Source organism: Martes martes (assembly GCF_963455335.1).
Source record: "Martes martes genome assembly, chromosome: 8".
NCBI classification, from domain to species: Eukaryota; Metazoa; Chordata; class Mammalia; order Carnivora; family Mustelidae; genus Martes; species Martes martes.
The window spans coordinates 86,710,916-86,984,368 of record NC_137895.1 but is presented as its reverse complement, the minus strand read 5'-3'; the positions used below and the strand labels follow the sequence as shown (position 1 = coordinate 86,984,368).

The window sequence follows — 273,453 nt, the reverse complement described above, 5'->3', positions numbered from 1 at the left end:
CCTCTGTCTCTGCCTGCCTCTCTGCCTACTTGTGCTCTCTCTCTATCTCTCTGTCAAATAAATAAATAAAACCTTAAAAGAATTTAAGTTCTATACAATTAGCTAATCTCAATTATACAAGACAGTGTTCTCAACTATGGATAGACACGATATTTTACATTAGATCCCCAGACCTTATTCATCTTCTAGCTGTGAGTGTGTACCTTTTCACCAACCTCTCTCCCTATTTCCCCACTCCTCAGCACCAGCAACCACTTTTCTGTTTTCCGTGTCTGTAAGTTTGCCTTGGTTTGGATTAAGTGACACTGTGCAATATTTGTCTTTCGGCTGCCTCTACATTTAAAAGCTTCAGGCATTATTATTTTTTTTTTTAAGATTTTATTTTTAAGTACTCTCTACACCCAACATGGGGCCTGAACTCACGACCCTGAGATCAAGAGTCACCCAACTCGGCCAACTGAGCCACCCAGGCATCCTCTGACCTTATTTTAAAGCTTCAGAATGTAGGCCATTTATTTGTTTTTGTTTTGTTAATTGAAAAATCATTGGAGATGCTTGGAAGGTCGGGCTGAGCATTTAGGATGGCATGAGAGTTTCTAGAGTCATCAAGACTCTTCACTCTAAAGAAAAGCAGATCCCAAATTTGTGAGGCAAGCATGGGCAGAGTTGCCCGGCAGGGAGTTGGGGGTCTGGGAGGCTCCTGGGTGGTGCCAAGGGGACCCTTGCTGCCTGAGGACAGAGTCTGAGGGGTTAAAGGGACTGTCCCCAATGGGAAGGGCTTGGTATTTGGACAAGGAGGGGGTCCCCAGAATTTGTGAACTGGTTATGGCCCCAGCTGGGAGAGATTGTTCGAAAGAGGGTCTGGGTGGCTGGGTGAGGCCACAGGCCAGCGGGATTTCCTTCAGCTCCAGCCACTCGGGTGGGTGGGACCGGATTGCTGGAACTGGACACAGGAATCTGCCTTTGTTTCCAGCTGGAGGGGAAATGCCATAGATCCTGCCCCTTTCCCACCCCTCCGGCATCCGTGCCCGGGCTCCGTCCTTGCAGCCCCGGACAGCCTGGTATGGATGGCCATCAGCAAGCTCTTGATCCCTGGACCTCCTCACCCACAGACCTCTGCCCCAAATTCCCCCACAGCAGATCAGGGGCATGGATGTAGGAAATAGAGGTCGGGAGGTCTCCAAGGCGGGTCTGGAGTAAATAACCACCAAGCAGGATTTAGGTTTTGACCTGCTCCCCTCTCTCCTTCTCCTCCAAGGGACCACGGCTTTTCAGCGCGGTCTAAGGGTGACCTCAAGGGTAAGCCTTGGCCCTCTTCCCCCCACCAACTCCCACTCCAAAGAGCTGGACAGGCTACAGCTCAGAGCACGGTCCAATGGGCAATGCCTGGAGCTGGACGGCTGGGGAATGGGGAGTGCTGGGGAGCAGCAGGGCTGGGGGAGGGGCGGGATGGGACCCCAGGGACAGGGAACCCTGTCTTTACTTTTCCCAGTCCTTGGGTCCGTGTCTTTGTGTCCCTGTGACAGGGTGGGTTTATGTGTGCTTGTTGGGGGAGGGGCGGTGGGCCTGTGTATACTTCTGAGCCCAGGGACCTGCAGGGCCCTATGGGACCTGGGCTGGTGGTGTGTTGGCACATGACATTGCCCATGTGACCAATCCAGGCTGCACAGTCCCTCCAACTCCAAGCCTTGCCCTCCAGTCAGTCCTCCCTACGGATGTGGTACCTTCCCTAACCATGAACAGCCAGGATCCCTCTGAGGAAAAGGAAAGAAGGGAACGGCTCCGATTCTCTGCAGGAACCCGGGCCAGGTGGGTTCGACAGGGAGGCCAGCGGAAATCTGATGGCAGAAGTGTACTCAGAGGCCAGGGACAGGAATAGGTGGGGGATGGGGGAGAAAGTGTGGGGAATGGAAGATGCGTGGATGGTTCCAACCATTTGGGAAGTATGACTGCTGGAGGGGAGGGAATCCTGTCCAGGTGCCCCAGCTTGGAAGAAAGGGACCATAAACCAGTGAGTCTCCACCTGTCCCTCTGTCCTCCCTACATATATGTACTCCCTTGCCTTGTCTTGCTTGGCCCAGCAGGACTTCTCTGGGGTGTGCCCTGGGATGACTGGGGACACCGTGGCTCTTGGACCAGGACAGTCCCTATAAAGAGGAAGGCGATGACAAAGGGTGCTCTAAGCATCCCAGACCTTGGTGGAGCCTGAACTCAGTTCTTGTGTACACACATTCATTACACCTGTAAGGGGCTGGGCACAGAGCCCAGAGGGAGGCTGTCCCAGGAGTCCTCACAAGGCTGGCTGACATCCCAGTGTGTCCGAAAAGCCAACTTTCCAGTCCCTTTTGTAGGAGCCCCTGTTGGGCAGGGTGAGGGTCCACACGCACATGCGAGGAGCAGGCTGGCAGCTGTCAGTGCTGTGGGGATAGGCAGCAGGCCGAGAATGCCCCGGGGTCGGGGGCGCAGAGTTTCCAGGATCGGCTCTGAGAAGGCTGTCTGGGATAAGCATGTTTCCACTTCAGGGCCCACCAGAGTAGCATCCTGGGGTCATGGGGGGATGCCATGGGGTTCCCAGGACATGTCCCACTGGCCTTCTCCCCAGAGCCACCCCCTTGGCCACACCCCTTGCAGATCAGCCCAGTCACAAAACTTGTTGTTGATGGGGCTGCTGACTGTTGGCGGGGCGACACTTGGTGCCCACATAGCCCAGCCCCTGTTTAGGCTGCAGGACAACCCTGGGAAGTAAAGATTATATACTATCAGGGCTGAATGTTACAAATTAGGAGACTGAGGCTGGGGGCGGTCCCGGGTCATGGAGATGGTCAGAGGCAGAGCCGGGATCCAAAGTCAGGAGTTGGCCTGAGCAGGGTGCTTTTGCAGGGCCATGCTCTGCACAGTCAGGAACCTGGCCCTGGGTTCCCTGGCCTCCGCTGACGGGGACTCCATGCCGAGCTGCAGGAGCTGGGCTGGCATCGGAAGAAACTGGGATGTTGGTGGAGAAACTGGGATGTTTGGGCTGCACAAGCAGGGCAGCTCACATCGGTGTCTTTCCTCTCTGGAAGCCTGAAAGGCTGTCGGAAGCTGCTACAGGATTCGAGACAAAAGGCTTCTTTGGCCTGGGCGGGGTACTTGTGGGACTGCAGACCTGGGACTAGAGCTGCCCCAGGATGGCTGGGGACCGACGGTGGGGCTCCAAGGTTGAGACGCTGCTTCTGCGGGAGGATGACTGCCTGCTTGTGGAAGCCCCCAGCCCAGATCCAGCCCATGCTGGCCGGGAGGGAGAGGGAGCCACGGAGGGCTAGTTCTCCAGTCCTGAAGATGCTGACGTCACCCCCTGTGCCCTAGGACAACTCAGGCTGGTTAGACGTGGCAGGGAGAGGCTCAGAAAGCCCAGGCAGCCAGGCCGTGGGCAGAGGCCATGTGCTACTGTGGAAAGGAAACAGGCTCCAGGGTCCACAGACGTGAGCTCCGAGTGCCACTTCTCCTCTACCAGTTGGTGACCTTGTGCAAGTCGCTTAATCATAGTCTGTTCCCTCGACTCATGAGGATTCAATAGGGTAATGGTGATGCTAAGGCCAGGACAGTTCCAGCTGGCTGAATTCTCTCAGCGGCCCTGTGTTGTCATGTTAGTGTTACCTCCACAGCGTGTGAGAGAGCCTGGAGGCTCAGAGAGGCTCAATGACTTGCCCAAGGTCACCAGCCGGCTCCCAGCCTGAAGCGTGCGTAACCACCACACTGTTCCAAGCCTGCAGATGTAGTTTCTTTCCATCTTCGATGGGAGGAAAGGACCCCAGCTCCATCCCGGAGGCCCAGAAATAACTCAGTCAAACTCAGTCCCCCAGGACCCTTCCATGGTACCTCAAACCTTGGTAGCACTTTACAGTTTATGGGACCTCTTAACCCAGATTTTCTAATAGATCTTTCCCAAAACCCTGTCTTCCCCCATGAACAGATGCAAAAACAGAGGCAAGAGGAAACTAAGTGTCTTAATCACAGGTAGGAAATGGTAAATTAGCCTGGAATCTAGTCCAATCCACCATAGTTGCCTTCAGAAGCCTCCAGCAAAGGGAAGGCTGGGTGGCTCAGTCAGTTGAGCTGCTGACTCGGCTGCAGCTCAGGTCATGATCTCAGAGTCCTGGGATCGAGCCCCATATCGCGGTGGGCTCCACGCTCAGCAGGAGTCCGCTTCTCTCTCTCCCTCTGTCTGTGTCCCTCCCTTGACTCGTGCTCGCGTGCTCCATTTCAAATAAATAAACAAATAAATCTTTAAAAAAGAAACAAAACAAAACCAAAAGAACCCCCTGGAGAAATCACACACCATCTAACCCAAATAGTCGCTCTCACCTCAGTGTGTGTCTCCATGCTCTCCCCTATTCAAAGAACGGGTTCGTTTTTTAATTATTCAAAATTTAGTAATACATGACTAAAAAGTCAACATGTTCTGTGCAGAACAATTCCAAGTAATTTATGTGGATACTCCACCCCCAAGAAGATGGAATGTAACTCCCCACTTCTTCAGTGTGGGCTTCATGTAATGACTTCCTTCCAAAGAGCATGATCTAGGAAGGGGGAAGAGTAACATCACAGGGAGAAACCTGAGAAACCCTACTTCAGCCAGGTGATCGAGGTTCCCTCAACCGTGATGTTCACAGCACATACCCTTCACAGGATGTAATGGGAATGGCATGTCACCTCTGTGGTCTTCCTCCTGAAAGCCCATAACCCCAGTCTCACCATGAGAAAAACATCAGGTGAGTCCCAGTTGAGGGATATTCTACAAAACACCTGATCAGTACTCCTCAAAATCGTCACGGCCATCAGAAACAAGGAAAACTGGACAAGTCGTTACAGTCAAGAGGAATCTACAAAGGCATGACAACTAAATGTAATATGATATCGTGGATGGGATTCTGGACAGAAAAGGGACATCGGGGCGCCTGGGTGGCTCAGTGGGTTAAAGCCTCTGCCTTCAGCTCAGGTCATGATCTCAGGGTCCTGGGATCGAGCCCCACATCGGGCTCTCTGCTCGGCGCGGAGCCTGCTTCTCCCTCTCTGCCTGCCTCTCTGCCTACTTGTGAGCTCTCTCTCTGTCAAACAAAGAAGGAAAGAAAGAAAGAAAGAAAGAAAGAAAGAAAGAAAGAAAGAAAGAAAAGGGACATCAAGGAAAATCTAAGGAAATCTGAAACAAGTTTTGACTTTAGTAATAATAATGCATTAATATTGGTTCACTAATTGTAATGCATGTACTATATGCATGTTGACAAGAGGTCACTGAGTGTGGAGTATGGGAACTCTGCACCATTGCCACAACTCTTCTGTAAATCTGGAACTGTTGTAAAAAATGAAGCTTTTTTAAAAAGTCTAAAGTTTCAGGGCACCTGGGTGGCTCAGTTGTTGGGCGTCTGCCTTCGGCTCAGGTCATGATCCCAGGGTCCTGGGATCGAGCCCCACATCAGGCTCCCTGCTTGACGGGAAGCCTGCTTCTTCCTCTCCCATTCCCCCTGCTTGTGTTCCCTCTCTCTGTGTCTCTCTCTGTCAAATAAATAAAATCTTAAAAAAAAAAAAAAAAAGTCAGGGGTGCCTGGGTGGCTCAGCGGATTAAGCATCTGTCTTCGGCTCAGGTCATGATCTCAGGGTCCTGGGATTGAGACCTGCGTCGGGCTCTGCTCAGCAGGGAGCCTACTTCCCCCTTTCTCTCTGCTTGCCTCTCTGTCTACTTGTGATTTCTCTCTCTGTGTCAAATAAATAAATAAAATCTTTAAAAAAAAAAAGTCAAAAGTTTCAAAAAAGATATTCAGTGAAAATTTCCCTTCTGCCTTGGGCCAGTTGCTCAGTCATCTTGCTGAGCAAATGGCCATGTTTCTTCCTAGTGAGGTTCCAGTGAGGCAGCAGGGCTCCAGTGGAGAGCCTGGCCTCCACAACTAGATGGCTGGCTCTCAATCTTGATCTCTGCCAGTTTCTAGCTGTGTGACTCCAGGTAATTCCTTACCTTCTCTGTGTCCTGTGTCCTCAAAGATAAAATCCTCATAGGATTATTGGGAGTGTTAAACACATTAATGTATATAGTAAGCACCTTATAAATAGTTGCTTTTACTATTACAAATAAACAAGCAAATCCATTAAGAAAAAATACCCAGGGGTGCCTGGCTGGATCAGTCAGCAAAGCACGTGACTCTTGATCCCAGGGTTGTGAGTTTGAGTCCCACCTTGGGTGTGGCGATTACTTGAAAATAGAATCTTTAAAAAAAAAAAAAGTGAGGAAAAAAACTGTAAATAAAACACACAAAAAATTACTAAGTGCCTTTTCAAGCAATTTTAGATAATTGGCTAATAACCCCACCTATGGGTCATCAAGGGGAAGTAATTTTGTCTGACATACTATTTGCTCTTTATTAGGGCCCAGACCTTACATAAAGTTAAGAGGTTAAGCTGCTGAAGACTGATAAATAGCAAACTATTTTTCTCTGGCAGAACAAAAAAGTGATGGTTTTATTGCTAAGTAGGAATTAAACTTTTTTGTACCTGCCTTTCCAATCTTATTCAGGTATTTTTCTCTCCACTGTCAGGTAATGATTTTTCCTTCCCTCGTTCATTCCTTCATTCACTAAGTAGTTAAATACACCCTGGTACTCAGTATACGTTTGTATCAGTCAAGTTTATCTCGGTGCACATTTTCCCTTGACAAACAGTAGCACGCCATTCACGCCGTTTCACCCCTTGATTATTTATGCTTAATACATCTCGAAGACAGTTTCACATCAGAACATACAAAGCTTCCTTAACCTTGTTTTACTACTGTACAGAATACATCCTATGGATGTACTATGATCACACCCATAAGGAACTTAGCTAGTGCCTAGCTAAGTTGATGGACACTTAGGTTGTTTTCACTCTGATGACTGCAAACAATGCCATATGAATAACCTCTCAAGGAGAGTGTAGAAGCATTTGTACAGAGAGGAATGGGAAAGCAGAAAGGGCTCTAGAGGGTGAAGGAGCCTTAGGGAGGGACCTGATCACCTGCTCTCAGCCTGGCCTCATCCATCTTCCTCTAATTCTGTGCTCACCTACCCTCCTCCTCCTCCTGCCTCTTCCTCTCCATCCTGAGCTCCTGGTATCTCCAGACAGGAAGGGCTAGGCTTCGATTCTCTCGGCGCCTGGGCTCTGGCTTGTACTGTGTGGAAGATGAGGGTGCCTTGGAGAGGCGGATCTTGGGGGTTGGGGGCCTGGGGCTGCTACTGTCCCTGGGCTGTAGCCACTGAGGGCACATACTCAGCACACCCTGACGGCTCCGGTAGGGGATGAGGACCCGGGAGCCAGGGACTACCTGGGGGGGCTGGGGGGCTGGGGGAGGGGGTGGAGCAGTGCCTAGCAGCTCTGGCACAGACTTGCTTCGGGTGCCCAGCGCAGGTGGCCGGTCAGGGCACAGGGTGTGGCAGGCCGTGGTGAGGAAGGGACTGGCCAGGCTGGTCGTAATGGTCACGAGGTGGTCCAGGACACCCCCCTCCTGAGGAGACTGGGCAAAGGGGAGGCTTAAAGTGGCCTGCAGTCGCTCTAAGAGAGATGGGGTGGCCTGAGCCTGGGCCTGGGCCTGAGCCACGAGCCCAGGCAAGGCTGGCCACTCGGGCTGGTAATGCTGGCTCAGCTGCTCTATTTGGGGGCGCCGCAGCAGCGCCCGGATCCTCTGCACAGTGTCGAAGCTGTCAGTCAGCAGTGCCCACTCTAGGGCCGTCTTGCCCCGAAGAGGATCCACCGCTGTCAGGTCAGCACCTGGGAGGAGGCACAGGAGTGATATGGGATGGGACAGGGACTGGCGACTTGCAGAAGGGCGGATTCTTTAGCAGCAGGACTGATTTTGGGGAGAATTACAAACCACAGAGGCCCCTCCTGCTGCAGCTGGAATCTGGGAGCTGTGTGTGGCTACAGCCTCAGGACAGTATCAGCCCCAGAGCCCAACCTCCTGTTTAAGACTAAAGAAGAAGGGGAGCCTGAGTGGCTTAGTCAGTTAAGCCTCTGCCTTCGGCTCAGGTCATGATACCAGAGTCTTAGGATCAAGTCCCGTGTGGGGCTCAATGCTCAGTGAAAGCCTGCTTCTCCCTCCCTGCCATTCCCCTTGCTTGTGCTCTCTTTCTCCCCGAAATAAATAAATAAAATCCTTAAAAAAAAAAAAAAAGACTAAAGAAGAAAACAGTAAAGTCCAGAGAGTAAAAAAGACTTCAGAGAGACCTGGTGGAGGGGCCTGCAAACCTAGAGAAGGATAAAGAGCCAAGGAACAGATGGTGTGCAGGTTGCCCAGGACAGGGGAGGCCTGAGTGGCACATGCTGGGCAAGTGGAGGGGGGTCCTGTGGGCCCCCACTCCTCATTCTTCTCCTCATCACCACACCCCTCTAATCTGGGCTGGGGGGATAGCAGTCATTTTGGGGTAAAAGAAGTTTGCAGAGTTTTCTCCCTTCTCACCCTAAACACAGTCAGATGGGATAGGGAAAGGAAGAGCTGGAGGCCAGGGGTCCCCAGGGTGACCAACAGATGGTAACCCCACCTGAAGAAATAGTGGAGGCCCAAGACTTCATGAGCAGTGTGAACTTTACCCCAGAACAACTCCACTTGGCCACACGCCTCAGCTACATATCATCATGTCCCTGAAACCCTGGCTTGTCAGAGACAGAAGTCATTCCAGAGAAAACCAACACCCTCATTATACTGGTAAGTCCAAGAGAGAGAATCTGCCCAGGGTCACTCAGCTAGTGACTGAGCCAAGACTAGAACCCAAGAGTCTGGTTCCAGATATCAGCATTTTTTGTTTTTCTAGCTGGTCTAGGTTTTCCTCCCAAGCTTTTTTTTCTGAGACCATCATTTACAGTGTAAACAGAGACATCAATTGCTGGACTTCGTTGATTCTGAGAAACTCAAACACACTCCCCTCCTCCAGGAAGACGGCCTAGATTGATCCTCCATGTCCACCTCTCTTCTCTCTGTAACTACACAGCTGACTAAGCGTCAGGCTGGAAGGCTCGGGGAGGGACTGGTGGTCACAAATCCCGGTCCAGACCCCATGCACCTGCCATGAGGAGGGCAGCCACGCATTCTGAACGGTTCCGCACAGCGGCCTTCATCAGTGCTGTTAGCCCCCGCTGGTCTCGGCGCTCCAGGTCCAGGCCCGGGTAATAGTTGAGCAGAAGACTCACCAGAGGCACATGGCCTGCAAAGCACCAAGGACAGAGCTTAGCTCTCCCCCAAAGAGGGTGATGAAGCCCCAAACTCACCCTCCACCAAACACAACAGTCTCTGTGGTGGAAGAACATAATACAAAAAGTATGGGATTGTGACCCTGTCTGAAGTGGGGGAAACTGGTGGACAGTAAGGCCAACAGTCTCTCACCTGCTTGGGCAGCCAGCATGAGGGCGGTGTCCCCTTCTTTATCCTGCTGGTTCACATCGAGGAAAGGGCAGCGGCTGAGCAGAGCCACAACACTCTCCAAGCCTCGGTAGCAGGCAACCATGAGACCTGTCTGGGGGAGGAACAGCTCAGCCCCTGTGCTTTTTTCCAGGATCTCCTTTGGTGCCCCTGTGCCCTCTAAACCCACATCCATCCCAGAGACATCTAGCCTCTGTTTAGACCCACCCTCGACCCCTCCCTTCCTCCCATGGATCCAGGCACTGGATGAATGTCCTGTGGTGAGGACACAGGGTTGCTCTAGCTGCACTGGGAAACACCTGAGGTAGCTCACCCTCCCGTTGCCATCCACCTGGGTGGCCTCTTCTGGGGAGACCCCACCATCCAACGTGGCTTGGAGCTGGACAGGGTCATTGCGGACACAGCCCCAGTACAAGGCCCCCAGACTACAGCCTGGGGCAGGGGTCTCCTGGCCGGTGGGGCAGGATGAAGACTCAGACATGCCCAGCCCACCCCTGGGCAACCCCGGCTCTTCCTCTTCCAGCTGGGGCGGGAGTGGGGGGCAAGAACGTCCGTTCCTCAGCCTCACGTAGCTGGCACCTGTAACACAGAACGGAGGGGAACAGTGTCTCCCTGTATGCCAGGGAAGGGTCCCAGCACCCCACCCAGCTTAAGAGAAGACAAACTATGGGCAGGAGCCCTAAGAGGGCAGAAGTGGTTCACTGTGAGGATCCCAGTGAGAGTCAAGGAGAGGGGAGGTCTTCTCTTTCCCACGGGACCTTACCCAGGTGTGGAGGCTCCCTAGGAGGCCGTCATTGCCGGGGCCCACAACATCCCCCAGGCTCCTGGGAGCACACTCGCGGGATCTCCAGGGCAGCGGGAGGAGGACTCTCTCTCCCCAGGAAGTAAGGCAGGTAACAGATGGCTGGACTTAAGGAAAGAGCTGCAGCAAACACCCCGGGGCTGAGCAGGATCAAGCCGGGTCAGTAGCGGACGGGAATGGGCGGGGGGGGGGGGGGGGGGGGTGCCCTCTTCTCCCAGAGACCTGGACCGGCCAGAGAGCCCGCCCCCGAGTGGGCGGGGCCCAATCAAGGAGGCTCCTCCCCCGCGGAGGATAAGGGTAAGACCGCGCCCCGCCAAAACGTGTTCACCTTCCGCCTCCCGCACGGGTAGCACACCTTTCCGAGGCTGGAGGGCCCTGAGTGGTCCATATCCAGCCGCGTAAGCCTGAAGTCCCTTTCCCTTACGCGGAGCCGGGGTGGTGGAAGGAGAGGGTTCGAGTGCAGACATCGCGATGAACAGGGGCTGGGACTGGGGGAGGTGGGGCTCCGGAGGTTACCTGGACCTATTTTTTTTTTTTTTTTTGAGGTTCGGAGGAAATTAAAACATAAAGAATTGTCTAATTAGGAGGACAGTTATGGTATAGTAAGTTTCATGGACTAGTTTTGGTATGGTAAATTCAGTATGGAATATTTAGATTGCATTAAAATTATAATAATTGAATTACGTTATTTACAATTATGCATTAATTATTGAACCATTCTTTAAAGTAAATTAGAAGTAAATATTAAATTTAATGGATCAGTTTTGGACCTCAGGCATAGAAAACGGAGCCAACCGTCGTCATCTGTTTATATCACTCCCACCATCAGCATGTACGAGAACTTTTTTATTTTACTTTATTTGTCTCTTTCTTCACAGATCCCCCACAGCCTATTATGCTCCTGCTTTCCCTTTATCAATTGGCATGTATATATTCTTGAAAATGTACATTGCATTTAAAAAGGTAGTGTTGCGCCTGGGTGGCTCAGAGGGTTAAGCCTCTGCCTTTGGCTCGGGTCATGATCTCAGGGTTCTGGAATCGAGCCCCGCATCGGGCTCTCTGCTCAGCAGGGAGCCTGCTTCCCCCACCTCTCTCTGCCTGCCTCTCTGCCTACTTGTGATCTCTCTCTCTGTGTCTAATAAATAAATAAATAATCTTAAAAAAAAGGTAGTGTTGGGGCGCCTGCGTGCCTCAGTGCCTCAGTGAGTTAAGCCTCTGCCTTCCGCTTCGGTCATGGTCTGGGGGTTCTGGGATCGAGCCCCACATGGGGCTCTCTGCTCAGCAGGGAACCTGCTTCCCCCCCTCTCTCTGCCTGCCTCTCTGCCTACTTGTGATTTCTCTCTCTCTGTCAAATAAATAAAATCTTTTTTTTTTAAAAGGTAGTGTTGGTTTATGTATGTGTTTTTTTTATTTTTTTAAGAGATTTTATTTATTTATTTGACAGACAGAGATCATAAATAGGCAGAGAGGCAGGCGGGGGGGTGGGGTGGGGGGAGGCAGGCTCGCGGCGGAGCAGAGAGCCCGTTGCGGGGCTCGATCCCAAGATCCTGGATCATGACCCAAGCCGAAGGCAGAGGCCCAGCCACTGAGCCACCCAGGTGCCCCGGTTTATGTATGTTTTTATTTTATTTTATTTTATTTTAGATTTTTATTTATTTATTTGACAGACAGAGATCACAAGTAGGCACAGAGGCAGGCAGAGACAGGGAGGGGGAAGCAGGCTCCTCGCTGAGCAGAGAGCCCGATGCGGGGCTTGATCCCAGGACTCTGGGATCATGACCAGAGCCGAAGGCAGAGGCTTTAACCCACTGAGCCACCCAGGTGCCCCTATGTATGTTTTTTAAATTAGTTTCAGAGGTAGAGTTTAGTGATTCACCCCTTACACACAACACCCAGTGCTCACTACGTGAAGTGCCCTTCCCAATGCCCATCACCCAGTTAGTCATCTCTTCCTCCCCACCATCTCCCCACCAGCAACCTTCAATTTGTTCCCCAGAGCTAAGAGTTTCTTATGGTTTGTCTCCCTCTCTGATTTCAGTTTTATTTTGTTTTTCCCTCCTCTCCTCTATGTGGTTTATGTATGTTTTTTTTTTTAAAGATTTTATTTATTTATTTGACAGACAGATCAAAGTACGCAGAGGGGCAGGCAGAGAGAGAGGAGGAAGCAGGCTCCCTGCTGAGCAGAGAGCCCAATGCGGGGCTCGATCCCAGGACCCTGGGATCATGACCTGAGCCGAAGGCAGAGGCTTTAACCCACGGAGCCACCCAGGCGCCCCGGTTTATGTATGTTTTAACCTGCACCCTAGAATTGTGTGACAGACCTCATTCTGGTTTTTTTTTTTTCCCTCCATGCTTTTTTGGAGATGGCTCCTCGTTGCTTTCTATGCAGTGTATCTGTGAGGAGTGTCTTTGGTTGTAAGTAACCGAAAGCTGGTCTCCGTGGTTTGGTGGCTGCCAACATTGATCCAAAACTCCTTTTCATGTTTCTTCTGAACTACAGAAGCTGGAAAACCAAAATGACACTTCCTCGATTCCCTTGAGCCAGGAATCCGTGATTTAGGTTCTGCTCTTGTGCAAGACATAAATCTGGAGCAGAGCTAAATACCACGGGACATGTGTTTTGCTGTCACAGAGCAGGACAAATGCAATGGGGCTCTGGTGAGGAGCTTCCTGATTCATCAGCTTCCTCTAGTAATGACTGTTGCTTCCCAATCACAGGCAGAAGTCATGTGCTTCTCAAAGCTGGGAGTTGTTTCTGAACCTAGAACCTGTTTCTCTATTCCTTTACGTCTAAACTGGCCACATCTATTTCTGTTGCCTACTGTTGAGCCCTAACAGCCACAAGTGGCTTAACCAAATAGGGGTTTATTCTTCACACAAGATTAAGAAGTTCAGGGATAAGCTGTTGTTGATATAAACTGGTGATGGCAGGGCCTTCTCTGGGAGCCTCTTGACTTTTCCTCATGGCCACAAGATGGCTACTGTCCCTCTAGCCATCACAGTAAAATGTGGTGAATGCATGCTATGGAATTCTTTCAGCAATTAGAAGAAATCTACCAGATTATGTGTTAGACATCACTAATTGGAGGGCACAACCCCTATCTATGACCCCCCTTCTCTCTAGTCGCGTTTTAGTTAAGTATGACCGTGTCTGGTGGAGGAACACAGTTTTGGCCAGTGAAATGCAAGCAGTAGTCTAATGGGTAAGGCTCCTGGGAAAATCTTTGCTCTCTTTTTTTTTTTTTTTTTTTTTTTTTTTATTTTTTTTTTTAAAGATTTTATTTATTTATTTGACAGACAGAGATCGCAAGTAGGCAGAGAAGCAGGCAGAGAAAGAGGAGGAAGCAGGTTCCCCGCTGAGCAGAGAGCCTGATGTGGGGCTCGATCCCACGACCCTGAGATCATGACCTGAGCCAAAGGCAGAGGCTTTAACCCACTGAGCCACCCAGGCGCCCCAATCTTTGCTCTCTTGATAAATGACATAGGGGCATATCCTTTACCTTTCTTTCTTTCTCCCCTCTTCTTTCTGCTGCATAAAGTTCCATTGTGAGCATACATCAGATTTTTCTTTTTTCTTTTTTTTTTTTTTTTAGATTTTATTTATTTATTTGACAGAGACCCAGCGAGAGAGGGAACATAAGCAGGGGGAGTGGGAGAGGGAGAAGCAGGCTTCCTGCTGAGCGGGGAGCCCGATGTGGGGCTCGATCCCAGGACCCTGGGATCATGACCTGAACTGAAGGCAGACGCTTAACAACTGAGCCACCCAGGTGCCCCTCAAATGGGTTTTAGATGTTGGAACTGTACTATGTACATTTCTGTTAGCTTTATCTGTGGTGAGCTTTACTGAAAGAAATCCTGGTTTTGGGTACACCTGGGTGGCTCTGCTGGTTAAGTGTCTGGCTTTGGCTCGGGTCATGACCCCTGGGTTCTGGAGTGGAGGCCCGAAGCAGTGGGCTCCTTGCTCAGTGGAGAGCCTGCTTTGCCCTCTGCCCCTCCCTCTGCTCATACTTCCTATCTCTCTCTCTCTCAAATAAATAAATAAAATCTTTTTTAAAAAATCCGGAATTTTGATGTGGTTAAATTCATCAAGATTTCTCCTTATGCTTTGTGCCTTTGGGTCTTGTTTAAGAACTTCCTACGGGACACCTGGGTGGCTCTGTCAGTTAAGCATTTGCCTTCGGCTTGGGTCATGATCCCGGAGTCCTGGGATCGAGTCCTACATCAGGGCTCCTTGCTCAGCCGGGAGCCTGCTTCTCCCTCTGCCTGCTGCTTCCCTTGCTTGTGCTCTCTCACTCTCTGTCAAATAAGTAAATAAAATCTTAAAAAAAAAAAGATTTTACTTATTTATTTGACAGAGAGAAAGAGAGAGAGACAGGGCACAAGCAGGAGGAAATGCAGAAGAGGGAGAAGCAGGCTCCCCACTGAGCAGAGAGTCCAACGCAGGGTTTGATCCCAGGACCCTGGGATCATGACCTGAGCCGAAGGCAGACATCCAGCTGACTGAGCCACTCAGGCGCCCTTCTTGCTGCCTTTAAAGTCTTCTCTTTGTCTGTGGTATTCTAAGTTTTTTTTTTTCTTTCCTTTTTTTTAAGGTTTTATTTATTTATTTGACAGAGAGAGAGAGCACAAGCAGGGGGAATGGGAGAGGGAGAAGCAGGATCCCCACTGAGTAGAAAGCCTGATGGGGGCTCCGTCCCAGGACCCTGGGATCATGACCTGAGCCGAAGGCAGACACTAAACTACTGAACCACCTGGTGTCCTGGTTTTACTCTTTAAAATTAAGGAAATAAAAATGTAAAAAAATAAATTAAAAAAATAATAAATTTTACTCTTATGGGTAGGTATGGATTTCTAATTATTTACCTTTCTTTGTTTTTTTTTTTTTATCTATCCTGCTTTTGGACCTATAAATTGTTGTCCTTTGTCGATGTTGGAAAATTTGGAAATCTATTAAATTCACGTTGGTTCTGTCAAAGAAAAGACTGTGGATATTGTGGGGCACCTGGCTGGCTCAGTCAGAAGAGTGTGAGACCCTTGATCTCAAGGTCATTAGTTCAAGCCCCACATTGGGTATAGAGATTACTTAAATAAATAAAACTTAAAAAAAAAAAAGACTGAAAATTGAAGCTCAAGTTTGCCTGATTCAACAAATATTTTCAAACTAAAGCAGATTCCTTGATTTCTTTTCTTGTCTGAGATCCTGCCCTCCCTTAGATTTTGACCTAATAAATTCTTTTTTTTTTTTTTTAAGATTTTATTTATTTGACAGACAGAGATCACAAGCAGGCAGAGAGGCAGGCAGAGAGAAAGGAGTAAGCAGGCTCCCCGCTGAGCAGAGAGCCCGATGAGGGGCTCGATCCCAGGACCCTGGGATCATGACCTGAGATGAAGGCAGAGGCTTTAACCCACTGAGACAGCCAGGCGCCCCTAAATTCTTTTTTAAAGAAAGATTTATTTATTCACTTTAGAGAGAGTGAAAGAGTGCAGGCAGGTACAAGGGGAAGTATTGGAGGGAGCAGAGGGAGAGGGAGAGAAAAACTCAAATTCACTGGGCATAAAGCCTGACGTAGGGCCTGATCCCACAACCCTGAGCTCACCACTGGAGCAGAAATGAAAAGTCAGACACTCAACTGACTGAGCTACCCAGGCACCCCCACAAATCAATTCTTGCTATCTGGCCAGCTCTTTAAAAATAATTTGTATTTGTTATTTTAAGTAGCAATTTTACTGTTTAACTCAGAAATAGCAGTCCAGAGTCCAGGCAGTCATGTTATTGGAAACAGAATTTCCTCTAATCTTAATTAATTAAAAAAACTAATAGTAATTTGGGGGAAAGACATGGTAATTAATTCATAGAAGAAATACAAATGGCCAATAAACATATGAAAAGATGCTTAATCTCACAAGTAAGCAGGAAAAGGCAAATTAAAACAATAATGAAACTTGCTTTTGGCGCATCAGCTTAGCAAAAATTAAACATTAATTATATTAAGAGCTTAATTATATTAAGTTGGGGAAATGTAAATTAGTGAAGTATTTTTGGAAAGCATTTTGACAGTATCTATCAAAATAACAAATGTACGTACACATGAACCCCAAAATTCTGCTTTTAGAAATCTTTCCCAAAATAGTACTTGTATATGTGAACAAAGATATACTGTATATACTTTGCAGCATTGTTTGTAATTATAAAAAAGACATTTAGAAATAACTTAAATGTTCATCAACAGGGCGCCTGGGTGGCTCAGTGGGTTAAAGCCTCTGCCTTTGGCTCAGGTCGTGATCCCAGGGTCCTAAGATTGAGCCCTGCATCGGGCTCTCTGCTCAGTGGGGAGCCTGCTTCCCCCTCTCTCTCTGCCTGCCTCTCTGCCTACTTGTGATCTCTGTCTGTCAAATAAATAAATAAAATCTTAAAAAAAAAAAAGTTCATCAACAGAGGAAGGACTTGAAAAAAATATGTACAAAATTATGCCTCCATTAAAAAATAATAAGATAGATCCAGGGGTGCCTGGGTGGCTCAGTCATTAAGCATCTGCCTTTGGCTCAGGTCATGATCCCAGGGTCCTGGGATCAAGCCCCGCATCGGGCTCCCTGCAGCGGGAAGCCTGCTTTGCTTCTGCCTCTCACACTCTCCCTGCTTGTATTTCCTCTCTCACTGTGCCTCTCTCTGTCAAATAAATAAATTAAAAAATAATAATAATAATAATAAGATAGATCCATATGGACTGCTTGGAAAATATCTCTGAGACATGTTAATTGAAGAGGAAAAAAAGCCATATATAGAGAGAGAGAGAAAAAGAGAGAGAGAGAGAGAATGTGTGTGTGTGTGTGTGTGTGAGAGAGAGAGAGAGAGACTGGCTCACTTACATGTATGTAAATGCATAGAAAGGACTGGAACAATAGCTGTCAACATTGGCTGCCCCATGTAATCACCTAATCACTTAAAAAAAAAAATAGTAGTGGGGCACCTGTGTGGCATCTGACTTGTGTTGGCTCAGGTCATGATCTCATGGGGCCCTCAGTGGGGAGTCTGCTTCGGATTCTCTCCCTCTGACCCTCCTCCCACATGCTTATGCGGGTGAGTACACGTGCACTCTCTCTCTCTCTCTCTTTCTCTCTCTCTCAAATAAATCTTTAAAACAAAACCAAACAGGGCTCCTGGGTGGCTCAGTTGGTTGAGCGACTGCCTTCGGCTCAGGTCATGATCCCGGACTTTCAGGATCGAGTCTCGCATCGGTCTCCCAGCTCCTTGGGGAGTCTGCTTCTCTCTCTGACCTTCTCCTCTCTCATGCTCTCTCTCACTCATTCTCTCTCAAATGAAAAAAAAAAATTTTTTTTTTAACAAAACCAAACCAACAAACAAAATAGTAGGGGCACCTGGCTGGCTCAGTTGGTTGAGTGGCTGACTCTTGGTTTCTACTCGGGTCAGGATCTCAGCGTCCTGGGATGGAGTCCCGAAGCCCAGCTCCCCACTCAGCAGGGAATCTGCTTGTGGATTCTCTCTCCCTCTGCCCCTTGCTCAGCTCTCTCTCTCTCTCAAATCAATCAATCAGTCTTTAAAAATAATAAAACAAAACAAAGCAAACAAAAAATAGTAGGGGCAGCTGGCTGGCTCAGTTGGTAGAGTGTGTGACTCTTGATCTTAGGGTTGCGAGTTTGAGCCCCACATTGGGTGTAGAGATTACTTTAAAAAAAATTTAAAAATTAAAATAAAAAAATTTACATCTCTGCCATGTGATTCTAGCATGTAGCCAAGTCTGAGGACTTTTGTAAAGAATGACTTGTATTTGGGACGCCTGGATGGCTCAGTCGGTTAAGCCTCTGCCTTTGGCTCAGGTCATGATCCCAGGATCCTGGGATCGAGTCCCACATCGGGGTCCCTGCTCAGTGGGGAGCCTGCTTCTCCCTCTGCTTGTGCTATCTGACAAATGAATAAATAAAATCTTAAAAAAAAAAAGACCTCTATGAAAGCATTGCCAGTGGTTAATTTAAGGGAGGAGAATACGAGTGAGGTGAAAGGGGACCTTCATGTTTTGCTTTTTCAAGTTGTATGATGTTTGAATCTTCCCACCAAGATAATTACTACTTCATGTCAAAAGGAAAAAAAAGAATATATACACACATATATATGTGTATGTGTGTATGTATATATATACATATATATACATACACATATATATGTGTGTGTGTATGTATATATATGTATTTCTATTTTGGGGAGGCTCTTGCCCAACATGAGGCTCAAACTCATGACCTCCAGATCAAGAGTTGCCCACTCTACTGACTGAGCCAGCCAGACAACCCCCCCACCCCCCAAACTCTCCTGTACACAGAGTGTACCTCTGAACTTCACTCAATCATTTGTTCAATAAGAAATGAAACCTGCTTGGGCTTGTGTCAGGCACATATTTTAACTCTTGTTAAAATATTAATTTTGTTCTAACAAGATTAATATAATTAATCTTGTTCTTGGCTGTTTCCCTCACCTTCGTCATCTTTGTCTCCTGCATCTAGCACAATGTTGGCCACTCAGGGAGTCCCCTGACAGTTTCTCCTTTGGCCTGAAGAGGTCCCCCGCCCCGCCCAACCCAGTAGCATTCAGCAACGACTGTAGAAGGACAGGAGAGTAGTCTTTAATCTGTGCTGAGAGGCCCCAAGGACATCTGACTAGGTAAAAGGGAATTTCACATTTTGTTTTTCAAATGATCTTCCTCCAAGCCTTGACCGCCTTCAGCCTTAGCAAGGGTCCTGTGCTGCAAGGCCACTCTCTGCCAGCAGGTGGCAGCCCTGGGCAGGAATTGGGAGAGCATCCCCACCCACATGAAGGCTAAAGCAGAGGGTCCTGGGGTTGGATGCAGGGGCAAGGTCTTGGCAGGGCGGGTGCACAGGAGGAGGGTGACAGGGTCCATTTTTTATCCCAAAGCATGATAGAATTGTAGGGGAATTATTTTTGCGGATCAGCTTTAGTCGACCTGATTGTGTACTCAGGTTTGTAAGGTTTCTTCTACCATCCACCTGCAGCAATGCTCGGTTCCCCAGTGCCCTGTCCAAGCCTCTGTCCTCAGGCAGACTGTATGCTGGTCCCTTCCCACCCCACCCCCCTTGTCCAGGCTGGGTCTTGACCCTCCCTGTGTATGTCTTTGCTGATAGGGATGATTGTGGTAGAGGGGGACTGGAGGTTGCTAGTTAATGTGTAAAATAACAGATCACCTCCTGGGTATTATGGGTACATTTCAGTCAGGGCCTTCCAGAGTCTCCGGGTGGCAGTCTTAAGGATTAACAGTGATGGTTATCCTCCTTTTGATCTCTCAGCTGTTGGGCTCTGATAGGAGTGCACTAGAATGCTCTTTTCTTGCCCACTCCAACTTCCCTTCAATCTCCGTCTCTTCACTGCTTCTGTCAGTCCATCTTCTTTCTGTCTGCCTGACTTCACTTCTTCTCCGTCTTTTCAGTTTTGATTTTTCTCGTCTCACTGTTTGGATCTTTCCATCTATCTATCCCCCTAACAATCTTGCTTAAGCCCTGATAACATACATTGTCTGGGGGCGATTCTCTCTCTCTCTCTCTCTCCCTATCTTGTCTCTGACTGTCACGCTGTATCTCCAGCCATCTAATGCTTTGGTCTGGGTTTGCAGGAGTCTTGACTTGTGGAACTCAATCAGAAGGGAAGGGGGAGATTTGGGGAAAGTGCAGTGACAAATCTACAGAGAAAGAGCTCAGCAAATTCTTGAGTCAAGTTTGGAGCAGAGGCCAATCTCCTTTAGGGAACAAAATGTACTGTCATCTCAACCTCTGCCCTTTGTCCAGGATCTTTTTCCAGCACAAGCCCCCTATTCCCTACAGGCCTGGTGGCGGGTACAGCTGGGGCCAGCAGTCATTGGGGAAAGATCCCACCCCCGCCTATGAACTAGACATGAGATGGGACCCAACGTGGTGGGATGGAGAATGGAGGAGGTGACCTCTGACCCCGGCTCTGGCCCCTTCTGGGGGTCCCTGGTGACCTGCCATAGGTCATGCCCCCTCCTCCCCTACCATGATCTACATCACAAAACCCATAGCTCGTAACTCAATGCTATCCAGGGAAGTCTGGGATTGATTTAGGGCCCCCTCTGACCAGTTCACCCCCACTGGACTATGGCGCCTGGGGTGGAGGTGGGGATGAGGGTCAGGGGTGAAGTTCAGGCAGGAGGGTCCTGACTACTACTACTACATCATACCTGTTGCACTCTTAGTGGATTTGTTGGGGGGAAGGGCCCAAGGACAGGAGTTCAAGGTTCTTACTGACCAGCTGCTCTCTTTGGCTCAGCTCAGGGCCATGCGGAGGGAACAGTGGGCATGGCCTAGTAGGTGTTCAGGGACAGTGTTCTCATGATTCGGGCCCAAGGCATCCTATAAAGCAAAGAGATTCTTGTTACCCACCAAGACAGCAGTCTGGTGAGTTCTAAGTAAGCACCCCAGCCTCCCCCAATCTTAGTTATACTGAGCTACTCAGAGCCAGGTCTCCCCACCCTGGGGTTCCATAGTCCAAGGCCATTACATGTATATTTCTCCTGGTGCATTTCTTATTGTTAGTTTCCATCCACCAGCCTTTCCCCTCTGGAGATACCAGGGAAGAAACTTCTCCTTGGAATACTTCAAAATTTTTGACCATCACGCCCAGTAAAATACATCTACCTCAGCCTCGGGGACACAAGAACATCCCCAGAAGTAAAAGCAAAAGTTTTACATAACAAGTGATGCACGTGGTATTTTCTATTCTATTCCATTTTGTTGTAAGGGAAAGTCTTTTTTTTTTTTTAAGATTTTATTTATTTATTTGACACAGAGAGAGATCACAAGTAGGCAGAGAGGCAGGCAGAGAGAGAGGAGGAAGCAGGCTCCCCGCTGAGGAGAGAGTCCGACGTGGGACTCGATCCCAGGACCCCAAGATCATGACGCAAGCGGAAGGCAGAGGCTTAACCCACTGAGCCACCCAGGCGCCCAAGGGAAAAAAAGTTTTAAAAATGATTCTACAGGGGCACCTGGGTGGCTCAGTGGGTTGAGCCTCTGCCTTCGGCTCAGGTCATGATCCCAGGGTTCTGGGATTGAGCCCTGCATCAGGCTCTCTGCTCAGTGGGGAGCCTGCTTCCTCCTCTCACTTCCTCCTCTTGCTGCCTGCCTCTCTGCCTACTTGTGATCTGTGTCAAATAAATAAAATCTTTAAAAAAAAAAAAATTCTACAAACACCTAAGGGGCTGGCACTTAGACCTGGTAAGTAACCTCTCACATGTTGACACCATCACAAGTTGTAAATCCTGTTTTATAAAGAGAAAAACCCACATTCTCTTCATAAAAGCCAGCGAAAAGGTAAGGTAGAGTTTCTTGTAGACCTGTTTTATAGAGGAGGCCACGCAGATTCTGAGGGGTTTGACCTGCTTGAGATTCCCCCAACCTGTGAGTGGCCAAGATGGGACCCCAAGCTGGTCTTCCATGTGCTGGTTTGCAAGTCTCCCCCCCACCATGCCCCACAGCTTCTCTCCCTCCCTCTCCTCCCCAGCCCTCCCAATTGACACCATTGTCTCTTTCCAGTTCGAAGGCCATCCCCTTCCTCGAACATGAGGGACAGAGCAGCTGAGTAATTCTGTTTTCTTGTCATCTGTTAACACTGCACCATCTGCCAGTCCTCCTCTCCTGGAGTGGCCAGAGTGGGGGAGGCGGCAGCTTTCCCGGGAGTCTGGACCTCCAGGCACCCCTCGCCAAGGAACTCAGCGTACCCCCAGAAAGCTAATTTTTCTGCTCAATCCCAACAGCAGTGGACTAGACTTAACAGGGTTGTGTAAGGGAATGGAGAGGGATGGGAGGAAGGACTTTCTGATGTCACAGGGATAAAACAATAGGATCCACCCCTCCCCCACAGTTAGGGTCCTGTCTTTGGGCCTCCACACCTTTACTGTGGTGCTGGTGATGCTTCTGCGCTGCAAGCGCAGCTCTGGGTGAGGGCGGAGCAAATCCACCTTCCAGGGAGCCCAGGAAGATTTATGGGGTCTTGGGTGTGGTTGGCTGTTACTCAGCCTCTGACTTTCTAATTCCCCAGTCTCCTCACCACCCCGCCTCCTCCCCAAGAGGGCCTTTGTGCAGGACAATGAGGAATCTATAAATTCCAGGGGACAGGGATGTGGGGGAGGGGAGCTGCGGTCATCGCCCAGCATCAACAGCAAGGGGCATCCTCCATGGACCTGCCAGGGCTCCTCCTATCCACACTAGAGGCCCAAGAGAAAGGTGGGCCAAGTCTTACCACTGTCTTTTACAGATGAAGAAACTGAGGCTCAGAGGCAGAGGGAGTCTCTAGTCTCTTCTTCATTCCCTCCATCTTTCAACTCATATATTTATTTTCCCTCTCTTACCCTTCCCCTGGTCTTTCCCTCACTCAGGCATTCACTCAACAAACATAGGTATTCGCTCAACAAACACCCACTGAGTACAAACTACCAGCCAGGCCGCATACGGTGAACAACTGGTAGACTTGGTCCACCCTGGAGGGGCACACAGCAGGGGACTGACTCAAGAGGAGCCCAAGTATGGCTCTATCCCCAGCTTCTCAGGCCAGCAGCCAGCACTCTTTCCCTACTCCCTTCCCTCAGCAGCCTGGTGCAGCTGATGAAACATTTTCATGAGCATTTTTTTTTTTAAAGATTTTATTTATTTATTTGAAGACAGAGATCACAAGTAGGCAGAGAGGCAAGCAGAGAGAGGAGGAAGCAGGCTCCCCGCTGAGCAGAGAGCCCGATGCGGGGCTCGATCCCAGGACCCTGGGATCATGACCTGAGCCAAAGACAGAGGCTTTAACACACTGAGCCACCCAGGCGCCCCTTCATGAGCATTTTTATTTATTATTTTTTTAAAGAGTTTATTTATTTATTTGACAGACAGAGATCACAAGTAGGCAGAGAGGCAGGCAGAGAGAGAGGGGGAAGCAGGCTCCCCGCCGAGCAGAGAGCCCGATGTAGGGCTCGATCCCAGGACCCTGGGACCATGACCCGAACCCAAGGCAGGGGCTTTAACCCACTGAGCCACCCAGGCACCCCTCATGAGCATTTTTAAATTTAATCCAGTGACAGCTCAGGCAGCTAGGTGTTATATAAGCCTTCCCAAGCATTCTGCTACCGTGGCCCCAAGTGGGCAAGTGGTTGCCCAAGATCACCCCCCTGGTGGGTGGCAGAATACTGGACCCAGGCCTTCGCCTCTGCACCACAGCTGCACCCGTGCCAGCCGTGGGGACCCAGGGCAGGAGCACATGCTGTGGTCCTAGACTTCCTCTTCTACCCACTTGCCCAAACTAGCCCTGTGTCCCCCACCCCACCCCCCATGCTGATCTTCCCTAATGTTCTGTCCTTCTGATCTGGGCCATCTTCTCGCAATGAGCTCACCTCTGTACTTACTCAGCTCACCCATCTGTTGTCCATCGATAATCAACTGAGTGCTTATGATGCCTGCAATTGTTTGCTGAATGACCACACATTCTTGTGTGTTTCCTCGTATGTCTCTGCTTATAAACTGAAGATATTAGGACCTACTTCATTGTACAAATTAAATCAGTTAAGCCAAGTAAAGCTCTCAGAGTACCGCCTGGCACGTGGCACATGCTCCGTTTAGTCTTGGCTGCTAAGTTTATGGATACTGGAAACCATAGGCCTGCCCATACATGAGGCATTTGGGTGAAACACAGGTGAATACAGGGGTTTGCAGCTGGTTTCTCCCAGGAAGTGGCCCCCTTAGAAGTGATCACATAAACGAGTAGCCAATTCATTCCCCAGGGATTCCCACATTCCTTAACTGCATGAGGTATGTTGAGCACCTCCTAGGTCTGTGCCAGGCACAGAGAACAAGAGAGACACCCACATTCATCAAGCTGGCATTCTGGGAAGTGAAACACACCACAAACTAAAGTGAATAAAGATGATAATTACAGAAAGCCGTTAAGTCCAGAAGAAACAGACACGGTTAAGTGACACAACAGATCAGGCAATTGGGTGTGAGGCTGTCGTAGTATTGTGGTCAGGACTGATGGGGAGGTGACATCCCTAGGAAGGATCTGGGCAGAGCATTCTAGGCAAAGGGAGCGGCAAGACCAAAGCCAGAGGTGAGAAAAACTTGCCAAGTTCAAGGAACAGAAAGGCAGCCAGTGGGGGGAGTGGCATCTGGACAGAAAGGAGAATGATCTAGGAGAGGTCAGCACAGGCAGGGGCCCGGGTAAGAAATTGGGGCCTTCCTCCAGGCGAAGCCATGCGAAGTTTTAAACAGGGACTGACATGCTCTCATTTTGGGTTTTTTTTCGCCCTGATTGGTATTGTTAATAGTCCCCATGGAAGCTGTGTGCATTGATTATCCAGGAGCCAGGAGAGCAAACAGGAACCTTTGCAGTTGTACAAGGAGGGAAGAGGGGCTTGGACGCTGGAGGGGGTTGGGGTGCAGGGGCTGATCCAAGATATATCTTAGAGACAGAAGGAACAAACTTTGCTAGTGGATTGGACAACAGGATCAGGATGGGAGTAGATTTCAGGAAGAAGGAACCTGGGAAGCTCAATTTGTAGAACTGTCTCTGTCCTGAGCCATCAGAGTCCTCCTGCTCACTTTGTCCTTGCCCCTGAGGTACAGAAGCCAATTTTAGCCATTTGCTCTCCTGGATCTACTCAGCCTGAAATCAGGGGCAGTCCAGACTTGCTCACTGGGGCTCTTTGTGAGAAAAGGTGCTCCTTGCTTTCCCTCCAGAAAAAGCAGCCCCTGCCAAAGCACAAGACTTGGACTTCAGACTCCTTTTAACCCCTTCACCCAGCCCTTGTTTAGGTCGCAACCTGCACAACCGGACAACTCCCCTCTCCCCGGCCTGGACCACCGGCCCAACCTGAAAATCCTCGGAGCTCTGAGACATGCAGGCGCTGGGCTTGTTGGGACACGGGCCTGAAAACACTCTGGGGCCCGAAACGGGAAGGTGGGGCTTCGCCTTTCCTGCGGGAATCTCCCAGCCCCGTTCCCGGGGGAAGGAAGTCCCCTCCCAGGCCCGGCGCCCCCGCCCCGCCTCCCCCGGCTAGCTGGCAGCAGAGGCTGCCGCCCCTCCCACCCGGGAAAGCGCACGCAGCCGGTCTTCCGGCCCCGGGCTACGGGCGGGGGAGGGTCCGAGCCGTAATTGCTGCCATCTGCTCCCTCCCCTTCCCCTCCCCCCCCCGCGTGGGGGAGGGGCCGAGGCGCAAAGCGCGCACCCGGGTCCCGGGGGCGGGAGGTCGGAGCGCCCCGCGAGCTCCCCACGACGTGGGGATGAGTGCTGGGGGGTTCCGAGAGCGCGCCCACCGCCTCTCTTTGGCAGGGGCTGAGAGGCCCCACGCAGGAGGCACACCGCTTTGGTAGACCCCGAATCCCAGCGTTCGGGTTCTGCCCTCGCCGGGTAGGGACGCCCCCCCCCCCCCAAGCGTCCTGGGCGCCCGCGACTTTCGCACCCGTCGGTGGTTGACTCCGGCGTTGGGACATTGACATTGAGGCATCCATCTTTGCACAGGACGGCTGTGACTGGGCGGGAAGGGGGGGACCCAAGGCAGAGCCCACAACCCCGCAGGCCAAGGCGGGGCGCCGGGGGCCAGAACGTGGCCCTCATACACAAGGGTCCGGGCTGAAATTCATCCCAGTTACTACTCACTCGGGGGATCTCTGGTATGTTCCTTCGAGCCTGAGAGTCCTCAGAGTTTACTTCCTTGTCCGTAAAAACAGGATCCCCAGGCCTTACATCTCAGGTGATTCCACTGAGGGCCAGTTGCTAGTCCTGGGGAGATTGGCCAGGGGCGGGGGCGCTGGGCCTGGCCTGGTGGAGCCCCTGGGGCAGGGGGAGTGGGCTCTGTGGAAGGTGTTGTGGCAGCTGGGAACCCCGAAAAGGCAGGAAGGAGGGGGGGTGGGCCAGGGCCAGGGACAGGAGGCCAGGGAACAGATGAGGGAGCAGCCCCACTGATTTCAAGCCCATCTCCCAGGGTCTCTGCAACTTCAGCCTCTGGAGGTGAAGATGGTATCTGTTAGACCTCTTTATCCAACACTGATGGCAGCTGGGGTACTCACAGGGTCAAGGAGAGTAGTACCCCACTGCCTGGGTGCCCCGGCCCACTTACCTGAACACTTACACATCTTCACTCAAACATACACACACCCAAGGGTCTAAACAATCCCCCGAGTGCAGAAACACAGGTGTCCCGAGTGACGTGAGTGATGTGAGGTCTCCTTCCTGCCAGGGCCACAAGACCTCGCCTAATGTCCCCAAATGCCTGCTACCTTCCCCTCCTCCAGCCTTGCCCTCTAACAAACCTGTGTTAGCCACCAAGGCCAGCTCCAGACGGGCTGAGATGCAACCTCTCCAACCCCCAGCCGTTCCCACCACCAACTTGATGGCCCATTCCTCCACCCGGAGAGACCCAGGGATGCCCAGCACCTCACTTCCAGCCCTGGAGAGGTTCTCCCTCCAGGGAGGGGATGTGGCATGAGACATTTAAGAATCACTGGAACCATCGGACAACCTTTGGGAGGGGTCAGGACAATGCTACAGTCCGTGGCTTCTGGGGTGGGGCTTGAAGGAACAACAGAGGTTCACCAGGGCCAGAAGAGATGCCGTGTTCCGGGCCAAAGGGAGACAATGCGCAAAGACTTGGGGTGTGAGGGGAGCCTGGGTGGCTCAGTGGGTTAAGACTCTGCCTTTGACTCAGGTCATGATCTCAGGGTCCCGGGATCAAGCCTAGCTTTGGGCTCTCTGCTCGGCGGGGAGCCTGCTTCCCCCTCTCTCTTTGCCTGCTTTTCTGCCTCCTTGTGATCTCACTCTTTCTCTCTCTCTGTCAAATAAAGAAATAAAATCTTTAAAAAATAATAATAATAATAAAGACTTGGTGTGTGAACGTCCGGAATGTGTCTGGGGGAAGAGTGAGAAGTTTGGCGGGCTTGGACCAAGAGTACACTGTCATTGGACCAACAGCGGGAGGAGTTGACTGGGATAGGAGGGACAGAGTGTGAAGGGTGGCTGAAATGACACAGACCCTAGGCCAAGGGATTTAGACCTGGGTTGGTTGTAGCAAGTTGAAGTGTTTGCACCTAGAGAGACAGACAGGAACATAAATGGCTAGAAGGAGTGAAGCTGAGAGGAAGTGAGATAAAAAGGTCAGTGCCAGCCCCGTGATAAAAAGGCCATTCACTCATTCAGTGGGGACTAAGTGCACGTGGAAGCCCCAGAGACCCCCTCTAAAGGCCAAAGGGGTTACTGTCATGTTGCCAAGTGAGCTTCGTGTCGTCAGACATTTTCAAGAAAAATTAGAAATGTCGATTTTTATGTGCTGCCTCTAGGTTTTTTAACGTTGACAATTAAAAAAGAACAACAACTCTAAAACGGGGGTGCCTGTCTGGCTCAGTGGGTAGAACATGTGACTCTTGGTCTCGGGGTTGTAAGTTCAAACCCCACATTGGGTGTAGAGATTGCTAAAAACTCTAAAATGGTGTGTGTGTCCAAAATACACATAACGAGTATCTGGGCAACTGCTGCAGAGTTGCTGGAAAGCTACTGGAAGTTTCCTCAGGAGGGTAATGTTCCAAATCCTAGGCGGGGTGTTCTGCCCACTCCGGGGCAGTATGGAGGAATGGGCTGGTAAGTGGGACAGTTCCAAGTGTCTGGACCAAAGGGGCCGAGGCCTGAACAAAGGCGGCTGACCCGGAGAGGAGGAAAGCTCCCAGACACAGTGTAGGGGTCTTTGGGAATTAGTCCTTCCTTGGGGGGGGGGGGGGCAGGATTAAGGGCTTAAGTCTCCTATCCCGCTGTCCCCTTTAAGAGATTGCAAAAACACCATCTAGTGGGTGGGGAGGCCTATTTGGAGTGGGATATACTCCCACTCCCCAAGGTTGCCGGCCACCCCAAGGTCTGGGTAAGACATTCCAAACAGCCTGAAGAGGGAGGAGCCAAGTTGGGGGAGGGGCTCAGGAATCCGCCTGGCCTTCAGGAAGACCCCAGCTAGCCCTAATGGGAACCACACGTGGGGTGAGCTGGAATCCCGATTGCCTGTGACGTTTGGCTTTGGAATTGGACACTTGGCTCAGGTCACTTCTGACCGCCGAAGTCTGAGGCCCCCCAGCCCAGCTCCCCTCCTAATTGCTGCCAGACACAATCTGCCCTGTACCCAGCACAGGGGCCAGCCTGGGTCCCCCATCTCTTGCTAGGAGAGCATCTCAGCTCTGAAAGAGTAGGGCTTTTCAGACAAGAATTCTACAACACTTGACACTCTAAGAATAGCAGAACAAGAAGTCCCTTCCAGTATCTCCCCAGACAGGACCCCCTGAAATTCACACTGCTCCTAGAGCCCTGAGCTGCTTCTGGCTTTGCAGAATCTGGCACCCTAGGCCTCTGTCCTTCCAGGGCAGTGTCTGTAGGGTGCTCTGTGGCTCTGACAGTCTGAGCCTCCTCCATACCCTGCGGGTTAATTTCCGGCAGCCCCTCAGGCACCGGGAGCAGGGAGCAGGGAGCAGTCCAGAGGGCAAGGGAAGAGTCCCAGGAACAGGTGGTTTGCTCCTGAAGATTTGCTGTAAAAACAGGAGGGGAACAGGTCTTTCCTAACGTATTTCCTGGTGTTTCCCTTCCTTTAAACAGCCCCTGGCTCAGGGGTGGAGCTGTGTTACAGGATGTCTCAATACAATATGGAGGATCCAGTCCTCACTTGAGTGTCTTGCTCCAGTCTCCAGGCCATGGCTGTCTTCACACCTGCCAAACCCTCTTCATGATCTGGCACCTATAATGTGTATGAAGCCGGGGGGTTGGGGGGTGGGGGGGTGGCGGCAGGTTGTGTTTTTCCTGCTTAAGTTCCAGACACTGTCAGTGGCCCCCTCCAGGCCCTCGAGCCCAGCCCCCTCCTCCTGGGTACCCTTCTTGAGAACTTCCAGGCAGCCTGCTCAGCATCACGCCAGGGGCCCAGCAGCTTGGACAGACTGCATTCCTGGGGGAAGGGGAGAGGAGACGAGGACTGCGCAGAGCCCCCCTCCTCCCGCCCAGCACAAACCCCACGCTGCCCAGCCTGAAACTCTCTCAAGCCAGCTGAAGATGACCAGTGTAATGCCAGCAAAGCCCCTGGTAAAGACCAGGCCAGGGACCTAGGGGCCTCTCTTGAGGATGAAACCATCTCTGCCTTGGAGCTCGTCCACTCCAGCATCGATTAGTGGCCCACGTGGGTCGCTGGTAAGAGGTCTGTGGAGCCAGGCCACCAGGCGCGAAGGGGATGCACGCCAGAGGACTAGGGCAGCCCTGGTCATAATTTAGCACCATGGGCCTGCAGGGCAGCTCAATCTCCCTAGAGACGGCTCAGGGACTTCCAGAGAGAAATCAGGCCCAACAGAATGGAAATCAGGCCGCAGTTGCTGGAGCCGAGAGAGTGTCGAGGAAAAGCCAAGGGCGAGGGTGTTCCGCTGAAGCTGGGGGTTCAGGTAGTCCCTCCAACCCGATCCACCTCCATCCCCCAGTCTGGTTTCGGGAAGCTCTCCCAATGAATATTTAATAGCTCAGCGCTAGGCCTGATTGAATTTTAATGTGGGCGACCCGAGCCCGGAGCCCAAGTCCAGGCAATTAGTCAGGAGCCATTAACGCTGACGGAGCTGATTTATGGGCGGGACCAGGCCCTGTGCGGGGGGGTGGGGGGGGGAGCCCAGGCCGCCGGCGGCCCCGGATTGGGCGGCCGGAGTCTCCCGCTTCAGCCAATCCCTATGGCTGTCTCGGCCTGTTTTGCATCTTTTTTTGCATAGCACTCCCTGCGGGGAAACGTGGGCGGCGGCAGCCCTTGAGGAAAACCGGGTGGGAGGGGGTCCGGCTGAGACCTGCGTCCGGGCTTGGCGCCCCTCTGGGCCTGACCGGGCGTTTATGGCTAGGAAAATCTACGTTTTGCCCATGGGATTCCAACCGACATTCCAGCTATTCAAAGGACCTTCTCGCAAATCCTTGTAGAGCCCAGTTCCGGGGAAATTCCAAAGGAGGAGGAGAGGACGAGAGGCTAGGGCCGACCTGGGAACTCTGGGCAAAGTTGCTGGGTCCCAGGACCTAGCAAGGGGTTCTACCTCTGAGGTTAATCCAGACGGAAGCCTTATTGAGCCCTTACTGGGTGCCCGGCGCGGGGGATTGCATGCAAACCACGGCTCCACCCCCCCCCCACTTCCCCACTTCGCCTCTCAGAGGGGGTTCTGGACTGATGGGGATGGGGGTTGCAGGTTTCAGGGTGCTGCATTATGCCTCCGAGGGCTGGGAATGACTCCAAGGGGCTCTTGGAGGACATGGCCCCCCTCTCCTCCCTGCCCCTCATCCCCCTGACCTGTGTGAATGAGCTGGGACTCAGCCTGGAGTGCTCTATTGAACTATGCCCGACCCCTTAAATCGTAGGTCAAGGATTTAGCTGGCCTGTCTGCTGCCTCTCTGGCAGGTGGCGCCTCCTCACCAGCCCCCACCGCTTTCACTGCGTTCAGCCACTAGAGATGTGGTGGAGAGCTGGCATCCTGCCCTTACTGGGCAAGCATCCCCATGGGTCTAGGCCTTATCTGAGGTGGAGTGGTCTTGAGGGATGGGCAATGGAAGGGAGTGGCTAGAGCTCTGGACTAAGACGCCAGCCCCTACAGGGAGGCTCCTGGAGGGGTTGGCAGGAAAAGAGGAGGCATTAGTCAAGGAAGGCTTCCTGGAAGAGGGAGGTCAGAGTAGAGACTGGAAGGAAGGGAGGGACAGGGTCAAAGAAAAGAAGAGGAAATCCCTGCTGGGGAACGCCCTGTTGGAGGCAGGAGAAAGTGAAGTGTGTGCTCAAAACTCTCCAAACACTTCAGCTATGGTTAGTACTGTAGTATTTCAGCCTGAGCTGCCTGCCTGGGCATGGTGAAAATTATTAGCACTACTTAATGAGCACCTACTATATGCCAGCATTTGCTAAGCTCATTAAATATATTGTTTCATTTAATCTTTATAGCAACCTAATGGGATAAGTATTCCCAGACTTCCCATTTCACAGATGAGAACACTGAGGCTCAGAGCGAGGCAGTAACTTGCCCAAGATCACACAGCTAGTTGGTGGCAGACCCCCTTGTTCTGGTCCACCACTCCATGTTGCTCACAGACACCTGAGGCTCAGCTTACGCTCTTCTTTTCACTCTCCAGATCTCCCCCTCCTCCCATGTTTCTTATCTCTCTTTACCAGCATCTTCCTGGCATTAAGAATACAGTCTGTTCATAATCTCTGCCAAACACCTAGGCCTGAGTCCTTGGTGTCATCAATCATTTACAGACTCAAGATCTGTTTCCTAAAGGTGTCTGAATTCTGGTCTCTCCTCTTCCCGGACCTCTGCTTGGTTCAGACCAGGTGAGGTAAGATAGGAGCCTTACCGAGCCCTCGCTATATGCCTGGCACTCTACTCTGAGCTCTCCTGAGTGTTCCTTAATTAATCCTCACCAGAAGCCTGAGAGTAGGTCCTTGAATTGCTAGGGTGCTCATTTTACAAATGGGGGTAGGGAAGGTCAAGGAAAGGTGGGGAGAAACCCTCAGCTGTACACGGCTATCATGATAGTGGGGCAGGGAGCAAACCCCACCAGATCAAGCAGAGCTTCAACGTCTCACGCTCTTTTCTGCTGTTCCTTGAAGCCCACAGTTTCCCCGGGCTGGATCTGTGCCCTGATCTCTGTGTGCCTTTCCCTGCTTTTAACCAGAGGGACTGGGCTTCAAGTTATAGAAGACCCAACTTTAAAATACCCTTAGGGGCACCTGGATGGCTCAGTGGGTTGAGCCTCTGCCTTTGGCTCAGGTCATGATCTCAGGATCCTGGGATTGAGACCCTCATCATGCTCTCTGCTCGGTGGGAAGCCTGCTTCCCCCCTCCCTCTGCCTGCCTTTCTGCCTACTTGTGATCTCTCTCTCTGTGTCAAATAAATAAATAATAAAAGAATTCTCTAAAGTGCCCTAAACAGTAAGGACAATTGTTTATTATGTTGCCAAACAAGAAGTCCCAAGGTGAGGCTGTTGATAATTCAGTGACTCAACAGTGTTGTCAAAGACCTAGGTTCCTTCCTTCCTGTTCATTTTTTCTTCCTTTCTTTCCTTCTTTTATCAATTTTATTGAAATACAATTTCCATGTGGTAGAATGCACATATTTTAAAGGTACAGTTTGATGAGTTTTGATGAACAAATACCTGGTAGCCACCATTCCAATCAAGATAGAGAACACTGGCTTCATGCCAGAAAGTTCTCTAGTGTTTGTATATGGTCAATCCCTTCATCCCCTCTTACCCTTGCCAAAGGTATATCCACTCTTCTGATTTCTGCCTCCATAGATCAGTTTTGCCTGTTTAGACCTTCCTGTGTATGGAATTGTATTATATATAGTCTTCTGTGTCTGGCTTCTTTGCTTCAGACAATGTTTTTGAAATTCACCCATTTCGTTGTCTGTATCAATAGTTGATTTATGTTGCAGAAGTAGAATTCCATTCTGTAAGTATTCCACTATATTGCTTTCTCTTTTCTCTACCACCCTTTTTTTTTAAGTCTTTTTTTTTTAAGATTTTATTTATTCATTTGATAGATAGAGATTACAAGTAGGCAGAGAAGCGGGCAGGGAGAGAGGAGGAAGCAGGCTCCCCGCTGAGCAGAGAGCCCAATGTGGGCTCGATCCCAGGACCCTGAGATCATGACCTGAGCCAAAGGCAGAGGCTTTAATCCACTGAGCCACCCAGGTGCCCCTCTGCCATCCTTATCATGTTGGTTTTTGTCCTTGTACCCTGACTTCTCCTAAAGTCACAAGATGGCTGCTGCGGTTCCAGATATCACATGCAGACAACAGCATTCAGGAGCCAGGAAAAACTTTTTTTCTCCTTCAGCCTCTGAAAAATCATTCCAGAAGTCTCCCCACAAAAATCCCCTCATGTGGCATAGGCCAGAATCGTATCACATGTCCATCCTTAAACCAAACACTGGCAGAAGGAATGAATTGCCACAAGTGTCTAAGACTAATCAAGATTCGCCCCTGGGGTTGGGGAGGGCCTCAGCTTCCCCTGAAGACTGGGGCAGTCTGGTCCCTGAGCAAAATCAAGATTCTGTTAGTAAGAAAGGAGGGCAATAGTTCTTGGTAAATAACTAATACTTGCGGTTCCATGTGCTTCTTTCTTGTTAACAGAATTTGGATTTTGTTCAGGATCCACCTTCTCAAGGAATATAACCACGTGCCCACCTCAGGAGTAAATCCTACATCAATGTACACTAATCCTAGTAATCCTGTCCCCACTGACCAGGAGTTGGTTTAAGCATGAAGACTGGAAGACTCTGACTGTGGCCGCCTTACATCATTCTCCTCTCTTCTTTCTTGGTAATAAAGAGTCAAATCTTACTTAGGATGACAAAGTACCTGGCTAAAAAATGTTTTTAGCTTTTCATGCAGCTAGATGTGGCCATGTGACCGGCTTCTGACCAATAAGATGTGAGTACAAATGTTCTGCGGAACATCTGAGAAGGTTGCCTAAAGGAGCTGATGCTGCTGAGGAACAAACTTTCATTCTTCTACTTTTGCCCCTTCTGGTCTACAATATGGATCTGATGGCTGGAACTCCAAGCAGCCCTTCTGGAACATGAGGCAAATCTGAGCATGAAATCTCACGAGGTGGGTGGCGCCTGAGTTCCTGGTGACACTGAAACTGTGGAGCCAGCACAATAGCACTGCCAGTCTTCAGACTTGATATATGAGAAAGAATAAACTTAAACTTTGGGGTTTTTAAAAATATGTATGTATGTATGTATGTATGTATTTAAAAGAGAGAGAGAGAAGAGGGAAGGGCAGAGGGAAAGGAAGAATCTCAAGCAGACTCCTTGCTGAACATGGAGCCTCATGTGGAGCTCAATCCCATGACCATCAGATCATGACCTGAGCCGAAATCAAGAGTTGGACACTCAACCAACTGAGCCACCCAGGCACCCCAACTTCGATCTTATTTAAATTGCTCTGAGTTTTGGTAACATCTACAACTGAACCTAGTCCTGACTATCACAGGTAGTAATGATTTCAGGTCAATGAGACAAGAGAGGAGATCATCTGGATGTCTCTGGGAAAGGTTTCATTGTTCTTAAAAGGAGACACCCGAGAGAAATAGTTGGGCCCACATGTTTTGATTGGAACTGTATCAGCCATTTTGTGGTTTGAAGGGAACCATCCGGGGACACAATATATGCTGAAGGTGTTAGATGTGAAGATGGAAGGAACGTGGGTCCCTGAAGAAGGTGTTGACTCTCTGAATTAATTACCTCTGGAGCCCCATTTCTCATTATTATGTAAAATATCATATTCGAGCAATTCTAAGATGCACATTTGGTCACATTTTAATATTTCTGAAGTCATTGTACATCTTACAATCAATAGCATTTTCATCTGCTTTCAGTCAGACAGCAGTCACTCTTAGCTACCCTTCCTGAGCAGGTGCAAATTGTGGTGACTTTCTTGGTGTCCTGACAGGACAGTGACAACCCTATGATGTTTTAGTTCATGCCCCTGAATACTGCGTGATACCTAGAAACTTTCATCAGCTATCTGACAAGATCATCCACCAGCAACAAATACTTCCAGAAGGTACGCCAGTGGCTAAGGAAGAAATCCCAGAGGTCAATAGTAGATGTGGTAGTCAACCTACAAAATGGCACCCAAGGGTCCTCACCTCACTCTAGTCGTACTCTTGTGTAGTCTCTCCCCATGGTTGTTCTGGGTGGGTCTTTATGAACAGTAGCATAGGGCAGAAATCATGCCATGTCTCTTCTGAGATTAGGTTATAAAAAGACTGTGACTTCTGTCTTGAATGTTTGATTGTGCTCTCTCAGATCTTCTGTTGTCAGGGAGGCCCGCTGCAGTGTCATGACAGGCGGCCTATGGAGAGGCTGATGTGGTGAAGAACTGAGGTATCCAGCCAACACTCAGGTAGGAACCGAGATCTGCCAATAGCCAGGTGAGTGAGGCTGGAGGTGGATCCTCTAGCCTCATGTGGATGCAGTTCCCCTAGACCCCACACAGCTTGAGTGCTCGCTCAGGAGAGACCCTGAGCCAGAGCGTCCTGGCCGAACCACTCCCGGACTCCTGGCCCATAGGCACCATAAGATGATAAATGCTTGTGGCTTTAACCTGCTAAGATTTGGGGGTAATTTTTCTTTCCTTTTTTTTTTTTTTTTTAAACACAGCAAGAGATAATTAATTCTGTAGAGCAGTTTGTTTTTTTTAAAGATTTTATTTATTTATTTGACAGAGATCACAAGTAGGCAGAGAAGCAGGCAGAGAGAGAGGAGGAAGCAGGCTCCCCGCCGAGCAGAGAGCCCGATGCGGGACTCGATCCCAGGACCCTGAGATCATGACCCGAGCCGAAGGCAGAGGCTTAACCCACTGAGCCACCCAGGCACCCCTATATAAAATCTTTAAAAGAGCTTTCTACATAAATATAAAATAAAATTTCAAAGTGATAAGAACTCCTGTGTTAGTTTAATTGGCAGTTTTTTCTTTCTAACCATATGTAAAGTAACAGCGCTTGTTAACATCAGTGTCCTCTAAACCGGATGAGATATGATCATGCATTTTCCTTATTGTATGAGCCATCTGGAGGTGAGTTTTCTGGTACTTGCAGCAGAGGATTTGGATTCAGCACAGTGTAGAACTAGGGTTGAGGAGGGAGCAGGGGTGGTGAAAACAAGCCCCATGAGCGACAGCTGGAGGAGGCTGAGCCAGGGTTTGGGGCAAACAGCTCAAAAGCACAAATAGGAAACCCATATTGTTTACTGTTTAAGTGTGTTAGTCCTAAAGCTCCAGTGGGTTAGGAAGAGCCTGGAATCCTGGCACTTTGCACTTGCAGGCGACACTGGAAATGCCCACATTTCCCAAACAAAAATGAAGAAATATGATCTGACACAGGGGTTTTCCTGTATTTTACATTTGATTTGCCCCCAGAAGTCTTTACAGTTTTGCAGCTTTGGGGTTCCTATCAGGGGAAATGGAAACAGGCAAGAGGGATACTTCCTTCCGGCATCAGTTGGCCCCCTCGTCTTCCAGAAGTGTGGCCAATTGTTGGGCAAATGTCCAGGGGTCAAAATCAGACTGGACATGAGATTTAGACTGGGTTGGGGATCCATCTGGCATTAGAATGCAGCCTCAGTCATGATTCCTACACTTGAACAAATCAGCCACTTGTCTCATGAGCCTCTTCTCATCCTTCCTCAAGACAGCACCATGAGGGAGTGGGCATCCATCATAGACCCTCTTTACAGATGGGAAAGCTGAGGCCAGGATGTTCAGTTCACAGGGTGAGAAACAGATCTGAATTTGAACTCAGGCAATCTGGCTTCAAGGCTGGTGCTCATCTTAGCCACCGCATTATGGCATTTTAGATCTTTGGGGAATCTGGCAACCATGGAAGTCCAAGCCCCTGATTTTACAGCTGAGGAAACAGGGGCCTACAGAGAGAGCGGGACATGCCCCAGAGCCACAGGGAAGGGGTGGTGGGGCAGGCCTCAGCCTGTTTGTGGATCCCAGTTGGTAAAAGGAGGGGGTGGGGCTGTAGGCATAGAAGTACTGCCCTCCCACCCAGCCCCCAATACAAAGTGCCCCTTCTTTCCATTTTGGGAACGGGTACAACTTGTTGGGTGGGGGGGGGCGGCTGGAGGGGAGGATTCGGAAAACCACCGGCCTTCATTCTCGAGATTCCCGAAGCAGCCATTGTCCGAGGAAGGAATGTATGTCCAGGAGCCCAGAGGGGGGCGGGGCCCCTTTCCGGACCCCAGACAAGCCTGCTTTGTGCTCTCCACCCAGGGCCCCTCCAGGGGCCCATCACCAGCCAGGCCTTCTGAGCATTTTTCAGGGCTTCCAGGCCAGGTCACTAAGGAACTAAGCTACTGGGAAAGGCATGGGCCTTGTGAGATGCACTTTTTGCCAGTCTGGGAGGGCTGCCTGGAGGAGGTGTGAGAGCACCACCCAGAGGCCTGGGCTAATGGCTCCTCAAAGTTAAAAAAATATGCATTCCCAGCCTCCCATTACCAGGAATTATCCCAACCAGACGTGCACAAAGGTGGATGTTCCAAGTTGGTTCATCAAGCTTTTATTGATGAAAAAAAGAATCTGACAACAAAAGAAACTTGTTAAATTAATTCTTGCATGTTCACATGGTGGAATAATAAGGAGTCATTAAAAATTATATAGTATGGGGGCGCCCGGGTGGCTCAGTGGATTAATCCTCGGCCTTGGGCTCAGGTCATGATCTCAGGGTCCTCGGATCCAGCCCCGGCATGGGGCTCTCTGCTCAGCAGGGAGCCTGCTTCCCCCTCTCTCTGCCTGCCTCTCTGCCTACTTGTGATCTATCTGTCAAATAAATAAATAAAATCTTTAAAAAATAAGTAAGTAAGTAAATAAATAAAGAAAGAAATAATTATATGGTATGGGGGCACCTGGCTGGCTCAGTCAGTGGAATGCACCTCTGGGGATTATAAGGTTGAGCTCCACATTGTATGGAGAGATTACTTAAAATAAAATCTTGGAGACACCTGGGTGGCTCAGTTGGTTAAGCCTCTGCCAGGGTCCTGGGATCCAGCCCTACATTGGACTTCCTGCTCAGTGGGGAGTTTGCTTCTCCCTCTCTCTCTTCCTGCTGCTTCCCCTGCTTGTACTCTCTCTCTCTGTCAGATAAATTTGTAAAATCTTAAAAAATAAAAAAGTGGGCGCCTGGGTGGCTCAGTGGGTTAGGCCACTGCCTTCGGCTCAGGTCATGATCCCAGGGTCCTGGGATCGAGCCCCGGATCGGGCTCTCTGCTCAGCAGGGAGCCTGCTTCCCCTCCCCCCCCCCCTGCCTGCTGCTCTGCCTGCTTGTGATCTCTGTCTGTCAAATAAATATTTAAAAATAATAATAATAATAATAATAATAAAGTAAAAAAAATCTTCAAAAATTATGCAGAATAAATGCATTCATAGATGGGAACAGATATTCAAAATATTTGTAAATTGAGAAAAGCAGATTACAAAATGAGTAGAGATCTCTATATATCGATACCTAGGATAATATCGGGACTACTCCAGAGCCTTACCCGTGCTTATCTCTGGGTTGTGGGATTAAGGGTATTTGATTTAAAAATTTTTTTTTTGTTGTTTGTGCTTATCCATATGTTTTTGTTTTTTGTAAAAAGGTGTTTTACTTGCATAACAAAAGTGTGTGTGTGTGTGTGTGTGTGTGTGTGTGTGTGTGTGTGTGTACCTTGACTGCCCCCTGCTCTGGGCTGGGCGTTCTCCACCTAAGTTTCTCCAACATGGCCCCGCCCCGGGAGGGGAGGCAGAAACAGCTGTTGACTGAGCCTGGGCACCAGACAGGCCACGTGTGAGCCTAATGATAACAGCAACTGCTCACTTAGCATGGCACAAAGTGCTTCCCCACACACTATCTTCTATGAATCCTCCCGTAGCCCTCTCGGGTCACACCTGAGGTTCCCCCCACACGCAGGTGAGGAGACAGTCTCCAGAAGGTTCTGTGGCCTCCCTAGGGGCAGCCGCAGGGAAGTGGGGACTCAGACCAAAGTCTCTGATCTTCCATCACTTCACCCCCCACCCCCCACCACCTCCCACTCCTGCCCATCACAGCACCCTGCATTTGTTCGTCCACCTGTCCTTTTCCTCCACCGACTGTCAGTTTGTCTAGGAGGCACGGGGAGTTTCATGTGAGTCTCTATTCCCAGAACTTAGCCTACTGAGGCATCGGTCCCCGCTGCTGAATGAATGGATCATGGACTTCCAAACCCGCAGCGCTGCTGAAGCAGGTCATCCGCAGTCCCGTCCTTGGCAACCGGTGTCTATTCATACTTGCGTTCTCTATATTTATTTCCCTTTGGTTCTCAGATATTAGCAAAGCCTTTTGGAAAATGGCTGACAGCAAGAGCTGTCGTGGGAACAGCTCTCTGTCTGGATCTGAACCAAAACTTGAAAAAGGCAGAAACACTCCCACTCCCCGAGGCAAAGACCAGGAACGGGAGGCAGCCAGGCTGCAGGCCAGCCACACAGAGGATCGGCCCTTGGTTAGCTCTCCTCCCTGCACGGGGGCAGGAGGGACAGTTTCTATCCAGGACCAATGCTTGGAAAGGATGGGGTTCCACACATGGAACCATGCTAAGCACACACCATCCCAGAACCCAGATCCATAGAGGAAGATGGTTCAAGTGTGGGCTGTGGGCCAATCAGGGAAGGCATCCTGGAGGAGAGAACAGGGAGGCTGGTTTAGGAAGGGGAGGAGGCCAGGGCAGAGGGGAGAAAAGCAGGGGACATGCCTGGGCAGTTGGGCGCTGGATGATTTAAGTACAACCAGATGTGCTGGGAGTCTCCTGTCAGGCCCAGCCCCAGTGAGGGCAGAGTGGGGGTGGGGAGACCTCTGAGCCACTTGGAGTTCCACTTTTCCATTCTGCCCTGGGTGTGTGAGCTTTAGGGAAAGGAGAAGCCCAGTGGGGTTCCAGGGGAGCTGGCATCTGAAAAGTGAGGCAGTCAGGCTTGGGTGTAGTCTTCTGCCTTTTCACAGGGTACAGGAAGGGAAGGGCTCCTCTAGGGAGCGGGGTATTGGGCTCTAACACCTGGAACCTAGGATAAAGGATTAGGAGGGCTCTGGGGTAGGAGCTCTCAGCTCTGCTGGGAGTGGGGGATAGCTAGGGAAGGCTTTACAGAAGGTCTATCTGAGTTGGGTTCTGAAGGATGAATAGGAGCTCCCAGAGAGACTAGGGGAAAAGATACTCTAGGGAGAAAGGCTCGAATATTAAACTGGTGTGGATGCTTTGTGAGAGGTTCTGTGGGGCTGTATTATAAATATACATGGGGGAGATAACAGTTCATTTTGGGGGGCTGGCCCAAAGGCTGTGCTCCAGGGTGGGGTCTGGTGGATGTGTTTCTGCTCACAGACCAAACGGTAGAGCCAGATGTGCGGTGAGGATTTAGAAGGTGGGCACCAGAGTCCCCAAGAGTTGGGCCCCTAAGGGGAAGGAGGGGGCTGATGGCCAGCCCCAGCCCCTCCTGCCAAATCTTGTGTGGTCTGGCACAGAGTCACATCTGCCCAGAAGGACACTTTTTCTATTTCTCACAGAGGCCCTTCCTTAAGAGCTGCAGGCTTGGGGCACCTGGCTGGCTCAGTCCATAGAGCATGTGACTCTTGATCTCAGGGTCATGGGTTCAAGCCCCACATTGGGTGTAGAGATTACTAAAGAAAGAATGAAAAAAAAAAGAGGGTGCTGGTTGGGGTGGGGGGTGGGGGGAATTGGCCCCAGACAGCCTGTAGCTCACTGGGAAGGCAAAGGTGGTGTGAGGGCACAGTCAGAGAGTTGGTGGGAGGGCTGGGCTTGAGCAGGGTTGGGGAGGCACTGGGAGCTGGGCCTTAGGGGCCAAAGAACCAGTACGAGAAGAGCGAGGGCCCCCATTTGTGGGGGGAGCAGCCTGAGCCCAGGCGAGCGGGCAGTGCAGCAGGAGCCCCGAGCTGGGTGTGGTGTCTCTAGGGGCACCTCAATCCCTCAGCCCCGGGAGGCGCGTTTCCTTCCTTTCCTGCTTCTTAATGACTCCTGAGTGGCTGATCCAGAGGACCACAAAGAGAGCTCTCCCCGCCCTTTCCTCTTCCTCTCTTCCTTTTTTTCCTCCCTTCCTCCCTCCCACCCCCATCCTTCCCCCAACCTTCCCCGGGCCCTCTTCTTTCCTTCCTCCTCACCCCACCTGCTCCTCCCTCCCTCCCTCCCAGCCCTCCACATCTTCCCTCTGACTCTCCTCTCTCTCTCTCTCTGAAACTCTCTTGCTGGCTCTCCTGGAGCCAGCTGGGTGAGTTTTCTTCTTCTTTTCAGAAAGGCCTTATTGCAAGTCTCTGGATCAGGAAGATCGCACAGGTACCCAGGCCCCTGCACCCACAGGCGCCGCACCCACACATGCCTAAAACGCAGCACCTGCCTTTCCTGGGAGTAGGGTCGGGGGTGGGAGTCTCCACCTTGGATGCCAGATGAGATGAAGGACTGGGAAAGAATGGAGGGCCCTCTGCAGAAGCCAAGCATTACTGCCATCATCCCCACTGTTATTATCCCATCCACCACTGGGCTCTTGACCTTCCCTTGGGCGGATTACAAGACCAGCCAGACTCCTGTCTGCAGCAGGGCACTCTCAAGGTCCAGATCCCTTGACTAGGGCCAGCCAGGAGAGGGGTGAGCAGGAAGTTCTCAGAGAACAGATCCCCAGCGCCCTGCCCGGGAGGGCAGAGGGAGAGACAGGAGAAGGGCCGTTTGCTAGGACTGAGTATTTGTCAGCCCAGGAGGCTGGATGATGTATTAAGAGGACTTTAATGAGCTCAGGAGGGGAGTCACACTTCATTGCCTGAGCACTGGTGTGGGATGGGGGGCAGCGGGGTGAACAGGCCAGCCGCACCCCACCTGCTTACTCACCCCCTTCATGGGACCAATGCTAGTTTGCCCATCAGAAATAACTCAGTGCCTCCAAGATGCAGAGCCTTCTCTCCTGCTCCTGGAGGCCAGCAAAGGCCTTCTCATCATGCCGGCCTGTCCTACTGTCTTATTGGGAAGGCCTTCCTGAGGTCTAACCTTGTCCTTTCTACCAGCACAGAAGGGGCCTGGGGGATGAGGGAGAACTGGACCCTTGCTCCAGGGGAGTACATCATCAGTTCTTTTCTCCAGCCTCACTCCTGTCATTCACCTCCACCCTGGAGCCTGGTGGAGAATGGCCTCCAGTGACACCTAGCCACCATGCCCTGGCAATGCCAGGCTTGGCCTTCTGGAGCCAGTCCTGTTGGTTGAGGTCACTGAGTTCCTGTGGACATTGGTGTCTCTCTCTCTCTCTCTCTCTCTTTTTTAAAAAGATTTTATTTATTCATTTGACAGACAGATCACAAGTAGGCAGAGAGGCAGGCAGAGAGAGAGAGGAGAAAGCAGGCTCCCTGCAGAGCAGAGAGCCCAACTCGGGGCTCGATCCCAGGACCCTGGGATCATGACCTGAGCCGAAGGCAGAGGCTTTAACCCACTGAGCCACCCAGGTGCCCCCATTGGCGTCTCTCTTAACTCTTGCCTCTGACCCCTGGGGAGTAGGACAGGTGGGGTGGAAAAAGTACAGTGGCTTCTAGATCCAGTTTGGCTATGTGACTCCACAGATGTCACTTCTCTAGGCCTCAGATGCCCCCTCAGTAAAGAAATGCCCAACGAGTTCCCTCTACCTCTGTAATCCTGAGAGGGTCCCTTCAGCAAGGAGTATCAGCCCTCCGATGGTAGTCGCTGTGGCTCTACCAGCTAGTGCTCCCTAGCGTAGTGGGCCTGGACACATCTGTCCTCTGTGCCAGGATGTGGCCTTGGGGGTGTGAAGTGAAGAGGAAGAGAGGATGGGGGTGGTGGGGGTGGTGGAGAAGATCCTACTCTTGCTGAGTTTCAGAACCTGCTTGGGTGTTAGTCTTGTCTCCACAGGTGGGACAATCTGGGTACTCAACGTCCCCTCCAGGAAATGTGCCTGGACCCCCCAACCCAAGTTCAGCCCGATCTCCTACAACCTCTTTGGGCAAAGCGGGTTCTGCCATGGGCTACTGGTCCTGAGGGCTTCCTTTCGCACCTGGATCATTGTGGAATCCGGGAGCCTGGGAGTCTGATAGGATTCTGTCTACCCTTGGGCTGGGAGCTCCCCTGGGACAGGGATGTGCCTTTGAGACTCTCAGGTGTCTCCAGCGTCTAGTTCAAAGCTTGGCGCAGGTCGACACTCAATATGTCTGGATTGAATGGGCCAATCAATGAACCTCTGGATGCCTTTGGATGCCTCTCAGCCGACCATGAGTCTGGAATTCATTCTCCATCCTCGCCTTCCACCATTCATCCTGCTTTGACCAATGAGAATATCGCCTTCTTGGGGAAGCCCTCCAGCAAAGCCCCCCTTTTAAAACTGGCACCCCACCCTCCGCTGTCCAAGTCCAGGGCTTCACCACGGCCATAGACTCTTGGAGTGGCATCGGTGGAGAGGTGGACTTCCTCGGCTATGTGCGTCCCACTCTGCATCCAGGGTTGCCCGCAACCCAGTCTCTTAACGCGGTAGGAGCTCCACGCACCTGGGTGAGGAGCGGGAGGATGAGGCCATGAGCAACAAGGCTTTGGTCAAGAGGCCTAGGCTGTACTGGGCGAGGGGGTCTAGGGCGGCAAGCAGACGGGACGCACCAGGCAGGGCCGACTACTTTCCCCTTTGCCCTTCGACCCAGGAATCCTCTCATACCCAGCGGACACGCTCAGAGGCCCCACTCAATCCCGGCCTCCCCCCTGGGCCGAACGCTCCCCCACCCTTACCCGCCTGCCGGGCTTCCACCCCAACTTCCCGCTCGACGGCCCGGGAGAGGCCCCGGCGCGCCGGAGAGTGGCGCAAGGACACCAGCCACACCAAGGGTCATTTGCTCTTTTCTCCCCCTCTGTGGCTAATTTATTTTAGAGCTAGGGGAGGGAGGGGGCGGGGCCAAGCCGGGAGGGTTGAGAGGAGGGGACCGGCGAGCCCAGAGGAGGTGGGGGCGGGGCGGGGCGGGGGCGAGGTGGGGGAGGGCGGGGAAGGAGCCCGGGGTGGAGAGGGCCAGAGAAGGGGCGGGAGTTGGGGGGAAGGGAGGGGCAGTAGGGGAGGGAGGAGCAGGGAAAGGGGAGGGGAGCAAAGGCCTGAGAGGGAGGGCGCTGGGGGCGGGCGAGGGGAGGCGGGGGTGGGGGTGGGGGTCCTGCCTGCGGGGGGAGCCGGGGCGGCCCCTTGTCCGGCCACCCCCACTGCCCAGTCCCGCTCCCGGCCGCGGCGGCCGCAGCAGCCGCAGCAGTAGCGGCTCCAGGATGGTGAGCGCCGCCGGCCCCCAACCCTGGCCTGTCGCCCCCGGCCCGCGCCCGGGTCCCGGGGCCGGACGCCCCCCCAGGCCGCGCACACTCACCTAGGACCCGGCCGGGATGCGGAGGTACGGGGCCGCGGGCCCGGGCGGGGGCAGGCACGGGGGCGCGCGGGCGGGCCGGGGTCAGGGGGTGGTGACCGTTCGGTCGGGGTGTCCGGAGCTTTGTCCGCGGGCGCGGGGCAGTGCGAGGGCCGGAGAGCGCGGGGGCTGCGGGGCGCGGGGTTCAACTAGGCTGGGGTCGAAGGGCAAGGCCAGCCGGAGACCCTGGCGGGTGCGTGGGAGCCGAGGGTCACTTCCCGGGGGGAGGGGGACGGCGGACAAGGAGATCTCGTCTCCGCCGCGGACGGGCACCCTCTTCTACGCCCGCTTTGGTGTGCAGGTTGCAGCAATAGCGAGCCGCCGGCTCTGGGGGGAGCCTGCGGGATTGGGGGGTGGGGAGCCGGGATCTGCGGGTTCGGGTCCCCGAAGGATCCAGTGTCCGGAGCCCGAGGGCCGGCCCGCAGGCCCCTCCCACTCCGTCAGGTCTTTGTCCAGCGGCCCCTGTGTGTGTGGGAGGGGGTGGGGGCTGGGTTCCTGGCCCGGAGATTCCCCAGCATCGTGACGGGGCAGTGACAGGAGACCGAGGCCACTTCGGGCCCTGCGCCCCTAACGCCCACCCCTTTCCTTTCTTCTCTTCTGGCCCGGGAGAGCATAGCCCCACCTCAGAGTCAGGGCGTTGCAAGAAGCTGCACTTACCTTCGCCCGTGGGTCACAGGCTACAAGGGAGACCCTCGGAGCTCTCCGCTCTCTAGAGAGCGCCCCTTAAACTTGCCCACTCCCAGAACCCTCTCGGTCTACGCAGAGATTCCCTTGCTAGGAACCCGCTCTGTCGAGGGTCCTCCGCTGAAGGGTGGGCGCACAGTAGGTGTTTAGCAAAGGTGGGCCCCCTTCCCCGGCGCCTGCGGTCCCCGAGCCGCTCCTAGGCGGAGGAGGCCTGGGAAGGGTCTGCGCGGGGAGAGCGCGAGCGGCCTGGAGCCTGCGCCCAGCGGCGGCCCGGAGCGCAGGGGTGGGTGGACGGGTGGGTGGGCTGTTAAAGGGACGGTCACTAAATCAGGATTAGGCCGTGGGGCTGTCAGGCTGCCTGGCCCTGTCTCCATGGATACCTAATTTGGAGGAGAATAGAGGACGGAAGAATGTTTGTGTTGTGGTCCGCACGGGCTGCCGCGGCTGAGCGGGCTCTTGCCCCGGGCCAGGCAGCGGGGAGCCGGGCTCTGGTTCCAGGCCCACTCTGGGCGTCTGCGGGGGGGCGGGGGGGACTTCTCGGTTCTCGGGGCCCAGAGCCTTCCCCGTGCAGTCTTTGGAGCGGGCCGGATGGTGCCACCGTCCAAAGCCCCCTGACCTGCCCTGGGAGGCCCAGCCTGAACCTCCTGTGCACCCTCCTGGAAACGGCCGCGCTGAGGTTCCTCAGAGCCCCCCCATCCCCGGACCCCCTGGCCCGGAGCAGCTGCCGTTCTCCGCCGAGCCTTGGCCCCGGAGCACCCACTCCCCGGGCAGATAGCGGCAGCAACGCGGCCGGGACCTAGCCGCTGTGCGCTGACCCCGCAGCCGCGGAGCTGCGGACAGGGGGCGGGGCACGACTTCCTGGGGTGGGCGAGAAAGGGGCGGGGCTTGCCGGCTGGCTGCGCTGGACGCGGTGACAGGCCTCGTAAATCCCCCTTTCCCATATTTAACACCATTTCATTTATTTCCACTCGAATCTGTTGGTGTCCGCAGCAGCAACCCCAGCGAGGAGCGACCCTCGCCCTGGCTGTAATGCCTTCTGGGGGAAACTCCTCTTGGGCCAAAGGGAATTTAGCTGTGTAGGGCGGTGGACTTGTTTCATGTGAGTCCCAGATAACCCGAATTCCTCAGGGGGACCTCCGTCTCCCCAGGAGAAGAAGTGGGGGCTGAGAGGCACAGGGCCTGTGAGGCCCTGGGGAATTCTCTGGCCGTGGTCTAAGAGTGGTCTTGGCTGAGGATCACGGGGATGGACAATTCCAGTACACAGACTGGAGGGGGGTTAGGGAGAGGGACCGGACCAGACCGGAATGTGTTGTTCAAGAGCCCTCTCCTGCCTTCCTCCTGGTCATCCATGGCCACAGCTCTTTTAGGGAGCAAGGACCCCTTCCCCTCGCTGCCTGGGCTGCAGCTTTGTTGCTGAGATCTCAGACTCCACGCAATTTCACGCCTCTTTGCCTTTGCTCTTGCTGTCCCCTCAGCCAAATGCCTTCCCCATTGTCCCTGTCTTTCCACCACCTCATTCTTCAAGGCCCAGCTCGGATGCCATACTTCCTCCCTGTGGCCTCCCCAGAGCCCCCGGCTCCTGCACTTGCTGCTCCCGCCATGTTCTCCTAGTCCTGCACCTGTGCCTCCTTCGGCCTTTGTGGCTGAGTCCACGCTAGGCTTTTCCTCCCGGAGGACAGGGATGGAGCCTATCCTTCCCTGCACCCTGCCCACCCTGGGCCCAGAATGGAGCATGGCACCTTGTGGGTGCCCCAGGAATATTTGTTGGCTGAATGTGAGGGGGTCGGTCAGGACAGCCAGCAAAGCTTGGAATTCGGCCTCTTTCAGGCAGGTAGCTGCTGCACTCCTGGGTGGGTGGAGACCCCTGGGTGGGTCTCCTCCTCCTCCTCATTACTGACCCTCCCCCACCCCCCAAGTTGGGAAGGACTTTGCCCCTTCCTTTCCCCACAGACCAGCATTCTTTCCCGGCCATTATCATCCTGTTAAACAGAGAGGCCAGTCAGGATCCATATGGATCACATTAACAATTGCTTATTATCTGGGCCCGGACTGCCCCCCCTCTCCACCCCCAGCTCCTACTGCTGTGGTTGTTGGACCCTTAGGAGCCCAGCCTCCCCGCCTCTCCCTCCCCCTTCCACTGGTTGTCGTGGGAGGGCAGGGGACAGGCTGGTCTCTCTCACCCTCCCTGTGCCTTCTAGCAGAACTTAGCTTCTTCTTGACTTGGCTGGCAGTTAACAACTCCTTTCCCCAATTTAATGAAAACCAGGTTCCCCACAGAAGTGTGGCTCAGGGAGGTTCGAGAGCTGCAGCAGGGAGAGGTGGACCTAAGATCTGGGTGCACCTGTGGTCCACAGCACTGACGCCCCCACCTTCCAGTGGACTGACGCTGTGTGCAGGGGCGAGCCACACTAGGCTGACCACTGGGTGTTCTGGGATCTTCGGCCATCTGAGCCTTGGGCTGGCCTTGCTCCCAGAAGAGACCTTGCAAGGCACTGGGTCCCAAGCCTTCTGCCGTGAAGAATCGAGAAAGCTGAGAGTTTCCTGGAGCAGCAGCTGGGGAGGCCTTGAAGGATGGGGAGTGGGTTTCTGTTTAAACATATATAGCCCAAGAGCATTAGGGATGGAAGGGGGCTTCCAGATTGCCCATAACTGCTGATTTACAGGCTCTGCAGAGGGGCTGATGAAAGCCTTTCCCTGAACGATGCCTTCCATCAATTGACCCCAGCCTTTGCGTTCTGCCTTTGAGGGTTCTTGGGCCCCCTGAAGCCCATGGGGACCCTGCATCCAGAAGCCCTCCCCCAGTCCAGGCCCCTTCTCATGCACAAAGGGCTGAGGCAGGCCGGGAGCCCAGGACTCCGGACTTCCACCCTCAGTGCCGTCTCCGTGGCCTTATTCCTGGAAGGGGGACAGCCTAGCCTGAGCCAGGGGACCAGGGGTGGCCATTGAGGTGCTGGGCCAGCCTTCAACTGGGAGGGGTTCACACTGCCTGGGTTGGGGTAAGGGCTGGTCTTCTAATCTCTGAGTGCATTGCCTGGAGAGAAGATGTTCAGGGATTTTGTTTTGTTTTAGAGTCTGCTTGTCCCCAGGAACAAGGCTGAGTGGCAAGAAAGCTCTTAACTGAGCATTTTTATAAGTATCTTGAATCCTGGAGAATACTTAAGTAGCACGTATTAAACACTGTATATCTCACTGGGGACTAAGAATGGTGCCCAAGTACGTGTGATCGTGGTGATTAAATGAGGCAATAGTTCGGGGCTGGAAGCCCCAAGTTCCAGGCTGGAATGACTGGCTGTGTGCTGTGAGGACTGGTCAGAAATGCAGGTGACAGGGCTCCAGGCTGTGATCGCTGTTGAAGCTGGCATTTCGCCACTTGTCCCACCAAAGAGAGGGGAATGCTTGGGAGCTACCCAGGTGCCTTGCTCTCTTTTCCTTTCCTACTGAGGCGTGGGCAGTGTCAGACTTTCCAGTCCGTCTTGGGCCCTGGAAGTGGGGTGGAGGGTTCTCAGGGAATGGGAGAACTGGGCTGTAGGCATGGGCCAGCCTCCATAGCTCCATCGGGCTGTGACCCCAACCCCGTTTTATTTTGTTAGTTGTTTTTTTTTTTTAAGATTTTTATTTATTTATTTGACGGAGAAAGATCACAAATAGGCAGAGAGACAGGCGGGGGCGGGGCGGGGGGGGCAGGAAGCAGGCTCCCTGCCGAGCAGAGAGCCCTGATGCGGGGCTCAATCCCAGGACCCTGGGATCATGACCTGAGGCGAAGGCAGAAGCTTAAGCCACTGAGCCACCCAGGTGCCCATTTTGTTAGTTTTTAATTAAAACAGTTTTTGAAGATTTTTTTTATTGGAGAGAGAGACGGAGAGCAGGAGTGGGGGGGGGGGCAGAGGTCAGAGGGAGCAGCAGAACCCCCGCAGAGCAGGGATCCCGATGTGGGGCTCCATCCCAGGACCCCAAGATCATGATCTGAGCTGAAGTCAGATGTTTAACCCACTGAGCCACCCAGGTGCCCCAGTTTTTAATTAAAAAAAATTTTTTTAAGTCAGCTCTATGCCCAATGCAGGGCTGGAACTCACGACCCCAGGATCAAGAGAGTCACATGCTCTACTGACTGAGCCAGCCAGGTGACCCAACCCAACCCCATTTAATAATGATCAGCCCTGGCCCCCACCCTAGGGGCCAAGCCCTGGGCTGCAGTGAACACACACTAATTAGGTATAATTGCTTTGGACAAGTCACTCTGTTTGGGTCTCAGTTTCTCATCTGTAAGATGGGGATAAGAACGAGAAAGTTTGTAGGAGACAGAGGCCCTGATCTGAAATAGTGTGTCTCTTTATCTCTGAAGTACATGCCTGCCTCTGGTGACCCTCTCAGTAACTCAGAACCCGAGGACTCTGGAGAACCACCTCCCATGTGGGAGCAAGAAGAAAAAAAGGGCGTGTGTGTGAGAAAGTTCTGGGCCATTTCTGAAGTTCCTTCCAAAGCAGAGTCAGGGCAGAGAGCGAGGCTCAGGAGGTAGGCAAGAGGAGAGCCAGTCTGGTGACCTCAGGAATCTGGGAGGTGGAAGCCTGAACAACCCTTAGTTTCCCACGTGGCCAGGGAGGCCCAGAGCGTGCAGCACCTCACACGAAGCACGGCGTGTGCACGGCACCCTTGACAAGGCCCTGCGCCAGGCCCTGGGAGTGCCGCCCGGGTAGCTGTCCATCCAGCAGCCACGATTTTCTGACTTGGGCCGACCTTCCATGAGCTTATGAGACTGCTGGGCACCAGAGATGAGGCAGAGGGACACGGGATGCTCTCAGACCTGCTTTCCTTATATTCTCTGTGTAGATGGGAGCCTGTAACAGCGGAGCGACCTGCTCAGGGCTGGAGACGCAGGACTCAGGGACATCAGGGCCCTGGCATCACCGGTGGGGTCTCAAGGGGACTGTGTTCTCCTGGGGGAGGCTGTTCAGAGATGACCAGAGACCCCCGTTCAGTGGGAATTAGGAGGAAGCTGGGCGAGTCACCCCCTTGCTGCTGACTGGCCTGTTGGGCTCTTGGATGCTCAAGAGCCTGCAGTGACTGGTTCTTCTTTCTAGGCCAGTGGGGAAAGAAAACTGGGGGGATTCAGGTTATGCTGAAGAAAGACGACGGGGGAAAAAAAGAAAGACGGCCGATCTACACTGCATCCCCCACCCCCACTCCCTGCCACATACATCACGTGATTCCATCCCTCCCCAGTCTGCCTGTTTCTTTTGGGGCAAAGGGGCTCCCTGGAAACACTGACCATGGGAGGAAGTCACCCCTTCCACCCAGCTCAGCAAACAGCATTCCTTAGCGGCCTGACCCTCACTCTTCCTTTCTCAGATGGACGTGTCCCATGTGGGGTGGCCATTCCTAGGTCACATCTTCCATCCTGGAGCCCTCTTTAGGCTGGAGTTTTATCTATCTATCTATCTATCTATCTAAAGATTTTATTTATTTATTTGAGAGTGAGAGAGTGTGTGCATGCGTGAGCATGAGTTGGGGGAGGGGAAGAGAGGGAGCCTGATGCGGGACTCGATCCGGGGACCCTGAGATCATGACCGGAGCTGAAGGCAGACGCTTAATGGACCAAGCCACTCAGGAGCCCCCAGGCTGGAGTTTGAGGGTGTGGGCCCCTTGTTGGAAAAGATGGAGGCACCTTAGTGGGGTGGGGAAGGCAGCTGGAGGATGGGGGTGGGGTGACCAGGAGTTCCGTTGGGTTTACAGTGCCAATTAGACACGCATGTGGGGATGATCCAGAAAACCTGCAGAGAGGAGGGAGGAGCCCCTCAGCCTGCCTGGAGTGCCCTTCTCAGGAGATACAGCATCTCATGCTGACCATCTCTACTGATGGGGAGCTCATCACTTCCAGAGACAACCCACACGTTCAGACAGCTGCTGACATGTAGCCAAACATCCTTCATGGAGGGGTCACCTCTTTTGAGGAGGGTGGCGAGGCAGAGCTGCACAGCGTATCCCCCGACGTTCAGATATTTGGAGATAGGGGTTCTCAAGAGTCTTTCCTGCGTGAATGCTCCCCCTGCCCCTTCCCGGCTGCCCTGCTCCTCCTCTCTGATCACTCAGCGGGCATGGCTGCTGGGGGACCGCGGGCAGGGGGGTCAGGCCTGCAAGGATGCCTTTGGTCCTGTGAGAATCACTTTGGAATGTGCTAACTCTAGGGCCTGTGGCTGAGTTGGGGGCATCGAAGGAAGAGGGCTAAAGGGAACAGGAGGTTGATGAGGATGGTAGGTATCAACAGACACCTCCATTTTCTTATATGGGAAAATGGGAACAATAACATTTGTTTCTGACCTGAGGGGCCCAAGAGCAGCTGGAACCAGAAAGCCCTGGTGGGTGTCATCGTGCACTAGCTCCGTGACTTAGACAAGTTGACTGTGCCTCGGTGTCCTCTTCTAGAACATGGGAATAACAGATGTACCCGCTTCTTAAGGTTGTTGCGGGGCTTCACTGAACTAATGTGTGGAAACCCCTGAGAAAGGTGCTTGGCGCTTGTGCTGGGATCCCATCCAGGAGCAGAGAGAGAGACGGAATTGTCATGGTAGTTTGGTGTTTGCCTAGCTCCCTCTGCCCAGTTTCTCTTTCTCTCTCTGTTCCTGTGGACCTGCAGGTGTGGGGGGCCACCCCCTTGAGGATGGCCCTGCCCACTCACGCCCAGGTAGACCGGCCAGGCTGCATAGTTGGAGTTACTCAGCTCAGCACCCCCAGGGCTGGGAAGGGCATAGGTGGGGGCAGGGGCAGCCACAGGGGAAGCCTGGGTGGGCTGTCTGAGCCTCCTTCCCCCCCCCTTCTGCTCAGACTTGGTTCTGTCTCCCACCCACCCCTATGTGCAGGGAGGAGGGCATCTTTGGGGCCAAGAAACAAAAGATCACCCAGTCTTTAAAGCTTAAACTTTTTGAAGGTCACATGTCGCCCAAACTGACCCAAGTCAGCCTTGGATCTTACACCTGGCTGCGGGGAGGGGTGGTTGGGCTGGAGAGGAGGTTCTGTCTAGTCTTTTGGGCTGAGGCCTGTGGTCCATGACCCCCGAGGAGTTGATGGTAAAACTGTATTCCAGTGTTCTTAATTTCTTTTGTAGCCTCATATATTTTTTTAAATTTCATTTTCGCCTCCAGCTTTATTGAATGAAGTATGATTGACAAGTAAGTAGTTCCATATATTTTTATCTTAGGCACTGAAAAAGTAGTTTTGAACAGACCACAGGTTTACTAGACTACAAAAGGGGCATACGAGTGGGGCGCCTGGCTGGCTCAGCCGGTAGAGCTTGCAACGCTTGATCTTGGGGTCATGAGTTCAAGCCCCATGTTGGGCATAGAGCTTACTTAAAAAATAAAAATTCTTCTTAAAGGGGCCTGTGATTGAACACTGGTCAAGAGCCCTGACCTCATCCTCTATCCCACACCCACACAGGGCCCAATTCCCAGGGGGGGCAGGAGCCCCAGATACAGCCCCATAGGGATACAGATCCTGGGAGGGTCTCATCCAGCCCCAGCGCCACGGCCTCCTCCACGGAGTGCAGTCTTGATGTGTCCGGGTGTCCACACATCGAGCCTTGTGCGTGCGTCACTGGCACTGTCTCCATACTGTGGGGAGAAGCCCGGTGCCTCAGAGAGGGCTTGACTTTGGCTAGGGGAAAGTGCAGGGTTCAACTGCAAATTGTTGTGCTTAAGCAAATAATCTTTATTTTTTAAATTTTACTTTATTTTTAAAAATATTTTATTTATTTATTTGACAGAGAGAGAGAGAGAGATTAAAAGAGAGAGAGAGAGAGAGAGAGAACACAAGCAAGGGGAGTGGCAGAGGGAGAGGCAGGCTTCCCGCTGAGCAGGGAGCCTCTACGGGGCTGGATCTTAGAACCCTGGGACCACGACCTGAGCCAAAGGCAGATGCTTAACAACTGAGCCACCCAGGCGCCCCAAAGCAAATAATCTTTAAAAGGAAGAATTATTTAGGGGCACCTGGATGGCTTAGTTGGTTAAGCATCTGCCTTCAGCTCAGGTCACCATCTCTGGGTCTTGGGATTGAGGCCCACTTTTGCTCCCTGCTCAGTGGGGAGCTTGCTTCTCCCTCTCCCTCTCCCTCTGCCCCTCCCCCCTGCTCATGCTGTCTCTCCCAAACAGATAAAGTCTTTTATTTATTTTTAACTTATTTTTTAAAAAGATTTTATTTATTTATTTAAGAGAAAGAGAGAGCGTGAATGAGCCTGATGAGGGCTTGATCCGGGGACTCCAGGATCATGACCTGAGCCAAAGGCAGATGCTTAACTGACTGAGCCGCCCTGGAGCCCCTAGATAAAATCTTTTAAAAAAAGAAAAGAAAAAGAATTATCTGGAACAGGTACTTAACTATAGAAACTTCAAAGGCCCTACTCTTCCCACTGCCATTGTACCAGGGAAGGTTTTCTGGGTAGAGGCCTTTGGGAGGGAGAGGACAGGGTAGGCAGGGAGCAGATAGGCTGCTGGAACTGTCCTGCAAAGGCCCAGGGGCAGGGGTTTCTGAGCAGGGAGGGAGTGAGAAGCCCAGTTTAACTGGTGATACCAACTCTAAATAAGATCTTTGGGTGGCAGGATGGAGGTGCAGAGGACTTGCTAGAGGAACCCAAGAAGGAGCCAGCAACAGCCGCAGAGTGATATGAGAGTGTGGGAGCACTCCTGCTGCAGAACTGGGGGAGAGGGTGTTCTGGAGCCAGAAGAAGCAAAGGCCTAAACGTGTGAAGGTGTATTGCCCAGAGAATGGACTGATACGATCGGAGGGGCGAGAGGGGGCTGGAAAGGCCTGAGGTTGGGAGGAAGGACAAACGGGTCCACGTCTGGTGCTAGGCTGCGGGGTTTGGTGTACACTCTGAAGTCAGTAGAGGGTTGAGTCTGTTTCAGATGGAAGGAACCCCCCGGGCAGCCATCCAGAAGAAAGTTTAGAAGGAGAGGGCCGGGAGTCCAAACGTGGGGCCAGCCATGGTGGATGTGAGAGCTGCGTGTCATTTCAAACAGTGTCCAGGGGACTCCATTGCCAGCTAGATGGGCGGCGGCTGTGAGGGGCAGAGCGGTATGGGACCCCCAGGGTTTCCAGCTGGATGAATGGATTCTGGAGGGAGAAGGCAGAGATGTCTTCTCTTGGTGTGTCAAGTCTGAGGTTTTGGTGGGTATCTATGGGGCCCTAAGGAATCTCACCCAGATTCTTCAATCTCCCCCTAAGAGTCATGAAAAGTGTGGCTCAGGTTGAAGTTGACTCTGGTGTGGGGGGCTCTCAGGAGGGACCTGAAAAGGCAGGTGACCTTGCCTGGGGCAGTTTCTAAGCAGTGGCTGTGGGGTAGGGGTAGGGGGTATAGGGGCAGGGCCCTGGGGGTCCTCCCTCTATGGGCCAAAGCTGCCCCAGGACACAGGTCAGAGGGGCCCAAGGTCAGGCTTGGATGGCGTGGGAAGCTGTGGTGGTTTCAGTGATGTTGAGCTCAGTTCCCCAAAGCCTCTGCAGACCTCCTGGAAGGTCAGGCAGGGCCAGGATGGGGTGCTCTCCACTCTGGGCACAGCTGGCAGCTCGGGACTTGAACTGCTGTTCTTGGAGTCCCTCAAGCTCACTGGGTTGTTTTGGGCCCCGGAGAGCATCTCTCCCCCACCCCACTGTTCCCAGCCTGAAGCGTCTAGCCAGCCCTCTTAAGAGCCAAGTCAGAGCGTGCCCTAGGGTCCTGCCCCAGCCCCTGGCCCCCTTCTAGCAAGTCTTAAAAGTCCCACCCTCAGGCCAGCCCAGTGAGGGAGATGCTGGGTGGGCTCCCCCAGTCCCCCCATGCTGCTTTCACACCAGAGGGACAGAGATAGACCCTTGTCCCACATCGCAGAGAGGGACTCCCTCCTGCACCATGGGAGCCACAGTGGGGAGGTGGGACCTTGACCTCCAGACGGATACCCTGGGCTTGCTATGGTGGGTGCAGAGACCCTGCCCCAGGTCAGTCTCTTAGGCTGGCTTTCAGACACCTGCCCCACTCAAGGTGCTCATGGGTCCAGGCTGCATCCCAGGCTCCCTGGGAGCAGCCATGAAGGTGAGGGAGGGCAGGGAAGGGAAGGAGTGTGTCCTGGTGTGGAGTGCACTGGTGGGGCCGAAGAATATCATGGAGACCCAGCCCTGGCCGGGTGTGCAGTGGCCTCTGGGAGAGAGCCTGACCTTCAGAAGCCTCTGGAAAGTGGGGGATAGGGCGACCCCTCCCTCCCTTTCTCCAGTCCACTGCGCCCAGGAGTTGAAGTCCATACCTAATGACTCCAAGGTGGCTCGAGTTGTGAGAAGAGGGCAAGGCAGAGTGGGCTGCCCTGCCCTCACCTCAATCCCCTGCCCTAAAGCCTCGCCCCGAAATGTGTGGAACACGTGTACCTCCCCAGCACAGCTCATCTCAGTCACGCAGGAGGCAGAAGCCAGTCAACCTTGCTCACCTTCCCAAGGGGTGAGTGGCTGATGGCCTGGCAACTCCCAGAGGTGCGTGGTGTAAAAGAGGACGTCTGTGAACCAGAATGGTCTTCGGGTGCTGAAATTCCAGGCAGCGAAGTGAGACGAACACAATTTAGGCAGGTGAAGACAAATTGTGTTTCTTTCTGGGGAAGAGGCAAAGGGTAGCCATAGGCTAGTTCTCTCTACTTGGTGTCCCCAGGGAGATGGGTTACCCACCCCCCATGCTGTGTTCCCAGCCTAGGAGAGGGGAGGGAGGAGGTGGTGGTAGGAAGGGCACCCAGCCTGCCCCAGGGGCTACAGACAGCATCAGAAGTAGGGCCAAGAGGAAACACGGAGGGGCTGCTGGAAAGAAGGGGGTGGGGAGGAGAGCTTCAGAGCTGGAAAAGTGATTAGCAGCTCTGAGGAAACCGGAGCCAGCCCTGGCAGCCCCGAGGGCAGCACAGGGAGAAGAAGCTGTTACTCACAGAGGGCAGACCAAGATGGCCGTCTGGCCAGCCACCTCCCCCAAAGGCCACCAGATCACAGCAGGGCCAGGCAGGTCCCCAGGCCCAGGAGATGGATGCCCCCCTCAAGGAGATTGGGGCTGGGACTGAAGCTGCAGATAACGCGTTGGGAGCCTGTGTCCTGGGTCCAGCTCCAGGCTCCCCAGGACCTTCTTCAAGAGTAGGGGCAGCCCAGCAGCAACTCCCCCAACCTCCTGGGGTAGTAGATGGGCTGTTTGATCAGTGAGTGTGTAAATTGGGATTTTATGGATCGCTTATTCACTGCTGGAGCTGGGGCCCCCAAATTCCTCTGTGCCCCAGAATGCTTAATCTACTCCTGAGCTTTCCCCTGGGAGGGGAGGGAGGAAAGCTCCCCACAGGCCCCCATCCCTCCTGCTGTGTCTCCTCCCAAGGCCCCAGGCTTTGTCATTGCGGGTTGAGCGGTTCAAATGTGCTAATACACTCCCTGGGGGCGCCTGGCCAGTGGGACTTACCCTTCGGTGCTGTGATTGGTCAGAGGGACCAGGCGAGGGGGGTCACGGCAGCAGCTGGAAGTGTGTGTGTGTGTGTGTGTGTGTGTGTGCGCGCGCGCGTGCGTGCACACGTGCTCACGCGCCTGTTTGAGGGGAGAGGGGTAGGGGGGTGTCCATCCTGCTCAGACCACTAGGCAGAGACAAAGGATCTTCATCTAGCCTGGGCAGAGGATTAAGTCCAGAACAAGCTACCTGTCAGGCTGGTTGGGGAGCCCACCTGTCCATCTTTACATCCTCTTATTACTTCTTGACGTGGTGGGGACTTACTCCGCGTGTTCTGAATGGCTGGATGGATGAGTGACCACATGAGTGACTGCATTTTTAACTGGGGGCCGTGCCTGCTGGAATAATCCAGCACCTACAGACTCCTGAACTTCCCCCCTAAGATTCCCGAGTATCCAACCCCTTCCCTGAAATTTGCTATAGGCCAGGCCTGGCAGACATAGGCCGGACATGAGGGACTGGCCAGGCCTCGGGGGACACAGCTGTGACCCCCAGATTCTGTTGCCATTTGAGAGTGCTTTCACTGTGGTCACGTTTCCTGCAGCCGGCCCCCATCTGTCCTTGGGATTTGGTGAGGATGAGGACGGTGGGGGTGGGGGAGGGGTGTTGAGCAGCTGAGGGGGGGGTGGGAAGGAAACGCAGCCCCGCAGGGCCAGATGACAGACTGTCCTGTCCTACCATCCTCTTCTTTTCAGCCTGCCCCTCCTCTCCTGCCTTGAGGTTGAGGGCAGCGGGCCAGGCTGGGCTGGTGGGGAGGGGGTGGTCCAGCTAGTCTGCAGAAGCTGGGGCCCTGCCTGGTGAGAAAACTTCCTAGGAGCACTAAGGAAAGGACTCTTGAGTCCCAGCAAAGTTTACCTGGAGACCCCAGGAAGGGAGGCTCCATTCAAGTTCAAGAGAAAGCTTCGGAGCTAGAAGAGAAAGCTGCTAGCTGCAGTGGTTGGCACCCTGGCAGAATGGAGCCCTGGCTGGGGTTAGAGCAGCTCTGTCCAATAGAACTTTCTGTGATGTTGGGAATGTTCCGTGTCTGCGCTGTTCCATACCGCAGCCACCACCACATGGGACTGCTGGGCACTTAGAGGGTGGCAGGTGCCCTGGAGAAACCGAACTTTTAATCTAACTTTCATAATATGTTTTTATTTTTAGTAATTGGGAAATAATAATAAATGATTTACATTTTAAAATCATTTGTACATTTTAATGAACTTGAATTTGAATAGCCACCTGTGGCTAGCGGCTATGATGCGGACAGCCCTGGACTCCAGGCTCTGTTCAGGCCCTGAAGCCAAGCTCTTGGGTGCAGATCCCTTCCTGGCTGAGTGAGCCTTGGGCAGGGCTCCTTCAGGCATGAGAGGCTCTCTCCCTCCAACCTGCCAGGCCTCCACAGTCCCAGGGTGGATCCCGGGCGGTTAGGGAATCGTCTGCTCCTGTGCATGGCTGCACTGCCCTTAAGAGGTCCTGGGACACGAGAGGGCCAAACCAACAGACCGCCTGACAGATCAGCAGCCCAGGGTGTGAAAGGAGTGGTTGTATAGAGCTCTATACTTTGAGGCATCTTCAGAACTTCCTTGGGGGTATCAGTCCTAGAAGGCTTCCTGGAAGAGGAAGCTGTGGGGCAATCTTGAGCTGGCCCTGAGCAATGAGCCAGGAATGGCTGGAAAGGCTATGCCTGGAAGCCCCGTGTGTGGTGCCCAGGCACCTTGGCCAAGGCTGGGGTAGGAAGGGTCGGCAGGATGGGCTGAAGAGTCCCAGTTTCCCCTCTTACTAGCTGTTATAACCTTGAGAGAATCACTCCCCCTCTCTGAGCCTCCATTTTATCTTCTGTAGAATGGGGAGAATATGCTTGTCTGGCAGGGAAGATGTGAGGGTAAAACCAAATGGTAGCCCGTGGAAGTTCTCTGCAAACACGAGAAGGCTGGGAGAAAGGCATGGGTTATCTTCAAGGGTGCTGAGCCCCTGGACTGGCCTCTTCGGAAGACAACAGATGGTCACAGCTTGTCTGTGGCCCTGACCGCGGACACAGGCAGGGATTTCTGCACTCTCCCCTCCCCCCAGCGCGTGCGCGCACGCGCGCGCGCACACACACACACACACACACACACACACACACAGAGCCCAGATGGGGGCTGCTTGCCCAGCCCTCCCCACCTCCCCAGGCTGACCTCCTCCTGTTTGGCGTTTGACATATGAGGAGTCCAGGGCCAGAGCACACCCCCCACACACCTCCCACCCCAGAGAGGGGCCAGACTGGCGGGGAGGCCTCACTACCTCCAGGAAGCAGGATCCCAAGGGTCCTAATCTCTTTGCCATGTGTCCAGTGGCCTTTGATGGGAATTCCAGCGCCCCTTTTGTCCTCTCCGAGAGGCCTAACAAGGGGAAGAAAGAAGTAGGGGGATTAAAAAAAAAAAAAAAAGCCAGGTGGGGGTCCCTGGGGGCTGGGCTGGGTGCCCTTCAAGTCCAGCGAGATCAGGGCTAGATGGTTTCTGCTGGTGTTCACAGACACAAACTGCCCCTCCAGACAGCCTTCCCCATGCACTCCTGAGGGAACCCCCTGGCTCTGCCTCTTGCCACCCCCACTATCTCATGTGGGCTCACATTTAGTCACCCTTTTTTTATTTGGACACAGAGGCAATTTCCAGCCTCTTGGCCCCTCTGTCGGCCCAAACATCCATCCATCCGTTCTACAGTCTATTAAAAGTTTACTGTGTGCCAGGTACTGTCCTAGGTGCTTGGAATAGGACGGGGAGCAAAACCAGAGGATAGAAGAGGAGGAAACAGGCAACTTTTAAACCTTTGTTTCCCAGACCTCATGGAACTTTCTAGAGTTGGAACTAGACGGTAAAGCAACCTGTACGCAGATGATGATGAGTGCTCCAGAGAGCTACAGGTCGAGGGGCCAGTGCGTGGTGAAGTGCCAAGTGCCTGGTGAAGTGCCAAGTGCCGTGTGAACAGAGCCCTGAGGCTGTGAGTGCGGACTGGTAGGGGAAAGAGTGTGGCCACCGTGGGGAGGGAGCCCTCCTGCTACGCTGGAGTAAGAGGACCCTGTGGCCTGAGGGGGGACAGACTGGGGGGAAACACAGGCAAAAATAAGTGTTTAATAGACTGTAGAATGGCAAGAGAGCTATGGGGAAGCAGATCATTAGGACCTGGTGGGCCACTGTGAGGATGCTGGCTTTTTTTTTTTTAATGTATTTATTTATTTAAGTCATCTCTATACCCAGCGTGGGGCTCAAACTTACCACCCCGAGACTTACCACCCCGAGATCAAGAGTCTCATGCTCTACTGACTGAGCCAGCCAGGCTCCTGGGATCTTGGCTTTTTTTTTTTTTTTTTTTTTTTAAGATTTTATTTATTTTGTGAGAGAGAGAGAGAGAGTGAGCACATGTGTACGAGAGGGGGTATGGTCAGCAGGAGAGGAAGAAGGAGAACCTCAAACAGACTCTGCTGATCCTTGGAGCCCGACACAGGGCTGGATCCCAGTACCCTGAGATTATGACCTGAGCCAAAATCAAGAGTTGGTTGCCTGACCGGCTAAACCAGCCAGGTGCCCCAGGACATTGGCTTTTACTCTGAGAACAGAGAGTGGGAGACAAGGGTGGAAATGGGAGGTGGGACAGGAGGCTGCTGTAAGCATTCAGCTAAGAGACAGTTGCGTTCTGGATAGATTTTGAAGTCAGGGCCAGTCTGATTTGCTGGCAAGAGGTATGAGGTTCCAAGAGTTTCTGGCCTGAGCAACGAGGAAAAATGAAGCTGCCATTTCCTGAGATGTGGAAGATGGGGGTGGGGGGGTGGAGGGGTGGATCAGGATTGAGTGAGGAAGTCAGAGGTTTGATTTGGGGGCATGTCATTATACCAATTAAATATTTCGATGGAGGGGCACCTGGGTGGCTCAGTCGTTGGGCATCTGCCTTCTGCTCAGGTCATGATCCCAGTGTTCTGGGATTGAGCCCTGCATCGGGCTCCCTTCTCGGTGGGAAGCCTGCTTCTCCTCCCTCTCCCACTCCCCCCGCTTGTGTTCCCTCTCTCACTGTGTCCCTCTTTGTCGAATAAATAAATGAAATCTTTAAAATAAGTAAGTTTAAAAAAATACATATATATATATATTTGGATGGAGGTGTTGGGAAGAAGGTTGAATGTGCCAGTGGGGAGTGCAGGGGAGACTTCTAGGCTGGAGAATCATGTTTAGGAATTCTCAGTGTTAATGGTCGCCAGTCAAGGGCACAAGACTGGATGGAATTAATGTGGAGAGGAGGCTCCAAGAACAGAGCCTCCTGGGCTCTCCAAGTTGGGGAGGGTTGGTGGTGAAAGAAGGGCAGTAAAGGGGGCTGAGGAGGAGGGGGCAGTGGGCTGCCCAGTAAAGAAGTTTCAGGGAGTGTGATGGGCTGAGGCTTGCGTTGCCAAGCCGAGGGCTGACCACTGGTTTAATGAGGAGGCCGTGCGTGCAGGCACCTGCATTTCTGGGTGTGAGAGCCTGGTGGGATGAGGTGCAAGAGAGGGCTGAAGGGGGAGAACCAGAAGTAAGAGCACAGGCAACTTTTCACCTGCTTCAGTTTTGTTCTGGCAAAAGGAAGCAGAGAGCTATGGGATGTAGCTGGAGGGGGATCAAGAGATTATTGTGAGCTTTCGGCCCCCCCTAGAATGGGAGAAATACCAGCACGTTTGTGTGATGAGAAGGATCACTAGCATGAGAACGGGCCATGCAGAAAAGGGGAGAATGGAGGGAACCCTGGCCTGGAGCATTGAAAGGGGATGGAATCAGCAGCAAGGAGGAGGAAAGTCCTCTGTTCTTGCTGCCAAGATGGACCTTGTCCAGTTCGCCCAAGAAAGCAAAGCGTCCTTAGGACTGGAGTGGCCAGGGAGGTGGCATGGAAGAGGCAGGACCCGCATGGCCCTGAAGGATGGGAGAGGGTTGGTTGGCAGAGGGAAGGCATTTCTGATGGGCGGAACTGTACGAACAACCCTCTGGAGGCCCGAATGAGCAGAGCTGGGTTTTTTCTAGATTTCTTCAGGCCTTGTGGATGGAGAGGAAATCCGGCTTGCACTAAGGGGTCGGAGGGATCAGGGAAGTCTGTGATGTTTGCAGATAGTAAACAGAGAGGACAAGCAACTTGCCCTGAGACACGAAGGGAATCATCCCAACAGGAACACCCCTGTCTGTCCTGACCATTGCCACTCCTCCAGCCCATGGCATGCACCCCAGTCCTTAACTTTTCTTTCCTTTTCTTTTCTAGTAGGCTCCACGCCCAGTGTGGGGGCAGTGCAGGGCTTCAACTCACGACCCTGAGATCAAGACCTGAGCCCAGATCAAGAGCCAGACGCTCAACTGACTGAGCCATCCAGCCGCCCCCAGTCCTCCTCTTTTCCATGGCCCTCCACTCGCCCTTGCCAGCTACAAGTTCTTTACCATTTTCCAGTCTAGGATTGAGTCTGGGGACAGGGAGGGAGAGTTCAGATCTTAAGAGCTGTTCCCAGCTCCCCAGTTTACATCCTTGCCTGATCACAGCCTGTGGAGGCAGGAAAAGCACCTGCCAGAGGGAGGAGGCCCCTTTGCACCCTGAATCTCCTCCCTCAGACTTAGTGTTGTGGTCTGTAAATATCGTCTACTTAGGTGGGAGCTTGTGGGCAGTGAGGAGGACTGAGCTGGATATGCCAGTGCTCCCTGCTCAGCTCGGGTCCTCCTCACTCCTCCTCACTGGCCTCAAGTCTCCGGGCCCTCCAGCCTCAGACACGCATTTTAGGCGCTGCGGTGATCCCCCCGCCCAAATGCAGCCTCCCCTGACTCTGAACTGCCAGAATTCCTTCTTTCCTTTTCTCTTTTCCTCCCTCCCTCCTGCTTGTACCTTCTCTCTCCTGTTCGAGGATAGAACCCCCAAGGATGGGTCTCAGTCTGATCCAGTTCCGTGTCTCTAACCACAGTCAGGCACACCAGTGTCCTGAGAGTGTCTGCCGGCTGCTGGGCAACAAGACAGCGCCCCCGCAGAGAATGGCATCTCGCCACAGGAAATCTTGCAGCCACCCCTCTGGCCTCCAGCTCATTCCCTAAACATTTATTGAGCCCTGCCCATGCTAGGCTCTGTGCCAGGTCCCAGGGGGGTCCCCCAGGCAGGTTCTGGGGGTCCAGCCCTGTTGGGGTCTGCTCTCTGGCCTACGCTAGGACAGAGCCTGTTGTGTGGTGGATGCAAGGCTGTAGCAGGGGACCAGTCCTCGGCTCCTCTCAACACCCCTCCCTCTCCTCTCCTCTCCAATAACAGGGGTTGGCATGAGGGGGCAGGGCCCACTGGACTGGGGAGGTGGGGGGGAGTGGACAGCCCTGTTTGAGCTCTGCCAGGCGGCCAGAGACCCTCAGGGCACCAGTTGTGAGCAGCAGACAAAAAGCCTGGGACAAAAGGGCTGTGGGAGCCGTGGTGAATAGATTAATGAGATTTCCATAGGCGGCCCGACAATGGGATTCTCCACTCTGGCCCCTTTGTCCCGGGCTGAGATAAAGGAGCTTGCCCAGGAGGGCGGCCTTGCCCCTTCTCCACTCAGGTCTGCAGCCACCATGCAGCTGCCCCTCCTCTGTGCTGCCCCCAGCCCTGGGCGTGGGTAATGGCATTCAGAATCTGAGAATTTCTGTAAGATCCAGAAGGAGTGTTCGGGACCTCCTTAAGGAGTTGGAGGCGGGTGCTGGCCCTGCATGCTTGGGATCCCCTCCCGCTGCATCTCGTATAAAATTGACTGGAAATGGTTCCTAGAGAGAGAAGTTGGCTGTCCACCACCTGAATCCACTGTCCTTTGACTCCTGAAGAAACTGAGGCTTGGAGAGGTTGGGTGTCTTGCCTGCAGTCACTGTGACTGCAGAGGGGGTCTGTGGCCCTGGGACTCTGGGGCAGGGGTGGAGGAGGAGTGCCTACAGGCCTGTGTGGGGGAAGACATCCTCCCTACCTGTCTTTCCCCCATCCTCACACTCCACGGCCATGTGCCCCACTTCTGACAGCACGTGTGGGGGTTTCCACAGGTCAACCAGCTCTGTCCCACCAGCTGGGGATCCTACCAACCGAACTCAGTATCTGCCCGCGGGTAGCATCAGATCCCACAGGGTAAGGGCTCAGTCCCACAAAACTGCCCCAGTGCACATGCTGATCAACTGTCCAGGCTGTCGCCTGTGCTTCTGATCGATGGCTAAAACCCCATGACCCCCTCCTTGGGTTTGATTAATTTGTCAGAGGGGCTCACAGAACTCAAGAAACCAGTTTACTTACTAGATCACTGGGTTATTCTAAAGGGGTGCAACTCGGGAATGGCCAGATGGAAGAGATGCCTACGGCAAGGTGTGTGGAGCTTCTGGGCCCTTCAGCATGTCCACATGTTCACCAACCCCAGAGCTCTCCAAACCCTGTCCTTTTGGGGTTTTGTGGAGGCTTCATTACATAACCATGATTGATTAAGTCACTGGGTATTGGTGATTGAGTTCAACCTCTACCCCTCTCCCTTAAGTGTGGGGGTGTGTGGGGTGTGACCGAAAATTCCAGTCAAGGCTGGTTCCTCTGGCAACCAGCCTCTATCCTTAGATTATAGGGGCTTTTCCAAAAATCACCGCATTAACATAAGCTCAGGTGCAGTGGAAAGGGCTTGTGAATAACCCACCCACTTCACCTTTGTGGTTGCAAAGCAGTTTCAGGGACTGAGGACAAGAGACCATAGGGAAAGATGCCCCCATTGCTCTTACCCTTAGGACATTTTAAGGGTTTTGGGAGCTGTGAGCCGGGAAGAGCGGACAAAGACTAAATGTGTTTCTTATAAATCACACTCTCCCAGCCTGTGTTGGGCCCAATGCACTGAGTGTCCTGGGCACTGCCGACAGGGACAGAAACAGGTGCGCCCAGTGTTTTGGGCATTTGTGAAGACAGATCACTTCTCTCTTCCATCCTGGAAGACTTCCTAAAAACAAGGGGCAGAGTGTTGTTTAAGGGATCCTTTACTCACCCTTCCATCTAGTAACTCTTGCCATTACTGTTCGCCACCTGTGAGCTCGAAGGCTGCGCTCTGTGGATGGAGTCAAGTGGAGCTCCAGCGTCTGACGCATGGGAGGGCCCTTGGCTTTCATGGGTCTGCAGAGAAAGAGCTTCATCAGGACCCTGACCTTCCTTCCCAAACAGTGCAGCTACAGAGAATTGTTTTTTCTCCAGGGTCCTCCCCAGGGAAAGTCGCAGACTTAAGTAAAGACCAGTCTGGGGGCCTTGCCTCGCCCTCCTTAGCTGATACGGGCACTGGAGTGTGGCCTATAAAGTGGGGAGGAGGCCCCCTCCGGGTGCAGGAGGCTGAATGGAAGGAGCCTGTGGGCCGTAAGTGGCCTGGGGATGTGGGCAGGGAGACAGCACAGTCTTCCCCTGTCCTCACCTGCCCCAGGCCTGCATGTCTGGAAGGGAGAGAAGGCAAGGCCGTGGTGGGCATGGGTGTGTCAGGAGGCACCCAGCTGAGGCGGCACCACAAGCTTGAGACGAGCGTGTCTATGTTCACGCACATGCACACATGCACGCATGTGGCCTGCAGCTGTACACATCTGCACAGTGCGTGTTCCCAGTGGTGGGGGCATGCGGGCGGCTGTGTCCTCAGGTTCACATAGGCCCGAATTCTCAGCCTGTGTGCAGGTCAGGCAACTTCCCCTCCTGCCCTCTCCTGCAAACTTCTGTCCTCTCCTTTTCCTTGGGTTGGTTGCTTGAGTCTGCTCCTGCAGCAGCTTGGTTGTGGCCAGACCTTTATTCTTTCCCTTGGAAGGGGTGAGAGGAAGTCTCCAGATGCAGCCTATGTGACTAAGTTCAGTAGAACTTGCTGACCTGGTCCCCCGCTCTCCAGTGAGTGGTCTAAAGGACCTCTAGCAGAAGCCACGGGGAGAAGGTGCAGATAGATGGGCTTGTAGCTAGTGGGGGGACTAGGAGGGTCTAGGAGGTCTTTTTGGAGGTGGGAAAGAATTGAGCTTGCTGTGGGGAGGGAAGTGGGACATAATAGGGGGCTGGAATAGTTAGTGGATGGGGCAAGGTCCCAGCCTGGGCTGGACTGGGGTCAAGGGCTGGGGTGGATGGCCCCTCAGGTCTACTGGGCTGCAAAGCAGATATAGATAAGGGTGAAAACGGTAGGCCAGAAGTGAGGGAGCTGTGCCCCTGGCTAAAATGGGCAGCGAATTACCTGGAATGGAAGGGCCAGTATCTGAGGGGATGGAGGGGAGACTGAGTGGGCAGCGTGAGCTTCCAAGGACAGGGCCCCTCGAGGCAGCAGCTGGAAGCTGCCTGAAAGGGGCTAATCCTGGAGTAGGAGAGCGGGCCTGAGGTTGGGCTGTATGTTTGGAGAGAGCGTGGCCACAGCAGGAGCTGAGTGCTAGGGGCAGGGAGAATACCATGTGACAGAGACGAGGTGGAGCAGAGGGTCTGGCAGGGGCTGAGGAAGTATGTGGGTAAGTCCAGATCCAGAGCTTTCCTTGTGTCCTTCTGGGAGGGGTCATGCTTTTTTCCCCAGCGTGCTAGGGGGAAGTGTGATCAAGGTCAAATCTCTCTTCTCCATATTAAGGAACCAAAGCACAGATAATAGTAAATAGAAAAAACAAAACAGGTTTGGGGTTCATGTCATAACACAGTATTTGCATTTGTAGAACTTTTATTATTATTATTATTATTATTTTAGATTTATTTGCGAGAGAGAGAGAGAGAATGAGTACCGGGTGGGGGAGAGGGAGAGCGAATCTCAAGCCGACTGCCACTGAGTGTAGAGAGCAACGTGGGGCCTAGTCTCAGGACCCTGAGATCATTACCAAGCTGAAATCAAGAATCAGGTGCTCCGCATCTGTAGAACTCTGATGTTACCTCACAGAACCCGGTAAACTAGGACCACTTGTGGTTTCCAAAGTCCTGGGAAATTAACCCCCAGTGACTCTAGGTAATGCCTCTGTTCTTTGGAGACCCCCCTCAGCACGAGCTGGAGAGCTGCATACCCGCCCTCCACAGACCTCACACTCCAGTCTCTTGTCTCTGCTCTGAACCTCTTGCCCCTGGTGGCCAGGATCACCTCTCAGATGGAGACGAAACCTCAAAGAACGCTACTTCCCTTTTTAGCTTTAGTGTCTATGTGGCTCATGCCCTCCTTAGGGCAGTGGGGATGAGAATACAGTTTTATGTTCAAAGAGTGTCCCCTCCCACTGGCAGCAGGTCACAGCCATAGGAGGTGTGAGGTCAACAGAGGTGGTGCTGTCAACAAGCTGCTGCAAGTGAGGACAACTGTGGTGAACCCCAGAAGCCACTTGATCTGCTGCCTCTTCTGCCACTCCCCCCATACACACCCACTTCCAAGGCTCCAGTGACCCAAAATTTCTTAGCACTCCCGCCAGGCTCGCAAAGTATGGTCATGCAGGTTGCACACTGAACATGAGCCCTTCTAAAGGGGGGAAGATTTACCCCACGGATGCTGCCGATTTGAAGATTTATTATAACAGTTTTCCAGAAGGTGGCAGTAAAGGGTCTTGAAGGAATAGGGAGGGCGTGGGAGCTAGCACAGCCCTGGTTTTCTGAATGGCCTATGTAGGAACCTGCTGGCCGGGCCCCCGCCCAACTTGATCTCTCACCTTTCAAGGTCCAGTAAAGACACCACCTCCCTGCTGAGCTCTTCTCAAGCAGACATGGCACATTTCCCTGCGCTCCAGAGCCTCTGGCACACCCTTCTATGTTACCACCTCACAAGCGATGTTGTCTGCCTGTCCCTTCCCCCTGTCTAAACCATCATATTGCCTTTCAGTCTGCCCCCTTGCCTAGCACAACACTTACTATTTGCTTAATAAAAATTTGAAGAATATTGACCCTGCGAGTTTAATATATCTTATCAAAAGCTTAGGTTTGAGAAATAATCATTTGCAAAAACCCTTTCTGGCATGCCATGGGCCCATTTAAGTCTTTGAGATTTAATCCTCAGAGCGGGCCAACCCATCCATGTGCCTGCAAAAGCGTTGTTCCCCAAACCCTGAATCCCTTTTACCAGCGTTTGGCTCATGCCTTGGCTGGTGCTCAAGGCTAGTGTAAGAAACTTCTGTGGAACGTTTCTGCCATGTTTCTGGCATGGCTGTCTTAAGAGGTCATGGTTCATTACATCTCACAGGCCTGCTTCCTGAAGTCTATGGAAAAAAAGTTCCAAGATTTCTATGCCAAGATTTCTATTTCTATTTTGCTTCTTTTGAGTAGGGTGGTGTTTTTTATTTTGCAAAGTGCGTTATGTGGTTACTGGGAAGCTCAGAAACAAATCTGTGACCCACTTTCTACTCACTTTTCCCCATCTTCTCCGGAATAGGATTTGTCTCTTGTAAATCTCCGTTCTGTATTGTGGTGAAACACACACGGGGCACACAGCCAGCATGTGCAGATGGGGGTCTGGAACCCAGGTGCTCTGACTTCACCAGGCAAAGACTGAAAGGAACTAAGCGGACCCGAGTGAATGCTTCTGGGTCAGTCCCTGGAGTTTCCCAGGGACCACGAGGCACTGCCCTCACACACTGGAGTCTCTGACTTCAGGCCTAAAGGGGCCCCTGGAATCTTGGGGAGGGCTGCAGGGAATAGTTCAGGTAGGACTATCAAACTCCAGGGCCATTCATCTTTCTGCAAACCTAGTATCTCTAATGCCTAGCACATGGTGGGTGTGCAGCAAACAGGCCTTACTGAAGGAGCCCCACCTGCGTTTGACTATTTCTGGGGGCAGGGTGCCTAACTCATCGCTGACCCCTTAACTACATTAGGTCTGAAAGCAGGGACCAGGTGTTGTAGAGGGCAGGGCTTGTGTGGCTGGGACAAAGTCATCATCGAATTGCCTCTTGAGGTGAAGTCAGGGTCAAACATACCGTTTCCAGACCTCTCTAAGGAAAGTATTTTCACACAGTTTTAATTCTGGGACGTGCCCGCCAAGGCAAGTACTGTGTAAGTGGTGCCTGCAGAGAGGAGGCCCTGGAGGATGGCACGGGGGTGGTGGATGGTGGAAACTGGCCTGGGCCAAGCTGCCATCTAAGTGGGGTGGCCTGGGGCTGGCGGCTGGTGGGCCCTGAGAGGCCCTGCACGACGCCTCTAGCCGCTTCTCCCCGTTTTGCCCACAGCTCTGTCGAAGATGCACTGGACACCGGAACACGCCCAGCCCCTCAACCAGTGGCCAGAGCAGCACCTGGATGTCTCCTCCACTACCCCGTCGCCAGCCCACAAGTTGGAGCTGCCCCCGGGAGGTCGCCAGCGCTGCCACTATGCTTGGGCACACGACGACATCTCTGCCCTCACAGCCTCCAACCTCCTCAAGCGCTACGCAGAGAAGTACTCAGGGGTCCTGGACTCACCCTACGAGCGCCCCGCGCTGGGCGGCTATGGCGACGCCGCCTTCCTCAACGGCGCCAAGGGGGACCCCGAGCCCTGGCCAGGGCCGGAACCCCCCTACCCCTTGGCCTCCCTCCACGAGGGCCTCCCGGGAACCAAGTCCGGTAGCGGGGGCGGCTCCGGGGGCCTCGGGGGCTCCCCGGTTTTAGCTGGGAACCTGCCTGAACCCCTCTACGCCGGCAACGCGTGCGGAGGCCCGTCGGTGGCGCCCGAGTACGGGGCGGGCTACGGCGGGGGGTACCTGGCCCCCGGCTACTGCGCGCAGACCGGCACTGCGCTGCCCCCGCCGCCCCCCGCCGCGCTCCTGCAGCCCCCGCCTCCGCCGGGCTACGGCCCCTCGGGGCCTCTGTACAACTACCCCGCGGGGGGCTACGCGGCGCAGCCGGGCTACGGGGCCCTCCCGCCGCCGCCCGCCCCGCCGCCGGCCCCCTACCTGACCTCCGGCCTGGCGGCGCCCACGCCCCTGCCCGCGCCCGCGCCGCCCCGGCCGGCGCCCACCTCCTACGGCTTCCAGGCGGCCGAGGCCGGGGTGTCGCTGAAGCGCAAGGCGGCCGACGAGGGCGCGGAGGGCCGCTACCGCAAGTACATCTACGAGCCCACCAAGGCCCCGGCGGCCGACGGCGCCTCCTACCCCAACACGGACAACGGCGAGTGTCGGGGCAACGGGTTCCGGCCGAAGCCTCCGGGGGCCGCGGAGGAGGCGTCGGGCAAGTACGGTGGCGGCGTCCCCCTGAAGGTCCTGGGCTCCCCAGTCTACGGCCCGCAACTCGAGCCCTTTGAAAAGTTCCCGGAGCGCGCCCCGGCGCCGGCTTCCCGCGGGGGTTTCGCGGTCCCGCCGGGAGAGTCCCCCAAAGGCGTGGACCCGGGGGCCCTGGAGCTGGTGACGAGCAAGATGCTAGACTGCGGGCCCCCGGTGCAGTGGGCAGACGTGGCGGGCCAGGGCACGCTCAAGGCGGCGCTGGAGGAAGAGTTGGTGTGGCCCCTGCTCAGGCCGCCCGCCTACCCCGGCAGCCCGCGCCCGCCGCGGACCGTGCTGCTCTTCGGGCCGCGGGGCGCGGGCAAAGCGCTGTTGGGCCGCTGTCTAGCCACACAGTTGGGCGCCACGCTCTTGCGCCTGCGCGGAACTACGCTGGCCGCTCCGGGCGCAGCCGAGGGCGCGCACCTCCTCCAGGCCGCCTTTGCGGCTGCGCGCTGCCGCCCGCCCTCTGTGCTCCTCATCAGCGAGCTGGACGCCCTGCTCCCGGCTCGGGACGACGGCGTCGCCGCTGTGACAGGCGCGCTGCAGGCGCCGCTCCTGGCTTGTCTGGACGGCGGCTGCGGCGCAGGGGCCGACGGCGTGCTGGTCGTGGGCACCACCTCGCGGCCCGCGGCTCTGGACGAGGCCACCCGGCGGCGCTTTGCTCTGCGCCTCTACGTGGCGCTGCCCGACGGTCCTGCCCGCAGGCAGATCCTGCAGCGGGCGCTGGCCCAGCGTGGCTGCGCGCTGAACGAGCGGGAGCTCGCGGCCCTGGTGCAGGGCACCCAGGGCTTCTCTGGGGGCGAGCTGGGGCAGCTGTGCCAGCAGGCAGCGGCCGGGGCGGGACTCCCGGGGCTGCAGCGGCCCCTCTCCTACAAGGACTTGGAGGCAGCGCTAGCCAAGGTGGGCCCTAGGGCCTCCCCCAAGGACCTGGACTCGTACGTGGAATGGGACAAAATGTACGGCTCCGGACACTGACGGCGCGCCCAGAGGCCGCGGGAGCAGCCGCCCCTCTCCCCCGCCCCTCCGGTCGGGAGGGTTGTCTTTAGCCAAACCGGACTGGGAGGGGGCCGGAGTGATGAAAGTGGGCTGGGGGAGGGGAGGGGCTGCCGGTGGATTTTTTTTTTTTTTTTTTCCGTGGGAAGGAAAATGATTCTGCTAGGCAGATAGATGCCATATGCGCTGTGTACTCAGGTTTTTCCTATTTATTGTGGACGGGAAACTCGCCATCTCCGCCCAGCCGACGGGCAGACCCGGGATGGGCTGGCACCCCGGGCCTAAGGAACTTCTGCGCCCTCGCCACAATCCTTTTGTCTCCTCGCTCTCTGAGTGGCTCCCTCCTACCCCATCTTTCTCTGCATTAGCGTAGTTTTCTCTCTCCGTGGTTTTGTCACTGACCTCCTCATATGCTGGCCCTGTTTCTCTTTTGCTCCTCCCTCCCCTATCTCTTCATCATCCTCTGTGCTTCTGTCCCTCCCTTGGTTTCCAGCCTCTGTTTCTCTTGGTTCCTCTCATTCAAAAGAAAGCAGTGTTCCTTTGCAGGAGATCTAGAAGTCCAGGAGGAGGAGAGGGTAGGGAGTTCCCTCCCACCCGAGTATCCCTCACCCAGCTGTATCCTTGGGTCTTAGAGGGGAGGGCAAGCAAAAAAAAGAAAAAAAAGAAAAAAAAAGAAAGAAAAGAAAAGAAAAAAAATAACACCCAAAGAAGGGTTTTTGTTTGTTTGTTTTTGAGGGGAAATCCCAGAAATGTAGCTTGTTTAATATTTTAGGCCTCTTATTTTTGTAAGATGTGTAGAATTTGCTGTTTGTTGTTTTATTTTGACAACTCAGGAAGAAACTGACCTCAGAAAGAATGTTAGACTTTGGCTGCTCTCCTGTGTATTCCCTGCCCCCGACCCCTCCCCAGGGAGCAAATTCTCCCAGGAGACTCAGAAAGTGAGGTGGGGAAGGGGAGAGGAAGACCCAGAGCCACACTGAAACCCCTGCTCTTCCTGGGACAGAAGCGGAATGTATTTCTAGGGCTTCCTCCCCAGGTCCAAGGTTGGAGCCAGGGGTGTGGGGGAGTGGGTTGTGGGATTTGAGAAGTTGTAGGTCCTGCTGCTCTCCCCCCTGAGCCCCACCCCCCCAGCTTAGTGTTAGCTGTTTAGTGTTATCCAGAGGGATGCCCCTTGCGCCCTTTCCTGCCCCTGGAAAGGGAGGGCCCAGATGGGAGGGTGACCTAGCCAGAAAGTCCTCAGAGAGCTCATCTCACCTGGCCTTTCACAGGCAGAGGTCTTCTATAACTTATGTTAGGAGGATTCCCTTGGGAGAGAAGACAGTGTGGCCACAAGTCTGGCAGGGCACAAAACTGACTACAGACTCAGCTTCCCTGTGTATTGGGAGGCTCCAAGGAGGAGTGAGCACCGGTTAGAAGAACGTGGATCTCGCATTATCCTAGAGTCCTAGGTTGGGAGCTTCAGGGGCTGTGAGAGTGTGAAGGAGATGGGTAGACTGTTTTTCCCTGAAGTGGGGGGTTTATTTTCAGTCCCACCCAAACTTTCCACTGGAAGCCAGGCTTGGGGACCCTTCCTTGTGAGAACAATACTCCTCTCCTTCCCAGCAACTTTCCCTTGACGGGGCTTTGGTTTGTCTTCCCCTCAGGGAGCCCATTTCACAACTCTGACCTTTGCTCCAAAGTAGGACACAAGCCCTCACCTTACCTCTACTCTCTCCCCCCCAGTCCCCCTCCACCATTCCCTTATAGCTCCTACAGTCTCTGTACCATCTCCCACTCCCAGCTAGAAGGGTGTCCATGGGGGACATTTTCAGGTGCCAAGATGTTGAGGGCCTGTGCTGCGCTAGGAGTGCTAACAGGAAAGCTGCTCTGTTTTTCCCTCCTTTTCATCCTTTGTCTTTTCGGGCCTCCTCTCCTCTGAGCTGGCTGACTGCAGGGCTTTGGTGCCTCACACTGCTGTGAAGGGCCATTTGGAGGGAGCAGGGCGTGAGGAGGTTCTCTCAGGTGTGTGTACGTATATGGGGGGGGGGGTGGAGGGCATGGGGAAGTGGGGTTGGGATCCCAGCCTTCCCTTCAAGAGGCAGGCAGCTGGGGGCCAAGGGAGGAGCTCCCTGAGACCCAGGGCCCCCACCGCCTCCTCTACTGGCCTTGGGGAACTTTGCACAAGGAGACGGCCCCCAGTCTATTAGCACCTACCTCATGAGCACTGGGGCGGGTTGGGGTGGGAGGGGGTAAGGGCAGGTCCAGCTCTGGCAATGTTGAGGGGGCATACCAAAGAATCCAGGGGCAGGCATTGGGGGAGGGCGGGCGGACTTGGCAAGCTGGCCCTCCTTATCCTCTACCCACACTGGGGTTGGGGTCCTCTCCTCCAGCTGTAACCATTTCTACCTCATTTTGCTGCGTGTTGTACATGGACGTATTTATCTCCTGTCTGACGATGCTCTGCAGTTGTGGTCTGTCTACCTCAGAAGAGACTGTATTTTAAAAGAAAGTATTACACAGTATTAAAGCGATGACATGTGGTTTCCAGAGGATTTCTTGGGGGCAGCAGGATGTGGGGAGCCCTCTGGGGAAATGCCTGGGCCTCCAGCTGTACCATGGGTGTGGCCCTGTGGGTGTTTCTAGTCCTTTGGCAGAACATCACTGCGGGACCCCTGGTACTCATTCTCGCCCAGCGAGGACCTCCCAGGGATTGGGCACAGAGTCTACCAGGTGAGAAGCACCAGGGTAGGGGAGGCCCTCCTATGAGCTCTCAGAGGCTCAGAACTGGGGCTGACTTCTATCTCCAGAGTCCCAAAGTACCAGGGGAAAGAAGGGCTCACATGTTTGTTGAATGAGTGAATGGATGAGGAAATGAATACTTGGAGAAAAGGGGGGCTGAAGAGGATGGTGCACTCAGAGTGTGGACAGCAGCCTTTGCTGGCTAGAGCTAAGATTAGACTTGAGTCCTGGAGGAAGGGAGGGGGGCAGAGTGCAGGGCGTGGAGACAGCTAAGCTCCAGTCTTCAGGGGTGCGTGGGATCCTTTGTCCATCATCATCTGCCCATTCCCAAACTATCTTTGCCACTGCATCATAAACCAAGAGTCTGAGAACTAAGAAGGAAGAGCTTGTTGAAAAAGCTTATGTAGGGGTGCCTGGGTGGCTCAGTGGGTTAAGCCTCTGCCTTCAGCTCAGGTCCTGATCTCAGGTCCTGGGATCGAGCCCTGCATCAGGCTCTCTGCTCAGCAGGGAGCCTGCTCCCCCGCCCCCCTCTCTGCCTGCCGCTCTGCCTGCTTGTGATCTCTGTCTGTTTAAAAAAGAAAAGAAAAAGCTGTATGGAGATAGCTGTGAGAGGTGTGGACCCATAACCTCCTGAGGTCTTTGAATGCTCTAAGCAAAATTACCAAGGACCAGCGTGCTTGGAGAGCAGCGCATGTGCAGGCAGGCTCAGGGCTGAGGCATGCCTTGGGCTTTCAGGAGGCAAAGCAAGCCCAAGCAGGGAGAGCCTGCAAAGCAGACGGTTCCCCTATTGGCAGAAAGAATTGTGTGCCTGCACATGGGGGCCCCCCGGGCATTGCCCCGGGACTCAGCGCCACCAGCCCTCTTGGCCCTTGGAGGTCTAGACCTCCCTCACACTCTAGTTGGTTTATTCTGCATCTATTCTTTGTAGACTCTGTGTAGCACCGAAGATCCGGCAATGGTTAAGCACAGCCACTGTTCAAGGGGAGAAGAGCTCAAAAATGGATCATTCGAAAATAAGTGGATGAAGCAGCTTGGGGAGGGACCCTATAAAATTTTTATATTCTCACGTCCGGTATAGGATTTGGTACATGGAAGACACTAAAATACTAGATAAGTCCTTCAGTTAATCAATTTCCAGAGAAATGTCCCAATGGAGTATGCACAGGCTGTTTTGTAACAGAAAACCAAAACAGGCTATCACAGGGATGCCCAGAAGAGCCCCTGCCTCCTAGTGGCGGAGGCGGTGGTGTATCAGAAAAACTTCCTGAGGGGCGCCTGGGTGGTTCAGTGGGTTAAGCCTCTGCCTTCGGCTCAGGTCATGATCTCAGGGTCCTGGGATTGAGCCCCAACATCAGGATCTCTGCTCATCAGGGAGCCTGCTTCCCCCTCTCTCTCTGCCTGCCTCTCTGCCTATTTGTGATCTCTCTCTCTCTCTCTCTCTCTGTCAAATAAATAAATAAATAAATAAAATCTTAAAAAAAAAGAAGAAAAAAGAAAAACTTCCTGGGCAGGAAGCCAGGGTGTGTGTGGGGGGGAGGGGGGGGGACAGCCAAACAGAGTTCCAGAGGTTGGAAAGCACCATGGGTGATTTGTTACAGGAGCACAAAGTGAGGGTGGGAGGAAGTGAGGTTGGAGGAGTCACTGGGACTTCACCATGGCACCCTGAGGACCTTTCCCGCTGGTGAGGAGCTGAGGCTCTGAAAGTCATGAGTATGTTGGGAGGAAGGGAGGTCGGTAGCCTGTGGGCAGGGACTGATTTGCAAGTTAAGAATGCACACATGGAGGGGCGCCTGGGTGGCTCAGTGGGTTAAGGGCTCTGCCTTCGGCTCAGGTCATGGTCTCAGGGTCCTGGGATCGAGCCCCACATCGGGCTCCCTGCTCTGGCGGGGAGCCTGCTTCCTCCTGCCTCTCTGCCTACTTCTGATCTCTCTCTCTGTGTCAAATAAATAAATAAAGCGTTTAAAAAAAAAAAAAGAATGCACACATGGATCCAACAAATATTTACTGAACACCTACTTTGCACTAGTTGCTACAGGGACAGCAGATGGACCTGACAGTCGAATGGAGGAGACAGCAAAAAGGCAGAGCTGCAGTGTAACGTAGCAGTAGGTAAGAGGGATACCTCATGGTGAGGTGGGAAGGGTGTATATTGTAGTCAAGTAGGGCTTCCCAGCAGGGACCTGTCAACTGAGGATTGACCAAGGCCAAGATCCACCTGAGAGCCAGAAGGGATCTTGCTCAGGGAAGGAAACAAGGTTAGGGAGTGGGGACTTGAGGAGTTTCTCTAATCCAGACAAGAGAAGGCGAGGGTTTGGAGGCATGGTGGGAGGATGGGAATTGGTGATTCTAGAAATATTTGGTATTTAGTAGATATCCAGAGAATTTGGGATTGGGTATTGGATGATGGTGAGCTGGAGACTGAGGGGCGGTGAATGGATTAGTAGAGATGGGGGAGACTGGTAACTTGAGGCATTAGCGGGCTTGCCAGGCGGCAGGCCTCGGGCAGGCGTTCTAAGGTAAGGGCCCAGGATCCCAGCCTCCTGGGGGACTGGGTGTGCCCCACCACTGGGTGTTAGGAAAGTCTCACTCCTAATTCCCTTTAGTTCCCAGTTTCCAGGTGCTGGGAGATCGCATGTGTGGGTCGCGCCCTCGCCCCCAGTCCCGGCCTGCGGAAGCCGCCCCCTCCCCCAGCCCGGTCCCCCTCCGCCCTCGCCACGGGTACCAGGCACCCCTCCCCCACCTGTGGGCGTTCGGAGCTCCTCCCACCACAGTGGGTACCGCGCGGTCACAGCCCGCGATGGTGATGGCGATGGCGGCGCGGGCTCCGGCCCGAGCCCTGGCGCTGGTGCTCTGGGGCTGGGCGCTGGCCCCAGCAGGAGCCCTGGACGCCATGGGCCCCCACGAGGCCGTCCGTCTGGCCGAGCTGCTGACCCCGGAGGAGTGCGACCATTTCCAGTCGCTCCTGAAGGCGCCGGAGCCGGACGTCGAGGCCGAACTGGCCCGGCTCTCTGAGGACCGGCTGGCCCGCCCTGAGACGCCGGCGTCCACGTCCGCGCCGCGGGGTGGGCTGTGGCGGCGGCGGCGGGCGGCGGCCGAGCCCGCGGAGGTGTCGGACGGCTGCCGGGAGGGGCTGGCGGCCTGGCTGGCGGCCAAGGCCTCCACCCTGTCTTGGGACCGCGTGGCCCGGGCCCTGCGGCGCAGCGGCCGCCCGGACGTGGCCCGGGAGCTGGGCAAGAATCTCCACCAGCAGGCGACGCTGCAGCTGCGCAAGTTCGGCCAGCGCTACGTGCGGCTGCCCGCCGCCCCCGGTCTCGGCCCCGGCCCCCGCCCCGGCCCCGGCCCCGGCCCCCGCCCCGGCCCTCGCCCCGGCCCTGCCGCCGCGCCCCCAGCCCCGCGCCCCCGCCGCGCCTCGCTCCCCGAGCCCGACTGGGACGGGCTGCAGCTGATCGTGGAGCGTCTGCCGCAGGCGCCCTACGAGCGCAGCCCCGCCGGCTGGGTCGGGCCGCTGGCGCTCGGCCTCCTCACCGGCTTCGTGGGGGCGCTGGGCACCGGGGCGCTGCTCATCGTGCTCACGCTGTGGCTCACGGGCGGCGACGGCCCCGGCCCCGGCCCGCAGCCGGGCCCGCGTCCTCCCCGGCGCAGGCCCGCCCAGGCGCTTGGCGCGGCGGGAGCGAGGCCGCTCCTGTCTGCGGAGCGGCTCCAGCCACCGCCGACAAGGGCCTGGGCCGCGCGCCGGCCGGGTCCCCCCTCGCCTCAGTGTCCTCGGCTGTGAGACGGGAGCGCCGCCCCGGCAGAGAGCCGCCTTCGCCCTGTTATAAACATTACCAAATCCGCAATGGAGGGAGCAAGCGTTGGTTTGTTGGAAATAGCCGCATCGCCAGCGGGGCTGCCCGGGGAGAGGAGGGTCTCGGTGCCCGTGTCCCCCCGGGGTGGGAGGCAGGCCGTCCCGCTTGCCAGCTCTAGTGCCTTCTTCTCTCACGGGGATTCTTGCACCGACAGCTACCACTTAGTGAGAGCTGACCGTCCGCCAGACCCCGTGCGAAGCAGTTACCTACAGGATTTGACACACTTCAGAACCCAAGAAAAGCAGGTGTGCTCTCCGTGGCACGTAAAGAAAACGGGCCACAGCTAGTTAGTGGCATATCAGGGTTTTGAATCCAGAGCAGCCTGAGGCGAAAGTTAAACTCCAGAGGGCATGATCTGTGACCTAAAGGAGCCGGACAATATGTGGAGTTTCGGATGCCCCGCTGGAGTTGCAGGGCCAGGACACCTAGAGGTGTCCCCATGTTCAGGGGCTGCCGCCTCCAAGCTGCTCTCCCTACTCAGGCAAGGCCTCCTAAATGGAGGAGACAGTAAGACCTACCATACCTGGAGCCCCAAACATTTCCCACCCTCCTGAGTGGCTGGGGCTCTGCCAGCCCATATGAGGAGCTGAGGATGGGTGAGCCCTCAGACTCTGTCACCTGTCTCAGGGGAAGGCAAAGAGGACAGCTGTGGGGTCTTGCTGGGTGGGAGAGCTTGACTCCCCCCAACCACCCCCAGCCGAGGGGCTTTGGTTTGAGAACAATGACAGAATGACAGGCCAGTCCAAGAGGAGAGTTGAAAACAAGATTGACGTAACCCTTTATTGCAAATTCTAAAGTAAAAAGATGTACAGTACAAAGTAAAATTGAAATTTCAGACTATAAACTTCCAATCCACTTATGCATTCTCATTTCTCAAGCATTTCTGCCATTTCCGCGTAAACGGAACAGGGAACAAGTCGAGGGGGTGAGGGAAGGAGGAGATACAGCAAGGGAACAAAATTAAGTGTCTAGAATAATCACAAACCCCAGAAGCAAGTGAAAGGAAAGACATTTTCTCGACCTGCTGTCCTGGTGATGAGAAGCGGGGGTGGTTGGAGCAGTGCAGTTTAAAATGGCTCTCAGAATAGCAGCATTTATGGTACCATTTCATCTTTCTTAAGTCCAAATAATACTTTGCCCTTCCCTAGTGCCTTTGCCTCTGTATCTCAAAACACTTTACAAAACAGTTAGTTAAAGCCTCACAACACCCCTGTGAGGTAGGTCAGTATTATTATCCCCATTTTACAGATGAGGAAACTGAGGCACAGAGAGGTTAAGTGACTTGCCCAAGGCCACACAGCGAGCCAGTGGTTGAGCTGGGGATGGAACACAGGAGTTCTGTCCCTTTTCTGGAACCACTGGACCACGCTCCCCTTTACCTATATACATTCTTCACACACACACACCACACGTGCACACCCGCCCACCCCACCCCACTTAGCCTCTATGTACAGCAAACAGCAGTGGGGGGCAGGGGCAGGGGGTGCCTCAGGAGCATTTTCATGGAGGAAATCTTGGTAAGCTTGGAAAGGAACTCCAAGAAAGCACAGAGCTGAGCCACAGTGCAGACTTCTGTGCGCACCTTGGGCCCCTCGTGACCCAGACTTCCTCTTCTCTCCTGATGTCCCCCTGGCTGGCTAGTTGCAGCCGATTCTTTAGGGGGTGGGGGTACCTGAAAATGAACGAAGCTTTTTGCAAAACTTTGGGCAACATCTGAGAAAAGAAAGAGGCATCATTACAGAAGATGCCCAGGACTCAAGTCACAAAGTCATAACCCATGGCAATCTCACCTCCACAGCAGGCCTGGAGGCTGGGGCCGAGGGGAGGAAGATGGGGACTGACCTACCAGCCATCTCTCTCCAGAGTGGAGCTACTGGAGCGGACTAGAGTGGGCACTTCAAAATCCTCCTGAGAGTGTTCCTGGACGGGGAGACATGGCCTAGAGTGGGATGTCCCCAAAGCAGGACAGGGTGAGGGAGGGGAGCGGTACTCCTCTTTCCTGCACAAATGTGAACGAGACCAGCTGTAGTCTGCTGGTGTATGTGTTGGGGTGATGGAGGGCAGGGCCCAGCATTAGCTAGCAGAGTGGAGACTACTGGGCATCGTGCTTGCCCAAGCTTTGGGGCATTAGGATAGGGTTTTTTTTGTTGTGGGGTTTTTTTTTTTGTTTTTTTTGTTTGTTTGTTTTTTGTTTTAACAAAAAAGGCAGAAGTGAGGCCAGTACGGCTGGGTTGGCTGACGTCATCTCTGGGGGCTCTGCCAGGTGGACTGGTGAAGAAAGGGTTTCGTGGGCCTGGAAGCACTGGCCCAGGAGGGGGAAGAATGCCACATGCAATGGGTAAGTGCTGGGTGCGGGGGGATCTGGGTAGGGGGTGGGTGGGACCTTGCTCTTCTCTCCAATCTTTACTTCTCAGCCAGAACTTTTCTCCCTTCTGTTCCCCTCCTTTCCCCAAATGTGCTAAGGTCCCGATTCCCAGACCCCTCCCAGGACTCAAGAATTGGGATAGTCAAGCAACAAACGGACACCAAGACAGGCTTCCCTTGTACAGCAAAAAGGGTCATTTTTATTTTGTTTCCTTTTGGCTTATAGTAGTGATGTACTTTTTTTTTTTTTTTTAAATCATGTCTCATTTAGAGCAGTGTTGGCCTCCATGCATTCACTAATACACTAATCTTCACTAGTGGTCTTTTACAAGTTTACATTGGTTGCGGCGGAAAAGAAAAGAACTTTGGGCACTGTCGTTCCGGGGGCTGTGACTGGGAGTGACTGCTTATTTCTCCCCAGTCAACTTCTGACGCCAAAAGTGGCTCATTTAGAGAAGTGGGAGTAGGTCATGTTGACTCGGGACGTTTTCGCTGCTCTCCCCCTCTGCTTTAAATTATGGAGTCTCCTCAGCCTACAGCAACAAGGAGGTTAAGGGAAGAAGAGGGGAAAGTATTTTTCACACACAACCAGCAACGGTGTCAGCTGCTGCTCAGTGGCTTTGGCTCTGCATTTTAAGTTAACAGCATCGCACATCTTTTTGCTTTTTGTCCTTTTTTAAAGGTGGATTGTGGAGTATAAATACTGCACCAAGGACCTGGCTACAAAAAATAAATATTTATATTATATTTATACATCTATATATATATGTGCAGTGATACTGTGGCTGCGGCTGCTTTTTGATTGGCTTCGTTAATATTTGGCAAAGCGTTGCCACTTACCCACTCAGTGAAGGCGCACGGAAACGTCACCAACTCAGTTCAGTGCCTGTTAACTGCGGGTGTAAACTGCTGGTGATGGTGTCATTTACTACCAAAGAAGTGTGGAGCAGGGCGGGTGAGTGAGAGAGTGAGCGAGCGAGTGGGTGGAGGGACGGTGGGTGAGGGAAAAGAAGGTAGGAAAAGTTAAAAAAAAAAAAGTTGAAACATCAGATAGAGTGGGGGGGCTTCTTCCCTACGAAGCTCGCTGATGGGTGTCAGATACCAAGACCCATTTGTGTGTTACTGAGGAGATAGCTACTGGGGGCCTAGGGGGAAGGAAAAGGTCAGATCTTAGAAAAAATCTCATTAATATGCTCTAGTAGCTTAATGACATCACTAGCATGAGCACTTGGGGGGTACCGAGCGGGATCTTATAGCTCTGTTGCCCATCCCAAGACCTAAGAACAATTATGAAGTTTAGCCAAATCTTGCATAGAAGTGGTTAGAATTTATTGCACATTGGAACAAAAATATATATATTTTTTGTTGTTTTGGAAAAGACCATTAGCAATAAAAAATTTTTTGTCTGTCTGTCTGGTTTGGGGATGTACATTGGCTGACAGCATCTAAGATCTAAGAAGAAAGAAAAGTATAAAAAATAAAAATAAACATGACAATGGCATAAGCCAGAAGCCATTTCCTATTTGATAAGTTAATAATTTGTATTTACAAAAAGGCATGCCAATAAAATAAAATGATATATTACAGTATTTATAATTCTCTTAAAAAGAAGAGCCACACATGTCAGCTTCTGTTTTGTGCTGTTTACGATGTAGCCTGTACATGTTACCATACATTCGTCCTAGCAGTTAGCAGGGTCACTGAGAGAAATGCTTTTCCAGCCTGGTGTCGGGGGATAGTACAAAAGTCCTACGGAGGAGGCCGCAGAAGCAGGCTGACGAGAGCCGGGCAGAGTTTCTAACGGTCTGACAAGAGAGAAAGCTCTGCTTTGGCTTGCTGTGGTTTGTTCTATGCAAAACTAGTCAGGTGGTTGGTACAATCACACCAGAGTGCTTCTACGGCAAGGCAGACGGGCGTGTCTGACTACAGGGTGCTTTCAGTCCCCCTCGGTTTTATGGTTCGGGAAGAATTTGTTTTGATTTGGTTCACTTGCTCAAGTCTCCTCGTTCTCTGTGAGGACTTCCTGACATTCAAGTGCAGCCTCCTGGCTGTGAGTGCTAGTCATCAGAGGAGAGACCCCTGGGCTAAAAACTGTCTTCCCTAAAGCGGGAGATGGAACGGAAGACACTGTGCTCCCCGCAAAGCCACCCTCCAAGGACAATGGGCAGGTCGCTAAGCAGATGGCACAACTGGCGGAGAGGGAACTGTGCGGGGGCCGGCGTGAGGGGGTGGGAGGAAGCTGGGACGTCTAAAGAATTCACATTAAATCGCTGTCTCATGAGAATCAGTGCATAAAGAAGCCAAGTGGGCTTGGTTCAGAGGCGGCTCCATCTCTCCCTCAGGTCCCACCAGTGACTATTCTATAATGCACGGAAGAAACCAGCGCCACAGCCCCCAGGGCTGCTGCCCTCACCCAGCTCTGTAGGTAAGGAAAGCCCCGCTTGGTGCAAAAATGAGATGGAGGCAAGAGGAACCATGCAGTGTATGAGCTCGCGACAAGCCCTCTGTAGAGTGGGGAGGCCCGCTGGGAAGATCTGCACCCCTCTCCAGCGGGACCCGAGCCTGGAGAAAGCCACAGTGCAGAAGGACAGGACACTGAATGAAGTGAGCACCCCAACCCCCCATGAAAGTTTGTTTTCAGTTCCCCAAATTGCCCCCTAGAGATAATGTGCCACTTTGAGTAGCACTTTTATCTCTGCCCCAAGTGTCAGTTCTCCAGTATGAAGGCTAAACAATCATCATAAATATTGCAATACAAATGAACTTGTTTTTTTTGGATTTTTTTGTTTTTAGCCCTAGGATTTGGTTTTACAGTGACATTATTAAAACAAGCCATTCGAGATCAAAGTTACCCCATGGAGGGACACAGAGCAGCATTTAAATAGTTCATCTTTCGAAATGTGCAACAATGGCTGTATGTTAGAGACGACTGTTAAACATACACACACAACGGATCCGTCTGCTTGTTGGACTGGGTTTGTTTTTTGGTGGTGGTGGTCAATTGGTCGCTTATGTTTCCCTACCCAGAAGGTGTATGAAAGACTTCTAAGAATTCATAAGGATTTGCAGCGGGTATGGAACTCTTACCATTTTTTTTTCTTTTTCTCCAAATACAGTGAACGGTGCAGGGCTGGGTCCCATCTGAAGGCTGACCCAGTGCAGGGGACAGGATTAGTAGTGTCCTGTGGTGTATGGTTCTCATGCATGACTTCTGATCACGGCATGCCATCATGCAAATCATTTCTACGCATTGAACGAGCACAATGTTTGGAATCGGCCTGAGCAAGTCCTCCTCAGCCTGAAGAAACCTGATTGTTTCCCCCACCCATCTCCAAACCACGTGAAGCCCATGTGGAGAAGATGCGGTTTATGTCAAAGAAACTGACAGTTGAATGCCACGGGCTAGATGTGAGTGTGTGTGTGTGTGTGTCTGTGTGTGTGTTTTCTTTTTGCTGCTTAGCTTAACTAATGTAAGAATGCAAATACAGTTTGCATGAACAAACAAACTTTTAAAGTGATGCTTTCTGCTTCTGAGAATCACCAAAATGAAAAAATAAAATCCCTTTGGCTGCAACGGAAATCTGCTGGTCCCGGCAGCCTCTCCTCTGGTTTTTGTATCCTGTTGGTTTTGTCCTAAGTTGCATTGACTGATGTGGAACATGCAGTAACCACCTGCCCAAGCGTTAGAAAATCTGTGAGTCCGGGGAGCAGGGTCCTTGGCCCTTGGCAGGTCACTGCTCAAGATGCAACTGTGTTACATGGTAAGCAGACTACGTTTGGTATAGATCTTCAGTTCAAGTGTCTCCACAGCTGTTCTGCATTGAGAAGATTCAGGAAGTTTGTAAACAATCTTTCACTTGCAAGTTTTACATCTGTACAATATTTAATTTTTGCTTTCCTCTAACACTTGGATTCTCTGACCTCTTTTTGTCTTCTGGCCCTTTCCCTTCTTCCTTCCTCTGCCCGTTGCTGTTTTTCCTTCTCAGGTTTAGTTACGCTGTCGTAGGACGGGAGGGAGGCTGTGGATGGGGTGCTCTCCTTTTTCTCCCGGTGCGTGCCTCCGTTCTCCAGCTTATTGGAAGTGGTCTTTTTGCAAATGAAACCCCGCCTTGCTAAATGTCCCCGGTAGGCGCGCTGCAGGACCACGGCCGACACCTCCTCCTGCTTGCGTCTCAGTGTGGTCGTGATAGGCTCGTAAGACACTTTGGAAGGATTGGACGCCACGAACCGCTCCTCCATCTGCTGCCGGAGGATGTCCAACTCCCCGCTGTCTCCCAGGACCCGCTTGGTGAAGGCAAAAAGGATGTCCAAGCAGTGGATGCGGTCCCCGCTGACCATGGGCAGGTCCATGGCAATGAGCTCGATGGTGTTGGGCTTGGGCACTCGGAGAGGGTGTTCCAAGGCATCTGCAAAGTCTGCCAGCTTACAGTACTCGATGAACTGGGTGGCATCGGGGTCAAACTTCTCCCAGATCTCGTAGAAGGTCTCAAAGTCATCCTCACTCAGAGGGTCGGCACTTTCCTCTGTGGCTACGCTGAAGTTCTCCAAGATGATGGCAATGTACATGTTCACAACGATCAGGAAGGAGATGATGATGTAGCTTACAAAGAAGAAGATGCCCACAGAGGGGTTCCCGCAGTCGCCCTTGAAGCCACTCCCTGGGTGCTCCTTATCCAGACTGCAGTCAGGGGGGCGGTTCAGGATGGGCAGCAGCAGGCCGTCCCAGCCAGCCGAGGTTGTGATCTGAAACAGGCAGATCATGCTATTGCCAAAGGTCTCAAAGTTGAACATGTCGTCGATGCCAGCCTCGTGCTTTACATACGCGAAATTGGACATCCCAAAGATGGAGAAGATGAACATGACCAGGAAGAGCAGAAGGCCGATGTTGAACAGAGCAGGCAAGGACATCATTAAGGCAAAGAGCAGGGTCCGAATCCCTTTGGCACCTTTGATCAGACGCAAGATGCGCCCGATACGGGCCAATCGGATGACTCGGAATAGGGTTGGGGAAACAAAGTATTTCTCAATTATATCAGCCAGGAACATTCCTAAGAAGAGGACAGAAGAAGAAATGTTACTGAGACTGGAGACCCCTTTCTCTTAGGTCACCTGGCACTGGAGCCCTTATGTCCAAAGGGCTTCACAGAATGAGGCCCTTACCATTCAAATGGAACTCCCATGAGGGATGAGAAAAGAAAATCACCTGTTTCAAATGTATGCAAAAGCAGAGAAAACAATAACATAGACATCTATGCACTTCACATCCAGATTGAATAGACGCAAGTAATTTTACCAAATTTGCTTCCTCTCTTCAACCATGGTCCTGGAGATGGTGGAGTATCATTCCAGTTTCTTCACAATTTCACTACAGATGAATCCACGCTATCATAGCTAGATAGATAGCATCCTAGCATCCTACTATGTTGGAAGAATTATACTATATCTTTTTAGAACTTTTTAGAAGGCAAGGTTTTTAGATCTCTAGCTTAATTTCGGGACTTTGCATTATGCTTGTGAGATTGATCTCTGGTGTTACACTAATTCTGGATTATTCATTTTTATGGTTGAGCAGTATTCCATTTCATGAACATGTCCTCATTTATCTGTTTTCCTACTCAAGAACAATTAGTTTTTTCTCAGTTTTGTGCGTGTGTGATTTTCCGAGGTGTTACTGATTCCCCTCCAAAATGCTAGCAGATTTCCACATCCGCACACAGTGAATGGGAGGGACTGGCACCACCCAGGACCTCGTGCCCCTAGGCTGTGGTGTCTTGGTTATTCTGCTATGCCGCGAATTTTCAAAGTATCTTCTTCCTGGCTCTGAAAAGACATTTTTGGTTTCTTATTGTCCCATGTCCCTACCCTGCCAAAGTAGCCAAGAAAACTAGAGAGGATCTCTCAGGAATGGCTTTTCACTCAGAGCTTCTAGATTTTGTGTTTAAAGCCATAAACCAGAAACAGCATTAGCAGAGAAAAACGTCAAGGCATAGTAAGTAGGATATAAAAGGGGAGGGTGACTATGTAAACCCAGAGGGCCTTTTTCTGTTTACACTTATCTGGGGGTCCACCTCAGCCAGACCACTTGCCTTGAACACCGTGGAGCAATCATGGGAGCCCAGTGAAGGGCCACAGAAGGGAGAGGGCATGCAAAGGTGGCAACGCGGCAACTGAAGGGAAGGCAAGGACGTGCCCTCTTCCTTCAGTGCCTGCTCCTGCCGTCGAGGCCCTGATGAGACAACATGAGCTTCCACGGACAGGAAGGATTTACTTTGAATAAGGAAATATCTTTCAACCCTAAGGGTTCACAAATACTGGAATAATGAACTGCAGAATACTGGGCAAGCCCCTTATTTGAGCTCCCCCCCCCCCCGCTTTTCTTTTCTTAAAAAGATTTATTTAGTTAGTTTAGAAAGAGAGAGACTCTCAAGCAGACTCCCCACTGAGCATGGAGCCCGCTGCAGGGCTTGACTCGGGGCTCCATCCCATAACCCAGAGATGGTGACCTGAGTCGAGATCAAGAGTTAGATGCTTAGCCGACTGAGCCACCCAGGTGCGCCACAGAGCTTTTGAAGCTAGGATAAACATCTTTTGTTTTCTGTTTGTTTGTTTTCCTCCTCCTCTAAGTCTCAAACAGGTGTCTAACTGGAGACATATCAGAGTAACGGGCGACACTTTGGACTTACACTTCCCCATGCATTCCTTCATAAAGGTGTCTTTGTGATTAGTCAAATTCTTTATGCGTGATTCTTTTTCAACATAGGACAAAAATCTTAACTTCAGCAAGGGACAAAATTCAGTAAGTTCAGAGAGGAGGCTGGAGAGCCTCTTGGATCATCTTCTAGAATTAGAATTCCATGGAGTATTTGAGCTTTCAAGAAAATGTCTACCTCAGCCAGCACCCAAGATGAATTCTCAGCTCTCTTCTTTTTGCATCTCAAGTAAGTCATAACCAGTGACTGTAAGAAGTCAGATTGTATCTGGACTACTGCATTCTGGTAGACAAGTAAGGCTTCAGGGAGAAGGTGCTAGAATAAGGTTCTGTCAGATGAACGGGTGCTTGTCCCCAGAGAAAGGGGAGAAAGATGGGGAGACAGCACTCCAGGGAGCAGAAACACCATTTAAGGGGTCCTCTAGGAGGTCCCAGGGCTAGTTACCCTAACTTCCCTTAATTTAAAAGGATGACTTCTATACTTTTGTTTCTGAACAAATGAATGCTATTTAATACAAATCCTAATCACCAAAAGTAAAATTATTCTTCCCTTTGTTTTTCAGTACCATCTGAGAATAGGGGACATGGTTTGGTTTGTGGGTTTTCCCACTCAATGACGGGTGGGCAGGAAACATTGAAGAACAGTGGACAGTGCTCGCTTCGGCAGCACATATACTAAAATTGGAACGATACAGAGAAGAACAGTGGACAGGGCAACACTGTCCAAAGTGTGTTTTGTGGGAGCTCAGGAGTGTGGATTTGAGGCCAGGGCTGGACTTGAACCCTCCCTCATTCGCTCACCAGCCTCATATCTTGGTCACTGCTCTGTGCCTCAGTTTCTTGTACTTAGAAGGTTGTTGTGAGGACTATAGGAATTATAACTAGCAAAGCACTTAGAACGGTGACCGGCACGTAGTATGTTTCATTAAAACATGAGATAACATTAGTATTATTTAAAAAAAGGTGCTGTGATCAAAATAAAGGTAGGATGGTGTATTCAACCATTCTTTACTGTAGGACTTCCAAGACCCTTCTATAGGCCACTGTGCTCTGGGAGTCTCCAAAGGGAGATTCCATGTATAGTGCTGCCCAGAGTAATTTCATCGTGGAGTTCTTTTCTTGGGGGGAGATGTATGAGAATAGTGCTCCATGTATCAGCACACTTTTGGATGTGCTGCTCCAGCAGACAGAACAAGAAAACCAGAATCTAGCACAGGCCAAGGGGAGGGCCAGCTGCTTTCATTTGCCCCTGGTCACCACCTTGCTCAGCCAGCCTGGCCACCAGCTCTGGGGCTGGTTCCCTCGGGCCTCAGGCACTCTTCCTCTGACAGCCTACGTCAGTTAAACCTACCTGGAACCAAGCCAGTGTTTTACCATTGAGATGCCTTTTAGGAAGGCCAGGAGATAAGTTTTGGGAGGCCAATCAATAGGCCAGCATTTTGTCTGCCTGCCAGAGTATCAACCCTCCCATGCCTCTAGGTTGAAGCAAAATGTTACACAGTTGCTGTTAAGATCCAACCCGAGTTCCGCCTCTGCCACCTCCCAGCTGGGCGACCTTGGACACACAGAAGATTAAAAAATAGCCTGCTTCCTGGGCTGTCATAAGCATCAAATGAGATCATGCCAGTGAAGAACCACGCCGGTGCACAGTAAAACGTCAGTAAAACGAGCCCTGCTGTCCCCACCAGAATGTTCTCAGACTACTTTTATTAGTATCCAACCTAACAATCTCTTTCCACATTACATTGCAACTGCAGCCAGGGTTCTTTTTACTTTCCCTGTTAACTTTAAACACCTTGAAAACAAGAGCCAAATCTCTACCATTTTCCCCCTTTAACCAGGGAATTCTTAATCCAAGACAACTATGAACACTCACTAGAAACCCACTGGCCATGTGACCTACTGGGCGGGTCCATGAGATGACTTAGAGATGCACGTGGGCTTCGCCATGAGAGGCCCGGGCCTGCACCCATGGAACGGGCCGCTCACCCAGGAGTCCCGTGCTCAAGGCCAGGCAGGCGCCCTGCGTCTTCCCCTGCTGGTCCCACTTACCCACAATGGAGAGGATGACTACCACGAAGTCAAAGATGTTCCAGCCAATGGTGAAGTAGTAGTGCCTCAAGGCAAACATTTTGAGCACACACTCACAGGTGAAGAAGATGACAAAGACCAGGTTAATCCAGTAGAGAATGTTTTCCATCTGCTTGCTCTGCGTATCTGTCTCCACCATCATGGTCACCATGTTAAGGCAGATGAGCATCATGATAACGATATCAAAGGCTTGTTGAGTGACAAAGTCAAAGATGATGCCTTGGATTTTGTTCTAGGGGCGGGAGGGGGAGGAAAGACATGAGAGCATTCATGAGAGCCTCCGCGAGTGGACCATGGAAGCTGCCATCACCTCTCTTTTCTGCAAGCCTAGCCAGCTCTTTGCTGCTGCTCTGGCAGGATGTCAGGAGCAGGGGCAGACCCCGATAACACCCCTTATTCTCTTCCCCAAGGCTTTCTAACGCTGCCCCTATTCTCTTTTGTGTCTATGCCATCACACGCTTCTGGAGGGCTTCCCGCCTTGCCAATTGCCCCTGTTCAGCCTCATTTGCTGGTCATGTCTGCCCTGACCTTGTCTCTTTTCTCTCTACACTGTCTCCCCAGGAGAGTTCACCTATTCCTACTGTGTACATGGTGTCTGTGTCCTTCAGTTTCTCAAGTTCTTTCCTCTGAATTCCTATGTTGCTTTCTCAGCAAGCATCTCTCCTTGTTGACTCATAAGCATCTCCAACCTAACAAGTCCTTCTCCCACCTCTCACCCAACCCGCTCCTCTCCCATCTCTATCATGCACCCAGTCTCCAAACCAGACCCCTAAGGGTCACCCTTGTCACCTTCCTCTCCCTCGTCCCCCCACCGCATACACTGCAGGTCCGACTGATTTTTCCGAATTCATCCACTTCATCCCACTTCTGTTGGCCCCACACTAGCCCAAGCACCACCATCTTCTATCTGGACTTCTGGGAGAGTCTCCCAGCTGGTGTCCTGACACCTCTCTCGCCTGCCTCCAGCATAGTCTCCAGAGTAGCAAGTGGGATTATTTAAAAACATAAATGGATCCTATCTTGCTTCTACTTAAAACCTTTCAACAGTTTCTCATTGGGCTTGCAACAAGGTTCATATTGCTAGCCTGATTTAGAGATGTCTCGCACAGTCTAATCTGGCTCACCTCCCGCCCCTTCCTCTAGCCCGTCACCACCTGGCCACACGGATGTTTTCTGCTCTTACAGCCAGCACTCCTGGCTCCTTCTCATCTACCCAAGTAGACTCTTCCTAGTGGGGCTTTCTCAGACTACTTTATGGAAGTGGATCCTCTGTCCCAAGCTCCCTGTTCTTTGTCAGGCCCTCTGGTTGTTTTTTCTCACAACACTACACGTTGTATAGTGGTGGTTTGATCGTTCATTACCTAAATCCCCCCTGTATTAAAAACAACCTTGACAACAGTGTCTTAATTGTGTCCGTCACTTTGGGCCTGGTGCCTGGAACATTAGTAGGAGACCTATAACTATTTGCTGAATGAGTGCTGATCACTCTTTATTAATGTCTCCTGCCATAGGATTTTTTTATATTTTAGAGCAGAAGAAAATACAGAAAATACACGCAGCTTCCTGCGTGCAAAGGACTGAAGAGAGCTTCAGAAATGTTAACCTTCTCCATTCTCAGTCTCGTTTCCATCACAAAACGGAAGCTCTAACATCAAATAAGTACCAAAAACATTCTCTTTCTTAAGATCTCTGATTTTTTTTTTTCTTTTTTTTTCTGAAGAACCTAGGAACTCAAGCTGGTGCTTACTTTGAGGATCACTTTCACTCACTGGTTTCCCAACTGTTCAGCGGGGCCTGAGGGCTTCCTTCCCCTCAGAAGTTGGGGGAGCGGGTATGCCAGGCCCAGAGGGTGGCACTAAGTAGGGAAAATGCTTAGGGACTTCCACTCTTGGTTCAAAGTAGCTCTACTTTTATTTCTACAAATTAGACTGCCAGGTGAGCTTTGAAGAGTTGTGCTGTTTATAAATAAAAAGTTACTTTAAATGAAAGTTACAGAAAATGGAACTTTGAGCCTGGGGGTGATGTCCCACTCTGCTGTCTTGCAAAGACTTACTTGCTGGGCAGAGAGCTGAGAAGATAGTGGTCACATCCTATCTTGCAGTGGGAGAAAGAGACCAGCTTTCATTTTCACTTTCCTTTGTCAATTTTTAGCGGTCTCTTAAAACATCTTTCTTCCAGTGCCAGAGCCTATGTGATTATAACAGGCTGATTCTCTGCTGCAGCCCAAGGAAGTCTCAAGGAAAGGTCAAGTACAAATATAAAAGCCATCCCCTACCTTAGTCCCTGTTCTGCTGTCTTCCCCAGATCCTCTGAATGGGGTGGCTGGGAGAGGATCAGAGGACACAGGCAGCCTGTCACTTACCCCTTTCTTTCCTTGGCAATAATCCTACCAGTGTATTTGCCATTTGGGGTCTCACTCTGCCCTCAGCCTGCACTCACCAGGGGGCGGGGAATGGGTTTCTGTGGTTTCTTTGAGCCCAGCTTTTTCATGGCATTGTAGTACTTCTTCTGTTCTTCTGTCATGAAGATGTCCTGACCTCCAAAGTAAAGGAAGAAAGAAGAGAACAAGCAATTACAATAGGCTCTCACACGCTGTGGTTTGGACCTAAGATTCAACCCTAAGAACTGAGGGGGACCTGACCCCCTGACCTTTCCAGAGGTCAGTTAAGCTAACAGTTGGCCCATAATGAGGTAGACCTAGGACAACTATTCTAATTCAAAGAAACACCAGCCTTTGTCCTCAGCTTGGAATTCCTGAGGTCCGCCAGCGACTAGGCATGAAGGAAATGGACTGCCCCACTGCGGGCCCTCAGGGAAGGGCACACTTGAGAGCTGTGATGCTGAAGACAGTTGAATCTTCCTGGTTCACACATTTTTTGGGGACCTGCTTTCCATGACGGAAGTCTAAAGAAGAACATTTTAAAACGAAAGGATTTTCAGGTCCTGGTTATTGGCCCATTTATTTCCAACAATATTAAAAATTCAGAAATCCTGGTGTAAGAAAACAACACGGGGAGGTTGTTGACACAGATGTGACTTCTATAATGGATGACGAGAGTGAGTGCTTCAGTTTATTTAGGAAAAATTGTTAACCACCTGGAACAAGGCAGGAAGTGAACTTTCCAAGGATGGTCTCTCAAATCCCAGTTTGCTAGTGGTGCCCAGGGATTCCCATGGGTCATGACAAGTCTAGACACTTTCTACTTCTTGCTACAGTTACTCAGCTGCTGCTGTCCTTTTCACCCCTATCACTAGGCCCTCTCTGACCTGCCTCCCCCTGGCGGGAAGCCACACCCAACAAAGACCTCAAAAATTGCTAGTACATTAGGTATTAGGACATTGTTAGTTTGGCCTAGGAAATGTGGTAAAGCCCACACTGTGCAATCCAGCTCCCCGCCCCCCCCCGCCCCTGAAAGAGTTGATGGCACTAATGTATAGTGGAGCCAAGGCCACAGGGAGGTGATAACAAGGATTTTAGAGAAAGAGAGGCATTTTCTTTCTAGAGATAGGGACAGAAGTGTCTCTCATCTGTGTTGAGCTCTGGCCGCTGGCGGTGAGGGGAGGAAACCTATCTTTTTCTTTTGTTGATTGAAGTTATCAATGATGACACCAATGAACAGGTTCAGGGTGAAGAAGGAGCCGAAGATGATGAAGATGACAAAGTAGATGTACATGTAGATGTTGTCCTCATACTTAGGCTGTTCGTCAGGCTGTCAAAGGATTGGAGAGGAAAGAAGAGAATCAGCTCCTGGGTGGTGAGGGTGGGGGTGGGATGAGGCGGGCGATCTGACATGCCATTGCCACCAGCCATAACTGCCCACTGGAGCTGTTGCACAAGCTGGGCGGAGGGCGTGCTACTTTCTATCTGCTCGGTTCTTCCTCCAGGCCGGCAGGACCCGCCCCGCCGGGACTTAGGTGGAGACTATGCAAATGACGAGGCCAGGGGGAGGGGAGGTAGGGCAGCTAGGAGCCACTCTTGGGTCAGCACGAAGAAGAGACGTCTCCCCTGGGGCCAGGTCAAAACCAACAGCCTGATCATCCCCAGCCGGTGTAAAAACGTGATGACTGACTGAGAGGAGGAAACTGAGCTATAATCAATCAAACCAGCAATACGTGTCCTAACCCGCTCTTTCGCCGCCATGCTGCTTGCTTTCTAGCATTCTCTCAAGGTTGTGGTTTTGCCAGGTGTATCCTTACCTTTCGGGAATCTACAGCTGCATACATGATGTCCATCCAGCCTTTGAAGGTTGCCTGGCAAACAGAGTCAGTCATTAGACTGTGCCTGTTGGGGGCAGGGAGTGGGAGTCTAGGCAGGGGTCACAGAGGCCAGGCTCAGGTTGGGTGTGAACACAGGACTGAGTTTGGGCACGATCTCATATGGACCTAGAATTTTCTGTTAGTTAACACAGGTCCCGAGAGGGCTTTGTCTAAGTCCCTGGAAATAACATCAAAGTTTGGCAGAGAAACATGTTGACAATGATAGCTGGATCAATACTCTCGTAAAAGGTCTTTAAAACGGGCCTGAGAAGGTTGCCCAATGCTCGGGCAAACTTGTATTTATGAACGAGTGCCAGGAATCTACTGAGGCTACTGAGAACGTAATTGACCACCCACGAGTCATTTTTTACCATGGTGTTAAATAAGCAATGGGGGTCTGAAAATTTCTAAGTTGCAGTTAAAAAAACAAAACCAAAAACACAAGGCCACAAGGCCACAAGGCCAGAACTTTCCCCATCCTAGGATTGCCTTCAGCAATGGCAATCCTACCTTCATCCCAGGCAGCCCTTCCTAACTGCACTGTCTTTCCATCTACTAGACCTCTCCTGATTTTGGAAACAAATAGTGGTTAGCAATTCAGTGTTCTCCGTTTTCTTTTTGTCCCATTTGTTTTATTTATTCAACCAGATTCAAAGTTTTTTCAGGGCACGGGTGGTTCTTTATACATCAGATGGCCCTAGTAGTGCCAAGCGCAGCACCTTGTACGCAAGGTGGGGACTCTGTGAATACAGTGTCTAACTGGCTGATTGACGTGTATTGGTCTCCTGGAGGTGCTCCAATTCAGACTCAACTTGTGGGTCCCGTTTCTCCAACTGGGATAAAACAACAAAAGACTCTGGAGTAGGATAGAGCTCATTCTAACAACTTTGCCATCTAATAGCTAACAGTGCTAGCTAACAGTAAGTGCTTACTATCTTTTTTTTTTTTTTTTTAAGTGCTTACTATCTTTAAGGTCAAGTTGAGAGCTTCACCTGCATCATGGCATTCAGTTCTCCCAAGGACTATATGATGCAGGCACGGTTGTATTAGTAACAAAAATACCTAATAGCAAAATACCATTAATCAAGCACTGCTGTGTGGCAGGCATTGTTCTAAGAAATTTTAAAAAATTATTAGGACTCCTCTTAGCAACAGTGCAAAGTATTATCACCAACATTTAACAGATGAAGAAACAGACGTGGGGAATTTGAGTCATTTGTCCAAGGTTACATATGCAATAAACATCGCAGTACGGCTCAAACCTACATCTGTCTGACTCCAAAGCCTAGGAGCTTTCATTGCATCCTACCGTCTTGTCAAACATTCCAAAAAATTGGTGAGAATCGAAGAGAAAACTAGACATGATGATATGCTACATAATTAAAATAAATCCTTTCTTACTGCGACAAGTTAATTTGAGAACTTTCTCTGGGTTGGGCTGACATGAGTGGCAGCATCCTAGCACTGCCATATTCTTCTCTTTAGTTAACTTAGTGTGGCTGTTATATAGGATTATTCTGCTAAATCAGAATTCCCATTCTGTTGGTGTGGTTGGTGTCTATGCACTTACCTTCTTCTCCCCACCCCCGTTCTCTTTAAATACATACTTTGCCCTGGAGAGAGACGGTGATTTCTCTGCAACTTTCTTATGCTGCAGGAATCTATTTGTTGCTGAGCAGAACTCTGTCCTGAGCATTGGGAGAGATCCCCCACCCCAGCCTTGAGTGAGGTCTTGGAGAATTCAGGAATTCTCAGGAAAGGTGTCTCCCTGGAACTGGATTGGGAAAGGACATTGTTCTCCGTGGCCTATAAGGAGTAACCCTGATTCTGGAGATAGGAATGAGAAGGAACCAAATGTGATTTCGCCAGCTGTCAGAATTGCCCAGGACTGGCAAAACCGGCAACGCTTACCACTTGAAGAAGTGCCAGGTAGCCTGCGCCGACGTTGTCAAAGTTGATCTTCACATTCTTCCATCTGATTTCTGTGTTGTTCCCCTCCATGAGCTTTTCGCACTCAGTTTTATTGTTGACATCTTCAATTTCAAATCGGATTTCAGAGGTCTCATTAAAGCAGTAGTGGTACTTCCCCGCAAACAGGTTAACTCCCATGATGCTGAAAATCAGCCAGAAGATGAGACACACCAGCAGCACATTCATGATGGAGGGGATGGCGCCCACCAAGGCATTCACCACCACCTGCATTGGAAGGGGGAGGTTGCTGAGTGTTGGGAGGAAGTATGGGCAAGCATACTCTTTTGATTTCCAGGAGGGGAATGATACTGCGTGGCTTGTTCTGACTACAAAAACGTTATGCCCCCTTTGGAACTAGAGTAGCTGGATGGATCCACAAGTAGGACCAGCATTTTCTAAATCTCTAAGGAATATTTTGAGGAATACTAGTAAATTCCTTAATATTTATTTCATCTAACACAAATTTCCCTGCCCCAGTTGACCTAGGTCTTCTCCTCCCAGGCTCCAACCTGGGACTGAAAAAATTATTTTTTAGTCTTGTCTCCCTCCTTGCCAGCTCACAAAACATGCCCCCCATGGGGGAAATCTGATTTCAAGCTCACCAGTTGCCTATCAACAGACATTCCCCCCTCTGCAAAACAAGGTAGGATTGTTCAAAATCACAGAGAACTACCCTTTGGGGTTAGCAGGGAATCAGTCAATGGTACACAAAGTCTCTTTTATGCAAGGCCAGTTATCTTATTTCAGGCAATAGCTGAGCATGCATATTTTGCAGGCTCAAGAGAAAAAAAAAGCTATATTCCCTCTACCAAACAGAATAAAATAAAATCTGAACAGATGTATTTTTCACTCAAGGTTCATTATTCTTATTCTTCTTCAGCCCTTTTTTTTTTTTTTTTTTTTCTCTCTCCTGACTTTGTAGGCTTCTGAATGTAAGAGTCGTCCCCATTTGGCTAATGCTGACTGATGTCAATCCAGGGCTGGACTCGACTCTTTACAATGTATTAGGAATAGGAATGCCTTATGTTTTCTGGAAAGTTCTGGGTTATATCACTGGTCTTGAAACCCCAAAACTGGCATATTGTTAAAAATCACTGACTGTAGGTAAGCTTGGGAATGGGAAAAAAAAAAAAAGAAAAAAAACAAAGGGAAAAAAACCCTTCAGGAATCCAACTTTCTGGGTTGTTTTTAATTTCGATTTTGATTCACACTATAGGTGAGAGTAGCTAGACAACACTTCTACTGTGGCCGCAATTTTCTGTAGAGGAGTTCAAAGGGCTTACAAAAATAGCATTTGGGGGCGCGGTGGTGGGGTAGGCACAGAAAATGAGGCTGGTGTTCATTCTGCCCTGATCCTCACTTGCTCTTGTCTTAAGTGGGACTGCTAAGTCCCAGAAAGGTAACCCTATAACTTGGGAAGACTGTGTCTTCCTTTCTCTAATATCCTAGGAAAATTAACATGGAGTTAAAAATAAAAACCATGGATATAAACGCAGCTTTCTAATGTTTTGTTAGAGGAGGTGAGAAGTATCACCATGCTCCGGCATCAGTTTTTTAGTGCGGGGGAAGAGGCAGGACACACACACTGCCAATATGCACAGCGTCAAAAAGGCCCACAGGGCTGTGCGGTGGAAGGAACGCCAGGGGGCGGCTCTGGGCTCTGTTTGAGCCCGACTTGGGGTCGAGTTTTCCTTATCTTCTGTTCTGGCCTTACACTGTAATGTCACTGGCGGGAACACGGGGTTGAGAAGAGCTGTTCTGTCCTATATAAAAAAGGCAACGATATTCTGCGGATGAGTCATTCTTTAGATTAAAATATTAGTTTTGTGTTTCCCCAATTCATATATGAAGGTCTTTAGATTGAGAGGTAGTTATTTCTTAATTCTTAGACCAAGAAATCTCTTCTAGATTTAATAGCTCTGTCTTTGGTGTAAATGATTATCCTTCAACTGTTCATTACTTTGATGGAGGAAAGCCGGAATATCTGAAATCTGGAAAATCCTCCATGTTATTTTGGTGAATGATTGATTAATTGATTGATTGACTGATGTTACCAAATGTGTCCAGTGATCAGATTTGAATTTTACCTCCTCATTCTACAGTTGCTCACCCTTTGGTGGAGCACCAGAAAGCAATGAAATGTGCAAAAGAACAGGCAAAAGGAGGATGATCCACAAATGGAATAATCATTTCTCTGACGATAAGAGAGTAGATTACCAATATTCAAAAGATCAAGTCTATGTGACAGCATTTTGCAGCAGAGCTTAGGGGAGAGATCATGACCTTCTATTAGACCATCACAGGTGTGCAATGGGGAAGTAGGCCCCAAAAGATCTGAAACCTAGAAATGTTTCTTTTTATCTCAGTTCAGTTCCTCCTCTGGGAGGAGGATTATCTTAGCCCAGTATAACCTGTCCTGGATAGGGTTACATGTTACAGTTGAATATGGGGTAATATTTATAGCAGGGAAGAATAATTAGCTAATTAACTAAGTGACCTCTTCCTACTTTTATACATGTAGAGCAGATTGAAAGAATCAATACACGAAAGTATTTACGGAGCCTTGTTCTCTGATATGTAGAACATGAAAATCCTATAAAATCCAATGTCCTTATATGATATAAATGCACCTCTGATTAATTATAATCAAAGAAAAACTTCTTAGCTTAGCTTTATGAATAGAACAGTAAACAGCTCATGAAATTTACTAATAATTCTTCCTGGCTGTAGACACTAGCTAGTAATGAAAATTGTTTAACTGTGCTCCATATATAATCATCATTGTGCTGACATTCTCAGCAACCAAAGGGCAAAAAACCGTGCTTTCTTGAACTCTCACACCATAGGTAGTGCAAATGGTAATTCAAGTTTCCACAGGCAATCACTTCATGAATTGGTCCCTAATAACTCTCAAGTTATTCTACATTGCTTTTAGTTATGATAAAATTCATTGTTCAAAACTAGGTATAGAAATATTACTCAAAGCTTGGGTCTAGCAATCTATAAAATTATTTTTTTCAATGGACATATATACTTAATGGTTGCTTCAAATCACTTAGCTGATGAAAAAAATTCCAATGGATATGAATTCTTAGAGCATTGTCTTCTCATAATGTCTAGAACACTACTGTTCATTAAATGCTATAAAATCTGTCAAATAGCTTTTAATATCTGGCAGAGGGAACATGGCTTTAATGGACAACTATGTACTGACAATCAACAAAAAGGCATGCATGTTTCATAGCATTATATACCCTCAAAAATTTAAAAGCACAGCGAAATCTTTAAATGAAGATTACTATGGAGGAGAGAAAAGCAAAGAACTACATTAAGTGTTCCTTTGCCAATAATTGCATGAGTGCTTCAATTTTCCTGTGTTTGGTTTGAGGAAGGAGAGGAAGAACTGAAGTCAGTGTCCCAGGACAGGCTAGGGCTGGATGTTCCCTCCCAAACGGAGGTCTGAGCCTACCACTGGAGCAGCACAGTGACAGTCGAGCCCACCTGCATTGATGGTCTTCAGTTTGTGAAGGGTTCCTAGCTAGCATTTTTCTAAGGGTAAGCACTGGGTGTTGGTGTACATGAGAATCCAAATCACAAAATGGAAAACATATGGCCCCGGAGAAAAGTAACCTTGAAATAAAATGTATGTACCTAATGCTGTTTATTGCTGGGAAGCTGACTGTTAGCTCAGGCGGATTCAATCTTTCCTTCCAGCAGCTATGCTTTCAGGGAGGGACTGGGAAGCAGCCGCACAGGACAGGGTCCTTAGCCCTCTCCTCGGCCCAGCCAGGAGCGGTCAGTGCTGTCGGCTGACCGGAGCTGACCAAACCAAGGGCCACTCCTCTACCAGAGCTTCCCTTTCTGAACACTCATTGTTCCAAATCCTGGCTTTTGGTTCAAACTGGTTTTCCCTCATGTTATTTTTGTTGGAAAAAACCTCGATGTAGAGGTTTCACTTCCTCATGCTTTTTCAAGGAAAACTTTATGCCTCTCTGCTCTGATCACCGCTTCTGGACCTCTGGGTCCCTAAGCTACTTGCAGGTTGGCAACCAGAAGTTTTGGGGAATGGAATTGGTAAGCCCAAGGGAAGGTGAGGAAAGGGGGTGGGGCTGGAGGGAAGAGGTGTGGCCACCCTAAGGGCCCCTGAGTCCAGGGGAGGCAAATAACCTCGGCATAAACAAACCAGCCCCGGCATAAACAAACCAGCCCCGGCATAAACAAACCAGCCCCGGCGGGTTACCAAGGATGACTTCCGCCAGGGGCAGGGACTAGCAGTAACAAGCCTCCCGGTGGAGAAAGGTAGAGCAAGTGTCAGCCGGGCGTTTTTTCTTGAGCTTTCTTCAGGTACTACCAGTCTGGCTTTAGGAGGTACCGGATCACCCCCGAGGGGTGGGGAGGAGCACGGGCTACGGAGGCGGCTACAGTGTGCCCAGTACTGTCTCCACCAGCCTTCTTTTACTCCTCAGTTTCAGTTCACCAACATAGGAGATCAATACTCTAAACAGAACTGATAGGATTTAGGAAAAAAGTTTCACTAGCCCTTTCTGAAAAAGGGAGAGCACGGTAATCCCATGTCTAATGACCCAGCGCGCGGAGTCGTCCGTGGGATACTCTCTCTCCCTCAGTCTATCCTGTGCCTTACAGTGACCTCCCTGCACTTGTTCTGACATCTCTCTGATCTCTGGGAGAAAGACTTAGACTCCCAAGTTTTGCTTTGTTTTTTAAATTGAAAGCAGTCTGTGTTGCCGTGGACCTGACTTTCCTGCAAACGGTTTCGCACAGGTTGCAGAAAGCTGATATGCAGTAAACAGAACCGTGACTGTGCTACAGCAGAGACGCAACTGGTGGCGAAAAGCATTTGTCTGAAGAAACTAACAAAACACAATTCCCAAGGCGCAGTGAAGTTTTCACCTTCCTGTCCAACTGGGGGTTGTTTTGTGGAACGGTGGCCAGGGACCACAGATGAGGAATGGATGAAGCAGCACTGTCCTGGTACCTAGTTCCTCCACTCAGTCTTGCTTCCTGGGGGCCACTGTAACCATTTAATTTTCATTCCTACATTCTGATATTTGCACATTTAAAAACGTATCCTCGGTTTGCTCTCCTGCATGTATTCAACATCTGAATGGAAATGAGTTTTCTTGGTCTCGTTAAGTATAACAGACCTCTCTGTTACCACGGGACAACTATTACCACTAAAAGTTGCCCACGTGATTTTAGGAAATTGACTTTTTAGCATGTGTGTGTGTGCACACGCACATGCACACACATGCACATTTTTTTTTAAACCAACAGAGACAGCAAAAGGGCACCAAAAGAGGGAGCCTTGTTTTTCTAAGTTGGCAGGGTAACAGCACCTTGCCCTGTTTGGATCTGGGCGGAGTATCACCAAAGCAGGAATAGCAGGTGTCAAGAAATTTCAGAACTAGCGGAGAAGTCATCTGGCGTCATACCTGATTGTTATTTTGCGGTGTCAGGATAGGGGACCATATAGCGTGGGCAGAGGGGTAGGGGGTGAGGAGGAAAGCTTTGCTATCAGACAGAGGCTGCCAGTCCTTATGGGACTGGGCTGAGAACAACAAGGTGCAATAAGAGGAATCAGAATAGAAAGAAAAGCATTTCTTTTCCCAGGGCCATGCCAAATTCTGCTCCGTTCCCAATTCCAGGCCTGCCGTCATGTCTTCTAGCCCCTTCTCTGCTGCGTTCTCAGTGACGGCAAGGCCACAGCCCCCACCTGGCCTATGCCCTACCCGGCACTAGCCCTGCCTGCGGTCTCTGCTTTTCAGTGGGGCCGCGGGTTACAATTCCCCTTCTTTGCACCTGGTGATTCTCCCTATTAAATCAACAGCCCAGAAAGCCGTCCCGAGTGCTACAGGTAAGCCAGGCCAAATGAGAATAGCCAGCGTTAACATGTTCTGCGATGGCACGCTGTTGGGGCGGGGCCCATATTAATGTGATGAGGCAGCTTGATGCGACCCCCTCGCACGGGGCAGGTGCGGGGAGAGAGTGGAGGATCAAATCAGCAGCTGCATCACAGATCGTGTCTGAATGATCTTCCCACCGTGTGATCAGTTCTAGCATGCGTAAACAGTTTCCATCGGCATGCAGAAGGATCAGCTGCTCTTAGTATCTTACCCTCATCCCTTCAAATCGTGATAAGGCTCTTAAGGGTCTCAAAGCTCTTAGGGTCCTAAGGGACTTTATGGCACCTAGTTCCGAGTAGCCCAGGGCATTAGCTATAAGGCTGACTAAAGAGACCTACACGGAAACAGAAGAGAAAAACAAAAACAAAAAAGGAAAAACAAAACAAAGAAAAACAAGAAAAGAGGTTCCAGAGTGTTAGAATAAAGCCCCTAGCACTGATTACACAGATTGGGCCCCCCAGGGAGAGAGATTGGGTAACACCAGCTGCCTACTTCAACTTGGACTCAAACGACCTGAAAGGAAAGGAGGTTGAGAGGCAGAAGAAAAAACACAAGGGGGAGGAGAAAATCGAGAGGAGGCGGTAGAACATACATATAGGTTGGCAAAGGGAAGAGGCTGAAGGGAGAGGGGGAATGAGGACGTTCCAGTGGAAGGAGAGGAGCCTGAACAGATGACAAAAACCTTACCCTCGCCCTTTACAGCCTCTGCAGCTCCCAGAAGTTGCCATTAAATTAAGCCAGACAAATTTAATGGTACCTATGGAAAAGAATACAGATAAATACACACACTCCACACAAGCCGCCCCCTCCTCAGCTCATTCACCATGGATTTCCAACAGGGACAAGCTCTCTTGCTCCTGGTTGACAAGAAACCATTTGCCGGAGAACGTGATGAGTTACTACGTCAACAAAGGAAACGTATGCAGTAAGCGCCACAGCTGGCTTTGCTGTTCCCAAGAAGGCAAGAACCACAGGAAACAATTTCTAGACAGAGTTTTGGCTCCACGAGAACTCCCTTAAGCAAGTCTTCCGTCTCTCACTTTCAACTATAATAATCCTTCCATCTCTGAACTACAACCAGACGCCTTCAGGAGAACTTGGGTGGGCCTGAAAACGGAACCTGTACTTCTCCTTATCATCCCCATTCTTTCTCTCCAGAAACAGCTCAGAATGAACTGGCCTCAGGTTTGTTCTTTCCCGGACCATCTTCTACTCTCATCATTAGAAAAACAGCTAGAAGGATAAACTTAGAGCAATTTTAAAAATTTTAGTCACAGATGAGGACACTGAGCCCCCTACACAAGACTCTGCCGGGTGTCACACTGGCAGTTCTGGAGCCAGAAATAGAGACCCTGGAAACTCCTGGTTTCCAGGCCAGAGCTCCTTCTTCCACAGACAGGTCACGTCCCCGACTGGCAGGTAAAACGACGATATCCCAAGACAGGGTTATCGGTATCAGAACAATCCAGAGTTGACTGTATCACCCTGCTGGGGAGAAGCCTGCAGGTCTCCTGGCCTGGAGTCATGATGGTTAAATGCCTTCCTGCTCTTCCAGAGCCAAACTCACTTTGTCCTACCAGAGCTCCCAGAGCAGTTCCCATGTGGTCCTGTAACACCGGATGCCGACTATACCTGGGGCTGCCTGGGCCTGACCTGAGAGGCCTGACCGGAGTTCCCACCAAGGAAACTACCTTTAGCTGATCAAATCCTGACAGTCTGGGCTCTGGGTTTCTTGGAGCAGTCTTTCCCGTGTACTGCACCACAAATTCTGGGATAGGTTAGGATGTTCCCATCGATCATTCTTAAGTTCCCTCTACTGGAAAGTGGTGGTTACAGATCTGCTTGGCCTACATTGATATTTTAAAGCAAATTTAGAGGAGAAAAATGGAAACAATCTACAACTCAGTTTCATTTGCTGTTTTTTATCTCTAGCTGAGGGCTTTAATTCTTCAAGTCTGTATCTCGGAACTGTATGAAACGTTTTTAAAAATAAGTTCTTTTCTTTTTATAATGAAGCAGGAGGACTGGCAGGAGGCAGAAGTGGAATGTCCATGACCTAGTGAGAGAAAGGGATGAGCAGGCTCAAGGATTTCAATTTTTAAAAGGGGTGTGAACTTTTGTCTATGCATGGACTCAAAATCCATCAGTGTAGGTATCTTCCCTGGAGTCCTAGGCAGTATTCCAAACAGATCTGGAATTAAAGCCTGCCCGATTTACTCCTGTTCTTTGAAGGGCACATGCTTTAGAGTTCATTTTTTATCTAAAACAAGGGTCTCAAAAGCTTTATGTGGAAACAGTAGCATCAACCAATCATTTCCCCTCCATTCATCATTCTCAGTAAGACTCTAGATGGAGGTGTGTTTTGCCTATGATTGCCAAGCGCAGTCAACTCTTAACCCCAAATAATCTACAATTGCCAGATTCTTGGTGAGACCTTAATAGGCATATCTGAAGGTGAGCTTTTCCATCTTCACCAAGTGCCTGAGATCAAATACCCCTGAGTCAACCTTACCCTGAGAAACTATGCCAGGTAAAGACGGCCAAACACTAAGCTTTGAGGGGTGATGGCATGCATGATGGGCCCGCATGTGGCAGGGAGACTCCAGCTCTTCAGGGCGGTGGGTTAGTCTGATTACAAAGAGGCCTGGGGTGGGAAGAAGGATGGAGGTACAGATGCTGCTCCCCGGCTTGGCTCTAAATGGTGCCGAGATACCATGCTGCTCAGCTGATCAATCTAGCCAAGATCTCCCAAGATAGGGTCAGCAAGGAGCCTATGTGGGCTATGTGGGCTATGTGAGCCTATGTGGGCTAGGGCATTAGGGCACTAGTGCTGAGGCGCAGCTGAGGGCACTCTGATAATCCTGAGTCCCCATGTTAAACCTTCACTGGAGGTAACCAGCTCATTGCTGAAAGTACACTTTAAGGAAAGAATCAAACCTGGAAAAAAGAAAGGAGTTGAGGGGAAGTAAAAATTCAGGGTATCAATGGCTGCAGGAATAGAAAAAAAAGGGAGACACTAGATGAATTTTTCCAAATGATGTGAACATTTTCAAATGGAGAATGTTTGTCATAGTCTGAATTCAGGATGTGTGGTCTCTGAAAGTTCCCATCCCTGGAACTGATATGCTGGTTAACCTCCTGGTATAATGGGATAAATTTCCCTGGGGGAAAGTTGACAAAACTCTTCTACAGGACAAGGTCTCCGCTGCAGCCAAGGACCTGAGCAAAATGAAACATTGTCTCTGTTTGGGAATTACATGGCTTGTAACCAAAGAGAATTAACCTTGGAGGTTGTCCAGATTATCCAGGTGATTGTTAAAAAGTCCTCTTGGCAGCTTTAAGGGGCAACAGAGAGGAAGGAGAATCCATTAGGGAAACAAATATGGTGACGAATAACAGATTTGGACATCTAGTTACTGGGGAATGAAATGGGAAGAAGAGCTTCTCTCAGAGGTGGAGCTAGAGTGGGACCTAAAATTTACACCCGCTGGATGTTCTAGAATGCCAAGGGCACATGACAGCAAAAAACTCAGATGGTTCCAGCTGCGCAGGTGCATGTGAGCCTTCTTCCCCATTCACAACTCAGGGCCAACGGTGCAGCCGCGGGACGGACTGGGGCCGCTCCCCCTTAGCGCAGGCTGCTTTATATGGTGATTGTTTGCATACATGTCTCAGCCTTGCAGGCCCTTAGAGAGAACTGTCCACGTCTTCTGCTCTCTGTATCCCCCACAACTCCTGGTGGGAGCTTGGCACGTTGTGGGTGCCCAGTAAACATCTGATACTAAATGCACTGTTGTGTCCATGAGAAGTCAGTGGATGGGAGGGTCCCAGGAGAGCCCTATTCCCAGAATGCTGGATTACCACAAGGCTGGAGCCAGGCCTGAGGGGTCCTGCAAGCTGGTGTGAGTGCCTAAGGAGCTGGGGCCATGCCTGCATGCCCCTCGTGGCTCCCTGCAGCTTCGGGGACAGCTCTACACACAGAATGGTGTTTGAATTTTATTTGTTGACTAATAACCAGTACTGAGGAGTTCTTAGAAACCACTGTCAGGACTCACGGCAATGTAAGAATCCAGTAACGCCCTCAAGCTGGGGAGGTTATGGATATATGCTTGCTCTGTGTCTGTCTCATACTTTCTGTTTCTCTGCCACCCAGTATAAAAGGGAATGAAAATGTTTGCAAAATAAATGCTAATGCGCATGACCCTCAATGCTTTTATCAGCTTATTTGGGTACAGGGGGTCCTGTCCTGTGAAAGAGAGCGGGCCTAGTGTCCCTTTATACTCTGGGCCATACCCCAAGCCCACTCCTTCATTCTTAGAGCTCGAGCCTTCCATCTGTGGGAGGTGGAGCCCTTCCGGCTGCTGACAGGAGTGCTGAAATCTGTCAGAACGGCCTCGGGTTGCCGCCCTCTGGGGCAGTACCTGTTTAGCTCACTTTAAGGGCAGGGGGTGACTTCCTCACCTCATCTGGGCATCTCCCTAAAGGCTGGGTTTCTGAAAAGGGAATGCAAATAGGAGCAGAGTGACATCCCCTGGAAGGAGTCATTAACCGTCGAAGTCAGAAGTCGCAGACATTTACAGGAACAGGAATGTATTCTAGAGCAGAGATCACTGGTGCGGAGTGCTGGGCTCCCGTTATCTGACAGAGGAGTCCGTGCTGCTCCATTCTGGATCCCAGAGGCATGCTCTAGGTGGTTTACTATACGGCTGAGGAAACCTGCATTCTACATGTACCCAACCAGCCTCCAAACACTCTGCTTGCTTGGCACTTAGCGCTCAGCTCAGCAGGAAGTGAATTCTCCACAGGCCCTGGTCCTGAAATTCCCATTCACCCTTTCTTTCGAATGCTGATTTGGCTAGAAGAAAAGAGCTTTAGTGATTACACAGAATAAGAAGCATTCATCACAGTTAGAAAAGCCAACAAGGAACAAGGGCTTATGGGGTGAGAAACGATCACAGAAGATGCAGCTTCCACCCTGAAAAATAAGACAGGAGGTGATGGCCGGCAAGCCTTGGAGATGGTCTTGGAACCTGGAGAAGAAAAGGATTCTCGTGTGATCACCACTGTGGAAATGGCAGTGTGTGGGAAGGGGCGTGGATTTCAGTGTGAAAACCACCGCTTCTGGACAGGTGGACTCGTTCGGAGGAGTCTGGTACGAAGCCTTGAGATGATGGAAGTATCCATAGGAACGGTCAGCAGAGAGAGCCTTACCGAGATCCCCCCACACCTGTACCCCACCTCATCCTCACCCCTCCCCTGGCACCAGAAAGAGGGCACCCTGCTGGTGCAGGGCAAGAACTGTTTGTTCCCAGCCTAATAACAAGGGGCGTTGGCACCAATGCTTCCACTTCCCGCTCCTATTCTCTGACTCTTCCAAGCCAAACCAGCAGAGCCCAGAGCTGATTGGTTAACCCCCGGGGCCAATGGAGGGACTTCAAAGCTCCCTCGCCGGAAGTTAAGCTCTGAGTGCTCTGACAGGAGCTTTCCCCAAAACTACACCTACATCTTGTCTGACATCCTGGGTGCCCAGGCAACTCTGGCCATTAGAGGAAGGAACATCCCTGCTTTTGTTTCCCTACGAGAAGGGGTGGGAAGTAGAAAGCAGGACACGTACAGCCACAATGAGGAAGTCCAGCCAGCACCAGGCGTTGGTGAAGAACTTGACGAAGCCGTAGGCTGTCCACTTGAGCAACATCTCCAGGATGAAGATGTAGGTGAAGACTTTGTCGGCGTATTCCAGGATGGTACGGATTGTCTTTCTCTGCTCGATATAGATGTCCTCGAAGGCCTGGAAGAGAAGCAGTGGCTTCCTAAGGTTCCTGAAGGAAGGCAAGCAGCTCGGGAAGGCCCCCACCCCTCCGCAGCTCCTCCCCCTGCGGCTGGCCTATGCTGGACTTCCTGTCTCTCTCACCCCCTTCCCCCCACCACATGTGGCTTCTTAAAAAATGTTTTACTGAGATACAATCCACATAGCATACAAGGCCGCTATTTCAAGGGTACAGTTCAAAAGCTTTCAGTACATTCAGACTTGTATATCCACCACACAATCAAGTTTAGAGTGTCTCCATCCACCCCCAAAAGAAACTCCACACCTTCTAGCTGCCACCCTCTGGCCTCCTTGCCTCCCACGAGTCCCAGGCAACCACTATGCTATTTCCTGTCTTTCGATCTGTCCATTCTGGACATTTCATATAAAGGCAATCAGACGATACGTGGTCCCTGGTGACTGGCTTCTCTCTCTGAGCACAGAGTTTTCCAAGTTTGTCCATGCAGCGTCAGTGCTGCGTTTCTCTTGACCGATGAAGAAGACTCCAATGTGTGGCTGTATGGCAGTCTGTCTACCTTCCTCACTGACAGACACTTGTGTGCCTACTTTCTGGCTATTGTGAATGGTGCTGCTATGAACATTCGTGCATCTGTTTTATGTGGACATGTCTTCCTTTCTCTGGGGTATAACGCCTAGGAGGGGAACAGCTGGCTCACATGGCGACTGTAGGCTTCAATTTTTGAGGCCCCGCCAACCAGCACTCCAGCGTGGTAGCACCATGCTACATGTCCTCCGGCAGAGTCTGAGGGTTCCAGCTTCTCTGTGTCCTTGCCAACACTCTAGATGCTTATACGATAAAATCTTTTCTCCCTGCAGCCCCTGATGCCACAGATATGGGGGAGGGTCACAGGACTGGGAGACGCTCAGGTGAAGAAAATCTTAGTCCGACTTTCTCTCTCTGCAATTCCTGAATGAGGTGACTCCCTAACACCAAGGTAGAACATTCCATGACTGGCGTGGAGGGCTGCGGAGGGAGAGCAGGGAGTCCTGCAACGTGAGAGAAAACTACAGGGGGAACAAAAGTCCCATGTCCTGCATGGGAGGTCCTGTTCTGGACCGTTCCGGAAGGAAGGACAGAATCGGGCTGCTGCGGATACACATCCAATAAGGAGGCACATCACGTACTCCAGTTCCATCACTGGGCAGCTGGGAGAGGTCATGGGCCCATCGTTCTTCTCAGGGGTCTTTTGTACAAATAACCTCCCTCTGCTCAGTGAAATACTCAACAGCTTCCATGTTTCCCCTTACCTTCCTTTGCAGAGATTCATTCTGTCACCCAATACGTGTGAGATGCCCAAGACTGAGCTTCCAGTCACTGGCAGCTCTATCCACCCCTCCCACCTGAAGTCCCGTCATAACCCCATTCTTGGCTTCTCTCAGACATTTTACCTGTGGCTTCACTTTACTTTTTTTTTTTTTTTTTTTTTTTTTGAGAGAGAGAGAGCGTGAGCTGGGAGAGGGGGTGAGGGGCAGAAGGAGAGAGAGAGAATCTCAGGCAGACTCCAGCTGAGTTCAAAGCAGGGCTTGATCCCACAACACTGAGATCATGACCTGAGCTGAAATCAAGAGTCGGGCGCTTAACTGACTGAGCCAGCCAGGCGCCCCTTCACTTTGCTATTCTTAGGTCTCATGCCTCCTAATTGCACAGGGTCTTCAAGTACCGAGCCAAGTGCCCCGTTTTATTCATCTACAATAAAGAGAAACTATCAAAGGTGAGCAGTAAAGAAGGCTCAGAACTTCTGTTTCACTGCTGCTTTTCTGCTTTTCTTTTTTTGTGGCGATGAGAAAGAGAAGAGTCAGAGGATGAGGTGTGTTCTTTAATTCTGGGTTTCTGTTTACAAGATTGGAGGAAGAGCTATGATGACAGTCACAAAACACCTTTCTCCTGGCTCTGGCGTGAATCTGGCCCTCCCTTTTCCCGTGGGCAGAGATCGTCCTGTTATCTGGGGGCCTGCACAGCCCCTCAGCCAGCACTGAAGGAGGCCTGTGGAGGCAGTAAAGGCCCAGGACAGGCAGGACAGTGTGACTAACCCCTCTCCCCACCCAGATCCAGGCTGCCAAGCCATCTGGCCTCCTGCATTTGTCCTGCCACATGCTTGCATAATCCCCCCACCTCTGGCCCCCCACTCCCCATGGGCTCTTCTTTGCCACCTACTGCCTCCATTTCAGCTTCTCTTCTCTTCTTCTCCTACAGGATCTTTCTTTTCTTTTTTTTTCTTTTTTAAAGATTTTATTTATTTACTTGACAGAGAGATCACAGGTAGGCAGAGAGGCAGGCAGAGAGGAGGAAGCAAGCTCCCCGCTGAGCAGAGAGCCCGATGCAGGGCTTGATCCCAGGACCCTGAGATCATGACCTGAGCAGGAGGCAGAGGCTTAACCCACTGAGCCACCCAGGCGCCCCTCCTATGGGATCTTTAACACTAAATTTAACACTCTCTTGCTATTTTCTGCACTCAAATTAGGCTTTGCTTCTATCCCTACATGAATGTGTCTGCCTTTTTTGAAAGCATTTCAAAATTCTGCATTCTTCAGCTTTCCCTTAACTCAAACAAGGAGAATGTGCCACATCTCTAAGTGCCTACTATCCTCAAATCTATCCAACTGGGGAACAACTCCCTCACTCCTGACCCTGTCCAGGTCTCCTCAGTTATAAGCCAGCTAAAATAAAAGCAAAAGCCCAGATAATGAGCTCCCACAGGGGAGGAGCCCGCATGTCCAGTGCCCCCTGCACCTCACTGATCAGTGAGAAGCACTTCCAACTTTGTGAATATGAACAGCCTTTAGACCAGAGACCTGGCTCTTTAAGTATCTGCTAATGGCATGAGTTCTCCCAACCAGTTAGGGTGTGAGGGGAGATGGGGTAGGGGAAGCCAACCTCCCTCCCATCTGGGGCAAGTGAAAAGAAAAGAACAAGATATTTGGGATACCAGGTGAGGAAGGGAAGATCATTTGAGGAAGTTGCTTAGAACGGGGCAAACTAAGCAGTGAAGATAATTAATTTGTGCTCTCATCCTGATAGAAAGGGGGTCTTAGATGTGAGAAGTGTCATGCTGAGTGTAAAGAAGATCAAGATTTGGATAAGTGGATTCTAATCCTAAAGGCTCAAAACATCAGGCCAAAGCACTCTGGCAGGCCATCATGCTTGGGGCCACAGCCGTCTTCGCTCTCAGAGGCACTGGGCTTGCACCCCACCTGGATCCTCCCCCAGCTCCTACAAAGCCCTTTCCCAGCCCATCCCTCCCCGTCCTCTCCCCTGGACTCACCAGGGCGCCACTGCTGAGCAGAATCATGAAAATGATGAATGTCTCAAACCAGTTGTGCTCCACAATGAGGAAACAGGTCTTCCTCAGGATCCACCAAGACTTGCCAAGCCCTTCTTCGATGTTGACCTGGCAGCACTTGAATCGCTGGACACAACCTGGCACCAGTGGGAGAGGCAGGTCAGAGCTGGAGCGGGCCCTGCCCAGACCTGCCCCCTCCTCGGCCTCCTGACCCCAGCAGGTGCTGCCCCACCACACAGCTGGGAGCACAGGGGCTGAATCAGAAGGCCTGCCTCAGCCACGGAGGGTGCCAGGGCTAGGGCTACGCTGCAACGCTACCAGGACAGGGCCCTCTGGAGTTGGGAAGATGTCCTCTAAAGAAGCAGTGAGAGGGAGGAGAAAAGGGGAGTCAGGAGGCAGACACAGCCATGACACAACAGGCCTTGCTATCGGAAGTTTTGGGCTGACGCCAAGAGAAAATGCACAGAGAAATGTTTGCAAATAGAAACTCACTCTAGGTAGGAACCAAACATGGGAAACAATATCAACTGCCCTCCAGATGAGGAGGTGGGGGACAAAGCTCCTGAGGACAGCCATGGAGCCCCCATGCCAAGCCAACCACTGGCCCTGGCAGAAATCCGCAAGCAGTGTCAGGGCCACGGCCCCCCTTGTGCTTGTCCCTTTGCACCTTCTGTGAAGCAGGCATCTGGGTCCAAGTATTCCTCGGGCTGTTCCACTGGGACTTCTTCTACTTCGGGTTTGATATCGATGGTGCTTCCTTCAGAGGAGCTAGTGTCATCCAGTTTCTAGAGTGGCAAAGAAAAGGGAGTTTAACCAACTCTGTGCGACACTTCCCCTCCACGCGACTGCTCTACCTCAGACACTGATGAAGGACCAGACAGGACTCTTTGCAATTCTTATGACCAGCTCATCACCATCCGCTTCCAGAGGGGCAAACAATTACCAGAGGGCCCTCAAAACTTCTGTCGGGACTGAAGCCTGCTCACAGATGAGGGATCCATCTGAAACGGAAGGTAGCTATTGGTGGGTCTCAGCGCTACGGCTCAGACAGATTAATGGCAGGGAAGTACTGGAGGGTTTGCTCCAGCCTCTGACTGAGATGAGCCGGCAGCAACGGAGACAGATCTAGGAACTTCTCAGGAAACTAGGTCACCCAGGGGAGGTCTAGAATAACAATGGGTATTAGGGTTGGATCTCAAACCTAGCTGGCTATTCCCCAATCTCTCTACCCAGCTCATAGCTCAACCAGTCCCGGGACCTGCCAGGGCCGCTTGTTCCCATACAGAATCAGGGCTGGGTTCTAGACTGGGACCTTACATCTTTGCTGCCTTCAGGATCCGACTCGCTGCTAACATCCTCTGTGTTGAGGTTCTCAAAATCAGACTCGCCTACAGCAATGGGCACCCGCACGGTCAAGTTGGGATTGTTGATGAAGGACATGTGGTCCTCGTCGATGATATACTTCTCCACGCTGCTGCCAATGCCACTGGTCGTGCCGTTGCCGTTCTTCTGGAAGTCACCGTTCCTGTGGATGTCTGCACCGGTGTGGTTGGCGATGCAGTTGGCCTTCTTTTCATAGAGCTCGTCCAGGGGCTTCACTTCATCGGCCTCACGCTGCTTAAAGTGGGCCTGCATGAAGGCATGCACTTTCAGTTTGGCCCACGCCACCCCCTTCTTGATCCGGATGACTGAGATTTGTAGGTTGTTCATTTCTCCATCGTCGTCCGTGGCTGCCAGATTGTCTGCACTGAAGGAGCTCAGAAGCAAGGCCAGAAACAGGTTCAGCACCTGTACCAGTGGCATTAGGAGAAAGGAGAGTGAATGTAGACAGTATGATGTGAAGTCAGCCATTAAACTAGGATTAAAACTGGAAGCCCATAGACTTCTGTGACAGGCACAAGAGTTTTTATCTTGTTTGGTTTGACAGTGCTCATGTCACTAAGTGGGCATTAAAAAAATTTTTTTTTATTAAAGTATAATTAACATATAGTGTTATATTAGCTTCAGGTGTATAATATTCAACAATTCTACACATTGCTCAGTTCTCATCACAATAAGCATTCTCTTAATCCTCTTTATCTCTTCCACCCATCCTCCCCCTCTCCTCTGGTACACATCAGTTTGTTCTCTGTATTTAAGAGTCTGGGTTGTTGTTGTTTTGGGGGTTTTTTTGGTCTCTTTTTTTCTTTGCTCATTTGTTTGTTTCTTAAATTCCACACAAGTGAAAACATGGTATTTGTCTTTCTCTGACTTATTTCACTTAGCATTATACCCCTTAGGTCCAGCCATGTTGTTGCAAATGGCAAGATTTCATTCTTTTTTATGGCTGAGTAATATTCCACTGTATACAGATACGCCCATCTCTTTATCCATTTATCTATGGATGGATACTTGGGGTGGTTCCATATCTTTGCTAGTACAAACAATGTTGCAATAAACATAGGGTGCGTATGTCTTTCCTAATCAGTGTTTTTGTTTTCTTTGGGTAAACACCCAGTAATGGAATTACTGGATCATATGGTAGTTCTATTTTTAATTTTTTGAGGAACTTCCATACTGCTTTCTACCAAGTGGGAACTTTGTTTGGTTTTGGTTGTAATACAAGGTTAATACGTCTTTTCTTGGTTCTCTTATAGTTTTACAAACATATATATGTACCCCCAAATATATTACTTTTCTTACACTCAGAAAAAGCAACAACTGCATCCATTTTGGGAAAAAAATCTCCCCAAACAGAAAATAAAGATGGACACAGCTTATTGGGAGGATTGAAGAAGAAACAGACGCCATGTATTCACGGGCAGGGGAAGTGTTGGAAAACCCACATGAAAAAAACAACTAGGCTTGGAGAGCCATGCTTTCCTACAACAAACCAAGAGAGTAGAACTGAAATACAGTTCATGTCATATTAAGAATTAATTTCCTGGGCGCCTGGGTGGCTCAGTGGGTTAAGCCTCTGCCTTCAGCTTGGGTCATGAACTCAGGGTCCTGGGATCAAGTCCTGCATCGGGCTCTCTGCTCAGCAGGGAGCCTGCTTCCCTCTCTCTCTCTCTGCCTACTTGTGGTCTCTCTCTGTCAAACAAACAAATAAAATCTTAAAAAAAAAAAAGAATTAATTTCCTTTGTTTTCCTAACATTTATAAAATAAAATAGTTTAACAAGACAGTGATTGTGACTATTGTGTTCTGTTGTATATCTAAATGTCCAGCCAAGCTTTATTTAAATAAAGCCAAGCTTTATTTATTTATGTTTTAATAGTCTATTTTACCACATTGGATATTAAGATTAATTAATTTATTTTTATTAAGACTTACTTTACAAATTGGGAGAGGTGTTCACTTCTTGATTTACACCTGGCCCTTACTTTGTCACACTTCTGAAGAAGAGCAAGCAATACATTTTAGGTGGAGATCATAGTATGGGTAGAGTGGGGGGAATGGAAACAATAAATGCACTATATGTACGCAAATTATTTGGGCCATTTGTAGAATTACAAAGGAGTATGGTTGGTAAAATGAGAGTGAGTTGGAGGGGGCTTTGAAGGCCAGGCTCAGGAATTTGAATTTTATTTAACTGGATTCACTATTGGTCTTTGAGTAGAGGAGTAACAGATGATAGAGATTTGAGAAAATCATTCCTACCAGCTACATACAGTTAGAGCTGTTGCTTGTATGAGTTAGTAGGGGTCTGGATTAGGCTACTGTAATCTCAAACCTTAGCATGCCTGAAAATCTGGGGAGAGGTTGCATGAAAAAATACGTATTTCCTTGGCCTCACCTTTAAGATTCTGATTCAGTAGATCTGGTATAGGGCCTGGGACGGCCTGTTTTAATGAGTGAAAATTGGGTGGCTGTGATCTTCAGACCACACTTACAGAAATACTGGATAGATTACAGGCATGGAAAGGATGGGGAAGATCTTAGAAATACTATTAATTAAGGTGTCTGAAAGGCATCAGATAGTTTACTGGGAAGGGAGAGAAGAGAGTCAGAAGAGACTTATAGTCACAGATTCCTAAAGACTAGGTGGGCAGAAGGACTGAGCAAAGGGGAACCTGGAAAGGTGTTACCAGAAGCAGAAGTAATGTCATGTGCTCAGGTATCTGTAGAGTAACGGGGAGAGGATGCGGAGACAAGTGAGAAGAGGAGGATGGAGAAAGGGTGGGAAGGCCGGGGCTGGGAAATGTGGATGCCGCTATGTACCAGGAGGCAGAGCTGCATTCACTGAAGAAGTGGGAAGTCTAGCGGGAGTAGGATGAGGGAAGGGTGGTCAGAAATGGAGAAAGGAAGGTATTACAGAAACATCACAGTGTCCATTTTTACAGATCATAGGAAAGAATAGGGTGGCACAGCTGGTCCAGAGGCTGGTGAGCAGGAACCCCCTCCTGGCATGCTTCTCTGGCACAAAAAGGAGGAGAACTTCTCTGGATGAGCTGACAGGGGGTCATCTGGGTTTGCCTTCTTCCAGCCCCCCTTGCTCTAGACTGGCAAGTTGGATTGGGCCTGATCTGAAAGATAAGTACTTCTTAAACTTTAGTGTGCATGTCAATCACCTGGGGGTCCAGTTAAAAATGCAGATTCTGATTCAGTAGTTCTGGGGTGAGGCCTAAGGTTCTAACATACTCTAAAGTGATCTCATTACTGCTAGTCCTCTGACCACACTTTGAGAAACATGGTGTCAAAATCTCTTTTGGTGAATATTCTACATACAGAGGCAGAAGACAGTAGGCAGACAGGTCAGAGTACAGCAAAAAGGTGATTTGCCATTTATACAAGTTAGATAAAACCCTCTGTCGGTTTAGATCAGTGGTTCTCAATGGAGGGCAATTTTGCCTCCTAGGGGACAGTTGGCAGCGTCTGGAGACATTTTTGGTTATCACAACTTAGGGAGGGTGGGGGGGTTACTGGCCAGTAAAAGGTAGAGGCCAGGAAAGCTGCTAAACATCCCACAACACATTTGTAGGACATTTCTACAACAAAAAATTATCTAATCCAAAGTGCCAACAGTGTCAAGGTTGAGAAATTCTGAATTTAAATGAATTTTTCTGTAGTAGAAAGAGCGTAGATTTTGTAGGATCTAATACAAGCCCTGACATTTATCAGTTTATCAGTTGCCTAACTTCAGGAAGGTCACTTAACTTTGCTGAGTTTTGTTTCCATAGCTATGAGAAAGGGTTGACAGGTTGTGGGGCTTATGACTCAGCAGACCTCTGTAAAGAGCAGTCTCCTTTCCTTCATTCGTACCTTAGGGCTCTTGAGCCAAGAAAGAATAAAAACTAGCACAGGCATGAAAGCTAGTAGGACCAAGACTATTGGGCTTCTGGGTCAGGGGTATGATGTTCTGGGCAAAGAATGAGAAGTTGTACAAGTTAGTACTAACCACTAAGTTGCCAATAACCATGACCATCATGAAGACGATGAGGCACATGGCCTGGCCTGCCACTTCCATGCAGTCCCACATGGTCTCGATCCATTCCCCGCACAACACTCGAAAGACAATGAGGAAGGAATGGAAAAAGTCATTCATGTGCCAGCGAGGGAGTTCACAGTCCTGGTTGATCTTGCAGACACACTCTTTGTAGCTCTTTCCAAAGAGTTGCATCCCTACCACGGCAAAGATGAAGACAATAATGGCCAGTACCAGGGTCAGGTTGCCCAGGGCACCCACTGAATTTCCAATGATCTTGATCAGCATGTTCAGGGTGGGCCAGGATTTGGCCAATTTGAAGACTCGGAGCTAAAGGGGAAAAAATTGAAACAAAAATCAAATGATACTCAATCCATTATCTTCCGCGTGGCTAAAATAAAAACATACAAAATTAGTGAGATGAGCTTAAATTTACTGAGCGACCTTGGAAAATCCCCAGGGCTTTTTAACTGTCTTAGACTAAAATGGGAGAATGTGAGGCACAGACAGGCAAAATGGGTTAATTTCACAGTACATGAAAAACTTAAACTAGGAACCAAGATTATTGCCTCTAGCCTCCTGTATTAGTCTCTGAGTCATACTGCTTTTTATGTTTTATTTTTAAATTTTAATTTTTTTTAAGTAGGCTCCATGCCTAGTGCAAAGCCCAACAGGGGGTTTGAGTTCACGCCCCTGAGATCAAGACCTGACTGAGATCAACAGTTGGACGCTTAACCAACTAAGCCACACTGGCACCCCTCAATCCACTTTTTAAGAACCCATACATGAATATATCCTTTTGCTATTGATTTTTCCTTGACACCTCAAAGAACATATGAAGGAAAATGTTGAGTTGTAGTGAAGCAAAAGATCAGGATGGCAAGGAAAGTGAAAAATAAATCATCTGTCTCTTAGAAGGGCCTATAGTGATATTAATTCAGAGGACAGAACTTCTGTTACCTGCAATCATGAGATTTCTATATTCTGTAACAAATGATTTATAAGGTCTCAGCAAATAGTCTAGAATTATAATGCATATAATTCATTATCTAGAAATAATAATGATGAGGTCATCTTCAGACATCATAAGTTAATGACTAACACAGGACATAATAGGAATTTTGGTAGAAGGCAACAGCACAGAGTGAAACATTTTTTTCCTATTAGAAGCTTGAGTCTTATCTGAGAGTTCAAGATTTACCAGGTGTTTCTCTGTATGAATATTGGGATCATTCATATTTTTTCCCTTCCTGACTGGCTTTTTAAATTATTAGGAATACTAGTGCTCAGGCTTCCACCTCTTACTCCTTCATCCCATCTTCCAGATAATAAGAACAATTTTCAAAAAGTCTACTGTGGGCTGGATCCTAAGACTAGTAAAGATCCCAAGACTAGTAAACAGAGGTTCCAGAAACTTGCTAGATATTACCTGGGACCGAGACTGAGTGAGACTTCTGTTTTACAAATAATTCCATTTTCTTCCAATTCTTTTTTCAACATGCTGAATATCCTGATGAAAAAACCTAAAATCCTTTCAGTTATAAGTGCTAAGGTATTTTTCCCGATGGGGAGAGAAAAACCTAAGCCAGTTCTGATGCTCTGAATAGGATATCCCTAAAGTAACTCAGCTTCTCAAGGAACTTAATCAGGACATCGCTTATGCTTGTGTTTATGGGAAGCTATTTTGAGGGTATCATTAACTGTTTCAAAGTCATTTTAATAATTTTAACATTAATTTTCTCAAGTACATTACAAAATCCTTCTCAGCTAATGTTATGGGGAAAAAAGCCAATGTTTAACAGTTAATTTCAATATCATTTCAAAAAATACTGTTTTGTTCCTGTTTTCTGGAAGGGGTCATCATGATGGAAGAAATGAGAGACATCTTTGAACGAGGAGAAATTCCACTTCAGGGAGATGTTCAGATAAAGAAACAGCTTTACTAGCAAATTCATTAGACCTCAGAATAGCCCTTACGAATCCTTTTTCATCTTTTAGATTAACCATTATTTTCTGAGGAACTTCCTAAAATTGACCTCTGTTTGTTGACTGACATTAAAAACTAACTTCTATATTGGGCACTTAGCAGAAAAATTTTCAAGATTTTAGTATCTAAGCCAATAAATTGCCAACAGAAATTGTGAGTAGAATATAGCTAAGGATTTTTTTAATCATTAAATTAACTTATGCAAAACTTTTTTAGTAGCTGCAAGATAGGAAATGTAAAAAGAAATTGGAGAAATATGGAATACCAATCGGAAAGATCGCAGCACCGAAAGCCCCTCCACGTCTGCTAGACCCAGTTCCATTAAACTGAGGGAGACAATAAATCCGTCAAAAATGTTCCAACCTTCTTGGAAATAATAGTAGGGATCCATGGCTATGAGCTTCAGGAACATTTCCGCTGTGAAAATTCCAGTGAAAACCTAAAGAGGGGAAGGCGGGGGTAAGAAAAAGAAATAAGAGAAAGAGAATGCCTTTATCATTATCTTTGGATAGAATATGTCCAAGAAGCCGCAAGAGCTAGCCTTCTTAAACTGTGCATCTGAGGACATCAGCACTTAGATGTCCCATGACTACTCCACATGGGGCAGGAGAGCCTTGTTTGCCTCTTGATTCAAGTACTCAGTCCCAACGTTCTCATCTTTGTTGCCAGAAACACCTAATTCACATTGCTCAAGAATGCACTTAACAAGCTATTTTAAGCAACAGGAAGACCACACAGGGGACAGACCCCTTCTAAAGGGTCAGCAGCCATTTTGAATGTTTATGTTTGGGGTGTTCGCCTAAAAAAAAACCCAAACCAAAAACCAAAAAACACCCTTCACTGAATTGTAACTCTATTTAAAATATACAGCATTATTCCTGATTTGATATTATGTGTCTTTTTTTTTTTTTAAAGATTTTACTTATTTATTTGACAGGCAGAGATCACAAGTAGGCAGAGAGGCAGGCAGAGAGAGAGAGGGGGACTCAGGTTCCCTAGAGATCCTGATGTGGGCCTCGATCCCAGGACTCTGGGATCATGACCTGAGCCAAAGGCAGAGGCTTTAACCCACTGAGCCACCCAGGCGACCCTGTGTCTTTTTTTTTTTTTTTTTTAGATTTTATTTATTTATTCAATAGAGACAGCAAGAAAGGGAATATACAAGCAGAGGGAGTGGGAGAGGGAGAAGTAGACTCCGCACTGAGCAGGGAGCCCACTGTGGGGCTCGATCCCAGGACCCTAGGATCATGACCTGAGCCGAAGGCAGATGCTTAACAACTGAGCCACCCAGGCCTCCCAATATTATGTGTCTTATCAAAGGTTGACATATGCTGCAGTGTTTCTTATTTTGAGTTGTAAAAGCAACAGAACACTGTTAAAAGTGTGCAAAATACAGGAAAAAAGTATAGTCTCATCATCTCATACAACTATCATTTTTTCTGTATTCCCTCTCTGGTTTTTTTCAAATGCATATATATTTTGACAGAGTTGTAAAATCATAGAGTACATAATATCTTGGGTCTTATTTTTCACCTATCATAACTCAATCCATGTTTCTACATAGTCTTCTAAATTCCCATTTGTATTGCTTGTATAAAATTCTACTGAGTATGTCCTCAAAGAACTTTTTCTTTTTATCAAAAATTTATTTACTTGAGAGAGAGAGAGCGTGAGCTAGGGGAGGGAGATAAAGAGAGAGAGAGAATTTCAAACAGATTCCCCACTGAGTGAGGAGTCCATCTGGGTAAGAGAATGACTTCTCCTCAGTATCATAAGACTCCTACTTTTCTACCTTTCAGAGCACCCCATGTCTCCCAATGCCTCCTGTATCCCACAGAACTTGGTAACATAATGTGCCATAAGAAAGTAAAATCCCACAAATGCCAGGTTTAACAAGACCTGCATCCTAAGCGAACCACATAACATCAGACTTTTACTGAATAACATCAGACTCTTACTGAATATTATGATTTTAGAGGAAGGCTTCATATGTAACGGGTTTTAAACTCATAATAAATTATAGCTTGCAACTACCTGGTTACCAAGTTTGCAAAGGAAGCAGTTTAAGGAAAACTTTGAAGATATGGTCTGAGGGCAGAACTGGAAGTAGTCAAAAATATTTAGATTACAGATGCTGTTGGGAAAGAGACCCAGTTAATGTATAGGAATGACAAAACAGAACAGTGTGATGGAAATCAAAATGGATATAGGGGTTGTAAGGTTTTGTGTCTGTGTACTTTTCCACGGCCCCCCATTTTTCTAAACTGAAGATGCAGTATTCGAGAACTGAAAGAAAATAATCCCTAGAGAGATCCAGTTAAGCAAAATCAAAGTTCACAGTGCCTGCTACGCATCTACAGACGGAATGTCACTGTGAGGGCAGCTAAGCAAATCCTGACAGTCATTTTCCCTCAGCATAAACCCAGGGAAGGTTTCTCTCTACAGAAATGTCAGCCTGCTTGCTGCACACTAAGTAGAGCCTGGATTTGCTGTCCCACTGGTTCTGATGGACACACAGGAAATGCTCAGTCATAAGCACTGGCTAACTGACCATGGAATATTTATACTGTGGGAACTCTGGTTCCTAAAAGAAAATCAACAATGGCAGAGTTACTGTTGCTTTTCAATAGGATGCATGGCACCCAGATGCTGGGTAGAAATGCCTGTGACAGAGGTCAGCAACCATGTTCTTTCAACATACAGTGATTGCCATCATTGGGGTTTGCTGGTATGAAAGGATTACTTTTTTTACAAATGGAAAAGGGTAGCTTTAAGGCTATCTCTATGATGCCATTCTAATTTGCACTGTGGTATGCTTCTTGAGGAGGAGAAAAGAGGAGAATTATAAGCAGCATATCAACCAACAGCTGTACATAAATGTCGCTCTTGTGAGTGTCCCCAAATATTCACCTAGGAATTTATGCTCTAATGTAGCATTTCTCAAAGAAATTGGGACTGGGGTATCAGGGCCTGGGCCTGAGAAGTGTGGGGAGAGGGTCCACAGGGAGGACACTGGTGTGGACGCTGGGGGTCTAGCACAGGAAGCCAGAGCCTGAACAGGGCGAGGAGGACAATCACCTAGCAAGAGGTAACAGTGCTTTTTGATCAAATAAATAAACTAGAAATAGAGGCGACCAGGTTTCTTTGTCAGAAGAGTTACAACTATAGAAATGGAGACACCAAAATGAACCCGGTAATTCTGGACTAGGATAAACAGCCAGCCTCATACTGAGAGGGCTCAGTCATGAACATTGCTCCAATAGATCTTGACTTCTAAATATCATTTCCACTACAACAACCAGGGCTCCTTGAGAAATGGCTGGTCCAGGCCTGAGATGGGAAAAATATAAAATTAGCCTGGACTATTCTATGATACTGGATAAAAGGAAGTAATGAGGATATGTTGACAGGACCCAGAAACCAGCTTGAAGGAACGCCCAGTGGCCAAATCAGGAATGGTTTAAACATTTAGATGATAATGGATTATAACCCACCAGATAAAACCGAAAGCCACGAGTCTACGTTGACATAAATGAATAAATCCAGGGGACGCCTGGGTGGCTCAGTTGGTTAAGCGGCTGCCTTCGGCTCAGGTCATGATCCCAGGGTCCTGGGATCGAGTCCCACATCGGGCTCCTTGCTCAGCAGGGAGCCTGCTTCTCCCTCTGCCTCTGCCTGCCACTCTGCCTGCCTGTGCTTGTTCACTCTCTCTCCCTCTCTCTCTCTCTCTGAAAAATAAATAAATAAAATCTTTAAAAAAAAAATACTATTAAAAAAAATGAATAAATCCAAAGTTTAATGAAGAAAAGTAAATTTAGATAATTTCAAAACATCTTCACAAATACTTACTAATTAAAATGGAATTATAAATGGAAAAGAGTAACTTTACAGGAGAGAAGCCTGGCAGACACCTCCTTCATCAACTGACCAAGTCCCATCAATGTGGGACAAATGGAAACCATGCCATCTGGTAGGTGCAAGGAGAAGACAGCCTCACTTTTGTGACATTCCCACCAAATGTGTAAGCTGAGTCTAGTCAGGAGGAAGCACCAGGCAAACCGAACTTGAGGGAATTCTACAAAATAATTGGCCTGCAGACTTCCCTAGTGTCAAGGTCAAGAAATGGATGAAAGACTGAGAAAGTCCGCCAAGCTGAAGAAGACTGAAAAGACAGGACAACCGAATGCAACCGGAGACTGGAACAGCATCCTTTTGCTACAGAGGACATGACTGGGATTTCTGGCAGAACCTGAAGGGGCCCGAGAATGCAGTGGTTGTGAGGTGCATGTGAATTTCCCGAGTCTGGTGGCTGTACTGCTGTTTTGCACCAGAGCGTACTTGTTCATTAAACACACATGCAGAAGGCTCAGAGGCTGTGTCAGCAGCTTACTCTCCAAAACAACATCTTAGACCGTACCTGAAACCTTTCTCCAAGTTTGAGATTGCTTAAAAAAACAAAACAAAACAAAACAAAACACCTTTTAAACTCACTATTGTGTTCAAATGGTTGCAAAAAAGGCAAGAAAAGAATCCTTACATTTATCTTCTGAATAACACAAAAGGTGTAGAAGTCACATAGCCAAACTGGGCTTCCATTTCCTTTATGGAACATGAGGGATGGATAGAATTATCTTTAAGGTTCTTCCTCGTATTAACATTTTTCCTTGTGGGAGGGTTGAGGAGGCAGCAAACTTTACAGCAAACTATTCTCTTCTCCCACCAGAAACCTCCATCTGTATATCTATGGACAAACACAGCTCAGGTCACCGTCCCAGCTGTGGGAAGTCCTTAGGGTTCCAGCCGTGAGACAGGCTGTTCCCTATTTCACAAGCTGGGCAATCTCACTCTTTTCCATCTTTTTCTCAGGTTCATTCAAAGACTCTCTCCAGATGTCCAAGTCTTTGGGAGCTCCTCTCTGCTTGTTAGATGGGATGCTGCCTGGTTCATGAATCATTTAATAAAGCCCGTTAGATTTAAAAAAAAAAAAAATGTCCAAGCTACTGAATTACACTAATACGGTTCCTATGATTTGTAGAGTGCTTTTTACTATTCCAAAAACTTCTCTATAGGTTCTCATTTTGTCCTCCCAAATACTGATGACATGGTATTATCCTTGTTTTATAGATGCAAACATCAGTGGTTAGAAATGAGTAGCATATTTTAAGTTAGTGTGTTCAAAACAGAACTCTTGATTTTACACCTCAAACCTATTCCTTCTTCAGTCATCCTATTCCCCTCGTAGCTACCAAACTTCCAAATCTAGGTACCATTCTTTATTTCTTTCCCTTCACGCTCACCTCCAATCTACTGGCCAGTCCAAAGTGTCCTGAACCATTCACTGTCTTCCATCCCCACTACTAATTGCATGCTTTCTTTACAATCCCTTGAAAATTCTTGCTCCCAGAGTGTTTTCCCATTTTAGAACTCGGTTTTGGTTGACTTGCTTCAAAAAGTCCCTGAATATTATTAGTTGCTGACCTTCCCTTCTCTCCTCTTTCTTCTTGATGATTCTGAGCAAAGTCTTCTGAATGCTCACAACTCTAATTTAGGTGTGACCCTAAGTCTCTACGGATTTTTAAGAAAGGGAAAAATAGTGTTATCTGCTGGTCTGGTCTGAGGGCAATTCTGCTGGTGGTAGGTGAAAAGACCTCTCAAATTCCCTTCAAAATCAAGGACTGGCTCTGCAAAAAGCAAGTAAAAGTAAAGACTTTGAGAAAAACAAAACATCTCAGGGAAAATGCCACCACCACCACCATCAACAACAAAATTATCAAACTATATTTTTCATTACTTAAGTCTTGGCTAATAAGATAAAGCTCATATCTGTATCATCTTGTTGATTCTTTCAAAATGTTGTTTGATGGCCAAGTTTCTGGTCTGTGAGTTACACAGCTATCAGGTACCCTTCAGAGTCAGCAGATTTCCTGGACAGCCTACAAGAGTGTCCCATTTCAAGATGACCCATATTTCATCAGGTGGCACCCGAGGGTTTATAACAAAGCAGTGAGCCTGAAGAGTGTCACTAACTCCGACGTGCAGAGTAGAAAGACCACAGAATTATCTTGGACATGTACCAGGGAACGTGATAGGCTACAAGGACTAACCAGATAAAGGATCTCCTTTGCCATGTGTGTTTTCATAATCAAAACTCAAAATGATATTATAACACTCTAATAGTATGTTAGGGCTTAATGTAAATACTCTTTGTGTGTGTCAGACGTGTGTGTGTGTGTTTGTGTATACAGAGAGAGAGAGGGAGGGAGAGGGAGAACATCAGGCAGGGATCATACTCAAAAGGTAACAAACCACTAGATCTGACTTGCTCATGGTGAAACTCCCAAGGAATAATGAAGCACAGATGATCTAGAAGATTCTTTCCAACTATATCTTTCCCATCTACCAAAATTCAACCAACTCCTGATTTTTGGACTAAAGAAATAAAACAGATAATCCCCAAATCACAACTATTTGACTTCAGAATACACTGTGCCATCTATTAAAAACAAAACAAAGCACCTCATTCTTATCTTCTAAATAATATAATAAGTTAAATATATGACTTCAGCTAACATTAAAATAAATTTGGCACAGATCAACTAACGGTAGAAACTGGATGAGAGCCCAGAAGTTGGATGGGAGGGGGAAGCCAGCCTAGAATTAAGTTTCCCACAGATAGGCCCCATATGGATAATTAAGATATGACAGCGCAGGCAAATTTATAGTTCTGTTTAATGCACTAAAAGAGCTCCCCTATTTTGTGGTGGTTGTTACTGAAGGTGAAAGGGGAAGTGATGCTGGAGTAATGCAGGAATCAATGTGAGAAACAGAATGAGAAAGAAAATCCAGAAGTCCTTGGCTCAGGTTGCTGAAAGCAACCCACTGCACCATGCCTCCCATTCTGTCACCATGGCTGGTTTTCTGCCAATAGCTCTTAAATGACGTCTTCAAAGTTCTGCAGAAAGAGGGAACAGCCAAGGGATCACAACAGTGAGCAGAAGCGGCTGGGGCTACGCCATATGTGGAAGCATTTGTCTTCCAATTAACTCTTACTTTCTTTTCAACTGAACTCCAGCTTCCAGTATTGGAAAAAGATGTCCTACAGGCAAAACATGTTCGGATCATAAAATCCGGAGACAGTGTTCCATCTTACCAGATTTCCTACAGCCAAGACGTGCTCAAACTGTGGTGTCATGGGATGGTGCTCCATGGCCATAAACAGGGTATTCAGGACAATGCAGATGGTGATGGCCAAGTCCACAAAAGGGTCCATAACAATCAAATTCACAATCTCTTTCAGTTTTATCCAGTAGGGGTGACACTCCCAGATGAGGAAAGTATTGGCAAATTTATACCAGCACGGCGGGCACTTTCTCTGAGACTCTTCCAGCTCTGTAGTGAGTAAAGAACAAACACGGTGAGAAAACAAAGGGGACTGCTTTTCACCCTCTGCTGGGTCATTATCACTTCTATTCAGCACAAGAAGAAAGGTGGTCCGAGTGCTGACCTTCCTGAGTGTGTAGTCACTCCCCCCCCCACCCTGTTTTCTTTCTCACAAAGGGAAAGAGGAGGCAGGGGCGGTCGCAGGTCACCTCCCTGTTAACAACGATCTGGTTATAAACTAGGGTTTGAATTGTCTGTTTTGGGAGCCCAGTGTCATGGTTAGGAGCTTGGCCTCTGGAGTCTGACTCCCCGGTCTGACTGGGTTCAGCACTCACAACTGTGTGATCTCAGGCAAGTTATTGGGTCCTCTATGCTTCTGTTGCGTCATCTGAAATGACACTTCCTTTACATGCTCGAGGGCTAAACGAATCCTGTAATCCTCATGCACTGACTGAGGAGTAAGCGAGGTGGTGAACATAAAGCAGCCTGGACAGTGCCTGGCACGCAGCAGGTCCTTGGTAAATGGTAGGTCTTAGATTATACATCGTATCCCTAAATAATTATCAGAGAAGCAGCCGAAAGCACACTCTGAAGACAGACGTACCTGGCCCCTCAGACATTGCTGGGCGGGGGAACCCGGGCACCGTTCTTCAGTCAGCAGAGAGAACTGAATGCGCTAAGACAGAAAGCACCTCAGAGCACCTTGGCCTATAGTAAAGGTCACAGAAGCGTCTGCTCTTAGCATTCATTCTCTGGGCAGCCCAGGCAGCGTGGGTGGCCAGCTACCCTGTGCAGGGCATCTCTTCCGGTCCCAAAGAAGTGCAAGTCAGTGAGCTCACAACTCACAACTGAGGTGGGCACAGGACTCCCACTCCTCTCCCTTCCCCTGCTCTTTCTCATCTCCCCTCTCTTCCCTTTTTGAGACATTTTCGTCCTCCTTCCTTCCTTCCCTCCCTTGGTCTTTCTCTTCTTTCCTTTTTCTCATCTTCTTTCAGTCTGGCTCTCTCGCTTTTAGAAACAGAACTGGTTAGTTTCCAACAAGATCTTATGTGATCCCCAACATACAAAACAGATAAGCCAGGAACTGCTGCAGTAGAGGCAGGAAGAGGAGCCCAGTCTGGCAGACTTCCTTCTTCCCTGAGGCACTTCCCTAGAATCCTGGACATAGACTGAGTATCACTGGACCAAGATGATCTCAAGGTCACTCACAAAACAAAGATGAAAAAGGACCCTTAGACACTAAAGGCAGAGAACCATTTAGCCAGCAACCATGACAACCCAGGCATTAGACCATAGGCAACAAAGCCCTCCTCAAGTAAAGTATGAGTTGTAATAGCTTGGATTACAAAAGTCCAAGGACCTTGATCTCCAAGGATATTCTTTAAGACATGGAGCTTTGAAAACCGGTCAGCATGATAATCCTTAGAGGCAAGGTCTTGGTTCCACGGGGTTGAATATGACTGCATCTATCCCACACCCCAACCCAATTCTGCTGACAAAATCAAATCATTCAAGGAATGAAAAAAAGTTTCCAAGCGTTTCACCAAGAACAAGATGGCTGCCTTAAATTAGTCTACTTTCCCTTTTTCCAACCAGCTGGATGGTGCCCATGGTGATGGCTTTAATTTAGATGGGGTGCTTTGGTTGGGTTTTTGATTGGCTCCCTGGTTGCTAAGAAAATGGTTGCCTTGGTTTTTCAGATTTAAGGGCCACAGTAAGCGCCACGTGGGAGTCTGCGTGGGAAAGGAAGTCTGTGAAGAAAATTTGCTTTGGCTTCTTCCTCATAGAACTCCCTCCCTTCCCAAGGTAAATTTAGTTTTCTAACCAAAAAAAGAAAATGAAAAGGTTCTCTTATTTCCATAAATTCTTACAGTACATATTTGGAAATTTGGTTCCGTTCCTTTTTTTAATCTCCTCCCTTCTCCAAATGTCTATTCACTGGCACGTGGAGGTTAAAGCAGTGACTGTTCACGTCTCTGACAGTAGACACAATTGCAGTGTTGTATGGTGCACTAGGTTCTAAGTCTCTGCCAGATACTGAAGAGGGGTTTCCCTACCCTATGGGGCACCAAGAAGGTTCCTACAGGGATACTGGGGATCTTACCCACATTTTCTCAGGTAAGATCTCAGGATAATCTTTTGGGTTCCATAAACGGTAAGACAACATCGAGCTTTAGGAGCTAGAAAGGATCAGTTAGGTGACAACAGAGATTTATAAAGTGACTCACAACTTGACAAACTGTTATTGGCCCCACATGCCTGAAGTGGCTAAGAATTTTGTCTGAGGAAAAATATTTCCAAAGAAATATCCAAAGGTTTATGGGGTTCCCCTTACTTTGCTCCTGGATATTCTCAGAGAGGTTACTGTACTCTCAACCTCAGGGGTGCTGGGGATTCTTTTCAGAGAGGGCCTCACAGTTCCACCAAGATGGTGGTGTTAGTAGACTGTGAGGTTTCTGAAGGCAGGACTTCTCTCAATTCAATTCAACTGCTTTGAAACACCTACAGTGTGCGAGGCCCTGGGAATACGCTGATGAACAAGAGTCCCCACCCTCACAGAGCTTATAGCCCCACCACGAGAGACACACAGCGGGTAAGTAATGGTGCTGACTGACACTTGGGGCTGGTCAGTTGAACACAAGGGCAAGTCAACAAATTGTGGCAGCCGACAGCACTGGCCAGTTGTCTCTCTGAGGCAGTTTTTGAACCTGTTTTACTTGGGAACCAATAATAAGTACCATCACTTCTTCATTCTTACTTCACCAACTCCCTCCTCTTCTCCCATAGCTTCACTGCTCAGAAAAGTGAGACTATAGTAGTCTGCTTACACCCTACCCCCAGTCCTCTGAACTAGCCCCAAGCTGATGGCTCTGCTGACTGAATTCTGCTGAGTTTATTGGATCCAGGTGAGCATGTCTGCAAGGGGATGGGGGGGGGGTGGGGACACAACAGGCAGGATTTTCTCCTTATTTACACGCTTCTGGAATTCTCCACTGTGCTCTCTAAGAGATCAGGTAGGTAGAAGCCTGCTTCTTTGGTTTGGTAATCCAAAGATTAAAATTATGTCAGAGTTTCCTAACAGAAGGTCTGAGAAGCAGGAACAATTATTCATTCAATGCTGGCTTTTCATGTTGTAGCAACCATTGAATACAGGGACCAGCAGTTAAATAGGAATGGATCTTTCTTAATGTCCTTTAATTCCCTCTCACATTATTCAGCTCCAGCCATTCGTTGTTCTTTGCTTACAGCAGTTCTGTCTCATCAGCTTTAACAAAGGGAGTGGAATACTAGGGGAGGGGATACGGGAATGTCTGCACAGTGAAAGACTACATGAACATTAGGACTTAGAAAAGGGAGAAAAAACAGGAATGGCTTCCTACTCAGGAACACAACTATGACTGTCTCTTTCTCCCCTGAGCTGCCCCTATGTCTGTTTTTTATCATATACGTGCTGGTGGGTGGAGGGTAGAGAATGAGGAGGGCAGAACAGGAAGAGAAAGAAGGGCACAGGGAGAAGAGGAAGGGAGAAGAAAAAGACCAAGCTACCCCTCCATTGGTTTCTACCCAGCTCAGTAGAGGAATGGAAGCACCAAGGCCTTCAAAGGGAAGCCCGCAGCATGGACGCCCCCACCATTCCAAGCACGGCAAGGGTCAGCCTAACAAACATTTCTGGTGCATTTACTTTTACTAGACCCTGAGCTGGGCCCCTTTAGTAATCAACTGAGTAACTGTGGTATTGCGTCAATAGTTCCTCCACTCTGATGTCTGTGCCAGTGGTAAAATATGCCTGTTAGAGGTGCAACTTTCTCTTTCTTTTGTCTTTCTCAACTTCCACAGATATCCCGAGAAATCCTGTTCTTGTCTCCAAGTGAAGAATAAAATTAGCCAAGGTTCTTAAGCTAGTGCTTCTTAGCTTGAAATTCTTATGCTCTGCAGTTATCTCAAAGTATAAACTACAAAGTTTAGAGATATTTTCTCAGATGATGACTTCGATGAAAATTAGAGGAAAACAGGAATAAGTGTTCAGGCAGCTGAAACAGTTAACTCAAATTCTTCCTACTTGATACATTCTTAAGATTAGTCTGGGTATAGTCTAACACCTTGCTCACAGGTGGTAATGTAAACGATCTAGGGGAGCTCCTTTCTGAGGATTCTCCCTTTATCACAGACAACCCTGCTGAATGAATGAACACACACTCTTTCTCCTTCTCTCTCTCTCAGAGTAGAAGTGGTATTGGGCTCAAATGACTTAAAAAATAACTTGTCCCAAGGACATCAGGATAGTTTTGAATCTCTTTAGCTCAGGCACTCTGGTTATTGCTGGGTTAGCCCGGGGGCTCTGAACTCTGAAGAACAGCAATCCGAGGCCTTGAGAATATTCTGGGACAGCTTGGCTAAACCAGCGTGAATCAAAACAAGAAGATTCATGCAGAATCAAACAGCATCTCGTGAGAGAAAACCCAGTCACTGAATCTACCTCCAGAGACAGCGGGAGGAGCCTGCGGTACAGACCACAGGTGGACAGACAGCTGATACTCACTGGGGGACTGTGGTGTTGTGGAAAACCCCGATGCTGCTCAGCGTGCCAGGCTGTGTGGTGCAGGGGGGCACCCAACACCAAGCACCAGCACCGACAGCAACACTGCTGCAGGTGCACTGTGATTGCACAGTGGCTGTTCTCCCATGGCACAGAGCGCCAAAATAAGAGGGGTTTCGGCTTACCTCTCACACATCAAACATATTTATGGATATGTGGGGGTGTTTGATGAGAGGCAGAACTAGGTGCCGTCTAAATGCACAGTACATTAGTCCTTCAGGGAAAACCAAGAGGGCCGCAGGTAGCTATCAAGGAAAAGAGGAAGGTATGTTGTGGGGCAGAGGGCATGGAGGGATGCCATCATTTCGTATCTTCACAGTTCCTCAGTCTACAGCCTTTATGCCTCCCCTCACCCCACCGGCTCCTCATGACCATTACGGTGTTCTTGAGATCTTCTAGCTCACTCCTGACCGTCATTTCCTTCGTAATTCTTACTTATCTGTGTACGATGCTGGTAGAAGCTCTGAAGTCCTTATTTCTCTGCATGCAGATTTGGGATGCTGGTTCCTACAGCCCATAGACTCTATTCCTAAGGTTCAGAGTTAATTTTTGCAAAATCAGGCCAATGGACAGGGATTATATTTATCACGCACACTACATTTGAGATCTTGGCGGCTTGGACCGACATCAAGGGCACATACCTTCTACTAGTGTATTTGTAACGACACTCAATATACTGTTGATTCTGTCCTTCCGCCCATAGGAGGCCAGTTGGTCCATGGAAACTAAGAGAGATCCAGGGCCTTTCTTCTTAATTTCCACCTCAGTTGTAGCCTGGAAAAAAATAGTGAATCGGGTGAGTAAAGTCTTACAAACATTAAAGCTGGGCCTTACTGGACAGACAGTCCAGAGTATGAGCAGAAACAGATGCTCTTCATGATATCTTTTACTCTGCTCCTACAATCCTATTCACCTCAAGAAGTAGAAGAAAACATGACTATGGATCATCCTAGCTCTAAAGATGACAAGACCAGGTGAAGTCTGTACAAATCTACAATGAACCAAAGAATCTGGCTGGGACCCAAGCACCTCATCTGGTTAATTCCTAGCATGGAACAGAAAGAACAGATCTCCAGGGCCAATGCCATCCAAAGCAGAACATGAATTCTCCCGTCTCAGTCTTGTATCCATAGCATCTGGCTCGAATTGGACCACATGGTAAAATAAGTAGAATTCACCTCCATTCGACATTTCATTAAGGGCCAAGTCCCTGATCACACTGAGTACTGTAGACATTGTTTCCTACATGGGTACGAGACACCATCGCTCTCTCAAACTGTTGCTTCCAAATATCAGACCTGGGCCCAACTGAATGTTAGCAAGCTGAAGTTCTACCCTAATTCTCCTCCAAGGCACTGTAAAGAAGTATGGTAAGGGTCTCACTATTTTATATCTATGTTTATTTTGCCCTGATAAAACTTTACTTTATAAGTTAACCTGAGATACTCAAATTCCCACACAAAAAGGGCAGAAAACACCATCAGACTGTTACACAAAATATTTGTTACATGCTCTACCATGGGCAGTACTGGCATGGGAAATTACAGCGCAGTATTTCTTACCGTCCCTTGCTTGTGCTCTTTGTGCCAACCTGAATATACTACATTAGATTAGCCTTCAGGCAGTGGCTTAAAAGCTAGCTTTCCAGTTACCACACCAATCACTATAACATGTCATCCATGTAATGCTGGCTGTCCCTTCCACTGTGAAGATAAGAGGGCAGAGACAGTCACCATCTCTCAGAGCACAGGGAAGATACATGTTTGTAGGAAGCTAGAGAAGTAGGTCTGATCAGTACCAGAATGACTCTAGCTGTTTTGAAAAGTCCCTAAAGAGCTCCATCAGAAAGGCTTTCTGCCCTTAGGTATGGCTAGATTTTAAGAACTGTACAGAAGAAAGTTTCTGGCAGATTATAGTTTATCTTATTACAGTGTTTCATCAAACTGTTTCACTGATTCAGACATTTGGTTTACCTTAGGGTTTGGTTTTGTTTTGTCTGGCAGAGCTACAGAAGAAATGGAAAAGAAAAAGAACTGATTTCCTTGGGAATTCCTGGCTGTATTACTATACAAATACCTGAATATGTAACAATGATGAGATGACCAGTTCCTCAGGTCATAATAAGATCTATTTCTTTGATAAGCCACTTTTTGGTGTAATTGCCAGCCTGGTATTCATAACACCTAATAAATCAGATTAGACGACTCCATTTTAACAATGAAAATCATCTAAAAATGAATGCAGAAAGGCTCCATAGAGTAGACACTCTTGTTTCTGGCATTTATTCCTTCTAGATTTTTACTGAGCTGCTCTTTGCAGATCTACAGTACATGGTAGACAATTTTCATAATGCTGACTCCCAGGTACTGTAAGATCTGATGGACTGGTTGATTCATCAAGAAAGGATGAAACTGCATTTAAAACTGCTTTGGTTCTAAGTACATCTTATCGTTTTCTGGACTTGCTGGATGTGACAAGATATGAATTCTTCAGACTTTAATAACATTAGCCTTAAAGTTAATAAAAATGCTGTCTCAAGGACCTAGTCAAATCATTAGATTAATATTTAGTGGTATCTATTTGAAAGTTATAATAATTTTTAGGTTGGATTAAAAAACTTCACATAGAGAAAAGTTTATCCCCAAACTTAATATTAAGATGGAAGAACTATTACTTATATCTTTCTATGTAAAAGTAAAATAAACTGTAGCAGGGATATGTGGAGACAACTTCTATAATGTTAAATTGTTTCAGAGTAAGGCACGTTACAGAACATACCTTCAGTTTCAGAAAAGAAATAAATAAAAGAAGACACCAAGAAAAAGAAATTTCAAAGACCATACTTAAGGAACTTCAGAGGGTAAAAAGAGAAAGTCATTATGTCACCTTTTTACATAGGCAAGAGCATTTACCACAGATCCAAATAACTGATTCCATTGAAAAATCTTACGGTAATAATAAGATGTTCAGAAAAATTCCCTTAAATTTGTAAATTAAACAACAGACTTCTAAAAATCCATGGATCAAAAATGAAATCATAACGGAAATTAGAAAATACTTTGGGGATAATGGAAACAATACAATTTATGGGATCCAGCTAACACAGTGGTTTGAGAAAATTTTACAGTGCTAAATGCTTATATTAGAATATAAAAAGATATACAATCAATGCTCTAAGCTTTCACCTTGAGAAATTAGAGAAAGATCAACTTAAAGTGCAGGTAAGTAGATGAAAGGAAATAATAAAAATAAGAATGGAGATTAATGAATTAGTAAATGCACAAACCACAGACAATCAAAAAGGGCAAATGTTTTTTTAAAACAGATTACTAAAACTGATACTTCCCTAGCAAGACTGACCAAGAAAAAAAGAGAGAAAACACAAATGATAATTTTCAGGAAAAGGAATGGGAACATTATTACAAATCCTACAGGCATTATTAGGATAATAAGAATAAACTGTAATTTTAAGTCAAACCATTGTAAGATGGAAATCTTCTGTACAATATTTATATCAAAGTATAAGATAAGTATGATAATAAATAAACCTCCAAATCTAAGTGGTTTAAACTAAAAAAAAAAAAAAAGAATATATTGTAAACAACTTCATGTCATTTCACCTTGTATGAAATGGACAAACTTAGCAAAACACAACTTATCAAAACTGATACAGGAAATAGAAAATCTAAATAGCTCACATTAGAAACTGCAATTAAAAAAACCTTACAATAAAGAGAAATATAGGGCCACCTGGCTGGCTCAGTGGGTTAAGCCTCTGCCTTCAGTTCAGGTCATGATCTCGGGGTCCTGGGATTGAGCCCCACATCAGGCTCTCTGCTCAGCGGGGAGCCTGCTTCCCCCCCACCACTCTCTGCCTTCCTCTCTGCCTACTTGTGATTTCTCTCTTTGTCAAATAAATAAATAAAATCTAAAAAAAAAAAAAAGAGAGAGAGAGAGAAAAATATAGGTCCAGATGACTCTACCAGTGAATTCTATCAAGCATATACAGAAGAAATAATACCAGCACCAATATTAACACTAATTCCTTCAGAAAATAGAGGATATGGGCTACTTTTCAACCTGTTTTATAAAGTTAACACGACCTTATATTAAACCTGCCAAAAACACCACAAGGAAAGACAATTAGAGACCCATATCCCTCATGAACAATGATGTGAAATCCTTAAGAAAACATAAGCAAATATTTACAAAGATAATACATCATGACCAACAGAGTCTGTATCAGGAAAGATAGTTGCACATTAGGAAAAAAGTCAATGTCATTCATCACTTTAACAGAATAAAGGAAAAAAGTGATCTGATTATCTCACAGATGCAGAAAAAGAACATTTAATAAAATTTAACACCTCTGCATAATAAAATTTTTTAGCAATCCGGGAATAGAATGCAGCAGCTTCAATCTGATAAAGAATATCTATGAAAATCTACAGCTAACATACTTCTTGATGAAACATTAAATCCTATTCCTCTTATAATGGAAACAAGGAAGAATGTCTGCTTTTATCATTTCTATGCAATTTTGTATCTCAAGTCCTAGCTAGTACAATAAAGCAAGAAAAATAAATAAAAGGCATAAAGGTGCAGTTGCTGTTATACACAGAAAGTATTATTGTACATGTAGAAAACCCTATGGAATCGGAAAAAAAAAAAGACATAATAGAACCAATATGTTCATTCATCAGGATGATGAGATACAAAAAAATCTGATTCACAAAAATCAACAGCATTCCTATATTCTGGCAACAAAAAATAGTTGAAAATAAAAAATTTAAAAATTATAACTTTTAGAACAGTATAAAAAAACACAAATACCAAGGAATAAAACGAATGAAAGATGGGTAAGATGTTCACTACAAACTATATAGCTTTGCTGAGAGAAACTTGAGAAGACTTTAATAAATGAGAACTATATCACATTCACAGATTAAAAGACTCAATATAATTAAGATGTCCATTATTCCCAAACTGACCCATAGATTCAGTGCAATCAGTATAAGAATTCTAGGCTTTTCTGAAAAAATTGACAGAAAACGCTTCTAAAATACATAAGGACACATGAAGGATCTAGAATAGGATAATAATCTTTTCAAAAACATCTGATAGCAAATTAATCTCTTAAGAGATTATTTGATAATCTTTAAAATATTTTTTGTTTGGAGGACTTACGCTATCTCATTTCAAGACTATAAAGTTACAGTAATTAAACAAGTGTAGTATTGGTATAAGCACAAAAAGACCAAAGGAACAGAAAAGAATCCAGAAACAGACCCACACAGGAACATCAACTGACTTTTGACCAAGGTGCCAAGTCAATTTAATGGAGAGAGGAAAGTCTTTTTAACAAATGGTACTGAAAAACTAGATATTCATCCAAGAGAACTCCTATCTAATTTCATACACACAAATTCAGTTGAATCAGAGATCTGAATATAAAACCTAGAACTGTAAAATTTACAGAAGGAAAATAACTTCACAATTTTGGGTACTGGCAAAGATTACTTGGACAGGATGCAAAAAACAACAAAAAAGGAAAAAACTGATACACTGAATTTCATCAAAATTAAAAATTTATGTATCTGATAAGGGACTTATATAAAAAAATCAATAATGGGCAAAAGATTTAAATAAGCAACTAATAAAAGATCTGTGAAAAGCCAATAAGCACACAAAAAGATGCTTATCATCATTAATCAGCTGGGAAATGCAAATTCAAAGCACAGTAAGATACAGTTTATGCCCACTAAGATGCTAAAATCAGACTAACATCACCAAATGTTGCCTAGGATGGGGAGCAACTGGAACTCTAATACACTGTTGCTTGGAGTATTAAAAAAAAAATGGTATAAGTACTTTGGAGAGCTGTGTGGCAGTTTCTTATAAAGTTGAACATACCTTTACCATATGACCCAGGAATTTCATTCTGAGATAACTACCCAATATTGGAAAGAACCTGAATGTCCATCAGTAGGAAAGTGGACTAACACATGAGAGTGTACTTATGCAATGAAGTACATTTATCAACACTCATCAATAACAAGGAATGAACTATTGAAAGAACATGAATGTATCTCAAACACATCTTGTTGAGTGAAAGAAGCCGCATAAGAAATACATACTGTATGAGTGCTTGAAAATGAAAGAAAACAAATCTATGGTGCTACATGTCAGAAGAGGTTGCTCAGAGAGGTGAGGGGATTGAGTAGAAAAGGGTATTTTCTGGGAGTCTTGTGGTACAAAGGGGTGTCGGAGATAATTCTCGGCAGGTGGGACAGCTGGTGCTCCACCGTCCTTGTACCCACATCTTTGGTAACTCTTCGGTGAGGGTTACCTAGGTTCTACTGTAATACTGATTATGCAGAATTCCTTCGAAACAGAATATGGAACACAGAGTGTGTATATAATATGTAAAAAATGTAATCTGTTGTGTGGAAATAAATGAAGATCCATCAAATGGGAAAAGCAATTTACTCTGAGCTGGATGTAGGGAGTTAGCCACCATTACGTGTGCTTTGCCAGAGACTCAAAGGCAGGCAGAGTGGGAAAGCTTTAGAGTGAAAAAAAGGGGAGACTTTGGGTGTGCCTTGATTTCAAGTTGGCTGGCACGGGGAAGCTGTAGGTGGGCATCCTAGGTGATTGATTAGGGGTGGCTATTTGGCTTTCTCTGGTGGTCCTAAGTTGAAAGCAGAAACAAAACTTAAGAAAACTGTCCCTTAGCAATCAAGTCCTGACCGTTTGGGGCTGACTGTTTAAGAAGTTACTGTTTAACTTCTGGACTGTCGCTAGAGACAGCAATCTGGCTTCCTGCAAGTGTGACTGATAGCTGGCTGGCTGCCTGGCTTGTTTATCATTGATAAGGGGGTTGGTTTCTTGGGCAGGTTGTGGGGGAAAGTTCTGTTTTTATATACGGTCTGCTCATTGTCAGTATTCATCAGATCTGCACGATTCATGGAGAAACAGGGAGCAAACATACATTCCCACTGTTAACTGCCTAGGATGAAATAAACTAAAATTGCCTATGAAGAACATTACTTAAAAGTGCTAAGCACTAACTGAGGACTAAGATAGCAGTATCCAGAGGAAAATAAATCTGTCCTAAAAAAGTCTAGTCTGTTAAAACCAGGGTATACAGGAATCCAAGACGGATATAGTTCCTGAAATCCTTCTTCCGTAGGTGAAGTTGTGGAAGCTGGCTCTGAAAGCCCAGGCTATTGTTTCTTTCTTTTCAACTTTTACAACACGGAGATGAAATGCACATAACATTTAAAATTCCCATTTCAAAGTGTGCAATTCAGTGGCTTATAGTATATTTACAACCTATTCCAGGATATTTCCATCACACCAAAGAAAAACACAGTACCGGTTAGCAGTCCATCCTTATTCCCACCTCTACCCAGCCCCCTTGCAATCAACAATCTATTTTTTGTCTTTACAGATTTCCCTCTTTATATGTTTCATAGAAATGGAATCACATATTATGTGGCCTTTTGTGCCTGGCTTCTTTCGCTGGGCATCATGCTTTCAAGGTTCATTCATGCTGTAGCACATATCAATACCTCGTTCCCTTTTATGGCTGAATAATATTACATAAGAGGGATGTGTCACATTTTATTTATCCATCCCTCAGTTGATGGGCATTTGGGTTGTTTCCACTTCTTGGCTCTCATGAATAATGATCGTATGAATATTCATGTACAAGTTTTTATGTGAACACCTGTTTTCAGTTCTACCTAGGAGTAGAATTGCTGGATCATATGGTAACTCTGTGTTTAATTTTTTGAGCAACTGCCTACTGTTCTCCGAAGAGAGAAAAAGGTTGCCCCTTTTTGCATTCCCCTTCCCAGTGGTCGGCTGTTGCTTTTTAAGCATGGATTCTAGCTAACTGGAGGGAAGGAATGCTGGAGTAGACTCTCCCATGTCCAGCAGCTGCAGAGGCGGCCTTCCAGAATCCGCTTGGGAGGTGTGTCTCTGCTCTTGGCTCCCCTACTTATCACCTGGAAGGGAGGGACGCTGAGACCCAAGGGCCAGAGGAAAGCTCACATACTCTTTCCCTTCCCTCTTCAGGTCATTTTTTAATTCCTGTAAGTGGAGGTGTTTATTTCTTTTGTTTGTTTTGTTTTACTTTGTTGGGGAGGAAAGAGAAGAATTAACAACGTTTTAAAGGCAGGAGTTTCTGCCTTTTTAGAACTCCGTTCCTAAGGAGATTTCATGTAAAACTATCAGTAACAGAGGATGCCACGGAGAACCTTAATTACACTCTTTGAAAGTTAAACTCAGTGCAAATTTGTTCCGTTTCTCTCAACCCAAATGCAAAGTTTATTAGGACAGCTAGCCACTGACTTCCAGCTTCCTGAATTGTAGCTGTCTTTCTCAGAGAGGTGTCCTATGACACCTGCGGTTGGCAGATTTTGCCCACATTTCTATAGATCTGCCCACGGAAGCGCAACTAAATTGCTTTCCGATAGAGATGCATGAATGGAAATTTATCAGGCAGGCACCTTTCTTGGGACTAAAATTTAGAGCATTTTAGAAGTAGCTTTAGAACCTAGCCATTTGTCTCCTGTTTAAGCCTTCCTCAAATTTTTGTAGTAATCTGCTTTAAAATAATTGTCCAATAATTGCTTCTTCTCAAAGGTTCTTTAGGATTTTAGAGGAAAGCAACCCTCACCAAGTCAAGCAATTCAGGAGAAATCCTAATGTCTACTTCTCAGGGCTAAGAAGGCCAAAAAAGTATAGGGAAATAAAGGGAAACTGGCCTTCTGAACACCAAGAGTGGGCCAAATAACATGCTTCACAGTTTATAAATGTTATTACATTTCATCTTTGCAACAGCCCTATAGCATAGGTCCTTTTGTTTCTTTTTTGCAGATAAGGAAATGGGCTTAGAGTGGTGATGTTAATTTCCCAGGATCACATCAGTAAATAAACCCGGGCTTCAGAGTTAGTGTGGGGCACTGGTTACTGGCCAGGGCTCTGGAGTCAGACCGCTTGTGTTCAAGACCTCAGCCTACCACATACTGTGTGATGTTGAACAAGTCATTTTATTTCTCTAAGCCTTGGTTTCCTCCTCAGTGAAATGCACACAAGAGTAGGATCTATTGGCTGTGAGTATTAGATGAGATAGTGCATGTGTATTTGCAAGCTAGCACAACATGATTTCTGAGTTACTTGGGATTTCTGGATTTGTCAGCAGCACCTGCTTTCTCTATGAGTGATGAGATTCTCACCTACTTTTTCAGCTTAGGGATGAAGAATGGGAATGTCCCCTCACCCTCTGCTTCAGCAAAAAGCAAAAGTGAAAATTCCCAAACTACTGAAAAATAATCACCAGTCATAACTGAATAATTAATGAACAGGTGAAATCGTTTCTGATGAAACTCTAATGAGTGATGCCCAGATATATTTTTTTCCACAGAGAATATTATATTTTTTTCTTTCTTTTTTTTAAAGATTCATTTATTTGAGAGAAAGAGAGCATGCATGCACAAGCAGAGAGAGGGGCAGAGAGAGCAGGAGAGAAGCAGATTCCCTGCTGAGCGTGGAGCCCAATGTGGGTCTCGATCTCAGGACCCTTAGATCATGACCTGAACCAAATCAAGAGTCAGATGCTTAATCAACTGAGCCACTCAGGCGCCCTGAGAATATATTACATTCCTTAACTTGAGGGTGAGGAAAAAATACGGATGTGGCATAGCCTAAGCATCAATCCTGAGTGAGACCAGCTTGAGGGCCTCAGCAGCTCCTACACAACCCCACAAAGCGTGAGCATACCATGGAAGCACTCTAGTGGTTCAGGTGAAGGCAAGTTACTCATCCCAAATGTCTGGACAGTGAGAACTGCTCCATCCTGGCCTATAGTGGTATTCGCCGCTCCTCTGGCCTGGGCTGCATATAACAGGAATCTATTGCCTCCCTCTAAGATAAATGATACATGTTTTTCCCACTTCCCAAAGAAGCTAATATTCAAGCAGCCAGGAAGTTCTCTTTGACAGTGGGAAGACCTTGGTTCAAGCTCCATTTCCACAAGTCACTAAGGCTCTGAACCTCACCTGTTAATAGGATAAAACCACCTACTGAACACAACGGTTGTAAGAAATTACATGCATATAAAGTGCTGAGTGTAACTATAGCAAGAACCCAATATATGGTGGCTATAATTATTATGTCCATTGTAGAAAACTGAAAACAGAAAAGTGTGAGGAAGAAAAAAAGTCACCTATAATGTCCCCTCCCAAAGGCAACTACTGTTAACTTCAAGTCAGTCATCCTTTCTCTGTAGGCAGTCTTTCCATAGATCGGATATCATACCAAACCCTATACACAAGCTCTAAGCAGCCTTCTTTGTTTTGTTTTGTCTTTTTGGCCTATTACTATAACTTACGTAGACTGCCACACCATTAGTAGCTAGGAAGTGCTTCTTTATGGCTTCTAATGAAATAGCTTTTCCTAGTTATGAAGGCTTTGGGAATGAAACAGTCCTGCCTACCTCATTTCCTGCCACTCTGGGATCTGCCCTCCTGGCCTTGGGAATCCTCAAATCTGTCACCATCACCGCTTGGGACCACTGGGATGAATCCCCTAAGTCCTTATAGGGTGTTGAGTGTGCAGCCTCCCAAAACCCAAAGACAGCACTCTGCAGGCTACAATGTGAGGCAGTGCAGACAGCCATCTGCTCAACTGCCTCTCAAATTTCCCCCCCACACATTATAAAGGAAGCTGCAAAAAAACCCCAAAACAAAACCGATGAGCAAATGTGCTCATCTGCCTTCAGCTGAAGTTCAATCTCTTCCTTTCTGGATACCTTTTCTAATACCTTCTTTTCAAAGAAAAAGCAAGATGTGTTATTTGGCTGAAGTGTTTAAAAAACCGGCCAGAATATCAAATTTTAATTTGGTTCTTAATATTTGAGTTGCCCAAGCTGTACTGTCCATGCTGACCCACCCCTCATTCTCTACTGATACAATTTTTTGCTTTTTCAGAGAAACAAACTGTCTAATTACGGAACCTAAAAATTTACCTTAGATATAGAATTAGGGACAATCCAAAATTATATTTAAAGTAATCATCTGTAACATCTATTTTGGTCAACTATCTGGTTTTGGGTGCATTTTGGAACCACTGTTTGTTATTATTATTGTTCCTATTATAGTTGATATTAAAGAAACAGTTTTCCAGAAGAAAATGGCCACATGACTAAACAAAGAAGGCATTAAAATTCACTGAAAAAGAGAAGACTGATTTTTCCCTAAGACTCTGGCTCTATCAACAATGAGCTGTGGGACCTCAAGGAGCCCAAATCCTCTGAACCCTACTTCCCCATCTAGAAACAGGAATAATGCCCTCCACTTGGTCAGCCTTACAGAAAATTTTGATTCAGAGCAAATTAAATAACGAATGTAAAAGTAATTTGTAGCTTGTAAAGAGCTAAACAAACACGTGTGTGTGTGAGGGGGGTATTTTGCTATTAAATAAAAAGGCAGGAGAGAAAAGACAATGTCAAACACATCCTAAGTGCCTTTGAGTTTTTATCTGTACAGTCAACAACTGTTCTGAAATGTTACAAACAGATCACTGGGAGTAATTCCAGCCTTGACTGTCCGGTTCTCCTCCACGCATGCATCATGCTAATTAGAGGATGGGCTGTCTCCGTGCTGTGTTAGAGGAAACTGAAGTGTTAGAACAAAACGGACTGTCATGCTGTCTCAAGGAGCTTATGCCAGCTAAGGAAGGACTGAGGGAAGTTAGGGAATTAGAGGCACGGAGGATTAGGATCGCTGAGGTTATAAGAATTTGAAACTAGAAAAAAAAGGTATAAACAGCTTAGAATTTAAAGAAATGTGAAGAGATGGCTTTTCTCAAAGAGGGGAGCCATTAGCCAACCCCCTAGACAAGTGATTTTAGGAAGCTATTATATGCAGCTCCTCCAGAGCCTGACATTTGATTACATTTAAAATTCATCTTTCGCTTCCCTTTTCCTTCCTCCCCCATATACCATGTGTTCTTGCCCCAACCTCCCACTTTTCCCTCCTTTGATTTATTTCCATTTCAATCCCTTTTGAACGTCTAGCTCCAGTTCTGCACTGGCTTCCCTAACCTCTCCTTGCCTGGCTTTCCCTGGTGCACACCTCCCGCTCGCCACACCAGGCATCCACCTTCCTCTTTGGAAAAATCACACCTCCTTCTTACGGAGGAGACTTGGAAAATTATTCTGAGCTATATTGTTGTTGTTGTTTTTTAACAGAAAGATCAGAGCTTTAAATTCCAGGCTGTTTCCCTATGGGGGACAGGTAGGTAGGAGGTAGGAGGGAGAGAAGCAATGGTAGTTCCAAACCGGCTCAGACTTGGTCATTGGTGGTGGCAATTCTCATTCCATCAGGGCAGGATCCGCTGGCCAGAGGCATTCAGTGAGAGCAGGTGGGGAGAGGGAAACAGTAGGCTGCTAAAGACTTGCAAAGATGGAGAGAAAGAAAAGGAGGTAAAAGAAAGCAAGGAGCTGATGGGGTAGGGCAATAGAAACAAGGGAGAAGGAGGCGGGGGTGGACAGAGCAGGGATTAAAGTGAATGGGAAAAGAAGGAGGGGCAGAAGAGAGAAACAGAAACAGAGCAGGAGGGAGAGGACAGAAGCGGGCGGCGCTGGTGGGGACAGAGACTTGAGAGTGGGGGAGGGAGCGTGGGAGCCAGAGGCCGGCCGGAGAGAAGAGAGGAGGGCGCGGGAGAGACTGCCATGCCTAGCCTCGGTCTATGCGTTTACTTCCTTACACTGTCGTCGGTAGCTGCCTTATCTATTTTCACCTCTGGCAGGAGCCGCCCGCCGATGTGCGAGCCGGGGCCGCCGATGAGGGACACCACGCCGTTGCAGTCGACCGTGCTGTTGCGCTTGACGCTGCGCCGCAGGCTGGGGAAGATGCGCGACGAGCGGCTGCCCTGGCTGTAGCCACTGTAACCGCTGTAGCTGCTGCGGCGCTCGCGGGCCCGGATCGGGATGAAGAGCGAGTCCCGGCGGCCCTCGCTCTCCTCCACCGTGCTGTGCTCGTCGTCCGCGAACTCGTTCTCCGAGCCCGGGTCGCGGAAGCGCCCGGGCCCCCTGAAGCTGAAGATGCTGCTTTTGCTGTTGTGCCGGGAGAGGAACGGGGAGCCCGGGATGCTGAGCAGGGACTGCAGGGGCAGGGAGACAGAAAAAGACACGGAGACAGGCGTGAGACAGGAAGCGCACCCCGCACTGGCTGAGCTGAGGCTTTTGGCCTCCCCAACCTGGCCCTAGCCTTGCATTCCTGCTATCAGAACACAAGTGTTCCCAGAAAGCACTTCTGGATGTTGCGATCCTAGTACGACTCAACACCCGTAAGCGCTCGCTTCTTGCCCCATCGCCTTGCGATGCGTAGGTCTTTGACCAGCTAACCATACAAAATTTCTACTCACTGTTCAGCCGTGCATTGCAACGATGCTTTTATCTCGAGCTCCATGTAGAGTCTAATGCACCAGGAATCACATGCTGTGTCTATTTCCCATTACTATGAGCTCTTTTACTCAAGAGAGCCTCCATGCCACACTTGGCAAAAAGGAGAGAATGTGAAAGTGCTCGATCGCTCACTAATTCTCTCAATGAGTACATGCCCTGACCGTAAGTCCTAGGCCAACGGTGGCCTTGGAGTGTTTTTTTGTTCAGTTGACTATTATGTATGTTCCGACTCCATTTTAAAGTCAACATTTTTTTTTTTTAAAGATTTTATTTATTTATTTGACAGAGAAATCACAAGTAGGCAGAGAGGCAAGCAGAGAGAAGGGGGCGGGGAGAAGCAGGCTCCCTGCTGAGCAGAGAGCCCCATGCGGGGCTCGATCCCAGGACCCTGAGATCATGACCTGAGTCGAAGGCAATGGCTTAACTCACTGAGCCACTCAGGCGTCCCTAAAGTCAACATTTTTTTCATCAAAAGTTAATTAAAAAAAAAAAAAACTTTGAGAGAGAGAGTGCAGAGCAAGAGAGAAAGAGAGAGAGAAAGAGCATGATGGGGGGGGGCTTGAAAGAGAGGGTAAAGCAGACTCCCCAGTGAGCAGGGAGCCCAATGTGGGCTCCATCCCAGGGCCTGGGATAATGACCTGAGCCAAAGGCTGATGCTTAATGGACAAAGCCACCCAGGTGCCCCCATCAAAAGTTTAATTATTTTTAAATTATAAAATTCCCAGCACTATTTATTTATTTATGTACATTTCACAAGCAGTGTGGAGCCCAACTCGGGGCTTGAACTCACAACCCTGAGATCAAGACCTGAGCTGAGATCAAGAGTCGGTGCTTAACCAACTGAGACACCCAGGTTCTCCCTGCACTGACATTTTATTTATTTTTTAATTATTATTATTTTTAAGATTTTATCTATTTATCTGAGAGAGAGAGAGAGAGAGAGAGAGAGAGAGGGTGAGAGAGCACAAGCAGGGTGAGAAGAGAACACGGAGCCTGATGTGGGGCTTGATCTCAATTCTGGGACTCCAGGATCATGACCTGAACGGAAGGTAGATGCTCAACTGACTGAGCCACCCAGGTGCCCCTGCACTGACATTTTAAAAGAAAACTTTTATTTATCACTTACAAATTTCTCCTAATTTCTTTCTCTTTCAACCCATACTTCCAATTCCACATTCCCTAGAGAATTGTATGCTAATGTATATTTTTTATGCTTTACTATATTTTATTGATCATCTTTGATCAACAATTTTCTTCAACAAAAAGTTATAAATAAACTGTACTTAAAATTTAAAAAAATTTCCTGTGACCATGAGTCTCTTAGAATTTTTTAAAAATTCTCTCGGATTTATTTATTATAATTCTTATTAATAAAATTGATCAAAATATATACAGATATACATTTTATAAGTAACTACTAAGCTTAAAAGAAAATTTTATTAAAATGTGTCTCTTAATGAGTTTTTTTCCAATTGGTGTTTTTGGTGATGAACTATTTGTAGACAGTATTATTATTAGAATCAAATACGGCTCAACATCAGCTCTTCCTTCCCTATCTAATATAGACTTTAAGTGCTGAGAAACTTTATTCACATAAATAGTACCTTGGAACAGAAGAATTCGGTAATAGTAATGTCACTCAATTCTTCAATCTCCTTTCAAATGATATACCAGAATCATATAATAAGCTATCAGCAAAATTTATCCTAATGATCTACTGGCTGACAATCATATCATGTAGTCTTTCAACTTTATTGAAAGCAAAGAACTGCAAACCACCCAATCTGCCAAATGATTTGTTACCTATTTGTTAGAAGTATTCCATTTCTTGATTTCTGAGGATGCCAAAAAGGCTTCATTTTTATTTACTAATAAAAATATGGGTTACTCTTAAAGAGGTTATTCTTTTACTTAGAGGAACCTTATTTAACCCAAAAGAAATGGTTGGAATAATCAAAATATCATTAATTTTAATACATCACTGCCACTGTTAATTTTTTTCCAACATTATTTTTTTAATAAAATAATTTTATCTTACTACATGCTTTAAAGATATTTTCACCAAAACCTTAAAGCTAAAGATTCAGCTCATTTTATTTACAAAAATGTCTAACATATGATATAGGTTAGCAAAGCCAGTTCTCATTGTCAAAGCAATTGGCCAAATCAGCTTTTTTTAATTGAGAAATTATGAACTTATTTTTCTTTTTTAATAAATATACTAATATGTATCCACGTGACATCTACTCCACTCCTGAATTTAAAATCCCCAAAGGCCCTGATTATAAGATAGGTAAATTCGGAAAGCCTTACAATGGATTTAAATTTCCTGGGTTTAAGAAAACTTAAAGACACTAATGTTTTCTTTTCTTTCTTTTTTTTTTTTTAAGATTTTATTTATTTATTTGACAGAGAGAGAGATCACAAGTAGGCAGAGAGGCAGGCAGAGGGAGAGGGGGAAGTAGGCTCCCCGCTGTGTAAAGAGCCCAATTCGGGGCTAGATCCCAGCACCCTGAGATCATGACCTGAGCATGACCTGAGCAGAGGCTTAACCCACTGAGCAACCCAGGCGCCCCGACACTAATGTTTCCAATTGTCCCTTGACTGGCATCCCCTAAATTTTTATACCTCAGGGCAATGTGCTATGCCAAAGGCAAAACCTTGCTATTGTACCTATTTTGTTCTAATGAGAAATGGTAAGGTGATAGACACAGAGACAGCTACCTTTGGAACAGTTTATTACTTAAAGCTCTCAAAAGAAGGGGGCATGCCACGCCATGCCAGGCAGGGCCTCATGGGGAGGTACAAGGGTCAGTTAGGAGGCAAAAGGAGCAGGGGAAAAGCATGGTTCAGAGCCTGTATGATGGTTTCCTCAGAAGGAATGGCTGAGGCAGAGTAGGCATATCTGACAAGTTTAGGATCAGGTGGTTTGAGTAATTTCAGCAGGCTCTGGTCTATAGGAGTGGTCCTAGCTGTCCAATACCTGGCCCTCAGAGTGACTGAGGGCAGAGGAAACACTGGTTTCATGTGTCTTGATGTGTGAGCGTTAGATAAAAAGTTGGGGCTGAGGGTTTGGATTGTTTGATTTGTATATGAAAGGCGCACTTTCAGACAAGTTGTTCACTATCTAGGAATTAAGTTTGCACTGGGAGGAGCAGTCTCTCCCCAATTAGCAAGGCTCCTAAAATGTCAAAGCATCATAATACACAGAAAATTAAAACAATGATTAATACAATAAGATCCCTTGGGGTGCCTGGGTAGCTCAGGTCATGATCTCCAGGTCCTGTGACTGAGCCCCATGTCAGGCTCCCAGCTCAGCAAGGAGTCTGCTTCTCCCTCTCCCTCTGCCTCTGCCCCATTTGTGCTCTTTCTGTCTCTCTCTCTTTCAAATGAATAAATAAAATCTTAAAAAAAAAAATACAGTAAGATCCCAAGATTAGATGGCAGGGGTTGGGGGATAGGAAATATCTTTGAGCTTCTACCCACGTGTTCAGTTCAGTGTAAGGTTCTGAGGTTCTGTGTTAGATGTTAGTAACAGTGCCTTGGGCATATGTATTTCCCTTGCAGGGCTCACTAGGGAGAAATATGGTCAGGACAAGACAAGACTCAGGAACTCTTGGGCGCCTTTGCTAAATCCCATGAGCACACTTAATATCATCAATCATTGTCCTAAAAATGTCCTTCAAGATCCTCCCAGCTTTGACCGGAACTAACTTCTTTCATTTTATCTTTCACTCCTTCCCTGTAGAGACCTAACCACGGAGCCACACTGCCTGTGGGTCTGTACGCTCTACACTTCCCACTGCAGAACTCCTCGCCACTGTCCATGGTCCAGCCCTTCAGCTTCTTCCTCTGTAAACCTCCTCCACCTTTCCACAGCCCCAGCCTGTTTCAGAGTCCTTGCACTCTACTTTTAACTACAGTTCTTTATATACCTGCTTTTAGCTCTCCTTTTTAATCAACTACAGGATCTTTAAGGACACACTGCCTGATTCATCTTTTTATCTCCTGGAGGGCTTTGTATATCGTAGGTGCAGTGTTCAATTTCATGAACATGTATTTAGATTATATGCTGTAAACTGGCCACCCGCACCTGGGCATTACCCCACACCTGCACTGGGTCACTGCCTCACTATTCATAGAAGTTCACTTCCCTGGATTTGGCATTAAGCCAATGCTGGCTGCTGACACTACAGAGTTCATTAGGTCTCCACATTAGGAAAGAGGTTTCATTTATTTGACAAATGATCATTAAATACCTAGTGTGTGCTAAGTGATGTAGATACAGTCATAAAGAAGACATACAGCACGGTCCCCACCTTCTTGCACCTTGCAGCCTAGTCAGAAATATATATACTATATGAGATCTACTCCTAACTGATAGGAAAGTGATAAGTAAGATAATGATCAATTCAGTGACCTACAAATGCATAGAAATCAGGATCCTGAGAAAATAATGCTAAAAGAAAATAATCTATTATTCTTTAATCCCCTGTTCCATTCTTGGCAAAAGGGTTGCCTATGATAAATATGGGAGGGGAAAAGAGAATTCGTTGCACCTCTCCTTGGACCCAGCATTCAATCCTGCTCTAGTCTATTCTCTAAGGAAATACATCCTGAGGTGAGCCACCCCAGCCTCTCCTCAGTCTCACCGTCCCTGGGCTGGAGGGTTTCAGTGATGACTCAGGACCCTGGGCTCTACTAGCTCCCGGGATCCAGGCTATAAAATGCGTGGGCCTTAGCCATTCACCCATCAGGAGCTTCTGGTCCTTTTCAAGCAGGCACATCACAGCTCACTAAATATACTACCCAAGGTCCAGGCATTTGCTTGGGAGAATAGCTTGGGGTGTTCTTGATTTGAGGAGGTGGCCCTACTATTTTCCTACAGAAAAACTAACTGAGGATTTTAGGGCACCCGTGTCAGCTGTCTGTTGGGACAAGGCTTAACAGTGACTGGGATGATTAGGATGGGATAAATTAGTGATTTAAGTGTTCTCTGTCATGTCATATTTCACTTTTTCTTCACTTCACTTTTTCTTCCCCAAACAGCAGTTATTCTCAAAGTGTGGTCTAGGGACTCCTGGGGGTCCTGTGATCCTTTTAAGGGGGCTCAAGAGGTCTAAACTATTTCACAATAATACTAAAATGATATCTGCCTTTCTCACTTTCATTTTCTCATAAGAATAGAGTGGACTCTGAGAGCCTGACAGTTTCACAGTATTTAGACTTTTCTGATGAGCTGGTCATGATAATAATTTATGCGATTTTTTAATACTGTGTGTCAGTACTTGGAAGATCTGTGTAACTCAGTGAACCAGTATTTCCCAGATGATCAATGCAGGATACTACAAATCATTCATGAGTTAAAGATCTATGGTGCTAACACAACAAAGGATTTTTATTTATTTATTTTTAAAAGATTTATTTGTTTTAGAGAGAGTGAGCAAGCAAGAAAATATGAGGGGGAGGCACAGAGGGGGAGTGAGAGAGAGAGAGAGAGAGAGAGTCTTAAGTAGACTTCATGCTGAACTGGACACAGGGCTCGAGCCCATGACCCTGAGATCACAACCTGAGGTGAAACCAAACTTTGGACAATCAGTCGACCACACCACCCACGTGCCCCAAGGTCCTCAATTTTTAAGGATAGCAAGGGGTCCTAAGATCAAAAAACTTGAGAAATGCTGCAGTGGAAAAATTAAAATACTATGAAAAACTGATAATACTTACTTTTCATGAACTGTCCTAAGCCCTAAAACCATAGCAGTAATTTTATAGAGAACTGAGTAGGAGATTGGATGGGCAGATGACTTAAGGGGCTCTCTGAAGATATGGACATAAAGGAAATGGACATACACTTGAACAGGCCATGGGAAACGGAAGCCACGTTTACTGGTGAGCCAACAAGAGATAGCCATGTATGTGTGGAGGTGACTGGGGAGGGGTGTACATGTGGAGGTGACTGGGGAGGGGTGTGTGTGGGGGGGTGAGTGGGGAAGAGTGGCTACAAACCGTAGTGTTCAGGAGTACAAGCTCTGTGGTCTGAAGGACCTGGTTCAAATCCGGACTCTAACATCTACTAGCCACATGACCTTAGATGAGTTAGTTAATCTCTCTGGGCCTCAGTTTCCTCATTCTTCCAGATAAAACCAGAGAAATGGCAGAAGAGTCCTGGGACAAAGAATATGACTTCCATGTGGGGTTTCTCAGCAAGTCTTGGCAGACAGCCATGGCCTCTAGGAATCTACAGTTTTTTTCAGATAGAGAAATGAGAGGAAGTGAACATTTTCATGCAAAGCAGGACATTTCAGAGGCCCAGTTTTATTTTTTGAGCTAGGGAGCAATCAGTACAACTCTGTGCTAAAGCCTATAGATTAATCAGAGACCATTCAATAACCGCACTAAGGTATTCATTAACTAGCTCAGTGATGGCTCTCAAGACAAGAGTTGGATGACAACAAAGCTGAATCACACTTTTCCCCAAAAGAGGCTTAATTATGAGAAAGGTGAAGTGAAGGTGAGATGGAGAGCTGGTTCCAGGCCACAAAGAAGTCCCAGAAGGGGTGAAATCAGATTTATAAAACTACCCCCTTCATTTGTCCAACAAATATCTGAATGCTAGCCCTGCCTTGAGCACTTTGTCTAAGAGAGGAAGAATACGAGTCCAAGCAGAGTAAAGAGCAACACATAAGGTAGGTATAAAACACAATGGAAAGATGAAATGGTAATGTCCTACGAAGTGTGGAATGGGGGAGATCGGGAAGGTTTTCTGAGAGAAGGATGTGAAGAGTAAATAGGGTGGTATGGTGTGGACATTGAGAGAGAGAGAAAAGTAGGGCATCTTAGAGAGGGGCTTTCTGGAGCAAAACCGAGAGTAGGAAACAAACCTCATATATGAGAAGCATCTAGCAGTTCATTCTGGTGAAAGTGCAGGGTGCCTGACAGGGCACAGTGACTGGGGACTGAGGAGGCCAGGAGAGGCTGGTCCTTCATCAGTAGACACAGTGAATCTGATAAGGTAATTCCCTCTCCCATTCTTCGTGATAACTATTCTACACTGTCAATATTTTCTTTAAACCTCCTATTCAATCTCTCACTCCCTTCGGTAGGACTTTGAATTTCCTGTATTACTTTACTCTAGATACTGTCCAGTGTCATCTTCCTCAAATTCCTACCTCCTACCTACAAAATTATTCACACGCACCCTCCCCTATAATCCTGACATCTGGGGATGAGGGGCCCCTTTCCTGTTAAAGACTACATCTATTTTCGGGGCACCTGGGTGGCTCAGTGGGTTAAGCCACTGCCTTCGGCTCAGGTCGTGATCTCGGGGTCCTGGGATCGAGTCCCGCATTGGGCTCTCTGCTCAGCGGGGAGCCTGCTTCCCTCTCTCTCTCTCTGCCTGCCTCTCTGTCTACTGTGATTTCTCTCTGTCAAATAAATAAATAAAATCTTAAAAAAAAAAAAAAAGACTACATCTATTTTCATATCTGCTAAGCCTGTGCTCCATTTCTTTTCTGTACTACTCCATTTTCTACCTCTATTTCCCCTTCTTCTGGGCTACCCATCCAGATTATAAAAATAAAAATAATTTCCCCCATATTCTTTAAAGAAGTCTGTATGAGAAGTCTACACTCACTGTCTTCACTTCCCATTCCATTTCCATATGGTATCCATCCTTCTCCTGGACTGAAATGTGTCTTTAAAGTTCTCAAGGACTTACATTGCCAAATCCAGTACATATTTCCAATTCTGAGCTCATGACGCATTTCTGTTAAATTTCAATCCACCAATCACGCCCCTGCTTTCTCCAACCTTTGTGCTCTTTGGGCTTCACTGAACTGGTTCTCAGCATCTCTAATAACCATTCATTTGTTTTCCTGCATGAGCTTCATCTCCGATGCCCATGGATATCCGTGGTTGTGCCCCTAGCCCACCATTCCTTTCTTTACCTCACACAACCTCTTTGAGTATCTCATCAAGTCTAACAGTTCCAACCACCATCTCTCACCTCAGGACCTCTTACAGAAGCCATCATTTGCCTATGTGCGTGTCTAAAAGACCACTCTACTTGTGATTCGAGCTTGGGGTGTCCACACCGTAAGTTACTTTCTTCCAAATCTGGAATGTCTTTTCTTCCGTCCTCCTGCTCCCTCACCAACACATGCATACATTACCTAACTCCCATTTAGTTGTGTAAGATCTGTGCTCTCTAAAATACTCCAGCCTAGTGTAATTATGGAAAAATATGGAACCATCGATGCTATTACAGAAGTAAATTTCAGTGGCCACTCCACTACAGGGATGGTGTTTGAACCCCCATGAATCTCTAGGACCTGTCACAATCCCCAGTGCATGAGACACTCCATGACTTCTGGGGGGTAAATAATGAGAGCTCTGTTTTACTAAGAAGCGCTCTGTCAACAGTATAGAAAACATGAAGGAGAGGGAGAAAGATCAGAGGAAACAAACATGCAGTGGCGAACTGCAGTAGAATGAAAAATACAGAGGTCTCAACTAAGATAGGAATAATAGGGTAGAAGGAAGGGGGTGACACAAGAGATTCTGCTGTGATAAAGTGAACAGGACTAGCAGAGAATGAACTGGGAAGTGAGAGATACCAGGGAGAGGCACAATGAAGCATCTCTTGGAAATAAGAAGAGAAACTGGGTATACTACCATAAAACTGGTAACTGTAATCTACTCTATACCGTACAAATTTTCTAGCATTTCCTTAAAATGGGGAATTAAATGGACTAAGAACTGGATTTCGGTGGTGTTCTCTGAAATTCAAAAATAGGTGTTATGTGGTGATATTTATAGTAACAGAATGCTCAGTAATTATCCAGAAGTCCTCTCCTCTCTCTTTCTCTTAGTTTCCCCATTTATCAAAGTTGGCTACAACTGGAGGCTTTAATCCACCATAGGCTAATTTATCAGCATGACACCATATACCTAGAATAATTAATTACTAGAATTTGCCACACTCAAATAAGGTGACCTAAAGAGTTTCAGGACTCTTTTTTTTTTTTTTAACCTACAATTATATGCAGTTCTTTTTATTTTTTTTTTTAATGCAGTTCTTAAGCGGAGATGTTTGAAAGCTAAATTCTGCTGTTCTGAACTTTAAGGAGAAAGGTGCTTCCTGAAGTTTTAGAATGGAAGGCCCACTGGAGTGACATGGATCTTCTGGCTAAAGTTAAGTCTGCCAAAGGCAATCACGTGGTCCAAGGGCCAGCCTGGGGGTTGGGGGGGGTAGCCTTGGAGCAGAGGACCATCCTAACATGCCTGTAACACCTACACCTACCTCTATGGAGAGGCAGGCCGGAGGATGCAGGGAAGGGGCTCGAAAATGAAGAGCCAATGGTGAATGTGAGAATCAAGTGAGATTAGGAAAAGCAAAATTTCTTAGGCTTATTTGATCCTGTGCAAAGAGTTTACCTGATTCATGATGGAAAATTTCCTCCCTATTCTGTTGTCTGGTAGCCGAAAGCCTTTCCTCCTCATACCATCTTCTGACTCTGACTTAAACACCTTCTCAGGATCCCCCTTTTCCTCTCCTTCAGAGAGTTCCTTCTGCTTCCTCTTCTTCCTCCTGTTACGCCTTTCTTTGGCACTCTTAGAACTGAGTTTCGATATTTCAGAGGAGCTGCGAGGAGAACCTGCCCCTTCTTCACCTTCTTCCTCGATGGCATCTTCTGAGACAGTGCCTGCGGAGGTGGCCATGGCAGCGGCCTAGGGGAGGAGCCACAGTGACAGGCCAGTCAGAAGCAGTTAACTGGAGCCTCCCACCCCCACCGCAAGCCAAGCAACTACTGCAGATCATTTCCTTTCCCACAGATGGGGGAAACAGAGGGAAGGAAGAAGGTGAAGCAGCCTGCAGAGGAGACTGTGGCCAGGATCTGCCATCTCCATTTTCTGGCTAATCTGTGTTGTGGTACATGGCCTTAGGCAATCAGAGCAGAAACCAGTGGTGAGAACTCTGGGATTTATTCTCTTGAGTTTCTCACACAAGAACTTAGCTGCCTTCTTGGTACCATAAGATTTCTTCTGGGCAACTCTGAAGATGAATGCTGTGAAACTATATTATACATTACATGCCCAACAGTATAAAAACACTTGTATATTTGGATAAGGATCAGACAGCAAAGTGTTAGGGTGGTGGGATCACTAGTCTGTTTTTCAAATCTTACGTTACCATTTTACATGTGTCTTCTTTTCAAGTACAACCGATACTTTCATGACCGCAGAGAATCTCTGAAGGAGATGCTAACGATTTCCTCAACAAAAAGGCTGTGCTTACATGAGACACTATATACCCTGCTCTGGCCACTTGTCGTCCCCCAGCCACCAGAGCAGTGAACACTAGAGATCATATTAATAAACAATTGGGTCATTAAGACAAATGGAGTAACTGGACCAACCATCTGCAAGTTGTTACTTGGGTTATTTTAATCAGATTAATGACTTCTATTTGACCATGTGCCTAAAAAAGATCAACTGGAATGACAATCAGATGGAGCCTTAGTCACCGTGATCTGGCAGGAAGTTACTGTAGCAAAGAACTGATCCCCAACCTGTGCCTCTTCCTGTTGCTTCTTAAGTTGCTCCAACATTGCTTTGAATTCAGCCTCTTTCTGCTCTGCCTCCTCCAGTGTTGCCTGATTCTGCTCTTCATAAGCCATGGCCACCACAGCCAAGATCAAGTTCACGAGATAGAAAGAACCCACAAAGATGACCAAGACGAAGAATATCATGTATGTTTTCCCAGCTGCTCGTAAGGTCTGTAAAGACAGAAACAATTTTCTGAGTCATGTGCATCCATTGAAGCAGGCTGAAAACCACTCATGGGATAATGATCCTCTGCCGGGGCACCGCTGCGTTTTGAGAACAGTCCTTTACTGCATGGTGCACCTTCATGCTGCAGAGCACTTAGCATCCCAATGGCCAAATGGCTTTGTCTGTCCTCAACTCAGAGTCACTAGTACCTCCCATTCATTGTGACAGAAAAAATTATCTTCATTTCCAAATACTCCTAATATAATCCTTTCATGGAAAAATACTTGATTCCTTTTTTTTAAAGGAAAAAATGCTCTGAGCTAAGAATTATATTTGACTTTGTTAGTTGGTTCTAAAACAAGTATAAAGAAAAGAATACAGGACTTCAGCTCATTTATCTACGGGTCCTCAAAGAGCATTAATAGACAAATTCCATCTTAGGAATCAGGTCCAAGTCACAAAAAGTCCCCATCTTGAGGGACACCCTTCCTTATCCTTCTGCAATAGGGTGGATTTTTAAAGAGGCATAAAGAACAGTAGAGAAAAAGAAGATCCCAGGACTATCCCCTTCACTAGTAGTGAGCAAACAGACATCAAAGAACACTTGGGTTTTAGGTTATGTATACGTGACCCACTATTACTTAGTTTTCAGTGTTACTCTTTTTAATCACAAATATTTAATGGAACTTAGCATCGACCACATATATTTCAAGAGAAAGACTGGAACCTAAGAGAACTCAAGGCTATCCAACAGAAAGCAAGGATTCTTTATGGGATCTGAAAATTAGAAGCTTCCCTTCAAGAGGTCCTTCATGCCTAAGGGAGACATGTTTCTCATTCTCAAACTGGCATCACCAAAAGACAGAGTCAAATAGAAAACAATCAATTATCATGGAATTTCTAAGCTGGATGACCCTTAGCAATCACCTAGACTTACTTCTCCATCACCAACAGCAAATTTAAATAACTTGCTACAGTCACCAAGACAGCCCAACAGAATGGTAGACTTTTCTTTTTTTTTAATCTGTTACAACCTGCCTGAACAAGTTCAGATGTGTTATAGATCTCACAAATGTTGATACATTGAGAATCCAAGATCCTTGTGGATAGAAATCTCATCTTTATTATGCCTAGCATAGTGCCTTGTACAGTATGTTTAATTGATATTCCTTAAAAAGATGCCCTCAGCCAAAAATCTGAGAAGAGAAATACTGCAGGTGGTCTGTTGGAACAACAGGAAGTGAACAGAGATAGCAGATTCCCAGACCAGGCAAAAGGCTGTCAAGGCTGTGAACCTCTACGGCCATGCATGACTGATTACTCAAGAAACTGGGACAAGAGCTGGGAGAATTCACTTAATTTTGTAAACTGGCTGACTCTGAGAAATAACATCCTGCCATCCTATATAATATTTTCACTGAAGGTCTCTTACACAGAATGTCTCCAAACCCACAAACCCTCATGCAAAGTCTGTCACCAAAGAAATAAAAGGCAGCACTCAAAAGAAGAGGTGTTACTACTCACCAACTGATACAAGTTTTCCCAGTAGTCCTGGGTCATAAGGCGAAATAATGCTAAGAAGGCCCAGCTGAAAGTGTCAAAGCTTGTGTAACCATAGTTGGGGTTCCTTCCTGCTTTCATACACTGGTATCCCTCTGGGCATTGCCTGAGAAAAGAAAGGAAGTTCAGGGCTTTTCAATATAATTCCACCCAATCATCAACTTTAAGTCATCTCCAGGACTGTGGAGATAATAAGTAACCGTCTAGAAAGTCAAAAAAGGAAGGAAGGAAGGAAGGTAGAAGGAAGGAAGGAAAGGGAAGGGAAGAAAAGAAAAGAAAAGAAAGAAAGAAAGAAAGAAAGAAAGAAAGAAAGAAAGAAAGAAAGAAAGAAAGAAGTAGCCAGGTCAACTTTTTTATTTTATTATTTTTTTTAGATTTTATTTATTTGCCAGAGGGAGAGAGAGAGAGCATAAGCAGGGGGAGTGACAGGCAGAGTGAGAGCAGGCTTCCTACCAAGCAAGGAGCCAGATGTTGGACTTGATCCCATGACCCTGAGATCAAGACCTGAGCCAAAGGCAGACACTCAGCTGCATAAGCCACTGAGGCATTCCTAGTCAGGTCAACTTTAAAACAAAACAAAACAAAACAAAAAAGACGTTCTGAAAAGAGCCTAGGATCAGAATCACTGGGCATGCCTCCTAAAAATGCTGATTCCTATGCCCTACTCAGACTCAGGAATAAAAGCTCTGGACATGGAAGTCATGAATCTGCATTTTAAAGAGGCATGCCAGGTGATGTTTATGCATGCCAAAATTTGAGAATCACTGTCCTACATTCACATCAATGTGCAATTCAACCAAATTCATCTTAGCTAAGATCCCAAATGACAGGAACTTCTGGCCAGCTAGAAGTTCCTCTTAATCATCTCTGTTCTCTTAATAGTCAACCTTAATGACAACCTAAGTCATATTAGGGATTTCAGTGACTTTGGTTTTACCATTTCTCCTGCCTTTAGATTCTGATATTTATTTCAATGTAATTTCTAGTATCTACTTTGATACAGAAATTAAATGGACTTCTAGTTGTCGTACTCATCTTAAAACACTAATTCCTAGAGGACCAATATACTCTGGATAAAGTGACACCCTCACATTTATATAATTTTCGGTTTACAAAGCATTTTCATGTATGTTATCTAATTGGATCATTACAATAACCCTTTGAGGAAGTGAGAACAAGACATATTAAATCCATTTTATAGATGAAGAAACTGAGGCTCACCTAAGTTGAAAGGCTTCCCAAAAGTCTCAGAGCTAAAGGTAGCAGAATCAAGATTCACATATGTTGCTATAAACTTGTGTTTATAGCAGAATCAAGATTCACATATGTTGCTATAAACTTGTGTTCAAAGCAGCATTATTCACAATAACTAAGATACGGAAGTAACGCGAGTTGACAGATGAATGGATAAACAAATGTGGTATATACAGACAATGGAATGTCATTCTGCCTTAATAGGAAGGAAATTCTGATATATGCTGTCACATGGTAAACCTTGAGGACATCATGTGAAGTAGAAGAGGCCAGTCACAAAAAGACAATTCCTGCATGACTCCACTTACATGACACACTTAGAGTGATCAAAATCAGAGACAGAAATTGGAACGGAGGTCACTAGGGGACTGGGAGGGGAAGGGAAAATGGGAAGTTAGTGTTTAATGGGTACAGTCCCAGTTTGGGAAGTGGAAAGTGCTGTGGATGGATGGTGGTGACGGTTCTACAACACTGAACAGGACACTTAAAAATGGTTGTAAGACTAAATCTTATGCTCTACATATTTTACCACAATTTCTTAAAAATGGGGAAAAAAAGAGACACTTGGGTGCCTCAGTTGTTTAAGCGGCTGCCTTCAGCTCAGGTCATGATCCCAGGGTCTGAGGATCCAGCCCCACTTCAGGTCCGTGCTCAGCGGGGAGCCTGCTTCATCCCCCTCCCCCTGCTTGTGGGCACTCTCTCTCTCTCTCTCTCTAATAAATAAATAAATAAATAAATAAATAAATAAATAAAATCTTTTTTAAAAATGGAAAAAAATATTATGTTGCTATTCTGTTCCCTTCCCATGCCATCAGGCCTGGTATGTTTTGGGTCACCCTTGCTATTAATCCATCACGAAGAGTTTCCCTACTTTATATTTTATTAATCATGTTGTAATCAGAATGAGGGGAATCTACAAGAGACAAGCAAGGTATCTGGTGTTATAGACTCTATCCTCAGCCTTTCACATTTTTTATTTTGGCTTGAGACTATAGGCACATTCACCTACTAGAGAAATGCCAAATTTGGATGGACAAATATGAAACAAGAAGAAAATCTGAGCCAACCAATATGTTAGACTCAGTTAGGATCTACTACACGAGCACAAAGAAAAGTGAAAATAGTCCCCATTTTCATCTGACACATTATTTTAAAGGAGAAGAATACAATTAGGCAAGCTACTTACCCAGCATCAGAACTGTTTCCGCAGAGCAAAGGTTCCAGCATGCCAGGAACTGTGTAAAAATTTGCTAGAAAAGTTTGAAGAGCAAGAAATAAATAAGGCAGATTTAACTGAATGAGAGAATAAGGCTACACAGTTCCTAACTAGCCCCGGCAGAAAGAGTCATTGATTTTAGCTCATATAAATCTTTCCTGACAGAGTAAGACCTGTTAAGAATTCTTTCCCATGAATTATTTTCTTACATATACTTACAAATGAAAAGTGCTCCCACACAGCTGTAATGCAATGTCTTTTCACAGACCCTTGACCTCCACTCGTATTTCAAATCTATATGCTAGTTTCTGGTACTTCAGTCTAAGGGGTCTGAAAGGGAGTTTTCTGAACACTTTACTCCTCTATACAACATTAGCCTTCTATCCTTAAAACTTCTCTTTACCAAAGATAAGCTAAAACCCTCACTGATCACACTACATTGTCCTGTATTAATTACAAGGCACGTTTCCTTTTCCTATATGTGTTCCTGAAATTACCTTTGCAACACTTTCCTATGGCTATTTAACTGCTTTTAGTTCCTCCAGGGTGATGAGTAGTGATATTGCTAACTCTTCCCCATTATTCTTTGGAAGTACTACCATACCAAACGTTCCTTACTGCAGACCCAAGTGCTGTGGTTCCCGAAATGAAATTATTAAAACTCCTTCAATATAAGGGTCTCAAATGGTTACTTAGAGATTACCTGACGTCCCACACCGGACTGACTGCTAAGGTCTTAGTAATATGAAGAGAGCTTATGAGGCATATTCTGAACCATCTGAAGTAACCCAACTAACAAGGTATTTTTTATCAAACTCCTAAGCAAAAGGTATTTTTATCAAACTCCTAAGCATGATTTTGAAAGCAAAAGTTTAGGTGCCCATGAACAAGTTATGAAGTTCCATGTTGTATTTTAAAGGAAGAGAAAAAGCCCAGAGAGCGCTTCTGAACACAATCCCACCCCAAGAACACGGAATAACTTCCTCAGGCTGCTTCAGTAGCCCTGGATTCCTTTCTGGCCCCAACGACTTTTCAAAGCCCAGTGATGGCTTCAGACCATGTAAATTAGAGACAGACTTGTCTTTCGCCCCTTGCAGAGAAGGGGCCACCTACTTTTATTGTTGATATATTCTTCCCAATCAAAGCCTTTGGTGCCATTTTCCAGATAGCTCTCGTTGAAGTTTATGGGCCACACAACACACTTGTTTCGCAGATTTCCCATGAACAGCTGCAGTCCAATCAAAGCAAAAACACTCAGGCAGAACACTGTCAGAATCATCACATCTGACAGCTTCTTCACTGACTGGATTAGGGCACCCACAATGGTCTTCAGGCCTGAGGAGATAGAAGCCCCAGAATCAGAGTCACCTCAGAACCCTCCCCACCTCCCCCAGCCTCCCTCTTAGCTACTGGCTTCTACTCCTCCCCACAGCACCACCCTTGAACCATGGCCACTTTCTCTCTTATGCCATGGGAATAACAATGGGTCAGCAATATTATAATTTTTTCCCAGAAATATTAATTCTTAGTCAATAATTTCTAAGATGAAAAAGAAAGTTCCTTCTCCAACATGTGGCTCTTTTCCTCTGGGAAGTACCCTCCTGAGCCTGACTGCTGCTTAGCTCCTCAAATGAGACAAGCTCTCACTTGCCTCAAAGGGTTCAGACATGCTCTTCCCTCTGCCTGGAATGCTTCCTTCCTTTCCCATGTCCTACCTGCCTATCTCTTCTTCATTCTTCAGGCTCAGCTGAATAATATAGGAATTCCCTCAGAAAGCCTTCTGTGACTTTCAATTCTTCTCCCTCCCCCATTATTATTAATAATTTAATAGCACTAATTAATAATTTATGTCTGTCTCATTCACAACTGTTATCTAGACTGCCTAACTCATGGTGGGTACTCAGTAAATATTCACTGAATAAACAAACGGGAAGATCAGGGTGAGGAAATTTCTTGGTTGGGCAGAGAACTACTGGAAAGCTTAAAAGCCAAGTTGTGAGAAAACACAGTAAATATTTTCCCAAGAGTTCTGGAAATACCAATGTATTGAAAAGGTTAATTATTATCAACCCAGTATTTACAGTTTGTCTTTCCATTTACAAATACACCTTCTCTGGACCACATGTATGTCCTGTTCTCCACTACTGGCCTTTTTTCTGTCCTAGATTGAAAGCAAAATAAAAAAATCATCTAACCTACTTGAATTTGAGACTTAAGTATAAGCCACCGGTTAAAATTTGAACCTGTGGGTAGCTTTCTTAATTGCAATGGCGACATCAGTGATAGGAGACACAGGAAGTCACAGTGGTGGGTTCATGTTTGGGTCAAAACGGATTCTGTGTGAAGTTCTCCCGGGCATGCCCAGACATCAGGTTGTCCATAGGAAAAGGGCAACAAAGCACTGAGCACTCCAGGGAGGCCAGTATACCAGGATAGAGGGGAGGCAGACACGGTGCCCTGACACACAGACCTCAAGTGTGATCTCAATCCTCAACCACCTCTGAAGGGAGGAATATTAGACTAAAATTCAAGAGAAATTCTAATCTTGGCTCTGAAGTGTGAAGTCAGCTGTATAATTACTACTCTTAACTAAGTTAGACTACTTACTAGTATGACCAAAGCAATATACCTAACCTCTTGGAATCTTAATTTTTTCATCTTTAAAATAGGAATAATTATAGTTGAATAGCATAGAGCTCTTGTGAGGATTAAGCATAATTCGTATAAGCACTTAACACAGTACCTGGTACACAGTAAGTGACTCAAATATTAACCATTTTTGCCTGAACCTCAGTTTATTCATCTGTAAGAAGGTATTTATAATACCCCCGGGACTTAACACTTGAAAGCTATCACTATTACACACATTGCCCTCATCAAAGAGATATGATTGGCTAACCTCGTATCATGATGATCTAATGGGGTCTATGGACATGACTAGTTCTTTGCTGTATTTTGCAAGTAACCACCTAGAGTTTTCAAAGTTGAATTCAATAGAATTTTCTATCTGAGTCCAATAATAGTAATGTGTGCTATACCTAGGACAGGACCTGGCACAAAGCATGCACTTAACTTATTTTTATTGAAAGAGCAAATGAATGAGAAATTTTCTGTCCTCTCACACAGATACCTCAAAAGGGATCTAAGAGGAAATAAAGAAAAAAGAGCTATAAATTAAGACTGTAGAGACACAAAAGTATTCAAAGGCCCGTGTTTTCTTACAGAATGGGCCTTCCACAGAGAATGTGGCCACCAAAGGGATTAGGAAGAGCTTGTATACATTCCAGGCATAGGGCACAAGAGATTTCTAACCTGATTCTTTTCTCCTTGTAAGACTGTACAGGGGCACCTGGGTGGCTCAGTCGGCTCAGGTCATGATCTCAGGGTCCTGGGATTGAGCCCCATGGCAGGCATCCCTACGCAGCAGGGAGTCTGCTTCTCCCTTTCCCTGTGCCCCTCCCCACTGATCATGGTCTTTTTCTCTCTCTCTCTTAAAATAAAATTGTAAAAAAAAAAGGGGGGGGGGAGGAAAAAAAAAAAAAAAAGACTGTTCAAAAAGAGCACCAGACAGGAAATCAGAAAGTAGGAATTCTGGTCCTGGCTCAATCACCAGCTATGACCCATGGCTTATCAGAACAAATTCAAGGTCCCACCTCATTTTCTTATACACAGAATGTGGATAAACACAGGAGTATGTAGCAGTGGGCAGTAGAGGAAAAGATGAAGAATCTTCTTTAAAAGTCTTTCAAAACAGGGCAGAGATATTTATTTCTTCGGGATTAAGCAGCTGAAATTTCAATCTTATTCAGAGGCCTGAGAAGCTGTATCACAGTCACACAGATAAGTAAGAAGATACTGTTGGTATGAAACAGAAAGCAAGTAAAAAGAAGTAAAGGTTGTTCCAGTATTATGGGCCTTATTTGTTCTAGTATTATGGGCCTTATTTTCGTAAGTTGCTGAGGAACAGAAAAGTCCTTCATTGTATTTGGTTTGGTTGAGGTGAGTCTATACTAGGTCAATAATTCAATTCTAGGTTCCTAAAATTACACAGCTCTGTTTTCAAAGCCAAAGCATGATTAAAAAAAAAAAAAAAGTTGAATAGGTCACTCAAGAATGGTTGTAGTTTCTTTTCCTGGAGTTCTTTAAGAAGAGCTTGTATCTTCCCTGAAGGGTTCAGACAATCACTGATCTGAACACTTGATGATTGTTCAAGGCCATTTCCATTTCCATTTTAAATGAATGGAGAAAGGAGCTGTAAGCTGTCATTTGTATTAGCAACAAGAGTATAATACTACAAAACAGTCAAACCAATGCATTCGTGGTATCAATCAATCAAATTAAAAAAAACATACAATTTTAGCATGAGTCTAATCTGATTTTCCTACACTGGGAACTCTCTAGACAGTTCAAAGACCATGTATGTAACAGGAAATACCAGGCCAAGAGGCTCAAATTATCTCCTCTTTTACAAAGCTGGGCCCCTAGCAGCCTTACTTGCAGGAAGTGACCATCTGTTAGTAGGTTCCAGATGTCAGGGTGGACATCTGACCTAAATCCTCATCCTTTTCCTCCGGGAACTTAGAACGGGACAGAAGATAGTCCAGTAGTCTTTACAAGTGGAAGGAACGATAACATGTAAATTTGGGAACTAAGTGGTAGCCCTATTCTATCATTATATTAGGATGTCTGAGAAGTAAAGCCAGTTAGTAAGCTAAAAGATAGAAAAAGGAAATAGATACATGGAGACAGAAAACATGAAGAAAAAATACTTCCTGGTATCTGGAGCTTTCTGGTTCTGCATTCTGGTTTCCCTGGCTTCCAGAAGCCTAAAAGCATTCCAGCCCTTCATGTATCCTTTCACTTGCAACCAAAGATGATCGACTAATACACCAACCATACATGGCACTCATCATTTTCCTGGGGATAAACCTTAATGCTCTCAATCAGCGGGTTTAAAATCTTTTCTCCGTAAACAAGAAGTTATTGCTGAAGAAATCTGTAAACATGAGTCGAGAAGGCTAAAAAAACAAAAACGCAAACAAAAAAACCGAAAACACTTCAAGTGTTTTCTTCTGAAGTCTGAGGTTTAGATCAACGCATTGGTGAGAGCTTTTTCAGCTCTCAAGAAGTTTAAAGTAAAAACTTAAGTTGGAAATGGTATTCAGCTGCTTTTACTTCACTGGGGCTCAGAGAAACATATCTTAACTAAGCAAGAATAACCACTAAATAACACTAACTATGGCCATCTAAAAATTTACTCTCCAAGACTTTTATCCAGGTTCCACAGGAAGAAAGGTGGTGTGGCATAATGTTAGCGTGCTGAGGTAGACACACAATTACACAGCAATGTTAAATGTAAATGGTCACTAGGTCATCTGGCCTTCACCAAGACTCTTCTTCCTTCCATTAGGGCTGATGATTGTCAAGGACCATATTTGCCGATATCAACACCAGGTTATGGAGATGAGGCTATCAATGCATTTCTTTCTCCCCTTCCCCACAGTTTTATTGAGAAATAATTGACATATGTCACTGTAGACGTTTAAGGCATACATCATAATTGTTTGACCTACATATACTGTGAAATGATTATCACCGTAGGGTTAGCTAACATCCACCTTCTCAAATAGATACAATAAAAAGATGACAAAAAGGAAAAAAAATATTTCCTTATGATAAGAACTCTTAGGAATTACTCTGTTAACAACTTTCCCATGTATCATGCAGTGATGTTAGCCATCGTTATCATGTTGTTCACTATATCCCCAGCACTTTCTTATACCTGGAAGTCTGGTAACTTTAGACCAACTTCCTCCAACTCCATCCCCGACACTCCGCCTCGGGGATCCACAAGTCCGATCTCTTTTTCTATGAGTTTGTTTTTAGATTCCATATTTCAGTGAGATCATATGTATTTATTTGTCTTTCTCTGTCCAACTCATTTTACTGAGCATAATGCCTTCAAGGTCCATCCATGTTGTCAAAAATGGTAGGATTTCCTCATTTTTTTTGTACCTGAACAATATTCCATTGTGTATCTCTCTCACAATTTTGTCTGTTCATCCATCAATGGACACTTAGATTGCTTCCATGTCTTGGCTATTGTAAATAATGGTATGAACATGGGGTGCAGATATCTTTTCTGAGTTAGTGTTTTCGTTTCCTTTGGATATATTCCCAGAAGTAGAATTGCTGGATCATATGGTAGTTCTATTTTTAGTTTTTGAGGATCCTTCATGCTGCTTCCCATAGTGGCTGCACCAATTTACTAAACCCAACAGCATGCAAGGGTTCCCGTTTTCTCCGCATCCATGCCAGCGTTTGCTGTTGCGTCTCTTTCATGATGGCCATTCTAACTTGTGTGAGCTGATATCTCATTATGGTTTTAATTTGCATTTCTCTAATGACTAGTGATGTTTAGCATCTTTTCATGTACCTGATGGTCTTTCATATAATGCCTTTCTTGAGCTCAGCCTCTACAGTCTTGCCAGCGGTGACTGACACACACTAGTAAATGCAGCCAGGCAAAAGTGCTCCCTGTTAGCACCAACACAGGTCAATAAAGTGAGAAGCTGCTGGTGGAATTCCTGACCTGATGCGTACAAGAATGGAAAATGCCACTGTTCAGGCTGTGAGGAAAAGTTGTCTTGCTTCTTCTACTGGCTCACACCACCACACACCAGAATAAGCAAGATACTGACTGGAAGCTGATTATCCCAAACAGAGCAGAATGCTCCTTCAAACAACTCCTACACAACAGAGAGTGCAACAGAAGCCACATGGGGGTAAATTGGACAGCGAGAACTCTTGGAAAAGGCTAACATTAACTAGCATTGGGATGAGTCTGAGCAGAAGCAGTTAATACATTTACTACAGATCAAGAAAAGACAGCTGGACCCAATGTACAGAAATGTCAGCTACCAGAGAGGAAGTCGGGACACTTGAGGAATTTTGAGAAGCAGTGAAGCTGCTACATCCAAACGCATCTGAACCCCCGTCCCCTTTCACAACATCCAACCCCTTGGACAAATGAACAAAGCCTGCTTATGTGCCAAGTCCGGAGAAATCAGCCATGCATCCTGGGATCACAGTCTTCCACAGCGGTGATGCCAGATCATAAATAAAGTAAATTTATATTTCCTAGCTTGTGGCTCAGGTTGAGAAATCTGTCCGGTTTGAAGCCACATGAGCTAATCCTACAAAATTAACATTGGAATGGTTCTCAAGAGCAGTAACAAGCAGTTCTCACCCCAGGGGGAAAAATTCCCCAATTTCCAAAGTCTGGCTTCGTCCAGAAAAGCCCTAAGGTAAAGTTGTGCCAGGTCAATTTTCCTGATGCAGGTTCAAGCCTCACAATGATATTCTTGAGGGTTCTTTATTTTTTTTATTTTTTTTAAAAGATTTTATTTATTTATTTGACAGAGAGATCACAAGTAGGCAGAGAGGAAGGCAGAGAGAGGCGGGGGGGAAGCAGATCCCCGCGGAGCAGAGAGCTCGATGCGGGGCTCGATCCCAGGACCCTGGGATCATGACCTGAGCCGAAGGCAGAGGTTGTAACCCACTGAGCCACCCAGGTGCCCTTGAGGGTTCTTTAGATCAAGAATAATTTGGGAGAGATCTGGAGGCAGTAGATTTATTTATCCAAGACAAAATTTGCATCACAAAGTCTGAACAAAACTTAAACTAGCTCCCAAAGTTGGGTCAGTGGGAGCCTGTGAGACTCCAGTGTTTTCCCATTTAGGACCATTGTGTTCAACTTCAGTTATCTTCTCTGAGAAGCAATGGGAAAAGGAGAAATACAAGAGGCACTGGATTAATAACTAGAATATTATAAAGGAAACAAGGAGCCTAAATATAGTATGAAAACACTTTTTTATCCCCCTTCACTGTGCAGCAGAAATTGCTATCTTCATAATGCACATGTCTAAAGAAAATGCTTCCTTTGTGAATACCAGGGTGGGAAGAAGAAGGAGCCAACCTTTTTCCTGCTTCTTACCTGATACCACAGGTAAGGAGAGAAAGTAACAGAAATGAAAGCACAGAAATTAAAAAAAAAATCAAAGAGAAAAATAATAAAAAATTATAACTCTAAAGAAAGCAAAATGATATTAAACTAGTGTTGGCAAATAGAAATGCAGTGCTTTTGGGGAGTCATTGAAATGATGATAGAAATGAGAAGCAACTGGCAAGTAAGGCTATCCCAACTGGTTTTATTTATATCACTAAATGCTACTCAATAGGAAAAACTCAAGATTTCTGCTTTGAGATTTCCACGCTTTCTTTGGGCATGTCAGTCCTGTGGCACACGATTAAAACATGTAGATCAAACTTCTGACAAAGTCACTCAGAAGTTCATTTTTATGCCCAGGCCCTGAATGAATATAAAGCAAAAACAAAGTTTTTGTTTATTTGCTTGTTTGAAGATTTTATTTATTTATTTGAGAGAGAGAGAGAAAGAGAGAGAGATGGGGGTGGGGGGAGATGAACAAAGGAAGAGGGACAAGCAGACTCCGTGCTGAACACAGAGCCTGATGCAGGGCTCGATTCCCACTGCCCAGAGACCATGACCTAAGCTGAAACCAAGAGTTGGACAATGAACCGACTGAGCCACCTAGGCGCCCTGAAAACAAAGTTTTAAGACATGAATTTCTACACAGAATACTTCAATGTTGAGTTGAATCCAGCAAATTCTGGACCAAAGAAAATGTAGAAAGGGTCTTTTCCTGTAACTGCCGTTTGCATGCACAGTTCTTCAAGCCAAGGCCTCGGAAGCAAAAAGGACACCATGTGTGATACGTATCTAGGTCTCCACTCAGCAAATAAAAAGGGTCAGGATGTGGGTTTGGTCTTTTCTCAGGCACTAGAAAGCTCTAAATCAAAGCAGCCCTTATCCAAAAGGCTGGAGCTAACCAGTGCACTGCATTACCCCACCTTCTGGGAGTCCTGACCTCGCCGACACATTCAGACTATCTACCAAAAGTGCTAAGAGGGACGGCAGGTGAGTGGGTGAGCTATCCAGGAAGGCAGAACTCTCATGAAGGGAGCTGAAGGCTTTGTGGGATCTTACAGACCTCATGTCAGTTATGTGGTTGCCCTTGCTTCTGTTCCTCGCAGCTTTCGCAAGAGCCTACAATCAAACTGGAGACGGGAAAAGGTAAAGAGAGCCCCAGTCCCACTGAACTGACCCATGAGAAAACTTGGTGTGCACAACAATGGCTTTCACTAAGAGGGGACTAAGGCCTGGCTCTACAGTAGAGTCAGAATGACTGAGATTTCCAGTCAAGGGATGGCACCAGGTCTAGTGACTCATGCAATGGTGCTCCCATCTTGAAAGGAGAGGTGGTTAACAGGCAGGTAGGAACAGGGCCACAGTCTTCTATAAATAGAATGGGGAGGGAAAGGACTTGGCATGAAAAGTCACACTTTAATTCAAATACCAATTATACCACTCACAGACAGATCTATTACTGGCTTTATTAGCCGTTAGAGTTATTTTGCATTCCAGTTAACTTCGGAAAGCCAGCTCGAGTGGGGGGTGCTTCTAGAAACAGGAATCTGGAATCTATTTCAAATTGTGAAGTGGAGGTCTAAGGCTTGATACAAACCTTTTCTTTGGGTTTAGCTTTCTTCTTTATAATAATAATTGCTACACAAAAATCACTGATAGAGCACCACTCTGTGTTTACAAATAGATTTTGCAGATAGACAGATAGACAGGTTAATAATAAGGATAAGTAATCTGATCCCGGTCAAGAGTTACCTTGCAGAAGTGCTGTGGTCAGAAGCTATCCGTACAGCAGAGACAGAAGCTAAAAGCTAGACCAGAGATAGCATCTGCTGCCCTAGTTAGTGAACAGAACGCAGCTTTCCAATTTAATTCTGGAAGAGAAGTTTTCAGATCACAAGAACATAAAGAGACAGATGCCTTGCAGAGTACATTGGGGGAAGTGAGCAGAAAACATGGGATCATATTTAAAAAGAGGCCAGAGAAGAAAGAGAGCAGAGGGAAAATGAAAATACAGATTTGGTGTTCCAGATGCCTGAAGAAATAAGACAAGGCCTGCCTAAGGGTTAAACCACTATCAATGAGCTGCGTGACGCTGCCTGGAGAATGAGCTTCACTTTTTTGTCAAACGGATTTAAAATGGCTGGGAACTGAACCTTGGTAAGTCAGGGTTGTAGTTTTTTTGCCAAGAATGTACTCCAACTGATGCCCAGCCTCTAGCTGACAGGGAGAAAGCTCCCACTGCTAACTAGAAAAGAACTCATTTTTAGTAGGGCCTGAATTTACTGGCCCACTTCATGCCTAGATTTGTAAATGGAGAAACTGAGGTTTACCTTCCTTGAGGTTCTCAGAAAGCCACATTTCAAGTCAGCCCTCTCCAGGACTCTATCTTTAGGCTTCCCTCTCTCTGTGTCTGATATTTAGATAAAGTTGAAAAGGGGAAAAGAGGAATATTTCTGAGTCGGCCACCAGAAAAGTCATGTGACGCCAGGAACAGAATGCCTCTGCTCTTCATGTCCCTGTTTCTACAAGAGTGAGTGGGAAGCTTGGTCCCTTGGGCATCTTCCCTGAAAGCCCCTGAATGGAACCAGAGACCAGCCAGCAACTGCACACTCTTGATTTCTGCCATGTTACTGCCCATGTATTTCAGGCTAGCAAGACTAGCTCAAATATCTTCCCTTCCAGATTTCAAGACCAGCCTTTGGGAAAAATAGTTAAGCACTACCTGGTAGTAAGGATTTAAATTAAATTAAGGATCTTAATGTGGGGTCCATAGGTGAGTTTCAGCGGGGTCTGGGAACTTTCCCCTGCTTCTCGAAAGGACCTAAAACTTTCAAAAGGTTAAGAAGCACTTGGCTAGTTCAACCAGGACCAAAAAGAAAAAGGCAAAAATTATGAAACCACTGTCAGTTAAAATTATGAAACCACTGTCAGTTAACTACTTCACAGCCACCCACTGATTGATTCCTTTTCCTTCTCAAGTTTCTGTTCTTGTTGTTTGCCCATACATTCAGACGTATGTATGTTATCTTACCTTTCACTGTTTTTAACAGCATCTGCACAAGCTTTCATTGGGATTTGTGTTTGAGAATGGCCTCTGAATACATACATAGTAGATGTCTACTGGTTCTTACTCCAGTGAAACAGACAGCAATAGGATGTGATACTGATTACTAAAGTTGTTCACTAACTCCAAGGCTCTTCAATTTGGCTCTAAAACTGGACTAGTTAACAGGGTAGGTGTCTTCTGTGCTTAAATAAGTCCATTAACACAGTTACAATAAAAGTATAGTTCATTGAATAACATCCCATCAGCAAACCATGCGACAGGAAGCCTAGAAACCACAAGCAATGGGATGACGGTGAATGTTAAATATACTGTAATTCCATGAGGCCAGGAAGCAAATGATCAATGTTTAAAGAGACAGCTAGCTCTGTGACAATTTTTTCAGATATTGGAGGATCCAAGTGATTTTTCAGCACGTGCGTTCTCAAAGCATGGATGGAATGGGGGCTGCATGCCTGGCCAGCGCTGCCATCGCAAGGGCCTGAGGACCAAAGGGCCATTCCAGAGAACGTCTCCCAGGAAGAACATGCGGAATGCAAGGCCATATCAAGTGTGCTGACACCGGTTTAGAATGTGGTGGACACAATGAATGGAGGGCAAAGAGGCGATGAGGCAGTCCATTGTGTGTGTAAATTTTCTCACCTGGAATTACAGAGATAGTTTTCAAAGCTCGGAGAACCCTGAATGTTCTCAGCGCTGAGACATTGCCCAGGTCCACAAACTCTGTCACATATCTGTAGTAAGGGAGGTCACACACAGACACAAATGACAAACACAGACACGAACACAAACACCGAAGGATAAAAAAACAAAACCACAACAAAACAAAAAGTACAATACGTCACGTCAGGGCCCTAACCCAACACCTAACACCAACCCCGGGCCATCTTACCTGGGATTACCGAAATAGTTTTCAAAGCCCTCAGTACCCTGAAAGTGCGTAGAGCTGAAACATTGCCTAGGTTTACAAACTCTGTTATATACCTGCAGAATCAAACCAAAGTTAACTTGTAATGGTACCACTGGGCGAGGGTTTGACAATGGGGGGGAAGAAAGGGTCTTATACACAAGCTATGATTTCATTCTTTTTGTTGTTGAAAAAGAAAATTTCCAAATATAAACACTTAAAGAACACATTTCTTTTTTCAGTTGGGCAAGGAGAATTCAAAAGAATATTTGAAAGAACTGATACAACCAGGAGGTTCTGAGGGCTTACTCTCTTAATCAGCATTGTGCTGTGTGGATCCCAATCAGAATGACTATTCTTGGTCCATTCATTATTTTTAGCAAAAAGGCAGGCCAGGATGTATCAAAGGCTTATGTCCCCAAGCTCTGTGAATAATTTCTTAGGAAAAAGGAAGCAAATTTCTGCAGCAGAAGCCCCATAAAAACAAATTTACATCAAACAGCTCCCTAGTTGACTAGGGCAAAAGTGCCTTAATGTCTACACATATGACTTATCGAAGAGTTGCACGCATATCTTTGCAGTCACACCCTCAGATGAAGTGCCTGTGACATACAAGAGCAGGGCTCAGGATCATGGGATCAAAGCAAATAGTGTGTTAAGTGCCCATTTTATCGCCAGCTCTGTGCCCAGCAAGGACACTTAAATTTTAAATGAACACCAGTGTGCATTCATAATGTTGGAAAGCTGGAAATTGCCTTAATATAACAGAAAGTCAAAGTTTCAGTTTCAAATATTCAATGCATAGCGTTCACTCATTCACATTTTACAGGTGAAACACATCTTTCTGAAGCTCAGACCCGTTTATATACAGACGCACTCACTCTTACACATCTGCATGCACACACACATCTATGCAATGCCCTTACTCCCCACCATACCACAGAATGCTTCCGCACCTGAAAATACAAATAGTTAAATCTGCTCTAACTTTTCAACCATCAGTTACATTTCCCAAAGAGATACAGGTATACAAACATGCAGCTAGCACACTAATGTGGGGGTCATACTGCCCTCTCACAATAGTTTGAACTTCTGGTCAGTACTTACTTCCTTAGGAAGGGACCAGTTTGGATACCTTGGCTCATGTTTTTAACTCTAAAATGTGCTCTCAAGTCTGTAACATCTGGACCAGCCTCATGAAATTACACACGATATAACATATCCAAGAAACTGATTTTCAGGTTAAGGTTAACACCTAAAAAATTTCAAATCTTCACCAAGGCCCCACAGTGATAAGCAGGCAAACCTTGATCAGTGTTATAAGGGGGAAGAAAATATGAGAGCATGTCAATGGAAAATCACTTGCTACTTTCCTTCCTCCCTGTAAAACCTTGGTTTTCCTTCTCCCATGGAAACATGCTGTCATTGTCCTCACAAGCAAGAATCACAGGCATAAGCCTGTTTGGCCTTAAATGGTTATCCATTAGTTCCTCTTACAACTGGCCATAAACACACTTACAGACACAACCAGGAATACAACCACACATACACAAGCACACCCAGAATAGCAGTAAAGTAAGCAGACAACTTACGCCATCATGATGACACTGAAATCCAACCAGTTCCATGGATCCCGTAAAAAGGTAAAGCCATCTATGCAGAAACCTCTCGCAATGATTTTCACTAGTGATTCAAATGTATAAATCCCTGTGAATGTGTACCTGTCAAAGAAATGGAGAATTTGGGGTAATTTCCAAACAGACAGAAACTTTAAATGAATCTTTGAAGGTAACAGTGCCTGAAATGTGGCTTCAACTAGTAGAGACAAAATGGAACGGGCACAGCCAATGCAGCAGAAAGGAAGGCAGGAAGAGAAAGGGATGCTTTGAAGGAAACTTACCGAAACACAAAACCAAGAGCTCTGGAATGCTGTACTGGGTGCCATCTAGTAGGTGATCATTTTGAACCAGGTGAGGAGGCCCCAGAGCTATTTTTAACTTTAGACAAGTTAAAAAAAAAAAAATTAGGAAACCTCAGGTTGGAGAAGGCAGTGTCATGAGGGACTAACTGAGGGCACAAGATGGCACTGGGGCAGCAAGTCAAAGGCACTGGCCAGCACAGATAAGGGTGGAGGTGAAGGGCAGTAACTTCCAGAGCGCACTTTCTCTTTCTAGAGTTGACTTCTTAGGATATTTCCTAAATTCCACATGGATCCTCACCCTTCTCTGTGAAGTAAAGAGTGGGGAAAAAACCCAATTTTTTTCCTTGATGGATAAACTGTGCAAAGCAAGATTTGGTGTGTAAAAATCTTTAAAACAAGCAAGCAGACAAATAAATAAATGAGCTACTTACTCCACATTCTTCGACCATTCAGGAGGGTTACTAAAAGTCATGAATACACAGTTGGTCAAAATAGTGCACATAATGATCATGCTAAATACTGTAGAAAAGAGTCAAGGGAGAATATACAAAATCTGGCCTATTTTCTTCCTCAGAAAGCAAACACATTTCACATTGGGTATCATGAGAATTAAGTCAGTAACCTGAAAGGAGACAAAGCACAGAGGACAAGGAAATGGGGAGGTGATAATGAAAGCCACCATGAACACAGAATGTCGCCATATGTATCCACACCTGACCAGAGAACAGTGGGTGGACACAGCAGGAGAGCCACTTTCTTTCTTTCAAAAGGGCTGTCACTGCTCTACTCCTTTTGGATAAATCATCTTCCCACCTACCCCTTCCCTCTTCAGCCTCAGCTATAGAATAAGCCTCTAAATCTCGGTGTAGAGAGTAACTAGAAATCTACCGGTCCACCAGATGCCCAAATCATCAGGTGAAAAAACACATTAAATCGAATCTATATTATTCAGTACTCATTTACTGTTAAGTTAATTATCTTATCTTGCATAACTAGTTATTTGGAAACCTACATGCAATTGATGGTTCACTTTTTTTTTTTTTTCCAGCATAACAGTATTCACTTTTTTTTTTTTTAATTGAAGTATAGTTGGCACACACTGTTATGGTGGTTTCAGGTGTAGAACACAACGGTTCACTTTTGCTCCTAGGTCCCCAAAGGGCTGAATTGTCCTTAAAGGGCAAGGCAACAGCCGCTATGTGTGGCATTTGAACAGTTTGGGAAACCAGTCACGACCTGTTGGGTGAGGATTTCAAGGACATATGCACCACCATACTAAGAATTAGATAATGGGGAAGATGCATCTGATCATGCTGAAAGTGCTCAGGAATGTTTATGGAGAGCAAACCATTTTGTTGCTTTTTCCGTTCCATCCAAGATTTTTCTCAACCCTTTCTGTTTTTATCTACTGAGAAAAAAATAAACTCCTTTAGGTCAGCATGTGAGTTACTCAAACTCAAAAAACTGTTACTTCAACAAGCACAGAAACCATATCCCATTTGTTGCTAACTTTCTCTCTTGCTAACAGCTTTCACCATCCTCACTCTACTAATGGAGTTTTTAAAAGAAAAAATACTTCTTACAGCTGGATTTTTTCTTCATTACAGCTCAACTTTTCTCCCGGGAATAACACATTCCAGTTAGAAGAGAAAAAGATGCTGCCTTCTGATCCAACAAAAGGGGAAGAAGTCCACTGTGAATTATTTATTCCTTGTAAACCTTTAAGTTTCAGAACTGTGTTCCTTGTAAACCACAGATTTCGGAATTGGGCTGCTAAATTCTTAGAGTCAATAAAATGCGCCAACAGCTTAGCCAATCAATTTACTAAGTTCCAATCGCCACTTTCCTCATACTACTTGGAGAATACAATATCCTTCAGAGCATGGGACTAAGTACTGACAAATTAAACTCCAACCATTAAATATAAATTCACTATGCGAAGTTGCTAGACTCATCACATAGTTTTTCATCTGCCATACACTCTCCTATATTAAGATATAAAAGTCAGGCCACATGAGTAAATGGGCATTTTCTGCTTAAGGGGGGGGAAATGTGAGTAGAGACTCATATCAGGCTTGCAATCTGGATCTAAACCTCTATACGAAGGGGCCATTTAATGTGAGAAACTGTCTCTGGCACTTTCCATACTCACTGCTCAAGAAATCAGAAATATTCAAGGCAGATTTCTAAAGCATTCATTGAACTCTTTATATTCAAGAAGTGGCATTCCAAAAAATTCTAGCATTGAACTTGTGTTAAAGAACTGAATCGTTTGCCTCAGGATGAAATTACTGAACTCTGAGCACTTTAAAGAGTAAGACTTTAGCTATAGGTTACTGTCTTGATTTGTCTCTCCTCATGATACTAACAAAATTCCAGACTCCCGTGATATCATTCTAGGAAAAGAGAGTTGGCTGAAGCTTAGCCCAGGATCTGGCAGAAGGTCATGCAAACTGCTGGCTCTGACACTACTGTCAATGACACTACTGATAAGATACTTAATATACAATTCAATTGTCAAAGTTCAGAAACATATTCTATATACCAGCGACCATGCAAATGCTGCACTCAGCCCACATTTGTAGAAAAGGATATGAGTGTATCAAAATTTTAATAGCTATTCTTCTTATCAGGTTAAAAGGACTTAAAATGTACAAGGCAGGCGTGGCACTAAATCTGAAGAGAGTTTTCCCTCTGTTTAATACTACAAAGGTCTGTGGAGAAAGAAAAAGAGAAATTATTAAAGCATGGGAATTAGTCACCACACACAACAACATTTTTCTAGGCAAGAAATAAATAAACTCAAATGTACTTATAATTTTGACTTCCTAAGCTGGTTTCCAAGGCAAGAAACCTTAAGACAGGGGCACCTGGGTGGCTCCGTGGGTTAAGCCTCTGCCTTCGGCTCAGGTCATGATCCCAGGGTCTTGGGATCAAGCCCCGTGTGGGGCTCTCCGCTCAGCGGGGAGCCTACTTCCCCACCTCTCTCTCTCTCTGCCTGCCTCTCTGCCTTCTTGCGATCTCTGTCTGTCAAATAGGTAAAAATTAAAAATCTTTAAAAAAAAAAAAAAAAGAAAGAAACCTTACGACACTGTGTCTTTCTTTCCCTCCCATCCCTCCCCTGCCCTGCCCCAGATTACAGACATAACACACAGTGGGCACTATCTTAGCAATTTTATGTACTTCTATAAATTTCTTTCTTTCTTTCAGAAACATATTGGAATTATACCTAGGCTGTACTCTGCCAGTTCTGAACAAGATGATGAAGTTCATTAACTTGGGATTCATTCACCCAACAACTGTTTTCTACATCCCTACTGTGTTCCAGGCAATGTTCTAGGTGCTTGAGAAATAGCAGTGAACAAGGCTACCGTGGTGCAGGAAGCTTATATTCTAATAGGGAAGAAAGAAAACAGATTTTTAAAAAAGCATAATGAATAAGTAAATGATATACAATGTGGTAAGAGCTATGGAAAAAGGAGGAAGATGAGGGAAGGGGAGACAGAGAGTGCTGGGGTCAGGGGACGTGTGAATGGAGAGGTGACCCATTCTGAAGGAGGTGGTCAATGGAGCAAAGACTTGAAGTAAGTGAGAAGAGCTCCCCATTCCACTGGTGCTTACCTACGGAGTCTACTCTCTCTGGCTCTCAAGAGCCTCCATGACCAAACAGCCTTGACGAAATCATTCAACTGTATTTCCCAATGTGAATCTTCCTGTCTTGCCATGTTACAGTAAGTCATAACTGGCCTTTGCTCATATTGCTCATCCTAACCACAATGCCTTTTCTTGTCTCATGAATTCAATTCAAAGTACTTCTGAGCATCGATTCTGTGCTAAAGTCTGGGTTACAAAATTGGATAAAAAGTACTTTTAGGGAAGACATATATATGAACTAGTGATTATGATGCAGGGTAAATACAAAGTTCAGTAAGAAAAATATGCATACTATATGAGAGGCAGCAGGAGGGGGAGTTTTTCCTCCCCTTGGGTAAAGAATGGAAAGGAGGAGAGTGAGCTGGAAGGTATTCATGAAGGAAAGGAACTGATATTTGGAAGGGATTTCAAAGATACAAGGGGAGGGGCTGGCAGGGAAAGGGAATAGAATAGAATGTAGAGAAGCACAGTAGCACATAACCGTGGGCCATTCTCAGGGAACTGACAGGTAATTTGGTGTTGATGGAGGAGAAACAGAGAAGGGGTGCAGCAGACTACGAAGCTGGAGAGGCAGGGGCCTATGAGACTGAGCTACTAAGGAGACAAGGCCAGTGGAAAGTACACAGCACTGGCAACTCATTGTGTGGATGAAAGAGCAAATTGTCAAATGTTAGCCATTCTAAGTAGGCTTTAAAAAATAGGGCACCTGGGTGGCTCAGTGAGTTAAGCCTCTGCCTTTGGTTCAGGTCATGATCTCAAGGTCCTGGGATGGAGCCCCGCATTGGGCTCTCTGCTCAGCGGGGAGCCTGCTTCCTCTCTCTCTCTCTCTCTGCCTGCCTCTGCCTACTTGTGATCCCTCTCTCTGTCAAATAAATAAATAAATATATATATTTATAGAAATATATATATTTCTATATATTTAAGAAAAAATATATATATACCAAACAATACACGCTTGTTATTATATATAAGGCACAGCAGACTTAAGTTCTATCTCATTACCCAAAGATAACCTTTGCTGTTATATATCTTTTTTTGTACATCTTTTCTGAACTTTTCTGTGTAAATACAAGCATACAGATACAGCCTTAAAAAGACTTACTTTCTCTCTCAGATGGGATTGTACTATAAATACTCTTCTGGACCTTGCATTAAAAAATGAACCCCCACAAAGAAAAGCCCAGGACCAGATGGCTTCACTGATGAATTCTACCAAATGTTTAAAGAATTAATACCAATCCTTTGCAAATTCTTCCAAGAAACAGAAGAGGACACACTGCCCAACTCATTCTGTAAGGTTGGTATTGCCAGAATACAAAATCAGACAAAGACATCACAAAAAAAAAAAAATCAAAACTATAATATCCCTTATGAATACAGACACAAAAGTCTCAACAAAATACCAGCAAACTGAATCCAGTAGCATATAAAAAGGATTATACACCATGATCAAGAAATACAAAGATGGTTTAATATGTAAAAATCAATCAATGTAATGCAACATACTAATAAAATTAAGACAGTAACCACTAGACCACCTCAACAGATGCAGAAAAAGCATTCAACAAAGTCCAATACTCATTTATAATAAAAACACCCAACAAACTAGAAAAAGAAGGGAACTTCCTTAATCTGATGAAGAGCATATAGCTAATATACATTTGATGATAAAACTGAAAGTTTTCTCTCTTAAAATTAGGAATAAGAGAAGGATGTCCCTCTCACCTCTTCAACACTGTACTGGATGTTCCAGGCAAGGCAATTAAGCAAGTAAAACTATTTCTATGTGCAGATGAAATGATCCTATATATGGAAAACTCTACGGAATACACACTCACAAAACTATTAGAGCTCATAAATAAGTTCAGCATAGTTTCAAGATACAAGACCAATATGTAAAAATCGGTAGTATTCCTATACACTAGCAATAAGCAATCCAAAAATGAGGAAATTAAGAAAACAACTTCATTTACAAGAGCATCCAAAAGAACAAAATACCTAGGAATAAATGTAAGAAAAGAAGTATAAAACTTGTACACTGAAAACTACAAAACATCATCAACAGAAATCAAAGAAGACCTAAACCAGTGGAAACCATCTCATGCTCAGGCATTAGAAGATGTAATGTTGTTAAGATGGCAATACTCCCCAGGGCGCCTGGGTGGCTCAGTGGGTTAAAGCCTCTGCCTTCGGCTCAGATCGTGATCCCAGGGTCCTGGGATTGAGCCCCGCATCGGGCTCTCTGCTCCGTGGGGAGCCTGCTTCCTCCTCTCTCTCTGCCTGCCTCTCTGCCTACTTGTGATCTCTGTCAAGTAAATAAATAAAATATTTAACAACAACAACAAAAAAAGATGGCAATACTCCCCAAACTAATCTACAAACTCAAGGCAATGTCAATCAAAATCTCAACTGCTTTTTGGGGCAGAAATTAACAAGTTGAGAAATTCATGCTCAATTCATACAGAAATGCAAGGGAACCAAAAGAGCAAAACAATTTTGAAAATTAAGAATAAATTTGAGGACTCACACTTCCCTGTTTCAAAGCTTACTACAAAGCTATAGCAATCAAGGGGCACCTGGGTGGCTCAGTGGGTTAAAGCCTCTGCCTTCGGCTCAGGTCATGATCCCAGGGTCCTAAGACTGAGCCCTGCATCGGGCTCTCTGCTCATCAGGGAGCCTGCTTCCCTTCCTCTCTCTCTCTGCCTGCCTCTTTGCCTACTTGTGATCTCTGTCTGTCAAATAAATAAATAAAATCTTAAAAAAAGAAAAGCTATAGTAATCAAGACTGCAGTACTAGCACAAAGATAGCCATATCTATCAATAGAACAGAACTGAGAATTCAGAAATAAACCCATACAACTATGCAAATCGATTTTTGACAGAAGTGCCAAGACAATTCAAAGGGGGAAAGAGTAGCCTAGCCTTCAATAATCGGTGGTGGGAAAATTGGACAATCACATCCAAAAGAATGAATATGGACCTCTACCTCACACCTTATACAAAAATTAACTTAAAATGGATCAAAGATCTAAATGTAAGAGCTAAAATGATAAAACACTTTGAAAAAAACATAAGTGTAAATCTTCACATCTTTGGATTTGGCAGTGGTGTCATACTTGTGACACCTAAAGCACAAACAACCAAATTAAAAAGAGATAAATTGGACTTCACCAAAATTCAAAATTTTGTGCAACAAATGACACTATCAAGAAGGTTAAAAGACACTATCAAGAAAGTTAAGATAACCCGACAGAATGGGAAAAAATATTTGCAAATTGTGAATCTAAGAATGGCCTAGCAGCCAGACTAGAAAAGAATTCTCAGAACTCAACAGTAAAAAGACAAATAATTCAATTTTGAAGTAGACATTTCTACAAAGCAGACAGACAAATTAGCGGCAGATGAAAAGATGTTCAACATCATTCATCATTAAGGAAATGCAAATAAAACCACAATGAGACAGTACTTCACACCTACCAGGATGATCATAATGGAAAAAAAAGAACATGGAAAAGAACAAGTGCTGGCAATGATGTAGAGAAGCTGGAACACTCACATATTACTGGCAGACGTAAAATGGTGCAGCCAGTTTGGAAAATAGTTTGGCAGTTCTTCAAAAGTTAAGCACAGAGTCACCATATGACCCGGCAATTCCACTCCCAGGTATGTACGTACCCAGGAGAACTGAAAACAGGTATTCACAAAAAAACTCATACATGAAGGTATATTCAAAATGGTACAAAAGCAGAAATGACCCGAAATGTCCACTGGTGATGGGTGAATAAACAAAATGTGGTCTATCCATATCGTGGGATATTATTCAGTCTTTAAAAGGAATGAGATTCATTTATATGTTACAACACAGATGAACCTTCAAGGCATCATGGTAAGTGAAATAAGACAGACACAAAGGGACCGATATAAAGTTCCACTTCTATGAGGAACCTGGAATAGGCAGATTCATAGAGATGGAAGGTAGAATGGAGTTTACCAAGCGCTGGAGGAGGAGATAGGGAAAGACTGTCTGATGTGTATAAGTTTCCCTTTGGGAAGATGAAAAAGCTCTGGAAATGGATAGTGGTGATGGTTGTACAAGATGATGGATATATTTAGTATCACTGAATCGTACACTTAAAAATGTTTAAAATGGTAAATTTTATATTACATATATTTTGCCACAATAAAAATATATACATTATTATCTGAAGAGTGCTCAGTAAGATGTTATTGACAAATTTATAAAAATCAGCTTTATTCCAAGCCAAATAATAGAATTAAGAAAAGTAATAGCCAAAGGTGGTTTCCTAACCCATTTTGAACTTCAAAATGATTGGAGGAACTTTTTGAAAACTAAAGGCATCTGGCCCTAGAAAAAAAGGAAAGAAAGAAAGAAAATGACGGATTATTCATGTCACAACATGGGTGAACCTTGAAAATCTTGAAAAGAATTCATACACAAAAGGCCACATACTGTAGGACTCTATTTACATGAAATGTCCAGAATAGGCAGATCTATGGTGGAAAGTTGGTTAGACGTTGCCTAGGGCTGGATGGGGAAGGGAATGGGGAGTCACTGTTAAGGGGCCTCTCTGGGGAGACAAGAATGTTCCAGAATTAGATAGTGGTGACAACTGAACAACATGTGAACAAAACACCAATGAACTGCACACTTTGAAATGGTGAACTAACTTGTGAATGATATCTCAGTAAAAAACAAACACCACAGCAACAGAACAAAAAAATGAACTGTTTAAGAAGTATAAGACATATACAAAGGCCTAAAGAACAATACCACCAACATCCACATACCCATCAGTTGCTGAAGAGACTAAGGCCTTACCAATGTTGCTCCTTCCTGCACACTCTCCGAACACATCCCTCCTTCCCACAGAGGAAGCATGATTTTGAAACTGGTCTTGAGGTCCCACTTTTTAATGAAATATTTCCAATTATTCTGAGCTCTCCCTTTTTTGAACTCCTATTTATAGTTGGACTTCTTTTGCCTTTCATTCCATTCTAAATCTTTTTTTTAACCCTCCCACTGCCCCAATCAGTTACCCCAAAACTAGGTTTTACACTCTGAGAGGGCAGGAGTCAATCTCACATTTCTTCCCACAGTTCCAATAACCCAAACCCACGCCACCCACTTCCGATAAACAACTGCCAAAAATCCTTTCCTCTCATCGTCTAGTCTTTCCTAATCTGGCAGTCATGCCTTTCTCTCCCAGTTATGTTATGCCATACATATTCTGGAAATGCTCAATTTACCATCCCTAGTGTTCGAGACTGCACTGTGACAATGTTCTTCCTGTTACCAGAGGGTACTGGCTCTGGTGGGACGTGCTGCAGGAAAGCCGAATCCTAAAAGCAAGAGGAAGCAGTAGACCTAGGGTTAAGCTGAAGCAGGTCAGAGGCCAGGTCTTCCATATTTTGGTTACCCAAAGAAACAAAGACCCCGGGACTTTCCAGAAACTCCCTCTCTGAAGTACTTGTATGCCTATGGGTTTCTATAGCAACTCCCTCTATGAAAATGCCAAGTCTTTTAAATAACCTCCTCATTCAGCCTCCTAATATTCCCATGAAGTATGGGTAAGGGAGGAATTATTCTCCTCTATGTATTTTACAAAAGCTCAGGAGAGGGACACCACCTAGCAAAGGTCACACAGCAAAGGTCACGCAGCAAAGAGCAGTATATTATGCCAAGTTTAGAGCCTCCTTACAGCTTCTCCTGTGCCAGATTGAGAGGCTGATTAGTGGCAATGTGGCAGAGAATGAGACTGGTATGGGGGATGGATTCCCTGGTGAATGAGAAATTTGAGCCCCTGGGGCAGACGACATAAAAGCCTAAGCAGCAATGAAAGAAGCACTGGCCCATGTCCCAGGATCTAAAAACCACCAGGGCAGGCCTTTACAAAATCACCCACCTGCTTTAGAGGAAGACAGGGAACAGGACTTTTGAAAGTAGTGTACTCTGCACCCTCCATTTCTCTGATCTTTGAGTTTGATCATGGAAAGATCATGGAAAGACGGGTCTAAAGGTCCACTGAGGGTACCTCCTACTGCAGAGTCAGCATCTGCACATGAACAACTATCTGCTGGCTGCTTAATGAACAAATGCTTGTGTGTCTGAGTTGAGGGACTAGGAGAAGAGGCAAAAGAAAAAGAAGACATGAAGGAACGGAAACTGTTAGTCTTGGTTGAAGAAAATCCAGGAGGCAGCTAGGATTCTGAATTAGTAAGTGAGGAGTTGACAAGGAAAGTAGGGATTTTGGTGAATTTAAAAACTATGGTTTTATAGGTATAAAGGCTTTATTAATGGGGCACCTGGGTGGCTCAGTGGGTTAAAGCCTCTGCCTTCAGCTCAGGTCCTGGTCTCAGGGTCCTGGGATCAAGCCCCGCATCGGGTTCTCTGCTCAGCAGGGAGCTAGCTTCCTCCTCTCTCTCTGCCTACCTCTCTGACTACTTGTGATCTCTATCAAATAAATAAATAAAATCTTTAAAAAAAAATATTTTATGCGGGGTGCGTAGGTGGCACCGGTTAAGCAGCTGCCTTTGGCTCAGGGGCCCTGGGATCAAGTCCTGCATCAGGCTCCCTGCTCAGTGGGGAGCCTGTTTCTCCCTCTCCCTCTGCTGCTCCCCCTGCTTGTGCTCTCTCTCTCTGTCAAAAACTAAGTAAATTTTAAAAGAAGAAAAAAAAATGTTTCACGTTTTATGTATGAAGTAGAAATTTCATAATTAATAGGTATTAATTACTGTGCATAGAGTAAAAATAGTTTATCAGCACTCTTTTCTAAATATTTCCATCCTAGGTCTTCATCAAGTATAAAAAGGAGGTATCTTTTTTCCACTCAAAGAGAAATAAACACATGGTCCACACAAAACCACCTCCTGTGAAGATGAATCCTCCATACTTCCAGTAGCCAGCTGTATTACGATAAAACATACTTTGTTGTTAAAATAACTAGTACATATGCTTAATGCATATGCAGTTTTTAACAAATGCAACCTTTTAAAAAAAGGTTTTAGTTATTTATTTGAGATAGAGAGTTGGGGGGGGGAGCATGAGTAGGTGGGGAGAAGAGGGAGAAGCAGGCTCCCCACTGGGCAGGGAGCCCGATGCAGGACTCAATTCCAGGACCCCGGGATCATGACCTGAGCCAAAGGCAGACATTTAACAGACTGAGCCACCCAGGCGCCCCCTTTCATAACTGCATCTTTAGCATAAAACAAGATGGTGTGTAGACCAAGACAAGTACTCGAAGCTTAGGAATCTCCCTTCCAACACTGTCATTTGCAGTGCTCATGTGACAAACAGCATCGTGTATATCAGGGGACAGCAAATCTCTTTCATAAAGAGCCACACAGTAAATATTGCAGGCTCTGTGGGCTGCACAGTCAACTCAAGCCTGCCACTGTGGGGCAAAGTAACCATAGACAACATGTACAAGTAAAAGTGTCTGTGTTCCAATAAACCTTATTTATGGACAAGGAAATTGAAGTTTCATGTAATTTTCACACATTGTAAAATATTATTCTTCCTTTGACATTTCCGTAACCATTTAAAAGTACAAAAACCCTTTGAACCCATGGGCCATACAACAACAAATGGCAGAGATGATCTGACCCACGGGGCACAGCTGGGTGAACCCTGTCACATACTAACACCAGTTTGGACCTAGGCCCAACTGGCTACATAGGAGTTAATCACAGCAAAGAAGAAGTAAAACTCTCACTCTTTGTGGAAGATATGATACTTTATGTGGAAAACCCAAAAGACTCCACCCAAAAATTGCTAGAACTCGTACAGGAATTCAGTAAAGTGTCTGGATATAAAATTAATGCACAGAAATCAGTTGCATTTCTATACACCAACAGCAAGACAGAAGAAAGAGAAATTAAGGAGTTGATCCCATTTACATTTGCACCCAAAACCATAAGATACCTAGGAATAAAACTAACCAAAGTGACGAAGACTCTATACTCAGAAAACTATGAAGTACTCATGAAAGAAATTAAGGAAGACACAAAGAAATGGAAAAACGTTCCACACTCATGGATTGGAAGAAAACATATTGTGAAAATGTCTATGCTACCTAAAGTAATCTACACATTTAACACAATCCCTATCAAAATACCATCAATTTTTTTTCAAAAAAATGGAACAAATAATCCTAAAATTTATATGGAACCAGAAAAGACCCCCTAATAGCCAGAGCAATGTTGAAAAAGAAAACCAAAGTTGTCGGCATCTCAATTCCAGACTTCAAGCTCTATTACAAAGCTGTAATCATCAAGACAGTATGGTATTGGCACAAAAACAGACACATAGATTGAAGGAAAAGAATAGAGAGCCCAGAAATGGACTCTCAACTCTAGGGTCAACTAATCTTTGACAAAGCAGGAAAGAATATCCAATGGAAAAAAGACAGTTCTTCAACAAATGGTGTTGGGAAAATTGGACAGCCACATGCAGAAGAATGAAACTGGACCATTTCCTTATACTACACACAAAAATAGACTCAAAATAGATGAAAGACCTCAATGTGAGACAGGAATCCACCAAAATCCTTGAGGAGAACACAGGCAGCAACCTCTTCGACCTCAGCCGCAGCAACTTCTTCCTAGAAACATTGCCAAAGGCAAGGGAAGCAAGGGCAAAAATGAACTATTGGGACTTTATCAAGATCAAAATCTTCTGCACAGCAAAGGAAACAGTCAACAAAACCAAAAGACAACTGACAGAATGGGAGAAGATATTTGCAAACGACATATCAGATGAAGAGCTAGTATCCAAAATCTATAAAGAACTTATCAAACTCAACACCCAAAGAACAAATAATCCAATGAAGAAATGGGCAGAGGACATGAACAGACATTTCTGCAAAGAAGACATCCAGATGGCCAATAGACACATGAAAAAGTGCTCCACATCACTCGGCATCAGGGAAACACAAATCAAAACCACAGTGAGATACCACCTCACACCAGTCAGAATGGCTAAAATTAACAAGTCAGGAAATGACAGATGCTGGCGAGGATGCGGAGAAAGGGGAACCCTCCTACACTGTTGGTGGGACTGCAAGCTGGTGCAGCCACTCTGGAAAACAGTATGGAAGTTACTCAAAAAGTTGAAAATAGAGCTACCCTATGACCCTATCACACTACTCGGTATTTACCCTAAAGATACAAACGTAGTGATCCAATGTGGCATGTGCACCCAAGTGTTTATAGCAGCAATGTCCACAATAGCCAAACTATGGAAAGAACCTCGATGTCCATCAACAGATGAATTGATAAAGAAGATGTGGTATATATATACAATGGAATATTATGCAGCCATCAAAAGAAATGAAATCTTGCCATTTGCAACAACGTGGATGGAACTAGAGGGTATTAAGCTAAGTGAAATAAGTCAATCAGGAAAAGACAGTTATCATATGATCTTTCTGATATGAGGAATTTGAGAGGCAGGGCGGGGGGTTGTAGGGGGCAGGGAGAGAAAAAATGAAACAAGATGGGATTGGGAGGGAGAAAAACCGTTAAGAGACTCTTAATCTCACAAAACAAACTGAGGGTTGCTGGGGGGAGAGGGGTATGGAGAGGGTGGTTGGGTTATGGACGCCGGGGAGGGTATGTGCTATGGTGAGTGCTGTGAATTGTGTAAGCCTGATGATTCACAGACCTGTACCCCTGGGGCAAATAATACATTATATGTTAATTAAAAAAAAAAAAAAAAGAAATGCAGGTTCACAAGGCCCACCATAGAGGTTTGGGATTCAATAAGCTGCAGAGGAATCTTGCTCACCAGGATCTGGGAACCACCAAGTCATCTTCCAGGTCACTAAAAGGGGAGGGGGGGGACCTCCAAAACACCCGTCTTCAAACACCTACATTCTCCTGCTTTACCGGCCTCTACCTAGCTGTACGGCTGGGGTGAGCCCCCGCTTCTCTCTGGATCTCATTTTCTTCATCTGTAAAATGATGACATGCCCAGGCCTTTTCCTGCTCTGAGATCTGTGATTCTGTGACTTGGAGAATATGGAGAAGTATCCAAGATGAAGTGCAACAAAGCAGCGAGCCATACTTTTGAGGATAATAAATTATTATTTATTCTTTCACATTACATGTTGGTAGAACTCTCCTGAATTGGTTATTTTGCTCTTTAATGCGATACTCTATCAAAGCCCAGGGTCAGCAGCTGTGATACTACCCTGAAAACTATACTTATATGTGGTGGGCAGGGGGCAGCACAGAGCAGTCCCAGGGCAACCCCCACCTCCACGCCCCATTCTTGGCAGAACAGTGAATAGGAGAAAGAAAACGAATTGAGATGACTGGTGACGGGCTCACTTTAAAAATATATATATTTAAAGCATTTTAAAGCCATATGCATGACTAATAAAATCTTAGTAATCATCATTAAACTGCTGATAAGAATCTAGAAAAGGAGTTTAGTTCCTTGTTCAACACTGGATTCTTCAAAGCCCAGGAAGAATGAATGGGAAGGACAGCAAGCTTTGGATTCTTACAAGAATACTTCTTAAGCAATAATCACTTGTTGTCCATGAAGTCCAATAATATTTTACCTAATCTGTCTTAAATTAGATCTTTGTGAAGTAAATGAGTTAAAAGGGAAACTGAAATTGAATTGTGGTTTACTGTCCAAGGGGAGATATCAGTTTATAATAACAGCCACTGAAGGCATTTGAGCACGAGGCCCATTAAGAGCAGTGGAACAGCCCTTAACGAGTTATGGCACGGAGTCTTAATAAATATGTCATGCCGACATAAAATGAACCTTCTGAAAAGCACAGGCTTTTCATTTCTAATTAGCAGTGTGGGGCTTGGAGCCCAGGATGGAGGAGCTTTGCCACTGCTAATTCAGAGTAAGATGTATTCTGTTCCGGGTCTACCAAGAGGGGGAGGGATGTTGTGCATGGCCAGGGACAAGCACATTCGCACACATACCGAACAAATCCTAGCATACTGCAAATGCAGTCCAGGAACTGCACGCCCATACCCAAGTACTAAAGTGCGGCCAGGATCATGGCATTTTGTCACCCTCAACCCACCCTAGGATCAGAGTAATTTTTTTAATCCTGCAAAAAGTACAGATTAAAATAATAAAGCGTGGGGCGCCTGGGTGGCTCAGTGGGTTAAGCCTCTGCCTTCAGCTCAGGTCATGATCTCAGGGTCCTGGGATCGAGCCCCGCATTGGGCTCTCTGCTCCGTGGGGAGCCTGCTTCCTCCTCTCTCTCTGCCTGCCTCTCTGCCTACTTGTGATCTCTGTCAAATAAATAAATAAAATCTTTTAAAAAAATAAAATAATAAAGCATGCATAAATATGAAAGGATGTTACTGCAAAAAGTACTCAGAGCAGGGATGGAATATATCACACACCAGAAAGCCTCTCAGAGAAGGGTGCAGTCCCCAGCCCCTGGTTTGCTGTGGGACACACAGCCCAGGAGAGTGGCTCTCCCCTCCACTGAGTTCTCCCTCCCCTGTGAGGTCATCAGCTCCCTCAGGACAAAGGTAACCTGCAGGTACCCGATGACCTCTGGCTACAGTGCACAGCCAGGGGCCCAGGGATTGAGCCGATCTACAAGAGGGCAGCTGGGAACCAGCGTCCTTCGAGTCTAGGTGGCTATAGCTGTTACTGACCCTGACATATGACTACCTCCCCGGGGTATGCTTTCTGGATCTTAACTGTTTCGATCTCTAGAGGGGACTGACCCTCTCGTTTTTAGCTGAATTCTCTAGCCTTAAGTTCTTGTCTGCCTCAACCTTATATATATACCTTCTTCTCCCAGACCTATGTACCTCTTCTGAACCAGGCAACTGGCCAATTGGACTTGTAATAGTTCTTAGCTCCTTCCTGCCTAACTATAAATTGTGAGTTCTGGTGACTACTACTGGGGCAAATCATCTCTGCCTCTTGGTTTCAGAGTGTGCGTGCACAGGCTTCCACCCAATAATGATCTAAGTACAGCTGACGTGAGGGCAGCTACTGCAGAGACAGCAGCAGCAGCCCACAGTCCACTCACCAACAGCAATCTGGTGCTCACTCCCAAGGAACTAGCCATAGAGCCAAGGGAGCAGGCAACAAATCAAGGTCCCTTCAAAGTTCCCCTCCTTTAGTAAAGCAAAAGCTAATGCCAGATCTAAATAGATTCTACTTCGGACTAGGAAGCTGTTGGGAAATAAATTGCCTGCGCTGTTGAAATGACTCCACTATGTTGAAAAGGGCCCAGATGCCTTTCTTAATGTGCAATCTGCTTAGCGGGTCCCTCAGGTGAAATCACGATTATAGTCCCATGTGCTTTAGGAAAGGCTCCAGCAAAGGCACAACTGGCCTGAATTTCTTCAGTACATGTGTCCTGGTACTAAGCTGCCTTTTTAAGAATACTGATCTAAAGCAGGACATGAAATATGGACAATTTTTTTTCCTTTAGGCTGTACTTTTGTTTGAACTATGAGTATTTTATTTTATTTTTTAAATTTTTTTGAAGATTTTATTTATTTGACAGAAACACACCGAGAGAGGGAACACAAGCAGAGGGAATGGGAGAGGAAGAAGCTTCCCGCCAAGCAGGGAGCCCGATGTGGGGCTCGATCCCAGGACCCTGAGATCATGACCTGAGCAGAAGGCAGAGGCTTAACGACCGAGCCACCCAGGTGCCCCTTTATTTTATTTTTATTTTGATTTTTTTAAGTAGGCTCCACAAACATGGGGCTTGAACTCATAACCCTGAGATCAAGACCTGAGCCGAGATCAAGAGTTGGACGCTTAACCGACTGAGCCACCCAAGTGGCCCAAACTAAGAATATTTAGAGCCATCGTCCTCCAACTCTATTCCACTACACTGAGGATGGGGCAAGAGAGACCTCTAAATCCCATGTTTATATTTTTATTGCTTTTGGTCATTGACAATTGTACCTGTGAGCCTATCTGAGAAATAACAATGAACATTAAGTACTTACTCTGTAGCAGGCAGTCTACTAGGGTACCCATGTAGTATCTGTCTCACAGCAACCACTCCGTGAAGTAGGAAGGTACTATAATACAGATGATTAAATCAAGGTGGAAAGTCAGGTAACTTTCCCAAGACCACAAAATTATTTATTAAGTGGCAAAACTTAGAATTGAGCAGAGGTGGTCCAACTCCAAAGCCTATGCTCTTAATCATCATAAGGCAAGCTTCAAAAATATCTAACTCCTCTTTTTACAGACAAGAAACCAAGAACAGACACCTCTGCTCACACTGACACCACATGGCCGAGAGTTCCTAGGGCCCAGGTCTCCTGGCGTCTGGTCCTGGATGCTTTTACCACACCAGGTCCTCTGGTCCAATCCTTGAGGCAATGAAGGAATCTCTCTTACTTAATACCTGTAACTCTGGCAAGAGGAAAACCCCTGCACAGGCCTCAGAGAGCCTAGCAGCTGGTTATGGTTACAGTCTTTTTCCCGAGTTAAGCTGGATGAAGGTAACGCTTCTGATTTGGTTTGACCTTGTAACCTCACGCCCTCCAATCCAGATCTGGAGCAGCTGACACGCTTCCTGCCCACACCCTGGTCACAGGAAGCCAACCCCGGCAGAAGAGTAGCGCTGGGCACCTGCTTCAGAGCAGAGCCAGCAGGATGCTGCTCCCTAGAGGCCAGGCAGCTCTGAACCTCCTCCACGGCCACTCTCCCTCGCTGCCCTTCAGTGTGAATTCGCCTTTGATCTCCTTCCCCTTTGCCCTCTTAGGATACACAGACTGCAGCTGCTCTAGGGGAAAGCAAAACGCATGTTCATTACATAAAGCATGTTAGCCCCTCTAGTCTCTCTATTCATATTCCAGGAGAGTCTATATCCTTGCTCTCCTCTCTCTTAGCAGCAGTGTGTTTTCCATGGAGGCTCGGAGGCCACAAAGACTTGGATTCAAGACACAGCTCCATTGCTTAGTAGTGTCATGATCTTTGTCCACTTGTTTAGGTTGTTAAGACTCAGTTTTCTTACTGATAAAATAGGGATAATGACTAATAGTACCTACTTTACCAGGTTCTGAGATTTAATGAAGAGTCACCAAAAGTCCTCACTACCGTGCCTAGCACAGAACAAACCCCCAAAGGACGTGGTGAGGCTGCTGCGCGGTGGTCACACAAACCACAGCTGCTCCTGCCCTCTGGCTGCCAACATGGGGTGGCCACAGGGAGACCCCGAGGTCTACTGTTCACATTAGTTAGTACTCACACATTTGGCACAAGTCAGTAGGATAAGCCAGACCAAGTATCCAGTCACTAGGAGACACCCTTATGGCTGCACTGGCTCAAGACGGGCCCCAGAGCTTATGTCAGACCTGAGAACTCCGAAAGTGGGAGAAAATAAACACGGCTTAGTACACATACCCTGGGATCCAACCTGCCCCCCACATTAGGCTCCTGTCTTGGCAAACCACACTCCATGCTCTTGTCAAAACTACACTCACTGCTGGAAACAGTTCAGGCCTTCCCATGCCTCTCTGCCTTTGCATGCACCAGTCTTTCTACCTGAACTATTCTTTCTTCTCTTTTCCAACAGGTGAATTTTTAAACCATATTTTAATACTTAAAGGTCCAGCTCAACTATCACCTCTTCTGCAGGTGGCCCCATTCAACTCTCTCGAACAGAATTATCCTTCCTTCCTGTGTGTCTCCACTTGGCACTTAATTCGATTAGAGCAGTTAACATAGTATTGTCATTTTCGTGTACACGTCTGTATGTCTCATTGGACTCTGAGATCTGTAAGGGCAGGGCTATGGCTTCCAGCTGCTGTTTCTCAGCTTAGCAAGCAGAGTGCATAATATGATGGCCATCTGATACAAGGTGGAGAATTCCAACACACATACTGAGTATGTGAATTAATCTCAGACAGGAGGAATTGACCATACAACTATACAACTAACCTATAACTATATGCAACTTTCCACTAGGTGTCTAATTGACCTTTTCCACCCTTTAGCTCATCCACCCATAAGAATGATTTGCTGTAGTTTGAAAAGTCTTCTCAACTTTTCTGTGTCTTAGGTCCCATGCTAAAGATACAGCCTGAAACAAATACATTAAAAAACAAAACAAAAAACCCCAAACACCATATCCTAACTTCATATTGAGGCAGTGTAAAATGTTAGAAAATTATCTAAAAGTGATAGAACAAAACAAAAAATCAGTCTGCAGCATATGCTACAGAGACAGCATGGTATGGCAGAAAGACCATGAATATTATTATTATTTTTTTTTTTTTTAAAGAGAGAGCACAAGTAGGCAGAGAGGCAGGCAGGGAGAGAGATGGGGAAGCAGGCTCCCCGCTGAGCAGAGAGCCCAATACGGGGCTCGATCCCAGGACCCTGAGATCATGACCTGAGCTGAAGGCAGAGGCTTAACCCACTGAGCCACCCAGGCACCCCAAGACCATGAATATTAAATCACACATCACTGTGCCTGGAACCCGGCTCTATCACACACTAGCTCAGGGAATCTGAGCAATTAAGATTTCTGAGCCACACTCTGCTCAGCGCAGAGCCTGCTTCCTCCTCTCTCTCTGCCTGCCTCTCTGCCTACTTGTGATCTCTGTCTGTCAAAAAAAAAAAAAAAAAAAGATTTCTGAGCCACAATATTTTCTTACTTATAAAAATATGCAACCTTCTACTGACAACTCCCTAATATTGGTAACCCTTAAGGACTGCAGAAAATTGGGGAGTCGATAATGATATCTAGAATTTGGGTGGTGTCATCCACAAAAGTAGCAGATGAAAGAAGGAGGTCTGAGGGGAGAAATGAGTTCAATATTGAACGCACTGAGTTGACTGGAAACCCAGTTAGAGAGGCCTGGCAAGGTACAGGCTGGAGATACAGATTCAAGAGGACTGAGAATGGGTGACATCACCCAGGGAGAGTATGCCAAATGGGAGAAACATGGGTACAGAACCTGGGAGAACACCAACCCTTAAGGGAGAGGTGCTGGAAATGGAAGAGAAGGAAAGATATACGGAGCACTAAGCCAAGGAGAGAAGAGCTGCAAGAATTAGGGAGTAATCAACAGTATCAAATCCAGCGGAGAAGTTTGGTGGGATAAGAAGTAAAACAGTATCTGATAAATTTGGCAATTTGACATCACAGAGGATCTTATCTTGAAAATGTCAGTGGAGAGGTGAGGACGCAGAGTTAGGCTGCAAGGATGGGGAAGAGGGTCGAAGGCAGGTTGTCCTGATGAGTGAAGGCTACTCTTTACAAGTTTGAATGACAGTAGAAGAGAGGTTAGGCTAGCTGGTGATGTGAGCTCAAGTGAGGGCTCGTAGAATGGTAGAGGCTTTGGGAGTGCTTATAGGCTGAGGGGAAGGAACCAGGATGAGAAGGGAAAGACTGACAGACCAGAAAAGTGAGAGGAAAACTGAGAGAGTGAGGTTCTGGAGAAGGTTGGAAGGCATGGGTGGGGTCAAAGGCACAGGGAGAGGGACTGGTCTTGAACAGTAGACAGGGGACCTCATCCGCTGAAACTGGAGAGATTTTTTATTCAAACTTGCTTCCACAGGCCAAACTTTGTAACCTCAACAAAGTGTCAGGAATATTCCTAGAGTCGATACTCTACTGACCAGAGTCTGTATCGAAAATTCTACTGCTAGATTCAGAGTTGGCAGAAATGGTCATATAATGGGGCAATCCTAATCTTGAACTGTGTCAGACAGGGTTGGTTAAATGTAAAGAACAATATGTAAAGAATTGACAACTCATGTGAATTTGTAAACAATTAGTAAGAGAAGTATTCCTCTTTATAATGATGCCATAGGCTTGTTCTCTATGACTAAGAAAGGATTTAAAATATGGTTAATTACTATCAGAAGATGATCAATATCATTGTGATCTTGAGAGGTCCTCCACTATTTCCAATGGCCATTACTAACTAACCCATTCAACAGCTCAATTTTTATTAAAATAAAAATATTTCACAATCCTGTAGAAACCATCAGAGACTAACTAAACCATCAGAGACCTAAAACTGTCAATCAGTGTGGCTGAGGTGGTTAGCTCATTCTAGCTCATTCAATCTCACACACATTCTAGAATTCAGGTGAAGGTGTGTCTCTTCTACACGAACATGTCTCAGAGCTTTGGAACCGCAACTTAGTACTTGTGTAAGGAGTTGGGAAGACCTGAGGGATTTTTCTGGAGCAAATGCTGGGTTCATCTGCAGGTGGCCCTGTGACTCACACTGACGCTGAAAGGTACTGGACTCCTGCCTATGCAGAAATCGAAGACCGGCAAAGTCTCTCAACAGAGTGACGATACTGGCTTTTAAGTAACTCAGAATATTGCATTATGGGTCCTTTTAAATATTATACTTTACTGCTTGCTAAAGGCCTATTTAAGACACTGAGTACTTAGACAGCACATAGCCTTTGATTCTTCTGTATTATCCGCGTTTAGTCTCTTACCAAGGTAGAGCACTGCAACCTCTCAAGTACCTGGGCCATATTATCTTTAATGCTCATACGATTATCTGTAATGATTTATTTATTTACTTATTATCTGCCTCCCCAACGAAAACTAAGTTCTAAGAATAGCAGAAAGGGCTTGTCTGGTTTGTTCCCGAGGGCATGGAACAGAGCCTGGGCAAACAGAAAACGCTCAATAACAATTTATCAAATTTTCAAATGAATGACTGAATGCTGGACTCTGTCCTTAACCTTCCACAATCAATCACACAATCCTATCAGTTTATCTCCGTAATAGCTCTTGACTTCATTGACTGCCCTTACTTTTCACTTCCACTATCATAATTTGGACCCTCATCCCCTCACAGCTGGTCTCTGTCCCTCTGGCCCACCCTACAGACCACATTTACGTCCCTAAAGCACTGCTTCAATCACATATCTGCACCCCCCAACACCTCTAGCAGTTCTCTGCTGTTTATCGAATAAAGACCAAACTTGATTGTCCCACACCGAGTCCTTTGTGATCCGGCTCCAGCCCTCCCTCCCAGGCCTCATTTCCTAAGACTCCTCACTCATTTCCCCACATTCCACGCAAATCAGACTACTCAGCATTTTCTTCCATTGTCCAACACCTTTGTCACTGAGCCTTTGCTTGCATTGTTCTTTCTGCCTAGAATGTTTCAGTTGATCCCTCTTTTCTAAATTCTGAAGCCTGATTCAAATACTATTCTTACTATGAAGTATTTAAGGCCCTTTTCTGGGGCTCCATTGTCAAATATTGTCTCATACTATGCACTGCCATGTTATAAGCTACTTAAGGATAAAGAGTGGACTTTATTAATCTTTGTTTCTCCAAAAGAACTGAACAGATCCCCTGCCCCGCAGTGCCTCACATACAGGAAGCACTCAAAATGTATTTTTGTTGAATAAATAGGTCATGCTTTATATGACCTATTTCTCTCATTTATATGGTCATTTATATGACCATTTCTCTCATTTCCTTTACAAGTCAGTTAATACAGGGTGGGTAACACAACTCACACAGCCCAGAAAGAAGCAAAACACTTAAAAGTAGACACAACAGGACAACTTATAATATTCAGGAAATAACATTCTTTGTATAATACACACATGATACCAATAAACCAAGAAGAGATTCAAGCACTAGGTGGAGGCTATTAACCCATGGCTTTTGATAGTCTTTTCCAATTCTAATTTTCTACAAGAGGAGAGACAAGACTGGTAGCACTTAACAACAGCCGTTCAGCCCTCTGAAAATATCTAAAATGTCAGGAAAACTATTTACTGATCTACTTCCTCAGTCCCTCAAGGAAACTAATTCTCTGGGAAAGGAAAAGATATACTGGGAATCAGTCTCTTTTCCCTCTAGAGTTCAATTCATTTTGGTCAATGGGTAAATTTTTATTAGAAAAAATATCATAGTATCACCTTCCATGTTCAAAGCACCCAGAAAAGTATATAGCGTTTCCACATGCATTATCGCCTAAGATTAATCTAATCAACAGACATGGATTGAGTGCTCGCTGTAGGGCAGGCACTGCTCCAGATGATGACCACACAAGAGGATGAACAATGAACAGAAAAATATATGGCAGGTGTTGCTAAGCTATGGAGAAAAATGAAGCAGGGCTGGAGCAATAGGCTGCTTTGTTTTAAATAGGCTAGTCAGGAAATGATCTTCCCAACAACCCAACAAAATAGGTGGGATATTATCTATTAGCATAATCTTAATTTCCTAGATTAGAGAAACTGACAGCCTGAATGGTTAAGTGACGTGCTCAAGATTGCTTGCAGTAGATGGGGATAGGATCAGAAACCAGATTTCCCAACACTTGGTCTATTGCTAAGGTTTTAAAGAGGATTTGGATGTGGGAATGTTCAACTAAATTCCTTCCCCTCTAGAGAATGATGCTTGGAGAGTAGAAAAGCACCCCACACATGCACATCCTTAACCCATCACCAGGACGATGGCTTGCCTCCCACTAGCACACAAACATTTGCCTCACTTTGATTTGGAGGATAAAATAATAGAAACGCCATTTTTAAAAATATTGTTGCAAAATGGCTTTTTTAAAAAACAGTTTTGAAATATGTAGTTTTTATTTAGAACAGAAAGGAGCATCCAGGCTTAGTGCAAAAGCAGGAAATGCAACACCTCATTAGCAATACTTCAAATCACACCTAATGAACATAAACTCTCCTTTAACAGTCTGTCTCTGCTCTGCACACCTGTTGAAGAGTGTGTGAAAATAGATTCAGCAAGGATTTTCTCCCAGGAACGCACAGGACTGCATGCGTGAGGATGTGTGTGCGCGTGCACATGTGTGTAAGGAAAAAAGTATAAACATTGCTGAGAACAGGATGTCCTGCTATAGCTAACGTGAATTAAATCTAAAAAGCACTTCTTAGTAAAAGTTGGGCTGAAAATCTTAATGTATCATAGAAATTTAGAAGGAGAAGGGATTAGCTCTGGTGTAGAGAATCAAGTCAGGCTCTAAGGAAGAAGAGGCCCTAGGGCCTGGATGAATGGTGGAGTGTCCAAAGGTGAAGTTAAAGGACAGTACATTCTAAGAGGAGAGAATGGAGTCCAAAAGGCAGGGGACACTCAGGAAACAGGAAAGCAGGTTGCCACAGCTGAAATATGCTATGTGATAGACATATGTGTGAAACAGAATTAGAAGGATATAGATAAAGGTCCGACTCTTATCTTGCATATATTATAGATGAGGAAATTGAAGCCCAGAGGAATCTGAGTGATTTGGTCAAGGGCAAACAAGGAGCAAAGGAAGAACTAAAATGGAAGTGTTTATATTGCCAGTTAGGTGCTCTTTTCACTATCACATTCTGTCAGTAGGCTGGGGGATTGGGACAGGTGGGAGATCATGTTCCCATCAAAAGTAAAAATATGGGGGTGCCTGGGTGGCTCAGTCGGTTAAGTGTCCAACTCTTGATTCCAGCTCAGGCCATGATCAGGGTCATGAGATTCAGCCGCCCTTGTCCCTCTCCCTATGCCCCCTGCCTCTTCTTCTCTAAAAAGAAAAAAAAAAAGAGAGAGAGAAGTAAAAGTATGTAGGGAGGTTAAATAAACTGCCTTCAGATTACATGTCCAGCTGAAGAGTTGCAGGAGTACTGACACTGAGCCCAAGTCTCCGGAATGGCTTCTCCCGTGCTGCTCGACTACTCAGCTCCTTCACTTTCGAAGATAAAATACTGGAGCTAATACAGACACCATCCTTTCCTTCAGAAGTCCTGCGCTTCTTAGGACCCATCCTTAAAAGAGTTATTAAACCATAGGGATTATCAGGAATGTGAATGAAAAAGCAGGTTCTTCTTCCTATCTCTAAATTTGCCTCCCTAGCTTCAGAAGAACTGAGCCAATGAAGCTGAGGATCGATTAATAAAATATTAGGGGCGCCTGGGTGGCTTAGTGGGTTAAAGCCTCTGCCTTCGGCTCAGGTCATGATCCCAGGGTCCTGGGATCGAGCCCCGCATCAGGCTCTCTGCTCAGCGGGGAGCCTGCTTCTCTCTCTCTGCCTGCCTCTCTGCCTACTTGTGATCTCTGTCAAATAAATAAATAATTAAAATAAAATATTAGAAAAGTGGAGAACCAGAAATGTAACAAACTTGAGTTAGGAGACTTGGGTTTGAGTCCTGGCTCCACCATGAACACTGCTGTTGGTTTTGGGGGGGGGGGAGAGGGGCTATACATTTTTAAAAAACATTTTATTTATTTATTTGTCAGAGAGAGAAAGAGCACAAGCCAGGGAGGGGCAGAGTGACAGGGAGAAGCAGACTTCCTGCTGGGCAGGGAGTCTGATGTAGGACTTGATCCCAGGACCCTGAGATCATGACCGGAGCCTATGGCAGATGCTCCAGGGACTGAGCCACCCAGGCACCCCTAATGGTGGCTTTTGACAAGTACTTCCCCTCATTAAATTTATAAAAGGAGGAAGTTGAATTACCTGATGTCTAAGGATATAATATTCTAATTTTCTATGATTCTAGGTAGATTCCAATTTGCAGGAAAAGAGAAATGAAGACCTGAAAGTAAACTGAACTTTCAGAAACCACATGTAATTTTTTAATGCAATAGGCACATGCTCTATTTAAAGGCACATCAGTCCATCCCATAATTGAGATTTTTGTTCATAAGACTTTCTTATAAGAGGATATACCCACTGAACAAAATGGACACATAGATCAATTACCAATTTAAGAAGTGGGAAAAGAAGTACGAGCCAACTCTGAAGGCCTTTACAAGCTAATCCATAGATTTTCCTGCTGCACCTCTTAAGACAGTTATCAGGAATATATGTGGCCATTTGAAATTGGACAAGTTATTATTGAGAACTGGAGAGATAGAAAGACACTTCTTCAAGTAATAGAAAGTCCTTGATTTGCTTTATTAAAAAAGCTGAGGGGCGCCTGGGTGGCTCAGTCATTAAGCATCTGCCTTCAGCTCGGGTCGTGATCCTGGGGTCCTGGGATTGAGCCCCGCATCAGGCTTCCTGCATGGCGGGAAGCCTGCTTCTCCCTCTCCCACTCCCCCTGCTTGTGTTCCCTTCTCACTGTATCTCTCTCTGTCAAATACATAAATAAAATCTTTAAAAAACAAACAAACAAAAAGCTTAGAAGGGGGAGAAGTGAGAATTTACACTGATAAAATGTTAAGATTTCCTAGCTTGAAAGAAGGGAAAACAAATAAAATTAAGACTACAATGGGCTTAAGAAAATAGCAGAAAGAAAACCAAGAACAAAGGCATTCAGAAGAGTTCAAGTCCTTAGAATACCTATTTGTTTTTGCCAATACATATAAATAAAGAAACTCTGGAAGACCCTCCTAACAGTGGTTACCTGTTCAGGGAGGCAGGAAGTGAGCAGATGAGGGACAGCTGTAAAGGGGAGACTTTTTACTGAGTATCTTCAATTGAATTTTTAACCATGTAGGTACATGACTTATTTTTATTTAACATAAGTAAGTAAATAAACATCCCCTAAGTTCAATTATTTGCAAGAAACAGTTGAAATACAAGAAAGCCAAAGAAAGGAGACATTAGAACAAAGTACCAAGAGACAAAGAAAATGTTGTAGCACTGGGAGGACTGAGGAAATCCAAAGAGAAGATAATCTAGACTGTTTTTTGAGGACCAGTTGGGAGTGAAATGCAACATGGACAAGATTGCTGAGGACCTCAAGAAGTTTATGACAGCTCAAACCAGTCCCAGCTGGCACGAGAGTATCTTGAAAAGACGATACACAGGTTTATGTCCCTGTGTCCCTGGAGAGTGTGAAATCCACAGTGGAATAAAACCAAAACTGTACTAATAGGGAAGGAGTTTTCTTTCACCCTCTAAAATAGAGGGAAGGAAATGAGAAACCAGTTTCAGTGAGAGCCATAAAAATGATTAATTCGGTAGAAAATGAGACCTATAAGGAAAAGATAAAGAAATCCACTTGTATCATTTAGCAAAGAAATTCTATTTTGCAAGAATTATTTAAGGCAGTCCACGAAAAACAAACGCAAGGTAATGTCCTCTTAAAGTCATTTCTACTCTCAATATTTTTTGATTTGTGGGTTAATTCCCAGTGTGCTTCCTTGTAGAGAAGACCTTGCTAATTTGGCCTAGAGAAAGGCCTAGTTAGTAAGAAGTATTAGTAATGCCAGTGAAGATTTGCAGATAAACTTGAGCAAGCATAATATTAATCAACTAAAAAATCCCTTGCTTTGGGGTGCTTCACTGTCTTACTGGGTACAGCATGTGATTCTTGATTCTGGGGTTGTAAGTTTGAGCCCCATGTTGGGTGCTGAGATTACTTAAAAATAAAATCTTTAAAAATCCCTTGATTAACAGCATAATTAATACTTCTCAAGTGCTACTAATGTTCTTTCTTGTCACGAGTGTTAGTGTTTTATAATAACCATTAATCTATGCATTTATGTTTTATGAATTTTTCGCATGGTGGTATGTTTCACAATAAAAAAATTAGAAAAAAAACATAATTAAAGTTCTCCTTTCTGCAAACTATTTACCCTTATGGTGAGGCCAAACGCTAAAGTCAGCCCGTGTATCATGAAGAGCCAGTCCATAATGGAGCTCCATCAACATCTATCCTATGCAAGGAATGATACCTATCAGGGCCAGAGACCCACCCTGTCTGAGGCCTCACTCCAGTTCCAGGGCCACTGACACCTGGGGTATTGGAGGAGAGAAGGGGCTATCTACGGGGCAGCAACCAGGGGAAAAGGCACGCAAAGGGAAACTGGCTCTGACAACCAACAGCTCTATGTATTCTTCATACATTAAGTCAGGTTTAAGAAAGGGAGACTTAATTTGCATTTGAGTTAGAAAAATAAACAGTTCAAATAAAACCAAAGAGGTTTTAGCTACCTGAAAGGTCAGGGTCCAAGGGGCTTTACTTACCTTCTTATTGCTATAAGAGTTTCTGAAAAAGTTATACCATTGGCCAATTCACCTAAAGAGGCACAACTTAAGCCCTGTGATTTTTCACTGCTTTCTACCTCTTCTAAGATCATGGATATAAGGGTAGGAAAGAACAAGGAAACATTTCTAAAAATATTTCAGATTTTTACAATGAATGAAATTTTTATCTAAAAATAGCCTAAGATTCCATGTTCCCTTATTCACTAATCCAGAATGTTACTGCCTACCCCATCCCTCCCCCATCTACCCCACTCGGCAAAGGCCCAGATTACAAAGTCAGACTTGAAAAAAGGGAAGAAGAAATGAGGAAATCAATGAAAGTTTATGAAAACTACTCAGTTCCAGAACTTGATGTGTGAAAAAGTCCTTAAACATTCTGTCCAACTTCTCAGTTCTAGATGAGAAAACTTAGGCCCAGAGAGGTAGCATAGCTTGCTAACGGACATGAACTAGTTTTGAGAAGTTTTTTTCTTTATTTACAACTTTCTTTCCCTATAATCTATTTGTGGTAGCTTGAACAATACACATACGACAAAAGAGAAATACAGATAATAAACATGGTGAATTATGGTAGAGTCAGGAGCTTTTACTTCTGGTCTACTGTTATTTCTATCATATCATGCTTGTTTCTAAAACTTTCTGCATTTCTCAGTGGAAGATAAAGGTTACTGTTGCTACTTTGTTTTCTATTATGGCACTGTCCTGAGCTGCAACAGAAGTGAGTGAAGGACTATTTTGTGTAGACAACGTCTTAACTATTTTTACCTTCATGAACCAAAAATGACCCCACAATTATAGCGAGGTCAAGAGAGCTACTGGTCTCATCTTACTTCTGTCCCATTATTAAGCCAAGAAACTAAAATTTCTTCTAAATTATAAGACTGAAGGACAAGTTAGGGCAAGTTTATGAGGCAGTTTTGTTAATAAAGACAGTTCAGGTAAGCTCTGTATTTATGAATATGTAATTACACAAAGCCTTTTCTCCCGTCATCTGGAAACACCTATCAATCTAATTCTTTAAATGACATTTATCAAATGAGGGATCCCTAAAATGGTGTCTGATGTCATTCCTCAGTATGCAATGGCTCGTTAGTTGGCTGGTGGATTAACTAGGGGGCTTTGCTTCTCCACCTGTTGCCTCGTTTCAAAAGACAATCATGAGAAAGAAACCCACAGTTTGGTCAAATATTTTTTAAGGGTGCCTGAAATTCTTGGCCAAATGAAGACTAGTGTTTATTTCACTTTGCTTCTTACTGGTAGGAATAACAGAATGGACTCTAATGTAAGAATGAGTGGTGGCTCAACCCAGACAACTGAGTAACAAGGCCAAACACCTGCTCTCTTCACTGGCCCAGTCTGGTTCACCTTATTCTGCTCCTATCTCCAACAGCTATGATCTAATGTCACCACGGGACAGAGAAAGTTTGGACAGAGTACACATCCCTCATTTCCTTTATAGGAACAATAGGCTTTGCTGATATTGTAATAGTTACAGCATCTTTATAGTTAAAGATAGAATTTGGAATGTGTGTGGGAGAGAGATTTTACCCGGCTATATCATCTTGCACTATGCCAGCTTTCTTGGACCCTATTAAATAGTCCCATTGCATTTATGTTCTCTTTTGTTTTGTTTTGTTTTAATCTGTTTTCATCTTCTTCTGATCTGGCCTGGAGCCAAACACAGAAGTCTTATTAACAGAGTTGAGCAGTGTTAAGACCCACGAATGACCCTGAGCAGCAATTAAACTGAAAAATAAACCCCGTTAACCAGAACTGAAACAAAAGGTTAGCTACTTATCCAAACTTGGGCAAAGGGACAGCTCTTTCTCCCAGTCTCCCTTAAGCCTGTTAGGACAGGGGGTCTGAAGCTGGGTCGCCGCCTCCTCCAACTCACTTTCTGCGTCAAATAGTATGGGTCAAAGTCCTCCAGGGGAACCGCGACCAGGCCTTGTGGGATGTCCCCATAGATGAAAGGCAGGCTCTTCCCGGCCTCCAGGTCACTGTTTGGCTTGGGCTTGCTGTCCTCATCGTCTTCGCGATGGCTGCCCTCGGCCTTCGGCGGTTTCTTGAGCTTGCTCTCGGCAATGCGCCTCTCGATGTTTGCCAGTGACTCGGGGGTGAACGGCTTGAAACTGTCAGGGCCTGGTGGTGCGAGCAGCCGTGCTGCCATCTTCTCATCCTGCAGCAGCTTCGTTAGTTGTGCTGCGGCCGGGACAGGTCAGCTCTGGAAGAAACGGCAACACAGACATCAGTAATCAATCGCTGCTCTGAAAAGAGGCCAGACCAAACCATCTCACTCCCGACCTTTATTCACAACCTCTGCAACACACAGCTTCTTCCGTGACTCGGTTATTTTTCTCTCCAGAAAATCTGTGGCGTGAGCGGGCTAGGTGAGGCTCATAACTGCCCCTCCGGGGACTGGCTAGCCAGGGAGATCCCAAGATGGGAGGTTCCTGAGCTGCTAGTTTTTCTTCTTGACTTAGATGCCACTCACTGTTTGCACCCGCATATGACTACAGAGATACATTCCATTCCCTCGTGGAACTCCTATTCTAATAAGGCATATTTAACGTTACCCAGGGGCACATGTTAGCTTGGGAGCCTTATATGCTCAAGGCACCTTCCTTTCCTGGTACTCTAGTCCCTAAAGAAATACTCTTCCTTCCAAATACAATGCAAGGGCAAACTGTCACTCTTTTCCAATGTCAGTTTCTGAAAACACTAAACCCTTCAAAACTTTAGGGGCACAAGATGTAAATCAAAGAGCTGCCATCTACTTTGGCTCTTCCATTTCAAGTTATTTTTCAATTCACCAAGATGTGTAAAGCCCATCTGGTATGAGAGTCCAGAAGTACCTCTTCGATGACTGAGATCCTGCCAGGGACAACTGGGGGTGGGGCGGGGGAACCAAATGGCAGAGGACACTCGGAGAACTTCTGAACACAGCACTGCAGCGCCTGCCGCAGGACAAAGGATGGCAGAGAGGCCTGCGTGCAGCCCAGATGGGCTCAAACCAGGAAGGACACAAGTGAGAAGAGAACAACAAACGAAACGTCTCTTCTCAAAGGAAAAATGAGGGGCCCCTGGGTGGCTCAGTGGGTTAAAGCCTCTGCCCTTGGCTCAGGTCATGATCCCAGGGTCCTGGGATTGAGCCCCAGAATCGGGCTCTCTGCTCAGTGGGGAGCCTGCTTCCTCCTCTCTCTCTCTGCCTGCCTCTCAGCCTATTTGTGATCTCTGTCTGTCAAATAAATAAATAAATAAAATCTTTAAAAAAAAAAAGTAAAAGAATAAAAATTTTATAAATAAAAGGAAAAATGAGGTAGGCCGTACTAGGCCCCATGATCTCTAAGCACGAGATTTGAAAAGCCCATTTCCATGTTTAAACAGAGTCCTGGGTTATTTAAAACACTCCTTAGAGGCACTGGGTTGGCTCAGTAGGTTAAGAGTCCAACTCTTGACTCAGCTCAGATCAGGATCTCAGGGTCCTGAGATCGAGCCCTCCATTGGGCTCAACATGGAGTCTGCTTGAGATTCTCTCTCTCCCTCTCTTCCTCTGCCTCTCCCCAAGCTCACACAAACACATACACACACACACACTCTCTCTCTCTCTTTCTGAATAAATAAATAAATAAATAAATAAATAAAATCTTTAAACCAAACCAAGTGAAACACACCTTGAAACGGGAATCCCTAACATCAAAAACAACAGTGTTTACTGCCTATCACAAAAGCACCTGAGCAGGGGAGTCTTACCACGAAAGCTTCAAGGCTTTACCAGCATTTCATCTGGTGCTCATGGTGCTGCTTTTGCCGTTAGTTCTGTGAGCTCCACAAAGACAATCTGAGAAATTTTTTTAAAAGGCTAAAGATTGTTCTTTCTCTCCTACTTAGCCCTCAGGGTCCACTTCAAGGCAAGTATCCATAAAACTAGAGGCTCCTCAAGAGAACAGTAGTAGCGTTAACTCTAAATAATTTGAGAGTGAAATACCCAAGGGCTCCTTTCATAAACACACCCGCAGAGATCCCAGATTTCTCTAGTGGTGGTGATTGCAAAGTGTTGCAAAGGCAGTGTGTAGTGTCTCTATGTGGGCAGGTCAGCTCACTCCCTCACCGTGTGGGACTAATGAGGCCAGAACCACAAGTCTGCCCCCACAAAGACCAGAGAGCTCCATGCTGTGCCAGAAAAAACCCCCAGTGTTCCCCAGACCGTAGGGTCCAAGAAATTATTTTCACATATGAAGCACAGAATTTCTGAGATGCAAGGGATTTTATAGATACAGTCCATTTCATCTTTTAGATTAGGAAACTTGGGGTCCTAAGAGATCGGACAACTTGCCCAAGGTCACAGGGCCAGGATAAAAATCACAGCCAAAGTGCTTTTGACTCTCCAACTCATACTTCTTTTATTGTGACCAGTGCCAGTCACCCACCCTCCTGTCCTGCTCTAACCCTCAGTACTCGCAGCAGGAACAGTCTGGATCATCAGGTAAATCACAGGGAAATGCCACTGGTTTTGCTGATCTTAAGACTTTATTCATGTCTTCCTTAAGTTAGAAATCCTTTTCTCTCATTCCTTTCCTCCTCTGTATCCCTGAATTATCTCCAGTAAATGCCCACTCTTCCACACCACCTTCCCACGAGCTGCAGCCTTTCCCCCTTGTGAACTCCTATAGCTTTACCAGGATCTTAGCTGATACTTATCCACCACTTACTATGTTTCAGGCACCGGTCCAAGCACCTTGCTTCTATTAACTCACTTAATCTCCAGGACAACATATGAGGTAGGTATCATTATTCTTCCCTTTTCAGAGATGAGGAAACAGAGACACAGATACCTAATACAGCCTGCTCAAAGTTACACAGCTAGAAAATGACAAACCAGGATTCAAAACAACCTATTTGCACTTGTTGTGTCTCTTGGTCATGGTCGAATTGCACCCTATAAATTCCCAGAGGGCAAGAGTGGTGCCTTGAACTCCTTCTGCATCCCTTTCACAAATGATAGGATTATGCCTGAAACCCATAATTTCTTCAAATACTCGGGACCTCTTGGTTCTCACAGTCACGCTCATTCTCTACCCTAGGTCATCCTCAGTTCCTATGTAGAGGACAAAGAATACTGCAAGAGTTGCTGCCACATGGAAGCAACCCAAGTGTCCATCGGAAGGTGAATGGATATAAAAGTGAAAAACAAATGTGAATAAAATGTAAAAGAAAAGAAAGAAAGAAAGATGAATGGATAAAGAAGTTGTGGTGCACACGCGCGAGTGCACACACACATACACAGGAATATTACTCAGCCATAAAAAAGAATGACATCTTGCCATTTGCAACCTCAAAAAGAGACCTAGAAGGCTTAATGCTAAGTGAGGTAAGTCACACAGAAAAAGACAAATACCATATGATTTCACTTACATGTAGACTCTAAAACAAACAAACAGCAGAAATAGACCATAAACATAGAAAACAAACTGATGGTTGGCGAGAAGGGGCAGCACTGGGGTGATAGGCAAAGTAGATGACAGGCAGGGGGAGATACAGGCTTCCAGTTGTGGAAGGAATACATCACAAGGATGAAAGGCACAGCACAGGGAATATGGTCAATGGTACAGTCATAGAGTTCATGGTGACAGATGGTAGCTACACTCGTGGTGAGCATAGATTAGACTTGTCCAGTCACTATGCTGCACACCTGAAACTAATGTAACATTGTGTGTCAGCTATACTCCCAACTGAGAAAATGAATATACTGCAAGAGGAAGCGACTGGAGATGCTGACAATGCCTGGGCCTGACTGGACACCCCGGCATTCTTCATAAGTCAAGCAGTCCAAGGCTAAGTCCTCTGCCTTTGCTTCCAGATCTTTCCTCCTGCCTTCCCCAAGACCATGGTCCCTCAATGATCCCAGCTTTCCCTCACATTCTCAATCTGTACTTTTCCTTTCCTATTTCTGCATCTTTTCCCTTTATATCTCCTACCCCACTCTCTCTCCATGTGGCTTACGGTTCTCATTCTATTCCATATTGTCCTGGTCCTATCCACAACTACAGTCTTTTCTTCTCTAAGGGCTGGTCCTCAGCAATCTTTCTGTCACCCTCTTTCTTTCAGGGAGCTCATCTACTCAGCATAATTTGTCCCTGGGTGATTTTCGGATTTTGTTCACCAGCCCTAATTGTTCTCCTGAGTCTCACAATTGGTTGTCACCACTTCAAAATTAAACATGTAAAACCACTCATCTCTATACTTCCCAAACTGATTCTTTCTCCTGGATTTCTCAATTCTGTTATTAGAGCCATCATTTTTCCAGCCATCTAGCAATGACTCTCAGTCATCTTTGCCCTGTCATTCTTTGCTGTCCTTGCCCAACCAGTGATGAACCTCACTGCCCCCTCTTTCTTCTGAGTTTCCACTTTCAACAGTATCACCTGCATTCTGGTCCTGCTAGAACAGCCTTCACTTGTAGACCAGTCTTCAGACTACCAGGCACATCTCTGCTTCCATGATGTCATTTCCCTCCCTCAAACCTATCGGAGTTATAGGACACAGTCCAAATTTTGGCCACTCTACTGCCATTCAAGGTCTTCTACAACCTTACACTTTTCAAACATTCTCTTCTGTTCTTCCCTGCAAGAACATCTTCTCTGGTGACTGTTTATTGTTTTGATTTTCTAGGCTTTTTTTTTTTTTTAAGGTAGAACATATTAAAGTATACAGACCTCAAGTGCACAGATTGGTTATTTTGTACAAACAGATACACCTGTGTAACCAGCACCCAGATTAAGTTATGGAAGATTTATTCTAGAAGCCAGACAGCTCTCTGGAGCTCCCTTGTCAATAACCACCACCATCACCAGTAACCTACCAAGGGCTAGCCTGCCATCTATCTCCCCAGATTAGTTTGGCGGGTTCCTGAACTTCATATAAGTAGAACATCAAATACTCTTCAGGGTCTAGCTTCTTTCACTCAACATTCTTTCTACGAAATTTACCTCTGTTGTGTTTGTACCAGTAGTTCAGTCTTTTTATTGCTGGGCAGTATTCCATGTAGGAATCCAGCACAGTTTATCCATTTTACCTTGATAGACATTGAGGTTGTTTGTTGTTTTAGGCCATTATGGACAAAAGCTTAGCAGCTTAGCTAAGGGTCCTTAGCAGGACGTTTTTGCACATGTCTTCTGCTGGCCCTATGTGTTCATTTCTCTTCAGGTAGAAACAGGAGTGGAATGCTGGGTTAAAGGAGGGCATGTGTTAGTCTTGCTTTGATAATACCTCCAGAAACTTAAGAGGCGTTTAGTTGCTCTGTATCTTCACCAGACTTCAAAATGACAGGTTTCTTTTTTTTTTTTTTTAAGATTTTATTTATTTATTTGACAGACAGAGATCACAAGTAGGCAGAGAGGCAGGCAGAGAGAGAGAAGGAAGCAGGCTCCCTGCTGAGCAGAGAGCCCGATGTGGGGCTCGATCCCAGGACCCTGGGATCATGAACTGAGCCGAAAGCAGAGGCTTCAACCCACTGAGCCACCCAGGCGCCCCAGGTTTCTTTATTTCACCCTTTCTAGTGGGTATATATACAGGTACTGCACAGGTTTAAAAAAAATAATTTATTGAGGTGAAATTTATATAACCTAAAATGAACTATTTGAGAGTGAACCAATCAGTGGCGATTGGTATACTCACAATGTAGTGCAATTACCACGTCTGTTTAGTTCCAAAACATTTCCACCACTCCAGAGTAAAACCCTTTACCCATTAATCAGTTTCTCTTTATTCCTCTTCCTGTCCTGGCAGCCATCAGTCTGTGTTCTGTCTCTCTTGATCTATTCCGGATATTCATACAAATGGAATCTTAAAATAAGTAATCTCTTGGGTCTGCCTTCTTTCACTTAGCATAATGTTTTTGTTTTTAGTTTCTATTTATTTTTTTTAAAGATTCATTTATTCGGGGGCGCCTGGGTGGCTCAGTGGGTTAAAGCCTCTGCCTTCGGCTCAGGTCATGATCCTGGGGTCCTGGGATCGAGCCCCGCATCGGGCTCTCTGCTCAGCAGGGAGCCTGCTTCCCCCCTCTCTCTCTGCCTGCCTCTCTGCCTACTTGTGGTCTCTGTCAAATAAATAAATGAAAATCTTAAAAAAAAAAAGATTCATTTATTTGAGAGTAAGAGAGAGAGAGAAAGATTGAGCAAGAGCAGGGGGGAGGGAGAGAGGGAGAAGCAGACTCCCCACTGAACAGGGAGCCCGATGTGGGGCTTGATCCCAGGACCCTGAGATCCTGACCTGAGCTGAAGGCAGATGCTCAAGAGCATGTTTAATTTTTGAGGAAATGCCAAACTTTCTGCACAGTGGCCGAGCCATTTTGCATTCTCACCAACAATGTAATAAGGATCCAATGTCTCTATATCCTAGCTTATTTTCCTTTTAAATTTTTAAATTTTTTTTTTAAATTACAATAGCACAGCCATCCTAGTGGGCGTGCCTGATGTCTCGTCATGGGTTTTGGTTTGCATTTCTCCAATGACAAGAGGTTGAGCAATTTTCCCTGTTTGCTGGTTTACTGGAGTTTTAATTGGCTTTTTTCTGAGGGTATTGAGCACCTTTTCACATGCTTACTGACTATTTAGATACCCTCCTTTGTGAAACTCTAGTTTAAGTCTTTGGTCACTTTTTTCTATTGGGCACCTGTATTATTGATTTTTGGGAGTTCTTTGGATATTTTCCATACAAGTCATCTGTCAGATATATCTCAAATGTTCTTCTCCTTTTTACTTTCCTAGTGGTATCTTTTGATCAAAAGTAGTTCTTAATTTTGCTAAAATCCAAACTAACCATCTTCTCTTTCATATTTTCTTTGTACTGAGAAATCTTTGCTTATCCCAAGGTCATGCAGCTGTTAGCCTTTTTCTTTTTTTTTCTTTTAGAAGCTTCGTTGTTTTACCTTTCTTATTTAGATTTCAAATAATTTGGAATTGATTTTTGTATATATAAGATAGAGGTCTAGGTTCTTTTTCTTCTTTTTTTCCTACATGGATATCTAACTGCTCAGGTATCACTCAATAAAAAGGCTGGTCACTGTTATTCTCATTGACTTCTAAATATACTTTCATTTTCTTATTTTAAATCTCCTGAAGTCTTTCTTTCCTTTTCATCTAAGTTCTATTCATCCATTTAAACCAGCTTAAATTCTTCTTCTGAGGAAACTGTCTTGCAAAAAGTAAAAAATAAACTTTTTATATCTAGAAGGAACTTGGAGACCATCTAGTCCAACTTTCCTTGCTTTACAGATAAGAGAAGTTTCCAGTAAGCAAGAAAGGCTGAGTTATCTAACTGCTAATTAGTGGTAGATGTAGAGATAGGGCACAAGTCTCTTGGCCTCCAACAAAATGCTCTTCTCACCATATCACACAGCCTCTTAGGCAATGCACCTTGCCCATCACAGCACCCCAGTCTCAGCTTTCTTCTCGTGCAGTGCTAAGATGAGACACTCAACCCTGATGATGAAGGAACAATAAAAGTGACTTCTAACCCTAGCAGTTCTGAAAGAGACTGAACTGGACTCAAAGTTGGGGGAAAGAGATTTTTAGGATTCCCTTCTCTTGATTATCCAGGAGGATTAAGGACTTAAACTATTAGCTGTGGCCTGTACCCACATCTAGAAATGAATCTAAATTAAGGGGAGAGGATAGAAGAGGGAAGGAAAACGCTTTGGAGTAGTTGTAACAGAGATGAAGGAAGAGAAGTCACCCAGGAGGAGCCGTTAGCAGAAATATCATAGGCAAGTGCACTCAAGAAAAATGTTACGAGGAGGGTCAATAGCAAGCAGTATTAAAGACTTGAAAAAAAGGGAACAAAGTTGGGGTACTTATATTTTATGATAGCAACAATTACTACAAAGATACAGTCACCAAAGCAGGGTGGTACTGATGAAGGATAAAAGCAGAAAAATGTTCACCTGTAGCCCAGAAGTGTCCAGAAGGCTGACTTACAGCCTGTATGGTTTCATTAAGGATCAAATATGTGCTGGTTGTTACATTCTTAAGGGGTCTCATGACTGCCTGTAAATCTTACCAATAGTTAATATCGAACTGAATGATAAACACCAGACAAATCTCGTGAGAGTAGTTTTATGAGTAGAAATTCAAAGAAGACATTTATGATCTAATACTCCCTGCACGACCCCACCGCCTTGAGCACTCAGCATATTAATGACCATTTTATCCAGCAAAAGTGCAGCTCGTTCACAGGTCTTGTCCCTACATAAATAAACTAAGCTGCACCATACAACATCTCAAGAATTCTTTCTAGGCTGTTGCAGTCCACGATCCCGTAACAGTACTGGCATAAAGACAGACTTATAGACCAACGAGATAGAGAGCCCAGAAACAAACCCTCATATATATGGTCAAATGATTTTCGACAAGAATGAAAAGACCCTTTAGTGAGGAAAAGGACAGGTTTTTCAACAAATGGTGCTGAAAAAAACAGATAACTACATGCAGAAGAGTGAAGTTGGACACCTATTTTACACTGTGCACAAAAATTAACTCAAAATGGACCAAATATCTAAATGTAAGAGCTAACCTTATAAACCTCTTTAGAAGAAAACGTGGAGGGAAATCTTCATGACAGTGGATCTGCCAAGGATTTCCTGCATATGGTACCAAAAGTACAGCAACAACAACAGAACAGATACACTGGGCTTCATCAAAGGAAAACCTTTGTGCCTCAAAGGGTACTATCAAGAGAGTGAAAAGGCAACCCACAGAATGGAAGAAAGTATTTGCAAATCATATATCTCATGATTAATACTCAGACTGTATTTTTAAAAATCCTACAACTCAACAACAAAAATCAAACAACCTAATTAAAAAATGGACAGTGGGGGTGCCTGGGTAGCTCAGTTGGTTAAGCGTCTGCCTCCAGCTCAGGTCATGATCCTAGGGTCCTGGGGTCGAGCTGCACATCAGGCTCCCTCCTCAGTGGGAAGCCTGCTTTTCCCTCTCCTGCTCCCCCTGTTTGTGTGCTCTCTCTCAATGTCAAATAGATAAATAAAATCTTAAAAAAAAAATGGACTGAGGTGTTGAGGGGTGGCACCTGGGTGGGGCAATCAGTTGAACATCTAACTCTTGGTTTCCCCTCAGGTTGTGATCTCAGGGTCATGAGATCAAGCCCAAGTCTGGATTGAGCCCTGTGTCTGGCTCCACACTCAGTACAGAGTCGGCTTAAGATTCTCACTGCTGGGGCACCTGGGTGTCTCAGTGGGGTAAGCCTCTGCCTTCGGCTCAGGTCATGATCTCAGGGTCCTGGGATCGAGCCCCGCATCGGGCTCTCTGCTCAACAGAGAGCCTGCTTCCTCCTCTCTCTCTGCCTGCCTCTCTGCCTACTTGTGATTTCTGTCTGTCAAATAAGTAAATAAAATCTTTGGGGGAAAAAAAGAGTCTCACTGCCTCTCCCTCAGCACCCCCCTAGCCCCCAGCACTCTCTCTGAAATAAATAAACAAATCCTTCAAAAAAATTGCCAGAGGACTCGAATAAACATTTCTGCAAAGGAGACAGATAGAGGGCCAATAACCACAGAAAAGGTGCTCAACATCACCAATCATTAGGGAAATGCAAATCAAAACCACAATGAGATCAACTTCACACTCATCAGAGTGGTTAATATAAAACAAAACAACAAGTATTGACAAGGATGTGGGAAAACTGGAACCCTTGTATTGCTTAGATATAAAATTAGACATAAAATTACAAGATTCAGCAATTCCACTTTTAGACATATACCCAGAGGAACTGAAAGCAGGAACTCAAACAAGTATTTGTACACCCATGGTCACAGTAATAGTATTCACAGTAGTCAAAAGGTGGAAGCAACCCAAATGTCCATGGATAGATGATGAATGGATAAATAAGATGTGCTATATCCATACAATGGAATATTATTCAGCCTTAAAAAGTAAGGAAATTCTGGGAGTGCCTGGGTGGCTCAGGTCTTGATCTCAGGGTCCTGGGGCAGAGCCGCAAGTTGGGCTCCCTGCTCAGTGGGGAGTCTGCCTCTCCCTCTGCCCCTGCCCCTCCCCCTGCTCGTCCTCTCTCTCAAATAAATAAATACATAAAATCTTTTATTTTTGATTTTTATTTTTTTAAAAGATTTTATTTATTTGACAGAGAGAGACACAGCCAGAGAGGGAACACAAGCAAGGAAGCAACAGAGGGAGAGGGAAAAGGAGAAGCAGGCCTCCTGCCGAGCAGGAAGCCTGATGCAGGGCTCAATCCCAGGACCCTGTAATCATGATCTGAAATGAAGGCAGACGCTTAACCAACTGAGCCACACAGGCACCCACATAAAATCTTTTTTAAAAAGGACAGGGGCACCTGGGTGGCTCAGTGGGTTAAAGCCTCTGCCTTCGGCTCAGGTCATGGTCACAGGGTCCTGGGATAGAGCCCCGCATCGGGCTCTCTGCTCAGCAGGGATCCTGCTTCCCCCCCTCTCTCTCTCTGCCTACTTGTGATCTCTCTCTCTGTCAAATAAATAAATAAAATCTTAAAAAAATAAAATTAAAAAAATTTTAAAAGGACAAATATTGTATGATTCCACTTACATGAGGGACATATAGTCAAATACAGAGACAAAAAGTAGAATAGTGATTACTGGGGGCTAGGGGGAGAGAGCAATGTGAAATTATTTAAGTGGGTACAGAATTTCAGTTAGGGATGACGAAAAAGTTATGCAGGTGGACAGTGGTGACGGATGTCCAACAATGTGAATGTACTTAACACCAATGAATTGTACATTTAAGATGGTAAATTTTATATTATGTGAATTTCATCACAATTAAAAAAAAAAAACAGGGCACCTGGGTGGCTCAGTGGGTTAAACCTCTGCTTTCGGCTCAGGTCATGATCCCAGGGTCTTGGGATCGAGCCCCGGAATCGGGCTCTCTGCTCAGTAGGGAGCGTGCTTCCTCCTCTCTCTGCCTGCCTCTTTGCCTACTTGTGGTCTCTCTCTCTCCCTCTGCCAAATAAATAAATAAAATCTTAAAAAAAAAAAAAAGCAATTGATACATTTACTGTGTTCCCTACTATATGCCAGAAACTATATTGATGATCAAGGTAGCTCCCTGCCTTCAGGGACCTTTAAAGTCTTCTGGGGGTGGCAGACAAGTAAACAGGCAAAGTCAGTATGATGAATCCAATAAAATAAAATAAGCTTTTATAGACATGCACAAGCAGGACACCTAATCTAATCTGCAGAGATCAAGGAAGGCTTTCTTAAAAAAGTGACATCTCAGGTAAGCCTGAAGGATGGCCGGTGGAGTAGGGGTTGGCAGGAAAATGGATAGAGCTTTGCAGGAAGTAGGAACAGCACATACAAAAGAGACAACAGACAAGGGAGATCAAGCCACTTGGGTACTGTAAACAGTTCAGTGTAAGCAGACTTCAGAAAATTAACAGATAAGCCACATCAGGAAGGTAAAGACATTATCATGGGAAGGAGTTTTGATTTTATCCTGAAGGCAATAAGGAGATATTGAAGGTCTTTAAATAGGGAATGACTTGATCGAAGTTGAATTTCAGAAAGATTATTCCAGCTACAGTGTACAGAATGAGGTGGGCAATAGGGAGTTGGGCTGGGGGAGGAGCAAGATCAGAGTGAAGAAGACCAGGTAGAAGACTGTTGTAGCCATTTAGGCGACAGATTATGACAGCCTGAACCAGGCAGCAGCAAGTAGGGAGGATATACTGAGCAGTCCTGTTGACTAACTGAAGTGGAAAGTAAAGCAGAAGGAAAACCAAGAGGCCCAGATTTTTGTCATGGGCACATGGATGGAAGGTAAGTAAAATTCCCTGAGAGAATAAGAGGTGATGCACAGTTTGGGGGTTAAGATGATGACTTCACATTTAAATATGTTGAGTCTGAGTTGCTTTGGTACATCCAAATGGACACACGAAACAGGCAGTAGATATGTGGTTCTGAAGTTCAAGGGAAAAGACAACCACGAGAACAAAAAGAAGAGAATAAGTCTGGTGGAGAACTGCAGCTAGCCCCTGAGAACCGGCAGCCAGCTCTCTGCTTGCTGCTACACAGCTCGTTTGGAATCAGCCAGAGGAGCAGCCCTGCACTGGGAGGAAGGTGGGCGGCTCTTATCACCAAAGAGAAAAATGCAGCCAGATGGATGGAGTTTACACTGTCCCCACTCGCTAGGCCCCTCCTTCCTCAAGTGACAACTAGATGCTAGGCTGCCAATTTTCTTTGTCACTTACAGATTTCATTTTGGGAAATCATATAACAGTTCTAGAAATTGAAATAAAAACAATTTTGTCAAACCTTAATTTTACTCATTTGAAACATTAAAAATTGCAGTCCTAACCCTCTTCTTGATAACATCAAAATCTGGCTCTTGCTGCTACCAGATTTTATGGCCCATCCTCATCCTGGTGGCTGTCAGCATCCGTGATGACTGAGAGCTGCCCTTTGCATTCTTCTGGCTTTCCACCCCAGGAGGCCACTGTGAGGCTTCTTCTTCCTAAGCCTCACACACATCAAACTTGCCCAAAGCTGATCTGTTTTCACTTCTGATTCTCAATAACTGGTCTCTTCCTAATACCTTTGAGACAGTCACTCTTCAATGATTTACATCTATGTCTTTCTGCAGATACTTTTCGAAGGGTCTATTTATGGACTATTTTGAAAGTGGCCTAAAATGGATATAAACATAAGATTGACCATGATAAGTAAGTCAGTCTGCCAGGAGGGGCTGATGAAGTACTTAACACTTTTTGAGTACATGAACATTTTGATATAAAAAGGCATTTAAATGAAGTCAAAACCAATGATTATAATGAATATAAATGGTTCCAAAAGTTTCTCTGGGCAGGTCCCATCAGGCCAAAATGAAGAGAGAATTCTACTTTGTCTATATATCCATACAACCATACAGCCTACTCTTCTGTCTCAAGACATGGCCCAGTCAAGAGGCCCTTAGACTTCCATCTCCCTGGCCCTGCAGACACTACAAGTCAAAACTGTCCTTTATTTTATCGCTTAACCCCTATCACCAATTTTCTTTCTTTCTTTTTTTCAAATTTAACTGGCTTTCTGTGCTCCTTTATTTCTTCCACAAGGTACACCCCCTAAATGCTTGTAGACTATGGTTGTTGCCCCACATCTACTGTCATTCTCTTCACTAGTCTCCTGATTCAAGTTACAGTGCAGTTTTTTCTGGTTCACTGCATTATAATTGCATTTTGTGATCTGTGGTTCTCCACTTCTTCTGCTTCAATCCCAACATGCACCTTAGATTTTAACCCCCATATCCTATGCCTTTCTTTCAGTCATATTGAGACTCTCCTCTCTCCCCTATTTCATCCTTCCTCCCCTCCCCAGTGGTCTAAAGAGGGAGCAAATGTTTTATTTTCCACTAGACTGTGTTTGCCAAGAAATGAAAATATCGACACAGGTTAAGCATCTAGAAAAGAAATGTCACTGAACAGGTGTTCCTATGTCTAAAGAAGACCAAAACATTTGGTAAGTTGCATTTTGCTCCAGGTATCTTGGGTTTCCAGTACAACTCCAGAGCCCAGGTAAGAAAGTCACTGTACACATTCTCCCACCAGTGTTTATTTGGCATGGTAGGAACAGGAAAAATCCTTCCATATGAAGGAATATGGTTGGGGGTGTAGGGAGAAAGCAGTTGTACATATAAAAAGACCATTATATTTTTATTATGTTATTGTTATATAACTGAGGAAAAGAAATCAACACATCTCATAGTTCATGTTGTTCTTTTCCTTTCCAATTGAACATAGTCAATCAGCTTAAGTATACCGAATATCTGATTTGCGTTAGATTCACTCCTTCTAACCAAAAATCGAATGGTTTTAAGCTTTGCCTCTACTGTATAATGACTATCAGACCTACTAAAACAACAAAGAAAGTACAGGGGTTAATACAGTGTCTAACAAGTAGAAAGTACACAGTAAATATCAGTTAAGACCACCTGTACCATCCGTTTAATTTTTTTCATTTCATTCAATCTTCTAAAATAAATAGATCCAAAACAATGTCTGAAAATATTGCATAAATCTTGCTGAACAAAGATGAAATCATTATGGAAATAAGTTTTTGGTGTGCAGTGAGTGACACGAAATACTAAGCATAAACATTCATTTTTTCAGTTGATACAAAAAAAATCCAAATGTGGATATAAAAGGTAGCTAAGGAGTATCAATATATCACGTGTACAAAAGACAAATGTAGACCACTGTGGGCAAGATTCTCTCTACTACTTTATAGACTATTCGCAGCCAGAGGCATGCCTGCCACCTTCAGCTGGGGAGTGAAGATGACTGACCCTCAACAGAGAGATGGTGGAAATGCCTGCTGGACTTACAATGTCTTCCACAACTGAGGATGATGGTAAGGGACTATGATAACATTAGCATCACCGGGTTGTATTATTTTTGTCTGCATACCCTTTTTTCTTATAGTAGAGAACTTAGAAGTTAATGCACAATATTTCACAGCTGGCTTTATATTTGCCATCTTCAAAAATATGGCATTTGAGAATAATAAGAGTTATGAGGTTTCTACTCTCCAAGATTGGTAAGACTCTAGTCCATACAATTCCATACAGCCGGACAATTTCCAATCATAACAGCTTTGGACAGCTGACATTACCTTTGCTCTAGAGTTGTTTTTTTTTTAAATTATGACATCAGATCAAGATACCACACCCCCCAAAAGAAAAACAACCCTAGACCAAGACCAAGAAATATATATAGTCACTAATGATTGTAATTCGGATATCGTCACTGACCAGTTGTATGGCCCTTAATAATTCAATTCACCTACCCAAGCCTTGGTCTTACTTATAAAAGGGGGGAGGTGAATGAAATCATTTCTAGAGCTAGCTCTGCAGTTTCCAGCTAATTAATTGACCTTGGGCAAATTACATAATCTTAAGGAGCCTCCATTTCCTCATTTAAGGGTTAAGTGAGATAATGCATGTGAAGTAGGTCTCAATAAATAAATAATGATAATCATAATACTATCGATAATAATAGCACATAATAACATGGAACGTTTACTACATGTGCTAGAAACCAAAAACTTTTATATAATCTTTTTGATCCTTCCAACAACTCTGTGAGGTATGTATTATCATTATTGCACATTATTTATGAGAAAACTGAAACAGAGAGATTAAGTAACTTGCCCAAGGTTAGACTGAGATTCAAACCTAAGCTGTTTGGCTCTAGGGTCTCTGTTCTTAACCATTTCACTATACTACTTCTTATCAGCACTCTTTTCCCTTCTCTGCACCCCTTCAAAGATCCCTTTCAGCTCTATGATTCCATAAACTAAATTAATTAGCTGCCCTGGATTCTGACAGGTTAAGCAATGTTGGCTTCTCTGCCAGAATTACTGAGGTTCTAAACATATAGACTTAAATCAGAAAGAACTATGTGTTGGAAAAAGAAATGAACACAGAGGCTCAAAAGAGGCCTAGTGTTATTCCGTTTGCCCCTACCACACCCATGACCGAGAATTCACCCACTCAGTACGCACTTCTTGAGCATCTACTATGTGGAACTGGAAAGCTTAGAACTTAGAAGACTGATAATCACAACATATTCTAAGTCACTGTCTGTCAATCTTGTAAAGGAGATTCTTGCATTGAATGGTAGAAAGATGGATTCAAATTTTAAAACTTTTTGTTTTTAATCAGTGGAAATCTTTTTCAATCTTTTTCAAACAAAATGCTGGATGAAATGTTGATAATACAGATAAAAGTAACTTTGCTCTAATTGAAGCAGGGCCCAATGTCCACCTCACTCCTCTCAGATCACCCCTGAAGACATCCCTGCGGAGTATCTGGATGGCCTCAAAACTAGTACACAAGATAATGATTGGGTCTCTTTCAACTGCAGAATTCAATGGACAGCTCCTAGAACAATGGATCTGGGATTGCTCACTAATAAAGTTCACTTGATATAGACATAAAACAGTATAGGAAAGTACTTATGTGCCTGTCTGCAAAGCTCGTACAGTAGCTATAAAGATTAGGATAATATATATTGCCAGGCACTTCATAAACATTACCTTTAATCCTCACAACAACCTCATAAGGCAGGTATGACAGCTTCATTTTACAAGTGAAGAAAGAGAGACTCAAAGAAAAAATAAGAATTCCCACAGTCACACAGGAAGTAGCCTCCATCCAAAGCCCACATGCCTTCCCCGGTACTATGATGTCCTGACAGTGACTAAGGTCAAGCATGGCCTACTCCAAAGAGCTATACAGATCAGAGGAAGACTTTTAATGAAAACGTGAGAAATGACAGCTTGCGTGGAGTTTTGCTATGGAGGCAACACACAGGTCACTTCACCAGTCAAAAAAGGTGACACCCAAACTGGGTCACATTGTATGGCAATCAAACAGCATGGAACGTGCTTAAGCATAAGAACGTGCTTACGGTTTTTGCTCCTCACTTGCTCAATCCATCACGAGTGGCTGGCAGGGCAGACCCACTACACGGTCACCAGAAGATAGCAAACTGACCAAACTCAGAAGCATCACTCACACGTCTATGAGGTTGTCGGGGGTAGGGAAGACAGGTCACTCAAGCAGCCGCTGTGCGGTGCACTCAGACTTGGTGACTACAAGCATGGAGAAGCACACAATGGGACAGCCATGGGGATAATAAAATCATCTTCCTCACACAGGGTTACAGCAAGGAACAGATGAGAGAATATGTCAGGAGCTCTTGAAGTGTCATACACACGAAAATACAGTAATACACTGCAGCCTGCTGTAAATTCTCAGGAAATCAAAGTAGCAAACAATCCAGTGTGGTCAGCCATGATTAAAAACAGGATAGATCTTTCCTGAATGAGATTTCGGACTTGCCAGGAGTCTTGGGAGACGGAGCTGACAGTGACAGACTCTGCAAACAGTTGCTGAGGCTACAAATGAACACAGCCTCATATTTGCACAGCACTCTACCATTTACAGAGTGCTTTCTCCTGCTTTACCTCATCTCATCCCCGCTGGTGGGGGGATCAAAGAGCAACCACTGATAGATCCAACTTCACAGAAAAGGTGTTTGGGGTCAGAGAGGTTAACTGCCTTGCCAGAGACCCGGGGACAAAATATTAAATGGTTCCCCATCTAAAGAGGCAGAATTTCTTTCCTGTTGAGACCAGCCATCTTCCTCATGCTAACAGAACAATGAGTAAGAAGGGAAAGGGGGAAATGCCACATGGTCATACCGATAATGGCGGTGATGATAAAGAGGCCAGGAAGGCAAACTGTGGGAATGCAGCTGATGCTGAAGATGGCTTTCAGTGGGGCTGGGATGTTTGGGCACAGAAAGAAAAGGAGAAAGAAAGGAAAAAAGGAGACAGGACAAGGATGATACAGAGTGCCTAAAGAAAACCTTTTAGCAGGCCTAGTGGACTAATGCCCAATACATCCTGCTAATCTCTTTAGAATCATCGGGTAAACATTTGCTTTACTCATAAAGTCTTTTGGAATTTTTGGAGTTTTTGTATTTTGCATGTGTTTTATTTCTGTGATGGTGTTGTTGCATGCTTTTGTTTTTATGGGGCCTTAAGACAAATGCAAGGTAGCTTATAAAAGCAGGCAGTTACATCTGAGTGCCGTGGGCAAGTGGCTGGGTGCGGGCTGGCATTCGGTGCTTCTGCCTTCTACCCCAGCACTTTTCCCCCAGCGAGAATACACCGCCACAAGGCACTGTGGACGTGATGTGGACAGGGGCTTTTCAGAAGCATCCATGAACACTGCCAGCTATGCCTGCATGGGAACATCACCTCCAAATACAAAGCACCGCAAGATGCATCCCAGTACTGCTAGGGACACTTTCCCAAGCACTTTCCAACCGGCCCTTCACACCCACCCTCTTGACGGGCCCACAGGAGTTAAGTGACTTGCTTGGGGTCACAAAGATAGCAAGTAGCAGAGTCAGTGTGGCTCTTCGTCCAGTGTGTTTTTTTGTAGTGTGACTTTCTCAGTCAGGAAAAGAATGTTATAATGGGACAAACACAATGGTAGCAAGATGAGAAATAGATTTCTAATCGCATTTGTAATGTATTAACAAAATTTAATCTTATTCTCTTCCCTAAGATGTCCAAAGTTCTGTATCGACTCAGGAAAGGTGGGACTAGCAAATATCCTATAGGAAACATTAAAACAGAAAACTCTTCATGACTGTGATGTTAACTATTGTTAACCCGATGACAAATGAATTTGACTAATCCTCACAGCTGGCACAACCCATGCAATGTTCAGGGACAGTATAGTAATTCTAAACTGTAGACACAACTGGAAATTGCAATGAAATTTAACTTTGATGGCTATGGCTTCCTTCTGCTCAAAAATCTTCAGACTCCCCACTGCTTTTTGATTAAAATTTCAAATCTTTAAATGAGCACTCAGGGCCTTTTTCAGCCTATTAATAGCTATTCTCTGCTTGTAGCTTATGCTTCACGAAGCCGTCCCTCACTCCTACTGTACTTTTCCATTCCTACACCTTTGCTTCTGCCATTCCCTCTGCCTAGAAGGCTCTCCTGCCTAACCTTGCTTGGGACAGCCGTTCATATTCCCCCTCCTCAAAATACCTCTGCCCCTCAGTACTTTAGATGTCAACTCCTAAAATCCTATTTTAAATTATGGTTTTATGTGTCTGTGCTTCATTTTCCCTAATTATAAGCGCTTCAAGGGCAAGGATCGAGCTTATTAATCATGGCATCCTTGCCTTGCATTGTGCTTTGCCCACAAAGGCACATCAGATAATTGTTTGTGGCATAAACGAAAGAATGGTGCTTTTGTCTTACTTAAGACAAAAGCTACAGTAGAAAACAAATTGGCTCTAAAACCTCTTAAATGATGCCTTTAGCAGTTTGACATCTTCAATATTCAAGGGAACCAGGGCTCAGATCAACTACAGAACTAAATTTCTGCTAATCACGTTTCCACACAGCGCGGTTTAAGATCTCCATGATAAAGGTTAAGTGATGATTTAGGAATATGACATTCATTGTCAAAAAAACAGAGCATCCACTTGGGCTAAAGTTAACATGCCTTCGTTCAAATCCCCAGCCGGAAGATGGCAACTATTTGAATAGTTGGGCCCAGAAGTCTGGCTAACTCCTGATATTGATAGGAGCATGACAGGTTGAGGCATTCTGTAAAAACTGTGTGAAAAAATGAAAACTGAAGATAGTAGTTCCCTTGAAGAAAGGTAGTAAGTGATTAGGAGAGGCAGGAGGAACTGGGCTGCTGGTTACACAGGTATGTTCACCAAAACTTTATCAGAGCACTCTCATGATTTCTGCATTTTCCTATATACGCTGTATTTCAAGAAGATGTATTTATAAAATGAATACTGATGAAACAACTTATTAAGAAATCAGACCATTTAAAGCAAGATTTAAAAATAACATTTGAAATCAGATAAGAGGAAGGAAAAACCAATTTAACAATTTTTTTTATCATTAATTATGTCAATCCTGGGTGTACTTTCTTCATTTCCCTGCTTCTTCATTTGTTATTTCTAGTAAGGCACTGGCATTTAAAACTCCGGCTTTTCATTTCTCCACTGAAACAATCTAGGGAGAATTCTGGAATTCTTATTACTCAACCTAATTACTTCTCTTGTACCTATACGCAGAAAACCCAGTTTAAAATTTTCCATCAGTTGGGTCAGTTTCCGGAAGGTCCCCTTCAGCTGTGACCTTTTCATCCATTTGTTCATTCAAGAATTATTTACAGCACTTTCTATGTGCCAGATACTCTGCTAGATAACAAGGAATGTTTCTATAATGAACAAAATATCTGCATCCAATCTTGTGAAGCTTAAACTCCAGTAGAGACAGATGGATTACCAGCCAATTACCATGCAGGGACACAACAACATTAAGGTACCCGGTCCTGTATCAGGTACCAGGGATTCACATAATCCAGAATTAGGGGCAGATGGGTGTGGGATGGGGCGGAGGTAGGGTTTCCAATTAAAAGTAATATCTGAGCTGAGAAGAAAAGAAAGTTTGTTCTTTGAACATGTGAAATATAGGACGTTAAAGGTATAAGGCAAACAGAAAAGTTAAAATTAAGTTTATTTCCCTGAAGTTTGATCCAGTCTGTCTTCAACCCATGAGAATTTCTTCTAACTAGGAAGTGGTTAGCTTATTAACTATGCTGTCAGTCTTGGAAAAAATCATTATTTGTCTTAACACGATTTTATGTAATACTAAATAGCATCCTTTGGCTTTAAAAATCATAGCAGTTTTTTTCCTCTAAACCTGATTCCTTAAAACAAAAATCTAAAGCAAAAAGAACAGTAAAGCACTCATCAAATTAAAGTGTTTGAAAATTATAGCCAGCTAAAGTAACTGTAAAATACTCTCAGGTCCAGATTGGAGAAAAAACCCCAAGCGGCTGTCAATACTACTTTACTGCCTTATTTTGATATCCTGTGACCTCTCTTTAAAAAATAACACTTATTTTTATTTTTCTGGTTATAAAAATAGTTATGTATTTCATTGCAGAACACTAGGAAAATATAAAAAAATAATCTATGAGCCTAATACCCACAGAACTTCTGTTAAATAGTTCCACGTTCTTTCCTTTGCCTACAATTTTATAAAGCTGGGGTCATATTCTTTAAACATTGCTATAGACTGAATACTTGTGCTGCCCCCACCAAATTCATATGTTGAATTACAAAAGACAGGGGTGCCTGGGTGGTTCAGTGGGTTGAAAGCCTCTGCTCTTGGCTCAGGATCCCAGGGTCCTGGGATCGAGCCCCACATCGGGCTCTCTGCTCAGCAGAGAGCCTGCTTCCTCCCTCTCTCTCTGCCTGCCTCTCTGCCTACTTGTGATCTCTGTCTGTCAAATAAATAAATAAAAATCTTAATTAAAAAAAAAAAAGACAGAGGCTCTCATAAAACAGACCCCAGAGGGCTCCCTTGTCCCTTCCACCATGTGAGGTCACAGCAAAAAGTCGGCCTATATGAAAGGAAGGAGGCCCTCCCCTCCCACTAAATCTGCTGGCACCTTGATCTTGGACTTGCGAGCCTCCATTACTGAGAAATTCATGTCTAATGTCTATAAGCCACCCAGTCTATGTTATTTTTGTTATAGGAACCTAAATCGACTAAAACATACATTTTGAATCCTTTTTATTATAGTTGACTCATTTTATGAAATATTTCAGGTGTTGAAAAAACATAACAGATAGTAATAGAACTTCCCATACAATTCCTCTCTACCCTCCTCAAATGCAACCATTATCCTGAATTAGGTGTTTCTCAAACTCTCCCACTTCCTGTATTATTTATATTATTGCCATTTAAACAGTATATCCATTAAAATACAAAGATTGTTTCGTACGTTCTGAGAATTCATATAAATGCAAAATATTGATCATATCCTAAAACCTGCATTTTTCTACACCGCAGTATGGCTGACAGATTCCTTTTGACATAGCTCCCTAACTCATCCTTTTCATGGCTTCACGTCATATCTCCCTGTTTGACTACACCACAACGTATCCTCCTTCCTGTTGATGAACCTTTGTTTCCAATGATTGTACGGTATTGTCAACAGTGCTACCAAAGACATTCTTGTCCAGGCCACCATGTGCTCAACGAGCAAGTTCCTCTTGGGTATACACCAGGAGTTCAAGTACTGTGTTCCAGAGCACAAGCATTTTTAACTTCTACCCTTGAATCTTTAACATTTTAAATAATAAAACTGAATAGTTCTTACTACAGTTATACAGGAATATCTCCACCCATGTACCCCTTCTCTACTCTGGGCCAGAGTACCATAACTGAATAAAATCAAAAGATTTTTTAAAAAAAATTTATTTATTTATTTGAGAGAGAGAGAGCATGAGCAAAAGGGAGGGGTAGAGGGAGATGGAGAAGAAGACTTCCCACAGACTTCCCACCCGCAGACTTCCCGATGCGGGGCTCAATCCCAGGATCCTGGGATCATGACCTGAGCCGAAGGCAGAGGCTTAACCCACTGAGCCACCCAGGCGCCCATAAATCAAATGATTAAATCTGGAAGGCTCAGAGATAATGACCAGCAGGCAGGATCTACTCAGAAGCCTACATGCAGGGGCAGAGAAATGACTAGACAGTAATTACACCTGACTGTCTTCCGTTTAATGTGCTCTAAAGGGACTGTTGAGGCATCCTTAACTCTTGCACAGCGGGAGAGCTCTCTTGAGACTACATTCTGTAGAAGAGATAGAGCACAATAGGAGAGAAAGACATATTCTGGGGTAATAAGAAACAGCTGGCAGGAATTCTGCAAAGCATCTTGGTGAAAGCAAACCTCTGTAGCCAAACAGTTGATGAAGATTCTTATTGAAAATCTGAACTTTGAGTGAACAGAGATAGACTAAGAAATTGATTTTTTTAAATGGCCATTCAAATGCAAAAAATGTGGGAGATAGGTCAAAAAATGACACAGAACCTTGAAAATGATAGAAGAAGAGAGTCTAAATTGAGATTATTTTACTGGCCTCTACCTTCAAAGCATTTCTAATGACATGAATATGTGTCTATGGGCGTGTATACACGTACAAGTATAAATAGTTATGTCCTAGTTTGGAAAAGCCCCTGGGGATTCTCATCCATCCCCTCCCTTGTCCATCTCTTGTCCCCCAGCACCCTCTCCCACAGCCTTAGAAAACAAGATGACTGACGCCACATGTAACACAAAACTTTACAGACCACTTCTACATATATTACCCTATTTGAGTTTCAAAATAACTTGTTGCAGAAGGCAGCTATTGCTACTATTCTCATTTTATAGATGAGAAATAAAACACAAAGCTCACAGAGTGGGTTCACCTGGGTAGCTTAGTCCATTAAGCGTCTAACTCTTGATCTGCACTTGGGTCATGATCTTGCAGTCATCAGATTGAGCCCACGCTGGCCTCCACACTCAGCATAGAGTCTCTTGAGATTTCTCTTTCCCTCTGCCTCTCCCCTCCCACATGTATGTGCATGCTTTCTCAAATAAAAAATACATATATAGGGGTGCCTGGATGGCTCAGTGGGTTAAGCCTCTGCCTTTGGCTCAGGTCATGATCTCAGGGTCCTGGGATGGTGCCCTGCATCGAGCTCTCTGCTCAGCGGGGAGCCTGCTTCCCCCCTCTCTGCCTGCTGTTCTGCCTACTTGCGATCTCTCTCTCTCTCTGTGTCAAATAAATAAATAAAATGTAAAAAAATACATATATACACAGATGTTACATATACATATTTTTAAAGATATGCACACACATACACACATATACACTTAAAAAAACCCAAAAGCTCACAAAGATAAAGCAATGTGCCCAAGGTCATAGTGAGGGGTGGGGAGGGGAGCTGCGCGAACATTTGAGGAAACCAGAATAATGAACACAGGGTGAGGAAGGCAGGCCAACTACAGGGAGGTGAAACACTCTACACTGTGCCTTAGACAAAAAAGTTGGGGATGGGGGTGAACAGGGTGCCTCTGGGCTCAAATGAATCCACCCTGATTTCTTACATTCCAAAAAAACAGCTCAAGCAAATAGCTTATTATTCGCTACATTTTTCTGCATGCTTAAAAAATAAAAGAATTATTTCAGCAGAGTTTAGAGATGCTGCCATATCGAGGTCAGGATGCCAAGGAGGAAATAATACCTGAGGCGTTGGTGGGAAAGACCTGACTTCTCCAAGGGTCAGAAGAAGTGAAAGGCATAATTCGGTCTGGGTGGATGGGACACATGAGAGCACAGCAGGGAGAGTGGACAGAGCCATGTGAATACTATGCTCCAGGGGAACTAGGGAGCCCCCAGAGAAACCAGCAATGCCTTACACTAGGTCAAGCTGATTTTGGTAAGGGGAGACCACACACCTTAGGCCTAATTTACTTGATAAATTGTTCTGAAGTCCCCCACTTAACAGAAAAAAATCATTTGTGCTTTTTAAGACAGCTAAATGTACCCAAACGCACAATGCAGTGAGTACTACCGGGAAGAGGCATTACAGGTTTGAAAAAGAACAAAAACTAGGAATGCTGGGGCTCATCTCCCCAGGAAAAATTCCTCTTTATCTTAAAAGTGGAGGCTATGGCAAGTTACTTGAGCAAATGGGGAACAAACTCAGCCAACCAGGGAGTCATGGGTTTATGGGCCATATTTCCTTATAATCTCTCTGGGAAAACCAGTTAAAAAAAAAAATCCTGTTCTTTTCTGTCTTCTTGGTTTTATTTCCCTGATCCTTCTATATTAACACTCTGGGGTGGAGGGGGCAGGGGAGTGGGGAGAGGGATGTATCTTGCTGAAGGTGCATAGCTGGGCCAAGAATAGAACTCCAGCATCCTGTCTCTCGGCTCACTTCTGGACCATGCTACCTCAGGAAGGAACATTTGAAAATAGTAATTCTCTCCCACCTTGCAACCAAGCTGTGCACAAGCACATGATCGATGAATGAAGTTGGCTGAGTGACTCAGCACTGGGCTGGCTCTCCTGTGAGTCAGGCCCAGAATCCTGAGTGGTTGGAAGCAAAATCTCTTTAAATAAGACTTTAAAACCAAGATCTTTACCACCCGAGATCACTGGAAGATTTCAGGGGCATTTTATTTTGTTTGAACAAGGATCAGGATGTCACCTCTAGCATCTCAGACATGAATCAGCTTGAGTAATTACATCGCCCATAATTTACACAGATGTCTCTTTCCTTGTACACTGTAGGCTGATTCAGGTAGTAGTCTTAGAGTCCAGAACCAGTTGAGGTAGAGACAAGAGTATAGACAGGACAGATGACAAGTGGCTGGACCACAGAAATCAGCTAAGAATTTAGGATCACATCTGCATCTCTTCCTCTTTAACGCAGAAAAACACCACAAAGTAAGACCTTCTGTTATTCCTCTGAAGGATAACAGCTATCCACACAGCTTTGGGGGCATATTGGTAAGATGCCCCAACCTGACCCTGTCAATAGCCGTTGGTTTTGACCACCTGCTCCCAGCAGGGAAGAAGTTAGCCTCTGAGCAATGACCCCTGTGACAGATGGCACAGCACAGACAGAAAAGGGCCAGCCAAAAATATTCCTTCCCACAAAGGGAGGGAGCCTGGGTGTTTAAAGGCAGGAGTCAAAAGAACAAAGCAATGAAATTCACCAAGTGTATCTAAAACTTGCCCTCAGGATATCAATAGTCTTTTGAATGACAAATGAATCAAAACCCTTGATGAAGGGACCTCAGGACCCTGGGCACAGCAAGCTGTCATTAGCAAGGTTTTGGAACAAATTATCTTAGAGAAGTGTGACAATGAGTTTAGTGAAGGACTCTCAGAGCCATTAAAAAAACGGAGCACTTCAGGCAACCTTACAGTTGACTCCAATGCCCGGAGATTCACTAGCCTTGAAGTAACACAAGCAGTTTAGAGAATACTGATGACAAAACATTAGTCCCAGAATTGAGTTTAATTAACAGGGGAAAAAACCATTAGCCCCAGCTTCGGTTTGATTACCGGTCCTAGGCGTGGGGAGACTTAAAAGAAGCAAAAGGGAAGCAGCTGGCATAAAAAAGGGTGAGGAAAGAAAGTGCCACTTATCACGTGCTAATGTCCAGCACTGTCTGCCTTTACAGACAGCCACCGTGATTCTGTGAAAGCAGCATTTCTTACCATTTTTAAATGAAAACACACACACATACACAAACACACACACACCCCACAGTAGCATTATTCACAGTAGCCAAAAAGTAGAAACAACCCAAGTGTCCATTGACAGATGAACGGATAAACAAAATGTGGCACATACATACAATAGAATATTGTTGAGCCTTCGAAAGGAAATCCCGACCCAGGCTACACTGCTGAAGCTTGACAACATGATACAACAAGTGAGATAAGCCAGTCACGGTAGGGCAAATACTCTAAGATACTTCTTATACCAGGGGCCTAGAGTAGTCAGAAGGTGGAATGTGCTTACCAGGGGCTGGAGGCAAGGCAAGGAGGAACGGGAGTTTCATGGATACAGAGTGTCAGTTTGGGAAGATGAAAAAATTCTGAAGATGAATAGTGGTCATGGTTGCACACCACTGTGAATGTACTTAATAGCACTGAACTATACACTTTAAAATGGCTAAAATGGTCCATTATATGTTACATATTTCATCACAATTTTTTAAAATGAAAAAACAAAACAAAACAAAACTAGGCATAATGAGGTTAAAAAACTTGACAGGTCAAAACCAGTAAAGGGAGGAGACAAGATTCAAGCCAAGCTTAAAGCTTGTGATTTCCTCGGACACCCCTTCCTCCCCGACCACGGAGCTGTCCAGGGTTTCAGAGAAAGAGGAGAACAAGGAGAACGAGCAGGAAGAGAACTCTGATGTTTTGCTTGACCACAGGTCAGCTGCTGTAACAACTCATTAACATCTCTCTCCCTCACACTGGTCATGGGGGGTGGGGGGGTCTTGGCTCAAACCTTGTCTCATCCCATTTTCATCTCTTAGCCCTCTCCCAAGCATGCACCCTGTTTAGGGAATGTCCTGCACATTCCAAGCTCGCCAACATCACACAACAGATTCGGAAAAACCTCCCAACCCTAGAAAGTCACCTGAACTGGAAGGTAAAAGAATACTCCTACTTCAATTATGTAGGTCCTTTAACCAAGTCTCACTTGCTAAAAAAATTTATGATGTAGAATTTGCTTGCCAAAAAAAAAAAAAAAAAAGGTTAAATTACTAGAGTTCTGAGGCACCTTAATGTCATTGGGCCTGGCAGTTCCGTACTGGGGGAGGGAATATTCGGCAATGTCTGGAGACATTTTTGAGAGTCACAACTTGTGTGGCGGGGGGGAGGGGGGGGTACTGCTGGCCTCTAGTGGCAGGCTGGGGATGCTGCTAAACATCCTGCAGGGCACAGAACAGCCCACCACAACAAAAAAGTATCCTTCTCAAAAATGTCAATAGTGGGGTGCCTGGGTGGCTTAGTCAGTTTAGCATCCGACTCTTGATTTTGGCTCAGGTCATGATCTCAGGGTCCTGGCATCAAACCCTGTGTTGGGCTCTGCACTCAACAGGGAGTACACTTGAAGATTCTCTCCCTCTGCCCTTTCCCCTACTTGTGCTCTCTCTCAAGTGAATAAGTCTTAAAAAAAAAATGTCAATAGTGCCAAGGCTGAGACACCCCAGTCACCCAACCACTCACATGACACTTGCACTTCCTTTATAGCTTCCAGGAGATGACAGCATCTGCTACAATGCCTATGATGGACAGAGAACTGTGATCTGAGGCAGCCTACTTCACCTGTTGGCAAATAAGTGTATTCCTCAAATTTGATGACAATTTGCCTCTACAAGACTTCACCTATCAGTCTTCACACTAATTCTGAGGTCAAACAATAGTCGAATCCGTGTTCTGCGTAGCAGTTCTTCAAATTCAGAAGACGGTTACCTTATGAATATAGTAGATGGACACATATAATTGTCTATCAGTGCTTTTATGTTTAGGTTTAAGAGTCCTACACTGAAATTCTCAAGAGCAGGTAGCATGTTTACACTGTGTTGCCCAGACCGCCAGTAAAAATATCATCCAGACTAGTACTCAGTAGTATCTAACTTGTACTTACTAAAATATAACTAGGTTGATGGTGAACATGAAGGAGATGAGTACCTGCCAGCTTGTTGTAATGCCCAGGTAAGAAAAGCACCTTTACTTTAGGGGAGAAGCGCCTTCTCTACTCCACACAAACACAAGTCTGTTGATACCAATACTCAGCTCAGTTTTCCACTTCAAGTGGTCCCTACCAGCCACCTACAGCTGGGGGCCAGCATGCTGTCTCTGGCTCTGGCTCCGTCTCTGTCTCTGTCTCTCTGTCTCTCTCTCTCTCTCTCTCTCTCTCACACACACATACACACCAGCTAGTGAGAATCCCTACACAGTAAGAATCATCTTCAGCCTCTAGAAGGAAAGTAACCCAAACTTTGGTACATTTCCATAAAAGGCTACTAATTCCTGGCCTGTCTGCTTAGCTGGGCTACAAAACTACTAGAAACTTCTGACACACTACACAGATTATAGAATTAATGATATCAGCAGCCTAAGAGATTGGTCTGCAGAAGAAAGATGCTTTCTAAGCATTAAGTCTCAACCTTGCAGGGCTAGTCTATACAGTGACAAGGACTCACTTCTGAATAAAGTTGGAAGGTTGCTTTGATAAATGTATAGCCTCAGTAATAACTACAATTTAAAAATGATTCTAACACCACATCAACTTGGCTTTTACTACAGTCCCAGCACTTCATTCACTCTCTAAAGTGTCATTCTCATTCCTCCCTGAAATCCTAATCAGGCTTACCTTTCTTCTTTCTTCCCAAGCGAAACCTACTGTGCCTTGAAGCTGAACATCAGGACCTCTCTCAAACCTTCTACCAAGTCTTCTTTATTAACTCCATTCCATGATGACCTCTCCCAGTCTGTATACCAACTTCTCACTCACTTACAAATATTCTGCTTTAGAATTAGTCCCCAAAGGTTTTACTTAGATATGTTAAACTCTCAATAAGTATCAATCAATCAGCAAATATTTACTGACTTCCTACAATGTACTCTAGGTTCTACAGGAGACAGAAAATATGTATCCTCTTTAGTTACTCTCCTTGAAGTGCCAACACTAACCCACTCAAAACCACAGCTAAACTTAAGAAAGCATGTAATTACTAAGTTACAGTTAGAGAGGTTAAGTACTACCCAAGTTCAGACAATAGGTTCAAGTTCTCTTAGTTCTCATTTCTTGGAGTGAAATATCAGAAACAAAAGAAAAAAGGGATCGCTTCATTCACTCCCTCAATATTTTCTGAGGCTTTTTATGCATGAGGTATTACAATATACCCCACATTTGTATTGCACAGTAAATCTATATTTATACCACACTTCATCGTTAACCACAATACAAGATCGGTAGAACACGTGGTAACCATCAACCCATTCTCTAAATGAGGAAATGGAAACTAGGCTTAGAAAGAGGAAGATGATCTGCCCAAAATGTACATGTTAACAATACCAAAACCAGAGCCAGTGTTCTGACTTCTAGCCCCCACTTTCTAACTCTCTCCCCATAGCCCTTCTCCCTCCTCCTTTAGCCACACACACAACTGTGCCACCTCCCCTATTACTGGTTCTTAGACATAGCAGAGAAAGTCTAGACAACTATCTAATCAAAGTGTTGCATTTTTTATAAAAAATTAGGCTTCATGCCCAAAGTGGGTCTTGAACTCATAACCCTGAGATCAGGGGGCGCATCCTCTACTGACTGAGCCATCCAGGCACACCGCCCACCCAAGTTTTACATTTTTAAACTACCTGCTCTAGGGGGGAAAAATATGTGCTCCATATTCTTAAAAGAAAACCTGTCACTCATATACCATTTCTTATATTTTTCATAAATGTGAAAACCCAAATCCATAATCTAAGCTTCTCTAAATCTAAATGTATGTCTAGAAAACAACTGGAGAGGTGCGGGAGTGGGTAGAGGGAAATAGAAAACAAAGAGCAAAATGAGAGTATGTATTTTGGTCCTAAATATTAATGTTTATAAGGGAGAGAAACCTACTCTATTTGGTTGTGCACGTTTCATCCAAAAGATTAAACCCTATATCTTCAGAGACTAGCAAGTGCCTGGCACATGGTAGATGTTCAGTAAGTGATTAGTGAATAAATGAATGAATCTGCTTTTTCCTGATGTATCATGAGCTCCTTGAGGGCAAAGACCTCATTTCACATATTTGTGTATTCCTGTTTCAAAGCAGGCAGTCAGTAATGCATTGAATTAAATTATTCAACTGGTAGGTACACAGAGCTCTAGGCAGGAAGTTTGTGTTGGTATTCTGTGTTTTTCTATATTCTGTATTTCTCAGTTTGTCATCCATTAATCACAGGGCCAAACTAACAACCAGGGTCGTTTATACCTTCCCTGCCATCCATAGCCCACACTCTGAACTACATCCTTTATCAACTCACATACCAAGCCAATATTTCCCTTGCCCTAAATCAACCCAGGACCAGGTACCAGACAACTAGGAACAGTCCCAGACCCCCAAGCCCACCAAAATGCTTCACAATAGCTAATCCAATGTCATTTCCCCTGCCCTGCTTTGTGTTTCTCAGGGAAAACAGAAAAAGGGCTCTGGGCCTCATTTTCTCATTACTCCCTCCTCCTGACCAAATCCAGTGGGGCACCCCTTCTCTTGGGGACTATAAATAATAAACTCTTCTTTTAATGGCATTTACCTCTCCATGCTGTCAGTCTCCTTTACAGATTAGACCCAGACACAAATCAGCTGGATACTGTCATTACTATTACAACAAGACACAAAGAAGCAGAACACAGCCTAATCCTAAATGCTGCCTTACACCACTTTTGATAAAAACTTACCCTCCCTATTAGATGGCAAATTCCTTTGAAGACTTAAAAAAGGTATCATCCATTCACCGAATTTAATGCTATATATGCAGCAGTCACTTGATATGCTGAATGTTATATAATTAGTTGACCTTTCTCTAGACTCAATCTGATTAATTATTAATTACCCCCCTGACCTTAAAAAAATAGCAATCCCCAAAATGGGTGATTAAACTCTAATGCTGCATGGTTTTGCAGTTTTCTACAAAGTTAAATATAAACTACAATATGATCCAGAAATCACACTCCTACATTGTTAGCCAGTGAATTGAAAACTATGTTCACATGAAAAACTCTACACAAATATTTATAGCTGTTTTATCTATAAAGGTCCAAAACTGGAAGCAACTAGGATGTCTTTGAACAGGTGAATGGATAAACAAATTGTGGTATATCCAAAGAATGGAATATTAGTCAATGATTAAAAAGAATGAGCTACTGGTTCATGGAACAATATGGATAAATCTTACATGCATTTTGCTGAATGAAAAACTACATACTGCAGGATTCCACTCATGTAACACTCTGGAAAAGGCAAAACTATAGGTATGGAAACAGATTAGCGGTGTCTAAAACAGACTGACAGGGACTCCTTGGTGGCTCAGTTGGTTAAGCATCTGCCTTCAGCTCAGGTCATGATCCCGGGGTCCTGGGAGTCCCACATCGGGCTTCTTGCTCAGTGGGGAGTCTGCTTCTCCCTCTCCCTGCTCCTGCTGCTTTTGCGCTCTCTCTTTCCCTCTGACAGACAAACAAATAAAATCTTAAAAAATAAAACAGATTGACAGTGTGGTGGTAGGTGGCTGACTATGACAATATGCACAGGGAAATTTTTAGGGTGATGGAACCATTCTATGTAGTACATGACTTTATGTATTTGTCAAAACCCACAGAACTAAATAAACCTTACAAACACTGAACTTTAGTGTATGCAATTTAAAAGAAAATCAAAAGGATATCAGGGGATTCCAAGATAAAATAAAGACTATGACAAATGAACCTAATATATTATAAATGCATGACATAAACTCACTGAAGGGGGAGAAAAGGAGCTGAGTTAAGTTACTTTGGAAAATGTTGTTTCAACCAAAAACTATAAGGCTGAAGACAAAAGAAACTGAACATAAACACTGTATTTTAGTTGGGACATTTGTTGCTCATGGGAGTATGATTACTAACTGAGAACTTGCTTTACATGCATGCAGGACCGAATAAAGAAGTAAGAGGCAGGTTTCTCACTGTCAGAGGAGGAAATGTAGGTAAGCGAGGGGGAGGGCTAGAATGAGCACTGTGGAACTGGATTAGAATCAGAGTTAACAGCATGAACCACGCTTAACATGTACATACAGACGGACAGATTCAGGAATAATTGCAGATATGCATACATATGTTGGTTGGTATACATATGTGTAGTTCCTAGATCTATCCTCTGAGAGGACCTACTAGTGACACACACATCTAATACTCAGAGCTTGGTTTCTACAATGAAAAGAATCAGCGCTCCTTTCAAAGATGCTGATTCCAAAGTGAGGACAGGGAAAATATAAGACAGGCCTGGGACATCTTCTAGTTCCAGAAAGTAAGGAAGTGCTCAAGTAACAGAAGAATGACGGCATGTCAAAGGGACACATGCCAATCTGGAATAGCCCCCCATAGCCAAAACTGGAACAATGTGAGCAACCAAATAAACAGCAGGGTTATAACCCAAAATATGAAATAAATACATGAGTCCATACTGATATAAATTAACAACAACCAAAAAAAAAACCCACAGGGAAGAAAGGAATAAATCTTCCTTTACACAAGAATTCCAAATAATATATGTAGATACTACTTCCTCTAGGGGATAGGGCTTAATCCTTTCCCTCCTCTCCTAGCTGTGGGCTGGACTTAGTGACTGATTTCCAAAGACTAGAGTATGGCAAGGGGAAAAAGAGTCACTTTCCAGTGGAGAAACCTGGCAAACACTACCTTAACCAAATGACTATGGTTAACATCACCAGAGATAAGTCATGTCAATACCATACACTGCTGATGGGATGTGATGACAAGGGTACTTCACCTTTCAGGTAAACTTCCTCAAAACCCACAGCCTTAGTCTAATCATGAGAGACTCCAGACAAACCCAAACTGAGGGACAGTCTACAAAATACCTCACCAGTACTCCTCCAAACTGCCAGTATCATAAAAAACAAGGGAAGTCTGAGAAACTGAGGAGACCAGAGGAGGCAAAGGAGACATGATGGCTGAATGCGATGTGATATATTGGACTGGATCCTGCAAGAGAAAAAGGACATTAGTATAAAAACTGGTAAAATACAAAGAAAGTCTGGAATTTCACAGTGAGGCACCAATCTTGGTTTCTTAGTTTTGACAATTATACTCGGTAATGTAAGGTGTTAACATCAGGGAAAGCTGAGTGAACCATAGGCAGAACTCTCTGTATTATCTTTGCAACTTTCTTGTGAATCTAGAATTATTCTAAAATTAAAAAGTTGATTTTTTAATAATCTAATGCTGGTTTAGGGTCAGATTAGTGAGAAAACTAATTGAAGTGTTATCTGCAAGATTCCTGTGTGACAGAAGAATAGGATAACATGGTTAGACACATCTGTTACAGAGAGCAAATACAGGGCGCTCGACCTACTATCCTGTAAGCTAAATCCATTGCAGTGATACTTCTGTTGATGAAGACAATGCATCTCCATGGCACAATCACAGTCAGATGCTTGTTGACCAGAAGCAGAATACCCAAACTACTGGATACACAGTCTTTCTTTGATGAGGAATCCTTTCTTCTCTTGCAAGACTCCTGGGCTTCCCAGGTTTATACAGCAGAACTCTGGCCTCTCTTAGGACTCTCACCTTGTCTGGTCTGGACCCTGACCTGCCTTTAAGAGGCCCAGGGCTAAAAAAAAAAAAAAAAAAAAGAGGCCCAGAGCTGTGGCTGAGATTCTGCCCCTTCCTTCTCATCGCTCTTGGCTCTGACACAGAACTGAAGAGAGCTGAACCACCCCAGTATCTCTACTCCCAAATTAAATTATTCCAGAAGCATCATCATGTACATGAACTGAGAATAGCAATGTCCTAGCCTCTGGCCAAATAACAGCATAGGCTCTGCATAAGATAACAGAACTGATGAGTAACACCTGTCACTCATCCCTATTACCATTCTTTTTTTGAGGTTATCCTCAAAAAGTACTCCTAAATGAAACTTAGCACTACATTTTTAGTGATTTAAAATTCTAAGAATTCATTGGCTGCCCTCTGGGAAAGATGTATACTGGCTCTGAACTCTAATCCAAGTTCAGAAAACAGCATTCAAAAGGGAACTCCTTGCTCAGCAGGGAGTCTGCCTCTCCCTGTCCTACCACTCCCCTTGCTTGTGCTCCCTCTCTGTCAAATAAATACATCTTTATAAAGAGAGGGGGGGGGAGAGAAAGCCTTGCATTTCCCTAATAATAGTCTTTGGGACTTTATACCTGAGGCCAAAAATCAGATCAATGAGGTACTTAAAATTTTTCATGTTTACTTGGCTTTAATTATATTGGAATCTGCATCAATTAATTTTAGTAAATAACAAAATTAGCTAGAACATTAATATAAAAAAAAGACTTTTTAAAGTGAATAGTGTTTTTTTCCAAATGGAGACCCTAATTATTAAGTAATAGGACTGGTTTGGGTGGCTCTTCATAGTCATTTTATTTTAACATTTTATGTATTTAACCTCACATTGTCTAAAAAATGGGGATGAGCATATATTAATTTTTTAAAGAAGTACAATGCAGTAGAAAACACAAAACAAAACAGTTATCTTGGGAGACCATGCACTTAATACAGAGAAGGAGTCATTTTATAAAACATTGAATTTCTTGTTTGAGTTTGCCTTTTGAACCTGTTCCACATCAGTCAAATTTTTTTTAAAAAGGCTCTCTAGTGGGGTGCCTGGGTGGCTCAGTCAGTTGTCTGCTTTCAGCTCAGGTCATGATCCCGGAGTCCTGAGATCTGGATTGAGCCCCTCATTGGGCTCCCTGCTCAGTGGGGAGTCTGCTTCTCCCTCTGCCCCTTACCCTGCTCATGCTCTCTCTCTCTCTCAAATAAATAAAATTAAATTTAAAAAAGGCTCTGTAGGATCAGACATCACTACAGGGCAGGATGGGAAGGAAAAGTTGATGGTTCTTATAATGACTTGACTATAGCAAGTGTACTGAAGGATCCTAAGATATGGCTCTTACTGTGTAACCTCAGTCTTTCCTCACATTGTGGTCTTATAAAGTAATACAACAGAGGAAAGACTGTTGAACTCTTTTATTGCTTAAATGCTATGTTTTTTACTTTTTATCTTCATAAATTCCTGTGACCTTCTCTGCTTAGCATATAAAGCAAATTAAGCAAGCATGGCCCTTGCCAACTATAAACTTATCATAGCTCTTTGGGTCTAGAAATATCCTTTTTTAAAAAAAGATTTTATTTATTTACTTGACAGAAAGAGAGTGAGAGTGCAGCAGAGGGAGAGAGAGAAACAAGCTCCCCACTGAGCAGGGAGCCCAATGTGGGTCTTGATCCCAGGACCCTGGGATCATGACCTGAGCCAAAGGCCGATGCTTAGCCAACTGAGTCACCCAGGTGCCCCCAGAAAATGCAAGGCTTTCAAACAAACACCATAAACCATTAAAAAAACAAACCCTCAACGATGACACTTTGGTCTCCACAATATTAACTCCATTTCCGAGACGGTTTCTTACATGAAAACTTTTTACATCACACATGCTGATCTAGGGATTAGAAAAAAATGACTATTGTATGTGTATGGCTTCTGTACCCCCATAAATATAGTAAATAAACATTGGCAGCTTTCGCCTGATCTCTCTATGGACAGACACAGGCATGGCTGTGTAGATGGAAATACATGATGGACAAAATGTTCCTCAGAAGAAAGGCTTAAATCTAAACCAACCTGTAAGGATTAGGAACTCACTGTCTAATCAACCAGCCATCCAAGTCCCCTCGACTACTATATCTTTCCTTTTGGCTGTTTACTATATAGCCATTTTACACTATTTTCTCCACAGATTGTTAGCATGTTTCTTAATAGAATTAGGAGGTGGTGTAAAGAAGGTAAATGCCAACTAATGCACTTCCGGGTTTTTTTTTCCTCTATAATTTTGGTAAAAGACTTGGCAGAAGCAGTTAAAATGGAGTAAGACCATTCCACCCTCTCACTCCCACTGAACGCCACTAAAATTCATAGATAGAGCAACTCCATGCATTATCTGACAACTGAAAAGTAACTGATCACCAGTGGACTGGGATAAAAAAACCAAAGCTCGAAATGCCATGAAATCAACAGAGAGATTTCCTTTTTCGTTCTTCTGGTATCTCCTGGACTGAACTCAAAGGCAGCCCAAATCCAGACTGGTATACCAGGTGCACACAGAAAGAGTGCCAAAAGAAGACCTCCATTTTTGGTGCAAAAAAAACAGGAAGGGAACCCTTAAAGGTCAAAAGAAATAGAGGAAATACCCTGATTTTGTGTGTCTCTTCTGTTCTCTCCTGCTTTATCCCAAAACAAAGGGGCAGCAGTGGTAATGACAATAGCAGCCAAATAGGAAAACCTTTTCTCTGACCAGCGGAACTTCAATCCCAGGCAGAGCAGAGAGATTCTCAGAGAAATGTAGTCACCAGAAGTTCAAGGTAGAGTAGAAAGTTAAAGTCTGAGCTTTCTAGTGAGAGGAGCAGAAAGGAGAGTCTGGAAAGTCTGGGAGAATGACAGGAAGAGGAGGGAGCTCAGTAGCCTCCAGGGCTCATCCCCAAGCACATGGCATGTCTCTGACCCTAAACACAAACAAAGGCTTTGACAACTGATCTATGGGGTGTACCACTGCCCAGGTCCGAGACTGGTCACTAGCTGGTACACATATGGAACAGACACAAATAGCATGACAAATACTTTGAAAACTGAACAGCTACTGAACCCCAGCCCATAGAAGACAGGTAAGTACTTACAGCCTGAACCTAACTAGATTGAATGTCTGCTGGAACAAACAAGCAAATAGAAACAGTCTCTAGAGGGTTTATGTAAGACCCAAAGTTTCACAGCATGATATTCAAAATGTCCGGAATACAAATCCAAACTGATATACAAACAAACATAAAAATCTCAACATCCTGGGGCATGAGGGTGACTCAGTTGGTTAAGTCTGACTCTTGATTTTGGCTCAGATCATGATCTCAGGTAGTGAGATAGAGCCCTGCATTGGGCTCCCTGCTCAGCATGGAGTCTGCTCAAGATTTTCTCCCTCTGCCCACCAACCTCCCCCTACCCCATTCTAATTCTCTCTCTCTCTCAAAAGAATATCTGAACATCTCACAAGGAAAAAGACAATCAACAGACACCAACCCCAAAATATAAGAATTATCAAAGACTGTAAAGCAGTTATTATAATCATGCTCCAAGAAATAAATGCAAACACTCTTTAAAAAAATTTTTTATTTACTTATTTGACAGAGAGAGAGATCACAAGTAGGCAGAGAGGCAGGTAGAGAGAGAGGAGGAAGCAGGCTCCCAGCTGAGCAGAGAGCCTGATGCAGAGCTCGGTCCCAGGACCCTGAGATCATGACCTGAGCTAAAGGCAGAGGCTTAACCCACTGAGCCACCCAGATGCCCCAAATGCAAACACGCTTGAAGTAAATGGAAACATACATAATCTCAACAAAAAAAAAGAACACACATGCACATGTTCACACACACAGGAACCAAATGGAAAATTTTAAGCTAGAAAATACAATAACAGAAATTTTAAAATTTGCTGGATGGGCTCAATAGTATAATTAAGATGACAGAAGAGTCAGTGAACTTGAACATGGATCCAACAAAAATTATCCAAGCTAACCAGAGAAAAAAAGATTGCAAAAACATTAATAGAACCTCAAGGACCCACCAGACAATACAAAAGGCCTAATACTTATATCATCAAAGCCCATAAGGAAAGGAGAAAGTGTGGTGCAGGGAAAATATTTGAAGAAAGAATAGCCATGAACTTCCCAAATTTGGTAAGACATAAACTTCTACATTCAAGAAACTCAGCGCATGGCAAATAGAATAAACTCGAAGAGATTCTTGCCCAATGAAAACTAAAACAAAGAAAAAGTCTTGAAAACTGTCAGAAAAATGATGCTTTATCTATAGGGGAACAATAATGTGAGTGACTGGATGTTCCATGGAGGGATAGAAGGCAATGAAACAAGATTTTTATGTGTTGGAAAAAAAACAACAACTGTCAACCTAAAATTCTATATCCAGGGAAAATATCCTTCAAAAATGATGAGAAAATAAATTCTCAGATGAAGAAAATGAAGAGACTTCATTATCAGCATACCTGCCCCCCCAAAAAATGCTAACGGAAATTTTTTGGGAAGGGAAATTAAACTAAAGGGGAACTTAGAATTTCAGTAAAGGAGGAAGAGCAATAGAAATGGTAAATATCTGAGTAAGTGTAAAAGCCATTTTCATTCCTCTTAAGTCTTCAAAATCTAAATGACGGTTGAAAGCAAAAATTATAACAATGTCTGATGGTGTTTTCCATGAATGTAAATGTAATACATATGACAATTACAACATAAAAGCAAGAGGGTAAAGAAGTAAATTGAATGGTGCTTAAGTTTCTACATTCCACTTGAAGTAGTAAATACCAATTCTAAGAAGACTGAATACTTAAGTATGTATATGGTAATCCCCAGTCAAAACTGAAACAACTATACAGAGGCAGTAAAAAACTCAATAGATAAATTAAAACAGAATACTAAAAAATATTCAAATAATCCAAAAGAAGGGAAGGGAAACAAACACAAAACAGAATGAGCAAACAAAAGAAATAACAAAATGGTAGACTTGAATTCAAAATAATAATTATGTTAAATGTAAATGGTCTAAACACATCAATTAGAAAAGAGATTGTCATAATGGACTTCAATTTACACACACACCCACACACACACACATACTACATGTTGTTTACTGGAAACCCACTAAACATGATATATGTAGGTTAAAAATAAAAGGATGCTAAATGCAATATGAATTGGGTTATGGAACAGAAAAGGGACATTAGTAGAAAATCTGGTGAAATCCAAATAAAATTCTGTAGTTTACTTAATAGAGTACTATCCTAATGCTAATTTCTTAGTTTTGGTAAATGTACTAAGGCTATATAAGATGTTAATATTAGGGAAAGCTAGGTGAAAGGCATAAAGAAACTACTTTTGCAACTATTTTAATAATCTGAAACTATTTCAAAATAAAAAAAAAAGTTTAAGTAAAAGGGGGAAAATATATACATGAAAACATGAATCAACAGGAAACTGGAGTGGCTGCTATTAATATCAGACAAAGTGGACTTCAAACCAAGGAAAATTACCAGGCATGAAGGGCGTTAAATAATGATAAAAAGGTCAATTCACTGAAGGATATAACAATCCTAAATGTATATGTACTGAGCAAGTAAAAATTGACAGAACTAAGGGGAAAAAATGGACAGACCTACAATTACAGTTGGAGATTTCAATCTTCCTTTCTCAGTAATCAACTGAACAACTAGAAAAAAATAATCAAGGACAGCAAAACATAAATTGCAGATCTTAAATAGACACAATTCCTATTAGTCAATTACAACTCAAAAAAGCTGCAAAAACTAAAAGGCAGAATATAATGTTGCAATTAAATAATAATTAAATCAGGGGCGCCTGGGTGGCTCAGGAGGTTAAAGCCTCTGCCTTCGGCTCAGGTCATGATCTCAGGGTCCTGGGATCAAGCCCCGCATCGGGCTCTCTGCTCAATGAGAAGCCTGCTTCCTCCTCTCTCTCTGCCTGCCTCTCTGCCTACCTGTGATCTCTGTCTGTCAAATAAATAAATAAAATCTTTACATAAATAAATAAATAATTAATTAAATCACATTATTAGTACAAAAAAGAGAGAAGGAAAATAAATCAAGGACACAGAACAAATGAACAGCACCACCAACCATTTGGATATAATTGACATCTACCGAACATTCTACCTAACAACAGCAGAATATATATTCTTTTCAAGTGCACATGGAACACTCACCAAGACAGACCATGTCTTGGGTGATAAAACAAACCTTAACAAATACAAAAGCATTGAAATCATATAAAGTATGTTCTCTGACCATAATGGAATTAAACTAGAAATCAATAAAATAAAGACTCTAGAATATCTCACAACAACACTCTTCCAAATAATTCGTTGGTCAAAAAGGAAGTCTAAAAGAAAATAAAAATTCGACATAGCAAAATTTGTAAAATATAGTCACAGCAGTACTTACAGGGGAATTTATAGTCTAAAAATTTATATTAGAAAAGAAGGTCTCAAACAGTCTATATTTCCACCTTAAAAAAAAGTGAGAGAAAATTAACTCAAAGTACACAAAAGGAAGAAAATAAATATAAGAAAAACAATGTAAACAAAAAACAATTTTAAAAAGACCCAGAAAAGCAACAGAGAAAAATCAACAAAATTAAAAGATGGCTTTTTGAAAAGATGGATAAAATTGATAAGCCTCTACCTAAACAAATCAAAAAGAAAAGAATGAATACACAAATTATCTATATCAGGAATGAAAGAAGGGCCATCACTATAAACCCCCACACATTAAAAGGATAATAATGGAACAGTATATACTATGTACGTAAATTTCACAACTTAGATGAAATGAACCAATTCCTTGAAAGCCACAAAGTCCCAAAACTCACCCAAAAAGAACATACAACCTGAGCTGTCCTATATCTAATAAAGAAATCTAATTTGCAGTTAAAAACCTTCACACAAACCCTAGGCACAACTTTCACATAGAAAACCCTAGGCACAAATGCCTTCACTGGAGAATTCTACCAAATACTTAAAAAGAAGGAATTCTATACATTCTATTCTATAAAATATTAAAGGAAACACTTTCTAACTTATTTTATAAGACCAGCATTATCCTAATACCAAAACTAGACAAAGACAGCATAAGAAAAACACAAAATTTCAGGGGTGCCTTGGGTGGCTCAGGGGTTAAGCAGTGGACCCTTGGTTTTGGTTCAGGTTGTGATCTCATGGGTCATAAGATCAAGCCCCATGTTGGGCTCCGCGCTCAGTGGGGAGTCTGCTTGAAGATTCTCTCCTTCTGCTCCTCCCCCAACTTGTGCCCTCTCTCTCAGATATAAATAAATCTTAAAACACACACACACACAACTACAAACTGATAATATCCTCATGAACACGGGCTTAAAATTCAACAAATTAGCAAATCAAATCCAACAACATAGAAACATAACACATCACGACCAAGTGGTGTTTACCCTAGGAATGCAAGGCTAGTTCAATATTTGAAAATCAATCAGTATAATTTATTCTATTAATAGATTAAGAAGAAAAAAATCCTATGATCATATCAATTGATACAGAAAAAGCATTTGACAAAATTCAACATCCATTCCTGAAAAAATCCTCAGCAAACCAGGAAGAGAAGAGAACTTAGCCTTATAAAGAACACCTACAAAAACAAACAGCTACCATCATACTTAGTGGCGAAAGACTGAATGCTTTTTTCCTAAAAACAGGAAGAAATATCCACTCTCACCGCTCTCATTCAATATCCTACTAGAAGTCTGTATAAGTCTGTATAGACTAGAAGTCTATAATAATGGTAGAAGAGAGAAAGAAATAAAAAGCATATACATTAGAAAGAAGAAATAAAGCTATCATTATTCACAGATGACATAATTGTCTATATGAAAAGTCCCCCAAATCTATAAAAACATTCCTAGAACTAAGACATGAGTTTAACAAGATTATAGGATACAAATTCAAAATAAAAAATTCATTATATTTTTATACACTAAGAATGAATTAGAAATTGAAATCCAAAATAAAAACATTTATAATAGCTTAAAAAAATAGGGAAAAAATCTAACAAAACATGTACAAACCTATATGCTGAAAACCATAAAATGTTGATGAAAGAAATAAAATATGACCTAAATAAATGAAGACATACATCACATTCGTTGATTCAATACACCATGTAGTTAAGGTATCAACTCTCAAATTATCTACAGATTTAATGTGGTTCCAATCAAAATGCCAAGCAGGGGTTTTTGCAGATACAGACAAGCTGATTCTGAAATTGATATGGAAAGACAAAAGGACTAGAATAGCCAAAACAATTTTGAAAAAAAGAGGAAGAAAGCTGAAAAGTTCACGATACACAATTTTCAATCTTGCTTTAAGCTACAGTAATCAAGACAGTGTGGTACTATGAAGGGACAGACACATGTATCAATGGAACAGAGCAGAGTCTAGAAAAAGACCCATACAAATACAGCCAATTGAGTTTTGACAAGGGTACAAAACCAATTCAATGGAAAAAGGATTGCCTTTTCAATAGCAATGATGCTGGAACAACTGCAAATCTATTTGCAAAAAGTAAATAAATATGAATCTTGATCTAAACTTCATACCTTATACAAAAATTAACTTACACGGATCATAGATCTAAATGTAAAATGTGAAGCTATAAAACTTTCAGAAGAAAACAAAGAACATCTTTGTGACCTTTGGCTCAACAAAGAATTCCATATATGACATCAAAAACATGATCCATAAAAGAAATTGACAAATGAGACTTAAAATTGAAAACTGTAGCTCTACAAAGGACAATATCAAGACAAGGAAAAGAGAAGTTACAAACTAGGAGAAGATATAACCAGGTAATTTATCTGATAAAAGACATATCTGCAATATGTGTATTTTTTGAAAACTCTCAAAACTCACAGTAAGAAAATAAATTTGGGTTCATGCAAAAACCTATACACAAATGTTTAGAGGAGTGCTATTCACAATTGCTTGAAATTGGACACATCTCAAATCAAATACCCTTCATCAAATGAGTGGATAAGCAAACCGTTATGTAATCATACAGTAGAATACTACTTACAATAAAAAAAGAACAAATTTTGATAAATATAACATGAACATCATGCTAAGTGGAAGAAGCCAGTCCCAAAAGGCTATATACTCTAGTATGTTTCCATTTATATGATATTCTAAAACAGGCAAAACCCTAGGAATGGGGAACCAATCAGTGGTTGGCATGGATTATGGGTTAGGGAGAATGTGACTACAAAGGGACAGTAGTGGGGAGCTTTTTGAGGTGATGCAACTGTTCTGTACACTGATTGCAATGGTGGTTGTATGAATTCACACATGTGTGAAAACTCACAGAACTGTACACCAAAATTTTTTCAATGGTGCCGTTTGTAAATTTTAAAAGTAACAGTAAGAAAAGTAACCAAAGCTGTTAAAAATGTTAAAAGGAAAAAAATATATATTTGCCATACATTGAGCTAGAACTTCAAAAGCTTTTCAAATATTCTATTGGACTTATTCTTGTGAAAGAAACAGGACCCTATTTGGTGATAGTACCCTAATAGGAATATGTTTCCAAATAGGAAAAAAGACCCGGTTCATCCCAGGGGCACTGTGTACTGGCCCAAAGCCACAACTAGATTGCAGGCGTTCTGATGCCTAAACTTTGTCCATAAAAACATCTGATACCTTCATGTCCGAAATGGAGACTAGTGTCCATACTTTGAACTCTATAGATCCACACTGGATTTTTATAATACCCTCAAACGTCAGCAGTTTTCACAAATAAGGGTTCTTCCTGGGTTCTATGAGTAACGAGGAAAAAAAAAAAAAAAACCTGGAAAAACCTTGATAATTCAACATCTACAAACAGAAGCAGTACGTAAAAGGAGCGGATGGGTCTATAGTCCCAGCTAGAAATTGACACTGCTTTCTGGGGATGATTTTTTTCTTGAGATTTTGCAATAAATTGTACTGAGTGATAAATGTATAGCTCTTAAAAAACAAGCCAACAGGGGCACCTGGGTGGCTCAGTGGGTTAAGCCTCTGCCTTCAGCTCAGATCATGATCCCAGGGTCCTGGGATGGAGCCCTGCATCAGGCTCTCTGCTCAGCAGGGAGCCTGCTTCCTCCTCTCTCTGCCTGGCTCTCTGCCTACTTGTGATCTCTGTCTGTAAATTAAATAAATTTTAAAAATCTTAAAAAAAAAAAAAAAGCCAACAAACCTCTCTCTGAGCAGTCCCCAGAGCAAGGACAGGGCTGTAGAGCAGCGCCCAAGCAGGCACCTGAGTCACAGTCCCTAGTATGTCTGCTGCGCCTCAGCTCTGGGAAGCAGCATGGCAGCCTGCTAAGGAGTGGGAGGTGAAAGTGGTGGCAACTCCCACGACGCACAAGGCACACGAGAAGCCAGAAACTTACTAATGGTTGGGAAGGAGCATGTGGCAAGGAACAAGGCCTATCAGCCCCCAAGGGTCAGGCTGCACGCAATCAAATTAAAATTAAAGGTGGAAAACACTCAGATCTAATTAATAACATCTCTTCGATATCCAGTCATCACACAAAACACACTTATTTTCTTTGACCTATAAAACTTTTCAGCAGTTTCTAATGCCGGGAGTCTATATTAAGATCCCCAAATGATAGGAGTCTTACCCCTTCTGCACTTATGGCTGAACTTTTCTTATGAGTCAGGAAAAAAAAAAAAAGCTACTAAGGTAGGTGAAGTACTCATACGGTTATTCTACCTTTTTTCCCCACTACACTTAATCACTCATTCTGTGCCCTTCTTTGGTCTTACACATCCCTCCCCCTCCTTTTCCAGAGATAAGGAAGCACTACTACAAATAGAAGGAAAGAGAAAAAAAATCTCTGTATCTACCAAAATATTACTTGCTCTAGAACATCTAGATTAATAAAACAGATTGCCAGTGGCTCCTGGGTGACTCAGTCGTTTAGGCATCTGCCTTTGGCTCGGGTCATGATCCCAGGGTACTGGGATGGAGTCCCATGTTGGATTCCCTGCTCAGCAGGGAGTCTGCCTCTCTATGTCTCACTCTCTCTCTTTCTAATAAGTAAACAAAATATTTTAAAAAGTGAAACAGATTGCTGGCATTCAGTTAAGAAGTCTTTATAGACTTTCCTCATTCCAGATACCCTAAGAATGCCTTCCCAAGGAGCTTTTGCTTTACTATTCTTAATCACAGTTCTTTGAGCATTCACACTAAAAAACAGGTATAAACTTATAATGTGATTGCACAGAGACTCTCCTAATGGGATTACCATAAGGATGCTTTGCATCCCTAAATAGAGTGCTAAATTTACTAATATCTTGTACATGAACTCCGTCTGCTCTATTGGTTCCACACAAACCATGGGGACTTCTGCCAACTGTCTGAGTGCAAACTGTGGCAAATGTTAATGGAATTTGCAAGAACTCTGTAATTTTAGTGGTGAGAAAGAAAATATTAGCAAATTAAATGAAAAAATTTATTGCATTAAATTAAATTGCTTTTTTCTTACATGTATTCTGTTAATTTGCTTGTGCATGTTCTGATGTTTCAATCACCCTTCATTTTTTTCTTTTTCAAAGACCTTTACTGAATACAAAAGGCTAGAACAGAACCTGAGCAACCTGAGCATACTTTTTGCTCTAAATTACCACTGTATACTGAAGTTGCACATTAGGGCCCACTGACCACTGTCTGGTACCCCAGATATATCAAGGAAGTTGACGCAAGTCAAGCCTGACATTTTGTATCCACAGCCCAAGATTCAATACCTGAAAGAAAAAGCAACAGCACTAGCTGATAGAGCCTCTTTCCCTCTGCTTTCACCTATTAGAATCCTCTCAGTTGTTAGCTTTAATTAAGCCTGCAATTTCAATGGTTTTCATGAAGCACACAGAACATAACCAAATGATCAAAGAAAGCAAGACACTGAGTTTCAGTAAGGACAAAACAGTCATCTACCAGGTCTAAGAAAAGGTGCATAATACTTGTTTCTTTATATATGAAACTAAAGGTTAGTTGAGAATATCAAGGAAAATGACCACATGCTAAATGTCTACAAATGGACAGAATTTAACACTCCAAAATAAGAAACAAAAGGACAGAGATCTACAAAGTTTAAATAATCTTTATCAGTGAGCGAGCACAGAGAATAAAGAAGTGGGAACACTTAGGTTTCTCTTAAAGAAAACTTTAGAAGCTCAAGGCGGGGGGGGGGGGGGATAACTCTCTGCAAAGGATTAAAAATTAGAAATAAAGGTGCTGGGTTGGCTCAGTTAGAAGAGCACCTGACTCTTGATCTCGGGGTCATGAATTTGAGTCCCACATTGGATGCAGAGATTAAAAAAAAAAACTTTTTAAAATTAAAGATCGCTTGCTAATAACCAAGTTGGTCTGGACTAGACTGCCAACATGTATTACAGCCTATACCCCCCCCCAATATGTTCTAAATAGAAGATTATATCTCTGAATTTTAAAATGGCAAAATAATCTTGAACTCCTCCTCCTCCCTTTTCCCATGTAGTCTTTCATCAAGTCCTACTGAGTCGTCCTATAAACTATTTCTTACATTAGGGAAATATTACTTAAATACATCGGACACACATATACAAAATTCTCTCTCTTTTCCTTCCTTTCCATCTTCATCACTACAATCCTGGTCCAAGCCCTTGTCACCACCCACCTAAGGCCAAACCAAACAGTCAATTAGCTGGACATCCATTATATGTTCTATTCTGTCCTATTACACATTGCTACCCAACCCTCCTGACACATTTTAGCACAGCTTTGATGATGTGTCATACTGTGCTACCTCAAAAATCCTCTATGTTCTCCATGGTCTCTAAGGATAAACACAGCTTCGAAAAATTGTTAATGTTGGGCTACCTCTACCCTATCTTTCGCAGGCGTACTCGCCAGGGAAGGGGAGGTGGCATTCTACCACAGCCCAACTGATTCGTTCACTGCAGTCCCAAAATACTTCATGCGTTCTCACCTTCTTACTTTGACTCACACTGTCTTACCCAACCATTCTGTAAAGCTCAGTTCAAGTCATACTTCTTCCATCACCCTCTCATCATACCAGCCTAAAACTCTCTTTTCTAAAAAAAAAATAAAAAATAAAAAATAAAAATTCTATACCATTTATATGACACTTAAACCCTTTACAGTTGTTGTCATGAGCCATTATGAACAACTCTTATTTAACATGTTGTATTTATAATTTATTTCACCCAATAAATACATTCCTGCAACATAAGGTCTATCTCTACAGTATCTTTCAACACCTGTCACAATGCCTCACCCTTAGTTGTTACTCATGAAAATTCTGTCGATTGGTATGGTCAGGATAGGGGATCTACAGCTCCACACAGAAATCAAAGTGCCAACAGTTCTTGAGGCCATGTCTTTCTCTATAATTTTTCATATATAATTCTCATATGGAAACCCTAAAAAACAACATAGTTGGTAGGAAATGGGTGCTTTGGCCCAAATTAACTTTTTACCTTAAATAAGCCAAGAAATTTCACTAAGAAATATAAAACATAAGGGATTATCTGTATCATAAGGGGAAAATTAATCTAAGGTGATTTAAAAGGAGAGTTCCAATCCCGAAACTATTTCAATAGTTTTCTCTAAAAGACACTAGAAATAACTGGGTATGGACCAGGGAAGAGAATGTGCACAGGAGCATATGTACACAGAAAAGAATACAAGAGAAGCTGGTAATGACAGTTGCCTTTATGGAGTGCATACTGATTAACTGGGAGATAGTTATAAGAAGACTTAACTTTGAACCTTCTGATTTCTGAACAGCCTCTGTTAGCTACTCAATTGTAAAGTACATATTTTACAACATAGAATGAAAGAGATAACTTCAGCAGTGCCTTCTGATTAAAATTTTTTATACTAAATGACTTAGAATCTTTTTTAAAAAAAGAGGAAACAAAATAATATTTAAGAATGTTACTAAATTTTTTAGTATGAAGCAAGAAAACGCTCCCTAACTTTTCCAATGTAAGGATGGGATAAAGAAAGCAATTTGTGGCACAGTTCTAGCAGGCTAGGGATAAAATAACATTAAAAAAAAAAAAAAGACACCTTTCCAAGGTTCCAAACCCCATCCAGAATATCAGGCCACAGAGAGGTTTCCAAAAGAGTCTGCAGAAGAGAGATAACTCCTTCTCTTAAAAAATGAGCAGTTCCCCAAGTTCACATCCAAACACCCTTGTCCATTCACAGCAGTCATTCCCACACTTTCTCAAACTCTGCTCCAATGATTCCTTACACTCCCAATACTTTCATCTTCATCACAGCACAAATCTTTAAAAAAAATGCCTATTTTCTCTAATGCTTCTTTCCTAGAAGCAAGGCATTTTGCCTCTTCACCAAAATCTTAGGAAATCCAATTGAGAATTCTGTAGCAAATGAGATTTCTGGGTGTTCTGAATTCTGAGAAAGCTCTACCAGTCTCATTTGAAAACTGCTCAATTTTTCTCCACAATTTAATAATAATACATAATTTTCTTTTCATTTAAAAGTGTTTTATTCAGCTTCTTGTTAAGACAAAAAAGACAGGGGCGCCTGGGTGGCTCAGTGGGTTAGGCCTCTGCCTTCGGCTCAGGTCCTGATCTCAGCGTTCTGGGATGGAGCCCCGCATCGGGCTCTCTGCTCAGTGGGGAGCCTGCTTCCCTCTCTCTCTGCCTGCCTCTCTGCCCTCTCTGTGATCTCTCTGTCAAATGGATAAATAAAATCTTAAAAAAAAAAAGACAAAAAAGACAGTAGTGAATATAAAGCAAAAGCCTAATGCATTATCCTTACTTGAAGAAGGGTTCCTCCTAAAACAAGAAACTAACCATGTCATATATTAAACCCTATATATTTATAGGACACTTGCTCAGTCAAATGAAGGAAAAATGCTATTTCACACTTGCTACCAGTGAACATTAAGCTTTTGGAGGTTTAGCCTTCAATTGTGAACTACTGAAATAACAAGAGAATAAGAGCAGCTGAGAAATGAACTGCCTCTCCATTGATAAAGTAGTAGTGATCTCTTCCTTTATCAGCCACTACCTAAAAACTTAAAGTAACATTTTAATTTGGATTTTTTTCCTTCCCAAGTTCATTCTGGTGGATATGCTAATGATCAGTTAAATACCCAAAATGTAGGGAAAGGGAGGGAAATAAATGACGTATAATTCACAGCCTAGAGAACCATTCCCTGGATAAATACACATTCACTTAGATTTCTCTAAAATCCTTACTCCCCAGGAACCCAAAGATTTTACAGCATAAAAACAGCACTAATCAACTGAACATGAAAAGAGCCTGTTAATATGTATTCTGGGGGATTTCAGTGCTTTCCACTTCCAGGTCCCAGAACAAGCCCACTGAACATGGGAGGCCTCTCCGTACTGCCAACAGTGAATATGAAAGTGCTTCAAACCCCCACCCCCTAACATTTCAGTCACCCTAACCCAATCAACACTTTTCAGGGTCAAGAGAACTTGAGTCCCAAACCTAGAGTACCTCTTCAACCCTCAGCCCCCAGCTTTTATTTTGTTCCCTTTCCTCAATAGGGCACATCTCCAAATACCTAAGGGAAATCTTAACTATTATCCACTTCCACCTTTGCTGCTGTAGCCCAAGAGCCTCCCAGAACCTTTCTCTGCTGCACCCTGAATACCCCTCCCAGCACCAATCCCCAGTATACAGTCCTACACCAATTTCAGCCTTGCATAAGCAAAGAAGTCAGGTGGTAGAGGCCATAATTCCTCTACAGTCCTGGTTATAACTTTTATTGGCAATATGGGAGTATTTATGAGTAACTGTATGTATGTATTCATGTGCAAGAGAAATGAAGAAAGATAAGCAGACACGATGACCTTTTAAAAAGTACTCAGGAGAGCTGCAGAAACAAAACAGGTGTGTTACTTCAATAAGTAACACATCTTCTGTTCATTTTCCCTGCTTCCAAAATGCTATCCTTCAAAGGTACTTTTGCCCTCCCAGAATCTTTAATTATGCCCACTCACTAAAACACATTTAGCTACCTAGGATAATGATAATTTCTTAAAATAAAGCCAAAATTGTTCACATTACTTAGTTATATGAACATCATGGGGAAAAACTCCTTAATCATGGGTCAGCCAACCAACCTGGGTACCCATCTCCACTCCAAGACTTAATGGTCCTGTAGCCCTAGACAATGTGTTTAAGTTCTGGGACACTCAATTTTCTCAGTTGTAAAATGGGTAGAATAATATTTGCCTTACCTAATTCAAACAATCAATTGATAGAAGGATTTTAAAAGTTCTTTTTTAAAAAAAATTTTGGGGGGGGGGCACCTGGGTGGCTCCGTGGGTTAAAGCCTCTGCCTTCGGCTCAGGTCATGGATCGAGCCCCACATCGGGCTCTCTGCTCAGCAGGGAGCCTGCTTACCCCTCTCTCTCTGCCTGCCTCTCTGCCTACTTGTGATCTCTGTCAAATAAGTAAAATCTTTTTTAAAAATGTTTTTAAAGATTTTATTTATTTATTTATTTATTTGTCAGAGAGAGAGAATGAGCAAGCACATGCGTGGGGTGGGGGGAGGACACAGACATAGGGAGAAGCAGGCTCCCTGCTGAGCAAGGAGTTCAATGCCGGGCTGGATCCCAGGACCCTGGGATCATGACCTGAGCCAAAGGCAGATGCTTAACCGACTGAGGCACTCAGGCATCCCAGGTTTTTAAAAGTTCTGATAAACAGACAAACATAGAATAATAATTACCAAAGGTAGATGGTCAGCTGTGAGACCTAACTATATGAGACCAATTCAAATAAATCAGTGCAAATATAATGGGAAAACCCAGAATGGTGCTAAAGACAAAAGCAACTCCAAACTTGATAATAACTCATCATAATTAAGATATCCAGCTCAAGGAAGAATAAAGGGAAGCCTCAGTCTTTGGGTCCATTCCGCCTTCAGATCCCAGGCTATAGCTAAAAACAGTTCACAGCCTGCCAGCTAGCTGTCAGTGCCAGAGCATTTCTCTTGGGTAATGTCCTACTCTAGGATAGTTTGGGAATGACTGAGGAATTACTTTGGTAACAATATTTGCATGGTCGTGGTGGAGATCAGCACTGCAATTATACAACAAAACTTTTCTCCTCTTAGACCAGCAACGCCCATCCAAGTCAGGGTATCTGCAGACCTTTCCTCTATGCCAGACTGAAGATAAAGCAACTATCTGCCTTTCAGACTACCAAAATTTAATACAGCATATCTATACTATATCAAATACGTGTATAAACACACACTAAGCTGCTAAATCCTTAGAGGGAAAGGAGCAAATATACATTGAGCTCTATGTGTCAGAAACCACAAGGTAACAGCGATTTCCTTTAATCCTCACAAACACCCAAACATAGGTATTATTATTCTTATTTTTATAGATGAGAACACTGTAGCTCAAATACATTAATTTGCCCAAAGTCACAAACCTAATAAGTAGCAGAGTCAAGACATGAACTTAAGCCCATACTGCTGCTGCTGCTTCTCAATGGTGTTAACTATGGCAACCTGCTAGTGTCTTCATTTCACCTTAATTCAAGACATGGTACTTAACTGTGTGTCCTGGCTGTGTTTCCATACATTCACAAATAGACAGAGAAAGATTTCCCAGAAGACTTCCTGTTTGTCTCTTCTTTTCCTGCATTTACTTCCTATTCCTAAAAATTATTGTTTTAGGTTGAATTACCAGGTTAGACCTAAAAGCCTGTCATACCACATTTCAGCAATTAATATACACCTACAGTGTGACAGTTCTGTTTCCTTCCTTGTACATGTTAATAGCCATAGTTTCATTTAGGGACTTAAACACTAGATGGTTATTATTTAATTTACCTTTTTCCTGAATTGTTTTTAAATTTTCGAAAAAATTATCTTTAATGTGAAAGAATTCATTCTTAGAATTGGCCTGTAAAGTTTCTTGATTTAAATATAGCAAGATAACTAGAGGAATAAAGAAATCTTTCCTTAATCATCAAATCAACAAATATTCTCCCTCTGTACCTACTGTGTATGAGGCATTGTTCTACGCAGTAACATATTTCAAGTGGCAAGAACCAGCTTAGAAAATGATACCATGCTCAGAAACTCAGAATAATAGTATTTTTAAGCCAAGCATTTTAGACTCTTAAGTTCATAGTCTAACTACTATTATTCTGAATAACATTTGCAAGTGCTTCTTGCCCTCCTATAGAAAAAAAAAAAGACTGAAAATATACAATAAAACACTGACAACTATTTTGCTTAGGATAGTTAAAACTAAGAATGACTTTTTCTTGCTTTTTTTTTACATATATTAAAATTTTTCTGTAATAAGAATGTGTTATTTTCATAATTACGGGAACTAATCGCACTCTGGATAAACTTTGCATCTTTAACACTTTCTATACAATGTGGGGTTATTTTTTCTTTGTCAGATATAATTGATGGGAATTATGTATTCATTAATTCATGCCTGTGCCTCTAGAACTTGTTACATAACATCAGCACATTAAAGATAATTATTTTTCTCTCCATTCATGGAATGTTTTTCTTGCTCTAGGTGGATATGTCTTTATCTCTGTGTTCTTTTCAAGCAGATGGGGATTTTTTATATAATTGCTACAGAATATCAATAGTCAATCTTTTCTTGGTGATTAGCACAAGAATGACATCTGGCCTTGACATAGCCCCAAACCATAGGTCTTTTAACATTATGTGTGTTATCTTTTCAATGACGTTAAAGTACTTTAATCACAGTGAACCCAAATGGAATGAGCTAACTTTACGTAGAAGGAAGTTCCCTACCAACGGAAGTATACAAAGCAAAGATCTCCCATAATGGAATTTCTATGCTGGGAGGTTGTAGAGCTGAATTTTATGGCCACCTTCCCTTTCTAGAATTTTAAAACAAATTTTTTGACAAGTCTACTCTAGTGATATAATGGATTGCATACTGGTCTCTGTTGTATCAAGTCCTTTTCTCAGCTCACTGTTCAAATCAACCCAAAGAAGATTTCCTTCTGACCCAGCTTGACTTAGCAAGCTATCTGATTAATTCTTGTGGAGACCAAATTCCCATAATTATTAACTGAGCCTTGCTACTTGAAATTACCAAAATGTGCTAAAACAATGTAGTCAGCAAAATGTCACTGTATGTCTTACATATGGATCTGTTGCAGCCTGTAAAACACTGTCTCCATGAGGGACAGCCAAAATGAAGTTACGTGGGAGTAATAAAATATGATAACTAGGCCTGCAATCTCAAGAATAAACCCAGCTGCGCATGCACACACACATCTACAAGAAAGCCTGCTGATAATAAAAGCAAAGAAAAACTCAAATCGTGTCCAGCATGTGCGTACTTCATGGCAGGGCTGGTCCGGGAACTGTCCTTTAAGCACCACAGCAAGAAACCAAGGAACTGTCCTTTAAGCACCACAGCAAGAAACCCTGGTGCAAGCCCAAACACAGGCACCCAAAGCTGGACGATGAGAAAAATTTGTTAAAGCTTCTACAAAAAAAAGGAACAGGCACTCTACGGTGTTCGTTCTTAAGTATGCCATATTCTACTTCATAGTCCTTTATTAATTTAAAACAAAATCCTTTAAGTGCTTTGATGAAAGTTGACAAAACCCCAAATGAAAACCAAAGGTATATTAAATCTGCCTCTCAAACTGAATTCAAGAAACCAATAATTGGCCTGCACTATCAAGAACTGCTTTGCAATCTCCACCACCAGCCCTACCAAGAAACACAGCACATTTACACATACCCTAAATCAGATGTTGAAAACATAGAACATGCTCAGAGCCCTCTCCAGGGAGAGACTCAATTTCTAGGGCAGATGATGCTTGCTGAATACCAAAGCATCACTGCCACCCCCCTCCCAAGCAATCAAATCCTCTTTCAGGGAGAACTGAAGGCCTTATGGGTCATGAGTTCCAAAGAAAAAATGCTGCAGTATTTCAAGAACCGGGTTACAGGCAACGTGCTACAAAGCTTTCAGCAATTTAAGTCTGATTCCCCCTGAGATTCCTACCAGAATGGCACCGGATGCTAATGTTCTCCAGCCATTTGCATTACACATCAAAAACAAAATTTTTTTTCCTTTGAGGAAAAAAAAAAAAGTCCCCCCACCTCCATTATCTTCTAATAATGCACGTGGAGGAAAGCAAAGTACAGAGAGACGGTGAAACAGTCTACCACACCCAAAATCTCCTATGGAAAGCTAAAACATCCCCCAGCCCTAACACACGGAGACGCCTCTGAAGGCTCTCCAGGTTTAAACTTGAGAAAATAGTTATAAAAAGCACTATCGCCCTTTGCTCCCAAAGCCCTCACCCACATTTCCTGCTTCCATTCCTGCTTCTCTGGTACCCACTAAATTTTCCTGGTGTGGTAGAGTTTGCTCCATGTTAATTATTTCTCCCTTTCCCTGGATTAGCCAGATGCAACGCCAAGTTTCTCCCCCCTCCCCCAAACAGATGGCATTCTTTTATTATGAACACAGATGCCGAGAATCTTGGAATCTCCCGATATAAAATGCATTCCCCCGTGTTTCAAAAACTGCAGTGTAAGTGAGGAAGAGGGCACAGGGTGGAGTAGTTGGAAGGAACGCATGGTTTGAAGAATTGTATTTATCCAACTGAAAAATTATTCCCACCCCACCCGACCTCTAAGCCGGGGCCTCTGAATGGGTCTGAAAGCCCCAGCTAACCCCCGGAAAGTTAACTGCCAAGTCTCCACCGGTGGTTGCCGCAGGCAGAGGGGATGGAGCTGAGCTCTGAGGAAAAATGCAGAGGCTTTGCGGTCCCCCAAGTACCAAGAGAACTAGCGAGGAGGGGTCTGTGGAGCTAGGCAGTCCTGTAAGCCAAACGCTAAGAAGCCCGGGGTGCTGCTGATCCTGGTAAGGTGGGGGAGGGAAGGGAGAAAGGAGGAGAGGAACAAGCTCTGCATCGGGTGGCGTAGGGATGGGGGTGGGGGAAGGGGGATATTCTGAAAGTGATGTACTCCCTAATGCAGGAATTCTAGCCTGCCGAGGAAGGTCCCGAGGGCCCCCAACACTGCCCCAGAGCACCCTGTCAGGAGGGGGACGGACGCATCCGAGTAAAGGACAGGGGGAGTCCTGGCTGCCCTAAGAACCCAGGAGCTCCTGGCTTCTGCAGTTGGTAACGATCTGGAGCCGGATGGGGGAGAAGGATGCAGTAAGACATGGGGGAGGGGGTAGAGCTGAGGGGCTGCTGTAGGAAGATCCCGACAGCACTGCCCTTCCCAGTGCAACCCCGAGAGGGGCCCCGACTCTGTCCCGGCCCTTGGAGGTGGGGGGAGGGAGGCTGCACCACCGAAGGGGCGCCGAGGGCAGGCCAGTGTCCCCCAATGCAGCCAAGAGACGAGAAGAGCGAGGGTGTATGGGGGGTGGTGGCGGGTGGTCCTCAGCTCTCCTCAGGGACCCCTGGTAAACACGGTAGAAGGAAGCAAGACTTCCAAACACCTGTCCAAAACCGGGAGGACAGAAACCCAGCTCCGCGGCCCCTCGAGCCCCGCCGCGCACTCTGCGGCAAAGCCCCCGACCGGAGATGGGCGAGCCCCGCTCCGGGGTCCCGAGGCGAGAAGGGGAAGCCGGCGGGCGAGGAGCGGCGCCGGGGCGGGGGCTCCGGGGCGACTTACGGCAGCGGCGGCGAGGGAGGCAACGACGGCCCTAGCGCGGGGCCCGGGAGGCGCGGCCGGACTGCAGAGGCGCCGAGGCTGCGGCGGGCGGGACTGCGGTGGGCGCCATCTTGGAGCGCTCCCCGCGCCCGCCCCCCGCGCCGCCCGAGTCCTTGCATAATTGATGACTCGAGCCGGCCGCGCGCCACCGCGCGCGCCCCCGCCGCCGGGCCCCCAGCCCGCTCCGCCCCCGCGCCGACCCCCGCCGCACGCCCCCCGCCCGCCCCGGGCCCGCCCGCGCGCGCCGCCCGCGCCCTCCTGCCCGCCCGTGCCCGGTGGCCCACCTACCCCTGCAGGACGCGCCCGCTCGCCCGCAGCGCGCCGCGCCGCCCGCCCGCCCGCGCGCTCGCTGGCTCTCAGGCCGGAGTCCCCGCGCCGCCCGGAACGGATCCGGGGCGAGGGAGCAGGGCGCCGGCAGGGGGCGCCGCGCCGGAGCGCCTCGCGAGCGTCCCCGGGCCCGCCTCCCCGACGCCCCCGCGGAGCCGCGCGGGAGGGGCACCCGGCTGAGCGCCGGGATGCGGCCGCTGGACGGCGGCGGGCCGCCTGCCAGCTCCTGGAAGCCGAAGCCCGAAGGTGCTATGTGGGCCCGAACGCCCCGAGACCCCGGTGAATGCCAAGTCTCACCTGTCTCCAGAATGCCAGTTGCAGAGGAAATGCCCAGCAATATGGCAATGCTCCGTTGTTGGGGTTCTGGCACCTACAAGCTCAGAGAACTCGATCTACATGATCTTTGGCGGACTGAAAAACACAAAACGCCGAAGTCTATCAACGGCAGCTGGAGCCCTGTGAGTCAGTGGACAGGGCCCTGGAAAGAGGAGAAGGGACGCTTCGCTTCCCTGACAGCCTCCGGGTGTGAAGCTGGGTAAAGGCCACCTTAACCTGGCTGAAGCTCAGTGAGCCTGTGTGTAAAGCAGGCGCGAACATTTGAACTGCTGACTCCACACTCTGTGAGGAGGAGACTGGTAATGGATGTGAGAACTCCGCACTTCCTTGTGCCCCTGAAGCCCGGAAGTTCAGAGTTAAGAGCGAAACAGGAGGGTCAGGTGGCCACTTACCAACTGGGCAGCCTTGGAACCTGAACAGCCTCTCCAGACCTCAGTAAAAGACTTCCAGAGCCCCTCGGTAAAAAGGGAGCAACCATAGTACCCACCTGATCGCTTTGTGGTGAGGGCTGAAGAGAAGGCATTTCACACATTTACAACGCAACCTGGCGCACAAGTATGCCTATCACTTAGTGTGCCCACTGCATGCATTTTTAAATAGCTTCATGGAGGCGTATTTGACATGCGATAAGCTATGCGTGTTTAGGGTGCACAATTTTGACGTATGTGTACACGCGAGAAATTATCACCATCATCCACATACCCATCACCTCCAAAAGGTTCCCTCTGCCTCTTTGTAATCTTTCCATGTATCACTCTCCCACATTCCCTCTCCAGGCAACCACTAATCTTCTTTCTATTACTGTACATTAGTTTGCATTTTTCAGAATTTTAAATACATGGAATCATACAGTATGTCCTTTTTTTTTTTTTTTTTTTGGTATGGCTTCTTCCACTCACATAACTCTGTTGAGATTATCCTGTTGTTGATGATTCAGTTGCCTATGGATAGTTTATGACTTTTTATTGCCGAGTAGTGTTCATTATAGGAATATATCATTATAGGAATATTACAGGAATATACCATATAGGAATATACCATTATAGGAATATAAATAGACTGTTTATCCAGTCACTTGTTGATGACATTTAGGCTATTTTCAGATTTGCCTATTAAAAATAAAGCTGATAGTATTTGTGTGCAAGGTTTTGTATGAATATGCTTTGGTATGCATATGCTTTTATTTCTCTTGGGCGTAAATATCTAGGGATAAGAATGACTGAGTCTAATTGTAGGTGTACATATTTAACGTATTAAGAAAGGGCCAACCTGCTTTCCGAAGTGAATGTGCCATTTTATAGTCCTCCCAGCAGCATAATAGAATTTCAGTTACTCCACATCTTTGGCAACATTACCTATGATCTGTCTTTTTTCTTTGAGCCATTTTAACAGGTGAGTAGTTGTATCTTATTGTGGTTTTGGCTGGCATTTTCCCTGTGACTAAGATATTGAGCGTCTTTTCGTGGGCTTATTTGTTATCAGTAAATTGTCTTGGGTGAAATATGTGTTCAAGTCCTTTGCCTATATTTAAAGTTGAGTTGTTAGTTTTGAGCAGTGTTTATATATTCTGAAATACAAGTCTTTCATCAGATATGTAATTTGTAAATATTGTCTCCCAGTCTGTGCGTATCTTTTTATTCTTTAATAGTGTCTTTCAAAGAGCAGAAATTCTTAATTTTTATGAAGTCTGGTTCATTATTTTCTCTTCTTCTGTGGATCATGTTTTTGTAGTCACACCTAATGGGTTTTTTTTTCACATGGTTATCTAGTTGTTCCTGCACTATCTGATTACCCTTGCACCCTTGTTGAAAATCCATTATTCAGATATGTTGACGGTCTATTTCTGGCTTCTATATTCTGTTTCATTGATCTATCTGTCTATTTGGACACTAATCCCATACCATCTTGATTATTTTAGCTTTATAATAAATCTTGAAGTCAGATAACGTAAACCCCCTGATTTTGCTCTTCTTTTTTTTAATATTGATTTTGCTATTTCAGATCCTTTGCATTGCCATGTGAATTTTAGAATTAGCTTATCAAATTCTGCAAAACAGCCCCCTGGGATTTTGATCAAGATTGCATTGAATCTATGGATCAACTTGGGAGAACTGGCATCATAACAACAACATATAGTATATCACTCCATTTATTTCAGTTCTCTTTAATTTCTCCCAATAATGTTTTGTAGTTTTCAGAACACAGGTCTTGCTCACCCTTCTGATATTTACTGCTAAATATTTCACATTTTTAGTGCTACTGAACAGTATTTTTATATTTTAATAATGAATATTTTATATTTCAATATCTGATTGTTCCATAAGATTTTCTACAAAGACAATCATGTCATCTGCAAATAAACATGGTTTTATTTCTTCCCTTCCAATCTGAATCTCTTTTGATCCTTTTTCTTGCCTTGTTGCACTGGCTAGGACTTCTTGTACAATGTTGAATAGAAGTAGTAAGAGGAAATGTCTTTGCTTTGTTCCTCATTTTAGGCGGAAGACATTCAACTTGAAGATATGATGTTAGCTGTAGATTTTTCCTAGATGTACTTTATCATGTTGAGGAAGGTCTATCTATTCTCACTCTCCTGAGAGTTTTTATCAGGAATGGATATTGGACTTTGCAACCCTTTTCCTGCATATGACTTTTCTCTTTAGTCTGTTAATATGGTAAATTACATCCACTGATTTTCATATGTTAAACCGACCTACAGTAATGTATTGATCATGGAGTATTATCTTTTGAATATATTGTTAGATTTGACTTACTAACACTTTGTTAAGTATTCTTACATCTATGTTCATGAGGTGTATTGGTCAGTAGTTTTCTTGTAATGCCTTTTCTGGTTCTGTTATCAGGTCTGTAATGCTGACCTCATAGAAGGGTTAGGAAATACTCTCTCTTCCTTAATTTTCTAGAAGAGTTTGTGTAAAATTCATATTATTTCTTCCTTAAATATTTGGTAGAATGTCCCAGTGAAATCATCTGGGCCTGGAGTTTTCTTTGAGGGAAAGTTTTTATTTTTTTTTATTCATTTCTTAAATTTGTATTTATTTTTTTAAAGTAAGCTCCACACCCAGTGTGGGGCTTGAACTCATGACCCCAAGATCAAGAGTCACATGCTCTACTGACTAAGCCAGCCAGCCACCCTAAAAGAAAGGTAAAGTATAAATTTAATTTCTTTAATAGCTGTACGGATATTCTGATTTTTAATTTTTTCTTCAATCAACTTTGGTAGTTGTATCTTTCAAGGAATTTCTGTTTCATCTAAGTTGTTGAATTGGTGGGCAAAATATTGTTCATAATATTTGCATATTATTCTTTTACTACAAAATCTGTAATGATGCTAACTCTCTCATTCCTGAGATTGGTAATTTGTGTCTTCTCTTTCTCTCTCTTTTTCCTGATAAGTCCTGCTGTAAGTTTATCAGTTTAATTGGTCTTCTCAAAGAAGGATTTCTTGGGTTCATTGGTTTTTCTCTACTGATTTTTGGTGTTCTGTTTCACTGATTTCTGACCTTTATTATTTCCTTTATTCTGCTTACTTTATTTCATTTGCTCTTTTTCCCCTAGTTTCTCAATTGGAAGCTGAGGTCATTGATTTGAGACCTTCTTCTTTTCTAAAATTTGCATTTACTGCTATAAATTTCTCTGTAAGCACTGCCTTAGCTACATCCCACAAATTCTGATATGTTGGATTTTCATTATAATTCAGTTAAAGAAATTTTCTAATTTCCTCTTTGATTTTTTTCTTTGCCTCATGGATTATAAGTGTATTATTTAGTTTTCAAATATTTATGAATTTCTCAGATAACTTTCTGCTGTCAATTTCTAATTTTCTGCATTGTGGCCAGAGAACATGATTTGTATGACTTAAGTCTTTTTAAATTTTTTGAGACTTGTTTTATGGCCCCAAAATATGATTTATCTTCGTAAATTTTCCATGTGCACTTGAGAAGAGTGTGTTCTTGCTGTTGGATGGAGCCCTCTGGAAATGTCAATTAGGTCAAGTTGATTAATAGTGATGTTTAAGTATTCTAAATCTTTACTGATTTTTTTTTCTATTTGTTCTATCCTTTTTAAAAGAGGTATGTTGAAATCTATGAATATAATTGCAGGTTAGTCTGTTTCTTCTTACAATCCTATCAGTGTTTACTACATATTTTGAAGTTCTGTTATTAGGTACATTAATGTTTGGGATTGTTATGTCTTCCTGATGAATTGACTCCTTTATCATTATGGAATGAACTTCTTTTTTTCCCTGGTTATATTTTTGCCCTGAAATTTACTTTGTAAATTTTTTTTGTCTTTTTGTCTTTGTAGCATAGACTAGCATGGTATTTCTTTTTACAGTCTTCTAAGTTAGCCTATTTATTATATATCTTTATATTTAAAGTGGGTTTCTTTTAGGCAACATATAGTTGAGTGTTGGTCTTCCCACCTCCCTGCCCCCCCCCATCTAAATCTCTGTTTTTCAGTTGAGGTGGTTAGACTATTTACAGTTCATGTGAGCATTAATATGGTTGAGGTTAAATCTAACAATGTACTATTTCCTATTTGTTCCTTCTTCATTTTTTTCTATTTTCTGCTTTATTTTGACTAACTAGAATATACTTTATCATTCCGTTTTATCTATATTGCTGGTTTATTAGCTGTAACTCTTTGTTGTGTTATTTTACCACTATATAAATTAAAGTATTTACCTTAACTTGGGTACCAAATTGAACTGTAAGTTCTCTGACTACTTGAACTTTGGGTGCTTTGTACACAGTAGGTTTTCAACACATACTCACTTAAAGAATGAGCATTTGTTTCTTCTCATGTTTTATCAACAGACATTTATGATTGCCTTCTGAGGGGTCTCCAGAAAACTGACCTAGAAGTTGGTTTTTTTTTAATTTATTTATTTTAATAAACATATAATGTATTTTTATCTCCAGGGGTATAGGTCTGTGAATCGCCAGGTTTACACATTTCACAGCACTCACCATAGCACATACCCTCCCCAATGTCCATATCCCCACCACCCTCTCCCGTCCCCCCTCCCCCCAGCATCCCTCAGTCTGTTTTTTGAGATTGAGTCTTTTATGGTTTGTCCCCCTCCCAATCCCATCTTCTTTCATTTTTTCTTTTCCTACCTCCCCCCAGCCCCCCCACATTGCATCTCCACTTCCTCATATCAAAGAGATCATATGATAGTTGTCTTTCTCCGACTGACTTATTTCGCTCAGCATAATACCCTCTAGTTCCATCCACGTCATCGCAAATGGCAAGATTTCATTTCTTTTGATGGCTGCATAGTATTCCATTGTGTATATACACCACATCTTCTTTATCCATTCATCTGTTGATGGACATCTAGGTTCTTTCCATAGTTTGGCTATTGTGGACATCTAGAAGTTGGTTTTTTTTTTTAAAGATTTTATTTATTTATTTGACAGAGAGAGATCACAGTAGACAGAGGGGCAGGCAGAAAGAGAGAGGGAAGCAGGCTCCCTGCTGAGCAGAGAGCCTGATGCGGGACTCAATCCCAGGACCCTGAGATCATGACCTGAGCCGAAGGCAGCGGCTTAACCCACTGAGCCACCCAGGTGCCCTAGAAGTTGGTTTTAATTGGAACAGGCCCCATACTACATAAAGAGATGGAGCACTGATTTCCAATATGGTAACTAAACCAAAGTGATTATGAAGAGAAGGAAAGAAAGAAAAATTCACCCCCCCAAAAATGGTTAAAACTAGAATTATTAAAGCTTTATGTAGCATATCGTATAAGAAAGCCAATGTGTAAATACATTAGAAAAAGTTTGAGGTCTCAGATTTTTAAAAAATCCAATCCCATAACATAAAGAAATCCTTTTCTTATGAAAGATGTCTTTGTAAATGGTTTTTATCTTGCATTTTCCAAATCTCTAGTTGTTACAAGCAGGGTGCATGTCCTCCTTATTGAAGATGTTTTTCCTGGAAATCAAACCCTTTGGAGCTATAATCAGACATTATTTGCCAACAGTGAGAGAGGACAGAGTTCTATATCCTTTCTCCAATATTTTAACAAATGTGGAAAATAAGCTTTTGGGATCAAGTAATAGAATCTGTTACTTTTAAGCTCCAGGTAGCTAAACTTACAAACTTTTCAAAATATGAGAATATTTGCTGACTCCATGAGAATCTTTGAAGTCATCAAAAATTTCAAGGATTTCCTTTAACAACTAAGCTCATATCAGAAAAAAGCTCAAGACACTGAGAAATGAGTTTCCATTTAGAAAGATGAAAGAGGGATTAGACTTGCCCAGTGTTGCTGCAGAGGGCAAAACCAAGACCAGGGTGGGAATTTCTAGGAGACAGATGCCAGGTCACAATGAGGAAGGATGTTCTTACAGAGCTGATCATCAACAAAACAGACCGCCCCTGAGGAAAGGAGCTAAGGTGTTTTAAAGGAGATGCTGTAAGATCAGTTGTTCTGGACATTTTTAGGATCAGGGACTCCTTTGCAAACCTGAAGAGAACTATGTATCATTCTTCTTCCCAGATAAATTTACAGACCCATCCACACAAGTGCGCATATCCTAAGGCACAGTTCAGTTGTGAATCTCATCCTTGAATCCCAGCTTAAGAATGTCCAAGGTACACAGATGTTAAAATATGAAGTGGGACCATGCCCCTTCCCCTCTGAGAGCCTGTCATCCTCTGGTTCTATCCCCATCCTCACCACTACCTTTAGAGGTCATCTAGGGTTTCCTGATGGAAATCTAGCAGAAGTACTTTCCTTTGGACTGTTCTGCCCCACTTCTGTTTTTTACCTTTTGACCCAATAATAATTTACTTAATCTTCTATCTCTCATTCCAGACATTACTGCTTCCTCTAAATTTACTGCTCCCTTCAGTGGAAACAGGATTTAATTCCTTAGCTTGCTGTGATGCCAGCAGACTCCAGTCTGAAGATTTTATCTCTGAGATTACTCCTAATCTCCTCCCACAGTAGCAAGCCTTGCAGAAATATTGGTGATGTGGAAGATATCACTCACTCTTCCTTTTCACTACAGCCAGTGTGAAATTCCTTGCCGCAATGTGCTTCATGTGTTAGCCTATGGACTTTTGGACTATCCTACTTCTCATTTACCTTACTTTTGGCTTATTCTACTTTTTGTTACAGCTTTGCAAATAATTTACCAATTAATTTCGTCAAATTTTATCTACAAGGGCATACATCATGCCTCAAGGTCAGTGTCTGGAGACCCACTGAAGACACTGCTGTGCATCTTACGCAGTAAGCCCACTCTTTGATAGGCGTAGTTGAGAGTCAGTTGTCATAGTGGTCAGTCAGGAATTCAAATCTGAGCATCACTGAGCCTTATAATCTTGGGCAAGTTATGTAACTACTCTGTGTTGGTTTCTTTAACTGTTAAATGGATACCTCATTGGGTTGTTATGACAAGATTATATTAGTCAATGTACATACATACTTGCGAATGGTGCTAGCACCTACTAAGCGCTCTGTAACTATTAGTTTATTATCCATATGCTCAAGATCCCTATGCTTTACTTATCTCATTTCCAATGGATCCTAAATCCTGGACTCCCTAATGCCTTTGACTTTATAACCTCCTTCCCACTGACATTGCCCTAATCATCTTTTGCCATTACTACAATGACAGGGATATTATTTATTTAAAATTTTTTTAATTTATTTATTTGAGAGAGAGTGAGAGTTTAAGCATGAGTGGGGGGGTCAGGACAGAGGGAGAGGGAAAAGCAAACTCCCCACTGAGCAGGGAGCCTGATGTGGGGCTCAATCCCAGGACCCTGAGATCATGACCTGAGCTGGAGGCAGATGCTACCAACTGAGCCACCCAGGTGTCCCTGGCAGGGGGATTATTAATGGACTGTTACTAATTTTGCTTCCCTCAATGCAAACTGGTACAGCCATTATGGAGAACAGTGTGGAGTTTCCTCAAAAAGTTAAAAATAGAGCTAGTCTATGATGCAGTAATCACACTACTGGGTATTTACCCAAAGAATACAAAAACACTACTTCAGAGGGATACATGCACCCTGTGTTTACTGCAGCATTATTTACAACAGCCAAATTATGGAAGCAGCCCAAGTGTTCATCGAGAGATGAGTGGATATAGAAGATGTGGCATAAATATATACACACACGCATATATATGTATGTATGTATATGTACGTATGTATGTTCATATATATATGTACATATATATATACACAATGGAATATTATTCAGCCATGAAAATAATGACCTCTTGCCATTTCCAACAACACGGATGGAGCTAGAGAGTATAATGCTAAGTGAAATAAGTCAGCCAGAGAAAGACAAATAGCATATGATGTCACTCAGGTGCAATTTAAGAAAGAAAATAAATGAGCAAAGGAAAAAAGAGATAGAGAGAAACAAACCAAGAAATAGATTCTTAACCATAGAGAACAAACTGATGGTTACTAGAGGAGAGGCAGGTGGAGGGATGGGTGAAATGGTGTAGGGGATTAAGAGTACATTTATGTTGATGAGCACTGAGTGATATGTGGAGTTGTTGAATCACTATATCGTACACCTGAAACTAAGAGAACACCATATGTTAACTGTACTAGAATTAAAATAAAAAGCTTAATTAAAAATTTCTTTTTTGCTTCCCTCTCCCAACCATGGGACCCTGCCATGTTCTAGAATAAACAGAGCTTATTTCCCTGCCTCAGTAACTCTGGATGGGGCTGTGTGAGTTGCTTAGTTCAATAGAAAGTTAGCAGACACAATCCAAACAGAGATTTTATGTGTGCCTGGGCACCATTTGGTTTGGTCTCGTGCACTGAGATCTACCATGAGAAGAGCATGTCCCCAAGCAGTGTCTAGTCCAGGGGTAATGTAGAATCACATGGGACAGAACTGGACCCCTGCTGCCTGGACCCTGGAATCCAGCCCACCCCAGCTGAGATGCAGCCAACCTACAGACCCTTGAGTCTTACTTTTGGAGTGGTTTGTTACACAACATTCATGCAGCAGTAGCTGACTACTACAACAACCATACCTGTTCTATGCTTTATGACACTTTCTCTAACTTCCTCCCAAGTCAAAATCAATCATTTAGTATTATTTTTGTTAGAGTAGTAATCACAGTATATTACAGATATACTTTATATAAGCAGTCCATCCTCCCACCTATAATGTGCATTTCCAAAGACCAAGATGCTGCATTCCTGGCACTCCACTGGGCCTGGGTAAAGCTGAATGTGATGGACAAGACACCCTTTTGAAGTTTCTCTTCTCTGTTTCTAAGCATTTTATGGATAGTAATGCTCAGCAAATAATAAAAACTTCGTTCCTTTGTGGAAAATGTCCCCAAAAAGAAACTCCAGAGTCACCCTTGACTGCTGTCTTTCTATCAACACTTACATCTGACCCATCAGCAAATCCAGAGTCTGCCCTCTCTCACCACAGGTATCTTGGGTCCCAGCCACCACTCTGTCTTTCCTGACTTGTTTCAACAGACTCTTAGCTGACCTCCCTGCTTCTACCCTGCCCCTCCTCAGTCTTTCCTCAACCCAGCATTCATAAGGATTGTTTAATTATATTATTTTATTTTATTTTATTTTATTTTATTTTATTTTATTTTATTTTATGTTTGAGAGAGAGAGCACACTTGGAGGTGGGGATGGACAGAGCTGGGAGGGAGAGACAGAATCTTAAGCAAACTCCACACCCAGCACGGAGGCCCACACAGGGCTCCATCGTACCACCCTGAGATCATGATCTGAGCAGAAATCAAAAGTCAGCCACTTAACCAACTGAGCCACCCAGGCGCCCCAAAAGGATCTTTTTAAACAGAAGTTAGATCAAGTTATTCCACTCAAAACTCGAATAGCAGTCGAAGCCAAAATCTGTGAGTTACAAGGCCCCCCATGATTGGCCCCTATTAACTGCTGACCTCATCACCCTCCATCTTCACTCCAACTGCACACACTGGCCTCGCCCATCGCTCAAACACACTAGGCCCACTAAACACATAAATTGCACTTGTTGGTCCTTCTGCCTGGACCTCTTATCCTCCAGAGGGCCACTGGGCACTCCAGTATTCCATTTAGATAGGTACTCAATATCTCCTCCTCAAGGACACCTTCCCAGGCCATCTTATCCAAAATTTCAGCCCCAACACTTACTATTCCCTTCCCTGTTTTATTTTTCTCCTTAAGAGACACTGTTGTCTACCATCCTATGTATTTTATTGATTTACCTTGTTTATTACCTGACTCTCACACTAGAACATAAACTCAGGGTGGGGGGCAAAGATTTTTGTCTATTCTGTTCACTGCTCCATCCTTGGTACCTAGGGTAGCACCTGTCAGGTACTCAAAATAAATGTGTTAAATGAATGACAAGGGGCACCTGGGTGGTCAGTGGGTTAAAGCCTCTGCCTTCGGCTCAGGTCATGATCCCAGAGTCCTGGGATTGAGCCCTGCATCAGGCTCTCTGCTCGGCGGGGGGTCTGCTTCCTCCTCTCTCTCTGCCTGCCTCTCTGCCTCCTTGTGATCTCTATCTGTCGAATAAATAAATAAAATCTTAAAAAAAAAAGAATGACAAAAAGAAAACAGAAATGGGAAATAAATAAATGATATTGGCACAGAGTTAGATAAATAGATCAGTGGAACAGAATGGAAATCCCAGAAACAGACCCCATGTATATGATCCCTTGATGTATGACCACAGGAGACATTGCAGATCGATGGGGAAATGACAGACTTTTCAGAAAATGGCACTGGAACAATTGTGTAACCACATGGAAAATAATAAAGTCAGACCTCGACTTCCAGGGGAAACTAAAGCTCTAAATGTGTAAGCCAGAACTATAAAAGCTTTGAATATAATACTGGAAAATAACCTCATGACCTCAGGGAAAAGAAGGATTTCTTAAACAAAACACAAAAAAGCACAACCTACACAGGAAAAGATAAATTCAGACCTGATCAAATTAAGAGCATCTATTTTCCAGAGGATATCATAAAGAAAGTAAAAAGATGAAGTGTTGGGTGTGAAAAAATCTGGAACATTTATAACCGACATGGGTCTAGGATTAAGAACTAATGTAATCAAGACTAAAACCACCATTAGAAACTGGACAAAAGACAGGCACATCACATCAAAATAAATCTAAATAGTCACTAAACACATAAAAGGGTGTTCCACCTTATAATAATCAAAAGCCCACATTAAAACCACAATGAAAAACCTACCAGATTGGCAGAAAGAAAAATAAGATGAGAAAACAGAAAAGACAATATAAGTCTGACAACACCAAGTACTGGCATAGCTGAGGAACAAAGGGGACTTTTATACACCAGTGGCGGGCACAGAAATGGATACAGACAGACACTTTGCAGAGCAGTATGGCGTTAATCAGCCAGGTTGAAGAACATATTCCCTGTCCTGGCAAGCTTACTTCCAGCTGCATACCTTGGAGAAATGCATGCTCATTGGCCACAGGAGACATCGGTAAGAATGTCCACAAAAACAATGTTTGCAATAGTCAAATGTCATTCCTCTAGAAAGGACGGCTCTACACCCATGAACGTGAACTAACTAGAGCGACAGGAAACGATGCAGATGACTCGCACAGACATCATGTCGGACACAGAAGCAAGACACAAAGTGGACAAAGCTGATTATGCCCTCTGTACAGAGTTCAAAAACAGTTCCGCTACATTACATTTAGGGACCAGACATAGGTGGCAAAACTGTAAAGAAACACAAGAAATAGATTAGCACCAAGGTCAGGACAGTGGCTTCATCTGAAGAGGAAGGAAGGAAATTGTCATTGGAAGGGACAACTGGAAGGCAGTATTCTGTTTCTTGACTTGAGTGGCCTTTCTAGGTCTTCATTTCCTAATTTTTCTTAAAAACTCTCTGTTTTATGCCCTCTGCTGTATGTATGATGCATCATCTCACAATAAAATAAAATTATGGAAAAAGTAGAAAAAGAAAAGGAAAGACAGCAGCTGGTAACACTAGAGATAGAAGCTGAAAGGTCTAGGAAAATGTACTTCCGGCAATAAAATGGAAATATTGGATGACTTAAAAAGTGAGATGTCGGGGTGCCTGGGTGGCTCAGTGGGTTAGAGCCTCTGCTTTTGGCTCAGGTCATGATCCCAGTGTCCTGGGATCGAGCCCCACATCAGGCTCTCTGCTCAGCAGGGAGCCTGCTTCCTCCTCCCTCTCTGCCTGCCTCTCTGCCTCCTTGTGATCTCTGTCTGTCAAATGAATAAATAAAGTCTTAAAAAAAAAAGTGAGATGCCACATGTGCCCTTGGCATAGCTCTGTGATATGGATGATCCCACCATAGGTATTGGGTAAAAATTGATTTGTGAAACTCTTTCACCAAGTGTTCCAGCCAAAAATACACTTATCACATAAGATAAAGGAATATGCATCTGAAGGAGGCGTGCAAACTTTTCAGTTATACTGTGAGAGGAAAACCGTATACTAGCACAGGGTATTAACGAAGGTGCTAGACACTTCAGTTACAGATAACACTGTCATCTCACTGGCTAAACACAATAGACTTTCATTTTTCAAGCACAGCCCAATGGGCAACAGCCAGAAAGAGAAATAAAGTAGGTTCGTGCCACCTAGTCATTCAAGAACTTCTTGAGGGGTGCCTGGGTGGCTCAGTGGGTTGAGCCTCTGCCTTCAGCTCAGGTCATGATCTCAGGGTCCTGGGATCGAGCCCCACATCAGGCTCTCTGCTCGGCAGGGAGCCTGCTTCTCCCTCTCTCTCTGCCTGCCTCTCTGCCTACTTGTGATCTCTCTCTGTGTCAAATAAATAAATAAAATCTTAAAAAAAAAAAAAAAGAACTTCTTGAATGCCAACATGCTGCCTGTAGACCCCACAGGAAGTTTTCATGGCTGGGCCTAGAAGTGGTCACATCCCTTTGGTTCATGTTCTGCTGTCCAGGATTTAATCGTATGGTCCCACATGCAAGGAGGGTTAGGAAGTAGAGTGCTTTGCTGGAAGCCTAATTCTCAGCAACAACTCCGCGTTCTTGAAGGGGGCGGTGAGACTTCATTAAGCAATTAGCCCTCGCTGCCATGGGGGCACTCATGATTTTAGGGATTTGTGAAGATTTCAGAATATATATATATTTGAAGATCAAGATTCCATTGTACATCAACTATAGCATTATGATAGTACATTGTCTACACTATGAACTTCATAACTATGAAGGCTGAGTCTTTTATTTAATCCTTTTAAAGATTTATTTATTTATTTTAAAAAGAGAGAAGGGAAGGGTAGAGGGACAGGAAGAGAGAGTCTTAAGCAGACTCTGCACGGAGTGCTGAGCCCCATGTAGGGCTCGATCTCACGACTCTGAGAGCATGACCTGACCTGAAACCAAGAGTCAGATGCTTAACTGACTGTGTCACCCAGACACTCCAAGACTGAGTCTTCTATTTTAACAGGTAAAAACACATGGAAAATTGATTAACCTCTCCTCATACTTTCCACAAAAGGTGGCATAGAATGCAAAGTGTTCTGTACCTTGCTTTGATTCACTTAACAGTATGTCTTGGAAATCTTACCATGTACTTACAAAAAGAGCCTTCTCATTCTTTGTTATAGCTGCATAGTATTCTCCTATATGGATATTTTGTCATGTCCTTAACCAAGGACTGGTCCTATATTCCCAATGCCTAGAATAGCACCTGATACATACAGAGGGCACTTTGTAAATATTTGGTAAATGAATACTTTTGCTGTCAAGAAGATGGTACTGTGATAAACCATAGAAAAGGCCAAGAACATGATATATAACATCATATATGATATATTAACACAAAACTAACAGAGGTAATCTATTTTAAGAGGCAACCATTCAGACATTTAAGTGGAACATGATGTCTAAGAGCCCAAGTTCTGGAGTCAGACCATACGAGATGCAATCCCAGCTCCACCATTTTACTAGTTGTGTGACTTTGGGCAAGTTACTTACTCTAGCTGTGCCTCTGTTTCTTCATCTTTAAATTGGGCTAACTACATGGGATAACGAATACGAAGCTCTCTGCACACCTCCTTGCATATCCCCTGCACTTGGTACAAGTTAGACATTATTATCAGGTGGGGCTAACTAAGGATGACTTGTGGAGGTGTGCTTTGATGGGGACGGAGGGAGAGCACAAACGCTCCAAAGATCCCAATGGGAAGAAATACCGGGCACAGAGGTGTGGGGATGGGACCCACAAGGACTCTGTGGGCGATCTCAACAGATCTGTAGTTGGGGCACAATCCCGTGAGGAGTAATGAAAAGCTGAGATTGGTGAGAGGGAGGCTTTGATAGCAAATTGAAGTTTGTGCTCAATACCAGTGTCAGTCTGAGGGAGGACAGAGCAGAATCTCTGCTTCAGGAAAGCAATTTTAACAAGCAGATGCTTCAGACAAGAGGAAAACCAGGGGCGCCTGGGTGGCTCAGTGGGTTAAGCCTCTGCCTTCAGCTCAGGTCATGATCCCAGGGTCCCGGGATCGAGCCCTGCATCTGGCTCTCTGCTGAGCGGGGAGCCTGCTTCCCTCCTCTCTCTGCCTACTTGTGATCTTTGTCAAATAAATAAGTAAAATCTTTGGGGAAAAAATAAAAGGGAGGCCAAAGGAGGAGAAAAGAGTTAACACTGTGCTCCGACTTTGTTAACTCTTTTCTCCTCCTTTGGCCTCCCTTTTGGCACTTCACAAACTTGACCTTGTGCCATCCTCAACAACTCAACTCTGTGATGTAGGTATTATTAGCCCCTGCAGAGAAATAACTGGGCTTGAAGGGGCTAAGCATACTGTCCATGGCTGGAGAGCAAGGAACTGGTAAAGTTAAATATAAACTTGAAATTGTCTGACTCCAAAGCAGAGGTGTGCCAGAGCTGACTCACAGAGGCTTGCTAAGTTACAATTTTGGGAAATGTGTGAGCATTTGTTAAACAGGGCCATTATTAAAAATTAAATGATGCAAACTTATAATTAAATAAATTATATTTAAAACAAGGTAACAAATACTCAAAATTCATCACCTCCTAACTATTATAACTACCTTTTACTAGTGTCTGTGCTCTGAAGGTTATTTTCAACTCTCCTACCTACAGCGTGGAAATCCCACATAACGTTGTGCTGCTCTGCATCTCTCCCCCTCTCCTCATTCAGAGAGGTCACACTGACAGCCTGAAACTGGCCACAAGAGGAGCATTTGCAGCACAGCAGCTGGCACACACTACACATCAGGACTCAGTTTATCATTTTGTTGATAGTCTAGACTGAAGAAGGTGGTGGGAACGGTTAATAATGTAGACAAAACCTAAAAGTGTGCTGTGTCTAGGAGCACCTGGGGGGCTCAGTCAGTTGGGCTTCTGGCTTCTGATTTCACCTCAGGTCACGATCTCGGGGTTGTGGGATTGAGTCCCCGTCAGCCTCCACACTCAGTGTAGAGTCCACTTGGGATTCTCTCTCTCTCTCTGCCCCTACCCGACCCCAAATAAATAAATGATTGAATAAATAAAATCTTCTTTAAAGAGCGTTCTGTGTCTATAGCTGTTACATTTCTCACAATGCAAACACATCGAGGAAAGATTCAGCATCAGAAGATTGTTACTTGATTCAGCAAAGAAGTCACTTATGTCATTGACTGAGTGAAGTTCCAGCATATGTCTTTGCTGTTTCACTTTGCTCTTATTCATTCATGTAAACAAAAACACAGACCAACATTCATGTCTTTGTCAATTACAACCACAGGTTGGCTATGGATACAGAGTTAGGGAAAAATCCACAGAAGCATTCTGTGGGAATCAACGGGCTATTTGACTATACAGTAATTTATAACAGAGTGAGATATATATATATATATATATATATATATATATATATATATATATATATATAAAAGATTTTATTTATTTATTTGACACAGAGAGACAGAGGGAGCAGAAGCAGGGGGGGCAGGAGAGGGAGAAGCAGGCTTCCCACTGAGCAGGTCCTGGGTTGGATCCCAGGACCCTGGGATAATGACCCGAGCCGAAGGCAGCTGCTTGGCAGACCGAGCCACCGAAGTGCCCCCAGAGTGCTATATATTTAATATTATTTGCAAACCATGGGTTACACATCCTTTATATCAGCAAAATTTATGATAAACATATATATATGCACATTTTTTTCCAGAGTCAGTTGCTAAACATTTACTAGCACTCCATTGCTCTAATTTATCATACCACCTTGCCTCCAAAGGGGAGAGGGAGACCAGCCATGCTCCTCCACATCAAGTTAATGAACACCAGCCCCCATCAAGCATAGTATATTTATTTTAGGCAAACTCTGTTATTTTCTTTTGACCTCTTCTCTGATTTTCTCCTAGATCCTTGAAATACATCACTGCTTATTTTCAGCCCAAATTATGCAAGTATGTAAGACTTCCTCTATCTCTGTAAATAGTAATTTTCTGACTTTGCCTTTCCCTTCAACATACTGATTCATGAATTCCAAGATGCACATTTTTTCACATTTAACGTCTCTGAAATTGAGAAGCCTCTCCTAGTCTCCGTTGGCCAGGCAGCAGCTGTGTCACTGCCTTCACGTGTGTGAACTTGGCCATGGCTATCCCATTGGCATCACAGCGGATCAGTTTAACTGATGTTTAAAATGTCTTTTCAAAGATTGCTCATTGAAACAAAAGGTTATTATAGTCTCAGGAAGTCAGAGAAACAAAGCAGTGGGGGCAGATTGGTAGTAATAAAGCAAAAATTTCACTCTGGAGGAATGACCAAAATTCTCAATTCTCCTGTAAAGCCCAATCAAGAGTCTTATGGGACCTAAGAAAGGAAGAGACCCACAATTAGATGAAGTTGTGGTCTATTTTGTAGCTAAAACATACGCATACGCAAATAAGGTAACCAAAGGAAAGAAAAGTGTCAAATCCCTTGGAGTAAATGAAAGAAATCTCAAAGCAAAGAGAAACTGTTATGATGACCATTTCATGTGTCACCCGAGATCATTGTTAAGGCATGGTTTCATATTAGCAGCTCTTTTCCCCATAAGTGGTTCATTAAAATAATGGTACA

The 273,453-nt window shown here is 45.4% G+C and overlaps 4 protein-coding genes across 4 annotated transcripts in view; 2 read left to right on the top strand and 2 right to left on the bottom strand.

Annotated features, from left to right (window-relative positions):
* The window catches only part of ANKRD33 (ankyrin repeat domain 33), a gene marked incomplete at both ends in the record, with an annotated part of 14,798 nt that extends 4,902 nt beyond the window's left edge, over nt 1-9,896 (bottom strand). The window contains 4 exons of the mRNA XM_080810259.1: nt 7,072-7,770; nt 9,060-9,200; nt 9,380-9,509; nt 9,729-9,896. Coding sequence (XP_080666385.1) covers nt 7,072-7,770; nt 9,060-9,200; nt 9,380-9,509; nt 9,729-9,896 — 1,138 coding nt within the window. The remainder of the gene's footprint in view (nt 1-7,071; nt 7,771-9,059; nt 9,201-9,379; nt 9,510-9,728) is intronic.
* A 34,638-nt stretch (nt 9,897-44,534) lies between these two features.
* FIGNL2 (fidgetin like 2) lies at nt 44,535-71,089 on the top strand. The gene is made up of 2 exons (XM_080811386.1): nt 44,535-44,661; nt 68,450-71,089. The coding sequence occupies exon 2, from the start codon at nt 68,461-68,463 to the stop codon at nt 70,429-70,431; it is 1,971 nt and encodes a 656-aa protein (XP_080667512.1). The 5' UTR covers nt 44,535-44,661; nt 68,450-68,460; the 3' UTR covers nt 70,432-71,089.
* Nucleotides 71,090-75,976: 4,887 nt separating this feature from the next.
* Nucleotides 75,977-76,939, top strand: TMDD1 (transmembrane and death domain 1; the record flags this gene model as incomplete). Its single annotated transcript, XM_080810258.1, is given in 3 exon segments — nt 75,977-76,471; nt 76,473-76,550; nt 76,553-76,939. Coding segments are annotated over 3 exon segments (960 nt in total).
* An 828-nt stretch (nt 76,940-77,767) lies between these two features.
* SCN8A (sodium voltage-gated channel alpha subunit 8) lies at nt 77,768-200,729 on the bottom strand (the record flags this gene model as incomplete). Its single annotated transcript, XM_080811454.1, has 25 exons — nt 77,768-84,424; nt 88,138-88,408; nt 90,616-90,720; nt 91,749-91,886; nt 92,374-92,427; nt 94,345-94,629; nt 105,943-106,116; nt 109,419-109,573; nt 110,104-110,221; nt 110,754-111,224; nt 114,816-115,172; nt 117,095-117,268; nt 123,980-124,218; nt 129,448-129,580; nt 141,617-141,979; nt 151,722-152,015; nt 152,858-153,064; nt 154,584-154,725; nt 157,060-157,123; nt 158,203-158,424; nt 169,054-169,145; nt 170,661-170,789; nt 171,421-171,501; nt 173,567-173,703; nt 200,454-200,729. 25 exons carry the CDS (start codon nt 200,727-200,729, stop codon nt 83,277-83,279), a joined length of 5,829 nt encoding a protein of 1,942 aa, XP_080667580.1. The 3' UTR covers nt 77,768-83,276.
* Nucleotides 200,730-273,453: the final 72,724 nt, after the last annotated feature.

What these genes read in the sequence shown, in the direction of transcription:
- FIGNL2 (XM_080811386.1), top strand. Translation starts at nt 68,461, where the DNA reads ATGCACTGGACACCGGAACACGCCCAGCCCCTCAACCAGTGGCCAGAG.